General features: G+C 40.4%; 3 protein-coding genes across 9 annotated transcripts; 1 reads left to right on the forward strand and 2 right to left on the reverse strand.

Annotated features, from left to right (window-relative positions):
• Positions 1 to 15,611: 15,611 nt before the first annotated feature.
• Positions 15,612 to 145,331, reverse strand: PXDC1 (PX domain containing 1). Of its 2 annotated transcripts, XR_003994912.1 has the most exons (6): positions 144,217 to 145,331; positions 137,100 to 137,226; positions 28,941 to 29,032; positions 28,537 to 28,654; positions 24,327 to 24,438; positions 15,612 to 17,247 (listed from the first exon to the last, which is right to left on the reverse strand). XR_003994912.1 is itself a non-coding variant. In XM_030511105.1 (5 exons), the coding sequence occupies exons 1-5, from the start codon at positions 42,326 to 42,328 to the stop codon at positions 17,130 to 17,132; spliced, it is 696 nt and encodes a 231-aa protein (XP_030366965.1). In that variant the 5' UTR covers positions 42,329 to 42,608; the 3' UTR covers positions 15,612 to 17,129. The 2 variants fall into 2 exon arrangements, 1 of the variants encoding a protein (XP_030366965.1); XM_030511105.1 differs by lacking the exons at positions 137,100 to 137,226; positions 144,217 to 145,331 and adding an exon at positions 42,073 to 42,608.
• Positions 145,332 to 146,075: 744 nt separating this feature from the next.
• PRPF4B (pre-mRNA processing factor 4B) lies at positions 146,076 to 171,415 on the forward strand. Of its 3 annotated transcripts, XM_030511136.1 has the most exons (20): positions 146,076 to 146,293; positions 150,133 to 151,326; positions 154,431 to 154,604; positions 154,891 to 155,046; positions 155,784 to 155,865; positions 156,949 to 157,159; positions 159,525 to 159,598; positions 161,089 to 161,179; positions 161,537 to 161,684; positions 163,206 to 163,343; positions 163,898 to 164,051; positions 165,022 to 165,136; positions 165,647 to 165,798; positions 166,263 to 166,349; positions 167,328 to 167,605; positions 167,976 to 168,110; positions 168,624 to 168,669; positions 169,194 to 169,279; positions 170,107 to 170,152; positions 171,230 to 171,415. In XM_030511136.1, exons 1-15 carry the CDS (start codon positions 146,256 to 146,258, stop codon positions 167,529 to 167,531), a joined length of 3,018 nt encoding a protein of 1,005 aa, XP_030366996.1. In that variant the 5' UTR covers positions 146,076 to 146,255; the 3' UTR covers positions 167,532 to 167,605; positions 167,976 to 168,110; positions 168,624 to 168,669; positions 169,194 to 169,279; positions 170,107 to 170,152; positions 171,230 to 171,415. The 3 variants fall into 3 exon arrangements, with proteins under 3 accessions (XP_030366996.1, XP_030366987.1, XP_030367005.1); XM_030511127.1 differs by having other exon boundaries at positions 167,328 to 168,110; XM_030511145.1 differs by lacking the exons at positions 165,022 to 165,136; positions 165,647 to 165,798; positions 166,263 to 166,349; ... (4 more) ...; positions 170,107 to 170,152; positions 171,230 to 171,415 and adding an exon at positions 164,298 to 164,380.
• Positions 171,416 to 182,708: 11,293 nt separating this feature from the next.
• On the reverse strand, positions 182,709 to 213,446 carry ECI2 (enoyl-CoA delta isomerase 2). Of its 4 annotated transcripts, none has more exons than XM_030511160.1 (11): positions 213,241 to 213,423; positions 199,892 to 199,947; positions 195,488 to 195,650; positions 194,126 to 194,224; positions 192,292 to 192,483; positions 191,387 to 191,456; positions 189,464 to 189,566; positions 187,765 to 187,885; positions 184,989 to 185,078; positions 184,032 to 184,175; positions 182,713 to 183,241 (listed from the first exon to the last, which is right to left on the reverse strand). In XM_030511160.1, the coding sequence occupies exons 3-11, from the start codon at positions 195,593 to 195,595 to the stop codon at positions 183,086 to 183,088; spliced, it is 1,083 nt and encodes a 360-aa protein (XP_030367020.1). In that variant the 5' UTR covers positions 195,596 to 195,650; positions 199,892 to 199,947; positions 213,241 to 213,423; the 3' UTR covers positions 182,713 to 183,085. The 4 variants fall into 4 exon arrangements, with proteins under 4 accessions (XP_030367016.1, XP_030367020.1, XP_030367035.1 ...); XM_030511175.1 differs by having other exon boundaries at positions 213,139 to 213,324; XM_030511156.1 differs by lacking the exon at positions 199,892 to 199,947 and having other exon boundaries at positions 182,709 to 183,241; positions 213,241 to 213,350.
• Between the last annotated feature and the right edge of the window lie 74,912 nt (positions 213,447 to 288,358).

Here is a 288,358-nt window from a genome sequence, read left to right on the forward strand (position 1 = left end):
ACCCCTTATTTAAGGGCACCAGAAAAGTGGACGTAGCGGGGGCAGGTTGGGTCTGATGGCAGCAGTAGGGTACGCAGTTCTGAAGGGACCCCAGGAACACATGTAGCTTGCAATACACTTCTTTTGCACTCAGTGGAGATCTCCACTGACTTTTTTTTTAACAGAGCTACTTGCACCACTCAGTAACACCACCACCACTCCACAGGAGCCGTGCCTTTGAAAATAAATCTTTTTTTAGTCCCATTCAGTTTTGGCACCACATAAATGTGTATTTGAAGTAATTAAGAGCTAAGCAGAAAAGCAAAGAACAGAGCTGTTAGAAATCACTGAGATCATCAGAATCAGCTCCCTGCAATCATAGGCTATCAGGACACAGATACTAAATTTAAAACATCACCTCCACTTGCTTCCTGTGTGCCAAGGTCCACAGACCTTCCCCTGAAGTCCTAGAGTCTCAACCCAGGTGAAATATAGAGTTTCCTTTTCAAATGGTAGGTGTCACCTTTCTCTCCCACCTACAAGTGTTTGCTATGCCCGAAGCACATCTAACCACCTTGGGTAAGGTGAATGAAATCTTTCAGGGGATGCTCCACAGAAGCTATACACAAAAACTTAAGAGACACAGGAGGATCAAACTCTCACAGTACTTTATTAACACAAATGTGGCAGCCTGCTACATCTTACTTGGCAGCAGTGATCCATTAGCGTATTTGAGCAGGTACTTCTGCCAGGATAAGGAGCTTTAGGGCAGAGGAGGGTATGAGGTTGTTGCAAGCACTACAACAGGAAAGGAGCAGACTCAAGCAAGAGCCCTGGCTATTCTCACAGCATGGGCACAGGACAAAAAACTAGGGGATAAGCTATAATGTGGAATACAGCCACTGAATAAATGGACATTTGCAGCAAGGAAACAATAGTAGCATTTATTTTGTATTTATTTAGTGAGGCTATTGTCCTGAAAAGCAATGGGTCAAATTTTGGAAGTCAGACCAGGTTTGGAATTCCTCACACTCACAAGCAACCATAGAGTGACCAGCCACAAGAACAGCTTTACATTTTTCCTACCAGGCAGCCACAGCAGGCTCAAAGCCTCCAACCTAAGAAGCATCAGTTGTAATTTTGTTACTTAGTAGGTTTTAATAAAAGGCTCTGTCTAGCATGACTGTGGAAGGCATTAATATTTATGTCCAACTGAAAGAGGGCTGCTTGTCAGTGCCATTCATCTACTGAAAACCTTAATCTCTCTAGTCACTACTGCTCATCTTTCTTCTCTTTAAATTTAACTGCCTTTCTTGCTGTGACCTATTTTCTAAAGAACATGTACTCAGCTAATGCTGGTAGATCAAATCAAAACTGTAGCTATACTTCCTTTGAAGAGAGATACATCCTTTGCACTTGAAATAAAACACATCAGGGTTTTTTTCTGGCATTTATTTCTAAAAGGAAACACTAGATGTGATGGGATGCCAAGCTTAATCTGAGAATAAGTTATCCTTATGAACAAAACTATTTTTGGATTACAGTACCAAAAGCTCATTATTTTCCTCAAAACAAGCTGGGATACCTCTGCAAGTAATTCGATTGTTATCTTTTGTGCACAATACCCAATGAAAAAGAAAAAGCTCATCTGATTTTTGATACATTTCTCCCCAGCTCTACCTCTGTGGGTTTGCTTGCTGCTTCTTAAGACTGTTAGACCCTTACCAAATATATTAACTTAAATGATAAAGCTGAATCCAGTGGGAGGAAATACCTTTCAGCTCTGGACAAGACATGATTAGCTCTGCTTCAGCAACCTGGTTAGACTCAAAGTCTTTCTACCCAACAAATTGCAAGAGTATTTATCTTTAGAGGCCAGCAGCAGCCCATGGCCTAAACATTGTATATTCTGCTCTCAGTACATACCCTGGGATGACAAGGAGTTCATGTAGTCAGGCAAGCCCAGCAGAGCATTTTGTGTTAAGGACCATATGCTGTGCTCCCTATCACTGCAGGAGAGCTGTTAAACCCTTACATGGAACTGCAGGTGCTCAGCAGGTACCAAACCATCCCACACAGGAACAAGGTGCTGCTGATTGGAGCAGTGATTTGCAGAAGAGGCAGCCTGATCTGCAGCAGCTGTAGGAATGTGGAAGCAGCTTGCAGCTGGGTAAGGCAACAGGATGTCTACTTGTAGGGGTCCAGCAGGAATAGGATCTTTCTTCCCACAAAAACCAGTTTCTCCTGAGAGTCTTTGCTCTCAGATATGACTTAGACCACTTCACCTGGAGGCAGTGAAATGAAGATAAGCTCTCACACCCTGCAGGGATCCCATATCTTTCAGAATACATGCATTTTCCCCAGCCTGAGCCATGACATGGAGGCTGTGCTCTGGAAAGGGAGATCTAGGTGGAATTCTTTACTGTGAGGGTGGTGAGGCACAGGAAAAGGTTGCCCAAAGAAGTGATAAATGCTCTACCCCCGTTAGTGTTCAAGGGCAGATTGGACAGAGTCCTGAGCAACATGGTCTAGTGTGTGGTGTCCCTGCCCATGGCAGGGGGGTGGAGCTAGATGATCTTAAGGTCCTTTCCAACCCTAACTATTCTATGATTCTGGCAGGTGAGTAAGAACAAGCCAATCTTCAGGGGAGAGATGTGAGCACATTGATGGAACAAGAGCAGTCATGTAAATGTGATCTTTTTTTTGTATTTGCTTTCAGAACTGCAATTTAAAAAGTGTTTCAATTAGAAAAGAGGAAGTTTTGGGTTTATGGGTCTTTTACCCTCAATTGGGACAATTTTCAGCTTGTACACATATATGTAAAAAGTTGAATGTTTGAAAAAAGTCTGCAAAAATGACATTTAAAGCATTTCTCAAAATTAACTTTTTTCTCTGCCAGATGAAAACGTCAGACCTTTAATACTAGGCCAGATGAAAAATACACAGTTTGTTCTTGTTTGTATAATGCAGGATTCCTGTTTTCTAATGCAGTGTTATGCTCTAAATCACAACTGTACGTGCTCCAGTACTAGTTTTCCATTGATTTCCTTCTACTCAGATGCATCTTAAAAAGTGATTTCTGTAAAATGAAAATCAGGAACTTCTTCCTCTTTCCACGTAATTTCCAGTGCAGACCAGATCACAGCTCGACACCTTTGAAGAATTTGATCCAATGTGTTTACCATACAGCTGCAGACATTCATTGCAATCTTGATTTTCTAGTGCTTCAGTGACCATCTTTCAAATGAATTATAAGGGACCTTATATTCAAAAAGTAGTGGCACAGAGGACTGAGGGTCAGAAGGAATAACAAATGAAGGAATGAAAAAAAATAAAGCTAGCCTTACTACGTTCTGTAGTTTTGCCTTTAGGCAGCCAGAAGACCTTCTGACACAGTTCTGTGCCATATGGAATTTGGAGTGCAGCTTCTGAGCGAGAAGCTCAAGTACTGCAGGTTCATTTGGGTGGACACTCTCAAAAGGAAAGAGGGTTGATTCTGCAATAGTGACTCAGTTTCCAAGTGCAGTTCTACTCCAGAAGAGTTATCTGTGTTCTGGGGGATGGAGTAAGCCAGACAAAAGGAGCTAGCTGAAGGAAACCCACCACATTACTCCAGTGATAACCAAACTCACTACAGCAGAATAACACACTTAAGCCAGTTGACAGCCACAATGCAGCCAGGCCTACAGGCCTACAGCCCAGTTTACAAAAGTAACCACCACTACTGCTGTTTGCATGCCATTTTAGTCCAATCAAATGCTGCTTTGTCTCTAAACTGCTTTTGGAAAAGCAGAGGTGAGCACCTTAGTCACTTAGAGATTACTGAAAATTCTACCCTGCTTATATTAATTAAGAGGAGAATAACATTCATTACAGATCCTAATTAGCACTAGATTTGGCAGAGGGTTCTCTACCATATATGTGTGATGTTTAATGAGTATGTGGTAGATGTTAGTCATCTCATTTAACACACAGCAGGCAGAGGTTCTCAAAACAGAGTAAGTTGGTGAAGAGGAACTACAAATACTGCTTGTACCTAAACTGTCCTTTGCAGAAGTGTTTCTATGTCGCTGTCTGAGCTGTCTCCTCCCCCTGCTCCATCACTGATTCCTAGAGGTGCACCTTATTTTTATGAAGCTAGCACAGCCCCATTTTTCCAGGGCTGCTGTATGTTTCTCAAAGATGAAGGCAAATCTGTAAGAGGATATTTTTATGAAGTGAAAGGGATAAAACCCCACAGAGCCAGTTAAATGCTAGTTGGCAAAAGCACGTATAAAATTATTACTGCAGAGCAGTCTTAATTCTCTCCAAATTTGGTCTGACTAGAGCTGTGCCCTATGGTTGCCAGCGCTTGTAAGGAGTGACCACCACAGACAACTCTATCAGGTGATTGAAAAAACCCCAATAAACATCTGTCAAAACTCTCCCCATGAAGGGGCCACTGCCTTGTCAAGAGAGCCTCATGGATGGCAGGTAGCTGTTGTGGTGGCTGAGCATCACCAGCAAGCCCCAAGCACATGCTCAGCTGAGACCCATCCATCACAGCAAGTAGTTCCTAACTCTTCAGCACTGGCAGCATTACAGGAGCACTCTATTAAATATGAATATCCTCTGGTGTTAAGCTGCCACCTGCTATAAATAGTGAGGCTTCATTTTAATCATTTTATTGGAATATGGAAGCCTAGAAATGTCTTGCTTTGGGATTTGAATATTTATTGCCATTTGCAATGTTCTATTGCTCAGTAAGCTCCCCTAAATGGTTAGCCACTTCTTCCACCAAAAAGTAATTTTATTTTTCTTGAGTACTGCAGAGCTATAATGTAGAATTTGCAAACAAAAAGACATCTGCAACTTGGGCTTTATAAGAACACCCCATTTAAAAACTGGGGTGGCTTTTTTTGGTGCATTTTGTCAAAAGGCTCATTTTTAACTGTAGTTAAATGAAGGATTTATAAAAATTAATGAAAATAAAACAAATTAGAATAAATCCTTTGATAGTCTTGCCTGGAACATCAGTTAGTCCCCTGGGTGCTTTCATCAGCATCCATGAGATGCAGCTGCACTCACCTTGGAAATTTTGTTGATGCTTGCTGAAATAAACAGTTCTGTGCTAAGGTGGTAAAGAACTACACTTAAACACCACAGAGGAGAAGAACAAGGAAAAGTGACTAAGTTTAATTTCTAATGTAGAATTTTTCTACCTTTATTGCTTTTGCTTTCCCCTTTCTCTTCACTCCAGTCACTATAGGAGACAGTTGACCAGTTACCCGATTGGCAATTACCACTTCAGATTAAAAATTTCTGGTGAAGAGTGGCTTAGCTATCTGCTAGGGATATAAATGTGTGCAGAGGCTGTGTGCCGGCCTCTTCAGACAAGCCTGCTAACTCACCCTTCTGCATTTGTAGAAGGCTTCCGCAAACCTTGTAGCGGAGGCAACAAGTTCATCAGTGACAGTCACGTCACCAAGGCTTGCTCCAGGTTTACAGCAAACTGTGTGTGACAATACAGCTTCTTCCTGTAGATGTGTCCACCAAGTAAAATGCTGTGCAGAGTTGGTCAGAACCGCAGGTACTTGCCAATGCTAGCAAGGAGCATAAAGGCAAAGAGATCTGTTGCATCTCTCCCAGAACTCCAGACTTTTCCTTCATTTTATTTGGAGGAAGAACAAAATGGAAGTGTATAATTCTGAATAAGAGGGAGAAAGCATTTTTCTTTCTTACGCAAGAAAATTGTACAACTTGGTTTAGTGTCATAATTTGCAACATAGCCTGTTTCCTGCCCTTTAATACTCAAGAGACCACAGAAATCAGAGCGCTTTCAGCAATCTAAAAAGACCTAATGGTAAAGAACAGCTCTGTGTTTACCAGTGAGACAAGGGAGTTAAGAATAACATCTATTTCTTCAATTTCACATTGAATTTTACCTAAGGTAGACTGGCCATTATGGATACAAAGCACATTTCCTCTGTCCCGGATGCACTGGTTTGTGTTTTGCTCTCTGCAGATTTCTCAATCCAAGAGCAGCTGTATCCTTGTAACCATGGAAACTGCTCATGGCAAAATCCCTCAAAACACAAAAGCAGAAGGATGGAAAGAAACAAGCATTTTAAGAAGGTTGTACACAAAGAGCAAGACAGTATCTTATCTTCACAGAAGCATTCCCAATGGCTTGGGGAATATATAGGACACCAGAAAAACAGTTTCTTGATGCTCTAGGGTCAGCTCTTGGGCTGCTTACCTTCCTCACTGAACAACCAAAGAGGACTTCATCTAATGCTTTTCTTTAGGATCGCAGCTGTACTCTGTGAAGACTTGCACGCATGCAGTGCCAAAGCTTTTCTGAACATTTGGCAGATCGAAGGACTCAATACTGAATTGCCACAGCAGTATATGACAACCTTGCATCATGCCTAGGACAGAGGCACTTTGAATTAGGAAAAAAAAAAAAAAATTTTTGTCTTCAAAAGTGAAAAAATAAATGTATGCTCCTGTGTACAATCATAACAACAAAGGAAGAGTCATATCTGAGCAGACCTTAGTCCACCTAGTTCAGTTTTCTGCCTCTGGCAGTGCCTGTAAATGAGGAAGAGTAAGTACCACTGGGGAGGTACTTTCACCCTAATACTCTCCCCATCTTCAACTCTCCCCAGCCTCAGGGGACTCTGAGGCTGTTGTGGCTTGTCTAGATAGTAAACCTCAAAGAAGATCTATTCCAAACATTTTTCCAGGCTCCTTTCCAAACCATCCTTTGGCAGGCAACACAACAGGCCTCATTCATTCCCCATGAACCACCACCTCCTGGTTGCATTGAGCCTACCTTTTAGTGTCACTTGATGGCCCCCTGTTCTCATGCCAGAGGAAATAAACAATCTCTATTCATACCTCCCATGTCACCTATGATTTTGTAGATCTCTATTACATCATCCACTCATCCTTGGAAAAGGGCAATGTAAAGTTCAGCCTACTTAACTGTTCCTTGAACAGATCATCTCTCCTACCTTTACTTACACGTGTTGCCTTTCTTCAGACTTTCTCCTGCTGTAATACATCTTGAGACGAGATGACCTGAACTGCATGGAGAGGGTGAACCTTGGAGTCATGCAGTGGCTTTTTTATTTCTATTCTTTTCCCACGAAGTAATAATTTTTTTATTTTTATTGTTACTGAATGCTAAGCTGTTGGTTTCATGGAACTATCATAAACCCGCAGTCTCACTCTTAAGTGACAATAATGAAGTCATAGCTCAGAATATTATGTGTAAGACCAGGATTACTTTTACTCAGAAGTTACATTTTCCTGCACTGAATTTCATCTGCTGTCTTACTATCCATCTCTCAAATTCAGCAGGTCATTCTTCAGTCTACCCTTGAGCTCCTCCAGTCACTTAGGTGATTAGCGCCAGCCCTGGCAATCAGTTAATTTTCATTTTATTTGTACCTCAACCCATTTCAAAATCACTCCCAACTTTAGGCTTATCATTTGTTGAATCACTGCTAAAAAGAATGGCATAGGGAATCTCCCCAGCTTCTTCTACAGCAAGCAGACACAAAGAATTATACTCCCTGCAGTAGTCTTGTCCACATGGTTATCAGATCACTCAAACAACTTTCTGGTGGACTTTCTATTCTTGGTGTTAGACCCTGCAGCTTCTCCTCCCCAGCCCAGGGCCTTGATAACCACTGCTCAAGGCCAGGTCTGATAAGGTGCACCTGTGTGCCCTTGGACGTGACTGCTAGGAACAGAGCTGGGAGAAGCCTTACTGGGGGCCTCTGATCCTTTCAGGGCATTAAGCTCAAGCCCTTCCCCTTGGTCCCTGCCAAAGCCATGCTGTAGGTGCCCTGTGCCCACCCTTGCACACAGAGGCGCAGAAAGTCAGAAATACAACTCAGTCTAAGCTCTATAGTCATGTTTCAGCAAACTGTAAATGAGTTTCTACAAGGGGGGCAGAAGCAGGGAGAGCACCTTGGAAAGGCAGGAGGTCAGAACACCAGGTTTTATTGGCATAAACCCCTCCTGTGATATTAAAATACCCTGCCATTTTTCCTGATTTTATTTAAGAAAACTAAGGCAGTTTTACAGTGCTCTACATTTTAATTGGTGTGCTTTTTCCATTCTCTCCTTCCTCTCTCTTTTGTTGCACCTTTCTTAGTGGTAAAGTAAAAAGAGAGAAGCAGGGAGAAAAAACAAGGATACAAATATCTGTCAGGAAAAATATGAAAAATTCGAATATGTGTTATTATAAAGACACCATTCAGGGTGAAAATTGCTTTAAAAAGAAAGCCTTGTCTTAATGGCACAGGAATACATGGAAAATCAGGACTGGAAGCTGAAACAATATTTGTGGGTTGTTTTCTTTTAAGCCAATAGACACAGCTGGTAAAGTGATTAGCACTTATTTCTAGGAACGTAGTAAAGCTTACGAAGGAAATTTGTACCTAAATTTATTTACATGCTCTCCCCCATTCGTATAATTTTCTCTTAATAAAACCTAAGTCCTACAAATTTTGCCTCTTACAAGAAGTTGGCATACCTACATTCATATCTGTTTATTCTTAGCTCTCAAATCAGATTCCAGTGTTATCTAAGATTAGGTAGCAATGGCAGTAACAGGATAAAATGAAAACAAACATGGTAATTTCCTCACTTCGACATTTAATATTAGTCCTGCATCTGAGTGTCCCAACTTGGCTTCTGAACAGGGAATTATTCCATATAGCATCTACCCTGAGTATAGGAAAGGTAACTGATAATAGTAATTACAATGGATCACAAAACACTCCTCAACTCTGCAGATTAAATGGAACAAGGACTCAGAATCCTATTAAGAAAGGGCTTCATATTTACTACATAAACTTAGATCATAGTCATAGCAAAAGGCTTCAAGGAGTCAGTACTGCTCACTGCATGCCACATCCTTTCTCTCAGGCCCTTGCCATTCAAAAGGCTTAAATTGTGCTAGATCTAAAGTGAGAGATGAACAAGCCCTACCTTAAATCTGCAAGGTGGTGTATGGAAGGCAGTGCATCTACACTGGGTGAGTGAGTAGCATAAGCTGCTACAAGCCTTGTGCTAATTTATAAGTGGCTTATTTAGGAATAAGCTTGGTTATCTAAATACCATGCAGGAGTGTGCAGAGCAGAGATCTCAAGTCCTGATATAAGCAGAAATTCTGTTTCACCACTTTTTGAAGTGTGGTAACAGCCAGGTGGGAAGATGGCTTTTCTCACCTGGGGAAATTATTCTTATGCTCTAGAAAGCCCACTACAGGTTTTAATTGCTCACAGTAACACTTCTTCCAAATGTGTGCCACATACATCTCCTTTAACCAAGAATTTAACATCCATAAATGCTATTGGTGCCTATGTTTCTAAGCTGTAACTGCTGCAGTCCTAAGCAGTAAGCAGCTATTTTTAGCACAGCAGCCTGGAGTCCCATTTGATGTGCATTATGTCGAAGGCTGCTTCACCAACTGGAATAACAGTACTATACACAGGGAGCATATTTTCCCTCTTCAGGCTAATTAAATGTGCCAGGGGAAGTTCCCAAGTGAAAGTGTGTAACTGCATATAAAATACAAAAGATATCAATCTTCCTTCATAGCTATTAATGGATCACCATTTAGATGCCTAATAAACTTGCACATTAAGTTCTAATCACATCCTGCTTCCCTCATTAACCTGGAGCACTCTACTGGTGAAAAATCCTATTCTTCTAGGAGGCTCTACAGTGCCCGATACTCCCCGATCAGGCTAAACTCTGAATCTGGATCTGCAATCTCAGAGCTGCCTAAAGTCATAGTTCTATCTTTTCCATTTATCGTGGCCAAGCAGCTGCTCCGCAACTCTTCTAACTCACTGAGCTATACATTTCTCTGCCTTGTTGCTTGCTTCATAACAATTCTGTCTGGCACTGTAGCTTTATGGAAAATAATGTCCATTTTACATGTAAATGCTTCAGACATTTTAAGCCAAAGTCCAGTAAATTCATTTTACATCTCTATAGTACCTGTTTCTACACCCTTCAACTGGCATTCTTGCTCCTGTTTCCCTAACATCTGCTCATGCCCATTAGCAGCCATGTATTTAATCACCCATCCTCCACAGCTGGCTTGCCTCCTTCATAATTTTTCAGGTTATTAAGCACAAAGGAGACAAATAATGAGTCTTCTTACAGCCTAGAAACTGCAGTTCTGCCATTTCAGTACATATCGGTTAAACATCTCTATTGTCTCCTCAACTCCCAGCCCCCTTAACCTCTTCACAACCAAACCCCAGGGTATTCTGATATTTTCCCATCTGCACTTCAGTAATGATTAAGTGGAAAGAAGATCAAAATTGTTCTTTCTGAAAAGTGTATTGCTTGCACATTCAACATGACCAGCAGCGATAGCACACACTCCATACTGGTGTCCCACTGATCAAAGACCTGGCCTTTATGAACCACCTTCCAGGGTTCACCTCCACCCTTCCTCCTGCAATGATCCTATTTACCACCTGGAGCCACAGCATATATGACCAGTATGGGTTTAAATTTATTATTACTATAATGCCAGCTTGTTTACTGGATTGGACATACACTCACTCTATAGAAAGGGGATGCTAATAAGCCATTCCAAGTGATTTGCCCCTTGATAAAGCTTCTACCAATACAGACTGGAATCAGAAGAGAAACTCAAGCAAAGCTCCCAGTCATCAAGGCCTGTAAACGAATTATTTCTGGAAGTTACATGTGAACAGATTTTTGTAATTTTACTCTTAAACCCAGAAAATCATTAATTCATCATTAATACCAATGTTGCATCAGTGCTTCCATCAAGCATCTACACTCTCCAGAACAAGCTAACTATACTATTAACTCATGTGTTGTACAAACTAATACACTCCCAGGCACAAAGACATTTCTGGGAAGTACTCCCCTATAACATAAAAGTTCATGCTCATATCAGGAAATATTTGTGAAGATGAGGTTTATCACAATAAGTGAACAGGGGAACTCACTGTGAGTGGAGAGGGTGGTAACAGCAACAACTCCCAGCAGTCATCCAGCAAGCATCAGGCAATGCATACATCACATCAGAAGGCAGCCTGGGAAACCTGCACAACAACTCAGGAGCAGGACTACGGGCAGCCACTCTTGTAGCCCGTCTTAGAAAGGATTGAAAGCCCTGGGCTGAGCTGAAGTAGAGCCCCTGGTGAGAGGGTTTGGGTGGGGTCCCAGCTCAGGACAGTCAGGGCAATCAAAACCTCTTAGTGCCCTCATGACCCTTACCTGCAGACAAGTGCATTTTTAGTCCTACAAGTAGGGAAATGAAGCATGCACTGTCAGGTGCATGGGGGACTAATTGAAACAGAAGCTGGATTGCCAAGCCTTTCATGTTAGCTGTGCGGTGCTTTACAAGGGGCAATCACAATAATTTTTTTCTCTGAAAAATGTCTGTTTCCAGTAAGTTCAGCACACTCATTTTATGCAAGGGCTCCTCATCAGACACAGACATCTCCTGCTTTCAACAAAACCAACCAAGGCTTGTACCATTCCTTGCAGGGTAATGGGAGAGGAACAGCGTGATTAAGTGCCCAGACACTGCCAATACAAGTGCACGCAAGCCCACCCTTGCTCTGACAAAGATGTCTTATTGCAGCTTTACAACTGAAACTGTCCCTCAAGATCTCATCTCTCTGCACTATAATCCTTCCCTTATTTCTTCATCACTCTCCTTCCAAGCCATCTCTGAGCCTCCTGCCCCCTCTCTGCATGCACCCACTGCTTGCTTTTCTGTCTGAAGGTCACTTCAAGATAGCTGAATGCAGCAGTGGCAGCACTGCGCTTAACTGCTGAGGCCAGGTCCCAGGAGACAAAAGGGAACTTGGCAAAATTCAGGAAACTGCTGTTTTGAAAAGAGCGTATGTTCATTCAGAAGTCATGGACTCTGTTCAACTTAGTTTTAATAGCTACAAGGGAAAACAATGGACAAGGGTTGTTTTGCTGGTAGTACTGCTGATGGTTTCTTTCTTTTTTTTCATTTTACATAACAAAGTTGGCTTCCGGTACATGTAATTATTTCTATCATCTCCAGCCTACCTGGTACAAGGTGATACAGCTAAACAAGAGGTTGTGATTACTTGTAGATGGTTTCCAAACTGAACTACAATGCTAACTGAAGCTAACTTAGAAATGGAAATAACTACAGCTGCTTGGAGTGCCCTCCAAATGCTGGAGGCACTTCAAGCTCATGACACAAAGAGGACCAGTGCCTCTGAGGGGCTGAGAGCCTCCCATGAGATTCCAGGGGAGCCAAAGGAGGCTCACAGACCTTAGAAACACACACACTGCAACTATGACCAAGTATTGATTTTTCCTAGCTTGTGTCAGAAACTTCTGTACCAGAGGGACATGCAAGGTCTTAAATGGAGCTCCAACAAATACTGTTAAATATTTTAGAGAAGAATCCTCTATTTTTTGAAGTTTACTTGGAAAACACACACAAAGCTGATGTTGGAATGCTTTTAATCAGGACTCAGTGTTACCATTTGGGTTTTCTTCTTGCCAGCACATCAGCTGTCATTTCTATCTAACAGCTTCAGAAAATTGTTTAGCAGAATTTGAGAACTATAAGATGGGTGTTGGAGGCTTCTCTGCAGCCAAGGCAGGAGCAGGGGTCTAATCCAGTCCTCTCTGGCAGTAGCGGGCCCTCTGCAGCTGAGAGCTGATCTGGTACCAGCCAGGTCTTCAGTTCAGCCAGGTAGTAGCCTCACAAGACAAGAGAAAATTAATTTTACTACTATGTAAGGTTTGACACAGCATCTTCAGAGAATAAGGAGCTTTTCTCTAAATCCTTACCTGAGCAGGTTCCCTTTCAAGCGAAGAATGACAACCTAAACTCTGTAGCAACTCCCATCCTACGATGCAAGGCATCTGCCTGCCAGATGTCCTGCTAGGACGAAAACTAAGCACTGCAAAATCCTATCTCGGACACCTCCTGGTGTTCCATATCCCCTTCTGTGATACAAAAGTTTAAGCTGTCCTCTCTCTCACCAGAGCATGGTGGGCTTACATACATGAATTGTAAGAAATGCATGATAACGGGGATTGAGAAACCCCAAGAAAGCCTGAATTCATACAATTCAATTGTAAATGCATCCGGGGAACTTGCTCATCCTCACTGCTTGCTATGGACTTTTAGATGAATGCAAATTCTCCATTTATTAAATCTAGTTGTATTATGTATAATATTACCTTGGTATTTTTCCCTTACCTAAATCCCCCAATGTATGTATGACTAACAATGTTAATTATAATGGGGTTGGTTTTAGAGCAAGAAGAAATTACCTGACAACACTGAAGATGGGAATGCTCTGTGTGCTATAAAACTTGGGAACTGCACTTCGGGGTGTGAATATTTCCATAGGGCAGCAATTACACTGATGAAAGCTGACCAATGTATAAGCCTGAGTAATTTGCGTATGTGTGGGGACGGGAATCCAGAGATAGCTGACTGGAACAGGAATGGACATTATTATAGGAAGCAATTAGGAAACTTTTTTTTTTTTAAGAGTTTGATGCTGAGCTGCAGATTGTTCCTGCTATAAAGAATAGCCTCAGAACTCAAGGCTGAGCTTTTTAAAAAGCATTTGCTATAACAAAAAAACCCCCCAAAAGACGGGTGGACAAGACATAGCATCGTGTGATACCTTTTCTCCTCCCTAACTCTATTAAGATTTGGCAACATTATAATGCCAGCATATTTCATGACTTGGCTTGAATAATAAAAACCAAATGATTTCGTCATCGCTATTCCTGCCAAGAGACGCACACCTCCTGCTCCTTCACTGGATGCCAGCATACTTCAACTCTATTCTGCAGCTAATAGCAAGAACTGGAACATGGGAACATGGGAACTGGGATCACACATGATCCCCATGCCGTGTGCCAAAGGGAGAAGCCAAAGTTGCAGAGAAAATAAAGACCAGCTTCTTAACATGGTTCATGTAGGAAGCAGCTTCGCATTACAGAGAGGGGTTTTGGGATAAAATTCTTGTGTCACTCATTTCTCTTCATAGAATAATTTGGGTTGGAAGAGATCTTCAAAGGTCATCTAGTCCAACCTCCCTGCTATAAGCAGGGACATCTTCAACTAGATCAAGTTGCTATACATCCCTTCCACACCTAAGTGTTCAGAATTACTATATTAACCCATGTGCTGTTGTAAGTGATGCTCTCTTTATAACTTTGCCATGACATGCTACCAAACAGAATAGAAACTGAAGCACAGTTGGAAAAGTTAAGCACTCTGCTATATCAAAAGTCAAAATCTGATGGAATAATACTTGGACAATGAGTTTAGACTGTTTTCTTGCAGGATGTTACTAGTCTATAATTAGAGGTAGTTGAAAAGAAAAAGAAAGAAAAAAAGTCTGTGTGCCTTTTCCATCACGTGTTCAAACTTAACTTTTTTTTTGATCAACAGTCAGGTATCTGTACATATGAATCAACCATATGCATAATTCATACTCTGAACCTCTCCTGGTTGTAGAGGCCTGATCCATATGAGAAAGTTGCAGCGATTTAACCAAAGAAGAGTTTTTTAATTGACTCCAGGGACAAAGTAATACACACGGCCATTTGCATTCCTTTGATTTATCAAATAAACATATTGCAGCTAAGAGAAATAAATCACATGACAATCTCTGGAAAATACTTGATCAAAATGGCTTTTGAAAAATCCAAGTGAAATGGGTGCAGCTTCGGTTTGCAAATTAGTTCTTTTGCATTAGACTCCGCCTTCCTTGGAGACTTTAGTGTACGTGCACCTTAGCTGGCTTTCATATGAGGAAAGTGGTTGTACATTTTTAAAATTGTCAATACTTCTCTATTTATTTTTTAATCCAGGTATTTTAAAGTGCTTTGAAAAAGATTAGTTATCATGTGGTTAAAAATCCATAAGAAAATTCAAATTAATCAGGAGACAATATTGCATCCAAAGCCAATGACACTCAGTGCTTTTCAAAATATTATTCAAGGGAAACTCAGGGATAGGAAAATGAAGTAGAATTACCTAAAGCAACATGGTAGGCTGACAGCAGGTCCAGGAACTGAAATCAAATAATCCAGTTCCCAGCCCAATGCACATGTTTACTAGATGCTATTTCTACCCCATCATGCATAACTAAAAGCACTGAAAGAAGAGTTAAAAACTAATGAAAGTAAACAAATAAACAGACAGGAAACCTTCCCATTCTAATTCAGGAGGCTACTCAGAAAGCCTTTGCATGAGTGAGAACATATCCCTTTCTATTCCAGAAATTTATCATAAAAGAATCTGCTTTATCTTCAGAAAGAATAACTGCCAGATTCAATTTCACTTACTGTCTTGAAAATGCAGAATTCCTCCACCAAATTTAGCAGCATTAAACCATATACATCTAGACACAAGATCAGCAGTTAGACGGAGAGGTTTGACAGGGGAATACACCATATCTACAGTAAGGGCAACTCATGGAGCACAGAAAGAATTTCCCAAACTCAGCATGTTCCAAAACTGCTAGAAAAAGAAAGCGGATTTGGCATGGCTGGGAAAGCAACTTCAAACAAAAAAAAAAAAGAGGAAGCCACTGGTTTAAGCTGCAGACATGTACTGAAGGTGAGTTATATTTTATTTCATTAAAATATATTTTTAAAACATACTGTGTAAAAGAATTAGGATTCTCAATAATTTATTATTTACATTAGCAAATTCTGTTTGACTGTTATTCTATAGATAGAAATGGAAAGTCTGCAGAAGGGAGATGTATGAACTTCTTCAGGACCAAGCAAGCCCCTTTACCAAGAAACAAGTCCAAAATGCATTCCTTCCCATTTTGATCCCTTCTAATTCATGTTTGCAAACAGATCGCAAAAAACTCAATGAAAGGTCACGTTTATGTTGAGCACTCACAGTGAGAGCTGGGATTTCAGAGTGCTCCACAAGAGAGACACCCTGAGGAGATTTCAACATTGCAACTACTCAGTAGTCAAGAGGCTGCAGGGTCCAATCCCGCTCTTGCTCCCGCTGTCCTGCCTCCACTAAAATCCATGGCATTACATGACAATGAAGGCTGCTCCCGGCCCCACAGGCAGATGTTGAAAAGCTAGACAGTCTCCTTAAGCCAGGCTGGCAGTGGAGAGAATGTTTTTCCTACCACTGTAGAAACACTGTAGCTTATCGCTCTTTCTCAGTCCAAACACAACATAAATCTCATTGCCTTCCTTCCCATCCTCTGGGAAGAAATATGCATAGGGAATTGTCTCTCTGATGTAAACAACTGTAAGCACCATTCACATTTGCTGGTCCACATGAAAAAAAATCATATCCAAGAGCCTGCCATAGCCTTGACCCTTTTTAGCAGGGCAGCTCAGCTTTCCCATCAGCTTTCCAGATCTCTGAAATCACATAGGTACCCCAAAATCATGCACAGTCCATTGCAATGCCAGCTGCTGTCTGCTTTACTATTCCAGGAAAGAGTAGTTGCTTCTTCAGTAATTATATAAAACCCCATGATTAAAAGAAGTAAAGCAGTCAGCTCATGTGTTCTGTTTCCTGTAGGCACTCGATGGTATTTCTGACATCTCGTGTAAGGCACCAGTCATCCCGTAGCTGAGCAAAAAGTGACCCACAAGACCTCCATTAAGCAACCGCAGAGGGAACTGACAAAATTCAGCTGGTTTGCTTGCCTTCTTGCTTACATAGCATAAAAAGCGTGGTCACGCCATCTGGGGAAGTTTCCCGTGGTATCCTAAAAGAGGAAGCCTCAACTTGCTCTGCAACTCAAGGAGCGTGGGTGACAGACTACAGCACAAGTTTCCAATAGCTGTGTCAGAGCGGCATTCCCACAGACACAGCAGAGATTTCCTTGAGCTCCAAGAGGCCTCTGCTGTCTTGCTTTCACAGAAAATGAGTTCGTTAACAGCAAAGCAGTTACCTCCTTACAAGATGTCACTGTAACACACAGCAGAGTGCTCGACTACAAAACCAGCTTTGTGGTGCACTTGCTGCAACTTCCCTGCTGTTGGTCTTGCCTGCACAGCCTTATTCACAGAGATGCAACGCCGGAGATAGCAGAGCCTATGGACAAAGAGGTCGGCTGGATGCTGGCTGACTGCATCACTGAGCAGCCTCAGTCCAGAATATCAGTCTCGAATGGGACCAAGTGGTAGTATGTCAAATTGGTGACATAAGCTGTTGGATCATCGCTGTCTTCTAGCTCTGAGGTAAAGTCACTAACACTTTCGAACCTAAGGAGAAATAAATAAATAAAAACCATAAACACTGAAAGGCATTAAGTCATTAATGTTCATTTAAAAAATCAAAGTCAAAGGAGTTGGAAGAAGGGTACTGAGGGAGAGGGAGAAGTCTAGGTTATCTGAAGACTGACCCCTGGAAATTTTGAGAAAAGACATTTGTGAGGGGGCTACTTGGAAAAAGGGTTGCAGGCAAGAATGCTTCTGCTGGTACTACACGTTCAAATTCTGAGTAAATGTAATATGTGGACTTGCTTCACACCAGAGCAGTGTTGCAGTAGAAATGCTTCTAATGCTGGTTTGCAGCTTCAGCTTTGTGAAGCTTAGTTTGCGAGATGAAGTTCTAGAGTTCCAATTCTTTTTCCAAAGCTAAAGTATCTCACTCCATCTCTTGGCAGCCTGACACTCAAATTCATAGTAGAAGTTGTCAATTAAGATGCATGCAGATCAACTGTGAATCATGAAACTACAGTTTCTCTGACATCAGCCCACATATCATTAAGGTAGGCCACACCTGCAATGGCATCTACTGTCACTTTCATAAATCAAGACTCAACTTTTCTAGATAGAGTTGAGAAGTAAATGGAAACCACTGCTTCCATGTCCTTAAATAAACAGAAAGCCTGCTTCTTTATAACCTATGGAAAGGAATGAGCTGAAGTATTTGCTTTCAGTAAAACAGGATCGCTATTCCCATTTAAAACTGTGCTGAAACACAGCTGCACAGCATACTAGGAGAGCAAGTTTTCTTTTCTTTGGATAGCAGTCTTTAGTAAAAGGGACTTTTATGACTCCTTTCTAGTATTACACTGACTCTTCACAGCACTTGTCATTATAATACCTGAACTTTGTATCTCACTGTTTACCACTGCATTTAAGATGAGCCATATCAAAAACATTATTAATTCGTTTTCAGGCCCGAGGGCTCCCTTCCTACTAACAAATGAATCATTTCCTGGGACAGCCTTTCTTGTCAGGCAATCCTGGATACCTCTACAATGAGATTTTCATGAGTCCATAATAGTTTTCTCTGTGGAATGGGAAAATCTTCACAGAAAGTACTCAGAGCTGATCCCATCTGCACCTCCTCCTCCCCCCACCCATGTGTATATAAATAAGCCACAGGCCAATGAGAACCATGACGCATACAAGCAAATAATCTTGTTACCCCTGACTTTCAAAGCTACTAGTGAGGAAGGAAAGAAGCAGCAAGGGAGCCCTGGAAGACTGAATCATGCAGCTGAGGTACACATCCTTCCATTTTGTTCTCACAGCATGTAGCAACACCACAAAATGCCTCAGTTCCCACACAAAAGTGGAAAGGAAACTGCCTTTGTTTCCAGTCTGAACTTGGACTCTCACCCTTTCACTTCACAGGTAGTGAAGTGTCTTCTCTGGGTTTGGCTTTTGTATGAGGTCAAATGTCTAACACAAATAGGAAACAATGACTACAGTTCTCTTCTTCCAGAACCTCGCTGCCCTCCCCATGGCACAAGATTTAGGTTTTGACAAGCAGAGAATATTCAAATATAGAGAGATTCACACATTTAGTTCACTTGCTTTGGTATTTTCCTTCCCACTTACTAACTCCTCTGTTAAAACCTGAACTTTTGCAAGGATTACCCACTGTCTCATGCCTGTTCTCAACCCAAAAATATCAACTTTTAAACCTACACCTTCCTCACACACATTCCTGTTCCAAGGAGGCTTAAATTTTTGGAGTAAGAAGACATTTTACAACTTCCCAGATAGCCTAGCAGTTAAAGGCAGCCACTGCGGGCCAAGGATTAAATCTCATCTCAGTTCAAGCAAAGGACTTGAAGAACTGTCAAATTTCTTTTTTTCACACTCTCTTTTTGCATTCATTCTGTTAGAGTAAGAAAAACAAATGAAATAGAAACTGAAAAAATGCACAAGATGGAAAAAGAAATCCTGCAATGTATGGCCATATGTCTGTCTTTTTCCACATTCCTACCTGGTCCTCCTCCCCTCTTTTTTAACTATGAGGGTCACAACATTTTTGAGCAGAAACACATTGATTTTCTCCTGCAGTGCTGTTGCTATGCTCTTTACTTACAATGAAACAGAAATGAGACTGAACTTTGAATGTTTATTACCCTCCTTCCTCTACACCCTCCAGGCTGTTTGCCTGCCCGCGTGTGTGGGAACACGTGCAGAAGGGAGTTGACTTGGTATCTTGCAAACACTTCACAGGTCACGTTGTGCTGTCTTACGGACTGCTAGTGATCCAGAAACAACAGATTATGCATATCAGTGCGGCAGACAGAAAGAAGAAAGCAGAAGAGGAGTCAAGAAGGTTATTCAGATTCTGCTCTCCTTCTCTTGTCAATTGTATAAAACTAGATTATTACAACAGGAAGGGCCCACAGATTCTGTGGTTCTTCAGCCTCACTGATAGGGTACTACAAGTGCCACGTGAGGTACAAAGCAGCTGCATTCACATGCTGTGGTTACCCAGAAAGCCTTCCTTGCCACCAAAAAGGAAGCATGGGCACAGAGCCTGCAAAGCACTGCTCTAGATTGCTCGTATGAAACCAAACCAAACAAACCAGGACTGTCTACTACAGCTAGCAGCTGTAGAGGACACCCAACAGTCAAAATGCTTGTGTGCTGTTCCCAACAGGTCTTTTTCCCAAAATAAACTTTGCAAAGTAGTACGGACATTCAGACTCCTAAATGCTCAAACTGCTGCCCTTGCTATTTTTTCCCCAAAGTACCCTGACAGACATTTCTTGTGCTGTAAGATAACCTTCCTTACTCTTTTAACCTCTGCTAATGCACTGGAGTTGCTGCTTGCATTCGCCAGGAAGAAGAGCAAAGCAAGGTACACAGAAGCTAACGGCTTGGACAGGTGTACTCTTTGCCAGGTAAAAAACTATCTTGATGGTTGGGCCCAAAGAGCTGTGATGAATGGAGTTAAATCCAGTTGGCAGCTGGTCACAAGTGGTGCTCCCCACGGCTCAGTACTGGGGCCAGTTCTGTTTAATTCCTCTATCAATGATCTGGACAAGGGGGTCGAGTGCTCCCTTAGTAAGTTTGCAGACACTACCAATTTGGGCAGGAGTGTTCATCTGCTTGGCAGTAGGAAAGTTCTATGGAGGGATCTGGACAGGCTGGACCGGTGGCACAACTTAAGGCCGTTTCCTTTCATCTTATCACTTGTTACTTGGGAGACGAGACAAGCACCCACCTCACTACAACCTTCTTTCAGGTAGTTGTAGAGAGTGATAAGGTCCTCCCTGAGTCTTCTCTTCTCCAGACTGAAAACCCCAGTTCCCTCAGCTGTTCCTCATAAGACTTGTGCTTCAGACCCTTCACCAGATTCACTGGTGGAACCCGCTTCTCTGGACCTGGTTCAGCACCTCAATGTCTCTCTCGTAGTGAGGGGCCCAGAACTGAACACAGGATTTGAGGTGCGGCCTCACCAGTGCTGAGTACAGGGGATGATCACTGCCCTGCCTCTGCTGGCCACACTATTTCTGACACAGGCTAGGATGCTGTTGGCCTTCTTGGCTGCCTGGGCACAAGCTGGCTCATGTTCAGCTGTCAATCAGCACCCCGAGGTCCTTTTCCACTGAGCAGCTTTCCAGCCCCTCTTCCCCAAACCTGTAGCATTGCATGGGGTTGTTGTGGCCCAAGTGCAGGACCTGGCACTTTTCCTTGAACTTCATACCACTGGCCACAGCCCATTGATCCAGCCTGTCCTGATCCCTCTGCAGAGCCTTCCTATCCTTCAGCAGATCAGTGCTCCCAGTCAAGTTGGTGTTGCCTGTGAATTTACTGAGGGTGCACTCAATCCCCTCATCCAGATCATCAATGAAGATATTAAACACCACCGGCCCTAATACCGAGCCCTGAGGACACCACTAGTGACCAGTCGCCAACTAGATGTGACACCATTTACCAGAACTCTTTGGGCTCTGCCATCCAGCCAGTAATTTACCACCTTTCCTTTCAAAAGGAATACAAAGGACTCCAAGAACCACACATAAAAGGAGTATTTAAGCCACATGGATGCTGAGCACACTGGGTTCAGCACATTTTCCAACAGTACGGTGTACTGCCAACTAAAATTAGAGAGAAAATGAAGGAAGCAGAAAGCAACTACTTCAGAACAAGAGTAAACAACTTCAACTTGCAAAAATGCTATAGTTTCTTTTGCAAGAAGTATGAGACTTTCCAGCTGATGGATCACCAGGTAGGTAGCACTGCAGGCTACAACAGCTCAGCAGTGCTGCAGGAGCTCGGGGAAAGAATGCTACCTGTTGAAGCTCTAAGTGCTTCCCCAAAAAATACAGATCTGCTTTGCAAAATGTCTAATTCAAGTACATCAGCAGCCAAAACCCAGAAGTCACACAGAGTTTGATGTTGCTGAAAGGAAAAAGTTCCCATCTGAGCATATACAAGTCCACAAGGAATTAACTTATTTCAGAATAGAAGACACCAATCCTGTAAATCCAATTTTACGGAGACCAAAAAGGAACTGCATAAGATCTTAAAAGATTTTAAAGCTTCCTTTCTGGTCTACTAACATATGTTGAAAGAAACAGCACAGAAAACTTCTGCTTTTTAAAAAAGTTCAATTTTTACAGAACAGCTGTGCTACACAAATGCTATTATCTCCTAGCTATTACCTCTCAGCAACACAGTACAGCTACAGGATGGGCAAATTTAGGGAACCATGTAAAATAGACATTTAAAATTTATTAACTTCTTGACTCTTGATTTAAGTTCCTTCAGGGAAGACAAAATATAAATGCACAAAGCCAGGCTGTTATCCTAGATTTATTTCTTCCACTGAAGTTTCTGGGAAACCATGCTGACGACACCAAGCTGTGTGGTTCGGTTGATACACTGGAGGGAAGGGATGCCATTCAGAGGGACCTTGACACGCTTGTGAGGTGGGCCAATGCCAACCTCATGAAGTTTAACCAAGCCAAGTGTAAGGTCCTACACCTGGGTCCGGGCAATCCCAGGCACAGCTACAGGTTGGGCGGAGAAGAGGTTCAGAGCAGCCCTGCAGAGAAGGACTTGGGGGTGTTGGTTGATGAGAAGCTTAACAGGAGCCGGCAGTGTGCGCTTGCAGCCCAGAAAGCCAACCGTATCCTGGGCTGCACCAAAAGAAGCGTGACCAGCAGGTCAAAGGAGGTGATCCTGCCCCTCTACTCTGCTGTTGTGAGACCTCACTTGGAGTACTGCGTACAGTTCCGGTGTCCTCAACATAAAAAGGACATGGAGCTGTTGGAGCGAGTCCAGAGGAGGGCCACGAGGATGGTAAGGGGGCTGGAGCACCTCCCATATGAAGACAGGCTGAGAGAGTTGGGGCCGTTCAGCTGGAGAAGAGAAGGCTGCGTGGAGACCTCATAGCAGCCTTCCAGTATCTGAAGAGGGCCTATAAGGATGCTGTAGGGGGACTCTTTATTAGGGACTGTAGTGGTAGGACAAGGGGTAGTGGCTTCAAACTTCAACAGGGGAAGTTTAGATTAGATATAAGGAAGAAGTTCTTTACAGTGAGGGTGGTGAGGCACTGGAATCGGTTGCCCAAGGAAGTTGTGAATGCCCCATCCCTGGCAGTGTTCAAGGCCAGGTTGGACAGAGCCTTGGGCCACACGGTTCAGTGTGAGGTGTCCCTGCCCCTGGCAGGGGGGTTGGAACTAGATGATCTTAAGGTCCTTTCCAACCCTTACTATTCTATGATTCTATGATTCTACACACAGTTTTTATATTAGTATTTTCTGGCCTTAATAGTCTCTGACTTCGAGGGGATGACGATTAGATGATGGCAGTTTCTGGTCCAGACCAGTAAGTTTTGCTTGGGCTGCAGCACGTTTTAAAAATCAAAATCAGATTTTCATTTTTTTCAAAATATATTTTTTAAATAAACAAAATAAGGCAGGAAAAGGCTTTCCTTGGTAATTTGCTCCTATTATTTGTCACTTTTAGTACTAAAAAGTGATCCACTATGAACCACGACAACTTTAATTTCCAGACATTGGCCTTACAGAAGTACCTTCAGTGTGTTGCTTCAGCCTCATTAATACAAGCTTATAATCTTAGATGCTGTTAGCAGGATCAAGGTTCAAAACACTAAGTGATAAATTAATAGAAAGGCTTCAAGAAATTACACTGGAGCCAGAGATATGCTCCCACCTCTGACAAAATCTTGTCAAGCTATAAACCTTTCAACAGACTGGCAATGGCCACATTTCAGTTGTGGCAAGACAAAGCTCTGCATTCAAAGATAAAGCCCCCATAAGGCTTTTAGTATTCTGTTTCCATCATTTTGACTGCTCTAATGAAAAAGTAGGTCAGTGTTCCTCATTAAAAATACTTAAATGCTTCACTACCCGAAGCTTATTGAAATATCAATCACCTGCTATGACAGAAATCTGTAAGAGCAGACTTCCGTCAATACCCACCTGTCAACACAGTCGCTAACTTAAGACCGACACAAAAGCCCTCCTGGTTACAGGTCTCCGACCCCAGAATACCTAGATGCATTAAGGAGGCAGAATTTACAAATAAGACTAGTCTAACTTTCCCCTGCCCTAATGAAATACACATGCTTCACTAAGTCCCTGCATCACAGCACCTGAGCAGCTGCTGAGCTTCCTTTGATTACGTTCAGGGATGTGTGTCCCTCGTGAGGATGGTGTTTTGCTTCCCAAATAAAGAATACTCTTGTCATAGGATATTCCATTTGTAAGGATGTTTGTAAGGAGCTCAAACCAGCACTCATCACAGTCATGAGAGAAAGAAAAAACTCCTCTATTCTCACCTGGCAGGACACCTATGCCAGTCACAGCTTTTTTTCATACACAGAGGACTGATCTCCTTGGTGTCTATCATTCTCACTGACAGCCATTGTATCCATTTTAATAGAAAGAGCTGTGAAGCCTTAGCAATCAGGCCCAGTAGTATTTAACCAGTCAGAATGACAGCTGTACCTGTCTTGCTCCTAGACAGAGGATAACATTTTGGTGGGAGGGGGGGTGGGAAAGGTTCAGTTTATCTGAAGCTGACAGCATTACTGATGCACAAACACCACTTACAAGTGTTCTGCTGAATCTACATCCAGGTGCTTCTCTTTTCCATTGGGTATACTGTGGTCAATGACTATTGTCTCAGTGTTGGCTAAACAAAATCCATTTGATCGCATGATTTCTGTCAGGAGAAGAAAAGAAACAAAATGAGAATAAAAAAAAAAAAGAGCTGGAAAACAACTGCATATCATATGTAATTGATGTGGTTAGGAACTGAGATGTCTGCATGACATTGAAGATCTGCACATGAAAGCAGGAATAAAGAGAGTTGGTTTCACACCTTACATCTGCAAACTGCCAGTGCTTAAGCAATTTTATTCACATAATCAATTCATGACACAGAGAATTTGAAGCAAGGCCTAGTTTCAGCTGCTATTGCCAGTGGCAAAATTCCCATCACCCTTAGCAGAATGGCAGCCCATCCATATCTTGCAACCTACCACTACCAAAACATAACTGTATTTTTGCTAGACAGTCCCAGGCTTAATCCAATTAAGCAAAAATCAAAAAGACGGGAAAAAGGAAATAAAAAGTGATCTTCCAAGTTACTTCAACCACCATCCTTAAGTCATGTAAAGCTATACCATCTTCTATATTGCCTTCAACTCTTCTTATTTGTTTCTCATTGCGTAGGAAGTCTTCAATTAAGAATAGCTAAAACATACACCTAATTCCACTGACTTATTACCATTGGGAGAGTTTATAATTAAAGAATAGTATTTGATGTGAATGAGAAGTTAATCCATGTTTATGCTAGATGGAAAGGCAAACTAGGCAAGCCACAAGGATTTATTTTGGTCACACAATCTCAAATGAAGCTGGGGCCACCACAAAATGAACATACATCTCTACACAAATCAGCACTGACTTAAGTAAATGTCTCAAGGCACTTGAGAACCCTGTTTTACAGCCTTGTGTTATCAGTACAAACAAAAGGAAATTAGTTTGTGGCAAAAAATATGATAGACACAAGGCACACATACAGGGAATCCTCAAACAAACAAATTTCAACTAGAAGTAATGGCTTCAAGTAATGAGCAGGAGACAAGACAGGAAAAAGAAGGGAGGTAATCTTTTCAAATGTACATTTACACGTTCCTACATTAAGGTAAAACAAGAACTCACTTCCATGTTTTTCTTGAGAAAGTGATCTTTGCTGTATTTTACTGCGACTCACTTTAGCAGAGTATGTTTGGGGGTGGTAAGAACACTGAACCCCAGCAGAATCACTCTTCACTCATGACTCGTTTTGAACCAACATTGTACTGCAGAATAAGATTTACACTATCAATTCAAATTCAGTTTTTCACCTAAGAGGAGGGCCCTTTCTTCTCCATTACCTACCACCCAAAGCAGGCCCATGTGCGGGACAGTTTGGGGGGTTTTTTTCAGAAAATACAAAACATTTTTGGCTGCTTTTCTAGGTCTGCAAGCCACGTAGAAAGCTGCGCTATGACTAACGTGAATGCCAGTGTTTCCCTAGTGTCCTTGACACGACCTAAGAGTTACAGCATTTCACTGCTGTGTGAACGGCTTCAGACGCTAGCATCTACCGCCATCTACTGACGACGCTTGCAGACACTGAAACCATTTCCAGTGCGCAACATTCAGACGGGTCAAATACGAATTATCATCAAATTTCTGCCTATGTTCTTAAATTCTTTGCAGCAATAACTTAAATGATAAAACTAATTACCACAAGATGCTTTCGGATAGCTGCATAGGTAGGAAAATCTTCCTCCAATTAATTATGACTCGTCTCTACCAAAACTGATTCAGAATTAAAACAAAACATGTAATTATTCAGTTAACATGGTTTCCACAGCTCCTCTATATACAGGCTCGCAGGAGGGTTCCCTTTGCTGCTAGGTTCTGTCCATCAGCCAGGCACCATCGCTCTGATTTAGATTAGATATTAGGAAAGAATTCCTCACTATGAAGGTGGTGAGGCACTGGCACAGGTTGCCCAGAGAAGCTGTGGCTGCCCCATCCCTGGCAGTGTTCAAGGCCAGGTTGGATGGGGTTTTGAGCAACCTGGTCTAATGGGAGGTGTCCCTGCCCATAGCAGGGGGTTGGAACTAGATGAGCTTTAAGGTCCCTTCCAACCCAAACCATTCTACGAGACTATGATTCACCTTGACCATCTTCTCTCTGTTGTACCCACCATGTGACATACTCAGTCACACAGCCAGAGTACATGTGCCCTAAGGGGTGCATACCCTCCTCAAAATTGTATTAAACCCTTCCAAATGGCAAAAAGCCTGAGCCAGAGCAATGCTGCAATTCCAAATACATTTAATGTATTTTCCAACCAATGCAATTCCAAATATATTTATTCTTGATATTTACCAGTAAGAAAAAAGAAACCAAAACCACAAGGTGTCACTGACAGCAGCCAGCCTTTGAAACATTTTTACAGCATATAATTTGGGAATCTTTCATTTCATTATGGGCAGGCGCCAAGACCCACTTTGCAGCTCCAGTCTCACAGAGTAGCAACCTATTTCAGACAAAACCAGTGAATATGCTCTTCAGGGTCAGAGCTAAGAACACGTCTTGGTGTTCAGGAGCAAAACAAGTAATCACATTCTCCCTTTGGGAGATGACTAATGTCAGGAACATACACATGAGGAATTTTACCTGAGGTTTCCACATCAACTTAAGGCAACATCCAAACCTCCCAAGCCACAGATGAGGCATGAGGGACACATGTTGGCTCCTTTCTCTTGTTCCCGGAAGTCAGGCCTGCATCACCCCACTTTGCAGTATAGCCCTGGGGACTTTTCTTTACAATCCCTGTGCTGCACTGCAGCCTGGGCTCAGGGGGGCCCTACAAGACCACACTTCTCACTGAGGCTCTGTATTATGCGGTACACTTCTAAGGAGTCACTGGTGGGCTCGTAAACCATTTGCCATTTAATTAAAAGAATATTTATTTAACAGAGGACGAGTTCACTCGAACTAGAGCTTGGGGTCAATTACAACATGTCTACCCTATGTGTAAGAGCAATCGTTAATGTTTATATCTTTAGCATGTTGGCACACTGATTGGCCATTACTGATACACTGTTAGTACCTAAGAAAATTGATACTAGTTTTATGCTAAACACTTTATGCACCTTAGAGGACAATATAGCATTTCACTTTATTTCACTCTCTGAAATAAACTCTTTTGATGACACAAAACCAGGAGTTGCCATTAGGCTCAAACAAAATGTTTCAGCATAGAAATACAACACCAGGCACACCTAAAGCTCACAAACTTTTTAACTCCAGTCAGTAGCAGATGAAGAGGGAAAAGGATGAAAGAATAGGTAAGGCTAGAGTAATACTGCTCTCCATTTCACCTACTAGCAGCTTGTGGTTTAGAAACTTCTTATGTCTCCACATGTGACAAGTCTCAATGTACTTTCCCTCTACTTGCTTAATTCTTCTGCAGTCATTTATGCTTTCAGTTCCACCATGTGCTATGACAATGAGTTCCACTCCTTAACTGTGCTCCATATGGAAACAAAACCACATTATAACCTTTCTTTCAACTGTTTAAAGCCTGTTGTCTGTTAATATTATTGGATGACCTACAGCTGTTTTTTCATAAGAAGTACAGGGTAATTGACCTCCTTCTATTCACAGCTGTGTAGACTTCCATCAAATCCCCACTCTGTCATCTCTTCTCAAAGATGAAGTGTCCTTCTTTGTTTAACCTTTTTCTTAGAGAAGCTGTTAAACGATTTGAATCCTTGTCCTTTATTTGCATGCTTTTAAATTCAATTATATCCTTTCTGAGACGGAGAAAAGAGAATTGCGCAGGTTGCATTCAAGATGGGGTTGTGCTCCTTTCCTAATAATACCAAGTATTCTCACTACTGGTTTTGCTCATAACTTGGCACTGAACTTCCATTTTCACTGAACTGTACCAATAGCCTCAAAATTTCCTTCCTAGGTGGTAATAGCACTATCATATGTGATGATACTGAGGATTGCATTTTCCTCATATCCACTTCTTTGCCTTAATCAGCCTCCAATTTCACCTGCCATTTTATTGCCTGAATGCATATTGCATAGTATGTCATGTCTAATTTTATGTCCTATATCATAAAGCAAACTATTGAGAAGTATCTTTGGAATTGCTGATGGACAAAGAATAAGGGGAACAGAAAATAAAGTAATTTTCATTCTGTAATTCTTGTGTAGACTGTAGGAAGCTAAGAACTCTTACCTGATATTTTAACTGGACTTTGAAAGCTTGGCTGAATTTTATGGACATTGTCATTTTTTAGAACTTGGTCCAAAGGAGATCTCTCAAAGAATGTGAGGACAACTTCAGATCTTGAATACTTAAAAAGAGAAAAAGAAACAGACATCCATTTTTTGCCAGTAGTTTGTTTTGTCCCTCTTCTCCTTTTCCACCCTTTCTCAGTACAACAGGAAGACTTACTACAAGCAACAGCTTGGAGACATCATCACACAGTTCTGGCACTCACCACTTCTCCAAGATACTCAATAACCTGCTGCTTTTTTCCAGAGTTTGGCAAAGCCCATCACTTTCTAATCTGCATGAGTGTGCATGTCACCATGAAGGAGGAGTCAAACTGGGCTAAATCTGGAACTTGGCTTACTCACCTTCCATGGCATGTTTATAATAGTCTTCAGAAGCTTTTCCACCTCATTAAGTCTGGCTTCTATATCATGGGCTTCTTTTATTGTGATGAGCCCTAGAAACAAAGTAGACAGATCATGAGCGCAGACAAAAGCACACTTCCATGTGTACACACGCTTCAGCAGCCAGAAGCAGCCACTCAAGGAGGCGTGGAACAACCTCAAATACCATGCCTCCCAGAAATGTATTTTAACCCACACTGATGGTAAAGCATATACCCCAAACAGAAGTGGGTGTAGTTACAAGCAGAGTTGCAAGCCTGAAAACAGATTCAGCTGTTTATGATCATATTTAAGAGTTGCAAGACGAGCAGAAGTAGAACCACCTACGCCCTCACCCACAGTTTCACTACACAGCATTCCCAGCAGTGATTATCAAACAGCCTGTTTTCTGCTTCCAAATACCATGATTCATCCTTTTTCCTGTCAATACAAAGCAAAAGAACCCAAGAAAACCAAACCCCACAATCCACAGATAAGAGGACAAAACTAAACACAAGCTAAACAAAAGGCTTTGAGGGCAGTCTTGTATTTCTCCGCATGTAAGCTGCAGTGAGTGGCCCAAAGAAGATTTCTCGGTATGATGTTCTTCAAGCGCAAAACAACTTTTTGTGTATATATATACACATATACTAATCACTGAATTATCACAGTGCTGCAGAAGGGATTAAAGTGGAAATGTGCTGTCCAGTGTCCAGAATGATGCATAACAATGTTTCTAATTTTGACTTGCTCAATGTGAGATCTTCAATTGTAATACCACATTTCGTATGTATGACGTGCAGGGCACCTGTAACTTCCCCCTCCTCTAGCAGACTCAGGGAAATACAGCACAGGTTATATAAAGGTACAGGGAATAGGAGAAGAAGTAAACCCCAGAATTTCCCATTCCTCTAGCAGCTCTTTTATTTCTGATCTCTGTAACGTCCATTTTCAATCATCATTTCACCTCCGCATTTGTGCATCTTTTCCAATGAGCAGGATACACACATGAAAATGAAATACCTAAGAGATTATTAAACTTAACAAGCTCCACTGGTAAACTAAACCAAAACAAAACTAAATCAAAACCAATAAACCACAAAAAACCTAAAACAAAACAAAAAGCAAAAAGCTGGACCAGAAAAAGATCCAATAAATCAAAACCATCAAAACTAAAAATCTGCAAAACAGCCTGTGAGAAACCACTTCAAAATACTAAAATTGTGTTAAACTAAGTGCATCTCCATCTCCCTATTGAAAAGACAAACGTAAGAACAATCAAACATGCAGTGTAGGGACAACATCCACAAACAGTTTCAGTCTGCACCAGTCCTTGTGGCTTGTTACCGACAAGATATGATCCCATACAAACTTTCCAGACAAAAGTGTGACTTTGAAGCTGTCAGCTCTCCTCCAATTACACCTTTAAATAAAATGGGGATTATTTCTGGAGCAACCAGGTTTACCTGATGGTTGTCCCACAAAAGTAGCCTGGTTGCATAAGCCTTTATTGCTTGACAGTCCTTCGTTTTCCTGGGTTTGCCAGCAGATACAACCTCACCCTGGTACAGCTCTCTCCCTCTTCTGATAGTGGAGCAGAGCATACCAGCAAGCATCTAAGCTGTATATCCTGCTTTGACCAGTGTACATGACAGTCAGGTAGCTTCGCATGGAAATTCTCTGAAAGGCTGGAAATGTGAATTAACTCATCTGCATGGGTCTACAGACTGCTGGGTTGTGCTTGACATTACAGACCTCAATTGCAGACCAGCACCCTTCATTTTCCTAACTGCTGGGTGTGAGCAGGCCTGGGTGGATCTGCTTTGCCCCTCCACAAATATGTTCACATCCCACATCTGAACAAAGTTCAAACCTTTCAAAAAAGGTGTTTTCATCTTCCCTAAAAAAAAAGAGCTGCCAATGGCCCCACAGCTTAGACACCCACCTATGATGTTAGAAACACACTGTCGCCCTGCCATAGCCCACATCAGAGAAAACAGACCTAGCCACCCCGGTGCCAGCTACCATGGGGTGCCTCCACTTCTCCTGCTAGTCCTGATCCAGTCTGCATAAATATGACACAACAGAGCAGAGATCACCCGACTGCAGCTCTCACCTTGCAGGAAACACCTCATTGCTGACCCACCCAGGATTCGGCATTCAACCACTCTCTCTTAAATGTGCCTTCGACCTCAGACCCTTTCCCAAATAAGCATTTATTGTTGAAACTAGTATTTTACCAGGAAGAGGGATACTTTCAAACAAATGAAGATATTCAGATCAGAGCAGGGGAGAGGCAGGGAGGGGAAGAAGAAAAAAAATACCTGACCAACAACACTGAGTATTCATCCCCTGAGGAAAACCAGCCAAGCAGTTAGGATTTTCTCTCATTAGTAATCTGGGAAAGCATCTGCAGCTCCACACTGCCTTTTTATGCTGCAGCAAGAAAAGTCCAACAAGGCCATCAGCCTGTCACACTGTCTCAGATCACACAGTGGGAGGTCTACAGCTTCTTGCATTCACCAAGAATTTCCAGCCCTGGTATATTTCTCCTTCCAGCTCTTGGAAAAGCACCAGCCATGCAAACCCACACTTTGACTTGAAAACTGGCACAGATGACTTGTAACATCTGACACTGTTTCTTACTGCAGCTTTTAGTAATATCAAAACCAAAAGGCAGACAGTGTAGGATGGACAGTAAGTGATAAATTTGCCTGAACAGCTTCCTATATATGTGCTTAATGATTACAGATGCACAGCTTTGGGATCTAAAGCTGCTGACCTTACATTAATTCCCTGTACAGGGAATTCAGTTTGGCTGGGCTAAAGCCTTCCCTTACAGTCCAAATACACAGAAACTGCTTGAATGGCTATATATATATTGAACCCTGTAATTTCTTTCGCAATAGCCACAAAACTTGTAAGGCCCTCATTTATCTTAACTCTACAAGCCTCTGTTTTTAAGAGTTAACAGATGCCCTTGTGGTTTTCCGTTACTCCTAGTCTGTGATCCCACAGCCCAAGGGATTGCTCACAACCCCACAGAGCAAGGCACTGCCTGCCCAAGCAGCCAGGGGGAGCAGAGGCCCCTGTCCCTCCTCTTGATCCCTTTCTGCACTCCTTAACTGGTTGCTGTCACCCACCACAGCACAGACACGCATGAGGAACACTGTGGTTTCGCGAGGTGAAGTCTCTGGTGGCAACATTGGTATAAGGGGCTCTCACCCTCCCCTGCAACTCATTTCCTCTCCCAGACTGCAACACAGGGCTGCCTCCGTTTTGCCAGCACAATTAGGGGAGCAGTGGGGAATGCCTTGAACTGCTCTTGTCAAAGGCTTCACCTCAGGAAACCCCCGCCTTCACAGAAGAAGTAAGAGACTGCAGACTAGGATGCCCCATTCAAACTCCTCTCTCACCCAGACACTATACTGAGTTTGAGCAGGAAACAGGACTTCTATAAAGAAGGCTCACATAAGTGCAACCAAGCTTTCCAGCTCTATTCTTCACTTTGTGGGGGTTTCTCCCCTGCCTGTCTTCTTCTCCCTGTTCAGAAGCTTTGACGAGGCAGAGAGAAAGAAAAAAACCCAAAAGTCAGAGACTGGTGTAGAATCTCCAGATGCTGGAAATGCTTGAACAAACAGACATACACACACACGTGCCAGCTGATTCTGCAGACAGAGCCCAGCACCTACACCATGCATTAACCGTGACACAAACGCACCACAAGCTGGATGCATCTGGAGTGCACAGGACTCACTGGCCACGTATGCAGCATCTGTACAGCAGCTACAACAAGTCTTGAGACTGTTGTCTCTGCCCACGGCCTATAAATATGTGCCTATCTTTCCAGCTGGGGCTTTTAGACCCCAAGAAGACAGTTTGCTATAAAACAAAAATAAGACACCAGTAAAGCAACCAGTAGCCTGGAACTGGTTGTGCTTTATTCCACTTGTTCAGGCATGCCACAGAGCTGAGCTTAGAGCTGGGAAATCTCTCAGTGAGGTCATGGCGAAAGGCTGCTCTCATGCCTTCTCCTCTGCTCTGGCCCCTGTATGACTGCTAATGGAAAACACGCACAAACTCCTCCCAGGAAAACTTTGCTCTCTGTTTTGTTACCCATACTGTGCTTGGACAATTACAATTTCAAGTGATTTAAATGATATAAACACCTATGTCTATCGGGCTTGAGGTAAACTGGAGTCCCGCTGGCTCCTTTTTTACCACAAACCTTGTTGCCAAAGAACACAAACTTCTAAGATTTCTTCACCCTGTGCACAAGGGAGCCCACATGCTAGGTGACAGGAAGACGATAAAGGCACACCACCTAACCCAGGGTGGCACTCACCTGTACCTAGAAAGTATGCTTTCAGCAGGGTTGTGCTGTGTGCACAACTGCCCTAGTCAGCGACCTCATTCAATCCCTTTGCCCTCTGCCCCTTTCCAGATGAAGAATTCCAGGATTTACCCACAGTTTGAGACCAAGCAACTTTACCCATAGCAACATGTCTCTGGAAAAACACGCAGCACCAGAGGCCTGCAGTATCCTTCCTCCTCTGGGACCCTGGTGCCGGAGCAGCCAGCTGCAGGAGGCTGAGAGCAGGCCAGCAGCTGTGTACCTGGCACGCTGGCTCACGGCGTGGGAGAGGGGCCCAAAGCTGCAAACAACAGGAAACGAGTTTAGCAGAGGAGGAGAAGGAACTGGGAGCCAATTCCTGATGTCAACACACAAGCCTTAGTAGGCCTGTCCCATTCCTGCCACGTGAGCCACCAAATCTGCAACTAATGACATTTTGACAACTGCAGGTAACATACTGCATGCTTCTACCAAACAACAGGAATCATCACAGCATGTGCTCCATGGCTTGTAATGAAATCACAATGCAGCCCTGACAGTCAGTGTCCACAATGCACACCTTCCTTGGAAGGCACTTGATCCTCCAGTGCCTTCCAAGGAAGAGTAAGTTCATGCCTAGGTCAAGTATGTCTCTTATGCCATCTCTCAATGATGACACATAGAAGTCTGTTTTTCTAGAGATGTGTTGCTATGTACAAGTCGCTATGTATACATGATCTCAAACTGTGGGCAAACCCTATTTCTCCAATCTGAAAGACTCCACTTCAGGCTTGTGGTCAGCAGAGGAACAAATTATGTCAAAGAAACCTTCTACTTTATCAAAATCATGTATAGGAGGCTGAGCAAGAGCAGAAGCCAAGGTGTACTTTCTGAAGATGTGTGCAAGATGGAATGGCAACACTCCTCAATGCTGTGTATTTTAGTACATACATGAGGATCAAAATATTGCACTTCACCTAATCTTCTCTTCATCCCCTATGGGATGACTGCAGAGTAGATACGTAAGTGAAAAAAAGAAGTAGCAAATAAATCCAGGAAGAAATCTTACTGTATTCTGCTAATCTACCTGCAAGAAAGATTTAAGGCCTTTAGATGCAGATCTGGAGCCCATCCTTCTGTCTTTGCACAAGTCCATGAGCAGCAGTTAGGGATTTCAAATCTTTAGGCAAGACACTTAAGCTGTCTTGCACAGGAAAATGCTACTCTGCTCCCTCTCCTGATCAGGCTGTATGGCTTCAATAGGAAATATGCCACTTTCACTCAGCTACAGTATTCATTAACAGTGCAGCACTCTGTCTTTTTTATCCTGTACCCTCATTCCTCCTTTCCCTCAGGTATGTTCTAACACATGTGCACATACACACAATTCAGGATGTAGATGGAGCAATAGGAGGAAGGTCCCAGCCATGAGAGAAGGTATACAAAATCACAGAATAATGTCCAATGGAAGACATTGACATTCATCCAAAGAAGGGCCACCTCCAAAGTCAGATCAGGCTGCTGGTGACCATGTCCAGTTGACTTCTGAATAACCTCATGGATAGATATTCTACAGAATCATGCAGGAACTGAAGCTACCCAGGGACATGGATCAGGGCTCAAAGGTAGTGATTCAGCAAAATGTTTTCTACTATTTTGCTCTTTTGCATTTTGCTCCTTACCATATACCCCCTCTGCTGAACTGGCCTTTTCTCAATACCACTTCAGCTGGCATCTTTCCCTGCTTCGTGGCCATGATGCCTCTCTCCTCCCAGCAGCTGCCATGGTAGAATCCCTCATCCCTGCAGACTCATGTTCCCTCAACCTTGCTGCCTGGGAACTATGGCATTAGCCACCTCCGACAGGACTCTGAAGAGGCCAAAACAGCTTCCACTTACAGCTGCCTCCTCTGGAGGAGAATAGGATAAAAGGTCGTTAGAAGGACAAATGAATACTCAGTGGTATGTAAAGGCAGGAAATTACAAAGAAGCAACAGATGGGAAAGCTTGTTTCACACAACTTTTCTTCACTAACTCTGCAGAAATAACACTACAGGAATCCCTTAAGTCCAAAGTCTTGATAAAATCCAGAGAAAGGCAGATAATTACAGACAATCAGGGATATCAGATCTCCAATTACTAGAGACCAGGACTGTCACTCTTCTGTTCTCTGTCGGTTACTCATGCCGTCTTCTGCAGCATCTGGTTCTCATCACTAGAGGCAAGATCCCAGAGCTAGCTATGGCACTGGCCTGACTCCGTATGGCAGCTCCAGCAACAACTCTTAGATGCCTCTTGCCTAACTCTACCACAGCCCTCTCTTGAGGCAGACACACTTGCCCTGTCCTCTCGTGGGGAAATTAATCCATCAAATATGACAAGAGTCACTGGAGTCTCTAAAGCCTTTACAAAGGTTTACTATTTATGCAGTATCCCCAACAAAGCCCACCTCTTGGTGGCATTACTCAGGCAGCAGCTAAAAAGATATGACAGAGTTAAAAAGAGGGGTGCCAAAAGGTGCTTTTTTTTTTTTTTTTTTGTTACACGTTGTGCTACCCTTCTTAAACTTGGTGCTGAGGAACAAAATAGGGACAGCATTTTTTAAGAGGTATGAATACAGAGTGTGCATGTAAGTCACTCCATACTTTTGCGGGGTAGCAATGAGTATATTGAAGATACTGAGAGAAATCTGTTAGATGCAGAAAGGGAGCTTTCAAAACCCTGCCCGCACTGCACACACATAGCTCTAACACAGGCCATTTCTTCCTTTGCAGTTCATATGCAGCAGATGTAAAAATACAGACAGAGCAAAGTCCTGTCCAAACAACTGTCCAGCTGAAATCCCCCAGAGCGTAGGTTGTGACCATGACTACCTGATCACCCTGGCACACTCGAATACCCATGCAAAGCAAGGAGGCAAGTTAAAAGCTGAGAAGTCCAAACCCTCCAGCTGATGGTTTTTCCACACATGTATTTTTAGTTACAGGATCTCCCAGGATCTGGATGGGAGATGACACCTCCTGGTGACAGTCAGTCCCACAGAGCTCCCTGCCTTGATGCTGCTGAGCCACAAGAAAGAAAAAGATGTCAAAGAATCAAGAGATAAAAGTGAACATAGCAGTCAAAGCCTGATGAAAAATGCAGTGCTTATTTCTTATCAGGTGAGAACTGTCATGAAAAAACCACCTCATTTCCATCATTTCCATTCCTTTCCACCAAAATCCTCCCAGACACATTGCCTTGATCCACCACAAAAAGGGAACTTGTGCCTCGCTTTACAACAACACAGCCAGCTTCATTTATCTCCATCATTACTGATGAACCATGAAATTCAGCTAATAAAAAACAAACCCAGAAGCCCCAAACTTCATTTTGGTTATGCAGCACTGTTAGAGCCTGATAACCAAGAGCTGCATCCTTTGTCTGCCAGACAGAAGCTCTGAGCAAGCTCCACTAATGAACTGTTGACAATGTCAACAATGAAAAGAGCACAATAGATGCAGTGTATTTATCTGTATTGTCACAGCACCGGAACAGCTGCTGTCTGTAGAAACCACTATGCTGCCTCTGTAGAGCTCCCTCTTCTCATAAATCACACTCCCAGATGGTCCTGTAAACAACAACAACACTATAATGCAGCATATAGAAAACCATAAGTTACGAACACAACATTTGCAAGCAAACATAATGTTCCTGGGCTGGCTCTTTAGGAACTGCCTTCTGCATTGTACAAGTCCTTCCAACGGCAACCCTGGAGGAGCTTCCCATGTGCTTCCTGGAGCACAGCCACTCGGACACTGAAAACAGCCGATGGACTGCTTCCTGTATGAGGCAACCACGCTGTAGGGCAGAGCCTCAGAGCTAGAGCTCAGTGTTAGTTACCTCGGAGGGACTGCTCAGGGTCTGCTGCAGGTGAAGTGACCGCCTCTATGCTACGAGGCAAGCTACAGACACAAAGTTTCTATAGGAAATCTCCACCACTACTGGAGAGCTTCTATGGATGGACAGAGGTTGAGCCCCAGCAAGGCAGAAGGAAACAGAAAAGTTCTGGAGAGTCACAGATAACCACAGATGGCACCAAGCTGGTGAGGGAAACCTGGAGGCAAGCAAAGGGAACAGAAAGCTGCTCAGGGAAAGCAACTTGGAGAAGCAGAGAGAAAATAACAGAAAGGAGAGCAAGGGGAAAAAAGGCCACAGCAGAGCAGAATGAGTCAGAGGAGGCATGGAAAAACGGAGGCAGAGGAAAATGAGCGTTTTGGAAAGTAAAAAAAAAAAATAAAATCTGTAAGGCTGAAGAAAGTTTCTGATGGCTCAGAGTATCAGAGCAGGATCAGGCGCTACGTGTAGGCACAGTATGAACAGTGACACTGGAAGAGTACCCAAGCCTGTTCTGATGACAAAGGCAACAAAACAGTGGCAGAGGAGGATTGCCAGAAACCACCCTGCCACTCCAAGGGCAAAATAAATCCCAGCTTTGAAAGGCTGCTAATGAGCTCTTCAGGCTTCCTGGTCCAGCACTTAAGGGGCTTATCCTGCCCACACTGAAGTCAGAGGCAAGTGTCTGACTGCTGACTGCACTGAAGCTGGATCAAGGTCTAGGATAAATCTTAGATGAGAACACACCAGAAGTAATATTTAGAGAAAACAGGAAGGGAACAAAAAGTACTTTTCCAGGTTTATACTTCATTTCCAGCATCTAGATTTGGAAATAGTTGCAACTATTTCTAAATCTAAGTTGGCTTCTAAGTCCATAGTGTTGCATTTCTCATGAAGACAAGAGTTGTTTATTTTCCTATAGAAAGACAGTTTAGTAACATCAGGCTGTATTATAGCTCTGCTAAGAGTGAACTAGCCTGTGTTTTTCTGTGATCCTCTTCTGTGCATTTGCCTAGAGCAAGGGATGGGCACATTTCAGACACAAAATACTAGCAAGTTACTAGTAACATCACTGTGAATCATATTTAGTCACCCTGCAGGTATGCACATATCTAACCTTGTTTACTACCTTACTAGAAGGATGTCCTGTGTTGTTGAACGTCCTTGGCCCTTAGCATCACAACAAACTCCAGATGCCAAGCGTGCACTTTGCCACGTGTTCTTATTAGTTATCAAAGACAAGACCAGATTGTGTGAATGCCATATTCCCCCTGGGGACCTCCCCTCTTCTAGTATCAAAGAAAGGGTAAGATGAACAGCCACCGCAGAAAACTATACCTCCCATCCTCTCCTCTGTAATCTCAAAGCACTCAGCAGCTCCGAGAAACACAGAGAGGGAGAGCGTTGCGGAACTCAGTCCAAGGGAACAGAGGTGGAGAAAGGAAAGGAGAGGACGGTTTGCTGCTGCTGAGCAACGAAAGCAGCACACTCCTGCTCAGCATGAGCTGTTTGCTGAAGCCAGCAATAATGGTAACAACCAACTCTTTCTAACATTGTTGATGTTAAAAAAAAAATAAATAATAAAAAAATCTTCTTTTAAGACGTTAATAACATCAAATAGCTCAAGCTTTCACTCCTCAACCATATCCCTTAAATGCAATGTACTGCAGCTTGACTGAGCTGTAGGATAATGCTTGTCCTTTTAATGCTCCTTAGGCAAATCTGTAGGGACTCTGGAGTCCTTCAATGCAATGCAAATTTGGTTTGCAACATTTTACCACTTCCTTCAGATAAAAGGCACAGCTAATAATTACCTTCTTTCAGAAAGATCAAGATAAACACACACACATACACAAACTCACATACATATGCATATACATTTGTATGTATACAGAAATACACACAAACGTATATGACTGAACACACAAGGGTGTGCTTTTGTCAGGTGTTATTGCTGGATTAAGTACACTGAGCTTCACTGTAGGCTGTAGGATGTCTGCTTTTAAACAGGACATTAAGAAACCATGCTTACCACATGAGTTTTGTAAAGGCCGGACATGACCTATGCATCTCTTCTTACATCCAAAGCTTTGCATCAGTGTCACTTAGTTAAACGAGAATTTTATGTTTCAATTTTGTGAAGTTACACAAGGCTGTGGCTGGTCACTTTAAAATGCTGGTGTGATGAAGTGTCCTCTATGCTGACAAACACGCTCTGCAAAGTCATCTTCTTTAGAGCAGGAGCAGCATAATTTTAAAGCGAGTATTACTGACATTGTGAAGCGTGCTGTGATTGCTTCGACACTACTCCTGATTATTATTCTGTCTCTGTCACACAGTTAACCCCGCCCCCTCTCCAAGCTGAACAGATCATGATCTGCTTATATTGGGTTTCGATTTTTTAAATCCTCGACTGATGCTTTGCTCATTCCCAATTCTACTGAGGCCGGTACGCCTGTTCCTAAGATAAGGGTAAGTGAAGGTTGCTGGCTCCAGGTTGTAGGCAGGAATTCAGCGTTGTAGGCTGAGGATGCTTATGTTTTCCCAGCTCTTCATGCACTACTGGTGTATGTTACCTGGGACTGTCAAGTAAAGCCAGCACAAGGGACTACAATCCCGTCTAGCTCTAGCCGCATAAATGATGTGAAATTTATAATTTCACATATAAATGATGTGAATTTCACATCTGAGATGTGAAAACAGTTTAATATTTTGCAAAAGCTGTGGCAAGTCTTGAAGCAGGAGAGGAACCATGCTCACTTGAGAGAAGCACTGAGGAATGAGAATGGCTTTCGGAAGCACAGGGGCTCTGGTGCCTAAGTGAAGGGTGAGGGAGCACGCTGGGAGGGGCCAGAGGCCAGCACCAGCAGGGACTGCATCCGTCTGCGGCCAGACCCAGCACACGCCCCAGCGCAGCTGCCAAGTTACTCCTCAGAGCCCAATAAAGCCAACAAGTAAAAGGAGTACCGGCACCCTGGGAAGTCAAATTTTAGCCACAGTGACCCTGGCAGGTGCTGTGCCCTGCAGGCCACAGGCAGGCTCACTCCAGACCTACCCAGCATCCTCAAAATCCAGGGCCCAGCTGCCATGCACACATAAAGGCCATGTTACTTAGAATTTACTGCCACTCAGCACTACTAAAACTCAAGCTTGGAGTACTTTAGGTAGGGCACCTGCAAAGCATAGTAATTTTTCACAATACTTGAGATCCCTGGTCAGCAACCTAATAGGGTGAGACACTGTATAAGCACAGTGTGCCCAGCACACAGCAGGGCTGGCGGTATGGGACAGGGATCTGCAGGAACAGCCAAAGCACTCCCCCATTCCCAGTCTGCACCCAAGCTGGGGGAAGACAGCCTCCCTCCAGGACCCAGCCCCACAAGCATCTCCCACCGGAGTGGGCAGCAAGGGGCTGGCGGGGCCGCCGCCACGCCGGCAACCCTGCGCCCGTCCCCGCCGTCTGCAGAGGGCACTCGGGACCTGCGAGCGGCGGCAGCGGCAGCGGCGGCGGAGCTCCTGGGGCCGGCGGGGCCGGGCGGCCACTCCCGGCTGCGAGAAGGGAAAAGTCCAGCGCGGGGAGACACCCGAAGAAGGCAAAGAGAGGAAAAGGTATGGGCTATTTAAATGAAGCACCAAAAATAACCCCCCCTCACCCCACCACCAGGGATCTGGCAGGACTGTAAGAAAATGACCTGTCTCACTCTGAACACACAGAAAATATCCTTGGAGGGTCAGTCCAGGGGGAGATCGACAGATCGCCCCCCTCTCCCCACCACCACCCCCCTCCCCTCCGCAGGGCACAGAGCCCGCTGCCACACAGGTAGGGGCCCGAAATAACTCCAGTGTCCAGGGTGGCGAACCACCCCGATAATGTCAAACGCAGACTCTCTGCAAAGGGGTCCCGCTAGCAAGGTGAGAGGCGAAACGAGCGCAGGGTTCAACTTCGCCATCCTCTCATAGAGGAAACACACGAAATACCGGCCTCTCCCCGTTCCTATTCAATCAGATCATTTATGTGCTTACTCAAACAGCTGGGGAGAGGGGAAGTGCTGCGCACACATCCATTTTCAGATGAGCGGATGCTCCGCATCACTCTACACACTTGAAATATTTTTGAGCAAAACACGTAACTGTACCTAAAAATTACCCCAAACGTTCAACAAATTAAAGCCAAACCCCAAGACAGCTTAACAGGCACATTCTGCTTCTGCACAGAGAGACCTGAGAATGGGCAACATCCCCCGAGGTGAGTTAATCCACTTCAGAAACGAAAAGGGAAAACACGGTTCTAAACGCTGGTGCAATTCCCTGTTTCGCAGAAGTTATGCGAGGAATTATGCCAGCTCCCAGAGCCGTTCCGTCCGCTGCCAAGCGCCGCAGCCTCGGGTCTGTTTTCCTCTCCTTGTGGCAAACAACATACCAACATGCAGAGATTTTTCAGCTACAGCCCTTCTCCTGCCAACAACCCCGCCAGCCCTCCCTCGGGAAGCCTCGGGGAGGCCGGAGGCAGCGGGAAGGGGCAGCGCGAACGGGGACCCCTCTGTTCCCTCAGCCCAGCTCGGGGCCCCCGTCGCCGCGCAGCTGGGGACAGCGGAGGAGCGGGGGACTCCCTCCCGCCCGGTTCGCCCCCCCGCTGCGGGGCTACCCTTCACTCCCACCTTATATTCACCAAAAAGATTACAACAGAAATTAACAGCCCGAGAGGAGTTTCCGACCGCAAAACACAGCTTCTCTGCCCCCCCATCCCACCCCGCCCAGTCTGGTCCCGCCGCGGATCCGGCTCCTCACCCCCGTCCCCTCCGCCGGGGGGGACTGTCCACCCGCCCGCCCCGCCACCGGCACCCCCGAGGAAGAGCCCGCCCGCCAGCCCAGCAGCGAGAGTCGGACCCGCAGAGGCTGCTCAAACCTTGGAGCAAGGGGGATCGGGACAGCTCGGGCCGGTCCTCGGGGAAGGAGTCGAGGAGCCGCTTGAAGAGGCGGCCGAGGTCGGAGTAGCTGCGGTGCAGGTAGAGGATGTTGCGGTCCGACCACTCGGTGCGGATCTCGTAAAACTCCTCCTCGTCGCCCCGCCGGCTGATGATGAGCCGCCGGATCCCGTTCACCCAGCAGCCCCGCACGTACATGTTCACCAGCGAGGTGCCCTCAAACACGGCCGAGGCCATCCCGCCGCCTCCCGCGCATCCCCCGCCGCCGGCGGAGGGCGAAGCGCACCGCCCCGCGCCGCCGCGGCCAAGTTAACAGGAGGAGGAGGAAGAGGAGGAGGAGAAGAAGGAGGAGGAGGAAGGGAGAAGGGGGGTGCCACCCGCCGCCCGGCTCGGCCCTGCCCTGCCCTGCCCGGCGGGGCTGTGCCGCCACCCGGCGCTGGAGGGGGATGTCCCGCCGGCGCCTCCCCGACGACGGCTCCCAGCGAAGGGCCGGCCTGGGCACCGCGGCCCCTGCTCCGCCGAGCTCTCACCCCTCCCGGGGCGGGGAGCGGGGTGGCCCGGCCCCTTCTTCCCGTTCACCTCGGGGGGAGCGCGGCTGCCCGCGGCCGCTTAACTACTCCTCCCTGGTCCCGGCAGCGGTCCAGGCGCCAGCGCCCACCCTTTGCGCCAAACACACGCTGTCCCCGCGGCGGGATCCTCCTCTTCCTTCTCGGGACGAGTTCGCAGACGCCACAGACATCACGAGGACATTTTTTCTCCTCCCAGTGGCCCCTGAAGTTTTTTCTTTTTTAAAAATAAATTTTAAAACTTCCATCCGGGCCCGCCGAGGGAGGAAAAGGGGGAATTTACTTACGCTGTCTGCGAGGTTGCAGCCCCCAGAGGCGCCCACAGTTGAGCGTCCCTCTGTGCCCTGAAACCTAAAGCGAGACCCTGTCTGCGAAGGCCGCGGCATCTCCGGGGAGAGGGAGCTGCACTGCGGAGAGGAAAAGCAGGAGGAAGGGAGTACGCCGCTCGTGCCTGGGACTCCTTCGGCCATTTCTTAACAGTCTGGTGGGATGCCTCCAGCAGCATCGCATACGGGAGATGGGGAGGTCTGCACTTGCAAATACAGCCCCCTCTTCTAATGGGGACCCCAAGCACCGTCGTAATGCACAGAGAGCGGGGCACTGGGAGAGCTGATGGGGGCTGCACTGGTTATTTGGCAAAATCAGAGATGCACTTTAAAGGAAGGAAGCCTCTGGGAGGTACCTGGATGCCTGAAAATGCCTAGAAGCTGCAGGGTGAAGCGAATGACAGTGCGGTGATGTGGGACGCATGATCTCGGACTGGCCTATGCTTGAAGGCTGTGGCCTCTAGCACTGGGCTTTCTGCTGCAGGCGGGCTTGGCATGGCAGAGGGAGGCCACTTCCCAAGGTCATGCCATGGCCCGCAGCAGGAGAGACTCTTTGTATAATTTGGGAAGGTAGGAGGTCGTTGCACTCACGCTAGATATTATCAAATTTAAGCCGGTTTTCACCAGTGTGACATCTGGGGCTCAGGAGGCTGGGAATTCACATGGTAACAATCCAGGTGCTGCTCAACTGCTCAGAAAAATCAGCAGAGCCCAGAAACAAGACCACATGGGTATCAGCCAAAAAGCGGTGCTTGGAGAATACTGCAGCTGGATTGGCTTGGGGCAGTACAAGTAAGCATGGCAAGGAGAGGCACGAAGGTGAAAGATAATTAATAGTTTTCTGTAAAGTGCATAATTAAAAATAACTAAATCATACTCTTCAGTAGATAGCATGCTGCTAGTAACTGCCTACATCACCCAGGTGCTATATGCCTCCATGGTAAACCAACTCCAACCAACAAATGCGATGATGTCACAATCTCCCTATTCAAATACATAATTGTATATTTTCTTGATTTAACTTCTACATAACAAAACTGGTTTTAGTTCACTCTGAAGCACATCATATTCTTTACATATGAGTGTGCTTCAGAGTGATCTGAGCCCCATCTCTCCAAACAGAAAGACAGACACATGCCTGTTTACTGCAGCCTCACTCTACAGCACCTGCAGATATTTCTTTAGAGAAATCTGCATTTTTCAAAACAGGACAAGTGATAGTCAAGATGTTGGAGTGGATCCTGAGGCGCTCAGCACTGATTCCTACCAAACCGACTTCACTGAGAACAGCGCTGGGCCCGTAGCTGCAATACACAACCAGACAAAGTGAACAACCTGAAGGCACACGCTTTCCCAGGAGAGCTGTGTACCTGTGCCCCGGGCAAAGCAGAAGCCCACCCACCTCACCTTGGATCACCACACAAAGGATTTTGATACCACTGTTGGGCTAGATATCTCCTGAGTACCCCATGTTAGCTGGTCAGAGTATTCACTGTGGCTTCACAGGAAAGGAATTGTTATGAACCTTTGTACTGTAGGAAGATCTCCTTTTGTTCAGGGCGGGCTTTTGTAATCCCTCCTCTTGTTCCAGTACACAGCACTACACCAGCTACTAGGAAAGAAAATAATCATTACAGCTGAAACCAGGACAGTAGGTCTTCCCAGTTCTTCCATGTAAAAACAAAACAAGAAAACAAAATGCCTCTTCTTCTGACAGTTGCTGTGGTAACTCGAAATAACCACATATCCTAAGGAAGTGAAATTTCTAGGAAGAGAACTTTGAGAGTAACCCCCCCTTTTATTAAAGATGTCAGCCTTGCATTGCTTCTATTTAAGCAAGGAAAGCACTTCTGCTCCTTCTGACTAGTATTTTCTGCCTTTGCAATAGAAATATTGCTGTTGCCAGCTTGCCCACAAACTACATGCTACTCAATAGACTTTCAAGGCTCTCAGCACCTTCTCAGAGCTCTGATTTCAGCTGGATTCTGCAAGATCTTGGTTGGGGGTCCTCAACTTCTGCTAGGCTAAGGGTGGTGTCTACCAGCCTACAGGCTTGAGCATTAGATGTTTGGTTCAATTTTAATCTTTCAGTTTGACTGGTGCCAAGCTTCCAATTTAATTAAAATATTCAAATCACGTAAGACACTGTATGTCTGTCACTGCCTGCTCATAGAAAATGAGCCTATGCTGAAAATTCTACTTCTGAAGGGCTTGAAGCTGACATACTGATGCCAGATCCCGAGTTTTAGGAGTATGAAAGGTCAAAATACTCCTATGCCTAACAGTGCACAGAGAGGATCAGTTTGTTATTCCTCCATGAGTATAATTCTGTTTCAGGAAAAAAGAATCTTAAACCAGTAAGTACAGAAGTACAACATCCTCTTTTTGGAGCTAGAAGTTTTCACTGGCATAGCTTTAAATCCTGCCATTGAGCAGGCCACCTATAGCCTGGGGGCAAGTTGGTAACTCACCGCAGTTTAATCTTGTTCTCAGCGCAATTTAGTCTCATTCTCGTCTTCTCAATGCCCAGGTATGCTCCTGAGCGTCCCTATTCCAGCAATGTAATGCCGACCAGCCATTAAATCTGGGCACAGATCTGTTCATGAAAGTCGGGTTAGTAATAATCATCTGTTACTGTGTGGCTCCAGAAAAGTCTTGCCAGAAAATAAATGTTTTTATTAGCCTAGTGGTGTGCCGAGGAGGGCGGTGGGACTTAAAGATTATCTGCAGCGTGGAATGTGAAATGGATGTGCAGGAAGAATGGACAGTCCCAAAGGACATCAACATCTTCTAGTATCTTTCATTATCAGCACATTTTATTGTTGCTCTACAAATTGTATCTGTCTTGCCCTTTTGAAAGTACATAGAGGGTGGATATGTGCATTTGACAGGTTTTTCATGTGTATGCAGCATGGGAAGAGGCACTGTGTAGCAGCTGCTCTTCAGCAGAAATTGGGAAACATGTATCTGCCTTTCTTTAAAGAAAGGTTTTTATTGAAATACGTTTTATTCTTTCTTGTGTGACATGTAGGGTTACTATTTTCCATATTTAAGTTTTGAGACAAAAGTAATTAGTGGCAATTGCACCTTAGAGAATAAAGATGCTGACTGAGTATGTGTTTTATCCCCTTGCACTTTTGTGATCTTACTGTCTCATTGGAGTAATAAGGTATTACAGGAATGCATGCATTTGCTTGGCCACTTATTAGTTTGAGTTCAACCTAACAATTTCCCAGTCTTGCATTTTACTTTCACAAACTAGTAAATAATATAATTCATTTAAAATACATGCAGAATACCTACCATCTACTGTTAATCAGCCTGCTGAAAGGACTCAGGCCCTCTGAAGGTTACTCTGGCCAAAAATTCACTCTCCATTCTTCATCTGACGCAAACACAGCCAAAGTAATGCAGCAAAATTCCCTGAATTTGAGTAGAGGCCAGGGCCAAAGCAGGGGTCTTAAAAAGCCCATGGGCAGGTAACCCTTGCCTCTTAAATTTGTGATGTAAACCATGGCTAGAAACACAGATGAAGTTGAATGAGCCTGTGGTTCTAACCTTGTGCTGCACTGTGACATGTGAGCCCTGTTTTTTCAGGTTTCTTCATTGGTGTAGTGGAAGTTACAGCGATACTTGCCTTCTGTCATACACAAACAGGCTATGAAGACTTCTGAAAGCTATTTCCATACTACCTATACGTTTTCTTCATGTGTCCTACATCTGTCCACTGTAGCACCTTCTTTCACCCTCACCAGTTATAGTCCCCAACAATTCTTGTCTCCCAGACTGCATCTGTATTTGGGAGGGACTTCAAATAAATGCCTCTGATCTCTCCCTGTTATTGCTTGAAAGTCATTTTAGGGCTTCCTTTTGCCATTATGCCTTCAACCCCCTTAGCAAAGAGGCATGATGATTCACCCTTTTCCTGTCCACATCCATGAACTATATACATTTCAGGGTAGGAAGAGGCTTTTGTATTATGTTTGTAGTTGAAGTCCTCATTTTTGTCAATAGGCTTTTTAGTAGGTAACAAGCAGTATCCACTAGTGCAAACGAGGGATAAAGAAGGTAGTTTTCATCTAAATGAAAAATAGACAGTATCTTTTGTGAGCGGGACCAGTGAAGTTGTAAGGTTTCACTGCTTCAGTTTAGATCATTAACCTCTTTAAAGGAAATAGATTATTGAAATAGTAGCAGCCACTAACCAGCATCTCCACCTGAAACAGAGGTGAGAGGCGTTGCAGAATCTCTCTGGGGCAGGAACACCTAAAGGCAGTGACTCTCACGGAAGAGCCAAGTTGGAGCTCAAGAACAGAGGCAGGCTTTATCTAAGGCAGTCTAGCTTTGGCAGCACTGTCAAAGACTTATGTTTCCTGCACTGCAGTGACTACCCCTGCCGGGTGATCTGGGTTAAAATCACAATGTTGAGGTACAGAGCAGGAAGAACCAGCCAGGAACAGGGAGGGGAGGTATCCTCCTTAGCTGATACTGCCACCAAAACTCAAATTGGAAAATGCCAACAGGAAAGAGTGAATAGTTTTGGTGCATCACCCTGGAAAGTCTGAGAGGGGCAGGAGAGGGACAATGCCTGCCTTGCGGTAAGGGGCTCTCTGGTTGTTCAAGTCTTCCTTTGCTCAAGGAAGCTGACTTTCTACATTCTTGTAAATAAACAAAAATTGCATCCAAGGTGCCTGACTCCATTAATAATTGCTCCTTCTAACTATTTGAGACCCAAAGTCATTTAACAAGTCAAAAGACAGTCACAGCTCCTAGGCCTGGAGTCACCAAAGACCTCTTGCCTGGTCACTTTTAAAAATCATTCCTGCCTAGACTGCCTCAGCTATCAGATCTGTAAACACAGGAGACCAGAGCCTTTGCAAAGACGCTCAGTTAGCTCATTCTGCTCTGTTGGTAGTGCCATGCTGGAATAAATAAAATGCTCACCTATTGCTCAACAGTACCTAAAATAATTTGGAAAGAGGGATTGAAGCATTATCCACTTACACAAAAGGTGACAAGAAATAATGAGCTTTAACAAGCAGCCCACACTTCTATAATACCTGCAAACAATGTGAAATGGGCACTTTTTCGGTTCTCCCATGATGTGCACCCTTCCGCTAAAAGGATTTTTTTAAATGTGCAATCCAAAGGCAAAGCAGCTCCTCCTGTTTTAGTCTTTAATTCATATGACAAGATCATCCCTTCTGAACACCTCTGGTGAGAGCAAGCCCTTGATGAAATGAGCCACTGGCTGAAACCTCCTTTCATGCTCCTGTGGGGTGGTTTCACAGCAAAAGGTTTGCATGCACAGCCTGAACGCTGCTGGGGCTGTGTATTCTCACTTTGTTCTCCTCCTCTCTCCCCCAGGCTGACTCTGTGAAGTACTGAGCCCTCCTGGAGCCAGTGGGAGTTAAAAAAGTGCTCAACATCCCTCCAGCTGTGGCTACCTCATAATATAGCCATTAATGTATGCACAACCTATTTTTAGAATCTGTAACATGTTTTCTGGGTAAAAAACTGCTTGAAAGACCCCTTCCTCTCCCTCAGAGTTGACAGTGAATTTGATTTAATAGAAGAGCCTGAAATTCTTTCCATTAAAATGTGTATTATAAATGCTCAAGGAGCTGTAACTGCAGTTGAAAGCTAGGTATACTCCTGCCAAAGGGTAAACTAGCTTCATCTAATAGGAGAATATTTCTAGTGGAACAATTTACCCTTTATGAGCCTTTTTCCTGGAGACAACATAGAAAGTATATCTTCACTATGTTTCCAGCAGAGCAAAATAAATTAAATATACCTGCAGGATACTAAAAAAAACCACTGGCATAAAAATATGCAACACAAAACTTATTTGTGTTTTCAGACTCTTAGCCTAGTTCAATCAGCCAGTTGGGCAGTAAAAGGTCCACAGTACTGGCCTTCAGTATGGTTTGTAATGATGCTTTGTATGGCCTAACACCACAAATATGTATTGCAAATCAAAATAGAAAGCCCTAAAGTGTTCAAAAAGATGAGCATTATTATTCTGAGTTTGCAGAAGGGGAGACAGACCCCCAGAGCAGAGAAAGCAGCTTGCCCAGGACTGTAGAAAGTGGTTGTCCTAAAGGTTGAAATATTTGTAGCCCTTGGCACATGGACTTGTGTACATCCCCTAGAGAACATACTGTTTTGCAGGGCAAAAAAAAAAATCACATTGCATATGTCCAGTAGAGCCATAAATGCACAACAAAGCCATTTGCACATGCTAAGAAATCTTGGTTGTTTGGGGGTTTTTTAAAGGATGAAGCTGCTCTAATGTTATTCCTTTTTTTTTTTTTTTTTTTTCCCCTTTCCTTTTTTTGTCCCTGCTCGTGCAGGGGGTTGGAACTAGATGATCTTACGGTCTTTTCCAACCCAAACCATTCTATGATTCTATGATTCCCTATTACTGTGAAGAAAAATCACTCAGTTTAAAAACAGTAGGTGGAAGATAGTAACATCAGGTTGGGCTTTTTGTTGCTACTGTTTTTAGTAACTGGAACAAATTCTTGCTTTGCTCTTGCTACACTACCCCAGGATAAGCAATTGGCCTTGTTTTAGATGCTGAAAACTCTGGCTGTATCCTAACTAGTGGTAGCTGTCCCTTGAATCATATGAGCAGTCCAGCTGACCTGCAGTAGACTACTTGTGCTTTTAAAATAAAGGGCATGCTAAGTGCTTAGCTATGTGAATATGGAGCCCTTCAACATCTACTCAATGCAAGGGGAAGTTCTCAACGAAAGAAATACATAAGTAAGTCACAGCAACAGGAATGCTGACTATGAAAGACATGCAGAATTGGACCCTGGGCCTGAAGAACAAGTATTACTGAATTGCATTCATTCACACAGCAGCATCCGTAAGATGCAGCTCATCAGTGTTTCCTGCTTCAAATACTTCAAGTCAAAACAAGCGTGAGTGATTTGATGTGTCTACACAGCATAATTAGAGATGTAAACAATGACTGCCATTGCAGAAACTAGAGCAATATGCTAAGTAATTACCTGAGTTATTTCAGTCTGGCTATATTCTGCATCATTAGGATAATTATGGGAATTAAATTCAAGCCCGTCATACCTTTGGAAGTTCAGTTTGTGCACAACCACCTCATTTTCAATTTTTAGGATGTTTCCTCGATCACCAGGGTGGCCCATGCTCTCTCCCATTTTTTGTTATCTGAGTCACAAAGGAAAGACCCATTAATGAAAACAAGGTTAACTATGCTTTCATCAGAATAGCTTCAGAAGGGATGCCTTCTGAGAAACAGCAGAGTGGGGAGTGCATTCGTTCTGTTCCCTCCCTCCTTAAAAAATAAAGTAAAGCCACACAGTGAAAGTCCCTATTTACATTTCAGAGTTCTTTTCATGCCTAATATGCCCGTGTGAATGTACCAAACACAAGTGAAGTGTGAATAATATGTGACTATTTTTCCTTTTTTTTTTTCCCCTATATTGCTCAGTACTCTATTTTTCTAACTCTTCCCAAGAGCAAGAAGGAAACCATTTCCCTGCCCCCTTCCTCTTTGTTTCTTTTTCTTCTTATTCAGGACAGGGCTTGTAGTGAATCTGTTAGGACTATTGTGCTATATTCATCAGTTCTACTCAGCACAGCTCGTGTGAATCAAGGCTTTTTTCTCCATGAGAAAAGATATTTCTCTTTATAGCATTCTAAGTCAATTACTGTGTTGGCCTTATGTATTTTTTCCCTTCCAGCCAGACATATGATAAGTATTTTCTCTTAAGCCCTTTTTACTATTTGTCATATTACAAAGACCAGAGTACTTAAACATACGTACAGTTTGGTTCATGTATACTTAACACACTGAAAAGGGTCATGGAAGATAACATGGAAGATCTGATGGACAGCTCTCACCAGTAAGGAGAGACATAGAAGACTAACAATGAACCTACAAAATTTTTGTGTTTGCATAGGACAGTGATGGTTTTCCCTTAAACAAATAAGGTCAATTACTTCAACCAAGGGTTGACTCTCAACTGAACACACTGTGAAGCCTCAGAGGAACATGAAGAATGAAGCAAAAGAGATACAGTGGCATGTCTTTTTATTTTTATTTTAGTATAGATTCCTGGAAAAACAACCTCTATCCATGTTAAAAAACTGTGGGCTTGATTACATAGATGCTCCAAACACAAAAATCCATTGGGTTTCAGCATTAGTGATATTTTGTTTGTTTTATCTGGGAGAAGATGGGATGCAAAGCCAGTGGGAGCTGTGTGGTTCTTGTTTCCATACAATGCAGGTATAAAGCTCATTGTATTCCAGGGCTAATTCCACTGGACACCAGCTTAAGTTTCGAGCACAGTCAGGCCCAAATTAGACCAGCTAAAAGATCTGCAGAAGTCTCTTGGTTTCAGCATGCAATGTTGTCACGTCCCAAGGGTTAGAGCCAACAGAGACTGCAACACAGTGCACCAACCCAACTCATCTTGTAGGAAAGGGAGTGTCTTTACAGTCAAAGTCAAAAGCACAAGTTCTCAATTTCTGTTGCAAGTGGAGGCTATGCAGCATAAATTGCTGTGATATCCTACTGCAAGATTACTGTAAATGCAATACATGAGTTTTTTAGGCCTCTCCAGCACAGTTTTACCCCTAGTCATCACTACATGAGCCCAATGCAGTCCCTAGTCCAAGACCATCTCTTCTGTTGCTTCAGTGAAAATAACACAAATAGAAATCAACTGTATTAGAAGTTGGCAGTTGTGCATACAGTCATTGACCCCAGAAAACAACTGGAAATTAAGAGATTCCAAGGAGCCCTCCCCTAGAAGGGCTAGGTTTTAATGGAAATAGTTAAAAAGAATTCGGCTTTAAGAAATGAAAGATCAAATACAATGAGTAAGCAAAGAATGATGCAATGAAGATGTCTTATCAAAAATGCATATTGTCTAAGCAGAACCAAAAATTAACAAAAGAAGAAACCATAAGTATCTAAAGATAAAAGAAGAAGGTTTCTGAAGAACTCTAGTAGGGAATTTACCATGAGGGCTGAAAACTTAACTTTAATTCAGGGACTAACTGTCAAAGAGATTTTCACAACCTCTGTAGATGGAATCTCTGCGTGAACAGGGGTTCATTGCTGCGGAAACACTGTCTTGGTGCCAGACTCTTCTTTTATGCCAGACCCTAACAATGTCATCACTAACATTAAATTATTTAATTATATAAGGCAATGAGACAGGATAATACAATCTTATCTTAATCTTATGGTAAAAATTACATCTACTGGCTAGTTTGTTGATCAAACTGCTTCTCTTCAGTTGTCGCCTGCAAAACACTAAGGCTTGTTTTTCCTCTCCTACCACTTGGGTTTCTCAGCTGTCTTATTTCCATTACCCTAATTGAAGCTGAGGTGACAAAAACTGCCTAGAATGGTTACTTGTAGCTGCTAAACTAGTACTTTTTTTTTTTTTTTTCTCTTCCAATCTCTAGTGAACATCCTGTGTTAGTTCTTCTGTTATCTCATGATAATTACTGCACTTAGGCCTACTAAAAAAGTTCAGATTAAATGAGAGGTACATATATTAGCTAGATGTTTCTTATCCAAACAAGAGATGTACGTTCCACTATTATGTGCAATTTTCTTTGAATTGTATTTACTTTTGGAAACCCATTTGACAGTGTATATTCCCAGTGCATGCTTTCTCACAGCATTTGTGATCAAAAACCCATAATGCTGCTTGTGCAGTGAACCTTCTGTACAAAAAGATCTGGAATTAAAAGAACTGTTAATATTATAAGGATACTGTTTGCTCGCAGGGTCCCAAATGCAAAGTAAGATTTGTTAGTTGCTGCAAGAAATTTCTAATAATTCGGCTTGCAGGACTGGATGGGTATAGAGAGGGAAACAGTCTTTGTGAGGACTAAAGGCAACAGGTGGACACTTTTCCCTCAACCCAAAAAATATTCCTGTAAGAATTGAAAGTTTTTCTGCCTCTGAACATTTTGGAGTGACATAACTAGATAAACAGCTTCATCGGTGCAAATCACTGGGGAGCTCTGGTTGCTCCCATGTACAACTATGTGTCAGCACAATTAAAAACAGATACCAATTAAGCCCATGCAGAATTAAGCACAGAATCAGAACGTTATAGCAAAATGCTTCAGTGAGACCAGAATTTCAGCTTTCTTTTCCTTCCTTAAAGGAGCCACCAGGGAGGATCTAGAGAAGACAGAGGCATCGACATAGATGAAAAAGAGATGAGAGACCTTGGGAAGACCTACAGGGAATAAGAGAATTGACAGTCTAAATCTTCAAAAGCACAGCAGCTTTCTTGTCTTTTTATATGCACAGAAAAAATCAATGCCAAGGCCTTGTGTCCTCCTATCCTGAAAGAAAACAAGCAACACAAACGCAAAACAGCCTAAATATCAGCCATCTGCTTAGGGGGGAGCTGCCAGTGGCATGGTTTCCAATAGGTGATGGACGAACGCAAGCCTGTCCCTCTGGCAGGTGGGGCAGCACAAGCTTTTGTTCCTGCCTTGCCTTGACTCACAAATGCCACCTTCTTTTGAGCAAGAACTTGAGCAACTTCTCTCTTTAGAGTGGCTTGATTCCACCACATGCCAGAAAAAACCCTGACTCCAAAGTAGTTAGGAACATAACTGTTTTCTATATAGCCAGCCGCTTGTGCAGCAGCTGAGTAAAACAAGGGAAACTCTTTCGACTTCCTCTTTTCCACAGTTTTCATTTTAAAAAAGCGCGTGTGTGTGTGGGAAGAGATTCAACCGCCTCCTAATTGTTCCCCAGCTTCCTGTCAAAAAGGACTGGACCTAAATCCCAGGAAACTTCTCACTCCCTGTCTGAGGCAGGACTCAGGAGAACAATAGCTGGCTACAATCAACTGTGCTGCAGCAGAGGCTTGTTAAAATACATGTCTGCATTGCTATCTTCTGCTGAGAAGTGCCAGTATATAATAGCAGCCCAGAACAGTTACAGCAGAAAAATATTAGTAATTCTAAGTGCTGAAAATCACCAGCTAATTTATCTTTTAGCTTCTGACAACTGCTAGCAAGAATTACCTCCCTTTAAAAAGAAAACCAGATGGATGGAATAAAAAGGTCCCCGAAGAAATTTACAACAGTACAACCCAAAACCATGCCACAGTGTGGTTTAAAACAGAAGAGCTCGTTTTCCCAATGCCATCATTTTTCATCTTGATTTCAGTTCCAAGGACTGGTGATGCTGTAACACCTGAGATGGTGAAATAGGGTGGGCCTAGAGTAATTATTCTTCTTCTCAATGCTATATCACAACCTTCAAAACTGATAAGCTGTGTCTTTTAAGCCCAAAAGATATCCTGTAGCAGTTTTCCAAAGCCATATTTGGTACTCACATGAGTTGGCCTAATTTTCCCAGAAAAAGCAACCCTTCTTTGCCTCCTGGAGCAATGACAAAGTTGCCCAGCGTGGAAGGCAGAGCCTTGAGTAGCTATCCCTTCATGTGGTTGCCACTACCAGACAAAAGATCCTGGCACATGACTGAGGGAAATAAATATCAGAATACATAACAGGCTGTGTCCTTCTAGAAAGTTGCCATTGTCTCCAGCTTACTTCCCACCATTGTCAGCATAAAAATATTAAAAATTCATAATGCTTTCCAGGTTGCTTCAATACATTTGATAGGATCTCCCCTATAAAGGTTTTCCTCTTCAAATCCTGGTCAGATTTCCTCCAATAGCAGAGGACATAAAAATAAGTAGTAGATTTGAGGCTGATTTTGAGAAGAAGGTGAAGTGTCATGTCTTATTTTTCTCTCGCATTGCTGATGCTCAGTTGAGTCTCCCACTCAGCACTGGGATCATCCAAGATATCAGCTGTTCCCACTGATTCGGAAACTTGAAAAACCAATTTTGAAAACAGCAAGCAGGACTAGAGGCCCAAATCCTGTTTGTCTGGCTGTAAGGCAGGACCACACATTGAATCAGTCCTTCTTTCTGCAAGAAAGCACAAAGCATAGTGGTTGTATAAGCATCAGCAGCTTACTTGTGGAGATATGGTCAGACTGCAGCACATCAGATAAATTAAGAGGCCAAGCATCCTCTGTCCTGTTGAGAACTGGGAGGTTTGATGACCAAGCTCTCTCAAAATCAGACTGCTTTGTAGAAGTGTATCTGCATATAAATGTCTGGTGCCTACCCACAAGCACTCAAGCTTGACGAAGTCACACAGCCTAAAAATGTCAAGATCACCAAGGAAATTCTGTGAAAAAAACAAGAATAAACCCCTTATTGTCCTATCACTACAAGGGTTGCTTTCTTCCTTTGTTACAGTAATACGTTTTGTACAGCTTTAACAAGCTAAATCTTAAAGTCCTTCCTAAAACAGATTTGGATCCAAGCCACCCTGCATACTAGCTAGCATAACCGAGGTCAGAATTCAGACCTTCATTCTTCTTCATTCCTTTCCAGGCAGCCGTCTTGCTCCTTCAAAATAAAATGTAAATGCCAGTTACAGAATTAAGAGTTCCTCTCTATGTAAGTAATTAGAAGTGCATTTTCTTGCCATGCTTTTTGCTTTATTAATAGCACCATGGTGTTTCTGGAAAGTAATGGTTGCTTTAACTAATGATCATTTTAGAAATAGAAGTAACGCTTTGCTTTGCTTTCCCTAATAGGATTCAAGAAACACAGTGTGCAGTAGAAATCCCTGTTGCGTATCTCAGTTTCCCATGGAGATCGTTGTCGGGGCACACGTGTTTAACAGAAGCACCATCACCACTTTTCTATTCTCAAGGAGAGACCGTTGGAAGGAATTCATCACAGTTATTAGGCCACAGGTTTCTTGTGCTCTGAAAGGATCCTGGAGCTCTTAAGTCCTTAAAGAAATGGTCTTCAGAAAGCTCAAGGGCTTGCTTCTGCACCAGGGAGGAACACTCTGAGGAACATCCCCTGGCTTGAATGTCAACTAGGAGCTACCTGGCTGGGGAGCAGCACTGCTGAGAAGGACTTCAGGATGGTGGTAAGCAGTGACCTGGGCACCAGCCAGAGCCTCCCTGGCAGCCAGGAAGGCCAGCAGCATCCCGGGCTGTACCAGCAGCATCAGAGGCAGCAGATCAAGGGCAGCGATTATTTTCTTCTCTACTTAGCATTCAGGAGAGTGCACCTAAAATAAGGCATCCAGTTCTGGCCCCAGGGCGAGAACAAGAACAGTCAGGTAGGACAAACCCAGGAGAGGGCCAGTGGCGAGACACTGAGGGATCAAGGCTCGTTCAGCCTCTGGAAGGGATGGCTTCAGGGACCTGACAGCTGACATTCAGCACCTTTGAGAAGAGACAAGGAGAGAGGTGCACAGCAGAGAGGCAATGGCCACAAATTGAAACAGGGATAGAAGGGGGGGGTAAACTCCCCATTGGGACAGTCAGGCAGTGGCTCAGGTTGCCAAGAGAGGTTGTACAACCTTGGTCCTTGGAGGATTTCAGGACCTGACTGGATACAGCCCTGAGCAACCTTGTCTGATTTCATCACTAATCTTGCTTTGGGCAGGAAGTTGGACTACAGACTTGAGGTCCTTTCTAAATTATATGGTTTTATAAAAAAAAATTACAAAGCAATAAAAGCTGCAAGATAGCTACACAAACAAGCAAAAAAAATTAATAACCTACCCCTTGTCACTGTAGAACTGCAAAGTTTTAGGAAGCAGGATTTTTCAGATGCAATGTATAAAAACAAAGCCAAACACACCCCTCCTTCCTCAGCAACGTGTAATATTGAGCCATTATACTAAAATCTCAAGATACCATTATCTGACACTTAAACTTTGTCCTGACCAGTCACTTCAGAGATTAATGCATTTGGGATTCAGAAGAAAGAAATCCTTTCCTTTCTTCTGGCAGGTATTCATAGCAAAGCAAAGAAGGGAGTGTATTATTAAAGCTTAACTGCTATTCAAGCATTTGAAATAGGATTTTTGCCTGTTTCTTCCAAGAAAATCCCTGCTCCCCTGCTTTACAAACATAAAACCAGACTAAATCCACTACTGTCATGTAGGGAGATTCTTATCCTGTTTACACTGGCCCAAGTCGGAACAACTCCCCAAGAAAGAAATTACTCTTGATCTACACCATGGGGACTGAGAAACACACACACCGCTGTACAAGAAAAAACCCAGTCAAGATAGGTATTCCTTAAGAAGAATGAAAAAATAGCAAAAGTAAGCAGTTCCTGCATAACACTCTTGGTTGCCACAGGTAGAAAGCTGCATAACACTCTCAGCTCCTAAATTTACCTGCCACATAGGTTGGCCAAAGGGGACTGTGGGACCTGAGCAGGGAAGGCTGCTCTCCACCATCAGCACAAGGACATCTAAAGTTCTCTCAGCTGTACAGGGATATGCATGAAATGTCCAGAGTGCTTACTGCATGTCCCAGCAAAGGACCAGACAGGGTACTGCCTTCTCACAGAAATGAGAGGAGTCAGAAACCACTTGCAGCTCATATTGCTGCATTAGCTTTTTTAACATTGAAAACAATGGGCCTGGCTATTTTCTTCATAACAACCTAGGCTGGTGATGACCAACTTGAGAAAGGTGTGCCGGATCACATTCCACATGAAGAAGAGTTTTTAACTAGATCCTGGGTGTATTATAGTTTTTTGGAAAGACTGTCTATATGGCAACTTTAAGAGTGAAGAGTAAGCTCTGTGCCGAAAACTCACCTCATTCCATGCTTTGAAATGCTACACTCTGTTTTCAAATTAACTCCCATTCCTGCTTGGGTAATGCAAGTTTAAATACTCCTTCATATACATCTGTATTTTAAAAAGCATTCCAGAATGAAATCCCTCCAGCCTGCAAAGAAAAATGCTTTGGGGAATTTCTAGGAGGATTAGAGCTTTAACAACAACATGCAGCATAAAATATTAAAATAATATAATGCCTTTTCAGAAACCAGCCTTCTAAAAAGTGTCATTTTCTTTAGCAGTTCTGTGGTAAAAAGCTCTGCCCATGAATCTTATCTGCTTTGAAGTCTTAGCACTTTTGCAAAATAGGAAAAAATTGAATTTGGAGCACAGGGACTATAATTATACCCCATCATTCAAAGTATCATTAAAATAAAAAACACATGCTTCCTTCAGACTATAAGCTGTAATGGTCATGACCATGAAGGAGATGGTAAAGCCTTGTGGTAAAATTCCAGCTTTGCTGAAGTTGACAAGGGTCTACCATAAGGTTTCACCCTTAGGATTTCACTCCAAGGGCTTGAACCTGGTCTCATGCTGGTGTAGGTCTTATTTTAATGTTGGAGTGCAATGACGCACAACTCTCACATTTCAAAGGGAAAAACTCTGGGTGCAAACTTCCTCTTTTCCTCTGCCTCACCCTCACAAAAAGCAGCATTCAAGTCTTCAGTTAAGTCAAAAATACAGGAATTTTCAGTAAACAGAAAATAAATTTTTGTTTGAGAAGACCAGATTTCGATTCTAGATAATATTTAGCAGCCTGTAATTACAAGAAGTTTACAAAGGTTTTCCTTGCAAAACACAAGGGATAATTAAATGTTTTCCTTCAGGGCAAATATGATATCATTCACTATAACCAAAGTTATAAATGGGGCTAGTGAAGAATTTTATTATGTCTATGGACTACACTCTTTTCAGGAGGGTGCTGTGTGTCTCCAACATACCCCTCTAGACAGGAAAAATGTTCCAGAAACAGACCAAGTATTGATAATGATGAAGGAGGACAATGATCACAGATGATTATGTGAAACAAAGATTAAATATAGTATTTTTACATTGTATATACATCCTAGTAAATGTAAGAAGGAAATAGTCACTCTTAGAGGATTTAATTCTTCCCTTTCTTGTAATGTTTCCAGTGTGAATTTTTGGGGTTCCTACTAACAATCAGTGACAGAAAGAAAAATAAAGAATAACACTTCAAAAGGAAAATCCCATTGCTCAGTTTTGTTTGTCTGCAAAAAATGTACTGCACACATTGAAGACAAAGGAAGTCAAAAGAGAAAGCCATGATTTCTCTGCGGTGGGAAGCAGAAGAAAAACTATGGTGTATTTGCTGGCAACCTCTTGCATACCATCCTGAAGCATGATGTAATAGCAGCTCTCGACTGCATTTAGAAGCAATTGCACCTTCACTATACCTGAAAAGAAAACCTTAATGAACAGTGCCTCATTGCAACATATTGTCATGCCTATGCAGCATCATGTGTCATGCTGTATAGGCATGCATAGTGAGACATGATCTGTATTTACCACTTGATTCTAAAGGAAGCAGATTTTAATACTACTGCTATCTAGTATTAGCATATATATTTTGTTAAACATTCATACCTTGCTTGCAAATTATGTTTTGCATCATGCCCATAACCCTGTTATGCTGGTTGGATCAGATCATCTGCCATGGATTGTTATCAAGACCTGCTCAGAAGCAATACAGTTTTGGAAAAGCCTTTTTAGAAGTTTCTCAGGTCATTCCTTCTTATATCTCATCACTTCTGGTACAGGACTATAGCTACAACCCAAGAGCACCTGTTAAAACAGCACATTGCACTTGGCATATAATTCACACACTCTTTTGCAACAGGCAATATTATGTTGTTGTTATGTTTGATTGTGCCTTGAGTAAATCTCAGCAAGATATTACAAACATTTCAATTTTAGATTTATTCTCAAAGATGTTCTCCTTGGATAGTTTTCATGCACCATAATTTACCATCATTTTAATCTGCTATCAAGGATTAAACTGCAAATGTTCTTGTTGTACCCAAAGAGAATCAAACATACCAAAAATGCTAACACCTGTAATAACATCTTCTCTTCTGTCATGTTTATGGTCATTCCCTGTCCTATGACACATGGTGGAGTCATTCCCCTGAAAGTTTTGATTTGGTGTGCCTATTTAAAGATAAACAAAATCCCTGCTTTACGCATGCTCTTTCCTCATCTTTCTGACATCACTGTATTTTTGCTCATGTGTTTTTTAAATCCTGCCCCAAGAACACACTTTTCTAATTGAGGCCTAAATAGTTCAGAAGGCAAAACTGAGAGCTAAAACACAGCAAAAGGATTATCAGTATTTTGCATCTTAGGAAACACAACAGAAGGAAAGGAAAGCAGCGAGGCTGAAGGTGCTCTGGTGCCCCAAAGCTCTCTTGGTGTCACCTTTGACTTCCACTCTTCCTCCCTGCAAATACCACCAGGAACGGTATTTTCAGATTATGTGAATAGGAGAGCTTTTCTTCACCCTAAGTATAGAGTCTAGTCAGCTTATTTGTCCTTTTTAACTTAGTCATAAATGCTGGAGTGGAAGATGATGCCTGACTCACTTCCATAGTAACTGATTGTGATTACAGTCACATAAGTGTTCACAAGTGTTATGTTATTGATTCAGACAGAAGGAAATAGATAAATAATAAACAATTATACATATACCACTATAATCATGCTATGTACTTGTAAACCCCTTCATTTAAGGAATTACACCACATCTGATTAAATATGACGGAAGATAGAAGGAAAGCATATGTGGTAATGTGTTTTAGCAGTGACAAATATTCCTACTCACTAAGTAGTTCAGTATAACACGGACAGACGCTCTAAAAGGTGAATTCAGAATAAAACACTGAACTAGGATCAGAGATCCATCTCCAATTCTCCCCACCAACGAAAGTTTCTCCTGAAAATTTTAACAAGTCTCTTCTAATCAGCATTATTTGTGAAATTAATTTCTCTAGTCTAAGAAACTCCAGTATTTCAGTAACTTTCCTTAGTTTGTGTCAGGGCCATAGACTCTTCACTGGGTTAGCAGAGATCGAGCCTGAATACCTTGATACAGATCAAGAATTCAAATGTGATCCTCTAAACCTCAGGACATTTTGTGGGGGTGCAAATGACCAGTTTGGCTATAGGGCTTTGATAATTCTCTTCCTCAATCAAAATTCTCATCCCAATACCAGATTTCTACTTCTAACATTTCAGAAACATGAAGAGTCAGAAATCACTCTTCAGTTCAATTCCTGCAGATGCAGACAACATTTCTCTTGGTGGTTTCTTTCAACACACACCACCACGAAGCATGCATTTGCTAAGGCAAAATGCCCCAGAAAATGGCATATTCAGGACTCCACGAATACAGCTCCCTTCAGCTGCCTGCAGAGCAGAGCCCACTTGAGTACATTATGGTCCTTCCTTGTCCATCCACAGCAGTTCATTAACCTCTAGGTCATCCTTATGAAAATATTTGTGAGACCAATCCAGACTGCAGACTGGACAAGGTAAAAGAAGAAAGCCTTGGGTTTGCAGAAAAAAACGAACCAAAACCAAAAGGTGGTTTCACCTTTCTGGTTGCGGAGCATGGCCCCACAAGCAGTTGCTCTGGTTCCTGTTTGGTAGAAGAGAAGAGCAGAAACAAACAACACTAATTTAGCTGGTCTTGTATTCTCGTTTTATTTTAGTCAGCAGCAAATCTCAGATTTACTTTATCAGATCTCAAGTTTATACATGTTTGCTTCTATTTGTCACTTCAAAAGCTCAGTTTGTCATAACTGGTTCCTACTCTGAGTTTCCCCTTAAGCACTTCAAATGCTCTCTGTCTAGACACTACTTTTATATATCAGGTCAAAATTATTTTCTCAGTTGTGCTCAGCTTTGGGCAGTAACTCCCTCCGGTGTGGTAAATGCTACAAAGATCTTCCCATTCAAAAACTGAAAGGAGGATAAAAGTGGTATTTTCCTCGTATAGAAGTAGTCCTCCCCTCTCTTCGTACACCCAAATAAAAATGTTTAAAAATTATTTTTCATTTAAACTCTTCCCACTTTCATTTGCATTTGTGTTCATTTTGACATGTGTTACAAAAAGGAACAGAAAAACAAGTTTCTGTAATTGGTTGGTTGGTTTGAAATCTGTCAAAAGATTTTTCTCCTCAATTTCATATCCAAAATATTTTATGGAAAAGAACATCAAAAGTAATATAAAGCAATGCCAGCTTCTCTTCTCTTCACCACGAATAATAAAAAAAAACACTCCACAACTGCCAAAAGAGGAAATTATGGTCTCTCTACACACACATATACACTGACTCTTTTATCTTCTCCATTAGAAATCTAGGACATTTAAGAGCGTTTTACTACCCTATTGGTTTACTTTCATTATTTTTTTCATGTTTGCAGAAAATGAAGTCTATTTTCAGGTGGCACTCCATAAGAGCATAAGCATTTTAAGAGCTCATTTGGCAGAACACCTTATCAGAAGTTGCTCCTGTTCATTGGAGTCATACACGGCATTCCCAGGCACAGCACAACTCTGCTTTGTAAGCAGCTCCATAAAGAAAAAGTGATTCAACTTTGCCCATTGCTTCTTTCTTCAATAAAATTAACTGAATGGTTGAAATTTCATGGGTTAGTGTGTGTTCAGCTGGGACTAGCGGGTGACTTCTGCCTTCAGCAGCAAGGAGGTAACTCCACCCTCACCCTCACTGACAGCTGCCGACATCAGAAAGCAGCCTGGAACACCTTCAAAGTCAGGCTCAGCCTTTACTTCATGGATGCAAATCCTGAGGAACGGCATGTATCCCTGGAATTGCATTAATTGCACTTTGGATGATGGGATTTGGTGCATGTACATCAATAAAACGATTGTCAAGTTGAATCTTTGTTACTGGGCACAACAGAGGTATTTGGGTACACCAGAAGCCCATTAGAGGCTTGCTGAAACATAATGGATGCCTCTGTGAGGAGGAGAGGAAAAGGAAATTCTTCGCACATATACAAACCCAGTCATTTGGAAAGGGTTCTTTAAGGACACCCTGCAAGGACAGGTTTGGGAGTTTTTTTGATAGCTGCTATGTCACTTCTTTCTTGTCTAGGAAAAGATGAATTGATGCTTTTTGACAAAGTCATACACACAACTCTGATAATTTCTAGCCAGCCATCACATAGCATGCAATTTAAAACAGCGTAAAAATAAAATAATGTGGAAAGTTTGGAGTCTTTAAGAGCAACCTTTTACGATTTCAACTTGAACTTGCTTCTACCAAATACAGTTGGTGCTCTGGGGCTTTCAACAGTGGCAGACTTAGATTTCAGCTCTGCACACTTGATTCAAAAATAGCTTATTTTCAGGTCAGCTCTTCTGAAAGTCTGAGTCTAATGGTAGAGGACACTGCCACTATAACACCATGTAAAGACCATTTGCTGTTACAAGCTTAAGCTATTTTTTAATAGGAAATGCTGGACAATATGTGCACTGCGCTTAGTGGTGTATACATCTGGAAATCAGAAAGATAAGAAAGATCTCTTTATACTGCTGGTTATTGGCCTACTGCTTTTGGGGAGCTCTGCAAGCTGCAGAACTGCAAACCCCATGAGCTGCAAACCTAGCCTTGGTGAACTTGGTAATGCAAGGGAGTATCAGAGCTTGCAATGTAGGAAAGAGAAGAATCCTAGAATATGAGACATGGGAGGTTAAACAAGCCAATGAAAAGGCATTTTTGGTACCTGAACATTCACCTACACTTTTGTTGTAAACGTAAATGGGACAGTTTAGTTGTAGGATACAAGAGGAAGACCAGAGAAAGGTCTTCTCCGAAAACTTTACTAACAGCAAAGCATTTATTCTAATACATTCAGCATGTCCTTTTGAGACCTATTATCCACATGCATTAAGTTCTTATTGCTTTAAAACCAAAAGGTTCTCCGTGAAGGCCCTGGATACCTTAAATAATGGAGACTCACCAAGCACTACTGATGCAGAAGGGCCCACAGAGACAATCTTCTCATGTTCAAGCCAATGTTCTTTGGCACACTCTAACTTTCATCACTGCTGATTGCGATCAGTCATAACAGTATAAGGAAAGCTGCAGACATCTATGGGCAGAAACCTCCTAATTGGAGTTGGAATGGGTTTAAGGTTCCGTCCTAACAAGATGGTGAGATAAAGAATGGCTAGTACCTTGTCGTCAGCCTCAGCCACATCTGCAGTTGTGCAGATCACACGACGACAGGCATTAATATCCAGTCTGCCACTGCTCCCTCCCTTATCTTAGCTCTGCTTGTTTCCTGGCAGGCTTTAAAAGGCCAAATGGCATAGGGGAGAACTGGGCAATTCAGGGCACATGAGAAACCCCTGTCAGAATGGAGCAGGGAAGAGAGGAAAGGAGCAGTGAGAGACACATGCAGTCTGCCCCGCTGTTGAGAGCAGAGAGGAGGCTGCTGTGCAGCAAACAGCAGCACTGCCAGGCAGCTGGGGGACATGCGCTCTTAAAAGGACGATGATAAGACACACTGAAAGTTTGTAGTTCCAAGAAGTACTGCAATGAAAAAAATCCTCCCAGGTGTCACAGAATACAGCCTATGGAAGCAACAAAGCATGTAACCTTGTAGTTCAAATGCAAAACCAAGTTATGCCAGTTTTTAGTAGGCAACCTCTTAGATGTACATACTCATGCATAACAAGATGAGACAGTTGTGTGCAAAGGAAGAGCCAGCACCAGTGATGTGATATAAAATGACAAGCTTTTCTGAAATAATGTGTTTGTTTTAGATAAGGTTTAGATTAACAGGCTTTTAGGGTAAACTGTTGTGGTCCATCTATTCTCACAAACACCACAGAGCTGGAAACCAAAGATGAAATCTGAACATGGTTCTAGATCACTTTTGACAAAAACTTCCAGAAAACTCTTCTGAGGTGTGCCACTGAGCAAACACTTCCAGGGTTGTGTCAAGGCTCCTCTCAGATCAGACCCCAGCTCCAAGAGGAGGTGGACCATCTTCTTAGAGTTTCAGATCCCACCTAGAACCACTGTCTACACCTGGCTACTGACATCTAGAAAATAACATATATGCAACAGGGGAGAAGCATAATGTGCAACTTGAATTTCTCTTGAGGCAAAAAGAAAATAGCAGGAGGCAAAAAAAGTAAGTATAAAATTGGGAGGGCCACGAACAGCACTTTCCAATTTGGAGGCAATAGAAGTGCAGTCATGAGCAAGATTTGGGTGTGACAGAAAAGGTCAGAGAGGTTAACTGCCAAGAAGAAAAACAACAGATGTGAAGCACCAGCTCACAAAATCGTGTGAGTTTTGCCACTGATTTCAGTGCAGCCAAGCCTTTGCTGCAGGTTTCTCTAGGGCAAGCTATGGCAATTTCCTTGAGCTGCAAAGGAAAGCATGGAATTTCCTTCCCTCCCTTAAGATATTTTCAAGTTTACTGAATAAGGCACAATGAGGACTTTGCATATGCCAGGGTAAATCACAGCCTTTGTGTAACTTCCCCTGCATCTGCTGGAACACTAGGCCTAACTTTGGCTTGGTAACCTAAGTGTATGTCTCGCTCATTGGCAGTCCCTCAAAGAGTTTGTTCCTGTCTCAATGTATTATCTGGAAATCTTAGGTCTCTGTTAAAGATTGATTTCCAAACATCTCTTATGTCAAATTTGTTATGCTGCTCCCCAGTTTGGGACAGAAGACAAAGGCAGCATGCTTCATTAGAACGACTAAATGTTACCGAATATGGCGCAGGCATTAATATCTAGGATTGCTGGTCTCCCAAACCAATGTCAAATTTACACTTACATGATGCAGAAACCCTCAAAACAGAACCCAATAGATGCTACAAAAATAACTGCTCATTTCAAGCCTCAACTCCATGCATCTAGAATATAGAGTTCTCTTTCTATGACTGCAGAATAAAGGAATGTTGTAGAAAAGGAAGCAGCATCTATTGGTATAGCTCCACTGCCCTTCAGAAACCCTCTTTGGTGCCATGCCTCTTCACCCACAGTACGTATCTAATTTCTTTTCTGCTCACTCTCTTTTGAGAAAGTCAGACACTATTTTCATATCTCCAATCCAAACGCATTGCCTTTCAGGACAAACTGAAAAGTCCACAATGAGCCTTCCCTCTGCCTCTGGGCTCAGTTCCACTTTGGTCTTCCATGGTCTAAAATAGCCTTTCAGCCCTCCCCAGGCAATGCAATCTCTTTAATAAACCTCCATCAGAAAAACATTTCTCGTATAGCTCCCCTGGAGTTTTCCTGCACCAAGGCAGAAAAGGAAAGAATTCCTTCCACATCTCGCTTGAGTTCCTAGTTTGGAGCCTCTGAAACTGCATTAGTGTCTGCACCAGCATTTGTCTTTGTTGTACTAGCTCTTCCTGTTACATACTGAGCATAACATCATATAGCATGGGATATCCCTTTGGCCAGTTTGGGTCAGCTTTCCTGGCTGTGTCTCCTCCCAGCTTCTTGTGCTCCCCAGCCTTCTTGCTGGCAGGGCAGTATGAGAAGCTGAAGTCCTTGACTTAGTGTAAACACTGCTTACCAACAACTAAAACACCAGTGAGTTATCCTAATTCTCATCCTAAATCCAAAGCAAGCACTCTATCAGCTACTAGGAAGAAAAGTAACCAGGACAAGGTTTTACATTGCTGCAGGATTCTTTCCCTTCCCTCCTCCTCTGGCTTGCAGCCAGCTCACTTGGACAATTTCAGTATTACTACCCTTGGGTCAAGAGCTGCAACATGTCTCTCTAGAAAGTTCCACAGAGAAAGCCAAGAGAAACATGCATTGCACAGTCTTGCAACCAGCTTACTTTGGCATATGCCCTCTGGCATAAGCCTCTGAGCAAATCCTTTGCTTTGGGCTTGTTGAGGTGGTTCCTCGCTTGTGAAGTCCCCCATGAGAGCCAGACACCGGCCTGTTGACATCCTCATGATTCATTTATAAGCACATTCAAATCAATACAGTTAACATTCAGGTAGCTCAAACCTGTGTAAGGAAGCTTATGCAACAGTCAGATTTTTGATGAAACAAAATCAAGAAACAGATACCCAAGAATTAAACTCTGGAGAAACCTCGATTTTATCATTTGTTTCTCCCTTGGGTTCTTCTCTGCTTTCTCTCCTGTTCTGCATGGTTTCAAAACTCTTACTTATTTCATGGAAATACTCTCACCCTTAACTCCTGCCCTCCAGCCTGATGGGTTTTCTGTTTTGTAGAGCCAGCATGGGCCAGGGGAGGCAGCCGCTTCCTCCGGCAGTCAAGGGGCCACTGTATTTTCATTAGTGACTCAGTCCAAAGTGAACCCCACCAGGTAGGGCTGGCAGTGGCAGCTTTCACAGTCACAGCACCGTACAGCCACACTGGTTTTGAGCTGTCCTCTCCGCATTGAATGATGTGCACAGGAGAAAACTGAGATATTGCAGCCCACAGCTTTTACTGTTTCTCCTCTTTTAACGTCTTTAACTTGTGACATCTGTTTCTCTGCAGCTCCAGGTTTAAGCCCAAAATCCTATGCTTTCTTCACGGGAAAACCAACAACTGTTCCTTGCTCCTGAATAGCTTGCAACTGCTATTTCAACATAGATGAACCAATATTTCCACAGGGGAGGAAAATAATGGTCTGGTCTATATAAATACTTGGACTAATATTCAAAGACACCAAGCAACAAATAGAATCCAAAATTCTTCTCAACAAAAATGGAATCTAAAAGAAATCTCTCTTTCTGCTACCCACAGCTTCCTAACCAGGCACACCACCAAAAGCACAGAACTAGAAAAAGTTCCCACTGCCAGTTTCACTACCATAATATGAGTTGTTATCTCAGAAAGCACATGATTGTCTGTACCCTGCATCTTCTCAGAAGACCTGTGAATTGCTTATTTGCACTATAGTAAGGGAGAGTAAGTGCTGTTTGGTACTGTTGCCTTGAACCTTTAAATGTGCTGATTTTTCACTTCTTTAGTTAATTTGTTTGTTCAAAACCACTAACCTATGAGGAAAGGTGTTAGCTGGCTACCATTATGTTATTTAGTGCAGTGTCTAGGGAGCATCTTCCAGTGTCGGTAAATATAATGCTGGAGTAGCAGCAGCAATCCTGTAATTGAAAGAGTCACAAGGGACAACTATAATAAAAACTGGTAGCACAGACCCCTGTATTACCTAAGCTGAATTTCTTCATCTTATAAGGGCTTTGGAAAACACTGCAGAAAGAATTTTAATATGTACTTGGTTTTAATTTCTCTACGCATTGCCCTGAAGTCAACCGAACCACCGCCAATGGCTATGGAAAAACCACATGATGCAGTCAGTATTATTTTTAACCTGATCACTTCAAACATCCTGTGTGATTTTTTGGTGTTTGCTGTGTCTCTCATCTGGAGTTAGTATAAGTTGCAAAGAATCCCAAACCTTCCTTGAGGCTTGCAGGTGAACAGAAAACATCATGACCATGTTGCTTTTCTTTGGGAAACAGCTGGCAAGTTAAGAAAAGTATCTTTTGTTCTCTAAATATTTTTCTCTGACTGCTGTTTCCAATTGACACCAGTAACTCAGTGTCAAGTGATGAGTCTGGAAGGTTCATCAGGATGCAGCACTCACACCACAATTCTTACAGGAAAAGAAAAAAAAAGAAGTCAGAAAAGACTGTCTCCAGTGAGTATTACTGCTATGAAGTCAACAGCAGGGAGTCAAAGTGTCTGCTTCTTACCTGGAGGCTGAGATAATTGTATCATGTGATCTTCTTGGTATCTGCCAGCTTGATGAAATAATAACCCAGAGCTGCTCCTGCACCCTTCCATGATCTCACAGGATTACCTGCCATGCAAGCTCTTGTTTTGACTCATGTGGAAGAGGGTTAGTGCCCATCTCCGTCTTCTGCACCAACCGCAAAGCAGAAGAAAACAAGGTTTCAATGCATCACTCATTAAAGACTGCCAGGGCTTCCTTTCATTTGAGATTGCAATGCTTGGAGTTAGGAAGTTTTATTGCTATCACGTCAACATGGCAAGCCTTTAGTTTGTGAAATCATTCATCCTCCCAGCATTTTCCCTCCTGGATTTATGTCCTTTAGCCAAGCCAATCTTCCAAGTATTTCACAATGCTGCAATTATCACTGTCTCTTTAGCATCAAAGCAAACACACAGTGAGGAAACCTGTGTAGGTAACCACAGGAATGGCTCAGGAGAGGCAGGAGAGCCAAGTTTGGTGAGCAGTGCTGAGTGACAATACCTCCAGGAGGGGTTAAGCTGCCTTCCCAGTCTGTAGTAAACACATTTTCCCCTCTGGCAGAAAGGAGGAGTCATCAGTAAGTGTTACCTACCCCTGCTGTTATTTGTAAGCCTAATACCAACTTTTAGATAGCTTCATAATTTACACAGGGGACTTCATTAACTTCTACTGGATCCAATAATAGTATGGGGGGCTGGGCACAGAAAAGCAGAGGAAAGCACCACAGCTTCAATTTTTAAAGGTAATTAGGTGATATGTCCATGGCATTAAGAGGCCCAAATGTCATTTTCAAGAGTAACTTAGGTCTGTGGAGCAAAGTCTCAATGACATGCAAGGGGATTTCAGTTGAGTCACAGCCTAAGGTGAACTTGAGCTGTCCACATCACACAGGCCATGTAGAAAGCAGAAGGACATGCAATAACCTGTAAAATCTGAGCCTGGGCCCCCATTCATTGCCAGCACTGTTAAACTTAGCAGTCTACATTTATTATATATAGAATATAATATCCCTTATATTCTAAGGGATGTGCCCCTTTACTCTTCCATAATAGAGGGAGCCAACCACTGAATAAACCTGCTAGAGCCTGCAGGCAGTACTTCAGATACACTGTTGCTAATTATGTGATGATCTCCCAGATACAATTTGTTCAAAACACAAAGGCAGAGTGGTCTTTTCAAACAGTGGGCCAACTAATAATAGTTTACTTTGGACCTACAACTATTTGGAAAGGAAATGTGATTTATCTTTACATATCCTTTAAATATCTTTAAATAACCCTGTTGTTTCCAAAGTCCCCTTCGAAAGCGTTTCTTTATGTGTCTGGGTGAAAGGAAAAAAGGGGTGCATGAGAAATAAGAGTCACTCAGGCAGCCAGATTATTCAACAGAACACCAAGTCCTCAGTAATGTCAGGAAAGCTCTGCAACATAAAAAAAGCACAAAGCTCTTAAGAAAATGGATGCAGGTAAAAAAGATAAAATTACTCCTAAGAACATAAATTATGGCCAAAGCATGTGATAAAAGAGTAAAAGAATCTCAAAACTGGTTTGAGAAAGCATCTCACTGAAAAGCTCAGGCTGCAGAAAATTTGCTACCTCTGGGAAGGTATTTGGTTCTTATTTTCAGAGGCACTGCTTTCATGACAGTTGCAGTTTCATGGCTCTTCTGCTGTGGATCATGCATAAGGAGTAAGAAGTAAGATGAAATGACCCGCTCAAATTTCCCAATAATGCTATGAAATGTTGGAGAACTGCCCACAGTTTGCCAGTGGAAGCCTGGACCCTCTGAAGGCCTTTTGTATGAAACCCCTGCTAAAACAGAGCATAAAAATGCACCCTTTGCAAAAGGCCTGGCTCTGCAAGACGCAAGATGTTGCTGAAGAGGAACACCCCCAACCAAGAGCATGCAACAAGGTATGGGATGGAGCCATATGCAGGGAAACATCCAATGCAGGACTGCAGTGAAGTACGAGAACGGGGTAATATGATATGGCTAAGGTTTTGTATAAAGGCCCAGGTCCTTCTCAAAGCACCCTGTTACTTTAAGCTCATGCCTAAAGTCATGAATAAAGGCTAAAGGCAATGATGCAGACCCTGCTAATGGCAGTGACATGAGGAAGAGTTACCATATACTTTGGAAAGGAGTCATTTTATCAGGAAATAGACAGCAAAAGCCAAACAATACCCATAAAATCTGAAGCCGCCAGACTATAATTTATTTCCCTGGGAAAGGAACTTTTCATGAATGCTTAGAAGGTCCCATGTATTTTCCCAGCCCCACAACAGCTGTTTTCCCTATAGCACACAGGCAGACCATAATAATCAGTCACATAGCTCTGCTCTGGTCCTGAACAAATCCTGGCAAAGTTAATCTGGGTGTGGGCTTTCTCATATAGACCTTCCATGTGCAGTTGGCTTAATTTGCAGAACCCATGCATTTCTAGGGATCAGATAAGACTGATTCACAACTTCGATCCAGCTTCAAACATGTCAATAACTTCAATCAAGTGCATTTTCTCTAATGATAAACTTCTGGCTATAGGCTGAAGAATATCAGTGACTGTGCAGACCAGCGCATGGAAGGGAATGTCAGATCCTCAGTGGGAATTGTGAGCAACCAGCTGCTGGGCAAGAAGGGATGGAGATAACCTAGAATGCCTCTGCCCATATGGAGGTTATTTCTGCAGCTGGCAAAAAGGTTCTGGGGGGAAGCTTCAGAACAACAAAGATTTCAGATTCCTTCTTTGCAAAGACCATCAGTCTATCATCACCATCTTGTGAAGAAAAATTATCAGCTGCCAAGCACCTGGTAAAAGGTCAGTATTGTTATAATAGTCAAGGCTGCACTGGGGACACCAGTTTTGTAGGTTCAGAAGGCCCACAGTGTAGTTTTTATAGGAAGCACCAAATATTTTGGTGCCCTGAAGGAAAGCAAGCTGTACTGAGCCAAGGAAAGTATGTGGGAGTCAGAAGCTTTGTTGAAATTTACAGCTCACTGCCTTTCAGATCCCTCTTTTGTAAACCGTGGATGAAGTTTCTCTAATTCATGGAAGTGTTTTGAGAACAAGCTAACATTTATGAAATACTTTGAAAGTAAAATGGTCAGAGTATTATTTTACTGCATTCATTTTCTCACTTCCTGGGAATCTGTCCCGTAACAAGATCTCAAACACTCTCAACAACTGTTTCTTTACATTCACATAGCTGTTCGAAATGGATGCATATATGAATTCATGCTGGTCAAGAAAGATAGAAGGTTGTAGACAGATCTTCATCTAGCCCATTAATAGCCATTATTTCGGGAGAAGATCAAGAGGCATCCATTTTCCTCCATTATTTTAACTCATGTCCCAGACTGAGCCTGCTGACAGCATTACAGGAGGGGGCACACAGGGAAGTAAAATTGTCCTCTGAATTTTCCTGGGAACAAGATTGCTGAAGCAGCATGAACCAATGAAATGAACAACAAAGGAAAATACATGAGTGATTGCCCACAGATTTCCCTGGGTTCTCACATGGGCATTTCCATTAGAGAGAAAATTACTGGCCTGGGGTACCTGAGAAGGTTGTCCACCCTTCAGGTTCAACCAGATGACACACATCATCTGTAGGAAGCACAAATGGGCTTTCTACTCATATAGAGGGTGCCTAAAGGAGCTGTTGGAATGGAAGTGAAGCTATGAATAGCTAGCAACAACACCACCACCACAAAAGATAAATAATGCAGTTACAAAATAAAACCTTAGAGGAAATACCAGCCACCTACTACTGTCTGAAAGAAATGGGCAAAACTCACTCATGTGATGTAAATGCCTTGTAGCTAACGCTTCTTGCATTTTTGCAGTCAGACAACGTACCTAAATATAAGATTTTTTCCTCTCCCACATATACAGCTAATTAAAAATAGTCATGGTGTCATGAGACATCTATAACAGGCCTTGTGTGGAAGCTCTGCATTCCACTGGTAATTACAATTATTCTCCCATTGCAACCACTAAATTTCCCTTAATCAGCCATTTGTTTTCTCAGTTGTCAGGGTCCTGGCTGAGAACACAGGAGCTATTCAATTTCCATCCTCCTCTTTCACACTGTGGTATATAAGAAACATCTACATATTCTTCTGTTTTTATAAGACATTTTATGTTTCTAACTTGGAGCAGATTTCTTCCAATAATGTACACATTCAAGGCAAAATCCAGCTCTTTTAGGATGGCAGGCTTCAAATGCAAAGTAACTCTGCTTCTTTCTGTCCCCCATAGTTACGTCTCTCCCTTCCAAGTGCTGTTAGACAAAACCCCAAGCTGAAAATATCCAGATCCCATAGTCTTAAACACAGGTTGGACCCTCAGCCCATGTAACAACTAGGCAGTTTCACATGAATTTCGTAGTAACAATAATAGGCATCACGCTGCTTTTGAGGGACTTCCTTTGAAACAGAATTTGCAGACAGTTCCAAATTTGGCATCAGTGCAAGCCCACAGAGTTCTTTAGAAATAGCCTTATTTACTATGCCTCATGGAGAAAGAAAAGGCTTGAGACTCTGGAAATCCAGTCATTTGCAGGCAAAGTGTCAAATGTTTAAAATTAAAAGGCAAGACAGTTGTTCCTGGGAATTTCAGAGTGGATGATTTTGGTGAAGACAAATTCTATGTGAAGACACGTATAGGAACCTGAATTCCTATTCAGGAAAGAGTGACTAAAGCAGGGGAATGACAATACTACTTGCTCATCCCTGGATCTGGACATGCTCTGGTGCTAAAATAGCCAAAATATATTAAGATATGTAATATGCTATATAATATAAAACTTCACTGAAAAATTAAGTTTTGTGGAAGGACGAAGTGACCTACAAATTTGGAACAAGATCATGGAACAGTTTCAGTTAAAAGAAGAGGAGAAAATTTAGGATAGCCAAACCAATTATTTTGCTATCCTCAAACAAATTTTTTTCTGGTTTGAAAATTGACTAAAAGGGAATTAAAGGAAGTCTGAACAAAGGTAAATGCCTCAATAAAACTTAGATACTGACAAAAACATTTTATCAATTCAAAACAGTTTTGTTTGCTTATTTTCCCAAGAAAAAGGGAAATTGGGAATTAATTGCTTTTATTTGTGCTTTCCGCATATGAAAATAAGCGATTTGCAGCATATGCCAGAGTTACCAGTCAATGTCACATCTTGCGGCTTGATGTGACTAACCCACATAAGGTCTAGTGGTTCCTGACTGGCTGCTGCTGCAGTGGGAGCGCCCACTAGTCCCCAGTGCAAACTCCCTGAACTCTCAAGGGAAAATATAACTTCCTCCCACACGTAAAGCCATCCGCTGCTGCAGCATTTCCCTCTTCAGCCTTACGCTCGCACTAGCAGGACTGCTGTAACCTGAACATGTGCCTACAGCAACAAAATATAAGGCTTAATTAAAGCTGGTTTTAAACACTCATCATTCCTGAGATTTCCTCCCAGTGAATCACAAATTTATTTTCATGCCCCTGTGCCAGCCCTGCCTGCCACAGCAGCACTGGAGCTGCTAGCAGGGAAGGGATTCAGCAGGGATGGTCACCTCTCCTCTGAAACAGATGACATTAGTTACCCCCTTTGTACCACGTTGCCAAACCATATCTTAAAGGCAAAAGAAAGAAATGTGGTGTCTGGGGCCACTCACCAGCACTGAGCAGAGAGGGACACTCAGCTGTGGCTTTGAATACGGCACAGGTACTGCTGACCTGGCAAGGAATTCCTCTGAAAACCAGTGCCACTTAGCGAGGGTCTTGTGGTAGGCAAAGTGGTAAAACCCAATGACTTTCCCATTGGGGTTTCTCTCGTTAAGAGCATCCACCAGCTGCAGAAGCTCCTTGGCACCAACCAGCTTCCCAAAGCATCTTATGCAGGCAGGGCCAGAGTGCTTCCCTGGCCAAAATAAACACACTTCTGAGCATCCTCACTGTCACAGCAGGCAATGACCAGAGCCCTGCTGCCAGCCACAGCTGCCAGGAAAGCTTACTTTAGCAAATCGCAGCCGCTGCGAGCTGTCACAGCCTCACCCCAAAAGCCGCAGCACCCAGCAAGCTGGGATGCTTGCTCCTTCCTGCTGCTGAGCTATCTTTTCACCTGTGCTATGATTATCCCTGTCTGCTTTCATCCTTTCCTTCTGACTTGGTCCCATGGCTCTGCTGGTGACACTGCGAACTGTCCTGCCTGGACTCACCACTCCGGCTGGTTTCCTTCCAGCAGCCCCAGCAACTGCTTTGCTTTATGCACTGCTTGTGCCTATTGCAAACGAGCACAGTTAGGGAGAAATCACATGGCAGAGGGGCAGTTTAACTCGCTGCACCTCCTTTTTCTATACCTTTTCCCATGCTATATTGCCCCAGAGCAATATAGAGAGCCTGGAACAGCAGTAGGCATTACAGCAGAAGTGGTTGCAGCAGCCCTGGAAGTGTGCACGCCCTCTGCCCTGCACTGGCATTATGTCTGTGCTTCTGCTTCTCTACCTCTAGAGCAGAGCTGAACACCTGGGTCACACTGCAGATGCTAAAACTAGGCTTTTTCAGACCTTTCGGCAAGAAGGCCGTAATGAAGGAAACAGAATCAATGTGGTTCTGCAAAATATTTTCAACATTTTGAGCCTATTGATTTAGAAAACCTTTTTCACCAGCTTGCCAGAAGGTGTGACTTGTCAGATCACTATACTATGTCAGTAAAACATCATTACTAACATTAAGTACATTCCTTAAAAACAGGACATATTGGACAGGAATAATGGTACTGATGCCCATAAATTTATACAAATCAAGTTTAATAACCAATTTTGAAATCAGCACATACTGGATTGTGTTTCTCACCCATGTATTTCTACCACTTTTATATTGGAACATGCTTCTTGCCAGGAACTGCCACTCATTTTTATTTTATTCTTCTGTTTAGCAGCTGCAGAGGCAACCATTGTCCTAGGCACTGTCTACTGAGCTATAGCAGTGTGCTGGATTTCAGAGAGTCTTATCAGCCCTGCCACTGAGTGGTCCTTAAGCCAAAGCCCCACTTTGAAAGGAAAATATGTCAACGCAATCATGCTGCCTTAGCATCTCAAGATTTTCCAGCTAATCTCTTATGAGGTACCAGGAGCACAGTCTCAAGAACCCATGGATAAAGGGTATCAGGTTGTGCTGAGTGCCTGGCGGCTTCCTTTTCATTATCCTGGAAAATAGATAAATTCTTTGCTAGCTTTGTGCTTGCAGAGTTCAAAGGAGTTGTCATATAGGTATAATTACTATTCTTAAGAAGGAAAAAAAAAAAATCCAGCCAAGCAGACCCGTGTTGGCAATCAACTGAGAAACACACAGAAGATTAGACACTCCTTACAGTTTCTGTACTTTTTACAGATACATAATCACCTGTTTGGATGGGATTTTTCTTCAATACTTTCAGCTGTTTCATTTGCTACAATTTATACATCCGTATCTCCTGCCTGATTTGTGATTACCAGTAAACCTTACGAGACTTCATCCATCTAGTGTTATTTTGCATGCTGGCCAAGAAACCAAACCACTTCTGCCTCTGAGCATCACTCTGCAACCCTTCCCGCAGCAAGGGCTGTGTTTTCCAAGGCCTGGGACGAGATGCCGAAGCACTGATGTCATTTGCCTGAGCTGCCAGGCCCTTCTTTTCCTGTTTCTCTTTGCTTAACAAACTCCTGAATCATTCCAGCTCCACCATGTGATTCACAGCTTGTTCCATAAATAATTGGAAGTAGGAGGGAGCTGAGAGCAATAAAAACAGAATCTGAAAGTACTGGGATGAGATTGGTTACCTTGGTGTTGGCTTTTTTTTTTCTTTTTCTTTTCCATAAGGAAATCTGCTCTTTAAAAAGGGAAAAAGAAAACTCATCTGCTTTATTTAGCAGGAGTTAGCAATGCCTGCTTTGTTCCCTGCAATGGGCCAAGCTGATGTCACCAGCAGCAGCTGGCTGATAAATGTTTTTCAGTATAACTTCATATATTCCTCAAACCCTTACTCTGAAGCTGGGATGAGAGGAGTGGAAGCTGGTTTGCCTGAATGCAAGCCAGAGGAATAAAGTTCCTCTGATGGCTTAATTTTGGGCTGTTGCAGGTGTTCATTAGGTACCAAATACCTTACTTGGAATAGCAATAAAATCTTCTAATCCCCTAGCATCTTCCAGTCAATACTTAGCAAATATTAACTACATTAACTTTCAAACACTCCTGTGAAGTAGAAACTTTGTCTATTTTAAACAGAAGACAAGAAGACAAGAGCAAGAATAGAAATTTATGCCAACACAGCCAGTAAGTCTGCACTAAAAACATGAGTAGAATAAAATTACTTCATTTTCTTATATGATGTGTATTCAACTGAAAAGGTTAGGTGGATTGGATGAACTATACACAAAACAGTGTTATCTAAGCACCAGGGGCAAAGAGAGGTATCATAGAATTGCCAGATTGGATAAGCTGACACTGGAAAAGGTTGTCCTGAGAAGTCATGGCTGCCCCATCCCTGGCAGTTTTCAAGGCCAGCTTGGATGGGGCTTTGAGCAACCTGGTCTAATGGAAGGTGGCTCACCTACTAGATGAGCTTTAAGGTCTCTTCCAACCCAAATCATTCTGTGATTCTATGATTCTATGGTTCTATGACCCATGGCCCATGGTGTATTTACGATACATGCAACCATGAAAACAGTTTCAAGACTGGCAGGCCTGCATTCGTACAGCAGAACTGTCACTGCGGGAACCTGCTGTGCAAAGCAGCTGTGCTTGTGGGCAGTTGCACCTGAGGTGTCCATTTCCTTCTGAACAGCTCCAAATTACCCCTTAGATTATTAATTCATCCATGATTGCAGCTCTGTTGCCCACTGCTACAGGTTCTGGAACAAAGTAGGAATTGATGTCAGAGAGTCTTTAGTAAACCTCTGCTAGGAAAGAGCTCTTCTTGAAGTGGTCACAAGTAAAAAAGAAAAAATACATCAAAATAATAATGGAGCAAGAAAAAAAAGATCTCTACAATTTGGATTCATTCATCACAGAGCTCTATTCTTAAGTTATTTTGCCATTGCATGTTTTTAATGCATTTCTTTCTAGTTCAGGGGATCTGTCATACAGGTCTCTAGTGCCTCAGCTGTTCATGGCTTGGTCATTACTCATGAGTTAGACCAGCCCCATTTTCCACAGAAAGGCACTACCCTTTTCATTTTCTAAGTCAGTCAGTTTTTCTGCCAAACTGTGGCACTGACACCCTCTGGGTGTGATTCAGTCAATTTTCTCATCAACTTCAATGAGCCTTGACTCTGTGTTAAGAGGATAATTTCTTCCTACAGCTTCTGGGAACTTCAAATGAAATTGGACTGTCACTGGACCCAGTTTTTCTTGGGTTTAGGGCAGCCTAAGTCTCCAGTGTACTGGATCTGCTTTCTTTTCATTTCTTTCAGCCACATCAACCAGTCTTTTTACCTCTATTTTTCTTCCACAGCACAAAATAATTCGCCTTTTCCTCGTATATGGCTGAAAATCCACCAGCATGGCTCAATCTGCAGGGGGAAAGGTCATCCCAAACTTCCTCTGTGTAGAAATCTTCAGGCACACATGAGCTGATCTCACGAGGATGCCTCTGACTGGGCCCTCTAGCAATTGTCCTTCCTGAAAACCCATCAGGAAAATATCAATGAGAGCAGGTAGATGTATCTGTTCAAATATATGGGAATATCTGTCCGCATAGTGAAGAAACCTGGTGTAGAATACACTGGTTCTCCTTAACAGCTGTACCTGCCAACTTGGCAGAGCAGATTCTCTGCCCCTGCAAAGCTATCCCAAGCGAGATGAGTTGAAAAGTTTTGAGGGTTTCTCTCCCACAAAAAGCTTTATGGGATGCAGGTCCTGGATCTAACTTCATGAGGATGCCTGACGTGGGCCAGGGCCAAAAGAGCCTTCCCAGCTCGTCCTCACTGTCTTTTCTGCCCTGGAACAGGTATGCCCTGTCCTTAAAACGTATCAGGCCCATCTCTAGAAGTATTAGGATTTTTTTCCCTAAGGCAAACATTCAAACCAGGAAATGTTGCAACCCACAGCAAAAGAGAATTTAAAATTAGGAAGAGAAACTCCAGCTAAAGAAGGAAGAAAACTGCTGGATGTGTTGCCTTGCTGTCATCACAGTATTATCTCCAAGACAATTTTTCAGCACAGTAATGGCAGGAAGACAAAACTAGCAGGCACCTACCAGGTCACTCAGCCTAGCCCCCTGCTAATACACATGACCATACCACCCTTTTCCATTCATAACCACAGCAAGATCTAACTTAAAAGCAGTCACAAATCCCACTTGCGGGGCTACTGTTCAAATGCCTAGAAACCATTTTCTAATTTCAAGCTTAAATTTATTCCTGGTCATTTGTATTCTAAGGCGTCCATGGCTCCTTTTCTCCTCTCTGGCATTTACCCGCCTGATGTATTTCCAGACTGCAAACATACCCCACTTCTGCTTTTGTTTTGCAAGGTTAAACAAATCATTCCCTTCAATTTCCTACTGTAAAGCAGGATCCCTGTTTTGATGATCTTTCTCACTGCCATTTTCTGCATCTGCCAGTTACAATTTACCTTTCTGCAAAGAGAGTAATCAGAACTATATGTGGTATTGGACTCTCCTCGAAACGGGGAGAAAAAGGATCACTTTTAAGGACCAGCTTAAAATTTGTAAAGAAAACCCCAACAACATTTATAGCATATGGTAGAACTAAACTTTTTCACTCCTTCTATCTCGGAAAAAGACTTAAAGAACAGCACTATGTGAGATGGTCAATTGGTCATCACTACTAATATGTTGTGTAATTTTATTAAAATTTTACCCCAGACTCAAAAAGATGTTGACAGAAAATTATTGTGGAATGTCTACAGTGTCATGGTAACATTACTTCTGTCCCTGAACATGGGATTAAGGGCTTGAGGCGAGGATGGAGAACTCCAGTGAAAGCCCATGTGCTAATTCCAGCAGGCAGAAAAACAGCTCCAGAGAAATGATTTTTGTATTTCTGAACCAATAGACCTTTGCAAGTCTACAGAATTTCCCTTCTTTAGGCAGCAGCAGAGTGTGGTGTCCAACAGCTATAAGGCCCTGCGCATCCTTGCAGCCCTAGTGTTTGCCACTTACCAGGATACATCCCACATAAACTCTGATGAAACCCTTGCAAACAGTCAAAACTATTTTCTGTAGCCTTCTGACCATGGAGGGTTTCCCTGGAGCAGAGTTTATGAAAGACCCTGGATGTATTTTCTCAGGCCAGATGTAGAAATAACCTCAGAATGAAAAGCAAAATGGCTCTACTTGGCAATCCTTTCAGTGACTTTGTGCCTACAGTCCCAGGAAGGATACCTTCAGTTCCGAAAGTAGCACAATGCAACCACGGCAGATACTGTCAATTTGCCATATTAGGAGTCCTTCCAAGCAAAAAGTGTGTCAGCTTCTGGTACCATTCTGTCCTGCATGGATGCATTCTTCAAGAGGGGAAAGCCAAGAGATTCCCACTGTCTTTCTCTTCTTTACACCTTGTAAATTTGTTATGAATGAAAAAAAGAAATATATGCAGGCATTGGAGCCATAGTGCCAGTAACATCCTCAGAGTATTGGACAGACTTTCTCTGTAGGCTGCTTTTGAAACTATCAAAAATAGAGGGATTTCTTCCATACTTATAACAGAAATAAAGTTCAGAACAGTAAAATACCTTATGGGTAACTCATGCAATTGCTCCACTTCAGCACTTACTGTTCCACAGTCCTCAAGAATAGTTATTATCCTTATTGCACCAGGTTAATTCCAATTGTAGATCTTTTGTAGATTAGATTAATGCAGACACATGCTAGTGCTCTACTCACATATAACAGAGAGGAACAATATCCTTGGGTTTTAACATTTTGAACTTTCAGCCTTTCTAAGGTCCGTAGTGCGTGCTCACCTGGGTTTACATGGCAATGGGAACAAGAAATGTTTGTTTCTAGATCTTTTAATTTGAAACACACATACTGTTTGCAGCACAAAAGACTTTTCAGGGTATCACATGGACATCAATGAAACACACTTTTGCCAGCATCAGTCGAAGTCATAGAGAAGTCATCATCTTGAAGAGGGTCGGCTGGGCAGGCAAGCCCTGGCTCTCATGCCTACTCTATTTTCTTGCAGGAGACTCTGTCTGTACACATATTTATTCATGGGAGAGAACCGTAATAGAAGCAGAAATCTAATTGAGTTTTAAATTTGCTTACTAACATTTTCTTGATCTAAGGCCCAACATATTGGAAAATGCCAGAGAGAAAAACATTAAAGTAGGTGTAAATACAAAAGTTTTTCTGAAGCGATGAAAGCAAACTCAAAAGGCTGAGCCCTTCCCCTAAGAAGTCTATAGCCGGCTAGTACTAGGAGAGGATCCAAGACATCTAACAGTACTTAATGTCTCAGGAATAGGCATTCAGGTCTCCTGTTCTCATCATAAGGACTTATTAGCTCATCTGCCTTAGAGCATAAGGCTCTACTAGTAAATTCAAGCATGCTTACAATGTGCCTGTGCACTCCAACACTGTTACCTATGCTAATAAACTGTGAGAGCATTGCCTGGCATGAATGTAGCCTGCTCTAATTAGTGCTTTCCCAAGCAACTTCTGGACCTGTTTTGGTCACCAGAGTGTGCCAGGAACCACGCCTGAGCAGCAGTTTGCTTTCAGGCACCTAGCACAGGCAAACCCAGTTCACCGGCATAGATGCAGGCTGTTCCATGCCAGCTGGCCTCAATGGCTGGGAACACTCCCAGGCACGTTTAATACAGAGGTATAAACCCAGCCTAAGTCCTTTAGCAAAATTACAAAGTCAAATCAAATCATCACTGAAAAGCTGTTATACATATGGTTTTCATAATGTACTATTTTGCAAGTGTCTGGCATTTTCTGGGCTCGTTGAGCTAATAGTGTGCTCCAGTTATATCCACTGATACAGCTTCAGAGTTAACAGTGGAGTTGCTGCAATGAAGAATTCCAGAAAGGCTATGATGAACTGGCTGCTTTAGAATGACAAGGGTGGAAGAACGTAAAGAAAAAAAAAAGACTTTCTAAGCTCAAACTTGGCCATGATCTAAGTTGCTATCACTAAACTTTTTCTACATGTGATAATATCATGATAATTTTCTGCTGTACCCAAAATACTGTCTCACAAATTTCCATGATCTTCCCAGCGCCTGAGATAAGTCTGAGCAACCCATAGCTCCCTGGATCCTCCTTCCTCTTCCTGACTGCAGGTGTGATGCCTTTTCCCAGTCATCAGGAACCTACCTCTATTGCTATAACCTTTCAAAAAGGATAGAAAGCGGCCTCACTATGACATCAGTCAGCTCCCTGATACCCTTGGGTACATCCCATGTGGTCACATGGACTTCTGTATGTCAGGCTGGCTTAGTACTCCCTACCATATCTACAGAAAGTAATAAGATTTGCATTCCTACAGACTCTGCTAAAAGGCTCTGGGAAGCAGGAAGCATGAAATTAGATGATTTTGGTTTCTGTAGCTTTTAAGTACATATCTGGTCAGTCATGTGCACTGAAATTGTTAAGAGTCAACAAAGACTTTATTCTACTCTGTATGCCCAAATGGGCCAAATTCCGATTGCACTGCAACCTTAATTCATAGTCTTCTCAGTTCCCAAGGGTGAGACTTTAACAATATTTTTTTCCAACAAAGGACTTAGTATGCATTTGTAATATATTGTAGAATGCAAGACTGAATACAAAAAGCTTGGCAGCTACAAGCCTACTCCTTGCTCTGTCTCCTTAAATTAGACTTATGAGCAAGGCCCAAACAGTTTTTTTCCTTCTTATGCTCACATCTATCTGTATGATGCCAGCTCTGTAGATGAACACCAATTAACTCTAATCAAAACATGCAGTATTCTTTACTAGAGGAGCTTTATGAGATATGATTTGGCCTTTAAAGTAATCAAGGCAGGCATTTCATAATAAGGACAGCTGAACTCAGTTTGGTTCACTATGATTGATGATAATTCTGACTGCTTCCATTAGGAGGCTTGCTGTACCGTGAATAGTCAGGAAAAAAACCACCACTACTTTCATTAAGAGAACTTCTATACTGTTTAATAAAAGACAAACTTATCAGACCTATGTGTCACAAAAGCCCTGCCCCAATACTTTGTTTGGTGAAAGCAGGAAATGATGACACCATTTACTGAGCATTTAGGCCAGTGCAGGCACATCCCATCGCATGATTTGACCCTAAGAGAGGCACTGAGGATCAATTACAGGATATTTTTTTCTAACAAAGGTTCAAAACCTTGTGACAGAAGATACACTGTGCCCCAACTACTGCTGAATTCAGTCTTGTACAGACTGCCAATGAACTTAACTGTTTGGTCTCCATCTTTCACAGTGACTCATGTGACGCATTTGTCAGGGGAATACCCACATATATGGAAAAACACTCATAGGGCAAACAGGCACAGTATTAAAAAGGGAGGTCAAATTATGGTTCCATTAACCTTGAAAGCATCTTTATAAAGGAGATGAAAAACAGAACCAAACAACCAAACCTAGCCTCCAGCTAAAAATAGGAGCTCTTCAGCTGAGCTCTTACAACTGGAGCAAATATGTATAGATTGCTCAGAGATCCTGAATAATGGGGGGTTTAATGGAAACTGACAGATTCTTAACTAAAATAGTGCTAACAGGTACCATGATGAGGCTTCTCTACCCTTTACCACAGGGGCCATTGAGCTGGCAGACAGTTTGCAGTCTCTACAACCATGAATAACTCATGCGACACAATTAACAACTCCTTGGAGGAAAGCAAATGATCATTCCTGGAGCTTAAAGGCAAAATAGGTGGGTAAATAAATAAATGAAACCTACAGCTTTCAAATTTCTGTCACATCCCTCAGGAAAATCTCAGAATAAAATGCAGAGGGAAAGATCTATTAAAGACAAAACACAAAACCAACAATAGTGTGTTTTTGACTGCCATTCATCTGCAACTGGAAGCGATGAAGGATTTGGGGCAGAGGGACAGTGCACTCAAATTTTCAAAATTCCATGGTTTTATTTAAAGAAATTCCAGTATTCACTTTTAAACTTCCTACTGGAAAATAAATGTCTCATTGTAATGTCAAAAACTGCCAAGAAATGAGTAAGGGACCTGCAAAGTTCTTCATCAACCCCTAGGGAGGACTCTCTGGTGACAGCAAACAACCCAGAGTGTGCTTAAATAACTCAGATGCTAAATCCCATGGAGAAATGATGGGTTCTATTTACTACTTGTAGCATGAATAAATAATCTCCTCTCCACTCCTTACAACCCCATCCTGATGCTTTTTTAGGGCATAGAATTTTACAGGAGCCAGCAGGGTGGTTAAGGTCTCAGTGTCAATTCAAGGGACTGAGATATCTGGCTCTAAAGCTTAGATTTGGCTAACTGTAAAGACAGGATGGATCAAGATGCAAAGCTAAACCTGGACATCTCTAGACTCAGCATGTCCACAGTTCGCATCTGGAGCATCCATTCACCTCCACAGCAGGACTGGAGAAGTACTAACAGTTACAAACATGCAAGATCTGGTATTAATCCCTATGACTTTTATCCATTTCAGAGCAACTTTGTTTATGGCTCAATCACCAAGATAATTCTGGAAGCTTTTATCCTGGAGATCCCAAAGCATTCTTTTCCTCTTACAAGAACTTCAGTATTTCTTTGGGGTGTGGTATATAACTTGGATATGAATTTTGGCTGAGGGCTAAGGCTAAGAAGAGTGGGAATGACATTTTGCAAGAGATAAACTTTCTTAATTTTTCTCAGTCATTACTATGAATACCTTAGGCACCTTATTTTGAAACACCATAATCTAAAATACATGTTAGAAGACTAAAATACACATTGAAAAGTACTGAGCCTTACAATACTAGATTTAGAAAAGTTCAGTGCAAGAAATTGGTTTTAAACCAGTAAACAAACAATGCCTCTTATTTTGTTTCAGATAGCTGGAGGGGGTGGCCAAATCATAGTTCAAAACCAGAAAAAATCAAGTCCAGCTTTTCTTATTTTGTAATAAAATAAACATAGTTTCATCCTTTTGAATAAACACTTTATAATAATGATTGCTTAAAGAATTTGTTACCTTTAAACATAACACCTCTTTGACTTTGCATATCATTACAGTTTCTCTGAGTGCCAGTCATAGTAGCAGTACATGCCAACTACTGTCCTTTTCCACATAAATGGCTGTCTTCCAACAACATTGGCTATATATAACTACTGGAGTGTTTGAGGAATTTGGGGAATGAAAAGTGTCCAGCAGATTAATTTGCACAGGTCTGTAGTAGAAGCTTGAGATCTATCTCTGCATTTCCTAATTAACGGCAATTCAGAAATACCTATTTTGTTAGCCTCCGTATAGTACATTACATCTACAATCCACCCAGGCTGTGGCTCCTGGATGTCTCTTACTGGCAGTGCTCATGTGAACCTCCACCAGCTCCCACCTCCTTCATGGCTATTCACTTTCACTACTTCACTATTCCCTCAGTGGTGCCAGGACACTTAATGGTTAGAAACTTGCATCTGAACAAACCTCAGGTGGTATCACGTTGCTCTTGGGGAACACTTATTTGGGATGTGGCTATATAATGCAGCTATAAACATCACAAGGTGAACTGATGAGAGAATTGATCCAGGTTTTAAATCAGGATATTTTTAACGCAAGCAAGTTCCCTGAACTAATTTATCATTATGATTAATGAAGAATGAAAAATAAAACTGAGGAGATTGGTGGTGCTGAAGGTGGCACTAGCACCCTCAGTATCCATAGTTGTCTTTAACTCTCCTTCGATGCTCAAAAGCCACTACCAAGCTGCTTTATTCCAAAATCGATGGCTTTCTCCCACCTGCTGATGAAGCACACTGATGCCTGTGCAGGCCATGAATTAAACCTAAGAGCAGCTTCCTAAGCAAGAACCAGGAAAAGCATTCAAGGAGTTCATCCTTTGCCAGTGACACTGGCTTCAGATGAAAACGCAATGATCGGGAGGAGGGCTCTGTCTCCTCCTGTGCTCAGCATGTGCTAGATGGGCACCATCCCTCTGGCCAGAGGTGGCCAGGAACTGGATAAAGTTGGTAGGAAAGACTCCAAAGCATATCTCAGGATCCAGCACATCAGCTCAGTTCAAGTGGAGAATTCACGCTACGCAAGCTCAGACTGCATGTACAGGGAATAGAGAGAGGAAAACTCCATCATTTAGGTACCCTCAGTCACTCTCTGAAGGTCCCACTGGCTGCATATGATGCCTGCAATTTTATTTTAGGCTCTCAAGCTAGATGAAATTAAAGCCAGACTATGTGAACTCTCCATATATGTCTCTATTTACCATGTCTTTTGTCACTTTGAGGGATAAAGGAAATGAACAGGGGCTCTAATATTGCAGACTGCTCAAATCCCAGAAGTGTTATTACAGATATGTGTTTGCAAAAGCTATCAAACAGCAGTATATAACAAATTGTTCTGCAGAAGAAAATCTTCAGTTAGCAGTTGAAAATTAGATTTTTTTTTTATTTTTTTTTTTACTTTTTTCTTACTACAGTTTCTCATAACATCACTGGACATTTGAAATTTTATCTGGACACCCTTGTATATACAAGAACAATTCCCACCTTCTTTATTTTAACTCTGTATTTTGTGGTATACAAAGTTCATCTGGATGTCAGTGTGAATTTTGTGCCTCACACCTCTCTGTTAAGACTGCAGACACAGCAGATGTATCAGCAGGTGTTAAGTTTCAGACCATCTAGGAGAATGTTACAGTTCTGAAATTCTTCTTCCCTTTTTTCTCAGTCATTTTTCCCATTCATTGAGTGAAGATACATATCTCTGGTCTTGGTTCACTGTAATACACTTAATTTTCTTCAAAGATGAAGTACGAAAATCAGCTTCTTAAACAGCTGGGCAAAGCCAACAGCTTCAGCAATTATCATTACAAGGTGCAAGGTCAGAGGCTCTTACCTGTGGGACAGTGAGTACGCCATCCCCACGAGAGCTTTACAAACCATGCTAAAATCTTTCTTCGTTGTTCTGCCTTAAACATCATCAAGCATAGGTGGCATAATACAATGGAGCTAGCATGTGATTAAGAGGTTCCATGTAACAAGCTTCCACAGATTTTGGGCGGGTTTAATACCTAAATGCATTACAACGTTCTTACGCATTTAGTATTTGAGCAGCAGCCCACAGTGAGGATTTTGCTGGCTGTTACCCACACCCTCAGAGAGGGGTATATGGCAAGTTGGACTGAACATATAAAGGATGCATAGGAAAAAGTTACAAGGTCTTAAAATGTTAATGGTCATTTGCTTCTGTTTTTCAGTATATAACTAAATATACTCATCTTGTTAGTACAGTCTTAGTAATGAATGACCCAGACTGCTCTGGTTTTGTATTATATTGTTCTCCTAAATCTCCACTGCATTATACTTGTGTGCACACACGCACACACACTCTGCTACAAAATTTTCTGCTGTGATCCACCCAGCTAAAAAGCATTACAACCACTACTGTCACCAGCAGAGCAGGGAAGGAGGTACAGCATATTTTTTAAAAACAATGCTAAGCAAGCTAATAATTAGAATTTGCTATGGTCAGCTTCATTCCAGAACATTTTACTGAAGCCACATTAGAAATCTGTCCTTTCTAAAAGATTTTCTCCTGTGAGGCTCACATTCATGCAGAAGGCAGATGTGCATTTGTGGTTTGCAGCCTTTCAATAAATAAATTGCCCACAACTAAAATTTAACAACTTGGAGAAAGCAACAGATGAACCCAGCTTCTAAGGAAGCAAAACAAATTTTCCTGCTACAAGGATGTAACACACAAAACTACTTGAACAGAACATCTGTTGTCTATAATCTGATAGTAGTCTATGTTTCAAAAGGCACAAAGAGATCTTAAAACATGGGCAGATGTGTGGTTAAAGGCTGTGCTCACACGATGATCCCCATCCTATGCTACATTCTCCCCTTAGATGGAAGAATAAAACCTCATGCCTACCAGAGCATCGTCTCACTGTCAGCACACATTTGGGCAGCCTAAGACCTTATGGCTTGTTTTATGGAGTACCAACCTTGTTTCAGTCAACCTGAGCCTTTGTCCTTGTGAAATCATGCCAAAAAGCTGCTCAGGCCAGGGACAGATGTCCTTTGTTCCAGAACAGATGTGGCCTTGCTTTGTGTCCTTTCTTTCATGGCCTCCTGGCTAGGGCTGCAGTGGCACCCTGTCCCCTAAATTTCCGTGTCTGACATTTGCCACCCAGCACAGGGGACATCCCTGCCTCGGATGCAGAGCAGCTGCGTGAGCTGTAAGGGCACTGCTGCTGCACAACTGCCAGGATCCGCTTGCCGCTGCCGCAGTGGTACATCTGCGCAACAGGGCATATGTGTGTGTGTGCTTGCCTCCCTGTCTGCGCCTCATGACTGGAGGAAGTTACACGTCTGTGATTGAAAGCAGTGACACCAGTGCTGAGGATGCGAAGCAGCAGGATGTGGGGAAGCACTGGAGTTGCTATGGCTGACTCAGCAAGCACCAGCCACTCTCGTGCCTGTTTGTCTATGCAGCAAGCTTCCCACCACATCACACTTGCTTGGTAAATTAAAAAAGTGCATTAGAACAGTCTCAGCTCTCCCAAAGTAGAATAAAATATCTGAATTTGCATCCCTAGGCTGGCTATTTCTGCTCTGATTTTTGCAAGCAGAACATCACTCACACTTCATCCTTCATGAGACCTCCATGACATTTCTAAAGAACTCATTGATGGAGGCAAAGATAAAGACATTTAATACTGTTTCCCCATACAGTTCTGCATCTTTACCATCGTTCAGAAAGAAACTCTCTGTCCACAACTCTTCAAAAATCCCTATCCAACAGCAAATATGGAATCTCTATGGCTGTGTATAACCTGACCTTAAGCATATTGCAGGATGCTGAATCACCCAGATATTCCATCTTTGTAGATTGTCTCCCTACCTTCTCATTTGTGCCAGCAGTAAGTAGTGTAACAACTGGAAAATAAGCCACTTCAAGGAGCTTAAAATTTTTTTTTTTTCCTAAATTCATTTTTAACCAGATCAATTCCTTGAACCAGTCCACTGCCTGATAACAGAACTACCTGGGGAGGAAGCAAGCATGGAGTGACAGCCAGGTGGATTTGGAGTAGCTTCAGACATGGTGAAACTGCCTTCTCCTTCAAGAAAAGAGAGCCTCATGCCTTTTCTTGAAGGCATACCTTCAAGAGGCATGTCTTCAAGAGGCATACCAAGGCATGCCTCATGCAACGACCTGGAAGGTTTAAAAAAAGACGCGGTGAGTGGTAACAGCAAAGCCTGAGGCAGAAAAAAAGAGTACATGAAATAAGGTGTTGTACTTCTTGAGTGGCTGACCCACTGGTGGAGCGCGTAATGCCTCTCTTTTTCATATGCACCATTATTTGCTTGCCTCATGGCTAAGGATCAAGCTATCTAACTTCTAATCACTGCCTGGTGTGGCAAGGACTTGCTACATGCACCTTCTGGGCAGTGAAGCTGTGAAGCTCACATCTATGAAGCTCAAATAGAGAAACATCTGAAGACACTCTGAGGAGGAAAACTCCCTGTGAAACCTGGGATAGCTACAACTACTCATGGAACTGGTGTAGGGGGGAAGTTCTGAGTCTGCCTTGAAAGGGTGGAAAGAAAATACCACTATTTTCATAGAGAAAGTATCTTAATATATTTTCACTGCAGAAATACCTCTGCAGTTACAAACTGTGGAGTGATTTAAAACTGTAGAGAAAAAAAATAATCAAAGAGATGTCCCCTGATGTCTCATATGGTAGTCATGGCTTTCGATGTTTGGTATCACATCTTTAATTTATAGGGAAGTTTTCTGTAAGTTGTGATATGTAAGGACAAGCGAAGACAACGTTCTCTGGCTCCCAGGACATCTGAAATAGCTTTTGTGTTGGAAAAAAAGAATCACTAGGTTGAAGTGCACAGGCTTCCTCAGAGACCTCACTTTATAGGGCAAACTCCCTGGATCCTCTCACCTGAAATGGTGACTACCCCACCATTTTCTGTAACAATTTTTCCACTGGATTCAGAAATAGTCCCAACCCCAGCACAGTCATTGTACAAAACTGCTTCTTTCTTCCAGCAATTGAAGAGGAACATGTGTCATATCATCAGCCTGGAGATCAGGGCCAGCAGATGAATGTCAATGGTTAGCCTGCAGTGAAACACTAAGTATCTCTCTCTTCCTCAGGCATTGACACAGGCTTCACATCCCTCAGGGCTAGCCATCTCCCAAAGATGATCTTTAATACACAACTTCATTCAAGCAGACTAATCTCCCCCATTGTCTAGACTGCACAATACAGCCTTCAAACAAGAAGTGCAAATGAGGACATTTGTATGTTGTCTCCTTATCCCTCCTACATGAACAGACAAGAAACAAACAAGAGAATAGAGACTTAGATCTTGTATTTCGTTTATACACTGCAATAAAACTCCAATCCAAATTGTAATAATATAACAGGAGAAGGATTCCTTGGGTATATTCACAGACTCCACAGGCATTTCCTCAGATATATTCTTTGAAACTCAGAGCAAAGAGCTTCCTCCTGAAACAAAGGGTTTTCTATCTTTTCTAGATGACCTGTTGCAGAGGCCTTTCCTTGGCTTGCCACTTGGACTCTGGTTTTCAGACACGATCTCTCTCTTTGAGAAACCCTCAGGAAGCCTTTGGTGCTGCTGGCGCTGACCCTGTGGGAAAACCTGTTAGTGCCAAGGAGGAGAAGGCAATGTTTATAATGTGCAACAATTGGGTGGCTCTCAGCCAACAAGAAGTGAGGTCCAAGGGCCATGTATGCCCTGTTCTGCTGCCTATTCTGAATGAACACTAAAGATCCCCGAAAGACAGGTGTTGCTATAGACTTGTTGGTGTCTCAAGGATTTTATTTTAAATGTTTTGGGTTTTTTTTTCTGGCCACAGTTTCCATTTGTATTTCCTGGAGTTGGTGGATGGTCAATTAACTAGAGTTTGGGTAAATCTGCAGGTTTTTGTTTGCAATCATTCATGCAAATCTTTCTCTGCCTTCAGTCTGAGCTGATTTGCAAAGACAAACAACTAAAACAAACATAGTTATAACGGTGCCTAGTTAAGAGTCAACTGAATATTCAGCTCTGGAAGTACTGCGTGATTTTTAGGTAAAAGCTTGAATCAGTCCAAATTTACTTCATGTTTGAAAGAGATCCATCACCAGATGGGCTTGCCTTGGAGCCAGGAGCTGATAGAGTTAGACTGTGCTCACACTTCTTTCCTGGGAGCAGCAGCAGCAATTTCAGTGGAAATACTCACAGAGTAAAAGCTGAACCCTGAGCAGCAGCCTCACAATTTAGTCCTTTGGGTTAACTGCATTTCCTTGGCTTCCGCACTGACTGGTTGGGAGAAAACACCCTTCAAATAGTTTCTGGCTTATTCCTCTTACTTATCTGCTCCTCACCCCATGTTATTTGTCTTCAGCTCTGCCAACATGGCTCTTTGCATGTCCAAACTGTAAAACCAGTAAAGGGAAGAGTCCAGATTAAAAAAAAATAGCATGGAAACTTGGGGGAGAGGAGGGAAACAAGAAGTTATAATCCAAATTGGTTCTCCAACTGGTTCTCCAAGCCCGTTTAGAGTGAGATCCCACCAGCCACTGTGTTAGCCCAACCAAGGAGGGACACTGGAACTAAGGGGAGGTAGGGGCAGGCAGAGATGGAGCAAGTCTTGCTGCCAAGCACAACAGCCTGTGAAACCCTGACCTGACCCAGTAGGGACAAGAGCTCCATAAATCAATGCTGCTGCAGCAGCACCCACCTGATCATGCCACAGCACAGGGTTGCTTGAGAAGCAGACTTAAATCTCTGTTGACCCTCAAAAGAAGATTAAAAATCTGTAGCTTTGTGGTAGAAAAAAGCAGAGGCTATGTTTCACCGCTTTCTGTCTGTTATCATTAGATACTAATCTAAAGTTCTCTAAATTAATTTGAGATTGTTACTGAGTGTGCTGTTTTGGATCAAGACTTCACATCAAATATTTCGAAGACTTTATCAATTCTTCCACTGGCTACAAAGCTAAGAAGGAGGCCTTGGAAAAGATACAAAAGGAGAAAGAAATACAGAGATAAAACAGCTGAAAAACATTGAAACAGAATGTTACTGTGAGATGTAGTTTATAATAATTAGTATATCAACATGCTAGGCAAGAGATTTTTTTCCACTTTGAACCAGTAGATGCACCGATGGGGTCTATAATAGAACTGGCATGTGTCTAGATTATTTTTTTTAAGGCTGCATAATTTTACAACCACTACTAACATTCACTTTTGTTGATGTAATGGTAAAAGTATTCAAACTTCTGAGAATTAACGTTGTCAAACTGGCTTCCTACCCACCAAGTGACATTGAAATTGCAATAGTCCTTGTCTGGAGCAGCAGTAGCGGCTATGGTCAGATAGTGCAGATCCACAAACTGCTTCTTAGTAATAGTAGTAGTAGTAATATGATCAGAAGTAGTTTAAGAAATGTAATTTTCCCCATGTTTTCAGCCAGAGGCACAGTTACAGCTACAGGATCAAGCAATAAATATCTTGAGGCAGAGTTATAAGTGAGCTTTTCTGACTCCTGTTCAGTGCTTTTGCCATATACGACATGGTTTCCATGTGAAAGAGAGCATCAGCACACACTATCCATTTAGGCCACATTGACTAACCATGTCCAAGAGCATTCCCAAGTGCTCCAACATGCTCCTCTCCACTGGTTAACTAACTACTGGAATGTTCTTTCTGTTACAAACTTGCCACTTCAAGCTATACTCTCTTCAAACCATCACCAGTTAGCATGGTCTATGGACCTTCCCCAAGAGGTGGTTCAACTGTGACAAGCCTACTCTGGAAGTGACGATAGCCCCCTTAGCCCAGAGGTGGGCTGTCCCACACAGGTGGCCAACTGCTTGGGTAGTTTGTGTTAGAGCTATGGAGGTCACCTCACAAATGTGCCTTCTGATTGCCAGTTCATGGGTTTATTAAGTGGCCGGATTTTCTCAGGCAAGTTTGAGGAGGGATCACTGTGCCCTCTTCATTCACCTGTGAGAAGTGAAGAAAATAAATTGAACGGCACCATCAGTAATAAAAAGCCTCAGAAAAAGAAACGTAAGTCAAAAAATGTGTATTCTGCCTCTATCCAAGGACTGTGAAGGGAGTACATTTTGTTCTGGGATTTCCACAAGGAAGCAATTAACTCTTGGAGATTAGCAAATAAATATGAGTCAAGATTTCAAAATCTGGATGTGATCGAAAAGATCAGCATGAGGGAAACTCACACAAACACTTTCAAAATTCCTCTAGTGCTATCAGTTCAGTCAAGTGCCACCAGTGCCACAAGAAGTGCAGGGGGTCTCCAAAGCAACTCAGCACCTTTGATATATTTATTTGAAAGTTCAGCTACAGCAAGAAAAGCCTAGCCTTAAGCTATGTATCTATCAATCAGAGACCCATACATAAAACATTACACTAAAAGAAGCTATTCCAGCATTTGGTCACTCCTAAGACTGGTCCAAACTATTCTGCAAAAATACTGAAGGATGTGTCCTGGTCCCTGGGTTACAACTCAGTTGTGATATATGCTACTGCAGTCATATTTGTCAGTGTTCTAAAAGAAAGGCCCATATAATGCTAATCTGATCAAACTACGAGATCAGCACTTAAGCAATAAAACCACAGAGTTTTATTAGTCTTTATTACTGCACAAGTCTTAAAATCTCTGACATGTAATATGACATCTAAAAGACTCTCGGTATCTGCTTTTAAAAGCATAGCTATCCTAGACAAGAAAGTAGTAGAGTAAAAATTTAGTAGGAATTGAAGTAACTGTAATCCAACTAACTAGTAATCAAGAATCTCTCTGAAGAGCTTCCTATTTTGGATGGGAATGCTGATCCCTTTTATTTGTTTGATTTCATCAGCAACATCAACAATCAACAGCCTAAGAGCTGAGGGGAGCACAGGCAGCCACTGCATGGCACCGCGCCAACATGAACCTTACTGTTCCAAAATCAGTTGCAAATTCTGAGGCATCACGTAAACAAAACCCACCACCACCAAAACCCAAAACTACGGAATTCAAGCTCCGAAGCAGCCAGCATGCAGAAAGCAATGCTGTGCCAGCAGAGCCATAGATACTTTTCTAGTTTGCTTGTCATTCGGATTTCTGCCTCCTCAACTGGTGGTAGCTGAATTCCCATCTAACAAAAGCTTTTTGGAGGAAAATCCCTGAGAGATAGTTGGCTTTCCCATTTTTTTCTTCCTTTAGCTCTGTGGAAGGCCCACCCACAGTTTTGGCTCCTTATTGCAGCTCTCTATTCTGTTTAAGTTCCTTTCTTGCTCAGTTATTTGCAACTTCCAATTAGAGCAAAATGTTTGCAGGGTTCTTATAAATTAAAAAAAAATACAATAAAAAGAATAATCTTCATCTCAGTGCTGAAAGCAAATTTGGAAAGCTACAAATATTTCAAAATACATCCTACCTTTTTTTGTCTGGTTGTTTTTTTTGCTCTCTGTTCTGACTTCCTCTGAAATCATTACCTATGATAGATAAACCAAAGAAATATATCATCACCTTTAGCAGCGATTCTCAGTTTGACATTTGTGAACCACCATAAATCCATGATGTTCTTCTTCAAGAAATGCCAGAGTGGTCCTCAGAAGGAAAGGGTTGCAGACATGCTCAAGTAGTTATAGCACAAACCACAAGAGCTGTATGATGACATTTTTGGCACTATAAAATGCTTGTGTATAGAGTGGGAGTTTTCACTTGAGTAACAAGGCTCTGTGATAACTCATGAAAGCATCTCCATAGCTACATGGAAGGATATAACCAGAAATAATACCTGTATTCTAGGCTACCTTCTTCAGGTTCTGCTTGAAAATTAGACTGTTTAAGTCTTTTACTGTTTTTTATAATACATGTTTCCCGCCCCGCTCTGGCAGTGGTAAATGCATTATTTGATGTCTTATTGTAAGACTGTTACCTCAAATCTTCTTATGGCAACAGCTGACTTTCAGCCCTGCAAGACAGTGTCTTCATAGCACTGTCATTATATTTCACTTAATGCATTTATAAAATAGCATAGACATCTGTTAAATATTATTATTAGTGAAGTAATAAATCCCCTGTAGCACAAGCAATAAATTTTTTTAAATAGAGCATATTTATCTTTTGACACATTATTATATTGACTCATGAAAAATAGAAGCAATGCCCCCATTATTTATCTAGTCTAACTTGAAGGGTGCTTTAGCCAGTTCATTCCAGGAAGAAAGGATGTTGAATATTTGATATATGTGATTAATGAAGTCTGCACTGACCTCTTCTAGTATTCTGTATTGTTAACAATCATTGAACCTTATAGAGGAAGAGGAACACGGGCTTGAAGAGTTGTCGTGCATTTCAGGTAGTTTCACAAAGACATTAATTTTCTTGAAGGAAACAGATAACTTAAACTGTTACAGAACTTTAACCAAAACATGGTAAAAGTCACCATCCAAAACAAAAGGTCATGAGAAACTGCTCAGGGGGATGAATTCTGTGCCTAAGTAGGATTCCTTGGATACTATTTTATGTTTGTTAGAAAGAGACAACATGAACACATCTTGATTCACCTCTCATTCTCAGTGTTAAAATTTCAAAATACTACAATAACCTTGATTTTTCAAGACAGCTCAATCCTTCAGCAAATCTGCTGGCTGATAAAACAATGTAGAAATGGACCTAAACCACAATGAGCTCTAGAGACATCACTTCCACAATGGCTGAGATGCAGGCTCTTTCCATGCAGACCCTAAAAGAGTCAGATTGGACAGTGTGTGTAAACGGGATTTGGGCTTCGCTTTTCCTCCAGTCTAAAAGGGTCAGGCAAAAAGGAATCAATGCTCACACAAACACAAGTGAAAAAGCTGGGATCATAATTCAGTATTAACTAAAGCACCAGGGTTACCCTCTCCCCTGCCCCAGAGCTGCCCTGTTGAGCTGGTGCTCACTGCCTTTCCCCAGCACTCAGCAGTTCACAGTCCCTCTTGCTGGCACATCCCAGCTCAGCTGTTGCTGTGGCAAATTGTGAAATTCACCCTCACGGAACAACGTTGGGGATGCTACTGCACCCAGAACTTACTTCTACTGTAACTGTGCCAGCTTAAGAGAGTTTTGCAGTTTTGCTGTGAGGCACAGCGAGGGAGGCAGCAGAGCACAGACGGGAAAATTCCAGCTGCGGTTGTGTTTCCCCTTCCCTCCCTTTCTGCCCCACAATAGCTTCACTGTCAGAAACAACAACAAACTGTGAGACTGCATTTGTGCTGATCCCCAAGTGAAATTCCTGCCAATTTCAAGCCCTCATTTTAGAGATCGCTTTCTTAGGTACATTTGACAAGCTCCAAGCCCCTCTGCCTGTCTAAAAAACCAGTATCAATTATTAATAAATGACAATACATAATTAATAGCAATACTCAGAAGCAGTTCTGCCTTGCATTGCTCTGGCTACTAGCTAATCAAGCTTTACATTGCTAGAAGATTAATTTTAACATTATCCTATCATTTAAAGGATATTTCATCATATATTTCTAGGGTAACCAAAAGGCAACAACTCCACACTACAATACATAAACACATTTATTAGCCAATGACAAAATATTATATGAATTATACAACATGGTCAGAGATAGACTTTCTCAGAGCTATAAATGGTTGAAGTGAGGGATGAGTAATGCTAATGAGATAGAAGTACACACATGCACAAACTGCTGTTTGCCTGTGGGTCTAGAATATCTGCCCAGCCGCTCTCCGTTTCCCTTCAGAGCACTTTTCAAAGGCACGCCATGACTATTGGTAGCACTGTCCCCATTTTACGGAGGAAGATGAGGCACAGACAGGTAGAGCAGCTGGCTAGCAGCTCACCGGCAGAGCCAAGAACAGCAGCCACAAGCATCAAGCTCTGTGGCCATGTCCTATAGCGTCAGCCACATGCAAAAGAGCACCTCATTACATAAGGGGAATGTTTCCTTGGTAGAGCTTCCTACTCGAGTACGGCAGGAAGAGACCATCCTGTCTGCTCAGGCCCCTTATCAAGCACTGTGCTCATTTCAGAAGAATTTACTAAAAGGATTTGTAATTCATTATCAGCCTTCGGGGCTTTCAGCATTAACTACTGCAGTTCTTAAAACCACAAAATAAATTGAATGCAGATGAGCAAGACCAGAGCCACAGATAATGAAAGAGCTCAGCAGCAAAAAAAAAAAAAAAAAAAAAAAGAATTAAATACAAAAGTGCCATTCAAAGACATTCAAATCATGTCAGCATCCACTAAAGAATGACAGCAGTGGCCACCTTTGGGGGTAGGAACCATGCTAGGAGTGACATTTCACAAGGGAGGTTTTTATTTGTGAATTTGATTTTGCTTGGAGACTTTTAGGGTGGGGAAACCTGGGGCCCAGGGCAGAACATCATATCAGTTTCTGGAAGAAAATCCCTCTTCAAAAGTTGTACAAAACAGGTACGTTACCACTACAATTCGCTTAATACATCTATTCCCCAGTACCTAGGAGTAAGTAAGGGTCTGTTTCTACACTTGGCAGAAAGAAATAGGAAAGGCAGAATAGAAACGGTGGTGAGGACACTACATTGCAGTAGTGATCAGTGAATAGCAGCGATCCAGGCCTGGCTGATAAGTTTGCATAGATTTTAAACCTCTTTTGTCCTTCTTTTCCTCACCCAGGCTAGAACAGGGAACTATGTTGGCAGCACTGTTATATATGGCCTGTCTGTATTCTTCCCCTTTTGTTCACTACTACGTTTTTCTTGGAAAGAAGATTCTTAGAGCATCACAGAAAACTCATCTGGGGCTTTCTATAGAGCATGTTGCAGCCAAATTCTAACTCCTGCATAGCAATAGATGCACAACAACTTGTTTTGAAGTCAACTCTTGAATTTTTCAAAGCAGAAAAAGCATTTCCCTCTCCTGCTGGGAGTAAGGCTACATATTGCTGATCACAGTGACTTCTCAGAGTGATCGCTTCCAGAGGCAATAAAATAAACTGCATTTCAGCATTTGCTGACCATAAGGCTTCAACGGTTTCAACCATAAGCAAGCAACATGTTTTCTTTTCTGTCATAGATGTGTGAATTTAAGTTGTAAACTCTTAATAAACACTTATTTATACACCTTTTCCTGTTACGCTTCTCAAACATTTTGAGCATAAGACTTACTTCTGTACTTCTCTAGCTGATCCAAATGGCTTTAAAGCTCTCAACACACTTGTCACCTTTGAAGCCTCATTAACGATCCAGGCTCTTCTTACATGTCAAGCACAGATCTGAATCCTGAGACAGACACTATGAGTTTTTGGAGATCCATTTCCCCTACAGTCAGACATGGCAAAAACCACTCTGTACTAGAACTGATTTTATGAAGCTTCCTTCACTTCAGCCTGAGCAGCCTGCAACAGCTGAGACATCTAAACAGCGCTGGTTTTTAAATTTCTGCACTGAAAAAGTTTTAGAAAAATCTTGCCTCTTTTCCATATCTCTCATTTTTCTCCTTGGAATAAATTGGCTAGCTCATGGCTGCCTTCTGATGTGCCGTATTAAAGGGAAGGAGTACTAGTACAGGGCTCCTTTTCACACTAGGCAAAATGAATCAGTGCTTATGCTGTATTTTTCTTGGAGTTTATCTTACAAAACATGCATATTATTTTCCACAGACACAACGGCAGTCCCAGACTTCTACTACTAATGACAGTGATCTGACCTATGATCTTTAGCCCAGCTATCTCTGAACTCATGCAGTCTAATCACCGCCCTCTCTTTCCCACGATAATAGACACAACTAACATAGCTGCACTCATTCTAGCTACACCTTGTAAACCCAGGCTCCACATCTGGCAGGAGCTTGTTCTCAGCAATGGCATCAGGCTACAATGCAAAAGATGCTTTGGGAATCTCAGCTGCACTACTCAAGCCCTAGAAAATATCTGGGGTTACAGTGGGTGGAATGTCACAGTCTCTCCCTTTGCCATGTAGTAAAGCCATCGTCTACTCTGAAATGTACGGTACTTGCAAACTACTTTTGCCAGAGGTTAAATACTTTTTATTCACAACACCACAAAGACTTCTCTGTGCAACAGTGCCAGAAATGTCTAGGAATTCTGCTTGGCTTCATTTATCTCTCTCTGGATGTTGTGCATACTATATTTTCATACATTAAAAATTTCTATAGAATTTATCATGGGCCGTAATGGTTTCCAGGAGAATCACTAGCTCAGCTTTAAGAGCGAATAGCTTCATCTTTAGTTTAGCACTTCTGTCAGGCTAGGATCAAATCTAGACACTCTCTCAATTTTTCTTTTAGTGGATCATCTACACTTAATCTTTGCCTCTGACAAACAGGATTAAGAAAACCCTATTTTTGTTCGAGATCCCAAACCCATACATAAGCACTACAATTTACTACATAATGGCAGCTCTTGCAAGGCATAAGCCTAAGTAGCAATAACAATCGTGCCTTTTTTGAGAAGTTCTTGTTTCCGGAGGTAAAAAACCACACAGCTGAAGTAGGGTGTGCATGACCTTCACACGCCTGATCTCCACAACACACTGAAAACCCTGCTGCAGAACAGGAGCATCAACAGTCCCTTCTCATCTGGAAAGCTGAATGAGATTACATAGAATAGCAACAATTTCTTACTTCATCCCTCCTGCAAATCTGCAAATGAGGTTTGCTAAATTGCCTTGGAGATTTCAGAGGGCAAATTCACCCACTGAGTTGCAGGAGTTACAGCAAGGTTCAGTCTGGTTTCAGTACACTGAATGGCTTTTGAGTACTGCTGAGGTTACAGTGTGTGCGGAGGTAATGAGATGAAATCACAGATTAGGGAAGGCTTCATTTGCTAAGATATTTTAACAACAATAGAATATTCCTAAGAGCCTAGTACATTTTAGCAGTTTAACTGATAAAAAAAAAAACACCACCACAACACAAAGGCAACAAAAAACTCTAAACTATTTTCCATGGAGACTTTAAACAAGGTGAGGAAGGGGTTTTTGAAGCAAAATGGTTTGATTTTAATTTAATGAACAAAAAGATTTTCTGCTGTGAAGGCTTTTGAGAGAAACATTTTCATTTTTAGTGAAAAATCCCTTTTTGGCCAAAATTAAAATTCCAACTGAGAGAGGGAAGGAGAGAAAGGTTTTGAACAACTGCTGCAAATACTCCAGGGAAGCTTTGCCCTCTTGTATGGCCATGGCAGGCTACAAGACAATATACACTGGATGTTTTAACAAGCATACATTTAAATTTTCCTGTTCTTACTTCCTTTACTGCTGAGCTTGCAGAAACAACAGGATGAGGGGAGGAAAGACTTCTGCAAAGCATGTCTGTGCCCCTCGTGGGCCGGCTTGGTCTGCATCTCCCCACTCAGCCCCTGAAACCCACTGCAGCATCTCCAGAAAGGTTCGCAGGCATGGTACTGTGGTGCTTTTTCCTCCATGCTGAAGTAATGACAGTTTGTATAAATCATTTTTCTCTATTTCCCCACTGTTCCTGCAAAGAGCTGCAAAAAGATCCTGCTTATCCAAGCACTGCATTGGAAGGGTGAACACCGACCTAAAGAAAAAGGGGCAGGGAAAAAGGCAGTAAATTTTTGTTTGTTTGAAAGGTTGGGTGAACTCTGAAATATAGAAAGTACTTGTTACAATGATTTATTTAGTACGTGAGGTTTTAACCTAAGAAACTTTAAATAAATTAAGAGCTTCATACAGGGACAATAAGCCTCTGAATAATATTCCAGCAGGGAATACTTCAGTGAGCCACATAGAAATGAACATAGTAAGAGTTAAATTGCTCCTGCTCCAACAGCAGATTTTTCTCAAAATAAATGCAATGAAAGCACTGTCCCCCGAGTATCATTTGGTACTCTGGAGCCAAAATCCTCTCTTATTTACACATAAATCTAGGGGCCTTATTCACAGGGTACCAGTTGCCTTGACTCATTTCCCAAGGCATGCTCTCTCCATCACCCCAGGTAGTACCCAACATCTGCAGTCAGGCTGTGGCTCTCGATGGACATATTCCAGAGATATATCAGGATAACCACGTTCAGAGCTTAATTCTCATACTTATGGCTAATGAAAGCCCGATGTTGCAGAGGTTTATGTACCAGCAGAGGCCAGCAATATCTGAACAGAGGTAGCTTAAATTACCATATACAACAGCGTTCAGACTCCTTTTACAGCAATAAGGAAAAAAAAAAAGCCATTTGAATCTGACTCAAGAAAGGCAAGGTTATTACTCATACCCCAAGGAGATACGGTGTGTGTGATGAACTGAAAATGCTATTAGAGAAGAACAGATTCCTGTTATGATAGGCCAAGTAAGCGCTGGTTTCACTGGTACACTGTTAATTTCACATTCACTCTTTCACATACTGAAAAAAAGTCTCATGTAGTGTCTACAAAAGGGACTTGCACATTTGCATATAATGAAACCAGCAAGGACAAATGTCAGCAGTACCATGCACTGATGCCATGAATAATGCATAACATAGAATTGTGGAGCTAAAAGCAGAGAAATAATCGAAACAGTTGATCTTCCCCCCCCTCGCCACATACCCCCGCCTCGCTCTACAGGCACATAAAGTTTAATTTTCTCAGCACTTCAAACCCAAATGCTTTCAAGGATCCTGTTTCAGACAGAGGAAACTGGTGAATTGTCATGGCAGCTTTCACTTTTAGAGCATCAGTTCACGTCTGGTCAGTCAACCATTACCTGTCAGTTTATATATCTGCCCATGGCACTACCTAGGATTTCATTTGGCCATTCCCAGCAGAGGCTAGGATTCACCTGGTCACTTCCTTCCAGGAGCTGTGTCTTCATAAAAATGGTGGAGATGATGAGAGGAAATGTGGAGAGTCACTACTCCCTGATGTATCTGCTTTGGCTTCTAAGATTTTTTTTTCCATGTCAGCTGGAAGCCTCCTGAAAGGCTGCTTTAGAGCAATAACTGAGGATGGAGAAGCAACCCCTGTGTTCTGCTTGTATTCATCCGTGCTATATCCTCTAACAATACCAGCTCGCTTACTGAGCTGCGCTTTCTGACAGCCTGTCTGGGCAGATGGTACCCAAAAACTGCCAGATCAGAAGTTAATGTTTCCCCACTGGCTATAGGAAGCACTGCAATTGCCAGAGATGAGGGTTTGCTTTGATAATCATTTGATTAAATAAGCAGAAGCCCACTGACTTCCAAAGGCATCAGCACATGCTCCTACAAAGGAGTCAGCATAACCAGTACCCTCCGGGGAGAAACAAAAGCACCCGCTTTCCCAGGGGGATAATGAGGAAAGCTGAGGGTCAGTGGCAATGCTGGTCTGCGAGGATGTCTAGGAAGAGACTTCAGGTCAAGCAGTTCAGTAAAATGCTTTCCTCTGTCATGACTAACATTTAAACTGGAATTTGAATAAAATCTGAATGAGGCAGCACTAATTCTCCACTGATAACACCTCACACCATAACACAAACACCACCACTCCACAGCCTTCTCTAGACTAGAATAGGAGGGAGATATAATTTAGTCTACAGCCAAAGCACATCTACTCTATGAGAAGCTATAAACTTTTTATTCAGCATCATCTTACACTGCTGCTTATTTTCATGACCTATGTTCTACACTACAGAGATTTTTAATATATATGCAAAGCATGTATATATTATGTAGGTTTTAATTACTGGTTCACACTCCTAAGTACCACCTGTCTCTTTTCCTACATAGAAATCCACATTAAGAGTCACAATGGGATTTTTAATCACGTTTCCACTGCGCTATACACTATGATAGACTTCTTAATCATTTGATCATGTGCTGTTTAATCCATAAGAACCTGGTCTTGTTCCTTCCACAAAAAAGATGTTGTCTGGAAATGCAGTAACATTTTAAACCAATTTAATTTCTTTGTGGTTCTGGGTGTCACATTGATACCTATCTGGCAAACAACTACTGCACAGATTTGTGTTATTTTGTCCTATGTGAACACTTCTTTCTATAGAATTAAAATTATGGGTTTAAGTGAAAATGACTGAACTATAACACATGTCATGAAAGGAGCAAAATACTTTATTCTTTTTTCTTTTTAACAAGGAAAGTTCAGGAAAGAGGGCAGATTATTCTTAATACATTAACCCCATCAAGTAAAACAAGCTTATTGGATCTGGAAAGTCGAACCTTTTTGCCCAGATAAACAGTGAGACGGCATCACTGGCAGCATGAGACAGGACACTCTGGGAAGCTTACTTACTTCCACAAACATCATCACAGACCACATAACAAGATCCTTTATATATAAAAATGGAACATTCTTATGCATGCATGTGCAAACACAATGGAGTCCTGAGAGACTGTCTATTCAATGGGCATTGCAATACTATTTATGCACGCATGCATGGGCAAAGCTAATGAAATGCAAGCACAACCTTGTTTATTGTATGACCAATAACAGCATATGCAAAAGAAACAGATTTTTAAGAATCTGTTAATTCATTCCTCCGAGAGCTTGTTTCTTCCTGGCACTAAGAGACATACCTAGATATAGCAGTCCAGTAAAAAAAGTCAAGCCTATGCTTAAATTTCAGGTTTATGTCAATGTGCTGCAAGTCCAGTTACAATCAGAAACTAAAAATTCTGATAGTTCTTAGAATGTTTCTCTTAGTGAGGACCTTGGCTTCTGCCAAACATGCTTCCACTGTCTCTTGCTGAGGTCAAATATGCAAATGTTACAAAGGTTTGTTTGTTTTCCTGGAGAAGAAAATCAAACCTTTTTTGTTTTTTTCTCTTGAACAACTGCTAAACTTCCAGAGAAAAAGAAAAAAAACCAAAACCTGTGGAGGTACCAAGAACAAGTAGGACAAGTATGAGCCAAAGAAGGAAATGCTGGATTAGAATCATAGAATTATAGAATAGTTAGGGTTGGAAAGGACCTTAAGATCATCTAGTTCCAACCCCCCTGCCATGGGCAGGGACACCTCACACTGAACCGTGTGGCCCAAGGCTCTGTCCAACCCGGCCTTGAACACTGCCAGGGATCGGCATTCACAACTTCCTTGGGCAACCCATTCCAGTGCCTCACCACCCTCACTGTAAAGAACTTCTTCCTTATATCTAATATAAACTTCCCCTGCTTAAGTTTGAACCCATTGCCCCATGTCCTATCACTACAGTCCCTAATAAAGAGTCCCCCTACAGCATCCTTATAGGCCCTCTTCAGATACTGGAAGGCTGCTATGAGGTCTCCACACAGCCTTCTCTTCTCCAGGCTGAACAGCCCCAACTTTCTCAGCCTGTCTTCATACGGGAGGTGCTCCAGCCCTCTTATCATCCTCATGGCCCTCCTCTGGACTCGCTCCAACAGCTCCATGTCCTTTTTATGTTGAGGACACCGGAACTGTACACAGTACTCCAAGTGAGGTCTCACAACAGCAGAGTAGAGGGGCAGGATCACCTCCTTTGACCTGCTGGTCACGCTTCTTTTGATGCAGCCCAGGATACGGTTGGCTTTCTGGGCTGCAAGCGCACACTGCCGGCTCATGTTAAGCTTCTCATCAACCAGCATCCCCAAGTCCTTCTCTGCAGGGCTGCTCTGAATCTATTCTCTGCCCAACCTGTAGCTGTGCCTGGGATTGCCCTGACCCAGGTGCAGGACCTTGCACTTGGCTTGGTTGAACTTCATGAGGTTGGCATTGGCCCACCTCACAAGCGCGTCAAGGTTGCTTGGACTTGTATATTTTGAGGACATACTCATCACTTCAGAGCTTGGGATTTAATACTGTATGCCTCAGTTTTGACCACTATAAATTGTAAACCAACTGTCTTTCTAGAAGATGTATTACTTGCATTTGGGTCCCCAACTGTGCTATGTGTAGCACTGAAGGGACAGAGGCCTCTTCAAAGTGGTAGCCAGTCTGACAGTAGAGGCATCATCACCGTTCTGCTACCACTGACTGTGTATTTACACATGTATCTCACTTATCAGCTGCTCACTGTTTGCTCTGGAATGGTTTCTTATCCAAACAGGTTGTTACAGGTTCAGCACAAATAAGCAGAAAGGGACTGACTGCATAATCATAGACATGGCAATCTGTTGCAAGTATGTGACAGCTGAAATTCAAAAGTCAGCAGAGTCTGAACAAATGAAACCCAAAATACTCAGAACTACCTTATGTTGCATCTCCTTGCGACTGTACTTATGACAGCAACAAGGGTAGGAAACTAAGCTGAGAGAGAACAGAGGCAAAGCTGCAGCAGCTTCTAATCTCTTTGGGTCCCTCCAGGCTTTGCTGCCTGTAGGAGTAGGTGTGTCTCACTCTCAAAAGCTTTGGATCAGAAAGCCTGAGCTTGAAACTGAGCTACTGTAATCCCCCCCTGTTCCACGATGATAATTAATACTGCATTTCAGGTCAGGAAGTAAACTGGTTGCTGCATGCTACTTAAAATTTCTTTTTAAGATCAGGAAAAGGTGCAAGGAAATGCTATTCACACAACCTTCTATTCTAGTTAACCAAAAGTGAGAGTTCACAAAGCCAAAGACAGTCAGGATCAGACTGCTGTTGCTCTACTGCAGAGTGTTCTCCTGCACTGTTCTGCCTTGGTAAAACATTAACTGCTTAGATGATGACAGACGTGGGTCAGCAAGGTCTCAGAGCTGCATCTACCCTGGCTTTCTGTCCATCACCATACTTATCCTAGTGCATCAGCACCAAAGAAGATGCATCTCATGTGGTGTGAAAAATGGTGCACTCTGATGCAGCCTATCCTGCTGCCATGACCTGCTTGCAGTCAAAGCTTGTCATCCTGCTTCACTGACTTTGAGGGCAGTTTGGAAGCAGGGCTACTAGGGTGACCGTGAACACCCAGGAATATAGTTTTGCTAATGCAAATGTACGAAAGCTAACAAGAACCTCCAAGATGAGTCTTCCATTCAGCCTGCACAGCCACAGTGGATGCTCTCAAACTACTGCAGCTGGTTAAGTAAGTTATGATGCACCAGGAACAGCCCTCCAAGGAGAAACCCAGAAGAGCAATTATAACAAGGTTACTGAACATTATGAATGAGCCATCAGGGGCATTTGAGAGAGGTGGCTGCATCATGTCTGGCTCTGGTTTGCATTATCCATTTCTCAGGGTAATGAGAATGACAGAGTTCCTCCACCAGAGTAATCCAGGACTACATTATACCTCTTTAGAAAATATGCATTTCCAAATGCTGCAAGAATAGTTCAAACATCTGGACAGATCTTGTACCTTGAAAGTCAGTAAACTGGAATGGTCTCCTGAACTTTGTTTAGGAGTGCTTTCCGTTTCCAGATTAGCCAGTCAGACTTTTTCATCATGTCAGATCAGCACAAGCTTTGGCAGTTCTTTTTAAAAGATTTTTCCTGCTACTAGTTTTAAATCCTGTATCTTCTTTTTGCTTGATGCAGTAAAATTTCTTATCTTCTCATCCTCACATAAAACTCTTCTCTGTTCCAGGTATTCCTGGAATGACCTGCAGGTTATTCCTGCTCTGTACTTTAAATTTTCATAGTGAACCTGTTTTTAAGTCCCTCCATCAATAAGAATGGTAGAAGTAAGTTTGGTGATAAGAAGACTTACTAGGTCACCATTTGGAAATTGGATTTTAGGAACTTCAACAGTAACTAAAGAGATCTGTAACTTGTACAGTTATTTGAATTAATATAACTCACACTTGGATATCAAAATGTCCCTCTCCTTTGGAGGGTTAAGTTCCCAAGCTCACTACCCCACAAATCAGAATCAGTGCTATCTGGGGGCAAGTTGGCTGGATTTTCATGCCAGGAAGGAAGCAAATTTAACCTTGTACATTTAGACATTGTCAGTTGTTTATGAGTAAACCGTGAATTAAAGCCGTATTTGTGATGCAGGTCAAATCACATAATAGCTATCAAAACTACATTCTTTTCTCCAGGGCTTACTAAATGTAGCATGACAACCAACCACATGGACCCTCTAGTATGATTCAGATGAAAATCCGGAGTTTTCAAATACTAAAGCCCTTTCCTCAATAACTGTGTGGAGTTGGAACAGTTTCTACAAAGCCCATCTGACATAATCAGAATTTGTGGGTTTTTTAAGGTGTGAAGATCTCCCTCACTCTTTGGAAGTCTGCTCGTTCATCTCCTGTGATAAGCATGCAACAGTTCAGTGGTGCTAATCTCATTACAACACATGCCAAACCATAGAGGATGCTCCATACCAAATGATTTCAAAATCACTTTCCACTGGCTCTCACAAGAGATGCTACAACAGCAAATAAAAAACTTGAACGGTAAACCCAAAATTCATCCATTTCTCTCCCTCCCCACCTTAAGAGATGCACGGTAGAAATTCTAGAGAAGATTTTTTAAGACATAGCAGAGATGACAGTTTTGGATCAGTGAGAGCAGCTCATAATCTTGCTACTTCTTACCCTAAATGTCACTAGCTGGGGTGCTTTCTTATCAAATATATGGACATGCAGCGGATGATCTGTGGGAGTCCCATCTGGAAAAGATCACTTTTCTTGCCTGCTTTTACTGGATGATACTGGAGAATGTTTGCATCAGGCCCTAGGATCATTTACTGTATTACACTAAAATTAACTGCTGAGCCTCATTTTCCATCCTTTTGCATTCATGTCATTAAAAATGGGTTTAAGTGCCCCAGATGTGTTGCAGAGCAACAGAGTCTCAAGGTTTCTGCATTTGCCTACCAGAACCAGCTGTTCTACCATAGCTCTTCCCAGCAGTGTTGACTATAGCAATTTTCCTGGTGGTACTTTGCTTCAGTAGTTCTCAGCCCCATTTCAGATCACACATACAGAAACTTCTTTCTCTTGTCCTTTGGCTCTAGAGTTTTCTTTCCTTCTCTTCTGATATTTTTCTGCAATGTCTTAATTTGGCAACATGTTCAGGGAGATGCCTTAAGAAGTCAGTGTGAAGAGGCAGAATTAATATAACTAGCTTATGGAATAAGAAATATTAAAAAATGAAAGGTTGCTTTATTACGTTTCAGTAGAAGTCTGTTTGAAATTCTACTAGTAAATAGCTGCAGTCATCAGATACATGCCCTAGCTGAATAGTAAGAATCATTATGACCTATCTAATAAGGATTTATGTTCCATTGACTGGAATGTAACAAATCCCTGACACGTGGAGGCCATACTTCGAGGGGATGGATGTGAATCATTCCAGGCACATATAAACCAGAGATTAATACAAGTGCTAGCGTACACATAAGAACAAATTTGTCCCACTTTCCCAATTGTGCCATTAGTATCAGTGCCTAGACTGTCCAAAACCACAACAAATAGCAGAGCAGAAGAGTTACAAATCTAAGAATCACTGCGCTGGAAGCATTACAGCAAAGCACATTGCTAAAATAGCTAGAAAAGGTTGGATTTTTTTTCTTCTTTCTCCTCTAAGAGAGCAGTTTGCTTATGTAATATTATTATTAGCCCTGTTTATTATTAATTTCTGAAAACCTATTTCTTTTTAACTAGGCAAAAGACCACCAGTGCTTTTTCCAGACCAGGAGAAAGGCTTCATAAATAAGGAATGGGAGGGATAAAAGAGCTCTGTTAGATGTGAACAGCATCTGCTGTTCCCAGAAAACTACATGGTTTTGGGATTGGGTTCACAGATGGACTCCAAAAACACTGAGAGTTAGGCTGCAGGGTAAACATCTATATCCAGAGATGCAGTATTGCTTCTTCATTGCTCAAAACCAAACATTATGTTAGTGCTTTTAAATCCCTGCAAAACATTTCTACTTTCCTTGGTATTATACACCATGTATTTTGGTAACAATAATAACCACAAAAGAAAAAACAAGAAACCTACTGGCTTATGAGTAAAACACAAATTTTCCCTCCATGTTGTGCTTGCAAGAGACTGTAATTACTGCTTCACACAGGCTGGTTTTGGCAGCTTTAATCTGTTTTCCACAGTTTGGTAAAAAACCTCAGATCCCCCATTTGCCTAAAGCCTGCTAATTATTAACTGCTGTGATAATGAAGGCAGATCTTAAAGGGTATGTATCTGATAGGGCCTTTTGCTGAAGTAACTATTTCAGCCCATACAGCCAGCAGAGCATCCCTGCTGTAGATGTAACTTAACTGCAGCAGAACCACTGTATTTGGCAACCCTTCTGAAAGTCACCCTATAACTATATAATAGTTACATTGGTATAACTGCATTTATATTAGGAAATTTTCCTAGCCTGGCTTCACTAGCCGGAGATAATATCCCTGGCTGATATTGCTGTGCCAACAGAAGTCTGCAACATAAATCTGGCTACAGATCTCCTTGCTGTGTGGCTCTCAAACAGCACAGCTATATTTACAGCACATAAAGGGTTTTATAAATAACCATCTTAACCTGACATCATCCCTTAATAGAGAGGAATTGCGATTTTGTAGAAGAGGACCAGACATTCTGGTGGAGACCACCAGTCTCTTCACTTGCACCAATGCAGAAACAGTGCAAGCCCACTAATTTCTTTGGATATGACCCAAATTTACACCAGTGCAAGAACAGAAGACAACTTGGCTTTAAATCCAATGCTGCTGCAGTGTTTGGTGGTAGCAATGTTGAATTGTGAACTACTTTCCATCACCGAGGTGATTGGTTTGGGTGGTTTGCACCTGGACCTAAGTTACATCCTCATCTGAAGATGTGTTGTGTTTTTTTATTTAAGTAATCCAAGTGTTTATTATTTTTGCCTCATGCTAATGAAGACAAATTGCTTTGCAGTTGCCATATGATTTAGAAAAATGAATTAAAGATTATGAGGGGAATTTGCATCAACATTTCAGTGTCATGATTTATACCAGCTGCAGATCTGACCTCAAAACACCATACTGATGTGCACCATGCAAGTCAAACTGCACAACACAATGCCATTTCTTATAGTCCCAAGCCCACTTCTAGCAGTACTGTGTTTCTCATACTCTCTTGGGAGACTCATCAGTGACAAAGTTTGGGGTGTATATTAGTTTCTTCTGATTCTGTGGGCTTCCTACTACTTCTGCCGCACGCACAAAGTCTTAGAACGAAACTGATCCTTTACATTTGTTGTCAGCATTGAGGAAACCACTAAACCACATGCCCCTCACACTTCCAGACTTGCTTAGTAGTTCCCAATTCTTTGCAGTGTCACTGCATGGAGAGGTGTTTAGATTGTTCTCTCCTTTCCTGGATGGCAGCCAGCACAACACACAATCTCAGACAGGGTTTATGCAGAGCCAACACCCTGCCTAACAGCAGGAAAGCATTTCATGAAAATTCAAAAAGAAGGAAATGACTTATTACTAATGGCTTAATCCCTTATGCTTTTTAGCAAATGACATCATAACCAAACTCAGGAGTGAATAAGCCAGAAGGCAAAGCCAAAGCAAACCTGAGATGTACCTTCTATCTGACATGCGCACACACTTCATTCCACTACCCAGTATGCAAACCACAGCACCAGAGCTAATAGCATCATGGTCTGGATAAAAACAGAGAAAGATCCCAAGGGTGAAAGATGGGGTGTGGGGATAGGAGGGTGCCGGTGGGTGATGAAGGGTGTAGAGCTGCACTTCTCACAGTCTGAGCAATTTGCTTCAGCATATGACTGTGTTGCCATTATCTTACCCATGCCTGAGTCACAGCAAGGCTTATTTGTTTTTGTCTCTGTTCTGATTTAGTTAGAGCACCACATAAAAGACAGTGGGATTTGTGAAAAGGGTGAGATTATGCAAGTATCCTCCTATGGGGATTTACCAGTTCAGGTATGTACAGTCACTCATTATGGTCACGCAATTTGTAAAGCTGGAATGACATGCCTTTTAAAGATACGGGTTTTTATCTTGACAAGAAGAAAACCCACAGCCTTCCAGCAAATCTACCTGAGGATGATTTGGCTCACTCACCACTTGCAGGCTGGAACAACTGCTGTTTCTACTACAGAGCTCTAAAGTATCAACAACTAGGTCTTCATCCAGCACTTCAACTCCACTCATCATCTCAAACTCCACTCCCAGCCACAAAGCAATTGGGTATTTCTCTCAAAAAATCTCAAGTGCTGTTAATGGCATCCTCAAGTAAAGCCAGCAGTGAAGTACAGAAAATGGAGCTCTCAAATGAGAGCAAGACATTTGCTATTCACTGAGGATTTCTTTATGTTAAGAAGAAATATTGAAGAAGCATCAGCTTTAGTTAACATGTCGAAGAAACCCTTGCCGAGAGAAGATCAGGGAATGTGTTTTCCACCTTGATTTCTGCCCATGCGCATTACCTCATCTCATCCTCCTTAAGCCATCTGGACAAGACCTGAGACACTCATACTTCCAGGTCCAACACACAATTGTGGAGTTAGATTTTAAGCAACTTAAACTGGAGAAGAGTAAAATGCAGTTTTAAGGGCAGACTAAAATTAAGCTCTCACTAGTTTCAACATTAACATTCAAGTAAAACAACAGGGGCAGGTTTCCACCTTCTAGAGAAAGTTTCCAATGTCCAGCAAGACAGGCAGAAAGTGTTTCAGATGGGGACAGTTTGGAACACAGACAATGCACCTTACAGCCAGAATTTCCTCAATAAATTTATTGTGGATGCTCCATCCCTGGCGGTGTTCAAGGCCAGGCTGGACAGAGCCTTGAACCACGTGGTTTAGGGCAAGGTGTCCCTGCCCATGGCAGGGGGGTTGGAACTAGATGATCTTAAGGTCCTTTCCAACCCTTACGATTCTATGATTCTATGAAATTACACTGCACCCAAACAGCTGACTTAACAGTTATATTCATATTTCTGACACTGCACCCCTGCCCTTCTGCTGCCAGCAGTGTTCCAGTGCAGACTTTATAGTTTTAGAAAAGTGACAAATGAGCTGCCACTTGCTGGCATTATATAGGGTTACAAGTAGCTGTCTTAGGCCTAGTCCCTGTGTTTTTACTCAGCCAAGAGTCTCACAGAAACCTACAGGTTGACACAATACACCCTCAGTGACGAGTCCCTCATTTCTTCGTCACTGAAGATCTTTTGATTTAACAATTTCCATTATTATTTTCTCTCACCATTATAGCAATAATCTAAAAAATACTCCGAGAACCCTACATGGAAACCACATGGTTCCAATCCAGAGTAATGTGTTTAAAGTTAATGTAAACACGGTGTTAAGACCGGGCTTTTCTTTAACTTATAATTTTTAAGGTGTCGAGCACAGTTTATAAGACTTCCTTCATAAAGGAAGTCTTGCCTAAAACCCTGGTTTACCACACATCACGGAGAAGCCCTGCAGAAGAGAGCACAATCTCTAGAAAAACATTCTCAAAAGAAGCACCGGGGAAAGAATGAAGAGCTCTCACAGCAAATGCAAACAGACATCAAAATATAGAAAATAGGTCTAGAATTTGCAGTTAGAATTAGAAAATTAAGATAGGAGAGAATCAGAGCTCTAGAGAAGCTTTCCAATTGGGTGGGAAAATGAAAACTGTCGAAATGGAATTTGATAAATTAACCAGGATTCATTTAATTCTTGGGAGAAGAGAGATGAGACTCAATGACTCAAGAGATCCTTTGCCATCCTGTATTTCAGATAGTTTTGTGGCTAGATAGTTTTTGTAGCTGATCATTTTAGAACTGTTGCGTATATAGTAGAAATATATTAATGATGACCACTCCTCTACATCAGGTATGTTTTCCTAGCACACCTTACTCTAGCATGAGATGGGCAGGATCAGACATTGGCTTCACTCCTAAATGTCTTTTAAAGGATAGAGGAAGAGTACATTTCTTCTACATGGGAATCCTGCCAACAGTTCTGGAAGCTGGAGCTGTTGTCCTTATGCTTGGCAATACAGATACACGCCACCACTTCATTTCCCTGTAACGAACATATGGTCTGTCTAGCATGTGCTTGAACCACTGCCATTTCATTCTAGCCTGGCTGTTTGGTAACAACAAAGGAATCTGATTTTTAACCCATCCATTTTGTCAGTAGCATTGTCCCAGACCCATACAACTCATCACCCAGCTAGAAGCACAGTTGCAGCCAGCTAAGTTTAACTTTGCTCTGCAGCAGCACAGGAAAAAATAACGAGCTAGCACTTAATCAATGAATCCATAAGGTTAAAGTATTTCTAATAAAAAGACACTAGTACACTCTGCATAATTAATGTTTAGCCATAGGTTGAAATTGTGAACTTGAACCTATTGATCGTCCTCAGAGACTAAGGGTTAAGCATATCACCGAACCTGCATGGAACAGTCGCTGTTCCATGAGCAAGAGGGGTCAGCAGTTCCTGATGCTGTCTCTCATGATGATGCTTTTCTGTGTCAGATAGGGGCAAGCAAACAAAACTGGTGTGAGCATTTACCTAAGAAAAACACAACACGATGACCACTCTTGATAAAACTGAGACAAACTGTAAACCACATTTGTTTACTACTTTAATTAAAAAAATAAAAACATACTACTTCAGAGGGTGTTTTTAAAAGAGCAAAATGTGCTCAAATACATGCTCTTTCTGCTTATGGTTTTAAATCTTTTGTGATGCTAGCTTGCCAGACAAGTTAATGTAATGGAACAGCCCTGATGCTTCCCCTGTGCAGGGCAAGGAGTTGAATCAATGAGTATCACTAATTGCATTAAAAAAAATACACCATAGAAATAAACAGCTGGCGATAATATATTTAAATTGATCTTCATAGAGAGAAAAATGGACACATGTTGTGATAGACCAACATCTTCATGAATGCACACACTGCTTGGTTTTGAGCAGAGCCTTTGAGAATCTCAAAGGAACAGCATGGCTCAACAAATGCTTGCTAATGAATGCAAGAGTTGTAAAAGGAAAATTAAATGTAAATATATAAACATGCAACTTTATAAATTAGCCGGTTTTATAGCTTGTACTGAACTAGCTTAAACCATGACACAGCCATATTGGAAAAAAAGGAAAAAAAAGCCAAACCAAACCAACGCACAGTTGATGTTGCCATCCTTACATTACCATGTTTTAACTGTGCAAAGTATATAGGAAATAGGATATCGATCTCTTTCTGCAGGTTCTGTGCCAGCCAGAAAGCATACTATACACTGAATTTGAGGAGTAATTTATAAGTTGTTTTTTGACCACACCCACTGCAATTACAGAGGAAAGAGAAGAGCCTGAGTAACATGAAGGCTAGAGAAAATGCCCTACCATAGGGACCTAAAGAGTTCTGTGTGCTTTGTTTATCAAAAATGAAATAAAGAATGATCCAATTATGGCACACACACACACCTTCATGCTGAACACAAGCTGGTCCTAGAGAGTTGTCTAACCTAACAGAGAAATGCATTGAAAGAATCAATAGTAAAAAAAGAAAGCTAAAAATAGCAACACAAGTTTAGAAATAAAACAAGCAACATTTTAACTGTGACATATTGCTGAGATTATGAACAGCAGCAGTACATTTCTTTTTCAGTTTTAAATGATACAGTATTTTCGTAAAACACAAGCCACCTCTTGTCTGACGAAAGCTGGCACACAAGTTCTGTGTGCCACACAAGACTGGGCTACAGAGATCAGGCAAGGTAGATCTGACACAGGCACCTTTCTGTACTTTTTGGGGCCAAGCACACTTTGAAATCAGTCATTTCTCAATACTCTCAACACACCACCACACCTCTCACTTCAAATTTGTTGCCAAGTTTCCTGTGAAAAATAAAACACATGTTTTTGTGCTCTACATAGACTGTCTACATAGTTTTTCCACTGCCTCTTACTAATTCTGGAACCCAGTGGCAGATTTTAACCTACTTCAACAGAAAGGTAGGGGTTTCTAAAATACTAACCCTGAAATACTTTGTGGAAATAGACAAAAGAGAGAGGATCTTGCATTTCCCACAGAACTGGCCACAGCATTAGACACCAGAAAATGCACATAGAATCATAGAATCAACTAGGTTGGAAAAGACCTTTAAAATCATAAAGGCCAACCATTACCCCAGGACTGCCAAGACCACCACTAAACCATATCACTGAGGGCCTCATCTACACGTCTTTTGAACACTTCCAGGGCCACTGATTCCACCACTTCCCTGGGCAGCCTGTTCCAATGCCTGACTACCCTTTTGGTGAAGAGACTTTTTCTAATATCCAATCTAAACCTCTCCTGGCACAGCTTGAGGCTGTTTCCTCTAGTCCTAAAGAGGACATGGGAGGAGGTGAGACACACATACACATACTTTGGAAACAAGGCTTCCTTAGTTTTGCTGTTCACGAAATTGCTTTAGTGAGAATAGCACAAAAGCAATTTTGTGCTATGGCTACTAAGAGTTTATCTATCTTCTGAGCTAAACATGGACTGGTATACTATTTGGGAGACATTGACCTGATGATCTCTTTTGGCCTTAAAAATCTGTATTAGTGTGTTACTTTTTCTTCAAATTTGTCACATAGTAGGGGTCTTTCACTAACCTTAGTCTGAGGAGCTCTCTAAAATACAGCAGAGAAAAACATGATGGACAATAATGCTTTTCTTACTCGTCTGAATTCCCCACTCAACACTATTTTAAACACAATTTTAGTGTTTAAAAATAGTGCTGAATAGGGAAATCTTAAAAGCTATTGAAATTTTCAGGCAGATCCCCAGAAAGGAGTTTTAATAACCAGTTTGACTATTGACAGCATTTTGTTTTACTGAAAATCTAAGCCAAAAAAGATTCCTCAACAGATCCTGTTGCAATGTTAGGTTTCCAGAGAACAGAGGTGCCAGCTGTTAGAACACTTTCTGCTGTGGCTACTCCTAGGAAGCAACCACTTTGCTACCCCACCACCCCCAAACAGGGTGGGCTTAATTACTCCTAGGAAATAAACACTGCCTCCGTTGGCTCTAGAAGGAATCCAAATGCCTAATTTTAGACAGATTGCATGACTTCTGTCTAGTAAAGTTTGGAAAGATCAATCACAATCTGGCTCCAGGAGAGTTCAAAATTAATGCAAGATCAGGTTGGGAAGATTCAGTAGCAGACCAGGTGACCCTTTTTAGCAGGGTGGCGAGTAAAGCCATTTTCTGCACACATAGTGCAGGAAAACCTGGCTTAATTCTGAACAACATGACTGGTGCTAGCATTTAACCCTGTCATCTACAGGAAGGAAAGTACAATAGAAGGAAGGCCATGCAAAGTCCATCCTTAGGCAGAAGGTTTTTTGCCAAAAGAGATTTCCCCAAATCTTTAACAGGATGTGTTTGTCTCAGCTTTATTACAGACATTTCTATTAAATGACCTGTTTCTGCCTGTTCCTCCAGCAGTGACTAAGGCAGGTTTAATTGCATCCTGTGAAAGGTGTGCTGCATTGCTCACTTTCTGTTCAGAAGACAGAAGTTAAAGCTGCCACATGAAAATGGAACTGCTGCACCTCCACACAGCAGCTGGCAAGTGAAGAAAAGGCATTGCAATCACCATGGCATCATTTCCAAAATTCAGACAACAATCAAACGCCTTCAGCCAGTCGCACCGATGATTGCTGAGGAAGTGAGGCTTTCTTAGTAAGTAAAAAGATTATATCAAGTTGTTGTTTCCTTGTATTTGTGTATGAACAAAGAATGATGACAACAAACAGTATTCCAGCTATTTACCATAGCATGGCATTTTGTGACACTGGACATGCCCACCCCGAAAAACTAGAAGCCAAAGAGAGACACTGTCACAGCAAGCACAACAGTAGAAATGATCTGGGAACAATTCCTCCTAAGCAACCTCATTCTGGACAAGAGCTGCTAGTGTACAGTGGCAGGGCCACTGCAGAGACAGATGGGACAAGGACTTATGATTTCTTGCCAACCCATCCTGGCAAGAAGAATAAAATTCCGGCCAAAGTATTCCTTATGACATAAAAGAGGAATGCTAAAGATTCCTTTCCCCAGGGATAAGCATTACTAATAATTATAGCAGGACAGTCTGTTCTCCAGCAAGACTTGAATCAACAAGGCTCTGAGCCCCACTTATAAAGAGGAGAATTCCTCTACTCCTGCTAACAGCTATTAATCTGTACAATCCAGACCAGAATAAATTAAGACCAATTAGATGCAGTCAGCACTCTCACCAACAGCTTATGGGCATATCTTTGAATATGCCTGGTTAGGAACACAAAAAGAGCTTCCTTCTCCCTGGGCTATAGTGGCTTGTCATTGCCATGTGACCATATTACTCACTGGGTGTGGAGTTATCAAGGCAATGACCCCAAAGAATGGTAGATACCACTTCACAGCGTGGAACATTCACTTACCCCATGTCTGTTGGTTCATCTTCACATGCCACCTCTTGGCATGTGTTTTCCGTATCTAAGAGTCTGCAGGCAGCTGCTTAATGTGAAAATCATCAATACACAGTAAAAGAGGAAATATAACCCATAAAAGTTTTTGAGACATTTTCTGCTAACGCTGCTGTTTTGTTTGTAGCCAATTTATTTCTGTTGGCCTTTTACATTTCCTGCTATATGCAGAATCACCTTTAAAAAGAGGAATGTCAAGTTAGAAACATTGATTTAGGTTTTCAATAAACTTGAAAAATTGAGATGCTTTCATGCAATGCAATCCAAGAATGTACGTCATGTATATCACCAAGTCCTGGTTAGTTATGATCAAGAATAACATACTAATACAATGCAGAATGTACAGTTAATTTAACTATTGGTCCTCCAACAAAAATGCAGTTTGAGCAATTTTATTCAAGTCAAACTTCTCCTTCCTACCTTTTTAGTTTTATTAGCTATCCTAAATTTGTTTTCTAGATGAATCTTCTAGAGGATGAAGGAAAGGAAGTTAACTTCTTTCTTGTTTTTACCACTGTCCTAAAAAGAACAGTCTCTGAAGAGACTGAGGCATGAGACACAACTTTTTTTCCTTGCCTAACTTCTTCCCATGACTTGCTTTGTAACCTCAGTGAACAAAAAGTTAAAAAATAAAAGAGAATGTCTACACAACACAGCATTTACATCATGCTACCTGGCATGATGAGACTTAATCTCTGTTCCATTTAATACAGAAGATTTAAATATTCTATGGAATAGAACTTAGAAGCCTAGTCTCCTAGTGCATAAATTACACTTTCATAGGAGCACTTGATAAACCCCATTTCCAAAGAGTTTTACCTTTCTGCACTCTCTTGGGAAACAGAGACTATGAAATCCTGACCTCCTGTGCAAAGGGAGTGATCTGAATTGCTAGGTGATAATCTCACACATGCAAATAAATTAAATCAGGACTTTCCCTGGGTGTGTTTTGTCAGAGCAGACTCCAGCCATCAAGGAAGAAGGAAAGAGTTCATGAGTGAATCATGACCAGCCAGAGGTACCTATGTCTGAAGATAAAGGGTAAAACTCAATCCTACTTTCAGCCTTGCCTATTAACTTGAAGAATCACCGCTGAATGTCAGCATCTTCTGGGTCAGACTCTGAGGCACCTAACTCACTTGTAACTCAATACATACCTATGCTGGGACACTGGCTTGCTCTAGGCACTCAAAGCTTGGGGTCTAGTGTTCCTACAGCAGTTTCCGAAATCAGGCTTCAGTCACTTCTGGAAGAATTCCAAGTCACTTATGAGTCCCATACATTTAAATCCTATTTTATTTCTAAATTCTACTTCTTAGAAGCAATCCAGGTATATGTTGCTCACTCAGCCTTTCCCAACAAACAGCAGGACATTAGGGTGCCCAAAATAGACAGCAATAAAATTACATTGGGCCATCCTAATCTGTTTCCCCTTTTTATTACAGTTCTGCAAGTTGGGAGCGGGGGGGGGGGTTATTCACTATTTTAATAACTATGAACTACTAAAAAATTTGCAAAATTCATCTTGATACTGTTAAATGAGTTTAAAACAAGATTGGTGAATGTGTGCAAACAGAAATGATCCAAACTGAAGCAAAAATCAACCTAGCCTGAAGTGAACTAATAGCCTTCATAGATTTGCATTTACACATTTATGCACCACTTAGGTAACTGTTGGGAACCTTTACTGAATTTGATAGGATGTTATGTTTAGAAGAGGCCTAAAGGTGTCGTTTTAAACCAATTTAATTAAAATAGCACAAAAAGTTGTGCTCATCCTGAATAGATGCAATTAGTGTTCCAGCCAAGTATCAGCTTAGCCACAACAACTCTTCATGCAGGCCTAAACCTGTGGCTAACATTAGGCACAATGTGATTAATCCCAGGGAAATCTGGCAAGAAATTACTGTTTATTAGCTGTTTGCTGTTTTTAAAATCACCCCCTACTAATAGTTAAATGTACTTTTAAGACCGAGGGAAATAGAACCTAGAACTCTGAACATCAGCAGGTAGCCAGTCTTCTAATAGTTTCAGGCAACTTTAATAATATATGGCAGATGATTATCAATATATGACATTTGTCTTCATTTATAGGAGGAGACTCATTAGTGCAGGTACTACTAATAAAAACAACCAATCACAAATCTGGAGAATGTATTGTGTGTTCAGCATGTAACCAGAATCTTCCCCTAACAGATTATACTGCAATCAACAAGCCTGTAGAGACTAATGGTTCCATTTGCAGTTTCCAATTAAAACATGCATTATTTATAACAGTAAAACCTTTGCCTGAATATAACAAGACAGAGAGTCCTCTGTCAACTCTGTTACAGCCCCATACCTATGCTGAGGCTGCACATTGTGGAACTACTGCTTTATGAAAGGCCTTTCCTGACAGCAAAGGGAAGTGAGAAGGAAAGGGACAGTCTGTTCAAAAGAAGGAACAGATAATGGCTTTTTAACAGTCACACAAAAACCCCACCTCAGTTTCCCTGCGGACTCACATAAATTGACATTCAAACCCAGCCACATCCACCATCACTGTTTGCTGGTTTACGCAGAAAGAAAACAAAGCATACTAACTTAGATATTCCTAAAAAATTCTGCTTGGAGTTGGAAGCAGGCTTGGAAGATTTCTAATATATATGGCAGTTGAACTAGAAACTAATTACTTACTGATCCAACCATATTTATATAGTTCGTTATATAACTATATAATATTTTATATTAATAAATGATAGTTTTACATGATAGCCACGTTAAGTCTTTCATTAATAGCTACTCCTGAATGACCAGGGTGGGTAGACTTTTGATACAAAGCTAGTATTCTAAGATGTCTTAACACAACAAAAAGTAAACATATCAAGATTATTAGTTTCTGTATCTAAATTTCATTCCTTTTCTAGAGAGCAAGGAAGTATTTTTGATAGACTCTGTCATATTCATACCGAAAGATCATTTACAAGGACATACCAAAATCCTTCACGTTACTGCAGAATAACTGTACTGCCTGAGGCTCGTATAAAGAACAGATTAGAATTTGGCTCTATAAATCATACTTTATACGTACAAAACCTGCCATCAGTCTTTTCAGTAAATTAGCTAATGCTGAATATTTCTGCCCACTTACAATGGGCTAATAAATATACAAAAAAAGAAATAAACAAGATCCCATTCCTAATTAACTTATCAAACCTACTGTACAGCCTGCACAACAACAGTGGGGGGAAAAAGATGGGAAATAAAAAAAAAGACCCAGCACATTATAAATTCTAGTGGGCATGCAACTGCACCATGCTATGCCTGCAGCTCTGCAACTCCAAGCTGTACTTTTGCCTGTTCTCAAATGCTAAGGTTAAGCTTATATGAAAGACGTAAAAACAGGACAGAATGCTGCCAGAAGTAACCTCTAGTAATTTAGTAAGTGGTACAGACCATCCTTCACAACATTACTGAATAAATTCCCTAGAAAAGTACTATATTGCTTACACCACAATTGTCAAGGTGACATCAAAATGAAAGCTCAGTTCACTTACCAACTATTACAAGTCCCCTTGTGCTTTTTGCAAGATTGGGGCCATTGATCTGATTCAGTTTGGGCTGAATTCCAGTTTGGTTAATTAAATTCCACATACCTACATCCTCTCTGTACCTCACATCTTTTGCTACTGCTAATGCTATTAAACAACCGACACATTAAGTCACCATCCTCTGGGCCTATCAACAAGGATCAAAGTATTTCCCCAACGCAAAGTTAGTGAAAAGCTGCTGGAATCCTTCAAAGTAAAGTATTGCTGTTGTTGTAAATAAGTAATTACCATTCAAGCTATTTCAAGTTAAAGAACCACCACACTGTTGTACAAACAAGTTAAAATGCTGCAATGTAAATTGCATTAAGGAAAGAAAATATTTCCCGTTAGTAATGTATGTCCTCAGTTGCAAATGTCCAACTATTACACTTCCAGATGAAGAGGCACCAACAGGCATTTCTGTTTAGTTATGCATTTCCAACCTTTCCTCTTCCAATTGTATAACAGGAAGATGAGATCTGTGATGACTTTCAATTTCTAACAATACAAGAATTTTCTTCTCTGAAAATTAATTTCTCTTCAATTCTTTAATAAAGGTTCTACCTACAATTTGCCAGTAGCTACTCTCCACATAACTCTTCTAATAACATTTTCCTGTAAATCAAGAAATCTACAACTTACCTGAAGGGAAACTTTTATCCTGTTGAAGCAGCATATTCTGTACAATTGTGTTTAAGAGAACAGTGTTTAAGAGTGTGTTTAAGAGTGCACTTCAGTCACTCTTTGCTTCTGTTTGGTAGGATGTTGTCATACTAGGGTTTTTTTTTATTTTTAGCAACAGTTAAATTTTCTGAGTAACATTTATAGCTGATAACAGACTCTACAAAACCACCATAGTCAAAGAATAAATATGTAGTCATAGAGTAAAATCAGCCCTCTAACAGCCTAAAATTAGAAAGTATTCCATTCTTCTAATTTGGTCTTCTTCTAAAGTGAGCAATTTCTATTTGGCCGAATAAGGTACAGTTTACTTGATGTCATATTTCAATAATTTATATTTTTACTTCAACAATGGATCAGCTTATGATAATAGACACATTTTGTTACAAAAAATAAAAACAAAGGAATTTAAGGATTTTTTTTTTTACCACATTGAGTCCAACAGCATCAGGAAATTTTCTTAAATAATTTACTTGTATATATGTTTATAAATATTAAAAATAATATATATATATAAAATTTATTTATTTAGGTAGAGAGCTGTATCAAAAATAAGAGCTGTAGTACAGAAACAACCTGTAGGGTTCACTGTCAGCTTTGGTACATTTTAACAGATTCTGCCTTCAAATGTCAAACTCTTCATTTGTAAGTAAGCAGAATAAGAGGTAACCAGAACAAAAAATCGACATGTCCACCCTTTGTGCAACACAAATCTTCATGTTCCTCTCAGCACACTGGAGTTTCCACCTGTATCAAAATACACACAAGGCTTTTGGGAAGACCAGTCTAAGTGCTTTTAATTGCCGCATAAGGACTGTTTCTTCTCTTCTTCCAGATAACCCCTGGCTTTCAGCACAGAAGTCTGACAATGCCAGCAGCTTCCGCATTTGCTGGGATGCTCTGGTGGAAGTTTAAGCATGAAGAACCTAATATTCCACAGGAAGTGACTTGAGGGTAAAGGTGGGCTGGGAACTGGTTAATAAAGTTCCTGAACCTAGGTGATACTTCTTGATGTGTTTTTGGAGAAGTTGTTTCTCAGAGGAAGAATAGCAGCAAAAACCACACCTCACCAGTGTGATGTCAGCATATGTGAAGGTCCAAGCTCTTCTTCTGAATGCTGTAATAAATTAAATATGTATCAGTCATTAGTACTATCAGTAGCAGTGAGCACTGCACAAGTACAGGCTGGCAGTCTATAGTTGGAGCGTTCAAAATCCAAAATAGCCAAACAGGAGGCGAGGGTATGAGCCATCCCTAGCAAGATCTTGTGGCTCTCTCTAGGAGCAGAGCTAGACTAGAACACAGCTCTCCTGACCCATAGTTCAATGATTTCACTTACAGCTAGCTGTATGCCCAAGTGAAGGTTTCTAGACCTAAAATATGTCTTATTGTCATCTCAAGCAAGATGACACCTTTCACTGTTTTTTTTCCTACCACTAGAGTAAATTAGCGGAGCCTGCACCATGTTTTCAGAAGTGTTTCTACTTCAGTGTCAGTTGCACACCTGTGGATATATCTATTCTTCAAAAATAAAACCTCCATACAGGCAATAGGAATCTAAACTCCTACAGGACAAGTGTCCCAATTTACCTTTTAATAGGACCTATATGCACTTACATCCTTAGGATACAATTGCACCAGCATGCAGACACACATACCAGATACGCACACATTTGTCTGTGCATGTGTGTCTGCATAAAATTCCAGCTCAATACCATGAAAGATGCAAACCAGTCTGAACATACAAAAAAGTTCTGACCTTTCATTTGTCATTTCTATCCACTTAGTTTGCATTATGACAGGGACATACTTCAAAATAAAGAATGTAACCATAACAGCAATACTGTCAAGGATTCATTCTATATTAAAATGTGAGGTCTGCTACATACTTACTGTAGGTCTAAATTCTGCCCTGAGACAATGGAATTACCACCTGATCCTAATCAAAACCTCAGTTCTTTCACATTCAGGGAATAACAAATAGAGAATCTAAATCTTTAGATTTTGGCAGTTCCCCCATACAAGGCCAACCTAGAATACAGTTGCATACAGGCTGTAAGAAAACCGAGAAGTGTGGGTTAGTGTCAGCACTTGTTACCTAACATCAAACAATCATATTTCAAAACTTACCAATTTGTAATGTAAGCTTCTCTGAATGTGGCTTCCCTTAAACAGATACTGAGGATCTGTTTATTTTGGCAACAACTGTTTGCAGCCCTATGAGCTAAGAAATTAAAACCACCACCTACAAGAGGATTCATCCTGCATAATGTTGCCAACGGGTACCTAGTTTAGATTTCCTCTGTAAAGTTAAGTGTAGGCAGGCAGTAAGTAACCCTAACGGGGGTGAATTAGCCCACACATTTAAGTAATGTCTCATGAAATTAAGATGCCTTGTGAGAACGCCCACCATTCTCCACTGAGTATAGAAGGGGATCCACAAAGAGGTCAGATTAAACAACTAAGTTGGCTAAAATTATTTCTTAGACTTCGCAATGCATATACCATACCAGCTTAAAAACCTCAAGGTTGGTGCTGTAAATATTTATGGGTTTTCTATATTCAGGGTTGTGGTACTCAGGTAATGGTGGTATTTGTATGAATGCAACAAGCAAAAGACTCTAGACTTTCTTAAAGTACACTTCATCAGAAAAGCATACCCTAACTCTCCTTTCCCCTCACACCTAAACCAATTACATTTTTTGTTATCTGGCATGTAAGAAACTATTTTACTACACAGACATAGAAAACCCTGTGTTTTCAAGGTAAGATTTACACAAACGATGAAATATTTTCCCCTATATTCTTATTAAAGCAGCCAGAACTCTCCCTATCATCATCAGGAATGCACAACTTTAAGGAAATCCTCTTGCAGCCTTTGACAGCAAAACTACCAAAAATGTGAGCCTGTCGGATTCTGTACCATCAGGAGGAGTCACTTGACTCTTCCAAGTCACTAAGCAAGGCAGATATATCAAGCAAATTTACATCTCTTTCTTCTACATAGCTCTAAGCTCTTGATAAGACAAAGCCTTAAAGTAAAAAGACTCCGTTGTGAACAGCCTAGTTACATACACATTTTAAGTCTTGAGTTCATTATACTTACACACACAAATATATACACATATCAATACAGAGGGATACACTTTAAAATTAAATTTCACTGCAATCCTGCATTTTGATGAGCAGTTGCCACTGCAGATTTCACTGTATTTTTTCACTCAATGTATCTGATGAACTTATAGCACAAGGTGAGAGCTTGAATAAAACTCTTTTCAAATTGAGTATCAGTAAACAACATGTATTTATTCACAAACTAAATTAGAATACTGGGAAAGTTTAGAGATTACTCTTTTCTGTATATTTCACCACTGCAGTTATGCCATCCTTAGTCTTGTTTACACTCAGATCTACATGTGATTTCTACCCTTTACACCTCATGTTTGCATACAGCCCAGTGAATCAGTCAATGGGTTCTGTGTGAGTGTAAAGCATATGCTTGGGGACTGGAAAAGGGTTGGGTCTTTTTCTTTCTTCTTTAGTATTCTTACCTTTTGTTGTATTTTTTACACAATTCTGAAATAGAGTGTGTTATATTCTAGTGTGCTTAAAAATCTATTACAGACCTGAAATAGATTACTTAAGAAAAAAAACCCCAAACTTAACTGTATTTACCCAGTTCAGGCAAACTCTTTCACAAGTGGTAATTTCAAACAGCCAAACTATTTATGTCTGGACCACTATGCAGACAGGAACTAAATGTTTTGTAAGCAGAGGTTTCGCATGCAAGAAAACAGTACTTTCAGATACTGGTTAAAGCATTCACTTCCTGATCCCATAAACTCTCATTTCTAATTTATTAAAGAACAATTCTATGAACTTCAAATGGAACTAGTTCCACAGCAAAAGTTAAGCATGCAAGTGTTTATATTATGATAGCTAATGTGCATCTAAGGGAGCAAGGCAGGCTGGTGGAAGGAGGCACATTGGTAATTTGCAAGCAACACAATCTTTGATCCCTTTAAGTATGGCTGGCTTATTACAAATAAATGAAAAATGTTTGTAAAGTAATACTGCAAAAAGAGATAAAATACTATGACAGGTATTAGAATAGTTTATTAAAAAATAGATTTTTAGCAGTACAGAACAAACTTAATTACAATCCCCTATCAGGCTTAGCTGTATCCTATAACTAAAGCTTTCTGATAGAAGAGGAAACTGGATGTCCTATGCCTACTACAGTAATGCATAAAGAGTAAAAGGCTACCACTGTTCAACTCTCTACTCTGTGGAGTTCACCATTATCATACCCCTCAAGTTTTCCAACCACTATTTTCTCCTGCTCATGAATTAGGACATATATGATACTTCCTAGAAGTAAATATCTGCAAACAAATATTTGTCTTTCTAACAAGTGACCACTCAATTTTACAAACTTCCCTCATTTGTTACAGCCTTTGGATAATGTTTACAATTCTGCATTTTTATACATCTGCAACCAAAATCAGGAAAAATTATTTTTCCCTGTTATTCCATTATTGGACACTGAAAAACTCTCAATGAAAAGGAACTTAAAATTTAAGAAGTGACTTGTGAACATTAGCTTACCTTAGTTTAAACCTTATGAGTTTAAAAAAACCCAAAGCAAACAGTACATCATTTGGCATACAGAGTTTAAAGACATAAGAATTTAACATTTAAACAGCCTCTAAGGCTGCTAAGTACATACTTTCAACACGTATTTAGGCTTTACTAAGACTAGCTAATGCTCCCACTCATCACGTGATGCATGCTGCCAACACTGCAAAATGAAAAGTGTTAGCAGTGTCAGAAATGCGATCATTTCCTCACTTGGCAGGAGCAGGAGGGTGGAATCTAAACACTACAACAAAATCAGTGTGAAAAAGCAGCATGGTGCACCTTATACAGCAAATTAGTACATACAGTTAGTGAATGAACACATTTTTGCTTTTATACAAGTCACTACTGTTTGTCCCAGTACCCCTCCACACACAGGCACAGATGCAATTGCTGCCTTCTATTCTACTGTGTACTTTTGTATTTACCACATTAGTGTTCCATACATCTCCTAGGACAGTCTACGCAGTAGTTATATACAGAAAGAGTCGTAAAGAGGGGACAGAAAGCAATCCCTTTAAATAAAAAAGCCTTCTTAGAGCCAAGCTCCCAACAGGAATATATCTGAATGTGTGAATTTAGGGTGGAGGTTTTGCAGTTGCTTTTTAAAAGCCATCAGATTTACAGAATTTGCCTGACAGAGGGATTATTGACACTTACCGACTATATGAACAGTCAACATTTGCAGGGCCTCTCACTAGCGCATGTTCAGAAACACTGCTGCAGGGAGATTGCATCAATGAAGGTGTAAGAGCAGATCTCACACACGTGAAAGCCTTCTCATCTACCAGGAAATGGAAAGCAAATATTAAGGACGTAGTATCTTCTATGGGAATATAAAGTGTGTGTGGGAAATTCAAAAATATTAGCAGATTAGCATTTACAGCACATCCCCCAAGCCACAGCTCATCTTTCCCATGATCTTGTTGCTAATGAAGCATGATCCTAGATAATGGTCTAGGCAGCTAAGTGTCACAGACTGTTTTACCAGTAGGAGACCTACTGCATATAAATTTGGCTTCCATCATAAGTCTAATCAAGAAAAAATAGCCAGAACCATTTCCAAATTTAATTTTGAATTTTTTTTCCTGACTTGAAGTTCAGAGAGACAACTTTCAGCATATCCTATGTCACCAGTTAAAAATAAATAAAAAAATCCCCCAGAAAGTGGAAATATAGCAGAACAGGAAATCTCCAAGAAGCAAGGGAATAACGCTAAGGGAAAGTCATTTTAACTTAATGAAGACAACACACAAAGAATTTTCTGTGAAGACAAGAAGGATAACAAAACCAAAGGAGAACAATGACTTCCATTAACAAAAGCACCAAGAGGTACATTCTTAAAGGACTAGCCTCGCCTTTCATCTACACGCCCACTGATGATTTCTAATTTACAATATTTATCTTCATATTTTTCTGATGCATGAAAATTCTGAAATATTAGCCTTACAATGAAGAACCTGAAAGGAACCTAACCAGAAAGAAACCACAAGCTAAAAAAAATGAAACAGAATCACAAAATGGTTAAGGCTGAATGGGACCTTGGGAGGTCATATGGTCCAACCCTCAAAGAGGCAAACCTATTCATTTTTGCAGTCAAAAATAAAACACAAAACAAACAAGTAAATACATTTTAGAGAACATATTTTAAGAAACTAAGTCTTAACACCAACCCTGGTATAGAAATAATTCTCCTCAAGGCAGCATTTTCATGCCAACATTATTACATCTCCAGCTATAGTTTTATTTAGTGTTATAATTTAAGAATTATGCAGGGGATATCACATTGAATGACTACTGCATAGTCAGCATGATGTAGAAATCAAAGCACTGTTTCTGTTTACTCCCAATTGTCAGTGGGGAAGCAAACAGGAAGAGGTTGATGAGATTTTCAAGAGCAGTTATCAATGGTCTGATAGCTAGATAATAAATTACATTTTCATTGGTAATAAGCAGCTTTCTAAAACTCATTACATGTGTTTGCTGTAGGTTACATAGCAGATCAGCAGCAGAGCAAGGAATAGGAGACAGTTTCTGGATTCGCAATCCTTCTTCTAGACAGTGAACTTACTGCCTTTATTTTTTGCAAAAGTTTCAATTATTTTGCATAGTTTTAGTCACTTGTCTACTGATGCACCTGAACATCATTAACAGTGCCCATACACACTGCCTAGCCAGCCCCCTAAGGTAAGTTGGTTATCTCTTCCTTGGCTCTCACTCTTCTTTTCCTGTACCTTTTGAAGCCCTGTCAGTTGCCTTCTCCGTAAGCTAAGAATATTTAATAAAGCAAATGTCTGTCTTTGAAGACATGGCATACTTGCTGCACAGGGATTGAGAGCCATCTGTCTCAGTAGCATAAGACGTCTATCAGCCCCCTTCACACCTATGTTTCGTGCCAGACATCTGCCTACTCTGCCCTGCTGCCGTGTGTGATGCCATGGCTCCAGTGCTGCAGGATGGAGCACTACCATATCACTCAAGTGTCAGAGCGCTGCACTCCTGCCAAACCACTGCAAGAGTATGTAATTTCTTCAATTCGCTGAAAAGCTAATTTTGTCAGTGTGGACAAAGGTGGATATTCCCTATTCGCTATGCTGCCAGGTCCTTTCGGAGGAGCTCTCCGCAGTGTAAGTATTATCACAAGCATCTAATTGACTCCCCACTGTCCCATCCACCCACCCACTGCACACATCAAGTAGCAGGTTTCCGAAGGCCGTTAATGCAACATAGCACGTTCCCATCCTATTCATTCAGTTAAACTTATTTTCTAACCCTGTAAAATGCTCAGTTCAGAAGAAAGGAGAAAGCTTTACGTTTTAAATACCAACAAGATGGAGCAGATTCAACAGTTTCAAGCAGATACTGCTACAAAGTACATTCCTCTGTGTAATTCAGAACTTCTAATGCAAGTTGCTTTTTTGGCAGAATGATGGACTTAACATAACCATGGCAATACAAAGTCTCTGTAAACAGATCACTTGACTGAAACAGAAAGAACTCCAGAGCATCAGTCACAGACAGGCTGGCCCTTTGACAGAGGTTCAACATTCAACTTTAAAACAGAAAAATTAAGCAGGAAGCTTTCCAGAAAATGAAATGGAATGTAGCCAAGGTGGACAAACAATAATCTATTATATTAAAAACCATGAAACAGGCCAATGTGTGCAAGTTGATTTAAAAAGTTTTGAGAAGACATTCCCATTCTTTCCTGGCCACAGAGTACCAGTACAGAAATAAAACTTATGAACTGGTTGAAGTCCACATCCCTCTGTACTAGCAAAGACATCTTTTTTGGTTAACGAGCCACAGTCATAAGCTATCCTTGTCTTTGCAGTATCTATATCTTTACATAGATGTCTTCTGAATATAAACCCAGAACCAGGGTCAAACATATCCTTAAAGATCAATATCTCTGAATGCCATAAAAAAAAACCCACTTCAGTTAAAAAATTTCCTGTTTTCTTAGATCAGATCACATATTTGGTGTTTGCATGTTCAACATGAGAGGGAGAACTACCAATAGGTAAGAAATACCCTTTTCTGTAGAAATCCTTTTCCCGTCACAAAAAAATCATTCCTACACAGTATTCAATATTCCAACTGTATAGTACTTTTTTTCCCTCCTGAGTAGTAACATAAGGAAGACATACATGTAATCCACCTGCATCTGCTGTATCAGGGTGGCCTTGAGCCTTATTTCATACTCACAGTGCTGACTGTGAAAGGCTTTGAGGCCAGCATGCATTCCCATGTGTTCCTGCAGGGCTAACTATAAGAACACTTCCTGTCAGAAAGGAAATGAACCTTGTCACAACTGGAAAATCACCATCTATTCTTCCTGTGTAAAGTGGTCTGAAGAGATGACATTTCTCAGTTAATGCGTTAAAGCTTTTAATGCTTTTTATTATGAGTATTTAAGGCTGTTAGTTAGAAAAGATTGATATCACTAGGGGAGAGATGACAGCACAAAGATTCCTATCAGACCTGTCTACAATCAAATACTTCAGTTACTATTTTATTATCTTTTAATTATTTATTTATATTCCCAGAATTACATACTTTGCTGTGTTAAAGTAATTTACTAGCAACCAATACTGCACAATGCAAGATGATCATATTGGATTGTTGTATCCTGATGTTTGAATGGTCCACCTAAGTTTTCTAGATACTTTTCGTCTGGATTTAAAACAGACAGATTCTATCTTCTCCACTGCGTGACCTGTTACTCTTTCAGGCCTGCAAGCGGAATTTATTTAAAAAGAAAAATAATGTGCATGAAAATTATGTTCACTTACATACAAGGTGAGGGTTCCTAGGGAACACAACTGTAAAGCATTTAATAAGGACTACACAGACCACAGATCTGCTGTCCCAAATTCCTTGATTTTCCAGATTCTTCCCCACACCATGCTTAAAGTTAAATGTTTTTGAGGTATTCTATGTCTTAAGCACTTAAAGTTCCTCACAACTCCGAAACAACATAGAAAGCACTGCCTATTCACAAATTCAAACACAAATCTAATACTGTAAAGTCACATCTTCAACACACAGTAACTTCAAAAGGAAAAATGTAAGCATCAGAGAACTTTAAAATCTTTGTCCTGTGGAAGTCAACTATAGCAGATTTAAAAGGTGCTTAGATCTCTACCCAGATTATTGATCAGCACTCAGCAAAAGGAAACAATGTCCTTTTGAGTCATACCTGTAAATAATTAATTACTAAGTAAATACTATTTCCAAATACATGCACTACATTCACATGTTAGATTTAACAAACAGGATTACTCACTCTTTAAACATTCTGTAATGAAAACGCAGCTATTTTCATCATATGTTATGAAGGTAATTAAAGTCCTGCTATTTTGAAAACAAAGTATTTTAGAAAGCAATGAAATTAGTTTATATTATACTCAAGACTTCTGGTTTTCCTGCTAATTCTAAATTAAGAGTGAATCATACAGCTGTTACTTTATGCAACAGTATTCAAAACAAGAAAGATGCAAAAGGGATTTAATCCTCAGATATTTGTGTGGATTAACACTTTCTTGCACCAGAGAAATAAAGCTTACATTGCTCAAAGAACAAAAGCCCTTAACTCACATGAGGGAACTTTAGCATTCAGGGGAGTTGTTGAAGTGTTCGATACACTGAAGCTGTGAAAGCTAAAAGAGTGATCTCTGTATAACCAAAGGTCTATATGGAAAAATCTAGGATTTTAACAGCAGGCTTCCAGATGAAAACCAACTCTGAAAGGCAAGTTATGCCTTTCTGAATAACTCTTTGTAATATTTTTTCACCTCTTCCCTAAACATTTTGATCTTTCAAGAGGAAAAACACATTAAAAAAGAAAAAAACTGTCAAGAGAGCTAGATTCTAAACTCCTACAGGACAGACAGAAGTTTTTCAGAGCTAGGAGAGACCAAAAATGCAAAGGCTAATTTCTGTAATATTTTTGTGAATCCAATACAAGTACAGTAGTTCAAAGGTATAATATACTAATTCACATTCTAGGAAAATTATTTTTATTACCACTTCTACTCATTGAAATCAGAATTAAAACTGTACTTTTTATGCATTTCCAAGAGATGTCTTTCACAATTTCCTTTGTTAGAGGCTTAAATGCTTTGTAGAAAAGTAGAGCTATTTGGATTTTTTAGCTACTTGAATTACGACTTTATAGGGAAGTGTGAGCATAGCTGCCTATTTCCAGCACATTTAACTTTGCTTTAGATGCAAATTTCAGAATTTTGAAACTGTTGCCAGCAGTGCCTATCTTACGCAGTGCTTGTGGTACAAACTCCCCACAAATACTAATGCGTTCTTTTTTCTTTAAGGAGAAAAGAAAGAATACTGAGTAACTAGGAGGGTTGCTTCAATCTTCTAAGATTAAGAAGCCAAAGTCCAAAGGACCCTGGAATTTGTAATATGGATAGTTTAACCTGACATTCTTCAGATATAAATAAGGTGCATTTGAGACTTTGGGAAATTATGACCCATTAAGACCAAAGTGTCTTGCATACTCTTGATCAAGTTTTAGGTTCCATAAAGGTCCCACATTCATTATAACATGTATGATTTTAATGAAGCAGTTGGATAAGACCATGAATACATCACTTTTTTCAGGAATCAGTTTCATTCTTCCCAGTTCACTTTTGAACTGGGAATATTATAGACAGCTGATATTCACAGATGCCTCTATGATTTTCCCTTCTTTATATGAACTATTGGTTAAAACTCAGTGAATGAGAAGGTTAGACTGCCCTCTCTCTGTCGCTTCTTGCTAACTACTTGATCTGTAACTGACAAAATTATGGCCACGCACTTTCAAGAAATTCAGAATTAGGTGTTAATCAGCACTTTCCCATATAGTCATGAAAAAAAGAATCCCATACTCCCAATCAGTAATGTGGTATGCCTCCAAAAAGTTTTAGTTTACAAACCTGTGCTTTGTTGATGAACTAAGACAATAAAAATTGGTTATACTGTTTAATATTACTACTACTCTCTGTGAATTGAGGCCTTTAATGTGCATGCACTGTCAGCAGAATGCACAAGCCATCCTTGTGCATGAATGCATTAATTATATGTGAATTAAAACCATCACTATAATTACTATATTCTCAGTTTTGTTTTCTGATGGGAGAAAAATGGTTATGAGAACATTATTTTGAATTAGAATATTATATTAATTTAAATTGAAATATAGAAAATAAACATTTGAAAGATGCGAAGCAAGACTTGGGTGACGTTAACTAATAATTGTCATGGGATCCAATTGTTTGGCTATTTCATCCTTTAAAATATATACACACCTAACGCCATAGTAATAAAAATCTTAAGCCTTCATACAGAACTACCATGTTTATAAACTTGAATTTGATTTTACCAAATAAATTCTACTGCCTAATACTGAAAACGGTGAAGACTTCCAATTCATACATTACGGCTGCCCTTCTAGCAAACAAATTAGGTAGAAATCATCATTTTTAACTTTTAACATCAGTACACTGCGGGTTATAAGCAAAGATGAACACTGAAAACGCATTTGAAAAGTAAACGCCAGTGCGACGTTGTTCATTTGCTGCCCTCTCCTGGGGAAAGCCAAAGCAAACAGTAAAAGCACCACAAAACAGCCAAGAAACTATGTTCCCCGAGTACCTTTACCTACACTTCTCTGATAACTCAACCTTGTGACAGCAGATTGTTTTCATTTTAAAGGCATTTTTAAAAAGTTTTCATTTTTAAAGTATCATTAGACTTTAAAAAATATTTCCCAAATGAGTCTGTTAATCTAGGCATAATTGGAGACATTTCTGGCGGAGAGAAATAGAGGCTACTTGCGTTGGCATTCTGGAGTTCTGCATAGCAGCACAGACTGTGCATTCAGAGTTAACACAGCAACACTCTTTATGCCGTTCTGCCATCAGCTATTAACCTAAGCTGTAGGACACAACACTGAACTGGCTATGATTTGCAGCAGATTCTGTTCTGCCACAGGGTCGGGGCCTTTAGTGGGAAGAAATAAAAGACAGCCACAGGATGGTATTACAGCTAATTGCTACTTTCATTAGTTTGCTCTTCGAAGAGTCTACAAGAAAGAAACAGTGTTAATATGAGGTTTGCTTTGCTGTACAGATAGCACAGCAAAACTCAAGTTAGAACTAGGCATGAAAATCTGAAGTAAGTTTTTTATCTTTGCAGTAATTTACAAGCATAATTCCAGGGAGAGCTCCCAGAGAACTCGTCCATAAATGCTTCTGAAACACAGAGGTAACACGTTCATCAGATAATGACACATTTTATATATATATATATACATATTTCATATATATATATAAACCTCAGACTAAATTTGGATCGCCACACTCCACTGGTTTGAAAATAACTATTGTAACAATATAAAGATGTAAAACACTTAACCTTGTTCTTCTCCAACTTCTTTAAAATTGAGACAAGTTATTTCAAAATACCTCACTGTGAACATGGAAGCAACTTGTCTACCTGCTTTGTGAATCTGTAATGACTGAACTGTGCTTTGACTATGACAAGGCTTGTTAACTGACTACTTAATTTAATACAAAACAAAAACCAGCTGCCTACGTGTACCATGAGCATGTCAGTCTACTCCCTACTTACTTGCCAAGCTGCTAGTTCACGTATCAGTGATCAGGCGTTTGACTATCCTTTTTTTCTTTATTTTTATCACACCAATTTCAGCAAGCTACTAAAGCATATATTTACTTCTTTCCACGTGAGCAATTATGACTTCAAACCAGGAAACCCAGATTCGATATAGCCAATTACTTCAGTCTTAGAAAACAGTGGGGTAAAGAAGATATTTGGGGAAAAAAAATTTGACCATTTGAATTAATTAATCATAATACACAACTCTAAAAGAAAGTGATTTCTCTAGTTAAACTGAAGGTGTCTATTGTGAAAATGTTTTCTAATAGTGGAGCACACGTGTATGGCCATAAACTACAACAAAAGAAAGAAGATCCCCAAAACCACACTCGCCTACTTAGAAGAAACCTAGAAAAACAGAATGTACACTAACTTCTCTACCTAAATACTAGAAAAGCTATTATTAGAATATTGTGTGATGTCAACTTGTGGATGGGTGGCTACCAGATTTCTATCTCCTTTCTCAAAGAAAACAAAAAAATCTTTTCTGAATAACAGGAAAGCATCAAATGCCATCTCAAGTTTTCTTTGGAAGAGAGGAGGCACTTGAGGTCAGACAAAGTCGTAGTGTTAACTCTTACAACTACAGATAAGTGGAATTTTGCATTAACTGATAAAATTGGTGCTTCAGTAAATATGCCTCTTAGAAATGCAGCCACGAGTACAAAGGAAGCCTCACAGTGCACCTCTTGGCTCTTCAAAGAGCACATCTCAGTGGCTCTCCTTTGTTATTGCTTGTAACACAACTTAAGAGAAAGCCTTCAGAAGCACCTTTTGATCAGCTTACTTTATTCAAAAGACTGGAACTTTCGCAAACCAAGAAGAAGACACCTCTTTGAATAGGGAAGCTTCTTTTTGTTCAGGCTGTCTGTGGGCAGCTTTCTTGTAAAAATAAGTGAGTAAATATATGTGTGCCACATTATCAATTTTTCTGCAATGAAGAGCTACAGAAGTTATGTGGAGCATAACAAGCAAAATGGCAAGTTTCGCCATATACAGGTCATACCCACTGTACGTAATGCAAGTTAACTGAAATCCTTCTTTCTACTTGCTTTTGTGTTGGAGCACACAGGATTACCTTCAGCCTTCTTTCCTCTCTTTTGTTTTTGTTTTGTTGAGTTTTTTTTCTGATGGATTTGTTTGTGATGTCCATTCATCTGACATCTGGTTGTGAATACTTGATCCCAAAATGAAGACAGAAGGGCTGTAAAAGTTCTGTGATTTTCCATATGCTCTTTCAAGTCTTCTCTGGATGGCCAGTTACGAAAGAAGTAAACTAATTCAAAAAGAAACCCAAAATACTGTATCGACCAGTATTTTACATTACCATCAGTGACTGAAAGATTTCAGAATTTGAGATAAGATACTTTCAGGTGAAAGACAAAGTTGTAGAGAGACTTTTGAAATAGCGTAACCCGCATAGTTCAGTCCATTAATAGAGTCAAAAAAGCCTTGCTGATCATCCTGCGTTATGTTTGTGAAACACACACTAAGGGCAAAACAACAGCTTCCCAAAAAGAGCTAGACAACCCATTTGTTTAGGTTGGAGTTTGTTTTGGTTAGTTTTGTTTGTGTTGTTTGATTTTGGCTTTTATAACTATACGGCAGAATTAGATCCAAGTTGTTACATACAGGTAATGCTGAAGCAAGAACTGCTCTATTTTACTTTTGCACATGTAAATACAGTGAACAGGTAGGTGACATACTGCAATGTTTAGCTGCCATTCACACATACCCTAGAAGAACAGCTTATCATTCTTGGATGCACACTTTCATTATGAAATTGTCTCAGTGCTGCTCAGCGCAAAGAAAAACAAAACTAGACAAACACTGATTATAATGATAAAAATGACAGCATTTGGAAAATCACTCCTGTGTTTGACATGCTTGCTGCCACAATGAATATCCCTGTTTCTTAAAAGCAACAAAACAGGAAGGAGAAACATGATTTTCAGATACCTTATTTGACTTGAATCCACTGGTTTCACCAGATTACAATGTTTTTAACATACATAACCTTTATCTAACAATCCACATTTTAAATAGTTGTCTTTTCTAAATTTCCTCAGCTTCCTATGACCATTGTACATTGTTGTGGGGTTGCTAGCTGAACCCAGGACATACATGTAGATGAAGAACAAGTGACATATTTGTATAGTATAGCTATTATGTTGCCAGGAATTGATTTATGTTTAATATTTCGATATTCCTAACATAATAAGTTTCCTTTCTCATTCTGTTGTAAAAATAGCATAAAATTCTAATTACATTGTTAAGACTAATATCAAGATCAGTGAAATGACAGCCATTTCCAATGTAAAATATAAGCTTTAAAAAAACACAGTGCTGCATACACATTTAAATACATAGCATATTTGGTAAGATTAGGAAAAATTAAATAAGCCCATTAGATGACCGAGAAGATAGCCAGCATTTGTGTCAGAGTAAGAGGAATACTTCCATCCACTGAAAATACCATTTGGCACAGAATCACTTAATTTGACTCAATCTTTCTGGTCCTGACAGAGTTCGCATATTACTGCTTTTCTATGAGGTCATTATTTTTAGCAACAAAGCACCAAAAATCCTCTTTTCCACCCCCACGCTACAAATGTGGGGGCGGAAAAGCCTACAAATGAGAGATAAAAGCTGATGTTAATTGTTATATAAACGAATCAACCTCAAAACAGTTGCACCAACTCTGAAGGTAACTTGTAAAGTCCATCATCTTAAGCAGTATGTATCAAATGCTCCCCACAAGAACTTGGTAATGTAAGACCTTTCAGCACACTGCCATTCACAGGAAGAAAAAAATAAAGATTTTTCCTTCCCCAGAGTCATCAAGCCTGATTTATTAAATTGCCAATTCCTTTTAATGTGATGACACAACATCAGATTACAAATGCTGCTGGCTTATGGAGCCTCTAGTGACTGGGGGAAAAGGGAGGAAAACTGCCAATTTATGACCATTTACAGGTCAAAAACTTAAGCACCTTACAACTTTTTGAGATGGTACATTCAAGATAGCATTGTGAATAAACAAATACTCACCTAACCCTCCATTCAGTGTACACCAGCTTCTCCAGCGTGGTTCAATGGTCAACAAGTCACCACCAACACAACGTATGTTAGGATGCCATACTGGAGCTGAAGCCAGTGGGTCTAAGTATCACAGGACCTAAGGAAGAAATACATGAACTTACATATATCAATGTATTGCATGGTCTCACAGCCTAGGAACTAAAAGCATACAGTGCATACTGCTGTATGATGATGGCATTTTTGGTAATTTAGTATGTTAAGGTAGATTCCCAACATATTTCTCGCAACACAAAATAAATCCTGTATTAAAAAACAAAACAAAGTTCCAGCTCATTAAGGTTGCTAAGCCAAGACATAAAAATTAGGAATTGCCAAAATTAAAGTTGCCTTGGTAACCTCTATTTCATTGCTTTTTGTGTATATGCTCTACGCTCACTAAACAATAAACCAAGGCTAACGAAGCACTACCCATTCTACACACTGAATTTTAGAAGGATCATGTGGGGGAAAAAATATGTGTATACAGTCAAGTCAAGCAACTGAAGATTTTGCAAGTGTACCTGCCCGCACAGATGATGAGTGACTTTGCATCCTTTATTGCGAGTTTCCTTGAATTTCTGTGGGTGTTTGGTTTGTTGGGTTTTCTGTTTGTTTCATTGGGGGGGTTTTAGCATGTTTTAGGCTTCACTTTTTTGAAACAAAGTACGTAAGAAGTTAAAAAACAACTTCCAGATTTCATAGTGGGGTATTATATTTGGGCTAACTGGCATTGCTGCAACCTTTGTAGAAACCTCTGATGCTTGAATTAATTCCCATTTGAGTAATGATAGTAATAGTACATACAAGTTATTGTGTACCCTGTTATTTTAATGCTGGTTCACATGCCCAGGGCTCTAAATCCTTTCTGTTCACTTCAGGCCACTCTTTTGCCCAAGTTATTTTAATTCTCTGAGACTCTTCACTATTTTATTCTCTGCCCACTATGGCCTGTCCCAGTAGCATTTTTCCTAACATGCCAAATTCTGCTCAAGTTCATCTCCTCATCACATCCTCCAGCAACTTCTCACAGGTTTTCCAGCCACAATAACCTTTAGTATCCAACTTTCTTTTTTATTTTTTATTTTTTAAAGAATTAAAAACTTTTGCATACAGGTACTAAAGAAAACTGGCAAGTTCTTAGTTCCTGTCCCTGCCTGCCTTAGAATCATAGAATCAGCTGGTTGGAAAAGACCTTTAAGATCATCAAGTCCAACCATTACCCCAGGACTGCCAAGACCACCACTAAACCATATCACTGAGGGCCTCATCTACATGGTTTTTGAACACTTCCAGGGACTGATTCCACCACTGCCCTGGGCAGCCTGTTCCAATACCTGATTACTCCATGAAGAAATTTTTCCTAATATCTAATCTAAACCTCCCCTGGCACAGCTTGAGGCTGTTACTTCTTGTCCTATGGCTTGTTACATGGGAGAAGAGACCAACACCCACCTCATTACAACTTCCTTTCAGGTAGTTATCAAGAGAGATAAGGTTTCCCCTGAGCCTTCTCCAGACTAAACACCCCAGTTCCCTCAGCTGTTCCTCGTAAGACCTGTGCTCCAGGCCCTTCACCAGTTCTGCTGCCCTTCTCTGGACCCACTCCAGCACCTCAATGTCTTTCTTTTAGTGAGGGGTCCAGAACTGGACACAGGACTCGAGGTGCGGCCTCACCGGTGCCCAGCACAGGGAGGACAACCACCTCCCTGGCCCTGCTGGCTACGCTATTTCTGACACAGGCCAGGATGCTGTTGGCTTTCTTGGCTGCCTGGGCACAAGCTGGCTCACGTTCAGCCATCAATCAGCACCTCCAGGTCCTTTTCTACTGAGCAGCTTTCCAGCCACTCTTCCCCAAACCTGTAGCATTGCATGGGGTTGCTGTGGCGGAAATAACAGTCTGTTGTAATTAGCTTCCTGCAGTAAGTTATCTTCACTGCTCACTGCATTTTTTGGAGATTGTGAAAAGGCCAAATCTCCACAGACTTTTGCATCAGGAATGTATGCCTTTTATCTACTCTAACAGAAGACACCATCTGAAAAATGCTTAGGTCTTTCCTGCATGCCATGGACTATTAGGGCTTCTTAAATAAAAGGCATCCATGGTCTTACTGGTTCCAATTCCAAACATTATGAACAGAAAGTTTTCCCCCATGTGCATTCTAGAAAATTGGTTGAACCATTCTCCTTGATCTGTTCTTAAAGAAGTACCAGTTGGAGGCAAAGGAACATGAGAAACTGCCATTTAAACAAATAGAAAAGCAAGCAAGACAGAAGAGCAAGTGAAAACTGTATTTTAAACAAACAACACTGGTAACAAAGAGAGCATGTAGGTTAGTGGAAAAAAATGGCAGTATGGTTTTATAACACTAAATATGAAGTAAGCTGTTAAAACATAGAGGAAGTGTGAGAAATGCAGGCATATGTCATGAATTCATTTAATTTCTGTTTTCAGAAGAAGGGGTCTCTTTTAACAAGTCTTGGGGAAAGCATGCATCAGCATGAAGAACTGCTGATAGAGACATATAGCCTCCACCATTATTAAAAGATAAGTTACAAAATCAAATTTGACTGTATAAAAATGCACTGCTCCCCTCCTTCTGTTCACTCTGCAAGATACAAAGCTGGATAGAGTCCTTTGAAAGTTGCTTTAGCATTGCAGAAGTATTTAAGTTAGCCTAAGTGTTACTTATGAGATGAAACTAAAGTAAATATATATTGATTGATAGGCTGCTATATACTTCCCCCTGATATTCAACCTGCTTCAGTTAATGAGATTAACTGAAGACAGCAGTCAGAAATCAGAGATGCAGAGACAAGTCATTCCACATAGCTCTGCTCTAACCACAAGTCTAGGACTTTGTAGGTGAAGGTGTGAGGAATTGCCACTGCTAACAGCATGAACTGCAACATGCATTTTTGACATCATTAAATGTCCACAAAGGAATCAGAAAAAAACCAAACTGTTGGTCAAAAAAGATCCAAATTGTAGATTGAGCCTGGCTTGCCATGATTCAGAGTATCAGGCTTTTGGTGTTATTCCAGTCACTTTGACAAGTCAGAAAAGTTTCAGACATGAAGCATCCTTCAGTTTAACGTTTTAAGCAATACAGTATTCCTTCCTCCTCCCTCCTAGTGAAGGGCCCAGTAGTTTGATAACAAAAACCCAATAAATCTATGAGGTAATAGTCTTCCTTGTATGAAGCAAGAATCTCTGCTACTGCAGATGAAAAAAAGCTCTCACCGAGTAAGATGGAACAAAACTGATGAAGGAAGATAAACTTGCTGCTACTAACTTAACAAAGAAGAATTTCCTTTTAAACTAACAGGCAACTGGTTAGCCAACCAAGCAATTATCAGTTGCCAAAATAAGCCCATCAGAAACTCAAATAAACATAAAAAGTATCCAAGCCCCAAGAATGTTGTCATGCATCCAGATTCCCTGCACTGAGTGTCCTTGTCATCTTCTCTACCTAGTTAACAGCTGCTGTGCTGCTAGCTCAATGCAGCTGCTATATCCCACCACCACCACCACCATTAGCCTTGGAAGATGAGGATCCTTGTTTAGTGCCTTCAAGCAAACTCTAAGTCCATAATCCTCTTCTTCCTCTTCAAACCACAGTTTTACTCTAGCTTAATGAATTTTAAAACAAATTTACCAGCATATACACTTGCATTACCCAAATATTTAGCACTGGGAAATTCACCTCCACTCCGTAAAAGCAGACAGTAGTAAAACATTTAATCAGAAGTCCTGTACATGCTTTCAGTATTTACAAAGCATTTGTTACACTTCACAAACTAAGCAGTTAAAAAAAACAAACAAAAAACCAAAAACAAAAAACCAACACCTATTGAAGGAGGAAGGGGAATAAAATCCCCAAAACAACACAACAGCCAAGAATACACCTATATTTGGAAAAAACATCTCATCTCTCACATTCAGTACACGTCTGCAGTTTGAAATTGTAACCATGGTTGTACAGATGCCTGTAGACCTTGATTCATTCCTTAGCTGTATTAAAAGCCACAGTTTGATATAATGGGTTAAAATAAAATTAAATCCATTAATTTAAGAGCAAGACATTTCTACATTTTAAACAATTATTAAAAGTTCAAACTTAACTCCTATGCAGTTTTAAAGTGGTTTGTGCTTATTTAAGCAACATGGGGCTGAATTTGGCTGAAATGCACAGTATTTCAGAAGAGCGAGCAACTGTTAATTGAAGACGCAGTTTGACCAAAAGCAAGGTTAGCTCAGCTCTAAGGATGCTCAATGCACTTATCTCCCACAGTGTCAAAACAGCACAACAACAACAAAAAGGATAAAAGAACTTGAGCAGTTCTCAAAGATTTCAAACCACAATTTAAAATGAGCTCACAAAATATATATTTGCAGTGGAGTTATTTTGATATGACTTACAGAGCCTATGAAAAATATTGAAGGAACAGACAATTGGGAAACATCAAAATACCCAAGCTTTATTTTTACTGTCCAGATGCGATACACTTCAGTTGTCCATTTTCTTCAAAGTACATCTGCTGACAGTCTAAATTTGGTCTGGAGAAAGTGCTGGCTAGAGGTTGAGGTTTTGCATAGAGAATTTCTGTTTATGGAAATCAAGACCACTAACCATTTTCTGTAAAGGTTTTAATATAAAATCACTTTATAGCAACTTCTGGACTCTTTTTTAAGGTTTAAGATTCAAAGACCAAAAATGATGACAGGCAGCACGATAAGCCTTTCAGGTCTTTTGCCTCTTTATCCCTGATGCAGATGGTAAATGGTCACTATACAGCCTACACAAATATCAACCACCGCTTTAATTTATACAAGTAAACAACAAATAACATCGCATAAATGCATACAAGAATCTCTCAGCATGACAGATCAATAGCTTTGTCCTAAATCAGAAATTAAGAAGAAACTTCAATGTACTCCAAAGCATTTTAGCAATTTGCACATTTTTTTCCCACTAAGCAGTTAGGTTTTCATGTAGGTTCAAAGTTATAACAAGCACACTGTAGCAAATAACATTACCAATTACAGCTAAAACCTGAAACTAAGTTAAACACAAGCTTAGTGCTAAGGAAGATGCAGTTAAAACTTATTTCAAAAACTATCCCCATAGCAAGCAGGAAGGCTCCCATACCCATTATATCAGCTTCAAAAGCATAATAAATTGGCATACAACAGTTGTTTGTAATGCTATGGTAAAACTCCCCTTAAAGGAATAAAACACCTGAAAAATACTAGCAAGCTGAAGACTACTCAATTTCTTTCATGTTTCTTCTCCACCTCAGAAATGTACAGAAATTAGCATGATGATAAATAGACATTTAGAAGGGCTCCTTTGCTCACATTTATCGCAAAAATGCAAACAGTACTAAAAACAAATATAAAACATTTACAATTCCATCATACTACCAATAGTTTAAAAAGCTATTAAGTATTTAACCTACTACATTTTTCAATAGGAAGCTAAAATTAAGCAAACTTTCTGAATGTGTTAATGTAACAGTTAATGGTAAATTATAATCTTCAAAATTCATTGCCCCCAGATATGATGGAAATTATCGAAAGAGCATTCCAGAAAACCTCATCCCAGATTGCTTTCTCACTATTATTATAAGGGAGACAGATTCTTGATTCCCCCCTCCAAAAAAAGGAAGCAAATTTTTCATTCAAGACACAAGCCATAATTTGTCAAGACAAAACGGTTCCCCTTTCACTCAAGAAAACATTGTTTGTATAAGCATTCATAAATCTTTTCACTGTTGTGGTCATCTCTATTTTGAAATAGTGTGAATTTCAGCTGTCTATGTGCTCTCCTTTCCCAACCTCTTAGGGAAAAAGTTAGACTGGACTGCAGCCTTGTTGTCAGCTTACAGTCGTATGCAATGAAGTGGAGACACTGCATGTCGTTCTAAAACTGACCCTTTTTTGGTTCCTTTCCCTGCAGAAATTCTGCAATAACCTATGAAAATTTTATCTCCTGCCCTTTTGAACAGCAAAAGCTCAGAACCCCACCTATCCCAAAGAGGACTTTAAAATTAGACTGCACAATATAATCTAATCTAAATCCTTCAAAACCTACACTGCAACACAGACGCAATGCCCAGCCTGGCTACAATCACAGAAGCCCTGTACTTCCACGTTCCTAACACTCCTAACATTGCCTGTTTTCTTATGTGACCATTGCCACAAACTCCAGAGCGCTCCTACGAGAGCCATCATCTTATTTCACATAAATTGCCTGGCTTTGCATTGGCTTTATTGAGCAATCGGAACCGAACCAGCAGTTCAACCCAGAAAACAAGTTTGGTCTATATGAGCAGTAGCAACCACAAAAACCCTTGCCAAAATCAATCAGTCGCTGCAATCGCCTGCAACACTGACTGGTTGAACAGAAAAATGCCCGGGCTACCTGTGTACACACACCTTTCAAGATTTTACCCAGTCTTGAAGGTAAGCACTAAATGCATGTCTTTACCAAAGGCAAAACAGTTGCAATCCGTATGAGAAACATTTTAATGGGTTTCCCTCCTTGCTTAAATAAAGTACAATTGGTACAAACCCAACATTTGTAGTCAATGTGAAGGAGAACAGCACTGGAATTATGTCCTTTTGTGATTTAAGAGACGCAGATCATGTTACTCTGCCAAGCTTCTCCTTATAAATGGAGATAATATTTAGCTATTAGCAGTGTCACAAAACTTAAGAGATAAAAAGCATTAACCTTGACAGAAGTACCTTCACAGTAACGTTACAGAGCCATTAAAAAGCTAATAATACTGAAATTATTAGAATATGATAGTCAGCTACTCGTAGAAATAGTCAGAATCCACAATAAAAAATGAGACAGGACTTTGCAGAATGAACTTCACCAAAAGAGGAACATCTACAACACTTTTTAGAATTTTTCCCATTCTCATATTTTCTTTCTTTAAACCAGAACTGAAGATACTTAACTGATAGCATTTACAGCTCATGCTGAAACTCTGATAAATTTTGCACTGAGCAAATAAAGTTATGTGCAAAGAGACACCTGTAGCTGAGGCAACTGTATGAGAATAAAATTTGACTTACTGGTAAAATCACTGTGCAGACATTTAAACACATCCTGATAACGGCAAACTACGTGAAGATTTCTTATCCGCTCAGTTTCAGAAGATGATGAACGTATTGTGCGTTTAAAGAGATGAAGTTTCCTCAGGTGGCTGTTTCTGTGCACTTTCCAGGCACTCTGTGACACAAGAACACTTTCACTGATGAGGCACTGGTAGGTTTCTTTTATCCCTTCTGTGATTTTAAATGATTCTCCATTAAGTCCCACTCAGCCGTGCGACAATAAACGCACTTAAAGCCACGGTCCGTATCATGACCCTTTTCATGGACTTTATGAGCATCTTTCGACTTCAGTCCTATGCTGCACACACTGCAGAAATGCTGCCTTCTCTCAGAACCCAGCTTTAAGGCCCAAGCATGTGTCACAGGATGAGCTAACCTTTTACTGTCACATCTAGCTTTCTTCTGATTTTTGAAATTTTTACACCTTGCTTCAGCTTTAGAGTTTTTTATCTCCCCAGCTAAGGTCCAAGCTGTAATACCGGAAACACAACAGAGGCCAAGATGCACAGACTGGGCTTTTTCATCTTTACTCCTGGAACTTGTAAGAGCAGCTGGCAGTGCAGAACAGGGCTCCTCAAGCTGCAAAGGAGGTGCTGCTGCTCCAAATGAGGTGTTCACTTCGCAAAAGTGAGAGGCATGAGAGTTACTGCTCTGACTACTTGGGCTCATGTCACAGCAGGGAGGACTCATTTTGAAGCATCTGATACACAGGTAATAAGACAGATATTTCTTGCAAAATTTTCTTCGTTTTCCTTATTTTCTTGGTTAGCTTCATCTCCCATGCTATACGATTCATTTTCATTTTGGTCAATTTTAGGAGAGCCTGGAATTTGACCCTGTATCTGTTTCACATGTATGAGCCAGGTATGTCCTGATCGTACTTTTGATGCTGCTTGTGAACTGGAAGTGCTTGTACCTGTATACCTCCACCAGAAACATCTCCACCAGGCTGGCTTCAAAACCCTGAAGCACGGCAGCGTATAACTGAGATGGCAAGGTTTCCTCAGAGCGATGCAGGTTCATTGACAGAACACGTTGATATTTGTATTTAAATTAATACTCCATAGTTACTCGTAGGTAAATCTACAAAAGACAATAAACAAAACAGTTAAAATCCACTTCATAATTTATCAAAAACTCCAGGCCTCAATAAAATCGAGATTCAGATTCCAGTCCGCGGGATGACTGCAGATTTTAAGACTATTTGAAAGAAGCGAGGGTTTTTACCCTGAGAAAAACAATGCCATAAACGATTACAAAAACCACCTGTCGAAATTAAAAATGAACTACAGGTTAACAGTAGTTAACAGTACCACCGCATTTGTGTTCAGTTTATACTAGCTCCTGCTGTCAACAGGCGGGCTGCGTTAACCCCGAAGCAGAGCACACTGGTGACAGACCTACGCCGCTGGCACCCGGAGGCCTCCAGCCCCGCCACCCTGTCCCGGCGCACCCCAGGTGCCGCCCAGCGCCCCGCCGCCCCTTTCCACGCAGCTCAGCACAGCCAGGTGGAATCTGAGGACAGGAATTAAGCGGAACAACCTCCTCTCAAGACGCGCCAGCTGCCTTCGGAGAGCCCGCCGTGAAGACCCCTCGGGGGCTGCGGCCCCTCCCACCGCCAGACCCTCTCCGAACTTGAGCGGCTGGAAGCGGCGCCCCTCTCGCGGCGGGGCTCCCTGAGGAGACCAGGAGGCGCCACCGCGGGTACCGAAGCCGAGCGCCGGCGACAGCGCTCTCCCCGCCTCCCACTCCGCTGCCACCATCACCCCCACCTCCGCGCTGCTCCCGCCGCGCGCACGGCACCGCCCCGGGGGCGGAGCTTCCGGCCCGCTCCCTGCCCAGGCCGCGGGGTTCACTTCCGGCGGCCGCCTGCCCTCCCGCCTCAACCCGCACCCCCCCACCCCCTCCCTTTCCCCCTCTACCCCGTGGCGCCTCCGTGCGCGTGCGCCGCGGCCCCGCGTCTCCCCAGCGGCAGCGAAGGAGTTTGGAAGTTCAAAATGGCCGCCGCGGCGGAGCCCGAGCAGCGACCGCCCGAGTAAGAGACCGGCTGGGAGGCTCCTTGCCATGGCGCCTTGGGGAGGCGGAGGGAGGAGCGCAGGCCAGGGCACTGTGGGGAGGAGGACGAAGAGCGGCCCGGGTGGAGGTGGTGAGGCAGGAGGGAGATGGGGGCAGCGGCCGCTCTGGGGAAGAGGGGTTGCTCCGGGAGCCGCTGGCCCCGCGGCGGGCGGCCCGGCGGGCCCGGGAGCCGCCTGCCGCCGGATGGGGACCGGGCTGTGCCGGAGGGAGGAAGGCGAAGCGCTCCGGAGGCCGCGCGCCGGGCGCGCACGAGCCGGCCCGCTGGGGGCGGGGGGAGGGGAAGCGGAGCCGGGACCTGCGGGCGCGTGTCCTCCGCTCCGCGTGCGCCTTCCCGCCTCAGTGAGGGGTGTGGGGGGGGAGACGTGAGGGGCTCCGGCGCTGTCGGTCCCGGCCCCGCTTCTCCCGCCCCTCCCCGGGCAATTGGGGCGGGCGACCCCTTGCTCTGCGTGGATGCGAGGCCGCTGCCCGCCCGGGCCGGCGGGTGCCCGGCGGCGCGCAGGGTTCGGGCATCCCCGAGGCGAAGCCCGGCAGGCGCTCCCCGGGGTTTCCCCCCGCCCTGCAGCTCGTTCTCCGAGCGAGGCCTCCCCCTGGAGGAGCGGGGTGGCGATCCGGGACAGCGGGTGCTCCGGCCGGGGTTGCCCCTCCGCCAGCCGCCGAGGCGCTGCCCGCCCAGCGGCGAGCCCACCTCCCCCGGGTCCCGGGCGCTCTCGCGTTATGAAAAGTGCCGGTGGTGGTGGAAGCAAAAAGCGATTTGTTGCCGCCGGCCCCTCCTTCCAGCCCTCGAAATGACTGGCAACTCCCGGCTCCCGTTGGGAAGCGAAGATCGAGCAGTTGCCTCCCCGTCGGACCGGGGCTCCGGGGCTGCGTTTGCTTGGCAGCCCGCTTAGCGCCGCGAGGTTTAGGTGTGTCAGCACACACAAGCTCACCAACACTTTCTCCTCCGGAACTTTTACCTGGAGTTGACAACCTAATGTTTGGTTTATTGCTTCTCTTCACTATACAAGTATTTTAGCCATATAACCTGCTATGGTTTTTTCTGCTTTGAAAAGTTGCCATTTGAAGTTTCTTTTTTGTTTGTTAAACGTGGGCGTGAAAAACAGGTGAGGAAAAGCAGTAGAAGTGCATGTGAGTCATGTAAAATGCATGAGCACAATGAAGAAGAGAGTTTAGTGTTGTATAGAGAAATGTAACTGAGAGTAAGAAAGTACAAACTGATGATGCCTGGATGTAGGAAAAGATGTGTGAAATCTCTTTGCCAATCTCCATGAACTTCCTATCATTCTATTTAAATTAAAAAATAAGAGAAAGTGGGACAAGAGTATGGCACAATTCCTCTCTCTTGAAAGCCGTTAGCACCTACGCATGTCAATACCCAATGGCCTCATCACCCTCTGAAATCTTTAAAAGGGCTCTCCTTCATGTCATTACACCTCTGAAGCACTGAAATGAAGCAAAAATTTATCCATGTTCTGATGGAATTGCTCAAAATAAACCGATTCATGTATGTGAAGGAATGATGGGCTATTTCTTGTGTATTAATGAAGTTAGTAGCAATTTTATAGTTGAGGTACAAATGCAGAGAAAGCTGGCAGTCTGTAGTGGCCGTGGTGATGCACATCACCTGGCGCCTCCACTGCCAGCTTGCTTTTACAGGATACAAGGTGGGGTTATTACATAGCATTAAAATACATACAACAACAAAACAACTTCCTTCAGTGACACTTTCTGCTATTAAAAGAAGGAAGGCTTATCAGGAGCAGCTTGAATAGATGTGATTTTTGTTGTTCTGTAATATTTTTGTAATGTAGAAGTACCATCAATTTGGTACTCTGGAACTTACACAGCATCCTGTATCCAACCAAAAGAAATCTTGAAAGATGCGTAGTTGCCTTAAAATTTCCTTGTGTTGTTTCTCTGCCCTTTAGCAAACTTATGTCACTGACATACTTGCTCTGGATTGCAAATCCAAGTTGAAAAAGTTCTACATTTAATACTTGTTCTTTATTTTTCTTCTCTTTCATGCCAAATGTAACAGAGCAAACTCGTTTTAAGGCAATTTGTCTTCTTTCTGATATTCTGTTGTCATAATGGTGTGGAGTGTCAGGAGGAAGCAATTAAGAAAAACACCATTCTTCCTGTATGCTGTGAGTAAGCAGAAGTAGCGGTAAAGATGTACAAAAGCATACAGCATTCTGACTTCAGTCTCTGAATATTGCATATTTGTAACTCAAGTTGCCTGTTCCCTTTGGAAGTTGCTCATTTCAAAACATTAAATTGTTAATGGTTTTAGCAAATAATTTTAGTGTATGTTGCAGAAGTCTGGATTATTTAGTAGTACTAGAATTTGCATTAACTCAAGCAGGAGAGAATGGGTAATAGTGCACTGTTTGATGATCCTAGCCTTAGTTAGGAGGACATTAATTGCATTTATAGTAAGTGCCATTTATTAGGCCTGGCTTAGAATACCTCTGATACATGTATTGGATCATTGGTCATATTCTTCAGAAACAGCTGTTGTATGAAACTAGTAGAGTTTGGAAGATATTTCTACATTTCTGTGTACGTCCCTGCACCACTCCTGACCATCATGTTTAGGGAATTTCTTTTCAATGAATGAAGCTTTGGGTACTGAAAGGGCTATATTTAAGTTATTAAAGTGTTAGCTAGTAAATTTCAAACCTGTAGTTTAGACAGGGTGAGTTTGTAAGAAGGTGAACTCAGGCACCTATAATATTTGGCCACAGATTTCAAAAGGCAAAAGCCTGTCTTGCCACAAATAGTAACTTAATTGATGTTCTGAAGGAGATCAGTAGGTATTTGCTAAACACTGTAAAAAACCTACTGGTAAGCCAGTTTCAGCATCTAAGGATAATATAAGTGAATGCATAAGATCAGGACTCAATTTGATAATTTTTGAGGTTATTAAGTACACCCACTCTTTAAGTTGCTTGTTGCTGTGACTAGCAAACTGATCTGTTTGTTTTAGACACAACACTATGTTATTATTTTAATAATCTGCTGTAGACCTATTTTCAGCCTTTTTGGCCAATGCCATCTTACAGGTCTATAGCTTATAGAGTTTTTTTGGCGGGGGGAAGCTGGTAGTCTGCAGTATACTGTCAGAAGGCTTTTCTGAATTTAGACTTCCTTAATTTATCCTGTTCCTCAGTAGTGTTCCCTGTATTGCATAAATAATAAAAATGCACAGCAAGAACAGTTCTTGGTTTTGTTTTTTTGTTTTCTATCATGTATGTGCACTTACAGAAAGAAATTGCAGTTAAGAGAGTCAGTCAACTATGAGGTTTTGCAAGAAGGTTCCATTAGGTGGTCAGCATCATCCCTTGAAATCAGTTTTGATCTTTGGAGCACAACTGTGTTCTGCCATTTGAAAACACTTTTAAAAGGTGTAGTAGCTTGGGTTAGGCATCGGAGTGGAGAAACAAATAGATGATAGACTGACAGGATGCCTAAATACGCAGCAGTGTTCTGCACTATTAACAGATATCATCAGTATTGAACCTAAAAGCATAAGCATTGATTTCACGCACACACATTTTGTTAGTGTATTTTCTGTATCTTCCTTCTGTAGTATTTCTTTTTGCAATCATAGCTGTCTGTTCATGAAGAAGTGTATCTGCTGTTATAACTTAGTTACATTAGTTGTACACTTTTAATTTTCCCAAAGGTAGGCAATTAAATGCCACTTAGTTTCTATCAAAAAAAGACTGTCAGCTTAAGCACAGGATTAAAGACTGCAGTGAGTTGACAGTACTGATCTGTGTGTTTTATTTTTTGCAGGGTTGAGGATGCTGATGCATCTGAGAAAAGTGTAAATGAAGAAAATGGAGAAGTGTCAGAGGCAGACCAACCACAGAACAAGCACAGCCGACACAAAAAAAAGAAACACAAACACCGAAGTAAACACAAGAAACATAAACATTCTTCAGAAGAAGATAAGGACAAAAAACATAAACACAGACACAAACACAAGAAACATAAATGGAAAGAGGTTGCTGATGCCTCTGACAAAGAAGATGGACCAGCTAAAAGAACTAAAATTGATTTTTTAGCTCCTCTGGAAGACTTGGAGAAACAAAGAGCATTATTGAAAGCTGAACTTGAAAACGAATTAATGGAAGGAAAAGTCCAGTCTGGGATGGGATTAATATTACAAGGTTATGAGTCAGGATCTGAAGAAGAAGGGGAAATAAATGAAAAAGCACGGAATGGGACAAGACCTGCAGCTAAGTCAAACACTAAGGGGAAATTAGAACCTGTGGACAATAAAACTAGTTCCAAGAAAGGAAGTAAGAGTGAATCGAAAGAAAGGACTAGGCACAGATCTGACAAAAAGAAAGGCAAGGCAGGAGTTGATGGAATCAAAGAGAAGACAACTAGAAGCAAGTCAAAAGAAAGGAGGAAATCCAAAAGCCCTTATAAGAGAAGTAAGTCTCAAGACCAGACAAGGAAGTCTAGGTCTCCAACGCTTAAAAGGCGATCCCAGGAGAAAAACAGAAAGTCTAAATCTCCCCCAGAGGATAGAAATAAGGCTGATGATAAAAGTAAATCTAGAGATCGCAGAAAGTCCCCAGTTGTAAATGAAAACAAAAGCAGAGATCGTGGCAGAAGGTCTAAATCTCCTACAGATCTAAGAAGCAAATCCAAAGATAGAAGATCACGGTCCAAAGATAGAAAACCTAGGAGATCAGAGACTGACAAAGAAAAAAAGCCAATTAAATCTCCTTCTAAAGATGCTTCTTCGGGGAAAGAAAACAGGTCTCCTAGACGACCTGGCCGTAGCCCAAAAGGAAGAAGCTTATCTCCCAAGCAGCGTGAAAAGTCAAGAAGAAGCAGATCCCCTCTCTTTAATGATCGCAGATCTAAACAGAGTAAATCCCCCTCCCGAACCCGGTCTCCAGTTAGAAGAGTGAGGAGTAGATCTGCAGAAAGGAAAAGAAGAGAATCAGAAAGGAGGCGTCTGTCTTCTCCCAGGTAACTTAAAGGTGGCATGACCAATCTCAAAAACACTTTACAGGATGAAAGATCTACTGGTTCAGTGTTTATGTCTTTGTTTTGTTCTGAAAATAGCTATGAAAAAAGGTCATCAGATTGTGCATTATATTATGAGCTGACTTTGTATGTATTCAGTTTTTAAAAAAACACTTCTCCCAGCTGTCAGACATGCAAATTCAGCTTTGGTTGATAAAGTGCTGAGTTATTTGCTGCTCACACCATTAGCGCGAACAAGTTTTGTAGCTCAGGTTCTCCTTTTAGTCACTCGGTTGGATTCAGAATGTAGCTTCTCTTTTGTTTCTTAGTTAATAGTTCTGTTGCTTTCCGGAATTTCTGTGGCTTGAGAGTGCCTTCTGCTGTTACGTATCAGTGTTGGCTAAAAGTGGGTAATTAGCCCCTTTTTCCCCTTAAAAAAAAGCAAACCCAAATACCCTAATGATAGAGTCAGCATCTGTGAGTGTAAGCAAATCTTTTATATCAAGATGTCCTTCTCACAGTAATTTTTTTTTTTTTTCCTTAAAAATATTTTCTATTTTTCATTTGCTGGAGGTAAAGTAGTGTTGCCTCGTTATTGCTCTGTTGTATATCATTGCCATATTTTGCATACACTTAAAGGAGAAAGACTTTTCAATGTATTTTTTGTCTTGGCATGTTTTTAAAAGAAAATTTAGCCTATGAAAGCAGTTAGCTTGAAATTTAACATAAACCATGAGGCAATAGTTACTATCTTCTTCTCTGAAGCTGAGAGGGCCTGAATGATAAATTCCCAAGCAGAGAACAATATATGTGTATGCACTTTTGGAAGTAATTCATTAAATGTAACAAGTTCAACAGGCAAGAGTTCAGCATTCTTTTTAGATAATGAATAATTTAAAACTTGTTGTTGTGGGGTTTAGCTTCATCCACTCCAAGAATTAAGAACAAGGAAGTATGAATTTAAAGCCGTGTATTGGAACCACAGAGATCTAGCTCAGTAAATAAGCACCTAGTAAATGTGAAAGCCTTTCTGCCTGCATCGCAGAGGGTTGCTGTGGTTTCCAGTATGGGGTATCTTCTAATGGGTGCTTTGTCAGCTTATTTGTCTGTACTGCTGCTTGGCAGTACTGCAGGTGCTTTGGAGGATGGCCCCTGTGGTGCAAACCAGGTTAAGCAAGTATTGTAAGCGCCAGCAGTTTCTCTGACTGCTTTCTGGTGAGTCAGGAATGTATCGGCACATAACCACTAGGTTTCTTTGACACAGTGTTTGACTTTTCTTCTGTAGCATTTTGCATCCTTCAGTTTTCATTTTTCATGACAGCTTGTGTTGCAGCCGGTTTGAATTAGTTGTCTAGACACTATTTCAAGTGATGCATGTGTCTAGAATTTTGCTATCAAATTCATACTTCAGTAACACCCTGGTGAACAGCATGTGAGTGGAGGAATAGTAAGAAATATTTGCTGCTGGAAGTGTTTGCAAATCAACAGGAATAATGTTTCGTTGTGGGACATTTCCAAACCAGCTCCAACTATGTTGGAGTTTTAACTACCTGTAATTACTCAGGCTGCCTGAGAATTTCAGGACCTTTATTGAACAGTTTTAACCAAAAATTCCCGGTAATTTTATTTTACGTGTTTGTTTCATGTAGTGTTCTAATAATGTAAGATACTTCTCACGCCTTTGACTGAAGTTACTCATTATATGATGTTACTTTGAATTCTTAATCAGCTTCTACTTTTTATCTCCTACCTGTGATCCCTGAATTGATTTGTTTTTCACCGCTGTTTTGATTGGGTTTTGGCAGTACCACCACTTTGTTAGCCAAGAAACCTGGAACTGTCAGTTCATCCTGTGACTTTTTTTCTAATATCGTTCACAAGCACATAACGTAAATTAAATTGGTTAAATCAAATGCCTGCTCCAGCATTTAAGTCTACAGAAATTTCTTGTAGAAACTGTCATTACGTCTGCATGTGCATAAATTTGCCTTCTGTCCCACTGTTTAGTATTTTGGGTATGCCTGGTCATTATAAGTAGCTAAGGTAATGGAAGCTGATACAGCAGTCTCAAACCAAACAAAACCAACGTTACAGAATCTCTCAGACCCAAGAGATTTTGTTCATTAATGAAATAACTTGTCCCAGTCTGATGAAAAAAACCAAAAAAACCAAAAAAAAAACCCCCCAAAAAAAACCCCCAAAAAACCCCCAACAAAAACCCACCCCAAAAAAAAAAAAAAAAAAAAAAAAAAAAAACAAAAAAAGAGGGGGATAAAAAGAAATAGAATAGCAACATCTTCTTTGAACAATGGTGTGCAAATATTTTCCAACACTGTTTTCCAGAAATATTTTCTGTTGGAGCCACATTAGAATGGTGGTTAAATATTTTTAGCTTCTATCCTTTCCCATTTTTGATTGAAGTCTGGCTGTCATGGAATACAATGAAGCTTTTTAATGTAGTTCTCCCATCAGGGATTTTTTTTTTCCTTGAATAATTGTGAATCTGTATAGACAAGAACGAACACATTTTGAGTAGTAAATAGTGTCAAACCTGAATTATTTTTTGTGAAGGGTTGGTTTACATTGAGAATGTTAGCATTCAGCTGCTGGGTGAAATGTTGAAATTGTCCAATTCTTGTGCCCAGATTGAAGTAGACATCAGAGTTATTGCTGTGAAGTAGCATTGTCCTAAATTTAGATACTCTGTGTTAAAGTTGCTGGGAAAATTCTCAAGGATTAGTTCTGAGGCTTTGTTTATTGTTTAAATACTGCTTCTGATAAAGATGAAAACAGGTCACTATTTGCGTAAGACCTAAACATAAGCTTTATTTTAAAACCCCTCTTAGCTTTGTGGTAGTAATTAACAAGCTCTGTTTCCAGAGTTGTCCCGAACAAGACCTAGGTATGGGCACATGTTTCCCAGGGTAGGGAGAGACACACAGGAAGGGCAGCCATCTCTGCAGCATATGTATCCATCCCTCCCTCAGAAGCCCAACTGGTGGTCCCTCACCTGCAGCAGGATTTTAAAGTGAGCTTTTAGAGGGAACTGTGGTTTTTGTTTTCAGCTTGCTCCTGATTTGACTACCATTCTCTTCCTCTGTTTTAAGAACGCGGACCAGAGATGATATTTTGTCTAGACGAGAAAGATCAAAAGATGTTAGCCCACCCAGTAGATGGTCCCCATCCAGAAGAAGATCTCGGTCCCCCATTAGAAGGAGGTCTCGTTCGCCCCTTCGACGTAGCCGATCTCCAAGAAGGCGGAGTAGGTCTCCTCGCAGGAGGTAAAGACACACTGCATTTTTTTAAATGTATTTTATAAAATACATTAATACTAAATAGTAAAAGAATAAAGGTTGCTATCTTGTGTATGAAAAGACAACTTTTTGCCCACGATTACGTATGCTAGCATAGCTGAATTCAGTTTGTCCTCCATCAGGTAATTTGTTTTATTATTTGGAGTCCTTATGTACTTCATGTTTTATGAATAGATTTTCCTCCTTTTCTTGGGGAAAAAAAAACCAACCACCAAACCCCAACCAAACGCCAAACTGCTCTCACTGTTACCAGGGATAGAGGCCGAAGAAGTAGATCTCGCCTTCGAAGGAGGTCCAGGTCACGTGGTGGCCATAGACGTAGGAGCAGAAGCAAAGCTAAAGAAGACAAATTCAAAGGTAGTCTTTCTGAGGGTATGAAAGCTGAACAGGAGTCTTCATCAGATGAAAAGTAAGAATGAATTTCTAACTTGTGCTGTTATCTAAAAGTAGAGATCCATTGATACGAGTATGAACTGACCTTTTATCTTCATGGTGTAGTTTTTGAGTTGTCATGTAAAACCATAATCATGTTTTAGTATTTATTTGTGGTCTTGTCAAATTGCTATTGGGATGATCTGAAAAACTTTGGAGTGTGCAAGAAATATCAAAACCTGTTGGGTACTGGGCAGACCTGATAGGGTGATATCTTGTTAGGTTTCTAAATTCAGCTTGATTGGTATCTTGTGAAAGTACTTGGTCTGTTCCCTTGAGCTCGTTGCTTGAGGAAAAACTGTAACAGCTGAAAGGATGAATTGCTATCTGCAAATTGTTTTTATATTGAATGAATATCTACTTAATCCAGTTGCACAAGAGTATGCATTCTTAACCAGATTATTAAGAAAGAATGATGCTGGAATGAAAATGAACAAGTGTTTTTTGTTGTTGTTTTTCTCTAAAAACAGTCACTGTTAATTGTTTGCAGTTAAAAAAGAAACACACCAAGTCCCAGTGAGATACCAAAAGATAAATTTTCTCTGTAAGGAGATGTAAATATACACACTGGGATTTAATGCATCTTTGCTTTCTGAGTCAGTTGAACAGCTATTGTTTAACATATTGTGTACTTTCTATGCCAAAGAACGTCATTTGGTAGAACTCAATAGATAATCTTATGATGGTATATAAAAACTAATTATATATTTATAGTCTTGAAGACTTTGATTTGGAAGAAGAGGATGAAGAGGCAGAGATAAGACAAAGAAGATTACAGCGGCAAGCAATTGTTCAGGTACATGGTTTATATTATCATATGGATTACAGAAACTAATCTTATGTTTTCAGCATAGAATGTTGTGTTAAAGGGAGGCCCTTACCCTGTTACTACATTACGGTAGTTATTACTATATTTTTTTCCAATTAATTCATTGTAAATGTTAGTTTCTGGTAAACTTGAAACTTCTATTGCAACAGCGTTGCTTTTAAGGCTGAAACAACTCTTCTGTAAATCATTTTTGTGCCACAGTTTAAACGTTCTCTGGCAGTCTAAGCAGCAGTAAATTTGGTTTGGCGTTTATGGAAAGCCCACTGTAAAATCCTTCAGAAGTGTGACTGAGCAAAGCCATATGAAATAAATTATTTTTAAAGGCTGGTTATACCTGTTGTTGGTCCATGCAGGAAGCAAAGTTCCAGAGCTTCATTCCTTAAATGGAAAACCTCTGCTTGTATTGGTTTGACCTTGGTAACTGAGTGGTATCAACATGTATTCATTCTGATTTTGAACTCTGGGGGATTTTGAACTTATACATTTGTATAATGTCATACTATGTCAGTTAAAGAAATAATTTGTAAGGTGGTGTTTTCAACTGTTTTAACTCATCTGAAATCTTTCAACAAGAACAAATGAATAAACAGGATTTCCAATTCAAATAAAAAACCTGAATCTAAAAACTCCTTTTCTGTACCATAATATCAGTAAAAATAGGAAAGATTCTAGGATGTAAGATAGAAAATCATTGCCTTTTCCTTAAAGACTATTTTAATACTTGTGTGCCAGAATGTTTTAGTAATGAATCTATACCGATGTTTTGTCACACACGACCAAATAGTTAATCTCCAATAAAAATTGCTTTTCACAGAAATGTAAAAGCCTGAAGGGGACACATGATTTTTTTTTTCAGTCTTATTTTATGGTCTGGGCTCTGGTGCATTGCGCAGAATGATTTTTCAAAAGCTGTATCCCCTTCTGCAAATAATCTGTTGTCTTTAGGTGATTATGAAAGTTTTAGCAGAAGCCATTGAAAGGTTGAGTTTAAAAATGTTTTAAATCACGATAAGCTGTGATGGTGAGATTAATAATTAAATTTCTTTCTAGAAATACAAAGGCCAGACAGAAGACAGTAATATATCTGTACCATCTGAACCGAGCAGTCCTCAGAGTAGTACACGTAGTCGCTCAAATTCGCCAGACGACATCCTAGAAAGAGTAGCTGCTGATGTTAAGGAGTATGAACGGGAAAATGTGGACACGTTTGAGGCATCAGTAAAGGCCAAGCACAACCTCATGACAGTTGAACAGAACAATGGTAAGAGTCAAAATCTTACTGTATAATGCAGTTTTGGAAGATCAGACATTTTGCTTGGTTTCCTTATATACTTGCAGACTTGGAAGTAGGTTGATTTTTTTTTTTTTTGGTCAGAATTTGAGAACGTTTCCACAAATGTTATGGTACTTAACATTAAAGTAAAGCTTGCTCATTAAGGAAGATTATACGAATGGGTGACATATTTCTAGTAACTCTCAACACAATTCATACTATATGTTTGAAAGAGCAAATAACGATTTCTGTCTTTATTGTTAAGAATCATCCTTTTTAACTTCCACATCTTTCTATTCACTTTTGCATGTTGTTTTTGTAGAAGCTTAATATAGTCCTAGTCTTTATTTGGGGTGGGTTGGAAACCATGCCCTTTTGTCCCTTTTTTTTTGGTCAGAGCCCCTGTGTCACAAGAATATATGTAGGTCTGTAGTCCTTTAGAATGATTAAGACTTCTGATAGCCGTTGCAAGTAAGTCCATTTTGGCGGCATAACTTCTTGCTGAAGAAATGGCTATTTCCTCCTCTTGCTCCCTGCACATAATCTCTTATACAGCAATATTGGAATTAAATAAATCTTGATATAAAACCTGCCTTGTGCCTGCTGCGGCAAAAGGAACATGGAGCATCTCCCAGTGCACTCTGTAGTGTTGACAGTCTTCCAAGTAGTCAAAGGTGTGTCTAGTTGCTGTGTGGTCATACTTGAGCTAGTTCTTTTAATTGCCACAGCACGCTGTTTAACAAGGGCTATGAAACCTGCCCAACCCCTCAAGGAAATAGTTGGACAGTTAACTTGTATTTCATATCATGTGCTAGATGTATCCTTGGGGGCTAAATATGCGATCTTCTAGCAGGCACTGCCTCTCTTTGGCACTGGTGCACTCCTCTGTAGCTTGTCCTGCTGTTCCCTTGAGCAGTATGTTTTCAGATTGTTCTCCTGCAACGTAGGTAGAAGGAGCAGTCTATGCATTTTTCCTTTATTTGCATACTGCAAGTTTGGGTTTAGTCTTCTTGTGTGTAACAGACAATGTCTTTTTCGTTTTTTGTCGAGGCATGTACTTCTGATTTTGTCCACTAAAGTGTATGAAAATATAACAGTTAACTACATAGATGTTGTCAAGATACGAAAAAAGTGTGGGGGTTTGTTGTTTTGTTTTGTTTTTTTTAAACAGATCAGTTACACTCAAATCTGGGAATTTTCATATATTGGTGGGGTTCTGGGTTGGAGGTGGCTATAACAACAGATGGAAGCAGTAGATCATCTTTCTTTGAAAGAGCCATTTTTCATTTGTATCCTGACCTCATACAGGGCCAGGATAGTAAGTTGCTGAGGAACTAGTTACAACTCATTGTAGCCCAGTGAGTAACTGGAACTAAAAAGAAAATTTGAGGAAGTTGATGGAAGGGTCTGTGTCTTGGAACAGTGACGTAACTTGTCTTCCCATAGTGTCAGATGACACCTTGAAACAATGGTGTCAACATGATGGATGAGAGGTTTTGATGCTGTCAGAAGATTTCTGTGTTGTTATTCTGTATGAAAGTGATTGGGTATATGCATTATGAGACCTGAAGCATCTGAGCTTAACTGTTTGTTTTTCTCCATTGCTTTATACCCTAAAGGGAGTGTCTGTGATTTACTGTGGTCATGAAGGGATGCTACCATAATGTGTGTTATGGAATAGTTTGAAGTTTCCTTGCCTTCACTAATATGTTCTTAATTTATATTTCTTTGCTTTTATCTTGTCAACCAAGTAAAATGTCTTTGGGACTTTAAAGATGATTAAAAGGTGAGAAAGGGATAATATTGCCCACATTAAAAATGTTTCTCTTAAGCATGATAGTTAAGACTGTCTTTGAGTAAAAGCTACACATGAGGTCCTTTTCACAGGGTTGAAGAAAACATTTTCCAAAGAAATAACTTCTGGGCTTTACAGCTTTGGGTTTTAGTTTGCAGAAAAGCCCAAACTTAGATACTGAAAATGCATCTGTAATTTTTTTATATATATACATGGTCATTTTACATTTCTTTTTATCCATTTATGTGTAGTCATTATCTGTAGGGAATCATGTAAGTATGTACTTTTTTCTGCTGTGTGAATTATTTGAAAGCTATTATACTTAATTTTTCAAGAAGGTATAAATTTTTGAGTGCTTTGAAGAACTTAAGCAGTCTGAGTTTTATATTTCTACAGCGTAAACCAGTATTTGCTAGAAACATTAGTAGAGCTACCTGTTTGCCAACATGCTGATCTTAGGTTATATTATAATACATAGCAAGTCATGAATTAGACCGGTAATCAAGTTACTAGTTTGTCATTTTTTTTCACGTTGAGTAATCTAAATTTCATTTTAAGGTTCAGCTCAGAAGAAACTGCTAGCTCCTGACATGTTCACAGAATCAGATGATATGTTCGCTGCATACTTTGATGTAGGTAATTCTTGGAGTTGAAATACATGATTGATTTTTTTGCTTGTTTTTTGGTAGAGAATTACTGTCACTTGAGGTTTGGGGGAAGTTTGATTTGTAAAAGCATGTGTAACTGACTGGATAGCATGCTCTGAATCTTTTGATCTGCCAAGGCAGACAAAATAGTTCTTGATTAGTATTTCACTGAAAGAAAACCTGCTGAAATTAGTTTTACCAGAGTTAGTAATTGGGGAATTCACTTGCTGTTTGAATAGGACCTATAACAGTGCATGGTAACAAACCTATTAGGTTAAGCTTTATGTTAATGTTACCATGCTGCACTGTTCTAAATACGAGCTTTTTTCAGAGCCTCGTGTATGGTTAATTAAAAAGTGTCTATGCAACTTACCTTAATTTGCTAATGATGCTGTGGCGGAGTGAGGTGGTGGTTTGTTTGGGGGGTGGGAAGGGTTACTTGGTTGTGGGTTGGTTTTTTGGTTGGTTGGTTCATTTTGGATAAAGAGATATATTTCCTGGTTTTACTTTTACACTATTCCAGCAGCTTTTCTCTAAATGTGCTAAAGTGTCATGCAAATATTGGTAGTCCAGTGACTAGTTTTGGGACTTGCCATTCTCTGTAAATATACCACATTGTTGCTGATGCATAACACTGAGATATAAGACAAGACAACTTTCTTCTTCACTTAGAAATTCTCCAGTTAATTTTGGTTTATGATAGATGTAATCTGTTAGTTACAACAGAAGCATCGGTGACAAAAGACTGCCATGGTCTTACTCTAGTTACACTGGTGATAATAATAAAATTTTAAAAATCAAAACCCCTTTAACCAGGAAAAATATAAATAGAAATACTTGAAGGATGGTGCTGGGGGGTGCATTTTTAAAAGCTTGAAAGTTACAAGTAGGGAGTTACATGGCTTGTAAATGAGCAGTTCCCGCTTCCAGAAACTGATGTTCAATTGAAGATACACTGTACTACTCATAGATTCGATGGCCAGATCTGTTAAGAGATACCAGCAGCAATTGTACTAATTTTATGATCACAAGTAAATATGAAGTCTGTGAAGTGGCATTGAATAAACAGAAGTTTAAGGCTTCAACAGTTACATTTTCCTTGCAAATTGCTAAGCTTTTTTACTAGAAACATAGTGTAAGTAAAGTCTTATTCAGATGGCCCAAAATGTGCATCTAACATGACTTGTATAAATTCCTTATGGGTATTAATTGAAACTTTGCCCATTTCTGTTTAGTAATAGTCCTATTTGTTGATCTCATCCTCTTTCCTTGCATCAATCTTTAGATACTGGTACGTAAATTTTGCGTTCAAAGCATTTTGTGTTCAACAGTTTCTCTCTACTGCAAGTTAAATGCGTTTGTACTGTGGAGAGGAACTGTTTCAGTAGGAAAAAAGGACTTTTGGTAAGTAAGCATCATGGACAAACAGAGCATGGAAGCAAAGCTGTTGTTTTGGGTTTTTTTTCTTTCTTCAGAGTGCTCGTCTGAGGGCTGCTGGGTTTGGAAAAGACTTCAAAGAAAACCCCAATCTCAGGGATAACTGGACTGATGCAGAGGGCTATTACCGTAAGTTGTATTTGTTGATTTGCAAGGACAGGTAGAATGAGGAATGGAAAAGATCCTCATGTAACATTGCTGAACTGTTATTCTCATGTCAGTGTACCTCACTGAGTGTGTAGTGCGGTGGATGAAATGAGCATGCTGGTTTTGACCTCAGTCACTAAAAGACTGCAGACATGCAGAATCACAGTTTGTTCCCCATGATTTCCACAAAGCTAGGTGATAGAAAACATTGTATGCTGTGAAATTGATTGCACCCTGTGTCCTGTTTTCCTGAATTTTATACAGAATGGTTGAATTTTCATACAAAGATCCATTATGTGTGTCACTCATAACTTGCAATTGCTTGGTTTTATCCTTCAGGTGTTAATATAGGTGAAGTTCTAGATAAACGTTACAATGTCTATGGTTACACTGGTCAGGGAGTCTTCAGTAACGTAGTGCGAGCCAGGGACATGGCAAGAGCAAACCAAGAAGTAGCAGTTAAAATCATCAGGAACAACGAACTTATGTAAGTAATGTTTTTGCTTGATAATAACAAAGCATATGTAACAGTTGCAAGTTTTTCATGGTGTGATTTGAATCTCCCTTTGTTTCAAGTGAAGTAACAGATTACAGCTGTGATTCCTGCCTTTTCTGCTAATATGAGCCAGATAATGGGAAGCACTTGAGGACTGTGTATCCACACTTCTTTACAGCTATCACAGGAAGAAGGGTACTTGATTTTCATCGGGCACTTTCTCATTTGCAAAACTGCAGGGAACAGTGGTAGCAAGAAACAAAGTTACACTTAATTATGAGGCCTGCCCAACCCTAAAGTTTTTTAGTCGTGGGAGTCATGGACTCTAAAAATGTAAAAATGGAGAGGGACTTTTTACAAGGGCAAGGGGGAACAGTTTTAAACTGAAAGAAGGTAGATTTAGAGTAGATATGAGGAAGAAATTCTTTATTACCAGGGTGGCAAGACATTGAAACATGTTGCCCAGAGAAGCTGTGGCTGCCCCATCCCTGGCAGTGTTCAAGGACAGGTAGGATGGGGCTTTGAGCAACCCGGTCTAGGGTGAGGTGTCCCTGCCTGTGGCAGGGGGTTGGAACTAGATGATCTTTAGGGTCCCTTCCAACCCAAACCTTTCCATGATTCTATGAAAATTCTGTTTTGGTGGACCAAATTGAGTTGGCAGGTTATGGGTTGTGTCCTAATCAATCATCTGCAACTTACATGTTCCATGTATGCCAGATATGTAAAGAGGGTGGGAGTCTCCCTGTTGAGATAAAAAGTTGAGGTCTTTCAGTATGGGTGAGCATGAGTGAACAAGTATGATCTGTTAAACTACAATGTGCGAGGACTTGTCTGTAATACCCATTTTTGGTATCTGCTGCAGTATTTCTAGTCATGTACTATGTCCTCTTGCATTAAAGACAACTTAAATGAAAATCTTTTCCATGCATTTTACCTTGGAAGTTTTAAAACATGTCTTGCTCTGTGTATAACTGGGTTATTTTGAATTATATGAATAGGTGTCCAGGAAAGCTTTGTGTGTGTTTTGGTTTTTTTAAGGGGGGTTGATAAACTGTTTCAGTTTGGTATGTTGTCGAGATAAGAAGTCAGTTATTATCAGTCAGTCTAGATATATAGTCAGTTTAAGCTTAGAAAATTTTAATAGTGTATGTGTTTAAATACTTTTTGTTTTTAAGTGAACTTCCTGAGTGCTCTTCGAAACTGAAGTGTCACATTACAGGAGGAAATCTAATTATAGCTTTACATGCAGCCGGGAGGGAGGAGGAAAGGATGAGGTGTTTACAAAGGCGCACTGAAGAACAAGAATTGAGTAAACTTTCCCAATGTGTGGACACTGACAGCAAACCGCTGTTGTGATGCTTTATTTTTTTTTTAAGCTGTGGTACATTAAGCAATGACAAGACACTTTCTCATTTCTGGACAGTTACAACCTTGCAAGTGAATGTCTAGATTTAAAAAAAACTATTAGGATTTCACTGATTTTATTTTACAACCATTTCTTCCTTTTTCCAGGCAAAAAACTGGCCTAAAAGAACTGGAATTTTTGAAGAAGCTCAATGATGCAGATCCTGATGACAAGTTTCATTGTCTACGGTTGTTCAGGCATTTCTACCACAAACAACATCTCTGTCTGGTATTTGAGCCACTCAGGTAAGATGTCAAATGTTGGGGTTCTTTGTACAAAGTAAAGTACTTCTGAGTGATCGCTACCTTTGTGGTTTGGGCTATTGTTTTGATACTTATTCTATTGCCAAGATTCAAGAATGTCAGGAACTTGGTTTTGTCCTGGAATTGTTATCTTTTATCTGCTGTTGAACTTGCCAAAAAATCACCTCCTCAACTTGTATCTTCTATGTACTTCTTTTGTTTACTTATTTCTGAAGAAAACGAGGACAAAGGCTTTACAGTTGTTAAGAAAACGTTGTTCATGTGCAAATAAATCCTCTCATATTAATCTTGATTAGAAAATCTAGGTAAGCCCAGTCTAGCAAGTAATTATACAGTATAGGATAGATCTGGTTGACGAGCATTTTTGTGTTTTTACTGTAGCTAACAGAGTGGTATGTATGTTGAATGCTGCTTTTCTCCAAAAATGTTTACAGCTACCCGGTTTGTTCAGGTTTGTCTTACTGTTTAGGAGGCAACTGGTTTTCTTTGTTAAGCTTTTCTCTATTCTTTCTCTCTCCCATTCTTTCTTTTAATAGTATGAATTTACGAGAGGTGTTGAAGAAGTACGGGAAAGATGTTGGGCTCCATATTAAAGCTGTGCGTTCCTACAGCCAGCAGTTGTTCCTGGCTTTAAAACTTCTTAAAAGATGCAATATTCTACATGCAGATATTAAACCAGATAATATTTTGGTAAGTAATAAATAATTGAAACTTATGTTGCACAGTCTATAGTGTGAAATTAAGTATTTGAAATTAACATCATTCCGTTAGTTTAGGTGAGGTCAAAATTTGCTTTAACGAAATGTTAAGGGTTTAACATTGATATAAAATGCTGTTGTGGTATAAATAGTAAGAAATATAATACAGCAGCTAAAGAAAATCTTTTATTTAGTATAATCTTTCTCAAACAAACCTGCATCCACTTTTATCTTGTAGAAAGCAGCTCTTCCAAACTAAGACAGTATCCTTTCTTAGGAGAAATCTTGGGACCTTTTCCATCAATAGGTGAAGAATGTTCTTGCTTTCTGCAAAATGGAAGTAGGTTGAGTCTGGATGGAGATTTTATTTATGTGAATGTGATAATGGGGAAAAGTCCTTACTGCTTTTTTTCCTCTTCTGTTTCCATTAAACATTCTGGTTAGCAGGCCATGAGAGCTACATCAGAGGAATCAAACATTTTTCCTTTGGTTTTCTTGGTGGTTATTCCTGTGGCAAACTCAGATTTTTTTGTTTTACTTAAAATATTCTCTTCTTGCCATCACAGCAGTTAAACTTACTATATGAGCATGAGATATGTGAATTATATGCTGCTTTATGAATGGTACTCTGGAAACCAGAGTTGGAAGTCTAAACTAATAGAATTTCAGTATCTGGAGTGAAATCTGGGTCCACCAAGGATGTGTTGATAAGGGCAAAGTATGAGAAACTGACCTTTTTTGTGTTTTGTAGGATCTGAAGACATAATCTGTCACTTTCAATTTAAGAAAGTTTTATGGTTTCCTTAGAGTACAGAGAGGAAGGATTGAAATATGGGAAGAACTTCCAATTTAAAGGCTGAACGCTTTTCTTATCTCCAACCTAAATGTATTGTCACTTTCACAGTGCTATTGGCAGTTCTGTCTACAAATAGTGCTAATGGATATTTATATTTAACTTTCAGGTGAATGAGTCTAAAACGATACTAAAGCTTTGTGACTTTGGATCAGCTTCGCATGTGGCAGATAATGACATCACACCATATCTAGTTAGTAGATTTTATCGAGCTCCAGAAATCAGTAAGTCTCGTTTTGGATTGGCTACATGTATCATAAGCAGTATGTACTATGCAGTAGCAGGACGTACCAGTCCCAGCAGATGAGAATTTGACTTGAATTTACTCTCTGTTTGGTCTTAGCAAAACATTACTCTGGAAATATGATGGCAGTCAAAAGTTCAGACTTTGAGAGCACGTTTGTGTGACTCTATGTATGTTGGTGGTCAGCTCAGTGAGGACAGGGAGAAGTCATTCTAATTGATTATAGTTACGTTTTAATTTAGAGGTATTGTTCTGACTTCTTGCTTTTTACTAACTTAATTGATGCTGATTAGTTTGGGTGTTACGTAAAAACCTCCCTTTCTAAAATAAGGAGACTGTAAGAAGTTTGTATCCTTCTTCTCTGGTAACTTTTTATTCCTAAGAAGAAGAGCACCAACATAGTGACAAATCGGAATTTTTTCATCTGTCTGCTTTTGTGATACAGTTTAAGGCTAGCTTTATGGAATTAACTAAAGTTGCTCTCTTTCAGTTATAGGAAAAATCTATGACTATGGTATAGATATGTGGTCTGTAGGCTGCACATTATATGAACTTTATACAGGAAAAATACTCTTTCCTGGCAAAACCAATAACCATATGTTGAAACTAGCCATGGATCTCAAAGGAAAGATGCCAAATAAGGTAAGAAAAATAAGTATATGTTTTTAATTAATATCTAAAACTACAGTAATGAACAGTAGAACATACTTTTTTTCCTCTCAATTCTCTTTCTTATCCTGTATATCTCGTAACAGCAACTAAATATCAGACATCTCTCTGACAGTATAATTTATATTGATTTGAAATCTTACAAAGTGAAAGTATACAGCTTCTTTTTCATAGACTAAGTATAAAGTGAAAGCAGAAACCTAAGCACTGACCTGAAAAAAATACGTAAGTCAATGGAAGATACTGTGTCCTTTTGCAGCTGGTTTGAACTGTGCTTGTTTTTTTACTTAATCTACACATTTCTTAATGTCTTTCTGATATATTTTTTATTAGTACTAAATTATTCATGTTGCAATAAGTTAGTAGACTTTGATGTTAATTGTGAAATTTGTAACACAGAGAATTAGCCTGAAACTTGCCTCTTCCTCATTTTCTAGATGATTCGAAAAGGTGTGTTCAAAGATCAGCACTTTGATCAAAATCTCAACTTTATGTATATAGAAGTAGATAAAGTGACAGAAAGGGTAAGTCATCGCGGTGTCGACAGCCTATTTTTACCAAGCTTTCCTACTATGATGGTCTTTCAAAATATATCTTGACATCTTAATTAAAAATAAGGTTTTTCTTAAACTATTTGAATGTCTGTTTGCAGCAGTGTGGACAGGTTACATAGTTATGAACTGGCAACAGAGGATTTTTCCTATGATTTAGGAATGCGTTTAAGAAAAATCTAAGTTTAATCTTGATAGATATTCAGGATATCACCACACAGTCTGTCCTTAAATTACTAATAAAAGAAATTCTGCCTTCATTTTAGAGAAGTTTCTCCAACTTAAGAATGATGCGCTTATGTTGTAGGAGGTCACTATTACCTTCTGTAACACTGTAATGCAGTATATTTATCAAGAATCACTGAATTTAGTGGTCAGATATGGGAACTTTCCACGTGGAATTTTGATTATAGAATAGTTTGGGTTGGAAGGGACCTTCAAAGGTCGTCTAGTCCAACCCCCCTGCAATGAGCAGGGACATCTTCAACTAGAGCAGGTTGCTCAGAACCACATCCAGCCTGGCTTTTAATGTCTCCAGGGATGGTGCATCCACCCCCTCTCTGGGCAACATGTGCCAGTGTTTTACCACTCTTGTTGTAAAAAATTCCTTTGTCATGTCCAGCCTGAATCTCCTCTCTTTTAGTTTAAAACCATCACCCATAGTCCTATCACAAGAGGCCCTGCTAAAAATTGTGTTCTCTGTTACCTGGGACATAAGGTTCACGTGTGCACCTGCTGTTGGCAAAAGGTGCAGTCTGGCTTACCTCTGACTGCATTGCTTCCACTCTTTTCCTTTGTCTGTGTGAGGATTTACGAGGCCATATGATGATGAAGGGCATTGCTGATCAGATACAAGATAACCCTGCAGAAAAGCTGCTGCTAAACCTCTGTCAAAGGGATAGGAGGTTTCGTGCCTTCTGTTCTACAAGGTTGTCGTTTTTGTATTTGTAGGAGAAAGTTACTGTTATGAGCACCATTAATCCAACCAAGGACCTGTTAGCAGACTTGATTGGGTGCCAACGACTCCCTGAAGACCAACGTAAAAAAGTACACCAGCTAAAGGACTTGTTGGACCAGATTCTAATGTTAGACCCAGCCAAACGGATTAGCATCAACCAGGCTCTGCAGCATGCCTTCATCCAGGAAAAAATTTAAACCAGATGAAGAAGTTCAAAGGGTTTGAGTAATTAAGATACAAAGACTGAAGAAATTTCACAGCAGTTATTAATGTATATAAACATAAATATTTCCCCTGCAAAGTTGAGGAAGAAATGATACATTTGAATTAACATCAAGGCTGATATTTCTTTTAGAAATGTTAGAGTAATTCTGTTTTGTGTCTTATGTGAAAATTTTCACTGTAGAACTGTTTTAATTGCCAAGACTGCACAGAAGTACAATGCTAATGTATATGGTTGCAGTTCGTATATATTATAAAAAGACAAAAGCATCTGTTATAAAAAAGAAAAAAAAAAAAGAAAGAAAAAAAAAAAAAGAGCAGTAATACTGGGTGGTTGATTTGTTTTTAGCAGACTTGGCTTCATTTTTGTCTTTAAAAAATGGCCAGCATAAATGCTGTTTATATTCACATTTTCCTAGGTGTGTGTGTGCAGGCCACAGCAGCATGCCCTTGGTGTAGTCAGTGCCGAAGGGGGTCTGTTCCTTCTTGAGCCTGCCCGCAGGGATGGTCTCCTCTTTTAAAGCAGGTTGTGTACAACTTTCAGTACACTGAAGGTAAGCTAACCCATCAACATCACCGGTGTTTAAGCTGTTATTTTACTGGAACAACTGACGAATGAGAGACAATAGCGTTGTGGCAGAATTCCCTGCATGTTTGATAAATGACCTTGTTTTCTTTTCTGGCATTGCAACCGTGGCATAGTTACACCTTCTGTTCTGTTCATCACATGTAAAACTTGGAGAGTGCGCACTTGATGGATAGAGCGCCTTCAGTGTACTGTTTCTTATTACTTTAATTTTTTTAATCAACTTGCTATAGACTTTGTATACATTTTGTTAAATACAGTTCACTATGACATAGAACAGATACTTACAGGAGAGTTTTCATTTAGTAATTACAGTTGTTGGGATCTCATTCAGAAGACCTTATATCTAAAGGTTAGATAGACAACATAAGGAAATTTTTAACTATTTGTATGTCATTTTGAAAGTGTACTGCTTTATGCTAAAAGTGTTTCATTTGTTCATTGTTTTCATTATTTGTGATCATGTTGTCTTTCAATACAGGCATAAACCTTCCACTCTTGAACAAAGCAGCTGCTTTTTAAAAGCGGTAATTGCTTCTTTACCTTTTATTTCTTTTGTAAATGAAGCTTTTCTTTAAGAAATGTGACTTTAAAGTGTTGTCTCTTGCATAAAACAGTTGACACTTACTTATTGTAAAGTGAAGATTGTTCTGCTGCATGTAAAGTGGACCATGCAGATTTCTGTATGTTTTCAGTATGCATCATTAGATAATAAAGTCTTTTGTGAACAAGGCATTTGTAGCCATTTTTAAAAGAATCTGTCTTCAGTGATGGTAAATCAGGTAATTCGTAAGATCCGCCCCTGCATTTCCTATTAATCATTTAATTAAAGGGATTATTAAACGTTATGATCTTTGGGGGAGCTATAGCCTATGTTAATTAGATCTATAATTATCACTGCTTAAAGAAAAAGGAAGCAAAAACCCCTTACAGATACTGTCTGTCTGCTTTCATTGTAATGAAATTATTCCTGTAGGACATGGGATTAAATTCAGGCTTTAACTAATGTTTGTGCTGTTTTTCTCACTTTTCCTTTTGATGGTGCTGAAAGAGAAAAAGGAAAGCGAGTCACAGGCCACTCAACGCCTACTCCATGGGTCTGATTTGCTGAGACACCAACTTCACCTTCCTAACAAGGTTATTTCTGACAGCATGTGTAGATAAACATTTAGCAACAAGTTAGAAGGGCTTGAAACATTTGAGTTGGTTATGCAGGGTGAGGAAAACAGAATAAGACTTTGCAGGTCCATACTGCTGTTTTAATGTTCTTTTTGGCAGTGTTAAGAAGTTCATCTTTTCAGTTTTATTAATATATTTGGACAAGCTGTGGAAACCCCACTGGTTTCACATACTTTACAATACTTCTTTTGAACTAAGAAGGGTTTTTGTATCCATCTAGGTACATAATGGCAACAGTCACGCACTCTTAGTGCACTCAGGAATGGAAAAATGACACAAAGCAGTCATTCTGCTGGTGGGGAATACCCCACCGAGGAGGTGTAGTGAACTAACTACGAAAACAAGCAGGAGATGGGTGGTTTTGTATGCCTATTTGGAACATTCAGCCTGTCTCTTCTCAATTTATATTGTCAAATTCTTAATAAAAAATTAATACCTCATTATTTCCACATATTAAGGTATCTTTTTCATACAGGAAATGATAAAAAAAATTAGCTTTCATGTTTAATGAAAAACTAGTTGCTTGCTAGTTAAATACAGAAAGTAACTTGCACTTTTACAACATAGGCAGCACTTCTGAGAGCAGTTTTTACACAGATGTAGTAATAGCTTATTCTCTCTGTTGCTTTGTCCTTTATTCTTAAAATAGGGATATAAAACAGTGAAATAAGTTGGTGATACAGAAACAAAGCAGTAGAAAAGATGCCCCTTAATGCCTACAGAACTGTTTTGAGCTATCCTGGAGAAGCATAAAGTTGCTCGTTCACTTGTTCTTTGTGTTGTAGGTGCAGCTCAAAAGAAGATGATGGCTACCAGAAGACATGAACAAAGGTTTCTGTCCTATAAAAGATACGAAAAATACTCTTCGTAGTTCTGTCTTAATCTTTTGGTTTCCAGCATTCCAGTTTAGAATTGATTAACACTGCTGTAGTACTGATAATTCCTGAAACATACTTTCTGGTTCAGAATTTGTTACATAGATGTGTTTGTTTCATTTCTAGTTGAAGATACTTTTATTTTCCTTTTACTGTGATTAAATGTAGGTAACTGAGCATTACTGTTTAAATGAAGGGTTTTAAATGGTAGAATAATGATCAGTACAAAACTTGTGAAATTTTAAGAAAAAATCTGCTGTTGTATTTGGTTAAAATACCTGTGTGTCAACTAGTAAATATTTAAGCAGACAATGCACCTTTTTTCTTTAACTTCAGCAGGTTCATTATGTATTTTAATTCTGTCAGACTTTATTATTGATCCAGAGAGTAGCTGATGGGTTATTCAAAACAAATGGATTTCAGTCCTCTGTCCAGTATCAGCTTCAGCTGATAATTCTTGTTGGCAACAATAGAAAATCTTTAGTTCTGGCTTCAGAGGCCTCTGGAATTGAGGACTTTCTGACACTGTTAAGTAACCTTTCTGGTTTAGGCAGTATCTGTCCCAGTAGCCTGTGGTCTGTGAGGAGAGCAGGGTAGCTGCTTGTGCCTCTGCAGTCAGCTGAATAGCTCCAGTGGTTGCAGCTTGGTGCAAATAGAAGAGCTGTGCAACAAACAGGGGATGTGTGTTGAACTGTTTCTCAGCTGATCTGAGAGGGAGTTTAATTTATCTTTTCCTCCTGTACATGAAGATGTAATTTGTATCTTCACCTGAGCGAGGCCCTAAATGTAGAAAGTTTGGCTAAAACTACTGTGCTAATTTCTTTCTTTCTCCCTCATGGTGACAAGGTGCTTCACGTTTAACATGTTTAGTTTGCCAAGTGTTCAGAAAAACCAAGATACCAGACCCGTGCAGTTAGAACGTGTGTTTATTGCCTTGCTGTATAATACTATAATTTAAAACTGTTTAGGAGTTTTTAATAAATATAATGATTCCTTTAAAACCTTTTTAATAATACTTTATGTCCATATGTAGGGTAAGTGGCATTAAACCTCTGAAGAACCTTTGTGTGTGTATTGACCTGTACGCAAGAAGGCAGACCAGTCTGTGATACTGCTGGAGATAGAGCGACCTTCTACAGTACGTGTAACGTTGTGACTCGGGTGGAGGATGTTGAGAAGTGGCAATCACTTGACATAAATAAAGTACCTGTAAAACTGACCTGCATCCTGTCTTCTGCTGTGTTTATAAAAGTCACACGTCAAAGGTGCTGAATGTATGAACAATTTTAAAATGCACTAAAACCAAGTATAATTCTTTGAAGGGAGTTGTCTGGTTGGGTGTCAGAGGTGTTAAAGGATCTGTGAAAAAGTCTTCCTGAATTATGTGTAAAATGGAGTTGTTGCCTTTCGTTAAGTTGCATCTCTTCCCAGTCAGCACCAAAGAATTAATGTGGATTTCACTTTAATTTTCCCCATGCCTGCCTTTATATCCTTTATAGGGAGGGTTCGCTTGTCTGAGTTAGGGGATGAAAGAGCTACGTTACATAATAGTGAAGGGAAGCCAGAGATACTAATAGATTAATCTTTGTAAGAGACAAATTGAGACTAGTCAAATGGGAGAAGCAGTATGGTGAAGTGGGATGGAGTGTGTATTTGCATTTCTTACCTTGCAAATTACGTATCAAATTATTAACCTAAGTAAATTTGTTATACTCATTATGTGGGTACAGAAACAAAACTACCAAACGTGTCTCCTAGACTTTCACGTCTCAGTTTTGCTCATCAAAGTACTTAAGTGACTAAAACTCAATTTAAACTTGTGCCAAATAATTACTTTCTCTAAATGAAAAACAGCCCTTCCTTCCATAATACACCTTTTGAATTCTTCATTGTCTCAAGTGTTCCCTTCTAAACGCTGATTTTGATGATTGTGGCCCAGATCTTTCTATGAAGTAGGTATGAGCTAATCATTTATGAAATAGTGAAAACACATGAATATTTATAAAGATTCAGTGTTCAGTTTATCAGAAATAATGTAAAGATACTTAGGGGTAGGTAGAAATAAATAGATCATAACCCAGAAACTACATATTGATACAGTCACAGTCTCTTTTGTTACAAGACACTGGGTGGGGGTAACTGAAAGCAACTGAAGTACACCCTCTTGAAAGAAAGGGACTGGTAGCTGCTACCAAGAATTGCGGGCAAAGAAAGTCTGTATGGCTTTAAAAAGAAACATGGAGCTGGGAAAGGAGAGTGTTTGGCACAGGAAGGTGGCTGCAGTCATGCCAAAATAAAGGAAATGGTTTTGGCTTTTCTGCCCTGCCCTCAGCTGTGTGTGCAAGGTGCCTGCAGTTTTGTCTGTAAGGGGTCCTTGTTAAGGGCAGGGAGGGAATGGCAGCCCCTGGAGCCTGTGGCACACTCTACCAAGTGTTCTCTGTAGTCACAAAGGGCAAACCAGTCCTCCTCTTCAGAAAAGAAAGCATTCTGATTTCCAACATGTCAAAAACCCTAATCCTGCATCATTACAGGAAATGGATCTTTCCATGGACTGCTAGTGACACTGTCTGTGACATGTTCTACAAGCCTTTGAAAGCCTGTTTAGAGCTGCAGCTACAACAGACCTGTCCCTTGGATAGGCAGGTGTATATAGAACCCCGTACATTATCAGGCAGCAGTACGATTTCTTAGAGGATGCAGGTAAATTTCTGCATTGGTGGAAAGTCATAACCACTTTAAGCCATCTGCTAAGCAGAATAAATGTGAATAGCCTGGTTTCAACATCTTGCATATCCCCTTTTCTAACAGTTCCTAACTTTGCCGCTTGCAAAACTCCCCGCCTAAATGTTGGGCGAGTTTTTAGTTAGCGCAAGCTGGAAGTACAGCTGCTTCCGTGCATCCTGACTGGTGGGTATATAGGCGTCTAAAAACGGGTTAGTGCAGCTAATATGGAAGGAAAAATACCCTGAAGAAAGTAGGCTGGCTGGTAGGCTGCTGGGAATCACAGTGCTGTAATGATTTGAATTCCAGCTGAACTCTACCAATGCATAAGAATGGTGGTGAACACATTACAAACAGGAGCAGCAGGACTAATATCCATGATTTTTCATAAAAACAAGTTTCTTCTGCAAGTACTCTTGACCATGGCTTTGAGCTGTCACACTCACTGTGAATATCTGTGTTCTTTCTGCTCCTGTTCTCAAATGAGGAAGCTGAACTTCACATGCTACCTGTAAAAGGAGCTTTACCTTATCTAAATACACCTGTAGCTCAGATATTCTATTAATCTATCTCCTATGTTAAAATCAAGCTCATCCTAAAAACATTACCCAGAGAAGATACTTAATATAGAACAGCTCTATATTTGGGCTGCAGACTTTCCATGGGAAAGAATGAAGTTCTGCTCAACTAAAGCCAAGCTGACCTTCATACCATGTTTACTTGTGTATCTACTAGACATCCAGAAAGGTGACACACAGATAATTCCATAAGCAATTCTACTAAATTTAGTCTGGATTTACTATCCAGACTGATTGTCCTGGGTTCAGCTGTAACATCAGGACACCGATGAAACCAGCTGGCTGAATCCAGGAAAGGCAATTTTCCCTTCAACCTCTTGAATGAAGGTGTCTCACCACGGCTGAAGGACTGCCTGCAATCATTATTCCTTTGAACAACCTCCCACAGGCAGGAAAATGGCAGTTTAGTCACTCTCTTGGTGAGTTCTTAAGTTAAATCTGAAACATGCATGATGCCTATCCCTTTTCTTCCCCTAGGAGGCTTAAATTACATAACTCTGCAGAGCAAATTGAAGCGCAGAGTTCCCTGCCTCTTTTACAGAACATCCAGGTGCTCTGACAGAATGGGAAACAGGTAATTTCACCCCCTGTCCCAAGTTGCTCTGCTACCTCGTGAAAGCTGATATACCAAGTCCATTCCTATTTGCACATAATTAATCTGCTTCTGTTCATTAAAGCTTAATAAAAATCCATATATGTTTACATGAGAAACCCCAACAATGCCAAGATCAACAGGCTTTTTTCTTAAGGTTTTTCCTCTTCAAAAATAATCCAGAACTTCTCTTACCATGTGGTAAATTAAGCAGTAGTTGCATCCAAGCAATTAAGAGCAATTTAAGACATCTCAGGGAAGATCTGCATACCTGAAGCAACAACTGATATTTAAAGTGACAAAAACTAGCAAAATTCATGTGGAGGAAGATCCTGTACGCAGAGAGAAATGAATGCAGCCTAAACACGCACTTAATGGAAACAACCTCCTAACAGACATATGAATTCAAGTAATTTACCCATAAAAGTTCAAGGAGGTTTCTTGGAATAGTCGTCATAGTCCTCTAAAATCCACAAGTCACAGGAACATGCTCTAGTCCTAGATTCTGAGAGAGAGAATTAACTTAACTCACTTAACTAGGTGGTGAGGCACAGAAACAGGTTGCCCAGAGAAGCTGTGGCTCCCCCATCCCTGGCATTGCTCAAGACCACGTTAGACTGGGCCTTGAGCAACCTGGTCTAGTGGAAGGTGTCGCTGGCCATGGCAGGGGGTTGGAACTACATGATCTTTAAGGTCCCTTCCAACCCAAAGCATTCCATGATTCACACATGTTACTTGATTTACCAGCCCACCCACTATTTGGTCTTGGGATACAGCCAAGCTAAAAGTAAGCTATTCTGCATGTTATTCTAATCTATAGCAAGGTAAATACAAGTAGTGCCACTGGAGTCTGAAACCCTTTCATCCCACATCAGTTTCAGGCAGTTGGAATGTGGTCCAGAGCCTGTACCTGAGCCACATCACCACTTCTATATGGTTTCAATACATTTATGCTAAGAAATACAGCTGTAATTAACATGCAGTCTGTATGCCACATTTTGTTAGTTTTACAAATATTTCCTAAGAAGCTGTAATTGTAGCAAGGATAAGCCCTTATGAAGACAGTTATGTGTCAGCTTGTTTTATCAGGAGGTCTTACAAAATGTCTCAAGATCCTGGCATATAAAATTAATTAAATTTTATATATATTTTTCATAACACAGTTGTATTCAATTCTGTTGAGATATTACCCATCACTTCTAAACAGTAAGAAAACACTTACTGACTTAACTTACAAACTGCACTAAACCAGCAATGCTGAGCGAGACTCACTGACAACAGGTAGGAATTCAAGACATTGATGTTCTTCAGTATTACTGTGTTTTAGCTTTGCCATGGCAAGATAGAGATTCTGCCTTTTTGATAAGGCAAAAGCTTACTCATACTGAGTTCCTTCTGGAGAGGTTTTGGTCCTACATCATCCATATAGGATGGTACAGAAAGGGTAGGAGGCAGCTGTACTTGGTGGCTGTAACGTTGAAGTTGCTACAAGAGCTGAATGAGAGCAAGAGGAAGGTCTCCTCACAGGCATACGGCTTGTGTTGTGGGTGTCTCAGAGCTCTTGGGAGCACTGTGGGATGCTCCGACTTCCCTTGCAGCTGAACTGCCAGCGCTGGGGGTTCCACCATGCACCTGCTCATCCCTCAGCACTGGTGAACACATTTCGAACAGCTCTGCTCACATGTACAGCAGCTGGAAGGTTTTGTCATTTAAAAGCTGTCTGGAGACAGGAAGAAGGAGTTAGCCCTGGCTGAGTGATGCATGGGCTTTGAAGAAATAGGTTGATTGCTGACAACCATCAGGGGAGAAGCTGTGAGGTCTTGGTCTTCTCATGGAATGTAGTCAGAGACTTCATTCCTTCCATTTCCAGTAGCTGAGAGAACAGCGTCACACCAGAGCCTTCTGGAGACAGATTGAACCCTAACTTGTGGTTATCCTGTTTTGAAAAGACCTTTTGTAAAGGCTAATGAATAGAGAGTGAGGGAGGAGAGAGGAATATTTTGGTTTCATGTCTGGGTATTAGATCCTCCATTATTTTCTATTGATTACAGCTTTAACTTCACGCTTTGAAATATTTAGGCAAACCACCACTTATCTTTTCACTCTCAGAGATGCATTATTTCTTACATCAAAAGACTGTCCTGTGTGTTCTGCCCTGCTGAATCCAGTAAAGATCTTGACCTTCATCGTACTCTGTAGCCTAAGGGTGCAGCTGTTGGTACTCTCACAAGAGAGGAAAGCACAACTCCATGAGATTCCATTATTTGGAATTTGCTATTTTGATTTAAGCAAATAATAAATGTGGATTAACTGCTCAAATTATTTTTCAATGCCTACAAGCAACTAAAAACCAACTCTACTTTCCTCACTCAAGTACAAATGCAAGATTGGTATTTTTATTAAAAACATCAAAAGCTGAATGTCACCTGAGTCATAGAATCACCCATCTTTTGTTTTTCTCTTCAACTTGCGACTCATCCACTCTACTGTCAAAAAATGAAAAAATGTAATGTGAGGTTTATTTAAAAAATGCAATCCTGTGCTCTTTGCCTTCTACATGAAAATGGGTGTTCCCAAAAGGAACTTTCATTCTTGTAGTCTACATGAGCTCTGTTCAGCTCCAAAGACTGAAACCAGTCCTGACTTCCAACTGGACTCCCACAAGAAGGTGCACACCCAGTTCAGCTTCTTGTGCTCCTAGAGCTGGGGGGCAGAGGGCTTTTCCCATGCTGTTCCCACTGGATTCACAGCACAGTACGTATTTTTGCTTTTCCAACACACCGATTGCAGAACAAAGCAAGCACTAGCATAAATCAAGACAGCAAAACACAGGCAACAAACTATTGCCAGTGTATCCCTTACCTTGTGAGTTCCCTGCTTCTTTCCAGCTGACCTTACAGGTTTTGCTAAAGTATGATAATTGCTATGGAAACAGCTCTGAGGTAACCATTTTAGAGCAATTATACCAGGTTTTAGTGAATCTAATTTCAGCATCACTAAAAGATAACCTAATCACCAGTAGAATCACCAAAAGAAGATTCAGCAGTAGTAGCATGAGGGGAAAGGTGCTTCTCAGCCTGTTGATCATGAACAATCCAACTCACCAAGGCATTCTTAAAACTTGGTTTTAGCCACATATTTTATACACTCTCTTCTGGCATCCAAATCATGCATGGACACACTGAGCAAAAGCAACACCAGAATAAACTCCTGTCAGATGCCAGCCTATGCCCTCTCACTTTGATAACCCGCTGACTGCTGCTTAGTACAGTGTTTCAGCCAATTGTATAACTCTACACTTGTGATTTAATCTAGATCACATTTCCTAGAATCGTTTATGGCAGCTTCACAGCAAACCAGCACAAAAACTTTACTAAACTTTAAATTACATTCACAGCTCTTCGCTTATGCACCAAGCCAGGCACACCAATGAAGGAAATTAGATATTGTTTGTGCTTGACAAATACAAACTATGTTCTGTTCCATTTTATTACTGCAGAGCAGGGAGACTTCCAAGAAATTCTCTTACTAACTTTATGTGCTTAACTGTACCTTCTGCTATTTCTCCTTGTACAATAGGAGACCTTGATGAAAAATTTCACATTCTGTCCTTGTATCACAAAAGAAAGGTAAAATCACACCAAGTTAGAACATCAGGGATAATGGAACAATATGATCACAAGTTAGCTTCTGCCCTTTTGTTACTCAGGAACTTTTTTAAAAAAGTTTTAAAATGTCACTCAAGTCTAATCACTTTAAATGTCAAAAAGAAATAGAACAATATTCAGCAGTGCTCTGAGACAGTAAAAATACCCCTTAACCAATGCAAATTGTAACAGCTTTCAGATTGTTTTTTTATCTTCTTTTAGGTATGTTCTCACAGACTCCACCAAATTTCTGTAAGTACTTTAATTTCTAAATTTTTAATCCATGCAAATCTTTTGCAGGTTTTTAAATTAACTTTCATATCAGTAGGTAAAGGATTCCTTATTTCATATCTGTAAGATTAGTCACACTACTTTTATCTAAAATGCCAGGTAAAAAAAATACATTTGCAATAGGTATTTTACTGGCTGAAAAATATGAAACCCTACACATCACCAAAGGTTAATTAAAGTGAACATATACTATCACGGGGGATACAAACTGGAGATACCATCAGTTTACTTACATAGACATTTAGTGAAGACATGCAAGTGAATTATTCAAAGTTCAGGTTGCAGTTTTCAATCCGCATAAATGCTTCCTATACGTTAGAACAGGTGGTGCATAAGAAATGTTGGTTTTAATTGAAAGTACTGATTTGGTTCTTACCAAGAGAAAGCCCAGTACCAATAAAAGAAAAAATGCCAAACAAAAATCATAGAATCATAGAATGGTTTGGGTTGGAAGGGACCATACTAGTCCTTGAATAATAAAACCCACATCAGACAGAGTATACAGAGAATCTACTGAAGACACTGCACTCACTAACAATGGAGTTAATGAATTGTGTGCTTAGATACCTACAAGCATCCTCAGGATGTGTAACTACAGTTCAAAATAACATGCTCTAGAAGAGACTAAAGGCTTTTACCTGAACATACAGTTTGTTACCTCCCAAGTGCTCTCCCTTAACTTTAATGAAAACAAATTTACATCAATTAACAAAAGCTCTCTGAGTGCTCCAATTATGAAACATATAGGCTGCTAATTACATGTTGATATTTAATTCTAGATTGCTAACATGTCTTTGCATGCATTGCCCTCACCTGTTCAGCCTGGCTGGATGGCTATGACATTAACTACTCAATTTAATTTGATGTAATTATTAAAACATTATTTTACCTGCTCACTGCAATTTTGCTTTCAGTATGTGTCTTCTTCCAGGCATGAAACATCCTTTCTTCAATGATACTTTTAGTTAGCTAAAGTAAGGAAAATAATTTTGTTTAAATATGAGAAAAATATTTCAGAATGAGTGCAAGAAATAAATACAAAATAAACGAGGATACCTAATTTATTTGGCCAATAAAGTCCACCTCTGTTGTGCTACGCTTATTTTCAGATGACCTCAAACCTAGCAATAGGACTGCTGGAAGCCTACAAGAGTCCTGCAAAAAGAACAAACCAACTTGGAATACAGTGCATGTGAAAACACTTCTTGGAAATTATCACTGAGTTTTTAATTTTGATCTTTTGCTAGAAAACTGTTGCGATCATCTACCTGTTAGTTTCAATGAACTGAAATTGGCTTTTAACAACATACATACTTCAAATGTTGTGTCTGCATTTGAACAAGATGGGGATTTTAGGTAGGGAAAAATAACTTTTGTAAAACTAACTGCAGTAGTTGAAGAAAAGAATGTGTTTTTGAAGACACATGAAGAAAGAACTATGTGCCAGGAAAAAATTCATCTTTTCACACTACAGTAACCATTCTAACAAAGCATATCTTCCTACAAACCTTACTTACATTCTTAGCACATGATATCTCTAACATAACACAGGTGCATGTAAACTTTGCACTCATGAAAAGCGCTGGTTCATGAGCTCTGCAAGTCCCAGAAAGAACACCTCAGCCCAGAGTGCACAGCTCAGGGCACCCCTGAGGAATGGCAGGAGGACTCATGCAAGGACAAACACTGGACTACAACCCCTCTGCAGCAGCACTATGACTGACCCTCTGCACGCAGCGAGGCATTCCTTCCAGTGACAGCTTCTTACATTCCTTCTTACCTGTACCCATTTGTGGCAGACTAACACACATGAGGTCCTCATCAGCATCCTACCAGCTCTCAACATCACCTTTGGGTGGCAATGAGAGAAGGCCTGGAAAGAGTCTGAGTGTCTTCTGTCAGAAAAGGAACTCTCCCACCGTTTGATCCAGAGAGTAGGTACTACCTGACAAGCTACTATTGAGTTTTCAGTCATATAGATTTATATTTTAATCCCCAAATTTCAGACACTATATCAGCAGTACTTTTAGCCTTTTTGCTCCAGCCCTTTGCAAACCCCAAGCTGATTGCCTTGCAAAACTCTGTAGGCTTTGCTGCCAGTTCTGTTAGTCCTCATCTTGTGCTGTGTAGCCTTCTTGGTGAGAAGGTGCTGAACTGCTATCGCAGGTGTGTTCCACTGCAACTAATTAAAGTGATATCACATTAAACACTCTATAAAACCTGCTTTCAACTGTACATGTTACCTATTCCACCTACTTAGGGCTAAAATATATTGATATTACATTTCACCCATTACAGGTAACACAGAGTTCATTTTAAAGGTTGCTCACTTGCAAATCAAAGAGCAAATCTGAAGCTCCAAGAAAATTTTGTTAATAGAAGTATTTGGTTTAGTTTCTGCAAGATTATATACATGCATGACTGTCTAACCGTAAGCATCTAAGAGAGTTTGTACATTCAGGAAACCTTTTAAGAATGACCATGGTTTAAAGTTTTTCATCATAAATTCTAACTTGTTTGAAAACTTTTAGAAGTCCATATTTAGATCTGAGGTCTTTTACATTGTGCTCACGGAAGTGTTCACATTCAGCTGGAACAAGGGAGAGGCACTTTAACACAGCAGAGTTTTATGGGTCATTTACAACTGAGCTGTACATTCAATGTTAGAAACATAAAAGCATACAAAATACACTTGATGACATAGCTCATGCACTCCTAAATCTACTAAACGTTGTCATTGATAAAGAGTTTTAAGAAGACTGAACAGATGTTTAACCCTGGCTATGCGAACAATGGCCACCATTACGCCACCACCACAGTGCTATAAATACCCCACAGGAAGCAGTTCAGGCTCATGTGAGCAGCGTGGAAAAACAACCACCAACAAAAGACATGAGAGCCACAAACACCTTGGCAAGACAAAGTCATGTACTGTGCAGTCCCCTGCGCTGCCTCAGGCCCAGGGGCTGTCCTGTGCCAGGGCCACAGCTCTTGGCCTCCTCCTCACCTCACACAACCGCCACCATTTTGTAGCCAGCACTGAGCCTCACATCTTTGGGTGCCCTGTTAATGCCTGCCCTGAGCCAGTGTGGCCCCACCAGACAATCCGTGGCCTCAGCGTGGCTCCTCACCCAATAGCTGTCCTGTCCACGGCAGGGTGTGCCTGGGTAGGATGGCTGAGGCTGTTGCCACATGGGGCTGGGGCATCATGGTGGCCCTGAGCCTGCCTAGCCTGCCAGAAGCACTCTTCTCCCACCTATGTCTCTGCCTAAGCTTCTTCTCTCATTGTCTCTCTTGCTACCACCCCCTAGGCCTCAGCCACCCCTGAAGTCCCACCACTGCACCAGCCCTGCAGTGTATGCTGCCACACCGAAACATCCTTCCTACCACTGCCCTGGGGGCCACATCCCGTCTCTGGGCACAGGGAGGGAAGGCGGAAGAACCCCACTGTCCCTTAGTTGTTTAACATCTGCTGGAAGCATGCCCTCCCCTTCTCCATGTTATTTCATAACAAGATGTTGTTTTGTTTCCCCTCTCTTTCCTGCCATCCAGATCTAAAGCTGGTCTCGGGTCTCTCTGGCAGACTTACTTTCCTTCTCCCCTCTACCTCTCCACTCCCACCATGTTTCTGTTGGCCCTGCTTTTGCCATCCTCTGTGTGACAGCAGACTTGTTTTCACTGGTAATCCTTTATGGCAGCATCAACTCTCACAGAGGGTGAAGGAGGACCCTAAATACATGTAATGCTGCTGTAGCATAGCCGTGATGCATATCCATGCTTCTCTTTCTTTTTTCTCTGATCCCATTTCTCTTTCACTTTCTCAGTGGTTAAAACCCAATGGCTAGGTACCATGTAGGAAGCAAAATCTGGATTTTAAGACCTGCTTATTGCTATGTGAGGCAGCAGCGTATGTCTGTGCCCAGGTGCAGGTAGCTTTCTGGCAACGGCACCACAAGTGTCAGCCAAGGCACACTGATGGCACCCAAAGCAGTTTACTTCTGGCAGGTAGCTGCTCTGCTCTAGCAGCTCCCACTCTGATGCTGCTGGCACTCATACCCAGAGAAACCATCATCCACCTCACTCTCTGCTGCACCTATGCCAGTGTCCCTCTGAGCTGCCTATAGGCACACACTGCACCTCTGCTGTTATATACATACCTCTTTATGTTCCCTTTCATGTTCCTCCCTGTCAATGCTCTTGAGATCAGAGGCTAGAGTACTGAAATTAAAGACCTTTTTTTTCCTCACAATTTTCAGCTCCTTGTCATTGAAAGGACATTTTCTTGACAAGTAACTGCAGTTTCTCCATGATTCCTGTTTGTTGGCATGTGCTTCCAGCAGCCTGCCCTGTCCTCTGCAGTACCTGGTACACCCTCTACTGAAAGACATCCACAAACAGTGCAGAAATTCTCTTGAAAAATAATAAGTTTTGTTAATTTAACTCCAAAGTAGCTACAGCAAAAGGTCATACTATCTTTGGTGGGATTTTTCTGGACAATCTGGAAGCAATTAATGGAAAAATATAGTTATGTTTAGAACCATAAAAATCACAACAAACATCTCTGAGAATCTTCAAGTCAGTCAAGTGAATAGTTTTGTAAGACTATTAAATCAATACACCCCAAGGAACTACTTTCCCTCTCACTGAAGATGTTTAACAGAAGGAGTAAGAATCAGCACAACAGCAATTCAATACTTCTATTTATTTTTTCATTAATACAGTATTTCCTTCCCCACAGATTAATACAAAGAATCACTAACAAGACATGTAGACTGAAGAACTATCAAAATATAGTGCAACTGCATCTGTTGCTTCTTTTGGAAGACAATCTGCTTTAGTATTATTTAGAAATATCACTGCTGCCTATAAGGTAATGAAGCCTTTTTACCCCAACCTGAATATCCATAATGAATCCAAGGCACATAACATTGTGTTTTAACCCAGTACTCAGATATATACCACATCAATAGGTATAAGAATTATTATTTGAAGAGAAAGTTTATTAATGGTAAGGGCAGATTAAGCCATTGCCAGAAGGTGAATTATTTTACTCGTGAAGATTAGAGTTTTGCTTTCTTCTGAAAGAAGTTGACAATAGCATTTATACATTCATCAGATAACCACCTCTCCTTCAGGACTTCACACTCTTCACTGTTGACTGCATAGAGCTTCTCCTTTTCAACACTTCGTAACAGTTGCTTTGACACTGCCAAGGACTAGAGAAGAAAAAAGGAACATTAGGAACTTCTGTTTTCTATACCTTAATGTTTCATAAAATGGAACAATAAACACATTGGAATTCTAACCAAATTGTATTAACATTGATTTTAGTCAACCTTTTTACTGGAAGTAATTATTACATTTCATCACTAAGACTGCTAATAAGGTGGAGATGGTTCATGGGAAGTGAAACAGCAGTCCATAATCAGGACAGATGGGCATAAGAAGCAAAACCTGTTCAACTGTGTGCAGTGCCAAATGCAACCTACTTTATCAGCAGCTGGCACGAGTGTTTCCTCTCGTCCAATGCAAAGTAATACCATTGTGACTCATGTAGCTTTGCAAAACATAAACTAGTGAGCAGAATGACTGAATTCAGCAAAAAGTAAAGCCACCCAGCATCATCTTGAGCACCCACAGAGCACAGAGTGCAATTAATATTGTAGACCCAGTGGTAAGGCTCTTAAAACTAAATTATTGCCAAAATAAACATCTAAGAGAAGGCATCCAAGGAGTGCACACAGAGACTGAAGGTGGATTAATTAATTAGTTTTTAAGGCTTTACAGCCACTGTGTACAGTGCACTGTCTCAGATTCAGCCAGGGTGGAAGAGAGGTATCTGCTTCCCAGTAGCAGAGGGACAGATCTGTGCTTAAAGGAAAATATATTGAGCTTTGTTATTTCAATTAAGGACAAAGTGAAACCAAGCAAGAAACAAGATAGGTTTGGCAGGAGGATTGGGAATGCTAGAGGCTTACAAGATAGAGTAAAATTCAAAATACTGACATTTTTGGGGAGGTTTGCATAAGCTTCTAATCTTGCCCAAACTTCCTTCTGAAAAGTGCTGTCGGGGAAGACTTCAGTCACAAGTCCCTGGGCACAGGCTTCTGCTGCAGTCAGCTTTTTATTGAAAAGCAAAAATTCATTTGCCTATATAAAGAAAAGCAGAAAGAGAGATTCAATAAGACACAGGACTTGAGCAATCTGACAGAAAAGGTACAAGTTCCCAAGTCACATTTATTTTACTCTTGCTCATTAATATCTGCCCTCTGAAAAGAGCATAGAATAGATGAGGTTAGAAGGGATGTCCAAATACTGTTTAGTTCAAACCCCCTGCTCAAGCAGGGTCAGCTGGAGGAACCTGCCCAGGGCTGCGTCCTGTCGGGTTTTTTTAAATTACTATTATTTAGTTTCCTTGTTTCTAGAGTAGACAGAGAGAAGAGTACAGAGAGAAGACCAATATACGTTAGAACATCTTAGAAAATACAAAGGTCTGAAAGCAAACATATAAATGGATTGCTTCACATTCACAGTTGGAGGAATGGTTGAATACAAGTTTCCCACATGATTGGCAGAAGCCCTACAATACTTGCTCCCTTGCCTGAGAAAGGCAGTCTACCAAGACATTTCTTACGAAAGCACTTATTTTCTTTTTTACATCATTCCATCCCATTGCTGGAAGAAAGATACAACCTTTCGCCATATAGAAATTGTCTCGAGAAGGTGGAGGAAACCATGAGAAAGAAAACCTTAACCAGTATCACAGTATGGCTTTCAAAGTGGTCACTGCTCTGTTACAGTGCCTGTGCTGGCACTGTCAACATGTTTCTTGATCTTTGGTTCAAAAGATGCAAATGGGAGCTTTCTCTGAGGACTTTTGCTGTGACTCCACTTGCTCTTACAGTTGGAGAACACCAACACACAAAGGTCAGACGACCACACATACAGTGCAGACATTCTTACCTTAGCGAAGCCCATGATTTTTGGAAACAGGTAAGAGGAACATCCTTCTGGGCTCTGTCCAAGTTGACTAAATGGGGTGTGAAATGTAGCCTGGAAAAACAAAACAAAAGAACAAACCAAATCAAACTTCACAACAGCGCATAGGACTAAAGTAGTAGCATTTAGTTTTCATTGTAAAGCTTCTACTGTGATAGAGTTTGCCAGAAATACATCTGAACTGTTACCACCATAGGCTTTAAACACCATCCGCTAACACTGCTTCGTCCTCTCAATGCACCCAAGATCTGACTTTATCTGTATAATTCAATTCCCTTCTCGTAACAACTGATGAAGTTACCTTTTTGAATACAGTGCTCAGAGAAACTAATTTGCATGTGCAAAATCTTTACAGAAAGGATGTTCATACACATCCCCCTTGAAAGTTAAATACACAACCCAAATAACTTCAATAAAAAGCATTTTGCTTTCTGAGGAAACACTATGTTTATCCTACTCCCGAAAAATTCAAGTCACTGAATCTTCTTTCCTCAAATTTTATGCAAATTTAAAAAGAACCTGTGGCAGAAATGCAGCATGGGATCACACAAAACAGTCCCCTAATTGCAAGTCAGCGCCAAACTACAGAACGTTGTTCTGACAACTCATATCAACATTAAGTAAGGAAATGCTTGTCTTTATTTCTTTTATTTTCATATAAAAATATGAACTGACACACAGAGTGCAAAAGTTGCACTGTAATAGAAGGTAATCATCTCTTGCTGTACTACAGATGGCCACATAGTAAGACAGATCAATAGACTTCCTAGCCAGAAAATGATATTTATATCCTTGTAAGAAAAGATTAGACAACATCTGCCAGGATACAGGCTAGTATTGGTCATGCTTAAGTAAGGGGAGATTAACTATACTAAACTGGTGAACCATGAACTGGAGCAAAATCCAGCATAGAAGGCAATGCTAACTGACTACCCAAAACACTGATTTGTTGTCAGACTGGGCTGTGCAGTGTCCTGTAAATGTGGCTGGTAACGATCTGCTCTAGGAATAGATGGCTGAGAATAAAACCAGAACCTGGATATAGCAAAGCTGGCCACTTCAATGCTTAAGGCACTCCAAACTACTGGAGAATGTGAAATTAAGCAGTAATTTGGATGAGAATGACCTTACTGCATGAGAGTTCACAATCTTGGAAAGGGAAGAACACAGAAGAAACACTTTCAAGAAGGCTTCAATAAACTTGAAGTTAATAGTAAAGTTCTCAAGAAGACCAACCTATGCAAAAGGCTAAGTTAGACCCTGCAGAAATCCCTACAGATCTGTAACTAGGGGCACAAGCAAAATCTGTCCCAGTGCAGGTAGGAAAACGCAAAAACTATGTCAGACAACTAAGAATGAAACTAATAAGCATACAGAAAGTAAAAACAAAAGAAAGAAATAGGAAAAGAAGGAAAAATAAGATGTATTTACCCATGATACCATATACCAAGTATGTGATGTAAGATATGAACAAATGTTTAATTGGCAACTCTAAAGTAAGGGATCTTGGTAGTAGAGCTGATGACAAGTATATAAATCAAATAACGTTGTAGGATGTCAAAACAGTAATACAGCTGGCAGAATGTGGAAGAGTTCTGCTCTACTTTGCATCAGTAAGATGCTGGAGTGATGCATCCAGTTTGCACCACTATGCTTAAAGAACAACTGGAAGGAGCCCAGAGGAATGTGACTACAGGCCACATGAGGAAAAACTGAATGGATTGCAGCTGTTTAGCTCAAAAAATAAAATTAAAAGATTGAGAAAGTGGATGTAAACCTGAGACATATCTAACAGTCTAAGTACACTGATGGCTAAGCACACTTACAGCTATTGTAAAGGAGGATGAAAATTGTCTGTTCTTTAAATTCAGAAACAATAGGTTCACCCTGTAGCAAAAAAAAAGATCAGATGGGAGGGGAGGAGGAGGGAGTCTTCTAGTAAAAGAAGAGATATAGGAACTGGAGCAGACCAAACAAATCATGCACATTATACAAGCACATGGAGGAGTGATATGGTCCCAGCTGATCCTGTAATGGTGCAAGCAGAAGGAGTTGGTCCCTTGCAACTCAACTGCCTTTAGTCTCATAGTGACAAACCCTATTCAGCAGGGACTTCAAGGAAAAATCTGATAGAGTGCTGAAGCAGGAGTCAAAGTACCACCCATTACAGACACTCCTGCAAGCGGCAGCTTGCCTAGAATTGAGACCTTGGGTTAAGTTTATCTGGTTAATAGCTTATACAAATGAACAGCAGAGAACACACAAAATAAGTCACATGGGATTCTGTGCTATGCCTTAATATAGCTTTTGGTTATGCATTCGGCAACTTACTTTAAAAGAGTCTTAAGTTGAATAAACCAAAGCTTTTCTAAAGTTACCTTAGAATAAAGATTAGATAAAATGCCAGTTACTGCACTTGCATAGTAATCCCACACCTGAAAGGGGCCTTACAACCATCACTTCACATCAGCTATTTGTTACTGTATTCACTAACACAGTAAAGAGTTTCTAAGCTGGAGTCAGCAACTTGATAACCATAACTACGGCAGGGAGTTACGTGCATGTTAACCAATGACTGATGCACCCCAGTGCTGGTAATGAATATAGGTGTTCCTTTGTGTAATTTAAAAAGCCTTTACACTTGCGTGTTCTTTTCTGTCAGATTACCCCAAGCCAAATAATATTTGTTACAGAAAGAGGTGTAAAGACTGCCTTGGGATCACCTATGTAATGTACTTACCCTGTCAGAAGCATAGATAACGTCACACAATCCAAGGACTGTTACAGGGATTCCAACAGCTGGGCCATTTACCACTGCAATCAGTGGTTTTGGAAAATCAATAAATACACCCACGAACTCTCTAAAGCAAAGGAAGGAGACATCCTTGTCTTTCATCAAATATAAATAACTTTCAAAACATGTGACTAGATACTGCATAACAAAACCCATAAGCTAGATTCTATGTAGCATGTTTCTGACCCTTTTCCAGATGAATTCTGAGAAGACCTGAAATACTTGCATTTCCTTACCGACTAAGAATCAAACACGTACATGTCAGCACAACTCTCCTAGTCCCTGCCATCAAGTTACGAAAGTGCTGTCCTCTTCAGCTACAGTTACTGAATACAGCTCACTGACAAGAACAGTCTTTTCCCCTGTCTATCCATCTGCTTATACACCCATCTCAACCCCAACTATGGGATACCCATTCCCATCACAGATTCTGTTCTGCAGTGAAGCCCCAGCAGGCACCAAAATCATGATGCTACCACAACGCAGAATTGCCTAGTGCTGTTCTGCATGGGTTTGAGAAACAGCATTTTGTTTCACTTGTCAAGAAGTGCAAAATACATTCTCGAAATATAGCATTTTTCAAAAGTCAACAGTGAGGTAAATCTTCACTTCCCTGGCACCTCTGTGCATCAGTTGTAATAAAGCACCCTGCTGTGTAATAGTAACAGCATAGCAAATACAGTCTTCTCATGAGAGCAAGATGAAAGACCATAAAGTACATGTGAGACTATGCACTGTGTCTAACACCCTACGAAACACTGCAGGCTGGAACACTTGCCAGATGCCACTGAATAACATCTTCGCAGCAGATTCAGGCTGCATTGTTACCACTTTGTAGGGGCAACTGTGATCCACAGACAGCTGGCCTAAGTAAAAGCTGCAAAACTGAGTACTTTGCTTGCAGTTCATCCTTAAAAAAATAAATCAAAACCATTGTTTCCTTTTCTGTGTATTTTAGATTTTCCATCAATTGCAAGTGCTTGAGGAAGCAATACAGCTTGCCAGCATCTCTCAGATGTAATCATCACATACAGAAGAAAAAGAAAAGACAAAATCTGCTTAAATAGGGAAGAAAATAACACGTTTGTCCCAAAAAAGCATTTCAGTCTCTGCATCGAGTGATGCCCCTGATTTCCTTGGCCTTAGAAAATAAAGTAGTTTAACAGGTAGACTCAAAGATGGAACAAGTTCATTACATCCAGTCTCTATTCAAAGTAGTCTGACAGTGAAGGTATTTTGGCATGACCTGCTAGTGTAGACACCACTGCATAGTAAAAAAAAATAAAAAATAACCAAACAAAAAACCCCAGAAGTTTTTCACTGCAGCTTACAAACTATGCAGTCAAAATCATGTTTTTGTCATTATATCTGCATGTACATCGGGGGACTAAAAAATAAAATTGAGTCTTTAGCATCACTGTACTTAAATTTCCAATATTAATCTCATTTCCTCATTTATTTAATACAATTAATACTAATTCTCCCACATGCTCTTTGTGTTTATGCACATGGCGAGCTCTTAGAGTCATCTAAATGGATGTATCATAGCATAACCGTGTCCCTGCTGTCATGTTTTCTAACAATGCCCGCAACTTATATTTTACCCATTACAGTAACATATATATATGAAATCCAGATGTTCTACTTGAGTAATACTGCTCCATCTTCTGCCATCTTCTTCATCTCACTGGGCTGGACATTAGTAAAATTATTGAGATCATTTCCGCTACTATAGTAGTCTCCATTTCCTGCAGAGGACACATATGAATAAATACTCCAGTGGTTTCTGAGTAGGTAAGACAAGCTTCCATTTATTACATTTACAAAAGAATTTCATTCTAACATTACTAAGTAACACTACCTTAAAGGACATCCACAGTTTAAAAACAAGTTTTGATAGACAATTCACTGAAAAATAACAGGTAGAGAGCCAAAAAAATTTAAATCTGAGATTTGAGAGGGGCGAGAGAATTTCTTTTTTCTGTAACAGTGTCTGAGGGAAAATATTTTCTTTCCCTGCATACTGGTTCAGAGATTTTTTTCCTGTCAATTCACAATCATTCACCCAGTAAGATGTGAGAAACTTTTTTTTTTTCTTTTTTAAAAACAGGAAGATGGAAATGTAAGTTTATGCATCTCCCTTCATCCCTCTTCAAACTGATGAAGGAATCAACACTACACAGAATAACCTATTTAATATTTGGTAGAAGTTTCACAGGGTTTATGACCAATTAAGGAACAGCCATAGCATTCTAAGGATAAGATTGACAGCACAGCACTGAAATTATTATACTGAAAGGTGGATTCTTCAGTAAGAAGCAGATAACCTGTTAGTGAATGTACACATCAGTTTGAGGCACCATCAAAAAAGCAAAGAGTATTTAAAAGCTAGACTGCATGATTTGTCTAAATCACCCTATGTTCCATGAGGACATTCACAGGACAGGACCTTTCACTGGTTAGCACATCTATTACTTTATGCTGCAGCGATCTTACTATGTAAAATGGAACTGAAAGGCTTGTTTGCTATTTACACCTAGCTATGCACGTGTTAGGCATTCCAGTTGTGTGAACTACCCTTCTAATTTTGTAGGGGTTGTTGTGCTAGTTATTACTACTGAAAGGAAATACAGCATACCAACACCTTGTATTCCGGGGAAAGACAACCATGGAGAAGAGTATGTATGTGATTACCTCAGAAGTAATGAGTAAACGGGCTTAAGCACAAATTCAACTTGCATCCACACTACTTAGCTGCCAGCCAAAGCTCAAGCTTTGGCTTATTTCTTAAATGCACACTTATCTGCAATGAGGATGTGCCAGACAGGCAGTGCACACGCCCTCAGCCTATCTGTCTCTCCCGCCTGCCCTTGTCACAGTCAGCATCAGAGATGGAACAAACTGTCCTCTAGAGAATCCCAATGACATGTCCCTAGAACAGCTAGACGTCACAGGCAGCTGAGCTTGGGTTGCCATTTCACACTGTTGCTGCAGTCATCCAGCTGCACACACCTGCTGATTGCAATGTATCTGGCTGGGCCAGGTTGTAGCTTGCCTGGCCAATCTTTTTCCATGGCAGCCACAGAAGAAAAGTCAACATAAACCATCTTTTTTTTTTTCCCAATTATCATAGATAAGTATGCAGTGTAAACTTCCTACTGGCCATGCCAGTACAGGATTTGAGGGACTCGTTTTCAGTATGTTCTAATGCATCACAGGGTGAGATAGAATTGACTAAACCCATACCAATTAACTTCAAAAGCAGTCATGAAAATGCTGTGGAGCAGGTATTTCAGCTACACAAAGTAATAAAGCCCTTGAGGAGTATTCCATGTCTATCTTCTCATCTCAAAGGTTTTGATATAACATCAAGCTTGCTAAAGAATTTGAAATACTACCTTGAAAGAACATTGCCCAAATACTTTGGAAAAATCTTTGGTCTATACTAGAGGGAAAAATTTCCTCACATGATTCTGTCTTAGTCTAAATACAGGTAGATAGTTCATGTTAGTACTGTACTTTGGCACAATATAAAACAAATCTAAGAGAGGCATGTGAAGTGTGGTACCAGTAATAACTGCTATGGTAGAATCATCTTTCCCAGCTTCTTGAAGCGCTCTGATAATTTCTCTGTACATCTGCATAAGAGAAAAATCAACAAAGTACATATGTGATGCTGCAAAAGATCATAAAAAGGAGATTCACAATGATGACAAGGAACTTGAGTCACAGATTAACTGTGGTCCTTGTAGGTATGAAAAAAAGTTGCATCAATAGAGTATTACATGCGAGGTATTTCTAACCATAAAGATATATGCTTGCAATACTCAAGTCTTCTGCTCCAAATGTAAAAGATAAAATAAGGCCTTTTGGGGGAAAAAAACCCCAAAACCCAAGAAACCAACTTTAACTGGAAACAGCTAATTTTAAAACCTGAGTAGTTCAATAATATACTAAAGCAAGATAATATATTAAAGAATTAGCAGCAGTGAAGTCCCTGTTCTGGTATCTTTGTAGAAACAAGATTATCATGATGTTTCCAACAGGCTGGACTTCTTCATGAAGATAGCCATGGGAACTGGAAGACTATACAGACACACAACAATGCTGAGCCAAAATAGGCTGCACACATGCTTTGCTATACATAAGGCTGCAGTCAAATGTTGTATACACAAAACAGGCTACTCTTCCTGCAGTTTGCCATTTTAATTTAGTGCAGACTGTAATCCTATACTAAGTTTGAAAGAAATTAAAAGGCACAGAAAATCCCAATCTGTAAAATTTTAGCTGAATGGTTTCATCATATACTGGATATTTATTCCTTGGGTTATCATCCAAGTCAAGATACTAAGCCCTCATAAAATCAGACCACTGTGCTTCAGTCAGCTCTGCTAAGCCTATAGTACTGATTCTTTCAACACTTAAGTAGTTTACCGAGGAAAGAAAAAACTATTAATCCTCCCATTTCTTTACCTTATGATTAATGGCATTTTTCTTGTCAGGTCGGTTAAACATTATCTTTGTGATATTGTTTTTGGTGGTAACTATTATTGTTTCATAGCCATCATGTCTGCCCTCTTCTGGAGAAGCTTCTTCCTTCTGGACAGCAGGTTCTGCAGAGACCAGACTTGAGACAAGTTCAGCATATTTCTGTCTGGCATCATCCTGTAATGCAAGAAAGGGGGGGGCGGGGGGAGAGGGATGACAAAAAAACCCACACTAGATTATCAAAGGCTGAAATGGAAGTATGTTTATTATGCTATTCATAAAATGGGTACCTGGGGAGTAGGGGGTGGGAAGCGAGACTATGCTTCAGGACAAAAGAAAACCAAACAAAACTCAATTAGAAAGCATTCTAATTAGGGTGTGAAGGGGAACGTGCTGTATTTAAACACTGCAGATCATGTCTAAAGTCATCTGGAAAGCAGAAGCAATGGATCTGCAAAATAAAAGTATACATGCGGGGATGATGACATTTATTTTGTTGGAGAAGTACCCCCATCCATGCCTAAGATAATCAGAGAGACCTTTGTCATATTCCCACCATTTACACATTTCCATGGGTCCTTTGTTTCTACTTTCCAGTTGGTCATCTCTCCAACAAAATGAAAGGTTTTATTTTAGAACATGTGCTGCTGAAAGTAGGGCTGCTGGAATGGGTCTACTGCATTTGAAGACACTAGTTTTCATCTAGCCCAAACATGACATGCAAAAGCCTGAAGAATCCCGCCTCCCTATTTCTACAGGAAGCAGAGATTTAAAAGAATTGTAAGTTCATGGTTGTTACAACCTATTTTCTTGAAAGAATAATATATTTCAAACAATTTCTATAATTCATCATCTGTAGCATGTGAAATTGTCTATTTCTTCTCCACTATAACTTCCAAGAGGAGATTTCTTTTCTGTAACTGTTTCTTGGCTACTCTTACAAACTGCAAAGCCATCTCAAGAAAAACCCCAACCAAACAAAAAAAACGAGAACACACCCTAAAACCATTAAGCAGCACAAGAACATGTTATGTTACTGAAATTAAACAAGGATGTTTTCTTTTAAAAGAAAAAAAATGCAAAATCCCCTCTGTATTATCTTTGACTGGCCTCAGAAACTACTCCTGAACAGCAGGCCTAATGCAGCAGTGACACAGCTGGTTTGTAAAGCTTATGCTTCCTTCATTTAATAGCAGCAGAAGAAACTGTGGTAGCTATATACGATGTCAGACTTACTACAGTCTGCACGAAGAAAAGAACGCTTATGTAACTTTGCATCTTTATTCTTCCTGCTTGCTTCATTTGACGTAGACTTCTCTAAAGGTTATGAAAGGTATTAAAGATGTCAAGATACACTAAGAAAGAATGAAGAGAGGCTCTCAATACTCCGCTTTTTTCCTAGTCTTTTAGTGGCATAAGAGACTGACATTTTAAAATGGCAAAGGTATCAATATGCTGTATTCACAGATTTGTTCTTTGTTGTAAGAACTAAGAAGCTCAATCCATCTTTCTTAAAGAGAACAGCAGAATAGAACACAATGTGAAAAATAACCTTTTTGTTGGAAGTCACCACACACGTAAGATCTTTTACACTGACAGAAGCTGATAGTAGTAATATAGAACCAGGCTTACAGAGTAGAAAAATCTCCAAACATTGAAGCAGTGAAATGACTGTAGAATACAGTGCAAAACATTTTGCCATCTGAAGCAGAGTTGCTCAAGTAGCATGCAGTATGTTTAGACATCAGCCATTCACTTATAGGCCAGACACTTCAAGGTAATCTACAAAGCATCTAAGTGAAATGATAGTTATTATCACCTGAGACAAATTGCCAAGAGAATTCCATGCATCCCACTTGGCTTTCTTGACAAAGTCCATCATACCTGGTTTTGGAGCATTGCAGGGACCTTCAGTAGCCTGAAAAGAGAGTGAAACAAACTTCTTTAAACCTTTGATTAAAGTTCAGATGTCTTGGTAGAAAAGCTGATGACTATTAGGAATATTTATCTGATCAGGATACATAATTCAACTCTGAGACAGAAAGAATACCTAGGGGTTGGGCAATATTCAGACAGTTCACATAGCATGAAGTTTTCAGTGTCTGCTATTCCCTAACATCTGGTGCTGGGCTTTCAGAAGAACCTAACCAATGAGAGACACCGGTTATCAAAACACCCATGCATGTTAAGTTCTCCTATCTCAAAAACAGTGGAAGTTTTATACTTAAAAAGAAAGTTAAAGACTTGTAAGCTGTGTGAACAAAGAAACCATTGCATAGGATCTATTAAGTTGGATCTTACTTCAAAGTTGGTCCTATTATGAGCGAGAGTAGCGGATCAGTTGAACTGTAAGAGTCTGAGCTATCCTCAAGTATTCTATGATCAGTTTTCCTGAAAAGTACACCATTGGAGAGAAATATTTCAAGTAGGAGGCAGGGAAAAAAAGCATACATTTATGAGCTCATTATTACTAACTAATAAAACTACCTGGAACAGTCAGCTAAGTTTTTATTTAAAGGAGTAATTCTTCAATATAACAAGCAACAGCTTGTACTGACCCCACAGCCAATCTTGACCCACAATTCCTTCCCCAAATACCAGTACAAACCCCACTAAGGACTTGCAGCTGTTTCTACAAAGGCCTTCCTTTCTGTAGAAAAGAATAACTTCACGCAAAATGTGGAGGAACAGCTCCTTGAGGTTTAAAACCAAGCAAACAAAATGGACAAAAAACCCTACAATGACCACACAAAAATACATGAACAAACCAGAAATCAACCTTCAGATGTCAACACCCTGATATTACAGGCCCAGCTGACTGACTGTAGCTACAACAAATTTAAGAGGAAGCATTTTTTCCTAGGCATAAGCTGTTTTTCCAGATACGCATCAATATATGCTATATGGAAGGCATCACACAATGGATGTAATTTGGCTCTATTTCTTTGAATAAGGTCTCTATTCAAAGCATGATTTAATAAGATAAAACAGGTTTGGCTTCCCTCAGAACTTAGGCAGAGTTTGAGGGGCTGGCATTTCAAGAACGGAATTTGAGCACCTGAAATGAAGAACTTGTTAAGGCACAATACATTTGAACAACCCTTATTTTAAGCAAATATTTTACAGGTCCATCCCTTCATATTACAAATGCTCCTTACAAAACAAAATAAATCAAGCCTACCTGTTTAAACAAAGCATAGAGCTTCAACTTAGTTTCATTCCCAGGATCCTTTTTCAAATGCTTCAGTTGTTCTTGAGCCTTTTCAAAGTCTTTCTGGCTGACTTGCATGGTGGCTGCAGTCACGTGCAGGTGAACCGTTGGAATGCAAACAGCTGGTGCTCGCCTGTTAGTAAGTGGCAAAAAACCCCCCCATAGCTTAGTTTTTGTGTAAGGCTAGAGGAGAAACAAACATGCTGCTTTTTAACATGTTTAAAGTAAATGTAAAACATGAAGTATTTGTATCCACACTGACCAAAAGAACCACAACAAGCAGCAAGATACTAAAAGTGACAAGAAAGTTGCTTTAGAAGTTTGCTTTAGCTGCAACATAATTGAGCTTGGAGAACATGATGCTATCTCTGCCTAGTAGGTAAAGTGCTAGACTTAATGTTGCTAGATGACAAGGAAACTATGCAGTAATATACCAGATGATCATATTTAGACCACTAAATGGTACTAGTGGTAAACTAATGTTTTACTGTTTCCAGAATAAATCAGAGCCCTACAGGGTATATCTATGACAACCAAATAACAAACACAATATTTTTATTGATGGTTTAAATCTCGTCCCCTTGTACTCAGCACTGGTGAGGCTGCAGCTCAAATATTGTGTTCAGTTTTATGCCCCTCTCTACAAGACAGACATTAAGGTGCTGGAGCAGGTCCAGAAAAGAGCATGAAGCTGGTGAAGGGTCTGGAGCACAAGTCTGATGAGGAGCAGTTGAGGGAAGTGTGGTTGTTTGGTCTGGAGAAAAGGAGGCTCAGGGGGGACTTTATCGCTCTCTACAACTACCTGAAAGAAGGTTGTAAGGAGGCGGGTGTTGGTCTCTTCTCCCAGGTAACAACTGATAGGATAAGAGGAAAGGACCTCACATTGTACGAGGGGAGGTTTAGACTGGATATTAGGAACAATTTTTTCTTGCCAAGCATTGGAAGAGGCTGCCCAGGGAAGTAGTGGAATCACCATCCCTGGAGGTATTTAAAAGACCTGTAGATGTAGTGCCTAGGGACATGGTTTAGCAGTAGACTTGGCAATGTTCAGTTAATGGTTGGATTTTACAATCTTCAAGGTCTTTACCAACCTAAATGATTAACAGCTTTGTGTGTCAATGAATTAAACTGAATATACAGATCGCTTTATGTGATCTTTCCAAGTTTGTGGCCTTCTATCTCAAACCACTTCAACCTGAAAGCCCCATTCTCCAATCAGGGCAGCATAAGTGAAGGCTAATTTCAAAATGTACTTTGGTAAAGGACTGGCTGTGAAACAGCCTGCAGACACTCGGGGGCAAGGGGAGAGGAAAGTGGTAAAATATTCTGGGAGAACAACTTTCCACCAGAAAAAAAGGTAATTCCAGAAAAAAACCCAACTATAAAATTTTTTGTAAAAGCAGGTTTACTTCAACAGTTTGGAATCAAAAGCCAAAAAGTCTGATAATTTTGGCTTGTTTCAATAGGACAAAAGCATGTTGTCTCAACTTGTTTTACCTAAATTGCAAAACAGATTATGTATTTTTACTATTTTTAAAATGTTAGCAGTTTACATATCAACATTCCTTCTCTATTTTAGTAAAAATAGAACAGTACCCCCTCCTCCATCTTTCCCCATTCTAAATTACAGGCACAGCTGTCATGTTAGAACAACATGTATGATAGATTTCATAATCAGTCACATTTGAAAAATTATTATCTCAAATGCAGACTGACAGAATGCTGAATCATTAATCTGTTAACAATTCAGTTACAGAATTCTCATTTAAAAGTCATACTTCGCATTAAAATTCTACCTTTTTATACACACCTAATGCAAAAGAGAAATTCTACTGCTTGTTTTCAAAAATATCTTCATTGCTCTTCTTAAATACAATTTATTTTCTGCTGCAAGCCTAAAAGTTGCAGGCAGATAGCGTGAAGAATGCTAACTGTGCCCAATTCATTTGATTACTCTTACGTTTCATACAGATAGAAGGTTTTAGTTGTCTTGTAAAAAGAAAAAAAAAAATAATTTGTAACATCTATTGGTTTTATCTACACAGATCCTCTGTGTTAATAAAATGTATGTTCCTGGTATTGTGGGGCTACTGTGTTTGAATGACAGACATGGAAAGAATATTTTCTGTTGCACACAGATATTCTTTCAAATAGAAGGAATTCCAGAATCTGCTTCAAAAGTTTATGCTAGTAAAAAGAAAACTATCTGAACAATACAAAATGGAATAGGCTATCAAAAAGGGCTACAGGAACAGAAAGTCTTTTTGCTTAAATTGAGCAGCTGTAGGCCTTTATTAACAAGCAATGTACCCAGACAAACACCATTAACCATCTGCCAGTTTCACTAACATTCAAACTGATGTGTTCAGAAAACTGTGTCAGAGTTTAACAAGTTTATCCTTCAACCAACTGGGAGGCTAAGCTTGTGGACTTCATCTCCAGCAGCAAAAATATACCTTGGACAGGAAAAAAAAAATGTACCTAAATGGATACAGATATAAGTTTTTTTAACACTGAGTTTCTTTGATTTGTCTATCCTGGGGTCACAGAACATAGTGGTTACTTTCAGATCCTATCTTGAAACATGTTCCTCAAGTCACACTTACAGAAAGAAGGAGAGTGCAAGAATCATAGAATAGTTTGGGTTGGAAGGGACCCACAAAGGTCATCTAGTCCAATCCTCCTGCAATGAGCAGGGACATCTTCAACTAGATCAGGTTGCTCAGAACCGCATCCAGCCTGGCCTTGAATGTCTCCAGGGATGGTGCATCCACCACTTCTCTGGGCAACATGTGCCAGTGTTTTACCACCCTCATTGTAAAAAATTTCTTTGTCATGTCCAGCCTGAATCCCCTCTCTTTTAGTTTAAAACTCTTACCCCTCATCCTATCGCAACAGGCCCTGCTAAAAAGTCTCTCATCATCTTCTTTATAGGCCCTTTTTAAGAACTGAAAAGCAGTAATAAGGTCTCTGCGGAGACTTCTTTTGGGTTGGTTGGTTTGGGTTTCTTCCTCCAATTTTGCTAGCCATCTTTGGGACTGCTTGAATGCTGCTGTTCCCAAGATGATGTGTGTATCAGGTACAATTTCATTTGTCAGTCTAGGCAGCGACTATACTGAAGAGGATTCAATGTTTAAAAGGGAGATCTGAGGTTACACCATGTTTGACAACCCAGAATTCACTCCACCTTGCCTATGGGCAATATTATAAACAGGCTTTAAGAATCTCTTTTATATAAAATTTCATAGTGACCATAAACTAACAAGAGTTGAGAATGGGCAGCTGGGGAGAGGGGAATAGCATATCAGCCAGTCTGAAGGTATGTATGCACATATAGTCATTGTTAAGGGGTTTTAGCATTTAGCAAGTCACAAGTTCTCTTCCTTATTAAGAAGGCAAAGAAGACAAGGAAGAAGAGGAAGAGAAAACAATTCGATGAATAAGTAAAACGGCAAGTGGAATGATCTTTCAGTAAGTCCAGACTCAGAGCAACTTTCCTCTGCTGTTTGGTCATAGCCAGTTTTAATTCTTAGCTACAAAATGTTTGGGTAAAATAAGTTATCTACCCACTTCTAACACTCCATCTTTCATTCTTCTTTTCCTCCTTACGTACTGATTTGTAATAGGAGATTGGGTAACTTAGCTGTTTATTGAAGCCTGGTTATAAGAAAAAGCCTCTTTAGTTTTCACTTGCTGCTAAGGCTAAACTGACTGCTACTATTTATTAAGGCTGAAAATGCAAAGGGAACATGAAGTTATTTCACATTTTGTTCATCTTAGGCATTCCTCAGAGGGACACAAAAATATCAGGTAGGAGCTCCTTTACCCAAAGTAGACGATGGAGCGAGGACATAACTCGCTGCCACATGCCAGCACACACAACAGCACTGCCATCTCTGGGACTGCATAGTGATGCCCTGCCAGAATCCCAAAGACTGCAGAGCAAGGAAGGCTGTTGTAGCACACTGCAAGTAAGATTTGTTGCCATTCAGGACATCTTGCAAGCCTGCCGTTTGCCCTGTTCACTCTTACCTGTTCACATAAACGCCTCTTACCCTGATAAACATTCAAACATAAGGCTTATAAGCAAGATTTGAAAAGTCAATTACACACAAAGTAGCTTCTCACTGTTTATATCTTTAGCAAATACTACAAAATTTGGTAAAGACAGGACCTTTCACTACTGTGTAGTTCTGTCGCTTGCATAAGGACTTTTACGGACTTAAAAATGCCAACTTTTTGTAAAAAGATGGCTGCTCACTTCCCAACTTTTAAAGCAACTTGGGAGTTTCCTCATTAAGAGTAAACAGAAGCCAAAAGATCTCTGCACAGGAAACATCAGACATGCTCAGCAAAAGAAAGGGATGGATATACCTGAAATCCTTCTTCCATTTACTTAACAAAGGTTTTCTTTAAAACATTAGTAGATCCTGGAGAAATAAAGCACAGACAGAAGCAGTTAAAAAGCGTATTAGGATTAAAAGCAGCGGGTGGTGCTAGAAACATGTGGGTTTAAAACTCCTGACAGAGCTGAAAAATGCTCATTTCACATTACTGTAACTAGCTTTAGAGACAAGGAAGAAAAAGAATAAGAAGTGTTGTCAGACAGAAGCCAGCAGCACATTAAACTGCCACTCGATAGATCCTGGAACACATACTTAATAGATGATGTATCTTTTGTACATTCAGTGTAATACTTTAGATAACGCATGACATCTCTTCTTTGCCATGATAACTATCACAAGGTGCTGTGATCTTTTGTGCTGCTCTTTCCACACATTCCTTATGCAGAACAGTGAGCAGCACAGTAACTGCCTCTTGCCATTTCACACGCACCTGGTATGAAATCATCATAAAGTGGCAATATTTCTGCTCATGTTCCTTCTACCTTAAGAAAAAATTAAAGAAAATCCTGGTTTGCTGCTGCTGCAGTGTTTTGGGTTTGGTTGTGGTTTTTTTTTTTTAAAGTTAGGATACAAAGCAATCAATGCCCGCAAAACTCAAGGTGCCAAATGTTTGGTTATAACCTAAACAAGCTTCTGATTACGTGCCTCTCACGAGTCTCTGCTAAGAGAGCACAGCATACATTGCCCAGCCCATCACTGGTTCCAAGGCATCAGCCAGAGCTTTAACTGTTCTACAAGTTTCGGGAGCCCAAAACTTATCCCAAGCACTTCACCTGGTCTGCTCTGGCACCAGCAACCGCTGCTCTGAAAGGCTGCTGCCAAGTCAAGCTGGGGAGCAACCAAATGAGACCTCCATGCTCCCTGCCCTCCTGATGCTGGGCCACACACATCCACAGTGAAAGAACCATAAGCCTTCCCTGACAAGGTGACAGGGGTAGTCCATGCCTACTGGCACCTGGCCATGGAGTATTCTCGCTCCAAGTAGCCTCAGGCTTCAGACCACCCCAGCTTTCAGTAGCACTTCTCCCATCTTGATCCTCCCTCAAAATCATACTGATTTTTCTCCCCAGAGGAGAAAGAAAGGGATCTGGAGAAGGAATAGCGACCTTTGATCATTAGTTCAGCTACATCAAGGGATGCAGGAACAGAGCTGGCGGGAAAGGTTGCCACTGTTGGCAATTGCAGCAACTGTTAGGAAATGAGGCATGTGAGGGGAATTGAAACTGGAATTTAAACAGTAACCATGAGAAAATAAGTGGACCATTTGGAAAAACAAATTCGAGCTGACACTCTGACTGCTCTTATTTCCTTCCCCCTCTCCCAAGACTTTATATCAGAATCTCTAAAAATAAGACTAAGAAAAAAGAAAGGTTGATAACCAAATAACAACAACGAGCAAAGCATTAGCAGTACCATACCACATCTTTCTTGGTAACTTAGAAATAATGTTACAACTTTCCATATTCACCTGCAGTATTTTCTGCATGCAATAAAGTTGTACTTCATTTTATTTTGCTGGGCAAGAAGAAGCTACTGTCTGCGCTGTTAACATAAAAATCATTAGAAATTTTAATCTGCAGGCTGCCCAAGTCATCATTCTTCATGCCATTGGTCATATACTACTGAAACCAAACAGCTATTTATCTACACAATAACGTAACATTAAGGATTCATATATTTTCACATAGCCCTAGCACTCAGACAGCAATAAGAGCTTTCCCCACTCTGAAGGTAGAAAGGGCTAATGTCAAACTTCTGCCATACCTCTCAGTCCTCCTCTCTGTACAAGCTACCTAGAGCTGCGCTGGGAAAAGAAGAGACACCTGACAGTGCTAAAGCAAACTGAGCAACTGTGGCATGTTTGGAGCAATCACTCCTCATTTGGTGTTAGAGAAAAAAAAGGAGTAGTATGTGGGGGGTGGATGGTTAATACAGAGATTCTGTGAGGTATGTCTTCTGGCTGTAAAAGCAAAGCAACCTTCTCTTTATGCCATCCTGTTACAGGCTTTTTCCAAAGAACTTCAGATCATTTGACTAAACACACTATTTCTTGCCGTATACTCTTTTCAGGTTGATTCTCTTTTGTTTGGTTTTTGTGTTTTGTCATGGTTTGGTTTTGTTTTTTTCTCCCTCCAGAATTATGTTGATTGTCTATCAAATGACTATGAAGTCTGTTCCAATATCTTGTCAGACTTTTAGATGGAAAGCAGTATCCTTCGAAGTTGTACTGACTTTCTTATAAGTAGGAGTTGGGTAGTAGGTAGTGACAGTGACTTACTACAGAAACTTCAGCTTGACAATTTTTACACTAATGAAGTCAAATTACTTCAGTTGTTAAGTTCTACTCCTGTCCTTTCAAGTTTCTTCTCTTACACTGGGAAATGTGGAGTAACCGTATCTGACACAGGAACATCTTCCTGTGAGACCTCTGTCATTCTGAAAAAGCCTACACCTGCTTCCACAACTCAAGTGAAAACTTCTACTTTCCCTCATTTGTATGCACCTCATTCAAGATCCTCTGCTATTAATTAAAGCTAAACTAACTCAGAACACAGGTGGATGAAATTAATCTTCATTCAGAAGACGGATAAGCAGAGACTGCCTCTAACAATTTTTGTCTGCTCAAATTTCTGTAACTGATATGTTTTCTAATATCTAACAACTACAAAAGATGAAAACAATCAAAATAATTGAGTTGCTCCCTTGAGTTAAAACCCAAACCCCAAACTTTTCATGGCAGCAACTTTTACAGCTTCCAACCAACAAGTCAACTAACTTGTAGCAACTACTGCATGCAAAGCGGTCTGTACTTTACCACAAGTTCACAGGCTCACCCTGCATTGCTATCACCTACTATCATGCACTGTGGCAGTAGGTGAGTAGCAATCCAAGTCAGTAGTTTGCAGCAGGTTAGCATTAGATTAACACCAACTTAGCAGCCAGAGTAATTTTATTTCTTCGTGCAGCAAGAACCAATGCACATGGCTGTTTGGTAAAGTGATGCTACTGTTCACCTGGCTACTGCAGAGACCTACTGGAACAAGTGCCTCATCTCCTAGACCAAAAAGCAGTAGCCTAAGAAAGTCCCATCAGCACCAAGGTTATTCTCCAAAAATCAGTGCATTTGTTTCACTTGAGGAAATACAAAGTTTTATTAATCATGGTGATAACACAGAGGTGTTGATGACTCAGTAGACAATTTTCCTGAACACAAGGAAAACAAACAAAACACCCCAAACAAGATTACCCATAAGGAAACAACTACCCCTGCTTGTTCTACCAGCACAGTCCCTGGCAATACTCCATTATACTGTAGTTAGTGTGGAGTAACTAAAACATATTGCTGTCAGGTAATAGGAACGCTTCCAGTGTGCTGGTATTTCCAATATATCTAGCTAGCAGGAAAGATCAGTGCAAATATTCCATAACCAGTTTACTTACTGCTGCTTTCATAAACAGAAAGAAACAAAAATGAATGTCAAATTACCTCCTCCTTTACATTAGAACATTTCAATAGCTGTTCTAAACGCAAGTTTGGTATACAAATCCTTATCAGCTTTTACTATTTTACACTCCTACACTGTTTTGACATATAAAAACTACAGGGTAATGATGTGTCTGTTGGCAAACTGAAGTGCTGAATCACTGTTGTTTAGCGTAAGTGGCTCAGCTGTGCTTGAGACTTTTTCCCCCCGCCCCAATATTAAAGAATAGCTAAGAATCAAAAGATCTAGATTACCATTCAGAGCTCTGAAATGGTCTGCTCTTTATGCTCTATACAGGCACAGTTAATACTCTCTCATCACAGCTGCTGGGAGGGAAACTGGCATTGTCTCCTGAAACCTCCACAAGTGCTCTCTTCCCAGCAGACTTATCTGGACATGGTGAATGACTATAGTGTGACAGAATTTCCTGTACATCCTCAGTCCATGTAAAACATCTCCGCAAGCAGGAAGATTTACAGACATCCTCTGAAACACATTTGAAAGTTATAAACATGAATGTTAGCAGAAAAATATAGAGCTGTGATACTCATACATGACACTTGCCAAGAATCACTAAAAGTTTATTGTACTATTTGGAGAGCAGCAAACTCAAGTAGGTTCTTTATACATCCTTATCCAAGGTGACTTTCACAAAACAGTCATGAACAAATACCCAAAATAACTTTGTTGCTAGTGGAGACAGGAAAAAGCATTTTTATTTTGCTTCAGAGGACAAATCTTGTTGACTGTATGGAGAGCAAAGTATACACTTTGATGTTAATGGCTTTTGGCCAAGTAGGTAGGTTTATGACAAGGACACAACCAGCTGCTGGAGCTTCCATCCACACTAGAAAACCCACTGACACTCCTGCCAGTTCAGTTGAACCAGCGAAAGGAGACAATCTGTCTCAAGTATACTTCCACTCCTAAATCCATGACACTCGCATACAAAGGGGATGGACACAAAGAATACTGAGCAAGCTATATGACAATAACAAAGTAATATTTGTCAATGGCTTATCCTGTCCCAATTCAGAATTCTTTCAGATAATTTAAACAAATGAGGTCTAAACACAAAGTAACACACTGTTGTTCATTTTGGCACTATTTCCAGCAGCCACCACCAGACAAACCTACAGGTGTCCTGTAAAAACCTGGGCAAATTTACTTGACAAAAACCTCATGGTGACTTGGGTTTAGAGCTAAAGTACTTGCATACATGCAAGACTGGCAATAGTAGCCACTTTTTTGGATGGCTAGAATCAGCTAAGAATCCATAGAACACAATTAACCTAATCTTAAAGAAATCATTTTGATTCCGAATTAAGAATGGTAATCCCCTCTACTCAGCACTGGTGAGGCCATACCTGGATTACTGCATCCAGTCCTGAGCTCCCCATACAAGAGAGACATGGACATTCTGGGAAGAGTCCAGTGAGGGCCACGAAGATGGTTAAAGGACTTGTGTATGACGACAGGCTGAACTGGGACTGTTCAGCCTACAGAAGAACAGGCTCAGAGGAATCTTAGTAACGTATATAAATATCCAAAGGGAGCTTCTAAAGAGCTTGTCCCTCTGAACACCAGAAAACACTTTCTTACTGCAAGGGTGACAGCACTGGCACAAGTTGTCCAGAGAGGCTGTGGAATCTCCATCCTTGGGGATATTAAAAAGGCTCCTGGACATGCTCCTAGGCAACTGGCTGTGGGTGGCTCTGATTGAGTGGCGGGGTTGGAACACTTGAGGTCCCTTCCAAACTCAACCAGTCTGTGATCCTGTGAAAATCAAACACGTTTAACAGGCTAGCTATATTGAAGCAGTACACTAACATCCCACTAACTTTAACGGTTCATCTCTAGACTAGACTTTGAAGCTATAGATCTTCTAGCCTTCATGTGAAAGCCTTCAGAGTCTGTTTCAGGGGAGGAAGTGGAATGATCTGTTCTAGGACACTGAGAAAATAGGAAAACTACGTTTGCTATTGAACTATGACTGTTTCAATTCTCAGCTGGCAGGCTCACTCCAAGTCAATCTACATTCAAGGACAAAACCAGCACTGAGATAAATGTTGTAGACAGGAAGTCCAATCATAAACATCAATCTGCAGGATCATGACAGGAAAAAAAAAAATGCCCCAAATCCTGACTGCCTAAATTAGTAAAGATGTTTTGCAGAGCAAAGCACAGTATGAACTCCTTGAAATCACAAGGGGAGAGGGGAGAGAAAAACCTTTCCTTCTCAGGAGTCAGATGCCAATAGAAGATGACACTTTTGTAAGCAGGTTAAAAGGACTCTACCATATTCAGAGACAAAAAAGGTTTTGAGTTTGCGGGTGCGTTTTTTAATGTGTTTGGTTTTAAACGTGGCTTTGCACTACCACAGTCAAAAAGCTACCAGGAACTATGTGCTCAGACAGCACTCAAGGCAAAGTTGGATTTATTTCTTTCTAAAACAACACAGTGATAATTTCCATCTAATCTTTGATTAAAATAGATTTCATTCACTGACTGGGTCACAGAAGTTTCCATTTGGAGTACTCCACGTTATCAGAAAAAAGGTATCTATCATACACACAGCAAAACAACATAAAACATTACACAAGTTATTTTACTGCTATCTAGTTATCCTTTCTGTAGGTATTTAGGTCAACAGGAAAAGTCAATAGCTTATGAAGAATATAATGAAGTTATTAGTTTATGGTCTCCTTTTCATGGCTGGATAACCTGTACTACTTAGCACTGCTCATATTAAAAGGACTAGTTGATAAAATACAATTCTGACAATTTTTCCTTAATATCATTGCTTTCAGTGATAAAGAACTACCACTAGGATAATTTAAAAACCAGGATGCTTGCAAATAATCAAGTTGCTACATGCTAATCACTGCCAGACCTCTCCAAAGCGTAACAAACAGCACCACTTATTCAGTGACTTAAAGCTTGAGTTCCAATGGAAGAAAGAAGCCTTAACTAGAACCTGTTCCAAGAAAGCTTTTGCTTCCTCTTTTCTCATGGAGCATCTAGTACTGAATTACTTGGCAATGGTTTCTGTTTCTCTGTGAAATAAAGGATGGTTTTACAAGACCTTTAAAATCTTAGCTCACAGTTACTGATTACAGTCTGAATTTTATTATAATGAACTTCAAGGGAACTTCTAATGTTCCCTTGTAATGCTTGGACTCATCACAATAGAAAGGCTCAATCATTTACTACATCAGAATAATGAGGAAACATCCAATCTGAACTGAATATCAAGATAAAGTAGTTTTAGGCAGATTATTTCACACTGATCAACATTTAAATTATTCTTTTATAATAAAACAGTCAGGATATAGGAAAAAAAAATCACAAATATGCTGAATACAACAGTAGAGTGGAAAAAAGAAGAGACTGACATAACTGGTCCAATCTTCTGTACACGTTCACTCTAGCAAAGATAACTACCAGTGAAACCTCTGGGGCCTACTTTGGCATTATTATAAATGGAGGTTACTTGTAAACATGGTTTATTACAGTGAATTAAGTCTACGTATCAAGCCCAGGTAGAATGTCATGTTTTGCACTATGAATTCTGATTTCCTGACACTCAAGTGTTTTTCATTTCTTTACACATGCAATGTTCCAAAGATTTTGCTAGAAATAAACAAACCATTTTCTTGCAGACTGCTATGCAAGAATGAGATATATCTTTTTTGCTCTCTTCACTAGATCACAGTTGCAGACAGAACATAATTTGCACAAGGAGAGAAGTACAAGGGAAGAGAGAAATAAGTAGCTTCTTGGAATGGTACTATTCAAAGACAGTACCTCCTACCCTAGCAAGAGCTTAAAATTCCCAGCACCATATTAAGCTAAAAACAAGCAAGCAGACATCTGAAAATGTATTTGCATTCTCCTCAAGAAACTCATAACTATCTTAAAAGGGGCAGAAAGAAACTGTGGTTGCTCATGTCAAGTGGAAGCTACTTGAGAGCCCACTTTGCTAGACTTGAACAGACATTCTCTCCAAAATTCAGTGACAAAAAGCATAGATAACTACTACTTTACTTGAATTCACATTATCAGATTCTTTTGAACTCGGCAGCAAAGCTGCTGCAGAATCACCTAGTGATCACTGACTTTAGCAGGCAACGCTGACAAGGTCACACCAACTTCAATGAACAGCTGCTACAAAGCAAATTAACTACAACAGAAAGCAGTGTTCCAAACCAATCCATCTTCAAGACTTCAGACACTTTGGCCTGGTATTAGCTGTGAACTCTCAAATCCAGCTCAATTTCATACAGTTAGTGAGCTTGCCGCTCCAGATTTTATTTTGTTGATTTTAACTGCTGCATGTATATCTGTTCAAAACAGTTTAAGAGTGCTTAAATAAGGACACAAGTCTATTAACACACTTTTCTGGATGATTGTTTAATCATTTCACCACTACCTTTTGTGTTTTAAGCCATATTGGTAAACCAGCATGTGTAAACAAGATGTAGTAACTCAGTGTTTGCAGAAAAAGTCTCCCACTAAGAGATCTAATTGTTCATTTTCCACTAACTAGTTAGGCTCAGTAGTCAAAAGACAGTGGATGAGTTTACTCTAACGGCTGTTTCAGAATCCTGACCCTTAAAGAGAAAAGAAAAAAAAAAAAAAAGAAAAAAAGAAAAGGAGAAATTCAAAATTCATGGGTGGTATGAAGATCCCTTCAGAAAGACTCTGAAAGTCACCTTCCGTTACAAAGTTAGGGGAAGCCAATTTTACCAGTATTCTGCAAAACATTACTGAGAAAGTCAAATTGAGCAAGGCTTTAAGAAAGAAGATGTGGGTTTGGTTTTTTTTTAAACATAGATGAAAATTATTGCTTCTTAAAAGGTAAAGGAAATATGATGAGCTCTTCGAACTGTGTATTGACCTGCACCAAGAAATAAAAGACCAAGCTTGGGGGCAAAAAACAAACAAACAAAACCAGGTTTAAAATCAGGGCAGTTATGTGTTGTGCTTGATTTTTCTGGTGATCTAGCAAGGATCTGTGGTCCACAGATAGTCAATGGTTGTTCAAGACAACTTGGCTTACAAGCATCAACTAGAGCTAGAAGCCTGACCTACCAAAGGTAAGTTTGAAAAGATAAGCACAGTTATCTCAAGCAGGAGGAGCAGAGTACCTAAGACCTACCTACAGAATCCAGCATAAACCAAGGAGAGCTAATAAAGAAATCTGTCACAGAAAAAAATGTCTGGCTGATAGGGAGTAACACACAGCTGAGCAAAGCAAGCTAATACAACCTCAGACACAGCACCAAGAGCATGACTTAAGAGGCTCTGAAAACAAAACACATGTAAGAGAGCAACAGGGAGTAAAAAGCATATTCCCCAGGGCACCACAGTGTACAATCAGGGTATGTGTTTTGTGCTGTGGATAAAACACAACCCCGTACATAGACACATTTCCTATGTCAAGATGTCAGGAGGTATTCCTGCCTGACTGCTAGCAGGTGGGGAAGCTGGTGGGCAGATGTGCAGGAGGCTTCAGGACACCTGCTGCCTACGCCACACTAAGGCTAGTAGAGAGACCATACCCAACTCAGGCAAGCCCTAACATCTGGGCAAAAGTTTCAGGCACAAAGCAACTTCTACTGCCAGCACTAGAGGTTTTGGTACAGACCCACAGAAGACTAAGGAGTGCTAGCAAATAGGGTTTTTAAGAATATATTCTGATAGGTTACTTGAGAGCAACACGACAAAAATCCAGTCCTCCTCCTTGTAAAGGGGATTGGATTGGGGCTGACAGCAGACAGTAGGAAAGAGAAGGAAAGCAGCTGCTGCAATACACAAATAGCACCTGGCAGCAGGAAAGTGGGTGAGAAGTGAAGAGGCAATAGTGTCTTGTGCCTTCCAGCATCAGAACATAGCTACTAATATTTGTATGTCCATACCCAACTACAGCTATCTGAACAGGATTGACAGAAAGGAATAGACATTTTCCACTACAGGGTTACAAGGCAGACTCCCTCTAGGGACAATTAGCTCCATGTGGCCCAACTTGGAAAAAAGAAACAGGACAGAAGAAGGGATACCACCAAACTTATTGGTCATCTCCAGCATGATAGTAGCCTTAAAGAGGTTTTCCACAAGGCAAGGCTTACATGCACTTTGGATGTGCTAACATCTGCCATTATTCCCAAATGCAGGAAACTTTATGCATATCTGCAGCAGGGGAAGACTGTTTACATCCTCTCACATATTAAAAACAAGCAAACAAAACCCCATGATGCAGTCAATAGACCTTTACCAGCAATAAAGTATCTTTATGGAATGACCTGGAATACTGAGCCTCTTCTCATTGAGAGAGGCCCCAGAGCACAGCTATTCAATGAAGCCAGAAACAATCTCTAAGCTGCAAGAGATCAGTTCCTCCTCCATCCTCAACAGAGGCATTTCTCCATAATGAGCACAGTTCCAGGGCACAGACAACCCCCCCGAGCCTTTTCTCAGGACTTTACACCTGACTGGCTTAGGGGGAGGGAAGACAGAAAAGACCTGTAAGGTCTTCAGTCAGAGACAGGAGGAGGGGATGAAAGGGTTATAATGCCTGCTTTGCCATTAATGTACCAAAGGGCCCTTGATAAAATGGTCAACGAATGCAACTGCACTACCAAGCAAAGGATAAGCAATTCAGGGAGCAGGTTCAATTAATTCCCAGACAGAAGCAGAAAAGGGTTGCAGAAAATGAATAAGGACTGTTGCATACTGTTCTGGGACTTAATAATACCAGAGTTCCCGTTGCGCAGGTGTTCTGTAAACATGCACATGTCTTGTCATGAGACGATGTGGAGAAACCAGAAGAGATATGGGATAATATTCAAGAGCCAGGATGGAAGTAAACTCAAATCCTTAAGACCGCTGCCTCCCAAGCTGAAGAGTAGATAATGGAGTAAAGATAGATTTACTGTAAGCAGGAAGTATTCCAGGCACAGGCAAAGACCAACCAGGCCACATAAGCAAGGACAAACCAACAGCTTAACAGAAAATTAACTGGTTTTCAGTCCACTTCAAAGACCAGCATTTAATAGTGCTCCTCGAAAAAGGGCTCTTTAGAGCAGCTGAGAAATAAGAGAACAGCTCGTGGACAAATTGTTCGTGTTAAGATCTGACCTCCTTTACAGTTGCTGAGATAACCATATCAAGGAACACACTAGGAAGTTAGGGCATGACTATGTTACTGTCTTGGTTTGGAGCAGAAGGGCTCTTGGAGCAAGTCTCTAAGTTGTTGCCAATTCCATTCCCCTGGTTTGTGCTGCAGAGCTGTCTTGGCACGTGCAAGTTCCCTTCTAGATGATGTGAAATCATGAGATGCCCTCCAACCACTGATCGGCATTCAGTGCTAGGATCATACTACAACTAGCCCAAAGGAACCCCTGAAAACAAGGATAGCGTGGATGCAGCTTCACAGCAGCAAACACTCTGTGCCCAGTGGTGTGACCTGCTGTAAACACAGATATGGCCTCACAGCAGTAGAGTTGTGGGTCTCCGATCTCAAACAGCTGAATGCAAAGACTATCAAATGGGTACAGGCCCACTAAAACTCTTCTGAATGTCCATTTGTGTCAGCATCCCACCTCCTCAGACAAATGTAAAGTTGGAGGAATCACGTATTGCAACAAGGCAGGACAAGATGTTGGCATGTGTGAGAAGAGCCTCGGAACTCACAACTCGGCATCTGAAAGGACTAGGAATGTTCTGCTGAGGGAAAAAACCCCAACAAAACAACAAACAAAAAAAACCAAACAAAAGAAACCAACAAAGCAAGAAGTATTCTTTCATTTTGCCCTTATATTTGTATAAGTCTGCCTTCCCTGGTGCTCTAAGGATATGTCTCTTTCTTTTTTTTACTGAGTTTAGACTGAAAAAAACTCTTCCCAAGATCATTGGCACAGCAAGGCTGCCAGGGGTTTTCATATAATTTTGCTAGTATACTGCTGATATAGAAAATAAAGCCCACTTATCTGTTGTTCCACCACTGGAAAATTGCACTATTTTTCTCTATTGTATTTGATATATACTAAAAATTTTAACCCATTAGTAATATTGATTTATTACCTTACTTCACATACAGAATCTTGCTGTTTCAAACACACCTGACTCCACTAGCCTAATGATGTCCAGCAGGCTAGTCTTCCACGTGTTTTCCAATTTAGAATTGCTTTCCCTCCCTCTCATTGTAACAACTTAGCTATGTGAAATTAGTATTCTTTATCTGTAGGCAGCTCACCTAAAGAGTTCTTTTTTTGAAATGAGGGCAGAAGTCACACTGATCATACTATTCATACTCTTTGTTTCTCCCTGTATCTTAAGATGTTCATGTACATATTCCAAATAATTTCTCACAAAGCTTTAGGAGAAAAATATTACTATTTAATGCACAAATTACCACAGTTTTCTGGTCTAGATGTACTCATGCCTAATGGAAATACTTGAGTAAAAGCATTTCTGTTATGAAAGTGTATATTAAACCAGTCAAATTTGCATGTTGTTAACAATCAAGGATATCACTGGGGGTATCTCTTGGTATGATGATGCCTGCTTCACTAGTCTGCTTAGGAACTTGCTTACCAAGTACACTTATCATACCAAACGCTTACTTCTCTTTTGATATTAAGCTGGTTTTGATAGAAAGAGGAAATTCTACAAATCAACATACTTTGCAATTCTTATTCATACACAAGCAACTTTACAGTGGAATTTCCAGTTTAACTATTTTCAATAAAAATGTCAATCCTGCCATTCTAAGACTACTCGCAAGTCAAGCCATCCTTTCGGCTTTCCACAGCCCACCTAACACTGAAGGCGTGCAGCCGCTGCAGCATACACTACTGCACATAGCACTTCATTTGGAAACAGCTTAAGAGCAATATGTGATAAAGGCGCATCACAGGAGATATTATGTGACTACTTGGAAAGCTGTAGTAGTCTTAACAAGAAGCCTTAACCATCCGGATATGAAATTAAGCTTGGTTTTCTGGGACTGATGAGGGGTGAAAAAAGGCAAACAAGAAAACACAGAATCATAGAATGGTTTGGGTTGGAAGGGACCTTAAAGTTTATCTAGTTCCACCCCCCTGCCATGGGCAGGGACACCTCCTACTAGACCAGGTTGCTCAAAGTCCCGTCCAACCCGGCCCTGAACACTGCCAGGGATAGGGCAGCCAATGTTTCTCTGGGCACCCTGTTCCAGTACACGTTTCACTCCATATTTCAGTATGGTTTCAGACACCTTACCCCTAGCCTAACCAACAATTTCTTTGGTGGTTAAACATTTGCCTCAGGAAGGCATCAATTTCAGGTTTCCGACTCCCACACTGTGTTCACGCACTGAAAAGGTGGTTAGTACGGCTGGAAGCGTCCCCAGCTCAACAAGCAATTTACCTCCCTCGCCTCAGGATGAGACCAATGTCTCGCCTTTCACGTTAACCAGGTCCCTATGGGCTGTATGGAGAAGGCTAACCCGGTCTATCAGACGGCACACGCAGAAGAGCCTTCAGTTTCTACACCGGGCTCCGGCGTGAGAGAGATGGGACTGCCCAGGCCTGAGGCAGCGGCCGGCCCTCCCGCAGCCGCGCAGCACTCACACCCCGGCCCAGCGCTCCCAGTTCTCCCGACCCCCGTGAGGGGCCCCACCGGGCACCCCGGAGGAGCGGGTGAGGGTTGGGGGGAAGCCACCCAGGGCTCGCTGCCGGCCACTCACCCCGGGAGCGCGGCGGCGAGACAACTGCTCACGGAACGGTGCCTCCCCGGAGCAACACGGCACAGGGTCCCCAGCCGCTGAGACGGTGCGATCGGAGCTCACCTTATTTCACAGAGCGGCCGCCAACACAACCTCCGGCCGAAGGTCAGCGCCGGGGACGCCATAACGAGGCGGGAAGGGAGGAGTGAGGGCGGGAGGAGGAGGAGATGACAAACCCCGCCCCGCCGGAGCCGCCGCGCCCTCGGTGAGGGGGTGACAGCCGCTCGCTCCCTTCCCGGGGAAGCCGCGCCCCCATGGCCGCGGGGAGGCTGGATGGAGGAGGGCGGTGGCTTCACTGGGAGGTGCTGAGGGGCAGAGGCGGGGCTGGGTCGGCCTTGGTGGGAGCCATGCGGTGGTGAGGGAGGCTGCGGGCGGTAAATTTGCTCTGCTGCCGCTTCCAGCGAGCCCGTGTGTGCAGCGCTCTGCAGCCGAAGCCTGGGCAATGCGCTTTGAGGTCAGAAACGGGACAGGCTGTGGTTGGGCAGCCGAAGGCGCCAGAGTGGTCTAGGGAAAATGAGCGCATATGAAACCAGAACTTTCATGGGCCGAAGTCACAGGCTCGGCTTAGCCCCAGAAACGTGCCTTGTAATGGACATCACGTTGTTAATCAGGGCTGTTACTTGTATTATCTATTTTTGCATGTTAGGCGGCTCTTAAAAAGGTTTGTATCTTTTTCCCACACGAATCACCTGGTAGGCTGCGGAACAGCCTCGTGTCTGCACCTCAGTAGGGTTGGCGCTGTGTGAAGGTGGAATAAGAGGTAGCGTCTGCCCCCTCTAACCTAAAAGATACCACTATGTACTGCTAAGCTTTTGCTCTTTCAGCTTCAGCTCCTGAGGGTGTATTTATTTTTTCCTTGCCGATGTTACTTCTCGATATGTGAAAGGTGTTTTTGTGTTTGTTTAGGTGCTGGGAAGAACTTCATGATTCAGATATACTCAGCTTTGTCAGTCTCCTTTCAAAACACATCCAGTGAAATAATCTTTTAGTCCTGCTTGTTTGTGGGGCGTTTTCTTGTTTTGGTTTTGGGTTTTGTTTGGTTTTTTTTTTCTTCTCCCCAGAAATAAATGCATTTAAAACTTTGAGTTCTCCCTCAAGGATAAGTGTTTCAAAGCCATTAATGAACTGTGGGGTTCTCCTTTCTTAAACGTTTGATTACGGTTTTCCAAAAATGTATGTAACCATTAGAGGCTAGCAATTAGGACAGCACTTTTCCTCCCTCATACTGTGAAGGTCATGATGTGTTACTCTGGTCAAACCACACATAGCTGGCTTTTTCTAACTTAGCCTTGGATTTCAAGCACGGGTGCTTTTCTTTGAACTTGATATGCCTTGCATTTTACTAATGATTACAGATCCAAAAGCCTAGCATTTCTCAAATTCAGTTTTCTTTCCTGGTTTGCATCTCTAACTGACCTAATTAAAACACGTATTTATTTGTGGTTTAACCCCTCAGTGGTGATTTCCTCCTCTGCTACACAGGACTGTGAGGCGAAATTAACTCACTTTTGTAGCAGACTTTGAAAACACCCTCCCAAAGGTGTTGTAGTGAATGCTATTGTTGATCTACGTCCTTACTTAGCCCTAATCAAGCAAAACTCACAGCTTTTAAGTATGTGCCTTGGTAGACAGCAACAGTATTTTGGATGCATAAAACCAAAGTACGGCCTAGATTTTGCTCTGAGATACAGGAATGAGGCTTTCTGTGATTAAGAAAGAGGAGAATTTGGCTTTAAAATGCTGGCATTTGTTTTGTCAGTTAATAACACCTTACTGAAACCTTACGCACAGAACAGTTTTAGTCTTGGAGTTTGAGAAGGCCAGAAAAAATCATTACAGAAATGTAATATAATGAATATCAATTGAAAGTTTACTCTGGTAGTATTGTCATTACTAGTGTAATGAATCTAGAGAGGACTCCCTAGGGATCTCATTTAGTAAGTTGCTTCAGATTTATTGTTTGCCAAACAAGTCCCTAATGACAATGCCCTCTCTAGCATTTTATTGTTAATGAAGGGTTTTTCCTGCCTGCATTTTAATCCTTGTGTAAAATTGTCATATTCTTTCCTTTAGTTCAAAGTAGCACAGCTTCACATTTTGCATCACTATCTAGAAAATACAAGAGAAGGAAAAAAGGTGCACTTCTGAATTCTCTTTGCTTTCATTACCCTCTTAAAAACAGAAGAGCCTTTTATATATTTGCTTAGTTGAAGATAACTAACTAATGAAAGATACCCACTAGACCCAGCTCACCCATTTAAATTCCAAAACAAAAGTCTCTTTCAGTATGTTTTCTATTGCTTCTATGCAGGTGAATACAAAGCATAGCAGATGTGCGTTATTTGGGAACTTCCTTGTCACCCAATACCATTTGCAAAAAACTTTTGCTGTTACATATCTGAGGTTAAATGTCTTTCTTCATTTCTCTCTTTTGAATATATGTCAGTTTAAATACCTTTTAAAATGCCTTTTTCATAGAGACACACTGGAACTTCTGAGAGTGAATAAACACTTTCCCAGTTTTACCTGAAGACAGCAAAAAGGCACCTCTGTGGTTTTCAGTTAAAGATGGATCGTGTGCTGTTGGAACTATATACAGACATCAGCAGTATTCAGTGCTCACCAGAGAGGGGCATAGAGAAATAGTAACCACAGTGACTTCTTTTTCTCATCACCTCTCTAAGATACATATCACAATCCATGTATTGTGTCTGTAAGAGTGCAGTTTGCTGTATGTGTCTGTCTCTAGACACCTATGCCTCCAGATGTCTTCCTTCCTTTTTTCTTCTCTTGCCTTCCTTTCAACTACTTAGCTACTTAGCATTCATCTGACTGCTCGGGTGAGCTGAAATTTAATATTTAAGGCATTTTGTGAGTAGCATGTCACATAAACATCTTTCTAGTTTATGAGTTGTGTTACCTTTACATTACATATGTGATATTCTTTATTTTCTTAACATGTTTTTAATCATTTCTTCTTGTGCAAAGCATTTGACACTCTCTTTCACGACATCCAGATCTCTAAACTGGAGAGACCTGGATTTGATGGATGGAACACTTGGTGGATAAGGGGTTGGCTGGATGGTTGCACTCAAAGAATTGTGGTCAATGGCTCAATGTCCAAGTGGAGACCAGTGACGAGTGTTGTTCCTCAGGGGTCACTATTGGGACCAGTGCCATTTAAAATCTTTGTCAGCGACATGGACAGTGGGATTGAGTGAGCCTTCAGCAAATGTGTGGTGAGGTCAACACACTGGAGGGAAGAGATGCCATCCAGAGGGACCTTGGCAGGCGCAAGAGGGGGGCCCATGCAAACCTCATGAAGTTCAACAAGGCCAAGTGCAAAGTCCTGCACATGGGTTGGAGCAATCCTAAGCACAAATACAGGCTGGGTGGAGAATGGATTGAGAGCAGCCCTGAGGAGGAGGACTTGGGGATGTTGCTTGGTGAAAAGTTCAACATAACCTGAAAGTATGTGATTGCAGCCCAGAAAGCCAGCCATATGGTGGGTTGCATCAAAAGGAGAGTAGCCAGCAGGTTGAGGGAGGTGGCTCTGCTCTCGTGAGACCTCGCCTGGAGTACTGCGTTCAGCTCTGGGGTCCCAAGTATAAGAAGGATGTGGACCTACTTAAGCAAGTCCAGAGAAGGACCATGAAGATGATCCGAGGGCTGGAGCACCTTTCCTATGAAGATGGACTGAGAGAGCTGGGGTGGTTCAGCCTGGAGAAGAGAAGGCTCCAGGAAGACCATGTAGCAGCCTTCCAGTACCTAAAGGGGCCTACAAGAAATCTTGAGAAGGATTTTTTACAAGGCCAGGTAGTGACAGGACAAGGGGGAATGGCTTTAAACTGAAAGAATGTAGATTTAGATTAGCTATTAGAAAGAAGTTCTTTACTATGAGGGTGGCGAGTTACTGGAACAGGTTGCCCAGAGAAGTTGTGGCTGCCCCATCCCTGGCAGTGTTCAAGTCCAGGTTGGATGAGACTTTGAGCAACCTGGTCTAGTGGGAGATTGGTGTTGGAACATGGCAGGGGTGTTGGAATTTAATGATCTTTAGGGTCCCTTCCAACCCAAACCGTTCTATGATTATGACTCTTTGCAATGTGTTCTTACGCCTGGACAAGGGATCATGGGGAAGCAAAGTCACATATCTCACAGGATTGGATTTACATGTGGCTTAATGTTACACACTTATTCTGCTTCTTTGCATATATGTGTAAATTTGTTTCACCATATATGTCCTGTCAAAATAACTATAAGCTATGTGTATGCTAGAGAAACTATTGTGCCCTTATTATGAAAGACAAAATTACGTGGTAAGCTTCCAGACCACTGGATCCCGATGTTTTGCTTGTAGAATGAATGGTTTGGCTGTTGTAATGTATACCTGTGAGCTCTGTGTTTCAGCATAATAGCAGGTTCTTTGACATGCTGATGCAAGCCTGAACAAAAAGTGTTTTGCATAACTTCATGGTGGAAGGGAGGGATGGTGCTGGCATGATTCTGGCACATCAAGGTGATCACTATATCACCTGCATCTCCAGTTTCTTCAAGATTGCAAAATATTCTACAATCTGACCAGCACAATCTTCTTCTTTTTTTTTTTTTTTGGTAATAATAATTCTTGCATCTTTGCAATAATTTCTACAGACTTACTGTTGAGTGTTTGACAGTTTTTCCCACAGATTTTCTGAAATACGCTTTTTGTAATGTCACTGAACTGAACTCACTAGTAAGGAGTTGAATATTTGTCATCCTTTACCATGACAAGGCAGCTGTTCTCTCTTTGATAGAAATTGTTTATCCAGGAAGCAGATGTGTCGGGTACTTTATTATTCAGAATTTGATTTCCATGGCAAATGGCTTTGCATTACCACTACAGGGAACTTGAATACATATGTAACAGAAAATTTTTTTGATGCTTTGTTCACCTTCCCCTTGAAAGTCAGTCCCATAAATCCTGCAGGACTTACTGGTGTGATGATATTCTCATATTTTTTGCATTGGTGATGACAAGCCATTTCAGACATGTGGGAGAGGGATTTTCATAGTTCTACTGCTACGCTGTAGGAAACTACAATGTTAGCAAAGGGCATTTGTCACTGACGTCTTTGTAAGCCTGATTTTGGAAATCCCCGTTTATGTGGGCCATGTTCTTACCTCAGCATGAAAGATATGCTCAGTTCCCAATACCCAAGATGAAATTAGACTTGGACCTGTTTACTTAAGCAGAGATTTTTACCAACAGTGAAATATAAACATGAGCTTTAATCAAGAGCTAACTAATTATACAGTGCTCTGCTCTACTTTTGTTGACCGGATTACTGATTCATTCTCAGGCAATCAGTAATTCTGGAGGAATAGCCTTTTTGCGGTGTTGTCCTTAGTCTGGATCTAAAATACCAACTTCTTTGTCCACAATTCTCAGTAATCTCCTCCACTGACCACCTGGTGCATGCCTTGAGCTGTCTCTGTCTTCTCACGCTCTGCAGCACTATTCCATCCAAAACCATCCTTGCTACTCCAAATCATTGCAGTTCTTTTACTATAAATGCAAATTAATCTACCCCATCCAGCTGCAGATTATCCTCATCTAATAAAAACATATTATCTTCTATCTTGAATTGTTAAGCTTTCCAAAAGTCTCAGCATTCAGTAACATTGGACAACACATGTAATTTTTATTGAGATCATATGTGCTGGACTACAAGTTTAGGCCTACCTCACTGAAATATTTTCACAAATGAGGGTCTGACGGGCTAAGCCTCCTGTCTGCAAAGTACTGTAATTATTTAGGCACTTTGCCACTATTGATGGACTTGCCTCAACTGTGCCATAAAGTTAGCTGTCACATTGTATTTTTATTGCTTAGTTCTCCTCTCTATGTGCTGTAGTGTCTCTCAATATTTTCTCTCAGTATTTCCCTGTACAGTCTTTCTGATCCCTTTACAAAACAGCTACAAGTAGGTGTCTTGTTGTGCAGGGTCTAGTACAATTTTCCTTAGGTAGAAAGTGGTCATATTCTTATTTACTTTGGTCATTCACCATTTGCTTCCAGTATTCAGAAACAGGAGAAGGCTATGTACGCTGTAGTCAGAATACTTTTTTGCTCATCGCCAGCACCTAGCTGCTCTTACAAGTCACTGTTGCATGTTTATGAAATAAACTATTTGGTAACTTTGTTTTGAGGCTTTTCTCTGTAACTGGTGTGTTGGTGTTTAGAAGTTGCTACACTTTCCTCAGCAGGTTGCTCAGTGTGTTGACTGAACATTGAAACTTCATAGGAATTTTATTCTTAAGATTTTTAACTAGAATAGAAACAGAAGTGCAATTAAAAATAATATTTTTGGAGGAAATAATAACCTACAAAACAACCTCAAAGAGATTTCGTAGAGGTTTACCTGGTAACCAGCAAATCTATATATTTAGCTTTTGAAAGACATATGTGTTTTTAAATATGTTGTAGATTTGCAACATCTGTTAACAATCTATGGAACGTGTACATTCTCCTCCTGCTGTTCTAAAGTGCTACAATGATATGTGAAAGGTTGCATATAATATCCTACATGCCAGGACTGGCAAGATATCCACTTAAAAATAATTTGCAAAATGCAGGAAATGAGAAAGTACTGTTTGAACACATCTGAAGTGGTATGTTGGGTTGCATTGGTTTTTTGCACTAAGAGCACCTGGGAAAGAAACATTATTGGCAGGAGTTCAATCAGGAGATATGGTCTTATTTTACATATGAATCAACTAACAACAGAATTGTCGTTAATTAAAGGAATTGAAATCTTCCTAAGCTGGAGTCCTTTTTAGTCTCCTGAACATTAAATGATGCAGGTGTTGGATGTGGGCTCATCAGACCCTTTTGCCAAAGAACTGGCACTCCTACTTTATATATTTCACTTAAAAAAAATCAAATAAGAAAGTGTTTTGGGCCACCATTTCACAGTTTAGACACAAACCCAGGATAAGCAAACACTGCTGCTGAAGGGAGCAGTCTTTCTATTTTCCTCAGTCCCTCCTGGTTCACTCCCATGCCTTCTTTTCTGCTGACGTGGCTGTTTTCATGCCCAAGCATTGAACCGGTTCAGGCAATTGATCTGAGTTACAATTAACCAGGCAAAACCAAGTAAGTAAATCAAAAAAGGTTAATTGTGACCCAGATCAAACCCCTTATCCTTTTCATCACACAGCTGAATGCACGCTCATGTCGGTGCCAAGGAGGGAGATGTAAGGGAGCCTGACAGACAGTAGGATTGCTTCTTTCAGCAGCCGTGCTTTGTTACATCAGCTTATGACATGAAAGAATTAATGCATTGCCTCTCAGGGATTTGTTCTGCTTTCTGTCATAGCCCCTGAGGGATTTGGTACGCTTTGCTGTCTTGGGCTGTTTATATTGCTAAAATGGGTTACTCCCGTATCGCAGAAAGTACCTCTGTAAGTACGTATAAATGGGGCTGTTGGCTTGCTCTTCTAGAAAGTACACTACAAAGCAATAGTAATGTGCATCTGTTAACATGTTAAAATGAAAGCTGACACAGGGTAGGGGAAGATACTAAGTCCCTACACATTTTTTTTGGCTGACAGAGGAAAATAAAACTATTAATGGCTCCAGTAAGCAAAGGACTACATCATGAGCTTTACCCTCTATCAAATGATTGTTGTAGAAAACATTTTTCTCACATGTGGGATTCTCTGGGCCTTGATGTACTGTAAGGGGCAGCAATGTGAACCTCCACTTGTTTGTATTCACCCATGCATAACCTGTTGTGCGGTGTCGACACCAGTATTTGTGTGGACGTTCAGTGAATCAAAGAACTGATCCAGTTAAAAATTAACCCACCCAAGAAAACCCTTCAGCTGGACCAGTTTCCCCTTTTGATTTACTCTCTTCACCAAAACAGTGAAGCTAACACAGCTCAGAGCATAGTCACTGTTCAAGGTGGAATGATTAATGAAATATTTATATTTGGACTACATCCCTGCGTCTAGTAGGACTTAGTTCCTTAACCTATACCAGGTTTCCACTTGCCATACGATGAACACAGTCTAACTGGAATAGGTGTCTGCCTGGCTCTGTTGACATGAACATAAATTAGTGGAAAAAGTATCAACTATCTAATGACTCCTATAGCTGCTGAATTAAGGGCAGCATAAACTCACAGCAGTTAAACCATTTAAGGCTTGGGTTTACCAGTGTTGGACTGCACCGTCTACAACTCCAGAACTTCATCAATCCCGGTTTGGACCAATGAGCATCCAGACTGCAGGATGTATGTGCTGCCTTTTGGCTGCTCAGTGTGTAATTTGCTTTGCAGGCTGCCTGTTGTGCAGGTCTGGTTTATTTGTCAAGGGCAGAGTTGGTTTGGTTTTTTTTTTTCCAGGATGGTCTCAATTATATTGCTAAAGTAATTCAACATGGTTTTTGTCTGCATGTTCCTGAAATACTTCAGCACATACTTCATACATCCTTTTGCAAAGGGAGGATTTCTGATCTGATTTTCTTCATTTAGGGTAATTCTGTTCCAGTAAAGGCAAAATTCACCTCAAAATTTCCTTTGTATGTCTCTTTAAGATAGTAATGTCCTTCTCATCTGAGAGAGGGCAGACCCCTTTCCATCTCTCTCTGCATTAGCTTCTAGGAGGTCATAGGTAATCACATTGTCTCCTAACAAAGTTTAACTATTGGCATTCTTTCAAGCTTTAACTTTGCAGTCTCGCAAAATATATCTGTGTTGCTTTGACCTTTAGTATATACCACTATCCCCTTTCCTCCCCCCAAATCTGATGGACAGTTGCTCATCTAGATTGGTTACGATGCTTTCCTGCAGTTTCTTGCCTTTCCTGACAAAAGGCTTGGATAATACATTCAGACAGTTAATGTACAACCTAAAACCCAAAAGTTTTAAACTATAAAATAATGTCACTTCAGTGTCAGGTTTCATAGTGTGTTCTGATGATTATTCATAGATTATTCATTGCACGTCCACAACCTTTAATCTGTCTCTGTTTTTGTCTGGACCAGGATATCACCAGGATATTCACCTTCCTTGATAGCATCTCTCCTGCTTTCTTGTAGAAATGGTTTTGGTTAAATTAGGTAGCCAAAGTAATCACAAACAACGTCTGTGAAAAACCATACTTATTAGTGTGAGTAATTTTGGATTTTTTCAGAAAGAATGTTTGTCAGAATATTTTGGGCTCATCCGCCACAGTGCAACTTACTGGAGTCCAGCCAGTTTGATATTTATTACTTAGCAATGGTCTTGAATGGTAGTGAATTTCTGGTTAAGGAGTTTACTTTTTCTTTTAAATTAAGTGCTCTTATTTTTTTTTACTTCTTAGGATTTAAGGGATTCTTAATCACTCCTTGATTTATTCAGGCACACGCTTAAATCGTCCCTCCTGGTCAATACATACGCATGGTTTAGTTTGTGTTACGCACAGAAAAGCTGTGAATTTCTAAAGGGGACTATGTGGACCATTCATCTCTTTTGGAGGGTTCTTAAGCCCAAGTTTTGTTTCTTCATTTTTAAACAGCTGTCTTGTGGTAGCACAAGTCATAGGCCTGCTCCCCATAGTGATAGGTTTTGTACAGCTACAATCAAGAAGACTTTCCATGTCAAAAGGAGTAAGGTTTACAATTTCTTGTAAGACTAAATCAAAAGACAATGTATGAATGAGTGAGATAAGACATAGCAGTGACAACACTGGTCAAATGGTCTCAACATGTCAGGTAATTCATATTTGTCAGGTACGAAACAGAGTATTAAACTACTTATATTTTATAATTTTTGTAGCCTCAATTTATTTTACATTGAGAACTAGATCCATTCTGAGGCATACTGGTAATGACACTAGGAAAGGTTAGTAAATCAATGGCTCTGAGGAAGTGGTGGTAGGTATGCCTGAACTGTCACAGATTTTTAACCAGATGGAAAAATAAAAAACCCAACAGAATAAATTCTAGCCCCTGATCTAAAACATTCTCAGTGGAAAACCATCTATAACCACAGTCACAGTGGCATACTGGACCTGCTGATAGGTTCAGCATACAGAAGTGGCATATAACTTGCTTTCATTTTCTTTGAAAGATCTATACCTTAAAAGGATTGAAGGATGACATTAAAATTTATCAGCTGTTTTGGGAGCTGCCTAAAGCTCACCAGCATGAATTGCTAAGTTTAGGAGAATGCTTTCAGTCCCATTTTCCTCTAGAGCTGACACAGAATTGTAGACAGAGTGGCTCTCCCATGAGGGATGGTGTCCACAGGATTCCCCCAAGGATACACACCCATCTTCATTTCCTGAGGCAGTTTTAAAGAGCTAGTACTTATTTTATCATAGGAATGAAGGAAACGGCAGGGAAAGAGATGGAGCAGGTAAAGTAGGCTTTGCCCATCTTTTACACATTACCTACAGGTGCAAACACCCAGTCAGGCCTTGAGAGGCTTAGGTTAAATCATAGAATGGTTTGGAAGGGGCCTTAAAGATCTAGTTCCATGGGCAGGGACACCATGCACTAGACCAGGTTGCTCAAAGTCCCATCCAACCCAGCGTTGTACACTTCCAGGGACTGGGCAGACACAACTTCTCTGGGCAACCTGTTCCAGTGCCTCACTACTCTCATAGTGAAGAATTTCTTCCTTATATCTCATCTATATCTACCCTCTTTCAGTTTAAAACCATGCCCCCTTGCCCTATCACTACTTGGCTCTTATAAAAAGTCCCTCCCCATCTTTCTTGTAGGCCCCCTATATATCACACAAGCCAATAACTCTTACAAGCTAGCCTTGAATTTATTTGAGTATTACTTTTCTAGTATTCTTCAGTATCCACAGCACTTAAGTCATGCACAGCCTGTCTTCTAACACTGATTCTAATGGCAGTAAAATTAGCATAGGGCGGATAGAAAACAGAGCTGGGCAGCTTTCTTTTCTGTCTTGAGGTAGCTGCAAATGTGCTTTCAGCTGTCCTCTCAGGCTTGACTTCCCCAGGCTCCCTGCCTGCAGTGAGGGGCTGGTTTCTGCAGGATGCCTGTGGCTACTGCCCTGGCTCCTGCCAGCTCATTGCTGCTGCACCTAAGACAAATTTAATTACCCACAGCTGGGCTGGCTGGAGGCCACAGCAACAAGTTGTCACTTGATAATAACTGGTTCAGATTTGGCCTGGGTCACAAGCTCAAGAGAACACACTGTTACTGGTTTTGCTTCCAAGTAAGGATTTCTATATTCATTAAATAATCAACATTGCCGCTGGATCTTTGCTAAGACTTTGTCACTGATAGACACCAGTCTTTTCTTTTGATTGTAATTGTGCTGTATAGCTCATAATTTCCAATTGATTAATTTTCCTAAGTCATCAATTCCATAAGGTATAGAACTGTAACATGCTTTCTATTTTTGCTGATCTCAGTGGGACTGTTGAGCTGAACAAAATCTAATATACCAAGCAGCCTAGGTATAGGTTTATCTGTGTTGATTTGCAATCATGTTCTCTCATTGTTTATATTAATATCAATATTCTCTGTATATTCATCCAAAAGTGTAAGAATCACCTTCCAGTATAGGGATGTTGACCTTACCATGACTGTAGTCATGTACCAAAATCTTCATATAGCTAAGAGCTAGAAGACAGGTATCAGTAAGCTAGGAAAACACAGAATTTTGGCGGTAAATTCTTCACAACTGGGTTGGAGGTAAGTGTGGCAGAGCATTTGGCTAGGACCTGGTCTGATTTGGAGAATGGCTTCTGCTAATTCGCTTCCTCCCACAGCCCAGGGCTTAGATGTTCCAGTAGACTCCAGCCCACTACAAGCCTGTTGACAAGGGTATAATGTAGGTCTATGTCAGGAGCTGTGCTTGAACTGCTTGAAAAGTTCAGGTGTCAGGCTGGTCACCCCTCTTCAGATGTGAGTTGGTAATTTTTTGGGGTGTTGATGATGTTCTTGGAAGCTACCCTAATACATAACATTTTTCCTTTGTAATCCTTCTTTACACTGTCTCTTTGCTTTAAGGCAAGTTTAATTTTGAAACGCAATTTTAGTCATGTATTAAAAAGACCTCTTCATTATGTGAGATTGATAGAAATTATTAAAAGATAATAGAATTTGTCATGACATCAATAAATACGATATATTCTTTTGGCATGTTTTTTCTGAAGAGTCATAGAATTATTAAGTTTGGAAGGGACCTCTGGAGATCATCCAGTCAAAGCACCCCTCTCAAAGCAGCATAAATTTAGAGTAGGTTACTCAGGACCGTAAACATTTGGCAATGATCTGACCCTCCATTGCTACTATGATCTGACCCTTCATTACTACTTTCCTTTCCATTGCATGGAAGCACCACTAATGAAATCAGGGATCTCACGACTATGAATGGAGTGAGAACTTGGGCTCCAGCTTGATTACAGAATGAACTGGGGCCAGCCGGGGCACTGTACATTTTATCAAGAGAACCTGAGCATCACCAAGTAAATGGCCTTGAGTTGTAGGTGAAATGGAAGGCAAGATTGCTTCGCTCAAAAGGGAAACCCAAGCTATATGAAATGGATTTGGCATAGCTGAAAGTAGAAGCAGTTATCATCTTTCAGCCTAACATCACCTGTTTTGTTTCAATAAGTAAGACTGTTTCTCAAACAACTAGGTTAAGTTTGCTGAAAACCATGATGCCTCCTTCCCGCACATATGTATTCAATCTGTGCATCCCACCAGTGCTATAAACACTGTGAGCCATAAGCGTTGCCTCATTCTTAAAGGGGCAAACCATGCCTGACAAAGAATTCAGTGTTGTTGCAATAAGTTTGTACAATTTCACACTCTCTGTTGTGGTAGAAATGCTTGGTTGAGAAAAAGATAATGGCTTTTTTCCTCCAACATACAGTGGATACCCTTTCATTGTCCAAATCTAAACCATGATTTTAGTCATCTGTGGAGAATGTTTTCCAGTTATTTGACTTAACATTGAACTGTTGTTTATTTGTAAGATGCAGAGCCATAGTATGCCGCTCAGACAATTTGAACCGATTCATCTTTGGAGACCCTAAATATTTCTGTTGTGAATTTCAGATTGTGTTTTGGCAATACACAAAGGAGATGGAGTATTAGTGTATGGAAAGAGTACATGGTGTGTGCAGTTATATTCATGACAGGAGCTTTTTTATGTATAGCTCCAATTCATATGAGGGTCTAGAGACCCTTGAATAAGTGATGAAAACTGTTAGTAAAGTATCTCAGTGCTCCAAATTATCCTGTTTATTTTATCACTGAAATCAAAATTGCAAAGTTCCTGCAGTTAAAATGAAACTTCATTATTGACTAAATGTCCTGGGATGATATATTCGAACAACATATCAAGTTTGGAAATGGGCATTTCTTTTGCAAAGCAGAATGGAGTCCTAAAGATGCATAAAATGGAATTGGATCAAACTTTCTTCTAATTCCTAGTAAATAGGTGCCCAGATCAGAGCAGTCACTACAAGTTTTCATGCTGGTAGACAGCAGCATGCAGTAGAGAAGCAAAAGGATGAACAGGCCTGAAGAGTGAGCTGATTTCTACTGGTCATACCTTGAGAGAAAGAGAGTGAGAAGGAAGGGTAGGGACAGAAGAAATATCAGTAAATGATACTGAGGTTATCTGATTCAGGATAGAGAACGATAGATGCCGAAACACAGAAAAGAGGATGAAAAGAAGAAGGATATAGTGGTATTATTTAATTTATATACTTCTTGTTAATTGGCAAAAGAAAAAGTGGTAATTTTCTCATCCTTTTCTGTTCCATAAAGAAATGTGTAATAAATCTGAGTTAGGAAAAAAGTTAAAACACTTCAGAGTATGGATGGCTTGTAAAATATTTGCTATGACTATTGCTTTGAATAGCATGTTCACAGTATGCTATTGGTGTTTTACATCTCTATAGCTAAATAGTAAAGTTGCTGTGAAATTGAGCAGGAAATAACATAAAATTCCATAAGCTTCAAACAAAATTCTTGGCTAATTTCTCCGCTGGGATTGAAAAATAATGTGTACGCTAACTTTTTAGAAGACATTAGAATATAATATATGCTAATCCATTTTCCCTTCTCTAGAGACAACTCAGTGAGTTTAATGTAGGCTTCAGCTTGTGGTAGACTTGCCTGCTTGGGAAAAAAATGAAACCAAACAACCCTCTCATACAGAAGACAGCTTTGCGCGCACACACACATGACTATGCATGAGTCCTGCTGCCAACAGTTGGTTCCACTCATCCTGCATTTGCGAGAAGAAGTGGAAGCTAGGAAAAGTAGCTAACTTTTTATTAATAACCTAAAACTGTTTTTTAAAAGAATAGAAATTGCATTGGATAAATTTAGGAGAAAAGAATCTAGTGTAGCTTTTCATTTTCAGCCATGCTAAGTATTCTGATTATAAATGTTGTTGTAAGCAGTTGCCTGAAATACTTGTTCCAGTAGTGGCTGAGCCTGGAGCAAATGCTTGCTACATGTGTTTCAAAGGTAAGTTTTCCGCGAATTTTCTACCTTGTTACAAGGCACCTTACAGCTCCTCCTGGTGGTAAAGCATTGCAAAATGAGGACAAGGAAGATGTTAAGACAGTATCCTTTGTACAGGAGCAGCCCAGATAATCAAATACAGTATAAACAAACCCACTGATTGGTTGATTCATACTCTTCCAAATCCTTGAAGTAACCGAGTGTGGAGAAATCAGAGTGGTGTTGTGTTTCCTGTAGAACAGCTTTCAGATGCAAGCTGCAAAGAATGGAAAATGTAGGACTGAATGTAATGCCAATAAATACATGAAGTAAGATCAGAAACATTAGCCTTTGGTAACTTGGAACGTAGTAGCATTGATGTGTATTTTTAATGACATTACTCTCTCCTCTATTGGCAAACACAAGTTGTAATGCTTGAGCCATGCTTCTTTAGTAATCAAAGATTCTTAACACAATCTACGAAATATAACATATACGTGTCGTTTTATAAATAAACACAGGATCTTCCCCGTTGGAGAAAGGCCACTTTATGTACTGTAAGTTAATTATAAGGAATTAACTGTAAACTTGAAACAACCTACTAATTTTCCTCCCACCAATCCACCTCAGAATGATCTTTAGCACCCTTTACTTCTGTCTACAGTGACTACACTGTCTTTTGAACAGTGTAAGTTGATAGCTAATGCAGCGCTATGTTCTAGGTCACTTGCTGCAAGCCAACCATTTAGTTGGCTGGAACTGATACCATGACCCAATATTGCAGATATCTCCCAAATACAGCTTTATTTTTGCATAGAGTACAAGCTGATACAGGTAGCTTTTGCACAGCAGGAGCTGCCTGGAGTGAAATGGCAACTTTCTGGAGCAGAAGAATTGCTGATGGTTTTCACTAATATCAGATGCTTCAGTTTTAGGGAAATGGCTTTAATCCGAAAGAGGGTAGATTTAGGTTAGATACAGGGAAGAAGTTCTTCACTATGAGAGTAGTGAGGCACTGGAAGAGGTTGTCCAGAGAAGTTGTGTCTGCCCCATTCCTGGCAGTGTTCAAGGCCAGGTGGGATGTGGCTTTGAGCAACCTGGTCTAGTGGAAGATGTCCCTGGTCATGCCCAGGGGATTGCAACTAAAACCATTAAGATCCCTTCCAACCCAAAACACTCTATGATTCTATGATGTAGGTGCCATGTGGGTGAGACAGAGCTGGGAAAACTTCAGACTTGCCCAAGCCCAGAAGAGGTCTGCTGATAAATTCACCCATTGCAAAAAACTATGTTGTTCTCATTTTTCCCCTTGCACTGCTGATGCAAGTTGTAAACAGGAATCCTGCAAAGGCCAGTCACTGGTTTGCAGGTATTGTTTCTAAAGGAGGGTACTCTCTTATTAAACTTTGGTTTGGTTTCCCCCTCGCTTTCTCATTTTCTGGTATGTTGTGCAGGATTTTACTGCTGCACTCCCCAGGTTGGCATATAGGCACAATTGTGTCTTCAGAAGTGACTGATTTATTTATACCTACTGAGAGCGAAAACACAGGAGTACATATCTCCTCCACAAATAATTTGAGGAGTGAGGCCTGCTCACAGTGATCTTTGGCTAGCTTAAAGCAGAGGTACTGCTATAAGCATTATGGAAGTATTACAGGTAACTTTGTCAAGATTATGCTTGTAATATCTTTTTAACTGTCCTTTTGGTCAAGCGTTTGATAAAATGCAGTTTATTGATGAAGCTATGCAATAAGATATTGATCTATCATATTGTGTTCCGCAGCTGTGTTTTTAAAACAAACATTTTTGTAAGTCTCTATTGTACCTGTCAGCACATTTTATTGCTATGCCCCAGCACGTATGGATTACCACATCAATTCTAGGGTTTTGTACCACTTGCTTTGCCAGTGACCGGGCACTTTCCAGAAACTCTGCAAATTACTATTAGCAGTGCTTGTTCTTTGTCTTAGGCTTACACCAGCAATAATACCAACCTGGCCTGGGGCTGGTTTTAACACGACTTGTGTTCTTTGCTGCTCCTTCTCTTGAAGTTGCTTCATTCTGTTTTTTTAACCATGGTCTATAGAAATTGAGCCTCATATGCAGGAAGGAGGGCAGTTCTCAGAGAAAAAGTAGGACATAAAAGCAACACTTAATATAGTCCAAATAAATCTGTCTTGTTCAACTATAACGTTATTTCCCAAGAGCTCTGCACTCTTTTCTTTCCAATGAGATCCAAACCCATTAAAAGTTCCAGTAGATATATTACTATGACACTTCTTTCAAGGCTGATCTGGAAGCTGCCTTCTCTTTGCTTCGAAGAAATACATGGCAAGACTAGTTTTACAGGCTGACAGCCACCCGATCACTGCTTGCTGGATCCATCCAGTTGTTCTTGAGTATTTTGAACAAGACTGCAACATCCTCTTGATCTCTTTGAATCCCAGACCTCTATCATCTGCAAGAGATCAGATTGATTATTCAATTGTATTGTGTTTATCCAAATGTCTGTACACAAGTACTCTGGCGGTCAGCAATTCTGTGATACCTAGTCCTCTCGTAAAACAAAATCCTTTTAGAACTCCTGAAGTCTGAGAAGCAATATTTACCTGGATTAAGGAAGTACTTTTGAAAGGGCTTTGAAATACTATCATCTGAACAAAAATCTTCTATTTCAATATGTGTGTAGGCAAGCGGATGGCTAGCTGATGAAGGGATTGTATGTACATTGCAGACAGACAGATCACGAGTAGTTCAGCTTGTCTGCCCTTCTGTGCCTTAAATTTCTGACCCCTTAGTAATTGCACTTGTAGCATTCAGTTCCTTTTATTAGATCCTCTACTTGTATGGACATGATGGGCATTATACTGAGGAGAAACATCAAAAAAACTATTAGGTTTCCATTACTACGATGTTGTGGGTAAGCAAAGAATGCTTCAGTAAACATATGATTTATGAAAATGAATAAGTCTGAAAGATGATATTAAATATTTCTTGGTAGATGTCATGATAAGTACTGCTGATTGGTTGAAGTGCCCACTTCAAGTAGACAATATGTGACATGGTTTAGTGGTGGTCTTGGCAGTCCTGAGGTAATGGTTGGACTTGTTGATCTTAAAAGTCTTTTCCAACCTAGTAGATTCTATGATATCAGTGAAGTAATTAATCCTTCATGACTCCTTTGTGCCTTGAATAATTTGTTTCTTGCCTGACAAAAGAAACTTTCTGCCTCTGTATCATTGTTTTGCATGAAATTTGTTTGTCACTTCCTAGAAATTTATTCCTAGCTGTCCTTGCTCTTTTGACACAACGGTATTTGAAGACTTTTTCACTGGGAACAGGGTTGCAGCACTTTTCTGAATCTGTTTTATTTAAGTCTAGGTCAGGTGTTCAGACAACATGTAGATTTATAATACGATTGAAGCTCTAGGGAGCTCTTGCGAGAGTATCCCATGAATTAATGCTTTGGAGGAACACTAGGTGGACACCTGGATCTTCTGAAGCTGTGTGAATTTTGTTACATGTTCTCATTTAGAATGGCATGCACTAGATGCTCCTTCATTGCTATATCCATACCTGTGGCATTTATCCTTCAAACATACATTCAGTATTATTGTAAAGAGCATCAACTACTTGCCAGTATTATGGAAATAATTGTAGTACCAGTAGGTGCGGGAACAACACTGAGTTTGCAGCACTCAATGTTGATTTTGGTGACCATCTTGGAAAAGCTGCTTATGCAGAAGAGCCACCCTGTATACCATAAGACTCTGACAACCACCATAAATAGATCTGGCACCAATGGTGACTCATTGGATTTTTATTTCCCTAAGGGACTTGATTTTGGCTGGGAAAGGCATCACAGTCTTTTGTCTCACATGATGTCCTGGTATGGCCGGTACTGATGGGGTGAGGTAGAAAACTGTCACTTCATTAGTCTCTTTTCCCTTGTGAGTCATCAGCTGAAATACTTGGAGTACTGCAAGGTATCAGAGTTGTGAGTGATTCTATTCTCGGTGTAAAACAGGCAAGAAAAGCCAGCCTTGTAAAATGATGCACAAGAATCCTTTGCTGTTTGCATGATCACTTAAAAATGAGCTCAAATTATCCAGCTGTTTCTTTTTCACATACAGTAAAAGAAAGTTATGTCTTGAAGTCATTGTTATGAGCATCTCAGAAAAACTAGCAGACTTAGGAGCAAAATATTAAATGATAAAATAAAAAAATCTGAGAGGCACACCTTAAATATTTTGCATGTGCAGGCTGCAAGAGCCTTACAGCTACACATCAGCCATAATGTTTGTTTCTTCGTTCTTCGATCTTTGAATCGAAGATTTGACACCATGAAGAATAGCACCATGAATGCTAAATGTGAAGAATTCAGGGGTTTATTACAGACAGTTTAATACAGTTTACGGGTCTCAACAGTTGAAATTTTAGCAGATTCATGTGGCTTAAACCTGGGCTTCAGAGCATGAGGGATTGTCTCAAGAAAAATGCACAGAAAGTACAAAATATTATGCAAGTCAGGCTTCCAGAAAGGTCTTTTTGTTTGTTTGTTTGTTTGCTTATTTTGCAGTTGCTTAAAAGTATTGGGAAATTCCTTTGCATAGATGAAAGGAGAGAGTAATTTATTCAAATCTTGTTCAGAATAGATAGTCACTGCTGGAACAAAAAGGTATTCCACCCGAAGTGCCACCACAGTGAAACTCTTCAGACATAAAGATACAAATAAGAATATAGAGTCATTAATCAGTCTGCTTGAAATCCTGTGTTATTTTGAACAGACTATATAGCTGTAGACTGTGTTCTTAAACACTGCAGCTGTTGGGATGAGAGTGACTGTCAGTACTGAACTGTTCGAAAAATGCGGTCAGATGTCAGGTAGCTGGGCCACCTCTCCCTTGATCTGAGTAGTGTCCTCTCCAGAGGCAAGAGGTATACGTTTTGTTGTCTCTTCCCAGCAAGCTGTGGTGTTTTATGGAGCACTTGCTAAGCTTTGGATGGAACTCAGCTTACCAGGTAATTGTAGAAGGAACAGTATGTGTGCCTGTGAAAAGAAAAAATGGAGCCTTTAGAGGCAAACATTTTTTTTCTTTTTCTCTCTCATGAAGAACAATATCATGTTATTTCCAGTTTGTCTTTCTGTTACTCACTGTAACAAAGATCATTTTGCTCTCTCTGACAATAGCAGCCCGTAACTTGGTCATCTTTTTGTGCCTCTGCCTCTCTTCAGAAAGCTGATTATATCTGTAGATGACATTTTGGGCAGTATTTACACATATTTGAAGAAGAATGTTTGGAACAATCTGCTGCTCAGTGCAGGTGAAACCACTGTCTTTGGCAAGATGTGTATGGAGCAGTTTCTGGAGTTTGGCTGAGTTGGGTAAAAAGTTTCTAAAATGTCGTATATAGATATAAAACCAGAAAAAAAAAAAAAAAAAGGATGAACATGTATTGCTTAGTATTACGGTAAAGCTTAGGAACCTTATTCCTCATTGTGCTGGGTGCTGTCCAAAAACACTCACCACGAAACAATGAACAAAAGGCTTTTCTGCCACAAAAAGCTTACAATTTAAGAGACAACAGGGTGGAGAGAGACAGGCATAAAGAAATAAACAGCTGCCTCTGAATTCATAGGAGACTGGTACAGTTGTCATTGTTGGGCATTTAAAAGAAAGTGGATAGGAGCAGAGCTTCAAAATCCTCCAGTACCCTATTCTATAAAGAATAAGTGTATTTAGATGAGATGTCAGGATTGATAACTGTCTTGTAAAAGCTGATAGAAATTCCCCTAAATAAGGAAATCCATCCATACAGACTGTACAGCCTTTGCCATTTCTTACATTTTTTAGGAAGGAAAAGAATATAAACACATTTCTGCTGCACAATGAACCTTCCTCTGCAAGCGTTTTGAGTCCTGGGACTTTAGCCTTACAGCAGTGATCTCTGCTATGTGTGTTGTAGGACTGAGTACCTCAGCCCTCTGCTATCATCTGATATGGTTTGTTGATGGGGTCAATGGCAGCCTTATCCCTAGTGACCATGGAACAGCAATGCTCAAGATCCTGAGGCAAGTGAGATAGTCAAAAACCAGTGGATAGACCCTGGACTTCAGAAGGGCAGAGTTTGGCTTATTCAGGGAGCTTGTAGGGGGGATCCCATAGAAGGCAGCACTGAAGGGCACACAGTATTCATATAATTTACAAATGCCTCTTTAGATCACCTCAGCTTTAAAGGGTTTCGCATTTCATTTTCCATCTGAACTGTAGCAGCATCCACATTCACAAATGTCAGCATGAATTTGTCTCCTAAATTAATATAATTATCTAAATATCAAAAGGAATTTCACACCTGCAACTCTTCTCTAATTCACAAAATTCACAAAAGGCAACATAACTATCCTGGCCAGTCTTCCAAACAAACTGTGGCTCTTGGGTCCAGCTAGAAGTATTACTTATCCCAGAGTTTTTCTTGCTCTTCCTTTTCTTAGCAGGTTTGGTGGCTATACAATAATGTTACTTTAACACCTCAAAAATGTGTTTAAAAAATACACATACCACAGCATCTAAAGGAAAGAATACTATCTCAAAGTATACAAGTACCCCATGTGAAAAAATGGGTGGCAGACAGAACAAAAGTTGTATTAGTTTTTTCTGCATCCTGAAAGACCAAATGGAGAGATGTATCACATCACTGTCATAATGTATCATTTTAATTGTGGTGCTCAACAATGATGTGGTACTGTTATGACTGCACTATAAAAGGCTTTTCTTGTACCTTCCTATTTTTATCTTTCAGTGACATTTGAAGAAAATTCAAATTTTTATTTTAAACACAATCTATTTAATGAAGCAAAAAAGGAAAAGAAGGTCTTGATGATTTTGGTTTTGTCTTAAGTTTTTTGGGGAGAAAGAAGGGAAGCTAAAGAACTGGATTTAATTAGATAAGAAGATTGCTTATGTAAGAATGAAACAGATATCTTTATTTATTTGCCTTTATTATCAACCAGCAAGCACTGAGTTTTAAATAAGGGAAAGGCATGTGCTTCTTCCTGGTCTTGTCCAAGAAACAAATGGGTGTAAGTTGGCCATCAACAGAATAATCTTGAGGTTAGCAGGAATGGTTTAACAGGACACTTGAACACATTAGCTTACAATGTTGCATCTAGACCTGTGTTTCTCTGCTAAAGGAGGTGCGGGGTTATTGTCCTGTTCCTGTCTTGAAAAATGGTGCTCTCCCTCTTCATTTCCTTCCTTCCCTCCCTCCCTCCCTTTGTAGGTGCTCTGGAGCCTTTCATCTACTCTAGCTGTTGCAGTAAGAACTTGCCCTTCCTGTCTCAAGCTATCTCAACCATTGTGCAAAGGAGTAAGTCACAACAGAAACTGGCTACCTCTGAACTCAACATTTTACTGAAATAAAATTTGCAGGACTTCTAGTACTTTAAAAATCTCATTCCATGTGGGAAGACCTTTGTAAGCAGACCAAACCCTTTTTTATTCATGAAAACTGTTATTAGAATTATGAGAGTTAAGAAGAGTGCAGAAGCCTTTATAGGAGTCTAAGATGCAGTAAAATGAGGCAGTGTACATGAATAATTAAGATCTGTAGTGGGAGGAGATGCTAAAAAAGCTGTGGGACTTGTGTTGTATATAGACCAATGTAGGGACAGTCCTATTTTCTTCTGAATTCTTGTAAAATTTCCTGGAAAAAAACCTACTGTTGTCAACTGACTACCACTGTGGTGGACAAATGGTGTTTCGAAACCCATCTGTAAGTGTGTTGGAACAATGTCTATAGCTTGCCTATATATCACAGATAACAACACAGGAATCTCCAGACTAGTTTCCTGAGCCACTCTGACTGTAGGCTGTAGCTCAGCCCAGAGCACAGGTTATTAGATGAGATCTGGCAACAGGGTAGCTGCACCAGGTTTTTCTGCTGTCTTTGGTGGTCTTTGGCTCAGTTTCTTACAGACCAAAGTCCCAAAAGGTCCTTTCTTTATTTACTCACCTTCTGAATTTTCTGCAAAATTCTTGAGGTTCCTCTGACAGTGGAAATTTCCACTTCCTGAAACAATGAGAAAGTCTCCTAAACACACCAATGCAATCTGACACTGTTGTTACATGCGGGATTCAGCCACTTTTACACCAGGTACAACCTGGTTATGGAGCTATGTCTAACAGACACAAAGCAAGTGATGGGGTAAAGGATCCAGATGAGCCTTCTGAGTGGTGATGAGGCATAAGACTGGGCTCTGCTGGTTTGTGTTTTATTTTAATCAGGATTCCTCCAGACACTCACCTTTGGCTGCCAGTAACAGCATTCCAGAGGCTGAAGGCGCACTGAGTCGTAACAGAGATCACAGACATTTCCCTGTTTCCCTTTTCTTACTGGCCATGCTTCTCTGCTGTACCCAGATTCCCAGCAGTCTGGCCTCTAACAGACTTGTCCTTTTTGCGGGCCTACAGATTTCTGGAGCTTCTTGCTTTACTCTGTGCCATGTACATGAGAAGGTGGGAGGCAGAAGTGAGGAGTAGGTCTGATGCATAGTAAACCCAGTCAGTGCAAGTTTGGCAGTAAATGCCTGCAGAGAGGTTCAGGAGATGCAAAATACGTAAGCATTCAGCTCCTTACCTAGTTTTCTAAGCTCTGAAGCTCTTCTTGAGGGGGCTTTCCATGCGTTTCAGGGCTGGAATGTTTCCAGGGAAGCAAACTCCTTGCATTCACACCAGCTTTCTCCTGCTGTAGCTTTGACCTGGTATATTGGTCTATCCTCCACTTGCACATGCCAAAGATCATCTGATCTTTCCTGCATTACATCAAGGCTGGCTAAGAAACATGTGAAATGTGATGCCTGTATGACACTTATAGCTGAACTGTCCTTGGCAGCTTCTCCAAGTGCTATGTAATATCTGTGTAACTCTGAGGAAAAAGAGTAAAAGAGAGAGAAAAAATGAGAGACTGTTTTTCTGCCAGGATTTCTAGGAAGAAAAGTGTAATATAAATCAAGAGGAAAAAACTCTTTTTCTAAATAAAAGTTGTGAAGAGGTTGATACTGGTCTCAAAAGGCATGATTGTAGTCTCACCTACTCATTTTACACTGCCTCCAGTTGAATTACACATCACTGGTGCTGGTAGAAGCATAATTAGGCCAAGATCCTGGGAGCTAGCAGACTTTATTATAAATGATCCCATAGTCTCAATCAGATTACTTTATTGTTTAGCTCTCCAGGAGTATTGATATTTTAGATAAAATTAAGGCCCAATTCTTTGACTTTCTCAGTTCTTTGACTTGCTCTTAACTCCAGAAGGATTACATAAATGCAACTAAAGAGAACTTGGCTTGCAGTCGGCTCAGCTATTGAGATTTGTAGTAATTGTATTTTATATGAGTGGTTTTATGAAGAAATCATAGAGCAGTTTGTACCCTTCCATCCTTTTTGAGCAAGTGTGAAATGGAATATTGCAAATGTTATGTTATTTGTGCCTTCCCTTAAGTCAATTTTAGGTATATTTAGTGTATGGTAAACAAATACATGTTATTTTGTCTCCACAGCCATTAGCCTTTGACAAAAACATCATGAACTTCAGTTACTGGAAGTCGAGTGTGCTAATGTTTTGTAAACTGCAGGGCTAATTGGAGAGGACATTGTTCTGAAAATAAACTTCAAAGGCTGGAACAAATATCCTACCTATAATTACAAAACCAATGTTCAGTAATAAGGAGGTGATTTTAGTCAGTCCTTGGAGTATTTTTAAAGATAAATTCATAGCCTCACATAGGATCCAAAGCGCAATACTTCCCAGTTTTACTAGAAATTTTACTCTGCTAGCTGAAGTGTAGGTGTTATTTTTGATGGAACCCAACCCACTAATTTAAGTTTAATAATCAGATGTTGTTTACATGGATAAAAATGTATAGTTACATTTTAAGGGGAACTTTTGGAAACTGTTCTGTTTAGTATATGTGTTGTTTGACCATTTGTATTTCTACTTAATAGTTACTTATAAAAAAGCAAAATAGTAACAAATTTTCTCCTTTGGATTAGAACGAAAGTTCAGTGCATTTTTTTTCAGTCTTGATCTAGTCATGCTCTTGATAGCCAGCACACACTTGCTTAGATGTGCTTCATTACACTTTTGTTGAAATGAATGGATGTTAGTAGGATCAGCAACTGTTTTTGACAGTCCTTTGAATAGATCTAAAAATTCATTGCACAAGTTTGCTAATATGTAGTTTACAGTATATTTATTACTCAGTGCACCACAAAATTGGTATCATTGCTTTTTCTGGGCAGTTTACTGTTGCTTTGGTTTTGCTGTTAGTGGTACGTTGCAGGAGTCTTTTATTTGCGTTTACTATTATCAGAGTCAGTATCTTCCTGAATGAATGAGTTCAAATTATAAACAAGCAGGAAAATTAGAAGGGATGTTATTTTATAGTTTAATCTCCTCAATTACAGTAGAATCCAGCATCCAACAGATGCTTTCAGTCAGGCAGTGTTTTCTGTCCAAGGTTCTTCTCATCAATAAGAGCATTCGTGCATACTTCAGATACAAAGTCAACAAGCAGACCTAAAACCGGATATGAATGCAATCCTTTTTATCCACAATCCCCTCTTCAGTAGTCTTCCATCAGCTTCAAATAATCAAGAGATATTTCTTGTAAGTGCTATTGTAGATGACTGTATTTGCCTTCAAGGAGGTTGTTGGGATGAGTTGAATACACCCCAAAGCTTGCTGGATGCATATAGCATAAAGGAGTTGCTAATCTAACGCACACAGTGTGCTTTTTCATGAATGTTTAAGGCAGAAACAAAAAGTGAACAAGCAAACTTGCAGTGCTCCAGCACCATCAAACAGACCTACACAAATTAATAGACTACAAGGACTCATATGGCCAGGTGTCCTACAGTGGACAGAAGCTGAAGATGTATGTGCCAAGAGGTACTCCTAACACCCCCTGTCATGCAGGAATCTCTCATACAACCTATATTCAGTCAAGGCAGAGACTAGCAGGGGGCATGAAATATGTTTGGGGTTTGGTAGTTTGGGGTTTAGTATTCCCTAGGAATACTAAAGCATGTTTCCAGACAAATTGTTTTCTTTTTTTTTTTTAAGTACTTGATAAAGATATTTCCTTCCAAGGATTTGGTAGGATCTCTCAGAATACTATTCACATATTTAAAGAAATGGAAAACGGCAGTAAATCCTTCATGTTTGTATGTACAGACAAATATGCCTAGTCACTTGGGCTGGGAATAGATAAGTTAAAAGAACCAAACACGATGTCTTGACTTGCATAGAACAGTGCCAACTCATATTTAGAAAAGTTTCAGGACACATGCAGTTACCCAAAAGACTGGAGCAAAGAACAGTCTGATAAATAAGTCTGACAAAGGGAAAGTGATAATTTTCATCTAGCTTATTTGGGAATTACTTCTGGAATAGAATCACATCAAAACAGTGCATGAATTCAATTAATTCATTGAGTTCAATGAATTAGGCACCTAAATTGCATATTAAAAAATTGAGAGGTCCGAGACATTTTTTATTAGTCCACCTGCCCATCAGAAATCCCATCTTAGATTTCTAATCTTATATGCAAGGAGATCATTTTCTGGTAATCAAGAAAGGATTCCTAATTTGTGGCTGTAAGTACTTTAACATACTTCATCTGATAGTTCCCCGAGATCCCAGTCACAACTGACTCTTGGTGCTGGTTCCCAAAAAACCTAAAAAGTAGATTTGTTCCTTGTTCTAAAGTGTCTAGGCAGATGAAAAGCAAATAAAGTGAGGTCAATATCAAGAAAGCTCATTTTTCACATATTGGATGTGTGTTGTTATGGGGTTTTTTTAATGCAATTGCTATATATGATTTCTAGAGGCACCAATCAATAGAATAGCATTATATTAGCGCTATGTCCATCTCCAGCCTTGAGGCTCTATGGCCAAGACCACATCTTATTGCTAGTAGTGTATTGGTAAGAGACAATAATGTGTTGTGTCCTGGTTTTTTTTGAAGCAGATGTTAAGCAATACCAGTACCAAGATCAACATTTTAGAAACATCTCTAGGAACTGATTGCCCTTTGGACATTTTGCTCTTTGAGGCTGGCACTCCAGCTAGTTTTCCACGCCTGCAAGTCATACCTTCCCAGATAGGATCAAAAGATGCTTTGCGAAGCTGTGATAAAAGCCTTACTAAAGGCAAGGTAAATGACATCTGCTTCCATCCCCTTGTTCACTGAACCAGTCATCTCATCACCTTTGTCTCTTTCATGTGTCCAGAAATGATGTTCAGGAAGATTTGCTACATATTTTTCGCAGGGATTCGGAGAAGACTGACCAGCCTGTAGCTTACCAGATCTTTCTTCATCAACCGGGAATGACGTTTGCCAAAACAGCCTCCTGCCTTGGCTGCTTGACTTACTGTACATCAGAAAGGACAGTTTTCTATGTTCTGAGTTTGCCCTGGGAGGTCAGCCATTCTCTGTTCTCTGTCTTGTTAAAAGACATATGAGGTAGTATTTTAACCGTAGTCCTATTAAAATCTATGAGACTATTCATGTACTTAAAATTGGACAGGGTGTTAAATATGTGTTCAGTTGAGGTGCTGAAGCATTCTCATTTTTAACTGGCAACAAACCAGGCATTAGCTAAAATGTCTAATTTTGTATCTCATTTTCAGGAGTCAGAAAACAAAGAAGAAAACCAAACACAAATGTTTGGCAAGTTTCGAGGAAAATTGGTCTTTGGAGCCATGCTTGCCCAAGTCTACCTTTAGTCAAGAGACCAATTGGTAACACTTGCTTTCTGAAAGATAAAGCAGTGGGAAAATTAGTTTTAATCTATTTCAGACAATCCACTAGGCTTTCTCTAACTGGATTATTTGTATCAGTGGAAGCCAGGCCTTCTTGAAGTTACACAGCCAATATTTCAACCTGAGAAATTTCAGTGGGAATAGTGTGAAGTTTTATCCCATCTAATTCCAAATTTAATGCATTCTTCTTCTAATTGCTGCTGATACTTCCTGAAGTTGCTAAATGCTTCAAGAGCAAATATTTATAGCTACATGAAGCTGCTGGATGTTCATAAAAAGATCACCAATATTCCTTAGCAAATAAGGGTAGACTTATTTGATTTTATAAAATCTCATTCTTTCAAGACTTCAGAGAATAAAAAGAAAATGAGAATGAAGGAGTCCCTAACTGATAAGGGAAACAAGTATACCATAAAGGATGAACACTTTGTATATTTTACATGCAGTTTATTTAAAGTATATACAGTGATTGGTTTTCCCTGGATGCTGTCTAATGCTTGTAGAATTAAAATGCCATCCGGAATTTTTGGTTGTGGCTGGTTTGTTTTTTCATTCTGCTTCCTCTATTGATCACAGATTTCACACTTGGATACCTTTTATCTTCAAAGGAATCATTCCCTGAACCTTATGTAAGGCATCTCTGTTTTGGAGCTTTGCCATTTGCAAAATTGTTCCCATCTTTCCTGGATTTGGTCAGACTTGTTTGGCAATGAGCATTTAATTTATGTACTTGTCCCATATATTTGAGCTTAGTAGGTCTTTCTCCTCGCTTCCTCACCTTTTTTTTGGCGTATTGCAGAAGTTTCTGTTGCAGAGCCCTGCGTTGTGATAGTGATTGTGTTGTAGACAAGAGGTATTTCACAATCTCATTGCCTCCTGATTGGGTTGTGTGAGAAGTGATGTTTTGGGACTTAACTGCAAAATGAGATAGCTTAAATGTATTTTTCAATATATGGGCTGAAGATGCAGAGTTTTATACATTCTGTATCAGGTCAATCCTACCATAAATGTTGGTTTTCATGCAAACCTGAAACTATTTGAAGTTTACCTGTTTATTTAGAATGCTGTCATGGGGAACAACAGATTATTTCAGCTGTACTGAAATGATTTTGCCATATTGTGAGTATCTCTGAATTTGAAGGGAAAACTGTTTTATACCTGGGCATGGTGTATGTCTATCTTTATTATTACTGTCATTTAGAAAGCACAGTTCTTAATAAGTCCAGCAAAAAGCCCCTGCTCCTTGAAAATGTTTACCTAGCTCTCTCAATAATGTTGCTTTGACCAGTTAGACTACAAAAAGCTTGCTCCCAAACCTGTACTCTCAACTTTTATAACTTTATTTTATTTCACTTTAGATATCCATAACACAATGGGAATAGTCTTGCCAGGTATATGATTCCTTGTAAAGAAAAATGCTTTCCTGGAAGAAAATTTTAACAGACCAAAACTATACTTTAGATTTCTGGCTGACTTTATCTCGCAGTATTATTCATGCTCTTGCTGGAATATTTTTGGGCTCTCTAAATCTAGTTATCAGTCTAGCTTTTGCCTGTGTACCTCCTTCTTTCAAAGAAATTTGGAAGAAGAGTGGGAACCATTTTCCTAGATCACATTCCAGAGAATTCAGGTGACTTTTGTCACCACCCCCCCTGAATTTTTGGTAAAAAATTAATCATAAGTTTTCCAACGGTGCAATTGTTTCTCCCCAGAAAATAAAAATTCTGTGACTCCAGACACTTGATTTGGTAGAGGCTGGATTCATCAACCATATTTTTGATGCACACAAGACAGTGTTTACCAGACAGACATTCAGAGCTCATGGACTCTGAAGCCCCAGCCTCGGGTCCTGGAGCTCTGCACAGTGTTCTTTATGGGAAGGCTCACCTGGGAGGGCTCCTGCTGGTACACTGCCATGTTTAAGACCTGGCTGGGCTTGAAGCCCTCCAGCTGTGGTAATGGGACATAGAGCAGCATGAAGTCTCTTGAGTCTTCTTGAGAACTAGATCCTTGTTCTTATGCCAAGCTGTGAATAAATGATACGTTCTTATTTGAGGGAAACATCTCTTTGTTCTACCTTCTCATTCTGTCCTCCACACCGCATCCCCCATTTTCTTAAGAAGAAAAGGGTTTGAACACAAACCCGGTAGAAATAAAAATTTCATCATTTTTTTACCAAATCAGAAGCTCAGATTATTTGTTTGTTTGTTTGTTTGTATTTTCACAAATGCTTATAAACCATTTTCCAAAGTGTGAAGCTGACTTCCACCCTCATTTCTTTGCTGGTCTTTCCAGATCTACAGATCTGCTGCACGAAAATACATTCCATGTTAGAAACTGTGCTGTACTGTCATTGAAAAACGTATTTCCTCTGTACATCTGGTTTGCAAGTGAAGGGATTTGCAAGAAACCTTCAGCAGAGCATCTGTAAAGCATAGGCAGGGCAGCTTTGGGCCTAATGTTTGCTGGTAGTCTAAGTTCAGTGCCAAAGGTCAGCCCTAAAACTGCACATGGGAGCAAAGCAGGCAGGCTCACCTGAAAGTCTACATGGACAGCAGACTATGTAAAAGTCCCAAAGACCATTCAGTGGCACAAACTTTGTGTCCTCCCTAAGTGCACCTGCAGGAAACTATGTGGTGATGATCCAAGCAGGAGGCACCTCCAGCAGCAGGTGGAGCTGCACGTTATGCTTTATGTGCGTGGCCCAAAGCTGGTGTATGTTGACATCACCAAGTCATTGCAGGGAAGTGCTGAAGTGATTCGGAGCTTGGGTTTTGACGACAAACGTGCATGTAAATACAGATGACACTTCTACAAATCAGGAATATGTCTGTGGGGCCCTGCTGAAGAAATTGTCTCTAGAAGAATGCTTAAAGGACATGATGTTCGAAATATGGTCAAAAGAAGAAGCAGAAAAGAGTAATGAAATTGGTGAGATGTAACAAACAGAACTGAGAGAAATACTCACCAAACATTTGATTTAAATATATAAATATCTATAAATATCTATAAATATATATAAATCTATTTATCTCTCTCTCTTGTAACAGTTGCCAGTGTAATAGCCTAGTAAACGAAGCGCTGTATACTACTGTAACAGTGGGGGAAGCTTGTCCTACTTCTCCCTCCGCACTTGTTTGTTTGTATTCCTCTTCTTCAGAGTATATGTACATTTTCATTCCCATAAAGTAGTGCCACTTTGAGTGCAGATGGTTCTCTGCCATCCAAACCCACCAGCAGATCAAATAGTTGTCTATTACCCATTTATTACTCCATAGAGTAGCTGCTGTCAAGCACATGCAAGCCATCTGAACCATCTGTCTACTCTTTAGAAATAACTTCCAGAGGTACTTCCCAAACCCCCTTTCTTTTGTGGTTCATCTGGAAACTTCATTATTAGTAGCTGAAATAGCTTTCAATGTAGAAGTTGTTCTTTTGTTTTGTTTTTAATTTCAGTTCTCATTCTCCCTCTAAACTTTTTTTTTCCCCCTCTTATCTTCTTTTCCCTCACACTAATATGCATTTTTACAGCAAAGAAGAATCCATTACAACACAACCTCATTACAGCTCATACTCTCTAACACTATGATTTTCTTCATGGCTGTGCATAAAACAACAGAACACATAATAACATGAAAACATTATTCTTTAAGGCAGATTCCATCCTGAGAGAGGTGAATCAGTGCGGCTCTACAGAAGTTAGTGGAGATTCACTGCCCATGTGCTTCTGAATGAAGACTGTTCCCTCTAGCAGTGGGCGTTACAGACTAATCTGTCTTATTGCCTTCACCATGTTATCAAGCTGTCTCCTTGATAAATTAATAATGTGGTTTTTAAAGAGCTAATTGATATTACTATACAAAAGCCACAATTTAATTAGGGATACTGTAATTGCTTCAAGAAAGATTCTAGTTCATGTATTTAAAAGATGAACTTGGGATCTATTGCACTTATAAGATACAAATTTCAAGGTTATATTTTTTGTTTCATTTGAACTGTGTTTTTTTTTTTTAAATACACTACTTCTGTTCTATTTTCTTCTTCTAATTTCTACATCCATAATTTTACGTTTCTTTCTTCTTGTTCCTACTCCTTTTTCCTTGAAGAAAAAAAATATTTTTGATTTTATACTGAGGCCTCCTCAGCTATACAACGAGATGAGGGCTGATATTGTTGCCCTTCCATTCCTCAGTGTATTTAAAAGACAGCATGGTTTTGACATAATAGCAAATCAGAAAATCTACTTTTGATTTTAAAAGCCTGATTTTTAAAATTATGCTCCAATGCCATTGTGTTCATTAACATAACTCAGAAGTTTAGTATAGATGAAGAATTCATGCTTAACATGCATGTAAGTGCCTAAAGTGAGCTGTCAGGATCCATCTTTCACCCATGTTTTTTGAGTCCTCCAGATTAAGACCTCTGCCTCTAATTTTGACTTCCTCTGTTCATATACAAGATATTCCCTAATCTAACTTCAGAGCAGGTATCTCTTAAAATAGTTTATGCTACTATGCAGAGGGGGCAATTTACTACAGTTGTGTAAGTAAGTGTCAAGGGAAAGGGGAACCATCTTTTGTTTAATTTTACAGTGGCATCCATGGTGGCTGCAATAAGGAAACACAGCCCACTGTAGACTTTCTGGCCATATCAAACTGCAGTCCTGTTGGACATAGCAACATTTTATAACGGAGCTTTCCAGCAGGCTCCACTGCCTGATTAAAATGTTACTGTTGTTGTCTGTGTTACAACTTAAATTGGGGAATTCCCCCTTGGTCAGGGTGCCAGGAGCCATTGCAGATTGTGCTTGACAACTGGCCCATAGGATTTGTTCAGCTTGAGTAATTGGAAATGCCAACTTCAGTGCAACTTTGGAGTGCCTCCTAACGGAATTGTTTTGGTTGGACAAATACAGCTGTGCTCTGTGTGTGCTGCAATATAGTTTATTTGCAACAAAGAGGTGCAGAGCCTTTTTTTTGCAAACTGGTAGGGACAGGAGGAGCTCTGGTTTTCACTTGTAATGAACAATGCTAACTAGATGCAGTCAGAATTTCAATGAGCTGGAACAATGTGACTTATATCTATTAATGGCTTCAGCACTTGTGATGAGACCTGGGGACTCGGAATGACTGTCTTAATATCACCACATGTAAAATGAACTTGCTTGAAACTGTACTTTCAATAACATAGTAGAATTAAAGTAATTAAATATTCATTTCCTTATTGTTGGAACACTTCATGGATTACTGCATTTGGGAGTTTGGGAAAAAGGTCTTTTTCAAAGAAAAATGTAAGAAAAAGAAACGAATAAAAGAGGGTTGGATGTCAGCTGGTCTATGACTAATTCCTAGTGTAGTGTTGTCTAACCAGTGTTATCCAATGTCACTTATGTCATCGTTACTGGTAGTTCCAGAGGAGAGGCAAAAGAGAAAAAACCAGAAACTGGCATGGGGAATGAACTGCATTCTTGTCCCTGTAAAAAAGGGAAGAGGAGGCAAGTTCTCAAAGAAGAGAAAGGAGGGGTAATATGTTGAATGACAGAGACTTAGAAGGACCTGCTGATACATAGATATATTAGGTGTTGAAGGAGGAAGAAAAAGGATGAAGAGCAAAATAAGTAATAATAAAAGTACTGGTTATATCACACATTCTAGAAAATGTTCCTTTCTGAAATCAAACTGGTTTTAGGACTGACAGTAACATCATCTTGACTTTTCATGTTTGTTATCTGTAAACCGTTTACAGATTGTCACAGAAAACAGCCTTTTTTCCTTCATCATGAATTGCAGATTGTTAAAGGTACAGCCTGTAACAAAAGTCCATAATCTTTCTGTTGTACTACCTAAGATAAGGGGTATGATGATTAACATGTATTAAAAGATAACAGTGCATACTGTCAAGGCCAAAAGCAGCTCAGGGTTCGTGTGGCAAAAGCTCATCTTCCTCATCCTCCTCAGTCTATCAGTAGAGTGTTCCTGTAAAAAGCAATCTTTACAGGGAGGAGCAGTAATCCCCTGTAAAATGTAGGCATAGCACTGCCATCTGTGTTTGCTCTGGAGCTCACAAGTGTTGTGGTCAAAGGTGTGATTGCCATTAGTCATAAGGATACTCATTAGTATCCACCTAGCTAGGGAGGGCACCCTGGAATCGTGGTGTGGTTTGGACACCCAAAACAAGTGTTTATGGTCCTGGACAGCATGGGCTGAGATGACAAAACTTCTCTGCTATTGATATGTAGATTGAAATTAGCGTTGGTAGACCCCTACGGAGCAGAAGTGCCACTGACTGCTCCAACGATGTATTTGGAGATTATACTTCATCACTGGGGTTTCCAGTTCAGCACTTCTCTTGGGCACTACTACTTTTTTATTACTGTTATTTATTTTTTTAACATGGCAGTTGGTAGTTTGTGAAGATATCTTCTCAGCAGCCAAGCACCTTGCTCCTGAATATTTTGTACCTCTGGCTCAGTCTAAATGACATTGCTCAGAACATGACCCCGTTTCTTCCATGTGAGGATGGACAAATGATTTATCTTATGTCTCCTCCTGAAGTGATAATCCTTGAAGTTACTGCTGTTATCTCCATTCGATGTCTTGGCATGACCTGTTTGGGGTTTTTCTTTCTGTTTGCAAAATTTTGGAAGACAGTTTTCTGTTTTTCTTACTGTTTTAAGGCAGTTGACTGTGCCACACTAGCAACAAATTTTGTGCAAGTGTCTCTGGAGAGACACTTTGCCTCCAGTGCTGTCATTATTTTTCACCTAACAGCTCATTACATCGCTTGGCAGGTTGTGAGCTCAAAAGGGTTAACAGCAAGTCAGCGGTGATGCTGTAATCCTCCAGGACTGCCAGCACGGTGCACTGTTGTTGTGTCAGATCAGGGGGGTTTGAAGGAAGCTGTGCTAACTCCCGCAGCTGCCTCAGTCATGTCTGTCATTTTGGGTCTCTGCTCCCAACAACATGGCTGACGTAGTAGGTAAAACAATTGACTCCCGTGCTGGGTACGAAACTACATTCTTTCACTCCTTACTGCACCCAGAAAATGGACGGCCTCTGAGAAACAGCCGTCCGCTCCTCAGAGAGCGAAGACAGCATGTCAGGAATGCATGCCCTTGTTGAGGGGCAGAAACACAAACCCGTGTTTGACAAACCACCGGCGTCCTGACTGTAATAGTAAAAACAATGCAGGTAAACCCAACTGCCCTCTGCCCTACTTCTCTTCTGCTGTGATTGATTCTTTCTCCAGCAAAATAACCAGAGGGAGCACTTTTTCCACAACATTGCTGTTTTCTAAAATCTGCATTGGCTTCGTCCTTACATTGACATTGCAACCATCTGGTACGAACGGTTTGATATGAAGTGGGGCAAATCCACCCTCTAGCTTCTAAAGAAGTACTCTTAGGGAACCATACTAGTTTTCCCTTTTATTTTTAAAAAGACTAAGCTTTAAATTGGGGAGAGAAAAAGCAATTTGGAAATGTCAGAACTGGACAACTTCAGCTCCATTTGCATTCAAGTTCAAGTATTTTTATGGTTCCTGTCTCAGTTGTTATTAAAACATCTGACATATTCAGCCACGTAAAACCTTTGCAAGATTAAAAAGCAAAACAAAACAAAAAAACACTGCACAATTGTTGTTATCTTCTAGGTTGAGAACCAAGGCACAGAAATGGATGAATCCAAAGTCACCAAAACACCTCCAGCAAGGTTATTGCCCTAATCTCTGAATTACTCTTCTATGCCAGTCTCTCTCAAGGTACTGACACCCATGACAAGAAAAGCTGTATTTTCTTGGTGACATAGGTGGGTTTTTTTCCTTTGTAAATCTCTGTATATGCACAGCATATACTAAGCTTCTGGATAATCACTGAGCAAGGCATGCAGCAGGCCAAGGGCAAAGCTGAGACAGCGACCTATATATTCTGGGATTGGCATGTAATGAGCCAGAGCATTTGCTAGCATCTTGGAGCAAGGGCTGTGCTTTCCTTCCCTTGGGAGGCTGGGTAAAGGAGATAGAAAACTTCTGCTACATCTTTAGTCTTACTGGGAGAAACAAAAAAAAAATCACACAGATGGCCCCACTAGATGAGACTGAAAGGCCAACTTTCAGCCTATTAAAGGGGCTGGTAATGGATGTTTAGGGAAACATAATAAACAAGGTAAATATACTCTTCCCTGGTATACCTTTCCATCTTCTAACAATAGGTGATGCGGGATTTTTAGATTTGTGGCTTACATGCAGACCATCACATTTAACAGGGCTCAGTAGACCTTTCTATGAATTGGTCTAGTCCTATTTAATCAGATTTTCCTTTTGACCTCCACAACATCCTGTGTCAATGAGTCCCACTGCTTCATTCTGCAGTCTGTGGAAAAACACTTCCGTTTGTGATTTTTTTAATCCTGAGGCTTGGTAATTTCCACTGGGAGCCTCTTGCTTCCTTCTTTTTCTGAGAAAAAGAGAATAGTTGTTCTGCTTACCACTCTGGGTATTTTAGTTATCTGATAATCTCCCTGAGAGACTGAAGGGCCTCAGTCTCTGCCTGAGTGAAACCTTTCAATGTTTTGATCATCCTTTCTGCCCTCTACTGTTCTCTACTATAATACTTATGGGTTAGAATGATCAGAAGCATATTCACTACTCAGGCTATGAGCACACCATGGATTCATATAGTGGCATAAAACTGTTTTCTGTTATATTCTTTACTCCTTTCCTGGCAATTCTTAACTTTCTTTTTATCCTTCTGACTAATGGTAGGGATTCACATTACATTTTCTGAGAAATATTCAGAGGAAGGAAGAAGAAGGTTTCCCGTGATCTCTACCCCATAAAGACAAACCAAACTCATTTTAACATGGGAAGAAAACATCAATATGTTTTTCATGGCTTTAGCCCTTTCACTGTTGGCTGAAGCAAGCTTACTCTCCCCTCATCTCAAGATTCAAAGGGGCATCATGGAGTGAGGGATGTTGCAGATCAAGAAAGTCACACATGGGAAAAGCAGATGGAATTAATGGCATTGCAGCACAAGTATTTCACTTGAAGGTTGGGAGTAGGAAGAAAATGTAGGCTGGGTGTGGAGTAGGGAACAGGAGCAGAAGAGCTGTGTGTTCTTTGTCTCACTTGGAAGGAAAAGCAACTGGCTTAGATCACAGCATTTTGCGTGGTGAGATTGGGAGGGATTTAATAGATTACAGGGCTGTGGTATTGCAAAAGCAAGGGCAGGTGTATTGATAGTTTATCTGGCTGCGATTATGAACAAAAATTGGGAAATTCTCCAGTGGCAAACAAAAAGGGTACTCTACAGCTGACCGGAAGCTTAACTTACTAACCATACTGTTAAAATGTGATTTAAATACTGGAAGGCACTCTGGTGATTTGAATTTATCAATACTGATGGGATTTGTGAATTAACTTGGTGTCCCTGTCCAACTATAATTTAAAAGTGGGGCTTTCTTCCAGCTGTTTCCCAGGCTAACAGCAGCATGAGACTCATTCATTGCGATTCATGGCTGTGCAGATGGTTGACCTTGCTAACAGAAGGTGATTATGAAGCAGGACTTCCTTGGTTGTTGTGTATCGGTCACATCATTACCTCTCTTTTAGCCTCCTTAGAAGACTCTCAGTAGAAGGGGACCAAACTTGGAAGTACACAACAAAGTGTGCCCAGAACACCCTGCTGTGACCCAGAGGCAGCAGGTGTAGGGCAGGTTGTGCTTTGTCTCAGAATAAAGCAGCTTATCAGCCAGCCCAGGGCAATGGAAGCAGAAATGCAATGTAATGCCATCTTAATTTTCCTGTTCTGCCCCTCGGATTTCTGTTTTGGGGTATGAGGAGGCTGTGCCAGAGGAGGACCAAAGGTTTCCTCCTGCAGGTTTGTCAAAACGCTTTTATTTTCTTTAGCAAGGACCGTAGACATGAGCATTTTCTGCACTCAGCAGCTTCCCCTGTCTGCCTTACGAATGAGTCACATACATAACGCTGCTGCTTGAGCTCTCTTGCAAGGCGTGGCACCATTGCCATCAGGACACCCAGACTCTCCATAGCTCTCCTGCAATTTATGCATCAAACTTTCGGTAAATTCTTTTCACCATTAATAACTGTCTTCTGGAAAAAGGACATTAAATGAGAAGTCATTACTGCTCATCTGTACGTGCAGGGAGCTCTTCAACTGGGATGCATGCTCAGACAAGGAACATTTGAAATGCAGGAGGCAAGCACTCCCAGCCAGGCAGCATTTTTCACATGATCTCTAAATTCCACCCTTGGTTATAATGGTGCCATAACATTTCCATCTAATGAATTGGGATAAGAGAGCAAATCCAGCCCTTAACATAGGATATGATAGCCCTGTTTCTACAAAGATGACTAGTGCAGGAGATAAGGCAGCAACCATTGCCCAGGAGATGTTGAGGTGCAGTTTGTGAACTGCCACAGCTCCTACCTTGAAATGCTACCAACAAAAGGGTTTTATTCTCAGTGACTGAAGCAGGAGGAACCTTGAAAGAGTGGCTGCTAGGAAAGGTTTTTTCACCTCTGTAGAGAAATGTATCTTTGTAAAGAAATGAACAGTTTGTCACAATTGTAAAGGTACAAAAAGGATTATTGGCCCAGCAGCAGGGAACTTGCACTCCCCTCTTTACTGCAATCAGGTCACCTCGCCCCTTGGTCCCTCAAGCCCAGGCTGAACTTGTAGTTGCAGCAAAGGTAAAGAACTGCTGTGACTTAACACTTATCTCCAGTGCAGGAAGAGCATTAACCTCCCCAGGCACTCTGTGCCAAATCCATCCCTAGTGTGACATCATTTGAGTTACACCAGGCTTAATTTTGGACCAGATGACTGCACTGGCTTTCACAGCAACAAGACTTTCCCCTTACTTCTGAAGCAGGGGTGGTGAAATGAATCAGGTCAAAGGAGACTAAACACTGGATAAAACCCTTGATCCCAGTTAGGAGTTTTGCCTGCCTGGGGACAGGGTTTGGCTGGCTATGGTAATCATGGGGAGGTTACGATGTACTCCAGACATTGCATAACTGCCAGTTTAATTTGCTGCGAATGTTATTGAAAGCTGAGAATTTAATTATTTTGAATATTAAAGCTTACAGGAGGGTTAACGTCCTCTTTGTAAGTCATTGTATATTATTTTCACAGAAATAAGTGATATAATCCGATTTTTTTTTTCTGTTCACAAGTTTGGTAGTTCTTTTTCTCTCTTAACTGATTTTAGATTTTTTCTTTTCAACATGCATGCTATGTGCATATACATCCTCAATCACCATAAAAATTTCCAAGTCCACCATGAACTCCTCTGAAGTTTCCAGGTACCAGGTTAAATTTCTGGATTTGTTCTTAGATGAAGTAGCAGGTTTTCAGCCCAAGTCAGTGTATAATCATCCCATTAGAGCAGGAACAGCTTTTTTAAATGCTGACTCGCAAAACTTATTACACTGCTTGTCTTTTGCTGCATTCCAGGTTGAAATTCTCATCAATTCAGTCTTGCAGTGAAATTGATCATCCCAAATTTTATTCAAGATCAATTTAATTACTTGATTATCATAGTTGCAAACAGTTTTTAAAATTATGGGGTTTTTTAAGTTCTCTTCCTTAAAAGATGTTTGGAGATTTTCCCCGTAAACATGTTTTTGTTTAACCTACTGTGTCCCCCTTCTTCAACATTTTATTTTCTTGCATGCGCTGCAGGATCTTATTCTTGGCTTTTGCAGTTCACTTAACTGAATTCTGGCCACTGGACCAAGAAGTGTAAAGACGCCTAGTTGCAGCACGGATAATTTATTTTTCTACTGGGTTTATTTACTTTACCATTGCCTCTTTGCTCTTGACTCGCAGAGGTACAGATTCTACCTCAAAGAACAGCACCAGGAGGTAAACTGTCTTTAGTTTAAAAGCAGACAGATGGCTTTTAGTGCTGTCCCTATTGGCATGTGAAGGTCAAACAGGATTGCTTCTTACTTCTACTGACCTATTCCATCTCTTGAACTTGTAAAAAATGATGTTGATTATTCAAAAGAAGGAATTCAGTTCAGCTGTGCTCTGTTATATGTATCATCAGATGTGAAAGCTTGACTGTTAGTTACAGTGAGAACTTCATCATTAAAGTCATTAAATGGATTCTGAATACATGGAAGTGGCAAATATGTTGAGAGAAAAAAAAAAGGTTTACGTGGACTTTACTAAAAAAGATAATCCACCATCATTTTGAAAGAAAAGAGTCAAGTCAAGTTCAGAAACAGTAATATAACCTACTTCAGTTATATTGAAATAGTCTGGTTTGCATTTGTCATGATTTTATACTAATAGATAACGTGACTATAATTTTCTCAGTTCAAGTGCTCAAATTCAAGTGTCCTGTTAAAGTTTTCAGGATTTGCTAAGATACTTGTTTTATTTCACAGGTATTTATATTTCTTAAACACTTCCTAAAGAAAGAAGTATAGCTTGTTTACACAGGTGCACATGGTATTTGGAATATTATTATATTTACATGTCTCTCCCTTTGACAGAAAAATTACAAGACGGTAAACTACATTACTTTAAAGCCTCTTCACAAGAACTGAGTGCATTACTGGTGTTAAGATCCCTTTCAGAGAAGACAGTAGGAGTAACACCAACATGTTTCTCAAATTTTCTAAACTGTTAATTAAAAGTGAGGCAGAGTTTTATTTCAACATCCTTAAAACATGATGTTATAATTTTTCTCTCTTCATTCTGGTCATTTAAAAAAGCATCCTTCTTTAAAAAAATATAATTCTTAATGCTAAAACAAAATTTATTTGCCCAAAAGGAATCTTTGGTCTTGACTGATGAAATTTTATTTTAGAAGTCCTTTTGGGCTAACTCATAATTAAATTTCTTAGATATTTTTGTTTGTTTGTTATTCCTTTCCAAAAGTACCAGTAACATGAGAAAATAAGCTCTTGGTGAACTTCTACTCTTTGGATTGCCAATGTCATCTAAAATGGACTCCTTAAAATGAAAGTGACTGTCTTGTACAGATCAGTGATTTTTTTCCTCCCACTTCTCAGCAGCTTTCAATGCGTGGCACTTACTTACCCATCTTTCATCTTCAAATGCCTTGCCTGAACATACAAATGGAACTGATTTAAATCCTTTACACAACCACAGCTGTAAGCATGTGAGACTGTGCTAATGGAAAGGAGGGGGTAATGGGCCTACAGCCCTGTTACTTCTCCCAGTAAACTCAAACCTGCAACTTTTGTGTGAAGGACTAAAATCTGTTAATGAAGGTACTGACTCATCTGTTCTTGAATCAAGCCTTCAAATGAGTTTTAGTGCTCTACCAGTGCCAAGAAAAGAACTTTGCCTATTCCAAAGCAATGCCCAAGCTCTATTTCTTCCAGAGCTCAAACAAACTGAAAAGCATTTCTATGAAAGAGCAGACAGAGAACTCTGGGTAATGATGGATGAATAAATATGCTCAGCATCCTGCTTTCCTTCAGAATTCCTACATACAGTACACTGTAGTGAATATTTACATTTCAATACGCAGATTGCTTCCTCTGCTCTTTCAAAGCTATGTTGTTTGAGCCCTGGAGCTGCCCGAAGAGGGTTTGGGCTTTACTGGGGATGCAAGTATGATTTAAAAGGGGGAGGTTTGTTTTATTCCCCTGTCCCAAAACTGTCAGGAATATAACAGTGTAACTCCTTTGCTAAGTGAATAGTCAAAGATGCCTCTTTCCTACAAATCTTGTGAAAGCCATGGCACAATAAAGCTACGTGAAGTTATTTATTAAAAAGAAATACGACTTCATGTGACAGATATGAGTTGATGTTTTAATAATATATGCTACTGGCTGCAAAACAATAAAATATGTGTACTGTCACCTTTTTCATTCTATTGGAAAAATATAACCTTGCGTAACAAGGTGATCTCTTGTTTATCATAGCATTAGTCAATTAACTGTGTGAAAAGAGAAGGGACAACTAAGACTAGGATATATCTTGGATTGGATTTGTTTGAAGAGGTTTGCAAACTCACATGAAGAATGTCATGGTTACTTAGAAATGTATGCAAATGGTGATGAACAGATCTATTGCAAAAACCTCCCAAAAAACATGACTAACTTGTATGTCTTCTAAATAGCCTGTAGCACAAGGTGTGTGGATATGCACTTGTCACTGATTAGACTGATTACATCTTGTTAATGCTTCTGCACTGTAGAAGCACTAACATTACATGCTAGGCTACAGAATGCATGTATATACATGAGTGCATCTGGGAAAAAAGCATTTGTGTCCTAAAGAATTCATGACCTAGGAAGACAAATTTCATATTGTAATAAAAAAAAACCCCATGAAGATGGGGTTAGACCAAGACAGCAGAGAGAAAAACATATAAACCCATCAACCCTATGCCAATGTGAATTGAGTGAAAATGATGCAATGTTTTAAACATGTTTTAATTAATTAAAAAAAAATCAAAAAAGAAGGCCTCCAGCTCCTCATCCACAATGATTCATGAGCCACTGCTCCCTGGAACAGCACAAACATTTCAGAACTGGCCCAGAATTCCAAGGGGGAGGACAAATTGCATGAAGGAATACTTGGGGTGAACACCATAAAGCTAGTTGTATGCATGTGGATGAAACCTGCATAAAAGAAATGCAGCTGTGATTGCTCTATGTATAGTTCTTCTAATAAAGAACTGGTTTAGTCTGATAAATATGGAACCCTCTGAATTTATTACATAGTATAGCCAATATTAAAGAGGATGAATCTCTCCTACATTCACTAGTCATAGTGCTCTATGTGAAAGACAGATAACTGTGAAAACTAATCTGAGACTGAAGACTTTTGAAGACGCCATGTTTTAATTTGGAAATAAAAAGGGAAAACAGCCTAGGCATTATATAAAACACAAAATTCCCAGATAAACTTTGGCTTTTAGTGAGCAGGCAAGCTAGATGTTGCAGCTGAATCTGGAGTATTTTCAAGTAAATGGAAAAATTCTTACTGTCTTCACTGGTGACTGGGCTAGGATTTTGGGAGACTTTAAGGATTGGAAGAAAGATAAGCTTTTTATTATATTCATTAGGTTTCCATTATCAGTTACTGAAATCACTTTAATCTCTGTGCATCAGCTATGCTTTTTTTTAAATGGCTATAAGAACCTAGGATTTCCCCTTCCCTTCTCTGCACCTATCTGTTTGATCTGTTGACATTTCAGGGAAGGTTATTATTTTACCTAGATCCAATATAAAACTCAGGAGGACTCTTATGCTGGTGATGACATTGCAACATAGCTGACATGCTGCTATTCTACTCTGTACGGAGATATAATGCTCAATAAAAAACAAGGGAGGCAACCTCTGTGGAAATCCCATACACGGGAGTAAGAAGTAGGTATGTTCTATATTCCTCGCATCAAGAGTGGTTAATCTTTAATGTTGGGGCGGACAATTAATTTCACTGAAATACCTTGTGTGTTGAAATAAAAATCCTTCAAAAAGCCTTGAATGATAAGAATCCTCTTGTTCTGAACATTGCATTTTCAAATTTTTATTGCATGGTTTACTATGACTTATTTATATAAATCCTGACAGTAGTCCAGTGGTTTTTGCAGAAACTGAAGTGAATCCCAGATCTCCATGCCAAATCATTATTTTAATACTTTTAAGAACTTTCTATCCTTTTTAAAACCCTTGCAGAGAAAATCTATTTGATATATTAGAAATACCCCATTTTATTTCAAATGGTGAGGAAACAAATTTCTGAAAAAGCAAGGTAAAATGATCTTTGTGGTGTTTAGACTTGTTAAGAGTAAAAAATAGATAATTGTCAAATGTTCATCAGTGTTCCCTGGTTTCCATGGAACCTTTTTCTGTAAGAAGCAAATTTTTGGTGTCCTGAACATAGTAGCACCAATTCACTTACTGACAAAAGGCATCACATTTCTGCTTTGCAGTAAAATTGGAGGAAAGCCTAGTGTGTTTGCCGGAAGAGTATTATTTGTTTGTTTGTTGTATAAACTGTTGATAAATCTGGCTCTAATACTCCAATCAATGAAGTGGTATGTTCTTCTAACTTTAATGATCTACTTAGGTGGGATTTCCCTTCCTGCAGATATTCTTTTTAATAGGGAGTGAAATTTCTTAAGCCTTGTTTCATGTATGAACTTCTTGGTAATGACATGAAAGAACTCAGTGCCTGTAAAGCAAGCCAAGCTGGCCCCTTTATTATGAGAGTTATTTACAGACATGTGCAATCGAAACTCCAAAATTCTTATTGCAGCTGAAGCCTTCCCTATTGGCAATCTCTCTCTTCCTTTTCAGTTTCAGAAAAGTTGCAGCAACCCTGGTTTCTAGAGGTGCACATTTACATCTGAATTAAAAAAATTAAATAAAAATGTCAAACCTATGAAATTGGAAGAGTTCTTTCTGGAGAAAAAAAAAAGAAAAAGAAGAATAAAAAAAATAGACAGTCATTCCATTAACCTCAGCAAGGTACTCCTGCTTTGTATCAGTGTACAAAAGGGCAAGATTCAGCTCCAGTTAGAAATCTGCTGAGAAGAAAGAATTTGTTTGTTTGTTTCTTTTTATCCTAAATAAAACCTTAAAAGATGCAATATAAAGGAATAGGTCAATACTAGATCAACAAAAGGGTCTGCTTTCCAGAGCTGGGATCTATGTTTATTTCTAATTGAGACAATTTAGCTCTTCTGAAAATTGGTCATTATCTTTAGCCATCAAAACACACAGGTCTGATTTACAGACTTATGATATGAAGTATCTGGAGTTTCTATTGATTTCATGTCTGAAATTCTGGCCTTTCTTATTTAGCTGCTAATCGAAGCGAAGCCACTGCCTTAAAGATCTCTAATTTGAAACTTGTCTTGCGCTCTTGAATACAAATGCTTTTTTAAAGCTGAAGTAAAAATGGAGAAAACTGGGATATTCTAGGTCATTTCATTGTATGTCTCAAATATTTCTCTTTCATCACTTTCAGTCACAGTCCTGCCATGTTTTAAACAAACAGGTGCATGTGTTGACTTATACTAAATACTGCAAAAGAAATATCAGGATACTTTCAAGGCACTAAATATTTCATGAAAGTTTGAAAGTATCAACGTTTTTGAAAATACAATTGAAAGAGAACAGGTTTATATAATACAGTACCAGAGGCTTGTTATTACGGCATTAACATCCTAAGATGTCTTTATTCACCGTTAATTCACATGCAAACTTCTCTAAATATCAGTACCTGCTTCCTAATTATTAAAGAGTTGAAAGCAAATGTTTCAGGAACAAAAATGTTGAACAGAGTATGTTGTCTTGAGTATCTGCTTCTAGAAATAATGAAGTGATATCCATTAAAAGCTGGTCTCCATGTGTTTCAGAAGGTTTATTTGCCAAGTTCTGAATATGCATTTTAAGACTTTCTTAATTTGAACTGTGTGTTTTAGATACATAATGGTATGAAATGGAAAGACCTATGTTAATACAACATTCAGACTGAAATAATTTAGTTGGTACATGTGAAAATTAGTGTTTCCCATAATATCAGCATATACAAAATTCATGATACAGTAGCTGTATGTCTTATGGAATAGATTAACAACACTAGTGAGCAAGATATTTAGCCCAAAAGACAGAGAGAGAAAATAGCTGGTGACATGACATAATCCTGCAGCCAGATACTTCTGCTTGACTGCACAAGCTGTTATTCCTGCTCGCTTAAATGGACCTGTATAATGACATACGCAGAGGCCTTTCTCTATCAGGATAAAGCCCCGGAGTTTATCTGTCTTCTCTAGGTAATTACCTATTTCTTATTTCCATCTTTACATGTATTCATCTCTAAATCAATCCTACGTAGTAGGGAGATGCTATTATCCTTGTAGTCAGCTAAAAAACTATGAGAGTCTTTAGGAAGGCAAGAAGATTAATTCATCTTCCATCTGAAAATTTGCTGTCTCTGTGGGCTGATCATCTAGGCTTGTACCATGCTTCAATAGGTAGGTATTTCCTCCTCTAACAGCAGGAATTAACTTTGTGGAGGTGTTGGTCTCTCTTCCCTGACTTGAAAGAAGCACCTAGATGACTTTTGCATCCTAGATGCTGGAATTTTCGACATGTTTAAATCAGTTGAGAAGAACTCTTCTGAAATCCCTGATCTAAGGTTGCAGAGAAAATTCTGTGGTGCTGGATCTCACCTCCTAGAAGTGCATGTTCTGCCCCTTGGATTCTATGATCTGTCTTAAGGATGGCCACCTGAAGTGATGTTTCCGTCACTAATGTTTAGCATTTCCTGAGACTGTGGTTTTACCTATGCAAATTTCATTGAGGATTTAATAATAGACTAGCCACATGTGTGGGGGGGGAGAAAGTACATATAGATTTGTTTTCCTCCTTAAAGTTGACTGTTTGGGATAATGACTTATCCAAAGTTCTTCAGCTTGAAAGAACTCACTTGGTCTGGTGCTTACTCTTTTCCAGAGAATTTGAAAGCTAATAAGTGTTATATTTCTGGTTCAATTATGGTCTAAGGAAAAGGCTTTTCAAAAAGCACTGGTTATTAGTCTTGCCCTACTTCCTACTGGAGAAAAATGCCCAGTAACTTCAATGAGAGAAATGTTAATTCATTCTCCATAAGGATTTTCAGCTGCTCCATGCTTCTGAGTTGAGCACTAATTTTTTGCAGCAATGTGACTATTAGGTTAAAATGGTGTGGGTTCAGGAAAAAACATTTTTGTGCATTTGCTTTTCTGATATAAATAGACTGATCTGACATTTACAGATGTAAATAACATTATTCTGTGTCTAGACGAGCCTTTTGCAAACCACATATTCAGGTTTAGCAAACAATAGGTCACCATATTTTCCTGCGTTACCTCCACAACAGCAGATTTTTAGGCTACCATGTCTCTGATTCAAAGCCATGTATTATTTTTTAAAACAAACAAGGACAACTACTGTTAAATACAGTGCACCTGATCGAAAGCTCACTGAAGCTAATGTGGGTATTTCCATTAATTCCCTGGGCTTTGGATTAGGTTGTAGGTTCTGTGTGTTTCAAGAAACACTCTGTTCAGAAATGGGTGAGTAAAATACTCAAAACACTAATGTGTTTTACCGTAGCTTCCTTTTTCCACACATCTAAACACTCCCTCATAGCTCTTATCTACAAAATAGACCACCATCAGGCAGAAATGAAGAATAAGAAGTTTCGTTTCAAGAAGTGAGTGTTTTCAGAAAGCTGTGAGCACATTAAGGTAGTGTCATAACATGGAAACTATCTTGCAATCTGAACCACTGTGGTCACTGATGTTACCCGCTATAATTAACTTAGCAAAGTGAGTTGAAATGCTTATTCACTTCGACACTTCACAAAACCTGACTTAACCATCAAATTAAGTAGGCAAAATAACTTTGCATTTTGTTTTCATGATGATCTCAATATTACAAAAACTGAGGCACTGTAGCATGTTTTAAATTCCTTTTTGCATCTGAAAGTCATACCCTTTATTAAAGACTAATCACTTGCCATTTTGATTTGAAGAATATACAAGAGCAAATGAGCATCTGGAAGGAAAATACATAAATGTTGACTTTGAAATAGATGAACCAAATAAACCCAAAATGATAGAGGCATTCTTTGTTTAGAAAAAGTATTCACACCCTGAGATCATGCATGTCATAACTGATAGTGAAAAAAAAAATCCTAAAAACCCATTAATGTAGCATTTATAGTTGCATTTATAGTTATAATGTGCTCTCTCATCTTAATTCCAGTGTGTGCCTTTTGATGTATGTCTATGACTCCTGTAATAGCAATAGGGAAACCTTACCAACTGGAGCATTTTGGGGATCACTCACCATTCAAATCTAGCGAAAAATCTGAAGACTGTGATGTGGTCATTGCTAGTTTAAGTAGATTTCTTTCAGTCATATTCCCAAGGGGGTTAGCTGAAGCACTAGTATTTTTCCATAAGGTAGAGAAAAGATTACTTAAAGTGGTATGAACAAAGCAGAAAAAATATGGCAAAGCAAAAAGAAGCAGCAGAGGAAGCAGCAGTTAACATTGGCTAACCAAGTTGCTCAGCTTGGTGAAGGGCTGAATGGCAGAGATCACCTGTAATAGCCCCCATGTGTGATGTACATTAGTATTATTGAGTAGTTTAGCTAAAGCACTATTTCAAAGAAGCTAGCAAAGATCTCAGATCTCTCTTAGCAACCAAGGGCGCAGTTTCACATTACACCTAATACAGTGTGACTGCAGGCTGCTAAGAATATGAGCAGTCCCCATCCATTACCCACAGCTGTAACTTCCCACACTCTTCCTTCCTCTCAGTCTAGCAGTTATGTGGCTGGTAGGGTTGAAATGGTTCAGCTTTCTGATCTAGGGAAACACAAATCTTTATCTTTCTTTTCTCTTTTTTTCTGCTTTTTCTCCTCCCCCCCACCCCTTTTCTTTTTTTTCTTTCCCATGGAGGGTGGATACTTGTCAGAGAGCAAATCAAGCCAACTCCACTTGGGGCTGTGTGACTAGGGGAGCCAGTGTAAATGTAGGGATGGGAACACACAGCTGGGCCAGGGGGCTCTTTGAAGTGGTCCCAGATAACATACCCAGATCTGCCAGTTAGGGAGGAACCGAGTTCAGACCTAGCTTGCAGCTATACCACAATCGGTAGCTACCATTAGATGACATCAGATAAAGCTGTATTATACTTGAGTTGAAGGTCAATTTTATATTCTTTTCAGCACATTTCCACATCAGGCTACTACATGCTGCTTCGATTCCAGAAAACATTCTCACATGAGAGGGCTTGTTATTCCTATTCTTTATCCCAAAAGGGGATTGAAAACAGGCTGAAGTGTTTTCTTGAATCAGGGTTTAGAATCAAATCCTCCTGTTAGCAGGATTACTTACTGTTCCAGAAATATGGTTTGCTTGGCTTCTCTGATTCATCTGTGATCAGTGAATCAGAATAGCTTTGAGAAGTGGGTATTTTTTAAATGATCCAAGTTTCCTAGTTTTTAAAATGCAAAGTAATTGAAATCAGTAAAAAGATCTGGATCCTTCCAATTATGGCTAGCTCAGCAGATCTGCTGCATCTTGTGCGATGCTTCTGTTCCAATATGAAGTTTGAAATATGGCCTGAGCATGACAGATTTCTTCTTAATACTATATAAATTCCTTAAGGTCACAATGTACTTCTAAGAAAGGGTAAAGGATTTGTCTGAATTCAGATCCCTTTAAGTAAGACACCATTAACGGAAACACAGAAAGAAGTGTGCAGGCGAAGAGACAAATTGGATTTCTAGAGGATAAAGGAAATACTTCTATTTTTGCAACTGGAAGAATGCACAACAGGAGCTTCTATAGGAAGCCCAAAAGAGAAGCAGGAATTTGATACAGTCATTCTGAATGCCAGCCCAGAGGTTCATCTTTCCTTCTTATTCAAGGAAAAAGAAACCCAAACAAACAACAAACAGGGAAAATATCCAGTTTTGTTTAATTTTGTGAGATTTCAAAATGTTTTTAATTTCATACAAGCCAAAAGCTTTTGAATTTTTTTAAGAAAAAGCAATAAGAGCCTAAAGCCTGTCTTCTGGCAAAACTGGATTTTTAATGACCCATACAAAGTGGAAGATGTTCACCAAGAAAGTCTGACCTCTGATTTCTCTTGCTGTTGCTCTTTGGTAACCTTCAGGGCCTTTTATGGTCTATCCCTACTCTACTCACCATCTTTCAGGCACTCTTTAGCAGCATGACTAAGGTGCCATGATTGTATGGCACAGTCAGTTAAGCAGTTACTCTTGACAGGTATTGTTCTGATGTAAATGAGCTGTAGCAGCAAATCACAACTTTTATAGCTCTCATCCCATGCCCATAGTCCAATCACTGGACCATATGCTACTCTAGAGTAAATGAATTGGTGCTTCTCCTTTCAGTCAGAGATATCACCCTTGTCAAAACTAGGAGCACAGGTGCAGTTGTCACAGTGGGGACAGTGAAAGTGGTTTCAGATATACTATTTTGAAATTAAAAACTGAAGCTGGAAGATGCCCATCAAAATATGTTAAAGCATTACTTTGGCTTTTAATAAAAAACACTGTTATGATACTGGGTGTAGGGCATGGGAAGACAGTCAGATTGATGCCTAATTCTCCAGAATAGGTTTGAGCTGCGTTGTTCTGGTTTCACCTGGGGTTAAACCATGAGTGTATATCCAAGAGTGTATATCCAGCCTGGGGTATGCAGAGAGGAAAAAACCCTACACCCTGTCCCTGTTGCGTCTCCTTCACACAGGGAGTTGCCACTTAAATGCTCCTTCACTTCAGAGGAATTATAGCTGTTTAGAGGCGTGAAATAGCTGTGAACAAGAAAGGAATGTGATACAAATTGTTCTATGCAGAACTCAAACTTAGCTTGTCACTGCCTCTGCATGTGCTTCTTCAACTGCCGTTTGTGTAGTCCCACAACAAAATGCCTGAATTATGCATTTTTACATTCCCTGGATAGCTAAACCATGCCACTGACTTCAGCTGAAGTAATTTTGACCTCATGAATGTATTAGAAATGGTTTGTTAAGGGACTACCAGGGGTTGCAGGAGCAGATGGCTGCTCAAACTGAAGCTTTAAGGAGGAGATGATATGATTTACAAGTGTCATTGCTCCCTGTCTTCTCCTATTTAGGGAACCACTATGAAAAGCCTCTCCTCCTACCTCTCAGAGGTAGAGGACTACCTCTCCTCCTGCTCTCTCATCCCCTGACCAAAGAAAATACTGTGAGATCTTAGCACAGAACAGCACACAGTGCCTGTACTACTGGAGATGGTTGCTGGAGGGCGAAAGAAAACACAGAGACCAGAAAAGGAAAAGGACAAAAACAAGTCCAGTTACTAGAGAGACTTTGAGGAGTTAACACCAGTCAGATATCTAAAGAGTGGATGTCTAAAAATCCTTCACAGAGGTGGGGATTTGTGTGGTTAAATCTGATGGAAGGGTTTAGTGGGGAGAGTCACTGGCCTAAAAAAGTAAAAGGGGTGGAAAATCTTGCAGTGAGGAACAAAGCTGCAAAATAAATCAAGATTTGATCAAGAATAAAACCAGAAGGATTTTGTAGAGAAAAAATCTTGGAATAAAAAGTAATATAAGAGTGAGAAGTTCACAGGAGGTGTAAAGAAGTAAGTTCCTTTTAAATAGTTCAGGCAAGACCTTCACTTCTTTGTGCAACTGGAAACAAATCCAGCAATCATCGTAGGCTGAGCCCAGAAAGCTCTCTGTACCCCTGCCAACAAATTCCTAATATGAAGATTGCACTCTTCTAAACAGAAGGATAAGATTCTGAAGAAGGCTATAGCCTTTTTGTGGGGAGGATATAAACCAGAAATATTTCAGGGCTCATTGCTGGCTGCTTCAACGGAGAAAGAAGAAGTGAACGATATTACGGCCTTCTTTAGAACAACAAATATAAAATATAGAGGTTTCCTCTCAAATACCTTACTATATATCAAGGACACACCATAAAAAAAAAAAGATTAAATCCCTGAAGAACTGAGCGTGGTTGGAAAACAGTCTAGAAATACATTCTGAATCTAATGGAGACATCAAGAGAGAGCACCGTGATACCGCATAGCAAACTTATAGCCAAAATAAAGATGAAATTAAAGTACAGGGATAATAAGACTACAAATACAATAAAAAGTCATAAACATGAGTACTCAAGAGGATTTGATAAAGACTGAAGAACAATATGAAGGAGAAAGTAAGAAATGGAAGGTGGAACATCACAGAAGATAATAGAGGTGCAACTGGACTCCTGGAAATGGATGTGGGAAAAGGAGGTTTCTGGGGCTGAAAGGAAAGCACTGAGGAGGAGAAGGTGCAATTATAGCAGAGGAGGAGTGAGCCAGAATGCCAGTCTTAAACAAATATATCACAGGGCCACAGCTTCACCCAGTCAAGGACCTTCCACTGCTCCCCTGAGGTGGTACTAACCACTCACCTTTAGAAGAGGGCTGAGAAATTGAGTTTTTACCCTTTTTTCTACAATAAGAAATATTTGCATTTCTGGGAAGGTAACAAGGGGAAGGGATTAAACAGGGAATGCTGATGGGGAAATAAATTCTGGCTAATAGCATCTTCCTTTGGCAAATTTAGAACTCTAATACATACTAGGAAATGCTTTGGGACCAAAAAAAATGAAATCACAGTACATTGACAAGACCTAGAAGAAAGTCAGATCTTCAGTGGCTCTTTTAAGGAATTAAATAATTATTAAAATATAATCCTTATTGTTGTGTATTCAATGGTACATAAATATTTATAATACTGAAGTTGAGAAAAGAAGAGGTATGCTTTGAAAATAAAAAAGAATAAAATAATAGTGGTAGAATGATAGAACCAGTGAAAATTACTTTTAGAAAATTTTGAAGACCAGGTTTAAAGAGGGCTTCAGAAAGACCAGAGTGGTACACCTGCCATTGTGCCATCACAAGGAAAAAAACATTTGAAAAGCATGAAAACTAAGGCATTGCTTTTTTTTGAGTGGAAGAGAAGCTTGGCAATTTTACTTGGCTCAATATATTGCTTATCTTAAAAATCAAGTTGCTAAATGAAGGAGGCAGATGCTCCTGATCAAAAGCTATCTAAAGGACATCTTAAATGTCTCCTCTTTCTTTTTCATTTTCTTTGTATAGCTTTTTAGATTTCTTATACCATTCAGGGAAGAGGAAGTTGCCTTCCTGGATACAATTTTAATAAAGTCCTAGGTTCAGCTGATGAGAAATTAGGACAGACGTGTGGTATCCAGACGTGTGGATATTTAGAAAGGTTACAAATTTGTTAAAAGCACTGGATCCGAGTAATATTTGGAGGGTGATGAATCATGATTTTAGAAGCTCTATTTACTATTACATACTACATGATACATATCCTATAATGTCCTGAAGGATAATGCATATCCTTCAGTGTCTTGCTATATCAACTTAACACTGAATCTATAGCAGTGATCAGATGGTCTGAGCACTCCATGATAGATTTGATCCGGAAAGCAGTTTGGATTTCACCAGCTGATATTCATAGAAACTCAAGGGAGTTCCTTTTAAAAGTACAAGAACTAAGGAGCAATTCTCAGAAATATTTAGGAGACAATAGTAAAAGACATATAAAAAATGAAATGCACATTGGCAAGACCAAAAGAAAAGTCAGGAGGCATTGGTGTTTGTAAAGCTTCATCTCTTTAGAAGTCCAGAATACAAGATGAACAAGATTTAATAAGGACTTGTTTTGGAGAGCTTAATTTTAGATAAAGGAGTGGGTATGCCTTTAAAAAGTCTAAGATAAGTGAGGAAGCAGTCAATGAGGGTTTAAAGGCTGAGTATTGCAAAGGCTTTAAAAAAGAGTTTTCACTCCTATATTAATAAGCATTTAATGGGATCAAGCCAATAGGAGATGATGCTTCCCCTAGAAAGGAAGTGGGAGAAATGTAGCATGTAAATGGAAGAGAGAACACAGCAAGTGCTTGTTGTATAGATCTGTATCTTTAATAAATAGTAAAATGAAAAGTTGCACCAAGGCATTGGCACATTGAGAAATGAGTGTACTACAAGTGAGTATACACTACAAAGTATTTGTAATCTTATTTGTTCAGATTTTTTTACATAGATTCTGTACAGAAAAAGGAATGTCTCAAACAGCTGTATTGCATTGCATTAAAACACTTCTCTGCAAACCCAAAGAATCATTTGATCAAATAGAAGGGAATATATGGAAGATATATTGACAAAAATGGCTTGGGAAATAAAGTTTTCTGCTTTATGCAGGAACTCTAACTTCAGAAAGGTGAATGGGTCTTACCTCAGATTAATTTAGTTTAACATGAGGAATCATGTAAGACACTTGCACCAATGTATACATTGTAGCTATTGTACTTTCCATACAGGATCAGGTTTTGCTCTCCAAGTCAGTAGATGTATTTTTGTGAGGCACAAACGCAGGCTATACACATCCAGGAAGATGAATCTGGAGTGTTAAGTTTTGTTGACTTGGAGGTATTCAAATCGATGACAGTAATAAACAATTACTAAATATATATACTACCACTTCTGTGCCACAGTATCTGTAAATCTGATTTTGCGCTCTGTTGTTCACAGCCTTGCACAGTCCTGGATTTGGTATGGCCATCCACCCACTGTCCCCCTGAGGGCTGGGATATTGCTATGTGGGACCTATCTACTCCAGTGGGGAAGGAGACACGCTTGGGCCAGGCTGCACTTCCCCTCCACTCTCCTGACCTGTGGCTCTCCTGATTCTCCTAGGAAAGCATCATCACAGAGCAGAGCTTTTGTGTGTGTAGCCACAGGATACCAGAAAGGAAAGGCAGAGAGAAAAGGCTGTTGCAGGGAAGGGATTGTTCTGTGTCGCAGCTGGAGGCAAAGAGAGGAAGAAATTACTACACTCTCCTGTAGCTTGAGGAAATGCTTGTTCAGCCTCCACTGAGCTTGGACTACCTGGGCATGAAGGTATACCTGAGAGAAGAGGAGAAGGCCCCTTTCCACCACCTCTGGAACTCCACTGACCTCTTATTCAAATAGCTTGACAGTACTATGATATTGTTTATGGGGAGAAGTATTATGAGGGATTCAAACAATCTTGCAGCCCTTAACTGAGTGTTTCCTTCAGGAAGTCCACTACTGTATGGGACAAAAGATGACAGGTCAAATTGCAAGGGGAGAAGGAAAGAAGAACAGATACTGAGAAGTATCAGATCACGTTCCTGACCTCTGAGGCAAGTAAAAATTCACTGAGCAGTTTGACTAACCTAGCCATTTTCTTTGTTTTCTTTTTCTTAACTTCATTTTTTTTCTACATGAGATGCTTATGTCAGAAGTATTATGGCTTACTAGTCCCCTTTTAAACCTCTAATACCTTTAACTCCATGTAATTCCTGTGCACTCACTTCTGTTTGGCCACCATTGTGGTTTGCTTGTATTCTAGTCTCCCAACTATTTTAAAATGTCAACTTGTATTTCTTCTTTACACCCTAAAAAGAGTTTCCTTCTGCAGTCTTTCAGACCCTACCTGGGTCTGAAGAAAGGTGTAAATAGCTAGCAATGGCAAGTGATAGCAAAGTGCAGTTAGAAGTAATTATCCTGGAGAGTCGTAATGCCTTGGGCCTGTTCCAAACTGGCAGGCAGGCAGCTGAAGTCCCAGCTAGTCATACTCTTTAGAAAAAGATTGTGTACTGTTGAGCAAAAACTCTGTATGAGCACTGCAGTGTGGGACAGGTTCTTGGAATAGTTTCCTGCGGAAAATTTGATTGCTAGTGCACACTGTCTTCCGTCCAAAGCAAAAAAAAAAAAAAAAAAAAAAAAAAAAAAGCCGTATCCATGGCAATATAAAATATGTTGTAGGTTTAGAATGGAGAGAGAAGTTGAGGCTGGAGTGAAGACAGTTTAAACAGGAAACCCACATTTCAAAATGTTGTATATGTAAAACAACTCCTTTTTTCACTGGTTTCAGTCACAGAGGCTGCTGTTGTTTAGCTTGCCTTCTTATTATTTGCTTTCATAATAGCCTATATATTTACAAAGGATCAGTCTACATACAAGCCTCATTTAATGTCCATTTGCTACCATTTGCACCACATTACAAACTCATTTGCAAAGTGAATGTGAAAATAAATGTGAGCCCTATGGAAAGCCTCGCTGAGCCTGTGTGTGATTGCAGCCGTATGTAACAGCTCGTAAATGGTGTCGGCTAGAGACCGTGCTTAAGTACTACAGCACAGGAGCTTGTCATTTCCTTAACCAGATTGCAGCATCTGTATTTCTCTTGCCCTTTTCCTGGTGCTGTTAAGCCAGAGGATTCTTTCTAGAGCAGGCGTCCTAAAAGCCAAATAGCTCCTCTGGAACAGTTCACAATGCTGTCATCTTTAAAATATGCCATTGTGCTGTAAAGCACTCTTAAGAGCTGCAGCATTCTGGCTTGTGCACTACACCAAGATATAGAGGAAAATCAAAACCAGAGTCTCCAAAATGGTTGCACTGGCAGGTGAGCTGTAGTAGCAAATGCAGAAGTTGAGCAAATAAGGAGTTTGTATGTTCCCAGCCAGCACGCTGGAACCCACCATGTCCCAGTCCGTCTGCATCTCCAGGTACATTCATTAGCTGTGTCAGCCCCTCCAGCTCCATTTCACCACAATCAGGTATGTGCCTCTTGAGGACTGAAAATAGTCCTAACTCTTCTGCACATACGAGTGAATATGAAATGCAGCAAAGTGGCTGAGTTCAGAGATCCAGCCAAGCTGCCAAGGGTTACAGCCTTTCTTCAAGGTTGTTCACTTTAGACACAGGAACTTTGCAAAGAAAGCATCAATCACCTTGCAAACAAGCAGCCCCAGAACACAACTGTCAAAAGCAGCCTTCCATGTAAACAGCATTGCTCCCTTTTGAAGTAATCATTCTGGTTTTGTTTAATTCTTGAATTTGGCTCATGAAATGTGAGTTCTGGGAGGCACCCACGTGGCTGAGCAGCACTGACTCACCTCGAGCATCAAAAATTGTGAGGAAAAAGGACTCAAGAAAAGCTGATCCAGCAGTTAAGAGAGGGAGACCTGCCTACTGTTATGTGTGTCTCGCTCACTAGAAACAGTCATCTGGAAGAGAAAAAACAAAACCAAGACAACAACCTGTGCAACTAAATTAAATTAAACACATTCTCTGGCATGCAGCTTAACCACACTGCTTGTGTGAATCTCCATGTACATGTTCTCTACTGCTTATACAACAGATATGAAACATATCCAAAGTGCCTAAAGTGTGCAGAAGAACTCCTACCAACTCCATTGGATTGAGACTTGAAGTGCTGGGTGAAAAACATATTTCCACAGTCAAATTAGGGATAATAAGCATAACACTGTCTTTACTCTTGGGCATGATGCCCTGTGAGCATCAAATGCCATCATGCCCAAGACTGTCAAATGGGTTTAATGGCAGATGCTTACAGTTATTAGGAATCCTCCCATCAAGCAACCTGCTAAGTTTTCATCTGATACTTTTCTTGTATTCATAGACAAAACGCAAAGTCAGTTTTGTGGTTTTATGGCTGAGTGCAAATTCTCTGTTTTGCAGCCTTTTGTGTTGGGGTCTTTATTATCCAGCCACAAATTTCAATAGGCCCAGTCCTGACAGAGAACGCCGGCAAGACTCCCACTGTCTTCAATGTAAAATATGATTTAGTGCTTATAAAACCTGTAGAAAAGCAAATGCATTTCCAGTTATGAAAAGAATCATGAAGGGAAACTCCCTTTATTTTCCATTCCTGCTCATAGATGAGCATGTAAAATAATCTCTAATTGACTGGAACACATAGAAAGGCAAAAAAAAAGAGTTCTGCCAGAGGATAATATTATACACAAGTTTCCACTAAGTATTTGCATGAGGTCTTTCACATAATAGGCTCTAATATGTCTAGGAAAAGTCATAAATCTTTCATTTTCAGTCTGCTGTCTGAATTGTCTTCTCTTTTGTTCTTGTTGCTCTGAAATTTTTTAAATGGTAATGTCTTCTCATCTATCACACACTGCTGGTGAGCCTAGTGGCGTTTCAATTTTGCTGTTTGTTTTTTTAAAAATGTAGCTATAGTTTCTGACATGTGATAAGAGTTGTATCTTCACCTCTTCCAGTGATTGGGATGGAAAATATGGTAACTGGGCTGCCTTATGGGAATTATTGTGCTGCTGAAATAAGTTGAAAGAAAATAGTGATGATTTCTTACATTGCTTCCCAGTTGTTTTGAGGTGGGTGAAAATATTTGTGGGTGAGGGGAACACACAAGGGCTGGCTGAACTTCTTTGAGCTTCAGTCTGGTGGTGTTCTGAGGTTAATGAGAAGGATTAGGCCAGTTTTTGTGTTATTCAAATAAGTTAGACTGTCATTAATAGAGATCTTGAAGCAGATGGTTTAGTGTGATATGATGACTGTCCAGAATTATTTCAGGATAAGAAAGATTTAATTTTTTGTGGAAGCAGACAAAAGGATAAGCGTTTGATGTTTGGAAGTGTGTTTCTTTTCTAGAACAATTTCATTTGAAAGTAGGACACTACTTTTTCAAAAGATGAATTAGTTTATAATGGGAAAGATAATATCTCATGAGCCAAACTGGTGTCGAGTATTGCATTACAGATCCAAGAGTCACAACTCTGAGACAGAACAGATAATCCCGGGATATGAGAAAACAGAGCTGGAACAGATGTATGGCACCCTATGGGAGTGCTCACAGCTATTTGTGAGCCAAAGTAGTACATATTTAAACCCTTCTTGGTTTTTTTTTTCTGCATTTTGTTTGCTACTCTTGTTATATCAACTCCGTTGCAAAACAGCCCTTACCTCCTGCTTGATTAAACAAAGACAGGAGGTCTGATATCAGTTTTTCAAAGACAGAATTGTAGCCACAGTGAACAAATGTGGGAGACAGGTTTTAGAAATTGGCATTTTGAAGATGCGAGCATCTCCAAAGTTGAAAAGTGAACAGGAGAAGAATTATTGAAGGGAAACTAGTGTACAGTGGTGCCATTATCATGCTTTATCATTAAGATCAGTGCGACATTTTAACAAACTTCTTTTAGAAACTTCTTTCCGAAACTTCTTTCAGACCATAGACTATGTTCTGAATTTTAAATGGCACAGCCTGGTTGCAGGTTAAAATGTTCTTTGGCGAAGTGAAAGGTTTTGCAGTTTTTATGGTAAGTTTTAGTGTTCTTTACTCATTTCATCATATTAAACTTAGCAAATACAGGACCTGATCCAGCAAATATTTAATCTTGCAAGCAGCTTGACATATGTAACTGTGTCCAGTTCTCCCATACATTTAGCAGTGCTGATACTCAGGTTCCTCTGAATAAAAATGATTTTAAAAGGTGGGCATGGAAAATGTCTTCAAACTAAATACATTTTGGGTGAGAAAGTGCAAAAAGAAGTTGTACTTTCAACTCACAGAAGAAAAAAAGAATGAAAGAAAAGACAGCACAGTTACTCTTCAGAAGGCATACTCATGGCTGTATTAACAACATTTGAGACAACTAACACATGTTTAATATCTCAAGAAATCTGAGCACAGTCTTCCTGCTTTTTCTGCCAGAGGGAGTGACATAACAGGAACCATCTACATAGCTTTCCATTTTAAACCTAATTTCCATTCTCTTTGTTTATGGTTAAGGTCACACACTCTGGCAGTCACCAAAATAGTAAAATTACATTAATCTGTAAATCAAAATACTCCTGTCTCAGGGTGAATTGTTTGTAGCTCTCTTTATCATTGTCAGCCTCCCTAATATTTGCAGGGGACACTGATTTCTTCTTCCCAGACCCCTCTACCCAGATCACACGATTAATCTGTGAACTCCAGCAAACAAGGATGAGGAGGGAATACCATCCAAACATCTCATCATCAGTAGCAGTCATCTTAAAGAAATGGCATGCTGTTGGATTGAATGTGTACAGCCTATCTAAGGGTGGCTGTCTGCTCTCCAGAACACTTGTGCTTAAAAAAAAAAACAAAAAGGAAAAAGCCTTTAAGCAGCTTTGGAGGTAAAATGAGAGAAGAAAGGAGAGACTATTAGGATAGAGCTAGCAAAAGAAGAAAGTTGCTTCAGAGCTGAATAGATGCAGAGACAAATAAGCCACCAAATGTGGATGAAAGGGTCTTCAGTGTAAGTGAGAGTGGTGGGGTGTGTACGGAAGCACTGGCACCAAAAGAAAAGAAAAGATAGTGGTAATGGACAAAACCTGATGTATGATTTCTCAGCAAAGTACACCAGGAGTGAAAGTTGAAGCTGTTCAGGGTCTATATATAAGCTTCTCAAAATCATGGAAAAGAAATATTAAAGTCTTGTTTTGCATAGTGATAGTGAAAAGTGCTATAGTTTTTTGATTTACATTTTCACACCTCACTGGATCAAGCTAGCAAACTTTGTGCTATGAACAACATCGGAGCACATGACTGAAAAGTGTGAGGAAAGGTTAAAAGACAGCCATTAACATGGGGGAGTTAGAAGGACTATTTTATGAAGAAAGTTGGAAACTTCTATTGTGTACATGTGCATGTGTATGCTTCTGCAGGGTTGTTCTGAAACATCCATCTAGGCTTCTGAACTAATTGAGGATTACAATGTGTACTTGTCAGTGCTGTCGAAGTGACTATTAAATTAAGCAATCACTTTTTGCCAGACTTTGCCCTCTCATGGTACTGTTTGCCTGTGTAATGTTGTAATTAATATTGCCTGAATCCTTGACTGAGATCCTTAGAGAAAGACTACCTCTGTAGGGCTTGAGCTGAGCCTCATGCAGTAGTTTCCCAATCCCCTAGGTATCTGTGGGCTACTGAAGAGATAACAATAATAATATGAATGGAAACCTGCAGTAACATCTAACCCTCTCCCCGACCCCACCCACCCCAACCTCCCCCTGAATCTTACCAATATGGAGACTTATCATCTGCCTTTATCTCTCATTTCTTAGACTCTCTAAAGTGCTTGAAGAACAAAATCAAACCACAGAGTGACTTGAAACGTCACTTCTGTGTAGATAATACATCTTCAAATGCAGAAAAAGGAATTAAAGGGAAAGCATCAATATCTGCATGTATTTTGGAGATACAAATTAAAGAAATTCCACAGGGTTGCAGAGCAGATGATTTTATAACCAGGAGCAACTGACTCATGCTAAAAAAAGAATATTTCGGCTGCATGTTAGGAAAGCTTTTTGTCAGTGATGATTTTTGGAGCTTTAAAATAGTCCCTGGTGAGAATAAATGCTGGCCTTGGATGTCCGATTCCAGAAACAAGGAAAGGGTGAGCTCTTCACTTGGACTCTGTCCTCTTTGCTCTTTGAAAAGGCCCTTCCCTCTGGGTGAAGGAGAAGGCCTGGAAGGGCCCAAGGGGTCAATGGCCAGGTAGGGGTAGGGTGGGAAAAAGAGATATCATCCCTGAGCCACAGTACTGCAGGGATTCCTGGCAGGGTTGGAGTTTGTGTTGCTGAAAAAATTTCCTCTGCAAAAAAGGTTTCCACTGAAAAAAATACATCTTCATCTAACTCACAATAATTTGTGATATGACACATTCTCAATCTGCCTGTCGGTGTTCTCACTGTTGATACTATTGCCTGATGCATCCCAAAGTACTTAACATGATTTATAGCTATTTAGATGTTATAGTTGCTGGCTTCTCTGTAGTTCTTTCGCTTAAAGCTACCTTCACTGAGAGGGAAAGACTTCCACGGTGATTCAAGGACCTGTATGTCTGACCTCCATACCATGCAAATTTGTGGAATTTATGCTAGAGATATATAGATAAATACTAGAGCTTTTGTAGAGGGGTGTCACATCTCATAAATCTGTTAAAACACTCTGAAGAAGTCTGTAAGGTCATGTTTTAAGATTCCCTGGTTATCAGCAAAGAATATTGCATTTTCAAAAGTCATTCACAGAGACTCACAAAAGACTCCTACAGAAATCAAGCTCCCAGTGGGTAGATGGGAAGGCCTTTTTGTGTTTTAGGAGCTGACTACTAGGAAATTGAATGTTCCAAATGTTTGGAATAGGCTGACATTTCAGATGGAGTTTCTCCGTCATCTGTGTTGGGGCCACTCAGGTTCTGGAATGATGTGGGAAAGGAGGTAAACAGTGAGAAAAGATGCTCATAGAAGAACCTTGCAATATCACATTACCAGTTTATAGCAGCTGGGGAGAAAGATCAGCAGAAATATCATTCTTTGCTCTTTTTCTTTTATTCTTTCTGAAATATCTGCTACTGGCTACTGTCACAGCTATTGAACTAAGTGGCCTTTTAACCCAACAGTCATATTCCTCTGAGTCGGACAAGTTGGAAATGTGTGGTCTTTGTAGTGTGTGGTCAGTGGTTTTGATTCACTGTGATCCCGAGATACAAAGCCCTTTCACTTAAAAGATCTTCATGAAGATTTCCCTGTCCTGCCTTACTATCCTTAACCTTGTTCCCATTACCAGTTTCTTATCCTCTTCATTTCTGGGGCAGTATTTTCCTTCTTCCAGCTGGTTTTATCCATTCCAAAATGCAGAATAAATATTTAAATGGAAAAGGGAAAAAAAAGGCAATCTTCTACGACAGGGGAAAGGAATATTTTACTTGCTGAGAGTTGAATAGATCCTTTCAAATACATGTAACAAGCTTCCCACTTTAGTGTTACATGGGAATGATGCAAATGTGTGTGTATGTATCTGCATATATACATATAGATGTACAAAATGGTGGCAAACCATGTAAAATGATGTCATGGTTCATATCTGCTGTACTGGTTGCATGTAAGCCACTTTTCTTTTAGGATATTACACAATGAACATTAGATAGGAGTTCCTTGACTGTCACAAGGTTGTTGTTTATTTCTGCTTCCTTGGGACAGTGACATTTCACAAAGCTCTCAGGTTCCTCAGGAGTTAGCCAAATCTGGACTGATCCAGGCTGTTCACTCATGTCAGTAGTGATGAATTGTTAATAGGGATGCTTGCCCACTACTCGTGTTGATTCACCAGTGGTGAAAAACTAAGTTGAAAGAGCAGAAGCTGTTTCTACCTCTCTTTTTTCTGTATCAGCCCTTCTTCAGAGGGTCGTGCTGAGATAGATACAGCAGAAATAGGTGGAAAGAATGGCAGAAAAGAACCCCTGAGGGTTACAGTCTTGTCCATTGCAGCAAAGTAGCACTGATTTCAATTTACCCTAACCTTCACCTATAAACTGTTATAAATATGAGGGTGCAAGACATGTTACACAGCCTTTGCAGCTCTCCTTGCATTTGAAGCAGCAGCCTCCAGCATAGAGCAAGCAGGCAGCCAGGAGCGGTAAGTAGTTGAGCCATCTTCATTTAATCTGCTATTGCATGTGAGCTGACACCCCAACCTCACTGAAACCATTCCACATATAATGCATTCCTAAGCTTTCTGAAGAGCTGTAGTCTCCTCACTGTTAACACATTATCTTTTCTTGCTGTCTTTAGGAAAGGGAAAAAATGAAGTAAAACTATCCCTGCCCCAGGCTAGATGCCCACTGACTTTCAATCATTTTAATAGTCAATTACAGTCAAGAATATTTGTTTTGCTCCTGCTCCATATCCTCACACATATATCTGCTCTGTCACAAATCATTCATTGTGGACTTAAAGAAATTGCACACACGAGTCCCAGCTTTGCCATTAATGTCACATAATAAGCCATCTATAGCTTGTTCTTGAATAAATATTCAGATAACAGAGAAAAAGTGAGCACTGTTAGTATGTCTTCAGGCCTGATTCAGGGCTTGTGAGATAGATTACATGTAGAAAGGCTTGTGACTTGAATACGAGCCAGTTGTCACATGAATAACGACATCAGACTTCAGCCTTTATAAACAAAACCATATCAGTGGATTCTGCTTTGATTTTGTTGTAATTGGTTTTAAACAAATCTCCTGTAACTGTTTAGCATCTGATGGCAGAACTGAGAGATATTGATGTTAATAATGAAGTAAACCACTACTGTCAGATCCTGATAAACTGCACTGTATCTCACTCCAGTGGAGTCACTTAAGGAACAAGGTGCTATTTAAACAAAACAAGAGTTTAAGCATCTGGTCCAAAGTATTTAAAATTTATATTTACACTGTCCAGTCCCTAGAAAATCTCTGGTATAAAAGCTTTGCATAGTAAAAGCCAAGTTTATGCACAGATAAATTGTGTTCTGGCAGATGTGAAGAGAAAAAATGTACCTAATATTTTTTTCAGACCAAATTACATCTTATATTAAAACAACCCTTGAAACCCTCTCTCAAAGAAACTAGTTAATACAGTTGATCAGCACTTAGTGATTGTTGCTTTGATAAGTGGTGCTGAGATTTGTTTACTCTTTATTTTGGATAGTGTCTTTTTTAATAATGTGAAGAAGTAATCAAGTCTCCTTCCTTCAAGAAATACCTCTATTTATAGAATCATAGAATGGTTTGGGTTGGAAGGGACCTTAAAGATCAACTAGTTCCAACCGCCCTGCCATTGGCAGGGGCACCTTCCACTAGACCAGGTTGCTCAAAGCCGCATCCAACCCGGCCTTAACCACTTCCAGGGATGGGGGAGCCACAGCTTCTCTGGGAAGCCTGTTCCAGTGTCTTGCCACCCTTATACTGAAGAACTTCTTCCTTATATCTAACCTAAATCCACTCTCTTTCAGCTTAAAGCCATTCCTCTTTGCCTTCTCCCTACAGGCCCTTGTAAAAAGCCCCTCTCCAGTTTTCTTTTTGGCTCCTTTAGGCACTGGAAGTTCCTCTGGGGTCTCCCTGAGTTCTACTTCCTTTGGAACAGTTATCTGCTTCAACAATTACCAACGAGTACCAACTAGAAGCAGAAAAATTAAAAAACAAAAGACAGAACAAACTACATTCTGATTAGTAAAAGGGTCATTCCTACTCTCTATTCATCTTGATAATTTCTAGTGTTATGCAAATAGCAACAAACATTATCATGATTCATGTGGAAGAAGTTATCAGCTGAACACTGGCTCTGGAGAAATTCTTCCTGAATGTAAGTGACATAATTGGAGGGTAATGAAAACAGCAGAAATATGAGGGCATTCAGTTTCTGATCTATAGTGAACACTCCCTCTACAATATTGCAAATGCACATGTGCATCGATAGAAATACCTGATGTGACCAGACAAGTCTAGCAATTGTAAATATAAGCCTTTATTCAACATTTTATTTCCTCACTGCACTGCTGGCCTTCAGTCCAGCTGAGGTTAAAGACGTGGAGTAATTTTCAGCACATCTGTAGCTCCATTGCAGTCCTTTGAGGTCAATTACAACTTGAAAGTTATTTTTCCACATGTACTGTAAATAGTATTGAAGTAACATGTAAAACAAATTGATTCACATATAGAAGTTTGTGTGTTTCTTGTTTTAGCTCACCATACTATTAAATATCAGTACAGAGGCCTCTTTTTTCACTTTCTACCTCTGCAATTGATGCCTGTGTGATTTAAGTGAGGCATTGATGGAGGACACAGTACAAAGCAGTTAGCACGCTGCTAAACTGAAAATGCCAGCTTTATTTTACAGCAACATCACTGTGGCTCCTTGAAGAGGTAGATATGCTCAATATGGTCCTGAAAATCTACTGAAAATGTGGAGTGAGACAATGTGACCACTCAACAGAATACCCTGCCTGTTGCTCAGAGGCCAGGGTGCATGATCTGAATGCTATTGACAAATGAAACTGAGATGTTGACCAACTGGACAGTAATTTTCATCTTTAGATCATAATGACTTCTTAATACTAATATTTATGCTAGTCTCTTTGACAGCATTTGTTAGCCCTGTCTTCTTTTGATTGTTTTACATAGTTATAGAATGATCATGTAAATAATATTAGTAGTGATACTAGTATGTGCAAATTTGGGTCCTATGAAACCTCAACATTTTCAGAGAGAGAATCTGGTGCACTTAGACCTCATCTAGTTGGGAAATTTATGTTGCAGTTGTGAATCACAGCCTGCACCTGCAATTCAGATTCCCCTTATGCCATAACAGAATCTGGTTGCAGGCCATTCTAGCTTCAAGCAATCTGGAAGTATTTAGGAAGATCACAGCATAAAACATGGCTGTCAAATGGTAGGATTTCCAACAGTTTGCTGCCAGCAGGGTCTGTGTTTTCTGCTGTCAAAATGCTAAAGTGTAACAGGGCTGACCATATGAATGTCAGAATATTAGGTGAGTTGAACAAGGGCTAAATAGAGAGTTTCAAATACAACAGAAGGTCAGGCAAGGTTTTGATATATATGACCCTTTTGGATCCAGTGTCTTCAGAATTGAAATGTGGTTAGAATATTATTAGTCAGGATGGGTAATGCAAAATACTGGATGTAACTCCATTGGAGCGCATGTTGGCTAGTGTAGCATGAGGTGAGGAGGCCAAAACTGGAAGAGCATACTGCTTCCTGAGTAGCAAAGTGATAGCAAATATTTGAAGACTGTACATGCTAAGTCCAACAGCTTTGTCACGAGGTTGTTGCAGTCTTGACGTGACAGCCAGTGTTATCAGATGGACAGGTAAGTCAGACATTTATCAAGAGAAACTATGAGATAGACCAGATATGGGACTGTATTCCATTGAGAAACTAAACTTGAATTACAGGAGAATTATAACAGTGAAACATTCAACTGCAAATGCGAGTTAAGACAGTATTACTGCTGAATCAGGTTTCAAGTTATTTTCAAGGTCAGAAGGTCCTAAGAATTAATGCCCAAACATATGTCATCAAGTCAGATGATTTACAAGCTCAAGTTTCAGGCAGATCACTGATGTTTAAAAGAAGTTGGCACTATTTCAGAACCAGGGGGTAGTCCTTGGAGCTAAGGATTGCGGAGTGCCATTCATGAAGACCTCTGAGCAGTGGTTTGAAAAAACTAAGCCCCAGAATTTAAGTGAACTATTTTAGGCAGCCTCACTAGAGAATCAGTGAGCTGTGCCACGTTTGTGGGCAGAAATCAGAAGCTGGACAGTACCGCATTTTACCTTTTTCACTAGTTTTCAGTGTGGGCTGTTGGTGGAAGAGCTTGATCATACATACTGCAATCATAGCAAAAATCATCTAGCTCTGCAACAGGAAAAATGCATATGTTGACAAGATCTTGAAGAATGAGATAGCTCCATGCTTTGTAGCAAAACCAAGCAATGTTACAGCATGGTAGTTACCTGCGTGGCATAGATGCTACCCGGTTTTTACAAGCTGGTTATCCTGTGTTTAGCAATCTGGGTCTGAGTGCAAGGACCAAGATATTTCAGGAACTGCCTTGCAGAGGTAGCAGTTTTTGAGTCCTTGCATGTTTTCATCTACTCATTAGTGTATGCAATATTAATTTATAGACTAAATAGATGGGATCTTGACCTGAGATTTAGAGGATGCACCAGTAATCCCGCCTTTTTCTGTGGCCTCTTGATGACCAGAAGTTAATGCCCTCTATAGGACTTTAGCATTTCTGGTCTGGTTACCAGAGTCCCACAAGGAGAATCTCAACATATTCATTTTGCTAAAAATAAATGTCATGAGTATGGGTAGGGAGAGATCTGAAAGTAAACAAAATACTGGGGCCAGCATTCATTTTAATTATGTTTACTTTTCCCCATATGGAAAGAGGTAGCACTCACCATCTATTTAAGTCACTTACTAACTGCATAATTAATAGGGCTAGGTTAACCTTGACTGTGAATTTCCTTTGGAAACTGGGTGCCAAAGTGTTTGAAGTTCTTTTGTTCACATCTGAATAGCCCTGTAGAGGGAGTGCTTCCAGCTTATTTAATGAGATGATCGGTCCTTTCAATTTATTCTAATTTATTTTATAAACAGAGAATACAGTACAGACTAGACTGATCTGGGATTGTACCAAGTAAGAGGATATCATTTGCATGTAAAAGGATTTTATCTTCTAAACTCTTGTCTTGAGTCTACTTATTCCTTAAGAATATAGTCCTGTCAGAATGAGGTGAAAAGAGACACTCCTGAATAGTTCCTCAGAAAGGCTAAAAAAAAAGGTAGGAAGGGAAATAAATGTTTTTCAGGCTATTATGCTTTGAACTATTTCACACATGGCAGTATATGACCATATGTATGTCAGCGATTTTCAGCCCATGATCAGATACTTTTGAGTGGTCCAAGAAAGGCAACTAAGAATCACAAGGCTGTTGTCAGTCAGTTTGAATTCGTTCTTCAGGGATCTGCATTTTCATGGGAAAATATTGGTAAGTCTAAAACTGGACAAACGTGCCAGCTACTGGTCTATGTTCTATTCAGTGTGCAGCTAGGTCAGTCAATCAAAACCTTCTTCTGTTTAGAGAAAAACGGCTGCATAGAGACCCTCTAATGTGGATGGGATGCTAATGTTAATCAACTGATGGTTGTCTGAACATTTTAGAAAATAAATCTAACCTGATTAGCCTGAGCCCTATCACTCCTGACCTCATCAAACCTCTTACCAAATATAGCCTGAAATAGTTTTATATAAGGAAGGCAGGCAAATATCTGCTGTGTTTCTGCACAGATTTTTCCACTTTAAGGACAGATTTAACAGTTTCTCTTCTAGCTGGTTGTAATCTTTCTGTGCCTTCTCTAAGTAACTGCCTACCAGGTCAAAGCTGAGAGTTTTCTTGAAGATTTGGTGGACCTCTCCACACACAGCAACAGAGCTAAGGGCTTTGACTCTGCTCTTTTCCTTCAAAGCTTTGTTTATCTCCTCTAGTTGAGAATAATAGATAAGCCACACCTATAGCTCTGCTGTGGGAGTCTGCAGTTGTTACAAAGCCACCCATTTCCCCTGTGCTACGTGGTGAATCATTTTTGTAAAGTGCTAGCCAGAATTTCAGAAACTGGTCAGTGATTGGTTTTAGGTTAGTAATTACCTTCGATCTAGTGAAAGCAATGCTGTTTTCAGATCAATTGGGTTCTCACCTTTCCTATGTATGGATTAAATCTGTCTTTCTCAAAGCCCTGCGTGACTGAGTTAAAGAAAAAAGCAGGGGGCAACTTCAGGTTGGACTGGGAGAAGCCTATTTACTTCACGATAGTGCTAAACCGCCTGTGCAAGATTTTGTTGGGAATGTCTGAGAAGTCTGGTATCAAGCATCTCCCAAAATCTATGATCTGATCCCACCAGTCCTCCTCCTCCTTCCTGAGGACAGAACAGTGCCTAATTCTTGTAAACCATTTTTTGCATATCCCATACATTGACATTTGGTTTAAGGAAAATAAGCCCATATTGCCAAAAGGTTAATCTTTCAAAAAGAAAGAGCACTAGTTTCCATCTTCCTACATGCTGGGTTTTTCTGAAAGAGAAAAAAATTGCAGGATCTTTGATGCACAATAAGAAATTGTAATTGGCTTAATTTCATTATTAGGGTATTGAGTCCATTTCATATTCAGGAATGGTGCAAAAGAAGCTATCTGTGAACAGGTAGAAAAGAGGGGTGGGAAGAAAACCAGGCGTTTATAAAAGGACAGTAGCATTCTCAGAGAAAACATACTATGGCTTATAAATATTGTTTTCAACAAGACTTTAGCTTATCAAATACCCTTGTGAGATGTGGATGAATTGAAAAGCTTCTCCAATAGATCAAAACTAGCACTGTATTATTCAGACATGAATTTCCTTATGAGTTTTCATTTCACATAAATAGGGTGCACTTTTCCATATTTACAGTAAGCCCAGTGCTAGGAAAGTGGTTGAGACAAAGTGAAATCACATGAAGAAAGCTGCAGGAAGGGTTGACAGTAGCGTGTAACTGAATTTAAGATGTCATCAACTGGAGAATGCTGCCTCAATTTTCTGCTAAATATTGCCAGTGCACAGGGATGAAAATAAGGCAGGACCAGAGGAACAGTCAGGCTTTCTAATACCGCTTTGCTGTCAGGAACTGTAAGAGGAAGAAGGGAGAACTCGGGGAAGTGTATTCGTGCTGTGGATACTCTGACTCTGTGGGTGCTAGCAGCAGCTGCTGAAACTGGTCCCTGTTTTCTCTGTCTGGAACAAAAAGTAGAGATCAAAATTTAATCCAAGTTAGCTCGGTCTCCCTACCCATTCGCTCTTCCACCTGCTCCCTCTGCTGGTAAAGTCAAGGAGACCTAAAGAAAGGAAAATGAGAGTTAAAAAGGAAGACAAAATGGTGGGCTGACCCTTACAGTTTGACAATGAACTGAACATTTTAGTGCAGTAGTAACCCGTCTTTTAAAATACTTCATGTCATCTTGTCTTCATTATTTTTGGGGGAGGAGTCATCTGTTGTGGTAATACTGGATCTCTTTCAAACCTTTTCATAAAGCAAAGCATGCTGTTTTCCTTTTTAAGTTTAAAAGTTTCAGGAAAGAAAATAGTGTAAACCAGCTCCTGACGTCAGTGATGGTTTTCATGTGTTGAATTTTGTCCTCTTTTCCATCATGTTCTTGAAGGACATCATGGGAAATCACCACCCCTTGTCTTTTCTATGTCATAATTGAATCTTCAAAATTTTTTTTTTCCAGTTTGAAATTCTATTATTGCTTTTTGAAATCTTAAAACCAAATCAAGGTATTTGCTGCAAAGGAACAGTGGCTGTCCTCTTTTCCAAAGATGAATTTTTACAGTACAGCTGTTACAAAATGGATCAGTCCCACTTGCGCCTTTGTTTCCAACACACTCTTGTTGCATGTACCATTCCCTCCTTTGCACTGGCTCTGGCATTCCTCCAGCTGCAGACTGAACCAATTCATCTTCCTAAACAAGCAAAAATTTTGTTTTGGATTTTGTTAGCTTCATTTTATCCCATTTTGATGAGGTGAATGAGCCGAGCACAAGGTCAGAAGACAGCCAGAGCCAGCTCCAGAGATGGGGCAGTGGCATGCAGTGAACCATTAGATCTGCTCAAGTAGTATGGTGCAATTTTCATGCCAAGTTCTGGTGGAAAGAGACAGTAAACATTGCTAGTAGATAAGACTAATTCAAGCCTCACTCCGTGTAAGCAATTGGTCCTTTAATAGGTTTAGGATGAAATGTAAGGCTCTTGGAACATTTTGATTGAAGCTAGTTGCCAGTAGCATTAGCTGATGAGAAGCCTGACTACAAAAGGCTTAAAGATCTCTTGTCCTCCCTCTCTAGCTGCTTCTGCTAGAGTTTATCAGGCTATGTGTTCACTAAAGATTCACTATTGTTGTTACCATGCTCTTCCTAATCACCAGCTACCCTCCTGGTGCTCCATTTTATGCATTCTCTCTGAAAGATAACAATTCTTAAACTGTTTCTCCCTGATCTTTCCCCAATCTCATTTTGTCTCAATAGTACTCTTTCTGGTTCGTTTCTGAAGTCTGTGATACTTCTTTTCACAAGGAGGTTCTATTTTTGGCGTCCCTTGTTCTCAGTGACCAACCATGCATGCTCACTTTATTTAACAATTTTTTACCTCAGCAACATCCTCAGATATTTTCTCAAAGTAATTTTTGTCGTGAAGTAACACAAGAGGGTCAGATGCTCCTCGTTCAGCTATCTCAATTATAAGGAACTGAATAACAGCCTCTTTTTCTTGTGGTGAATCTGGCAAGTAAAGAACTCCCTTAATAACAGAAGAGGGAAGGTTGCAGGGAAGTATTTGATTGGTGAAAGATGAAGAATATATGATTCAACTATATGGATTTGTATGGATTTTAGGAGGCTGAGAAGGGAGCTCTGGAGCTCTGCAATTACTGTCTGCTTTCTATCAAATGATATGAGATTCCTGAGCATCATGTTAATCTTTGACACAATAACTAGGTGAGCATGGAGAACTCTGGAGAGTTTAATGTACAACACAGAACAGAGCATGGGGAGACTGCCTTTAAAATTCACTTTCTGCAGACAGTATATCACCTAAATGTTCTTAGACAGCAAACATAAAAGGGCACAAGAAGAATCAAAGTTAATTCTCTTTTACATTTAAACAAAATGACTCATGGAAAATATTTTCTATGTGGAATAGAAAGCTGTCTGGAAAAACGATTTTGTGCTGTGAGAAGCCCTGTACAGGATGTGCCTTATTATGGATAAAACTGTCATCCTACATGTTGCCACCTGTGTTAGACACATCCGTAATTTAGTGATAATTGACATCAATCATTTTAAACAAGCCTATAAATTTACATTTCTTTTCTCTTGTTTATAAATAAATGGCTGTATCCTTACACAAAGCCAGAAGTGCTACTGAATTACAGGGACTACTAGGTCAGTGTTACTCTACCACCTAATTTTGGATATTTTCAACACTTTCCCCCCACTGCCCCCCAATTGTCTGCATATCTTCACTGCATCAGCAACAGCAGATGATGATTGTGTTGAGTTTCCTTACCCTAAATCTTTTTCTGCCTTTATATTTCCTGTGTGAACTTCTTACAGAGTGTGCTACTTCTGTCCCCATGAATTCCATAAAGGTGGGATTTTTTGTTTGTTTTTTACCTGAGCAGTTTCCCAACCTTCTCTCAGTATTGTTTATCAATTCTGCCTTTTTGTCGATCCAACTAAGCTATTTACTGTACACACCATGCAGCAAGTCCTAATTAGGGTGTTTTCTAACTTTGAATTCATAGCGATGGTGAAGATGAAAGGATGAACCTAACAAAATTATGACCATCTGAGAAGTGATTAAACAGGAAACTCCCCTGCATTGTGATTGAAAGGAAATGAGTGGGTGTCAGCCTAGTGAGTTGTTCCATATGAATCAAGCTATAATGGGTCTGTTTTTCATGTGTCTTAAAGGAGGACTCAGATTCATCCTTTAAATCTCTTGTCTGTTGACAATTTAGAGGAAAGTAAGCTCACATCCCTGCACTCCCAGACATCCAGTAAAAGTTGACATAAGTGTGGAGAAAACTGATGAAAAAAAGAGCAAAGGATTTTTTGTGGTCCTTAATACTTCTGCTGAGCAATTGCAGTCTCTGCTTATCAACTGCCCTTTCCTTCCTCTAATTGTCTCATGTAATAGCCTCTTGTCCTAAATTTCTTCTGTAGCTCATCTGTTTCAAACCTACAGTCTATAACTGACCTATTTCTCCTTTTTCAATCTCTGGTGGAGAATATTTTCCTTCAGTAAATTATTCTTTTTCTTTTCTTTTTTCTTTTTTGAGGTTCTCAATAATACAGCCAAGTTTTTCTACAGTCTGAGCATTAGCCTTTTAGTACATTTTCCCCTCATATAATACAGGATCAAATCCATTAATTTGATTGCTTTGTGAGTTACCTTAACACCCAGTATGTAGGGATTTCCCTGACAAAGTGTCTCCGCCATTGAAAAAGAAATGTCCCTTTTTAAAGATATAGCAATCTAAAGAAGTCTCTGGAGGACACTTGTGTAGGATAGATTGACTCTTCGGAAACCCATACTCTTTCAAATTGAAATGATTCTTGCATGCATGTCATTACTGTGGATGAATACGATATGTAAATATAAAAACCTAGGTATGAAGAGAAAATCCATGAACAGTCCAAAGATTGCTGTAAATTAATACATTACTATTAAGTGGTTAGCTGTTCAGGTCAGTCTGTCCTGACCTGTGTATCATATGTAATGACTTACTGACTCTTCTCTTCCTTTTACACATCATCAACGGTTTTAATCGCAAAACTCCATTGTTTCACCTTTCAACAACCTTCTTTAAACATAGCAATTAGTACTATCACTTACATGGAGAAAATACAGTAATCCCAATGAAACATGAAATAAATTGTGCATTGACCATGTAATCAGTATCAGACTGATCTACACGTCTACATTTACACAAAGAAAAGACTTGTCACTAAAATTCAAAATACAAAGCTGGACATGATTTCTTTTCAGATTTCCTTCATCAGCAATGAATACAGAAACTTATGTCTTGTGTAGTCCAGTCAAATGAGAAGAACACATATTTGGATTTATTTAGCATTCTACATGTTTAAATGCTACAGATGTAAAATGAGGTACTGCTTGCTCTTGTTTTTAAGTATTGTTTAAATAGACTTGATTTTTGAAAAAGAACATTTCTTCCATTGTCTATTAAAAGCATACACATTGTGAAATCACTCTCCCTCTGAAGGACAGATGGAGAGAACCTAAAAAACAGGATAAATGCCAGAGGTTCCAACATCTGCAGTTAGTGGAAGATCTGGACAGCGCGTTTTAAGCAGTACTTTTTAAATGGAATTGTGTTTGGGATGAGATACATGTTGGCAGGAGCTGATTCCCAGGCAAAAAGAATCCTACAGTACTAAGAAAAAGAAAAGTTTGCCATGACTCTCTTTGGCTTCACAGTTGGAGAAATACCCAAAACATGCCAGTCAAATTCTGTTGTCATATGGTAGGAAAATGTGTGCTTTTATGAAAATGGCCTATATCCAGGTAGGCCACAGTAGACGGTGATTTATAGTCTGAATTCTACCTCAATGTGAGCTGGATATTTTAGTAAAAGCAGTCAAGTCATGTCTTTGAAGGCAGGATTTCCCAGGCTGTACAGAGAACTGGTTCTACTGGTTCCTGTGGCTGGTACTCTCAGCTCATATGCCTCCACCACACCCATTCCAGGCTCCCTGCACCTCTGAAACACAAATGGAGCAGGTGAGATTTTATCATCGGCTGAAATATTTTCAAAAACATTGGATTTTGGTCTTTCAAGTCACTCGTCTCTATTATGGGAAAGCAAGGCTTATTTGGACAAGTATTACTATCTGCAGAAATGTTCACGTTCTTAAAATGACCTCATCTTTTTGAGCACAGCGATTGTTTTCTCTGAAAATACGGATAAATTTTTAAAGCATAATATTCATCTCTAATTTAAAAACTCAGCCTTGAATCACAGAGCAGAAGCAGTGCACTGAAGGATTTGGTCATAGCCTGCCAAATTTTGTTACACAAAGTACAAGTTCACTCAAAACACATTTTCATACAGGCTGCTCGCCTGATCAGTCTTGTTGATTCATTGTATGGACTGTCATTGCTCATCAACTGCAAAAGTAACCCAAGCAAGATTCAGTATGATAGGTTATAAACTGAATTAAAAATATTTACTATAAAAGGCAAATCATCATCAGGCAGTTACTGATAAAATCTGCACATTTCACAAACTGTGGGGGAGTGCTGAATTATAATAAGGACAGAACATCAAGACAGTGACATGAATTATTCGGCAAGCCAGCTGCAGGCAAACAAAATGTGTTTCAGCACAGACATCTTAAAGGATATAGGCCATCCTTATGGAAGGTGGGAGAATAGTAGGGAAAGTAATGCCTGGAAAAATTAAGTGTTGTGAGTAATAATAAACTGACCAAATGTCCATGGTATGATGCTGTGGCTAATATTCACAATTCAGTGATTGATAAGCAATTTAAGATGTATTGTCATAATTTTTAGAACATGTTTTCACAGCACTCATGTAACCATTGGTAGACTGTCTACCAAAATGATCTCTATCCAAAATATGCTCTTGCGGAAAAAGTCAAATAGTTGCTTTGGAAAAGGTGAGATAATTAAAGAAAGAGAAGCATGACTTATAGTGAGAGATGCAAAAAGCTCACTGATGCAGAGGTACAGGAGTGATTTGATTGCTGTCTGTGAAGAACACACACTAGAAGGCAGCTTTTATACCTAATAAGCAAAGTGTAAGATGATTGAAAGTCACAGCTAGAAATAAAATGGATATGTCTTGGGATAAGAAAAATCAGCACAGGAACATCTAAGCAAGAATTGTAAGAGATGTATCACTGGAAATTTTCAAAGCGAGAATGCTCTTGGATTTGAAGTAGGTATTAATTACAAGACTTGTAGCCTTTTGTGGCACAGGGAATCATTAGTGCAATATTGTGTCTTACAGTATTCCCTTCTGTGTTTAAAATCTATGAAGCTATGTTGTTTCTAGATGGATATACTCTCAAACATTTTGAATAGCCTGATAAATACATCACCAAGTATTCACTGAAATAAAAAAGTAAGAGGTCTCTAACCACTTTTCTGCATTCATCATTAATTCTCCAGGAGCTTGAGTATATTGAAAAGTGCTTTGAAAACATGTTTTAAAAATCATGACAATACATCTTAAATTGCTCATCAATCACTGTGAATATTACTGAAATGAAGATAATTTATACATGGAAATATTCTTAAATATTTGTCTTCTAATGAAATACTACCCCATAAAAGCACTTACATAATGCACCAGTGACATTAACCTGTGTTTACCCAAAACTTACATGATTAAGCAATAGCTTAGAAAGCAAGGTTATGGTCATGGTATGAGAACCCAAACAACATAAATTCAGCCAGTTAAGCTTGTCATAAGGACTACAGAGATGATGGAAAAGGCTGTATATTAAAAT

This window comes from Strigops habroptila, chromosome 1 (genome assembly GCF_004027225.2).
Source record: "Strigops habroptila isolate Jane chromosome 1, bStrHab1.2.pri, whole genome shotgun sequence".
NCBI classification, from domain to species: domain Eukaryota; kingdom Metazoa; phylum Chordata; class Aves; order Psittaciformes; family Psittacidae; genus Strigops; species Strigops habroptila.

Bases quoted from the DNA above. Each gene is read 5' to 3' on its own strand.
- PXDC1 (XM_030511105.1), bottom strand. From the start codon at position 42,328: ATGGCCTCGGCCGTGTTTGAGGGCACCTCGCTGGTGAACATGTACGTG. The intron at 29,033-42,072 runs GTTTGAGCAGCC...CTTTGTTTCTAG, and splicing joins CCGATCCCCCTTGCTCCAAG to GGCTCATCACAATAAAAGAA. The intron at 28,655-28,940 runs GTGAGTAAGCCA...TCTCTTTTTAAG, and splicing joins TTATAAACATGCCATGGAAG to TATTCAAGATCTGAAGTTGT.
- PRPF4B (XM_030511127.1), top strand. From the start codon at position 146,256: ATGGCCGCCGCGGCGGAGCCCGAGCAGCGACCGCCCGA. The intron at 146,294-150,132 runs GTAAGAGACCGG...TATTTTTTGCAG, and splicing joins CCCGAGCAGCGACCGCCCGA to GGTTGAGGATGCTGATGCAT. The intron at 165,799-166,262 runs GTAAGAAAAATA...CTCATTTTCTAG, and splicing joins AAGGAAAGATGCCAAATAAG to ATGATTCGAAAAGGTGTGTT.
- ECI2 (XM_030511156.1), bottom strand. From the start codon at position 213,302: ATGGCGTCCCCGGCGCTGACCTTCGGCCGGAGGTTGTGTTGGCGGCCG. The intron at 195,651-213,240 runs GTGAGCTCCGAT...ACTTACTAACAG, and splicing joins CGGCCGCTCTGTGAAATAAG to GCGAGCACCAGCTGTTTGCA. The intron at 183,242-184,031 runs GTCAGTATTTTG...TTTCTTCTCTAG, and splicing joins ATGCAAACCTCCCCAAAAAT to TCCTTGGCAGTGTCAAAGCA.